Consider the following 288358-nt stretch of genomic DNA (forward strand, 5'->3'; position numbering starts at 1 on the left):
TTGCGAGAAAGTGCAAAATAAAACCATAGTTTAATGAGCTTTGTGGAGAAAACGACATTGCAAAGGACCACCAGGAAGGACAGTCTGACGACTTGCATAGCGAACAAACTGAGACAGCTGAGCACATTCTTCTCTTATGATTCCACACAAACGACCTTCCACCTTCTCGTCTCTGAGCCTACTCAGTGGACACAGTTGACCAAACGCCCCCTCAGTCTGTTGGTAAAGAAAACATGTGATTCACTGCTGCTCTTGCTCTTTTCTGTTACTGCTCAGCCATTTAGTCTTGCATCACCACAGCAACCGTCGCAGTCGATGTGTGCACGGCTTGAGCTTGAAGTTCTGACATTCAGAGCCGGAAAACACTTCTTGTGGTGAAAACAGTGATTAATTTCTGAAATGATTCAAGCCCTTCTCTCGTGTATAGCATGCCTCTTGTTCTGTTCGAGGGTGGCAAAGTCTAGAAGCACTCATGCCGGCACTGTGTGACTTTACATACTGACCTGTTTGTTTTCAGCACTGCTCTTTGTAGTCCGATCCGCTGCCCCTAACTTGAAGCTGCCTGCACATTTTTGTTTCAGAGCTCTGCCTTTGTCAGAGAAGGGGATAAACAAGGGGGCTTGGCATTCTGCACTGGATCTGACAATGAGCAGCTATGTTTGGTGACATAGGCATTACTGCAGTCTTGTTGGTGCTGATCTGTTCCAAGTATGTTGGAATACTACATGCTACGGCTTTAATATCGAGTTGGTTCTCTGATTGATCTGCTGCTGTTTCCCTCTTGAAAGCTGCAAGGTGAACACAGAATGGGCGAGGGAATGATTAAGTGCTACTACAATGTGATGAAGCCGCAAAGTAGTTAAAGAATAGCTGGTTCCCTGAGGTGAGTTTGGTGTGAAGGAGGCACACAGAAGCTGCATTCACACTGAGCAATAATGCACATCCGCTCAGGGCTGTTCCCTACTGAATGCCTTTCAATAAATCAGAGAAAATATCAGCAGAGGTCATTATTTGTTACCTCTCAAATTGAGTTTAATGGGCTGTTTATTAAAAATCTGAGAGAATGATTTGGCTGAGTCGGCGCCACGTCGGCTCTGATGGGCTGCCTGGCATTCCCTGCACACCCTTCCTTCTAAGAAATACTGTGCATGAGGCTTGCATATTTCCTCATCAGTCGTTATGACGAGAAGCAATGTTCTTTTGCATAATCGTCACTGACTGTCCCTCCAAACAGTTTTAATTTGTTTTGACTGGAGAAAAAACATTCTACATTAATAAAGAACAGCCTGAAGTTTCTGTGTTTTCGTTTTCGACTTCATCTGTCAGGTCTAATCGTTGCCAGCAACGAGGTACGTGTTCAATGTAATTTTCGTTCAAACTTAAAGGACAAAGTCTAGTAAAAAAGAAAAGAAAAGTTGGCGTTATTGGCGTTGAATCCAAGCTTAAAAATCTTTAACACTATTCAGTTCAGTTTAAAGGTGTAAAACCAGTTCCTGACACAATATCATGGTGAAAAAATGTATTTTTCACTCCTCTATTATTTTGTCTGTCTGCTCTGTGCTCTTATTACTTCAGCAGGTAATGGGCACCTTCATATTCTTGCCAGTGGTTGGTAATCTAAAATGTCTGTGACAATTTTACAGCGAAAGCTCAAATTAGAAATAAAGAATCCTATTACGGTCATTAGAAATAATAACAATCTTTGGTGAATACTTGTAGCGTAGAGAAAAGCACAAAGACTGACCTTGAACATCCTTATGCACAGAAAGATGTAAACACGTTATTACTCTTTCAAAGGCTGCTGAAAAATGCCTTCAGATGTGATAAAAAAAAAACTGAAATAAATCTCAACATGTGTCAGAAGTAATTCACTCACTGTTACTTTTTTCCTCTGCAAATAATGTCTCGGCACAGGTTTCATTTTTTTCATTCACTGAAATACTCTGTAATCTTTTATCAACACTGTTTTTTTGTTGTTGCTTTTTTTTTTTTCAAATTTCCTGTATTTTGGTTCTGAGCATGCAAACGTCCTACACCCTTCTAGACTCAGAGTAAACGCAGTGGGCAGGCAAAAGACATCAATGGCAGTTCTTCCATGTCAGGAGACCTACTGGATTCTGATGGAGATGATCTCTAACCTATTCTTTCCTAAGGCTGTTTTCTGTCACTCAACTGTTGGGACCATCTCATAATTCTTTCAAATCTTTCCGTGGACTCCAGACAGGCATTTAGAAAACCCTCTGCTTGCTAAGCTGTGGATTTACCTTTCCAGAGAAACCATCTGATAAGTTTAGCTTTTTAAACATGGGCATTCATTTTCTAACCCTCTTCCAAAAGTTCAGACTGTCGTCTTTGACAGAATTTAAGAATGACGGGAGACGTTGGAACCAGGTCAACTTAAGGCTTGTGAGAGCTTACTGGTTCAGGTGATGAATTTGGCTTCAGAGGAGGAAACTATCATGTTTCATATTCTTTCTAGGAGGTGCAGGTCTGAGAGAAAGACAGACTGCAGACAGGCAATGACTGAGGGATCAAAGTTGCAGGGCAGGTAAAGTTCCTTCTGTCACAAGCAGGTGATGGCACTGAAGGTCCAAGATGGACTGGAATCTGACAACTTCAGGAGGCAAAGATTGCTCCAGGAGTTGACTTGAAGAGCAACACAGGGATGTAACGTTTAAACTAGGGAAACCACAAATGATACAGGAGGCTTGACTCTACCGCAGTGGTTAAACTTCAGGATGCGACTGGTTGCGTTGCGGGTTTTATGTCCTCAGTAATTCTGCAGTGACAATCGCTCAGTTTCTATTTGAAGTGTTATTGTTTTTGTTTTTCTGAGACTTTTCATAACGCAAAGTTTAAGCTTCCTGATGACAAGACAGACAGATATCGACAGAAAGATGCATATAAATCTGAGACTAATAAAAGAATCATTTAATGAAATTGATGTGGTTTTTAATACAAACTGATGCTCTCAAATGGATACTTACCTGCTTAATCTTTTTATTTGAAGAAGAGGAGGACTATAGTCTTTTTTAGATTTACTTTCTTAACTGGTGTGAACGCAATCTTCTACTAAACCTGAGCAAACCCAAAGAAATGTCCAGAGATTTTAGAAAAAGTCACAACTTCCTCCTGCACAACTTCCATTGACAATGAACTTATAGAGTCAGTCAGTCACAAGGTTTTAAATAACTTGGCTTGATCACAAGTTAACATGGAAGTCTTTGTACTGATCTCATCAGTTCAAAGACTCAACAACCTATGCAGCCTTCATGTTCATAGCAAGATTCTTCATATGTTCTCTTGCGCTTTCGTTGAAATGATTTTATCCTTTTGCATTACCTGCTGGTTCGGAAATGATTCTGCGACACAGAAAAACACGGCATTGCATTACAGAGTGTGGCAGGCATCTGCAAGGACCATGTGGTCAACAAGGCGAACAAAATTATGATGGACAATACCCACCTCCTAAATCGCTTCCGCAAACCCCCGCCATCTGGACGACAGATCTCTCTGCCTGTTTTCAGAAGCGCTCAGCACACAGCCAGAGCTGCCATGAAACGGTTTAGATCAAAGCATCTTCATGTGTTAGAGCGATCCTCTTAAGCTCTGCAGTCTCCTCATCCCAACACAGTGATGCTGTTATTACACTGACACCTACAGTTAATCTGGTTAATATTATTGTGATATTATTTAGTTGGTTGATTAGTTTGCTTAGGGGTAGAAAAGGGAATGAAAACATACCGGAGAATAATGATCACAGAAATGAGACGACAGAAGTCTCACCCTCCAAAGTGAAGTGTGACTGTCTTCATCAAATGATTAGTGGACTTGTCATTAGCAGTTATGAATTTCACTTTTTGTTGGTAAATAAGGCTGCACCACACAAACTCTGAAGGTGACTTAAAACTGTCTTTAATCTCTATGCAGTATTTCTTGTTTATATGTGAAGTATACATATACCCACCAAAAAAAAACAAAAAAAACAGTGATTTTCATTCAGTGCTACAAAACATACAATTGGTACATTTCAGCTTGTTTAATGTTATTTGACTATAGCACAACGTCCTCTGAATTTATGTTGCTTTCTTCTTTTTTCTAAACCACCAGCTTGTATCTCTGACTCTCATCCAGAGACAGACCCATTGCTCACAATCTTACAGAACAACAAAAACACCAAGAATAGCATAATAATTTCCCCAACACATCCTTCCCCAGTGACCCCCACTTGTCTTTCGTTATTCTCTTTTTCTGTGCAGAGCCTGGATGCAGCCCAGCTGTATCCAATTCAGGCTCACAGTACTTGAAATAACAGGTATCATTTCCAAGGCAATCTCTTCTTCTGGAGGGAAACTCATCTTGTTACTCTGAGTTTGCTTTTGCAGGGTATGCCTTCCAACCTTTTGGCTTTTTTTTCTCTTTTTTTTCTTTTTAGAAAACACTAAAAAGTAATTTGAAAGCTTTTACAGAAAGACGGAGCAGGTGCATATATTTCCCTCTGCCCGTCTCAAAATGCTTCTGAATGTAAACCAATTTATGTTACAAGACCACTGTAGCGGTCCACCTTAGTGGGTGTCACAGTGACCGTTGTGAGCTTGAGACTGACGCTCCAGGATGACGGACGGCTCGTACAGCAGATCGTCCTCTCCCAGTGTGGAGCCAGGATCCAAGTTCACAAAGTTTGGGATGCTGAAGTGAGACAGGAAAGCACACTCTCTGTCTCTGTCTGACTTACTTTTCTCAATGAGTCCACTGAGAGGTTGGTGCTGCCCCCCGCTTTCCTCAACGTCCTCGTCCATCTCATCTATCTCAGCAGAGCGCTGCAGTCTTTCAGCTTTGTCTTTTGCAGAACTCATTTTGTCTTCCGGTTTCTGTTTCTCGTGGGCCTGATCTTCCTCGCTGATGTAGAAATTAAAGTACGAACGGGAGCCTTCCAACAGCGGGCGGGAGAAAGCTTTGTCATTATCGTCCTGGTGGCCATTGATGTCGACCAGACAGCCCTCTGGTCGGTGCCGCTTCTCCCCCGAGTCTGGGTTCCTGTTTGAACAATCAAAGAGAAATTGCGAGTGATGTTGCACAGGAGAGCAGCTTTAATAACTTGAGATTCTTTAAATGCCATCAAATATCTTTCACTTGTCTTGCTGTGTCTTGTCTGCTTTAAAAGAATGATTTTGTCAAATTTCTGGTATAGATTTTATAAGGCTATGACAGAAGTAGGGAAGAGGTTTTGTTTTCTTCGTAGCTGAATGAAAACCTCTCAACTCGGTATTGGATTAGTGTGATCTCATTTTAATTTGTGTTGGGTAACAGATTTCTCAGTAATCTTTATTGCTTGACATAAAGCTCCAATCATCTTTACAGAGAGGAAGAGATAAAGTCATTCTGCTTTCCACACTTTGCCATTATTCCATGCTGTGTAGAAGAACGCTGTTTTCTATTATTACATTTTTCAGATAGCAAAATAAATCCTATTAATGAAATGCTTGTCTTTAGCAAAATCACCAGTGGCACCGCTGTGGCAAGTTCAACCATTTCCTTGGAAATAAATGCAAGTGGAGCATTTATTGATCAGACATTCTAGGAACTTCTACGCTGTTATCAATGAGTTTCTTTTACCTCTGAGGGATCCTGTGAATGCGACATAACAGAAGTGAATTTATTTTAGCCACTAAGCTGGATTGGGGATCCTGATTTGTTTACAAACTCCACCAGGGATGGTTCACACATAAATGTTGCCCTGGGCAAATCCTTCCTTCTGCACCCCTCAACCTCTGCAGTCCTACTGCTAAAAAAATAAAAAAAAAAAAAAACATTAAAGAGCCTTCTGTTTGTATTTTAACAAATATAATAAAGGTTTTGTGAACCTGACGTTCTCTCTTCAGTGCGTAAAAATTTAATTTAAGGTTTGACGAGTAAAAGTATTTTTTGCACTTAGAACTAGAGAAGATCTATTTCAATCCTGATTCAGTGAACTTGCCCTTTAATGCAGGACCAACTAAAGCAGCAAATCAACCACCAGCTTGAGCATCATCAGCCAGGTGCACAGACACATTTTGATACTTAGCTTGGTGCAAAACACTGTGGCACACTGCTCCCTTTACTGAACAAGCAAACAAGCAGTACATCACATAGAAGCAGGACGGTAAACAAAACAAAACAAAACAAAAACAAAAGAAATCCAATTGAAACTTTTGGAGAATTCATTACTCTTTGAAATACTAAAACGTTTTAAATTGAAAATCTAGTTACATTCGTCATCAAATAAAAAATTATCTTTAGAACGTCCTTCAGTCGAATACTGATGTAAAATACATTACCAAAAAACAGTCGTGTAAAAAAAAATGCTTTGGCAGATATGAGCTCAACTTTCTTTCATGGTCATCTCAGTCCTTAATCCTTCTGAAAACTGCTCCTCACACAGCTCAGAGACGAAAAGGTCAGCTCTGAATAGCTTGGTCTCACCTCAGTGCTGACTCAATCCCTGTTAGAAGGCTGGAAGTAAAAAGGGGAAACACGGATCACGCTGCTTATTAACACTCACTCCTGATGTGGTGCTCCGGTCTTTGTGAGCAGCGTGAGAACGAAGAACATGAAAATGACGAAAACTGCCAGTCCCACCCAGAAACCTATGACAATGGAGTCTGGAACATAACAGAAGACAGTCATTTGGTTAATTTGTTTAAATCCCATTTAAGCCTGCCTGCTTTTTATCTGTTTATGATGGAAAGTTCTCACAATCCTTAATTAATGATTCCAAGTACGCATTATTATATTTTTCCAAAACTTGGTTAGAGTACAGTAGCTGACTTGAAGTGGTTTGATCATTATCTATGAAGCAGAAGAAAACTGCTACATTAAGCGTTGCTTGTACATTAAGTTGCTTGTAGATAATGTTAGTGCAAAGCAGGCATAAGAGGTCAGCCTTCAGCAAAAGCAATAAAGATAATGGACCCCAATAAAGGTCTAATGAATCATAATTAAATAAAAGTGCACAAAAGGCACAAATAGCCTTAATGCACGAGGAGAAAATGTAAACCATCCATGCAACAAAGCCAGAGGAAAGAATGAAGCTTACATCTGTGAGCTTTAAGTCCCTCAAAAGAGACAGGCTCCTCGTCTTCGTAATACTCATACTGCCACACGTAGTCACTGCGTCGTGCACTGACTTGGCTTCGGTTGTGGAAATCGGACATTTCAAATAATTTTACGAACCTTTCCAGCTGAGGACGAGTTCATTATATATAGAAAAAGAAGCCGTGCAAACGCGGATTTATTGAGTCCATGAAGTTGGCAAAAGCCCCTTCCCAGGTATGCTGAACATTTCTGCGGTTTAAAAAAGAGAACAAAACAAAAATAAATTCACATCCTCGATTCTAAAAAAAAAAAAATGTCGATAATAAAAAAACAACAACAAACAAACAAAAAAACTGTAAGATTTTATATTAGGCTGCAAGTCCTTTACAGGGCATTCATGATAAGAGCCGTAACGTGGAAATCCATGGCGTTACTCGAAAACTCTGCCCATCGTCATGCTCTGGGAGTGAGGCAGCAGCCTTTTGGAGAGCTCCTCAGTGCGCATCACCTTACCCAACAGCTGTGGGCTGGTGGCGCACTTCTGGGAACGGAGATATTACGCCGCAAATGTGTTCTAAGAAACTCATGTTCTCCAATCAGAGAACATCAGTTTTTCTGATGTTACTGTGTGGTCGAGAAAACTGTATTTGCACAGAAGTAATGACACATGGTACCACTATAAAAAAAAACAAAAAACTATAGTTTGTTTTGTAGTGTTCTTAAAATTTAATCCGTACATACGCATGGAGAATTATTGCATGGATTAGTGCATATTTTCTGATTTGGATGTTCTCGCCAGAAGTCAGTTATGACAAAAAGAACAAACAGCAAAAAACAAAATATGATTTGATTTGATTTTGCGTAAAAACACAAATCAATAAATTGAACTACACGCAGTTTTTCATGTTTGTGGTCATAAACGCGTGAGTGGAAATTTGAATTTGAAACAAGGAAACGAAAGAAAAAAGTTATTTTCATTCTTACATTTTGAGAGATCATTGTAGCTACTGCGACTGTAGGAGGCGCTCTTTCTTCTATACATCTCAAACGTGTTTTCCTCATTTTCTTTCCTTAATGGCACATACAGAACATAGAAATTAAACTTTTAATCAAAAAAAGTATAAAGATATGCTTAAAAATACATAATATTTTCACATGGTGACTCCATTGTCGAGCCACCGAAAGCAACTCTGTTTTTGGGCTCTGACGTCACGGGTTTATACCTCGCTGGCAGGTGTTGCTGGCAGAAATTGAAGTGTGGAGGATGTCATAAAATGAGAGTTATCTGTTTGGCTTTATATGTCTTTATGACTCTAGAATTATTCATTGGGTTCTCCCAACAATAACCACCGTTTCTTATATATTGGATTTTCTATGTATTTTTTTCCTCTTTTTCTTTTCAGAAAAAAAATGGAGTCAAAAAGGAGCTGCAGACTGCAAAAACCACCCTCTGTACACAACACAAAAACATATGGATGGGGAAAAAAAACAATGCAGAAGGAAATGAAAGAAATTGATCATAACATTTTGCTGCTGCAGCCCTTTAAAAGGTTGATTGCGAAGCTAGAACAACTTCTTTGAAATGCCTGCTTGCTCTAAAAAGAAGCAAATAAATGAAATGAGGTGGTGTGCTTGTAACTAAACATTTTCCTCAAAAGGATACAATGAGAAAATTTTAAAAGCCCTCATCTTATCAATTCTGAAGAACCTCATTTCAGTCAACAAGCATAGTAATCACTACCGCTTTCCTAAAATATCTGAGATATCTTTTCAGGAGAGGTTCCTTTCTTTCAGTCATGCAGCAGTAATTCGCTATTTTCCACATCATGGAAATTAAAATCAACCTGTACTGACAGAAACATCTGTGTGTCTTGACTGTGTCTCATTTATTCCAATAGATAAACAATCTGTTCTTTCCTATGAAGAAAAGAGAGCTGAACAAATATTTATTCATTCATTCATCCATCCATCCATTCATTTATATCCTTTAGGTTGCTTAGGATGTCTGTCTACCTCAGTTTAAAATGCTGCTCCATCTGGTGGCATGATCAGGAACAACACAGAGGAAAATCTGAGGTACAAATATTTTTCACAAAACAAGAAGCAGTTTTGAATTATGTAGTAAAGTTTTGTTACGAAAAATGTTGGGTTGCTCCAGGAAATCCAACACAATTTTTAAACTTCTTTACTGAGATGCTATAGTTTCATAAATCAAGTGCAAATTTTGACCCCATAAATATATATTCATTGTGTTAATTTTATACGTACTCCTACAATTATATAGGAGTAATTATTGATTATCCAAATGCCTGTGTTGGTGCTTTATTGAATAATAACCGACAGCTGAATTGTGTCTGAGTTTAGCATTTTTACTATAAAATTAGATAAGATGCCAAACATATAGTAAAGATATTTTGTCGTTTTTCAGTATCAATTTTATTATTAGCATCAATGGACTGAATCAGAGCTTCCTTACCATTCAGTTTTACCTCATATTTGCCAGAGCATCAATAATGCATGTCTTAATAAATAACTCATCTCTAAAAGCTGGCCTATGGGATTTTCTTTGGTCTCTTGCTTTGTTCTGCTTTAGCCAAAGTGATCCCGGGAAGATGTTTTGCTGTTTACTCAGCCGGTGTTTGACGTGCTTTGATCAGAAAGAGAGCCCCTAATGGCTGCTGATAGTAAAAAATGAAATGCTTTGCAGATAGATGTAAGAGCTCCTTGCATCACCAAGAAATGCATGCCTGCAAAAGAAGACTGTATTCTCTGAATGGATAAAGGCTATATTTCCGTAACAACATGCCAATATTACATATGTCTGTATGTTATTGCATGGATTAAATTTTATTATAGATGGAAAAGGGTGGGATAAATTTTTCAGAAAATATACGATGTCATAGCTGTATTTGTTTTGTTTTTGTGTGTGTGTAAATCTGAATCTCTGAAAGATAAATATCATCCCTTTGAACTGCTGCATAAGCTCCAATCTGCTCCCTTGAGCTGAGCCTGCTGCTGAGCCTCAGAGATATAGGAGTAATAAATATGTGCATAATGCAAACAAAGTGAGTCATCCTAAAGATTTATCTAATTTACAACAAAAGTCAACAAAAAAAAACAAAAAAAAAACATAAATCCAAAGAAGTTATTCTTTTGACAAAATATTGAACTATCACTTGTTTCTTCCCCTAACATTAAAAACAATGTAACCTATCATCAAAAATGAAATTCTTTAGGTTTTTAGACAGTCTTTATTGCTAACAGACAAAAACGTGTTTCACATCATATTATTTTACACAATGGGCAAACTGCTGGTTGACACTGTGTTTATTTTGCATTACATGTTGATGCTGTTTGTGTTGTCATTACACTACCGTTTAATAGACTTACATGCAATGCTAATATTATGGCTTGTCAGGATCTCAAGCCTCCCAAGCTGGAAAGTTTGGAAATATCCTGTTGAGGCGTGGGAAGGTGAATGTCGGATATTAAGATGAAGATGTTTGTCTTCACACCAAAGTGTGAACTGTTTGATGGTGTTAATAGTGCAGTGGCAGTGTGGTGATTGTTGTGTCAGTTCAGTATTTGTGGAATGATGTAGTTGGTGAAGAGATGAGGCAATCGTTAGTTTATAGTGTTCATAGAAAAGGGCTCAGCACACACCCTTGAGGTGCTCCAGTGATGGTGTTGAATACAGGTGGCATGGTTGCACCCTCCTAAACAGTTGGCAAAATGTTTGATATTATTATTTCTCTTTCTCAATGTTTCCGTTTTAATGATGTAAAGCGATGATGTAAAATGATGTAAACATCCCAGTTAAACGACGTTTAAAGTTCTACGGGGTTTAGAGTCCCAGTTGACGGCGTTTCTGTCACGATCCGTGTTTCTGTGTGTTTATTTTGAGATTTTCTGTGTTTAGTCCTGTTTCCCTGTGAGTCTCTGTCCTGTCCTCCCCGTTGATTGATCCCAGCTGTGTCTCGTTCCTGTGATTACCCTCCCAGTGTATTTAGTCTCACCTGTTGTCTGTGTTCCTCGTCGGATCCATGTCAATTGTCTAAGTTCATCGTCACACGCCAGTAGAACTGCTAAGTCCTGGTTCGTGTTCGCTCTCATTTAGTCCTGCAAGTCAGTTGCTACCAGTATTTAGCCGTGTGCCGTGCTGCCTGTCCTGGACTGTTACTGAGCTTTATTATCATTAAATCCATCATATTCCTCATCTTATCTGGGTCTCAGTGTCTCTCCTCACCATCACCTACCACCCCATCCTGACAGTTTCAACTAAAAACCTAGAAGTTGGAGTCCTTGTCTAACGGTGTTTTTGACTAAAAACCCCAGAGGGTTAGAGTTCCATTAAATGATGTTTAACTGAAGTCCTAAAAGGGGGTGCAGGTTTTAATGTTTTTATCTTTTTTAATCTTTTTTTTTTAAATCTCTTTCTTTTTCTCACTGTTTATGCAATGTCACATGCTGTTTTTATTTTAATTATGTAAAGCACTTTGAAATGCCTTGCTGCTGAAATGTGCTATACAAATAAAATTTGATTGATTGTTAGAAAGTTTTGTGTATTATAGATGAGACATAGTGAACTCTTCAGTCATGTCCTTTTTTTTAATCTTTACATAACTCTGAATAATAGTGAGAGTTGAAGATATTAACTGTGGTTTAATATGATACCAATTTGGTGCTACTGAAAGAAACCTGTTGAGTTATAACTATTTAGTATCTGTTCTATTATAGTCACATTTTGTTTTTCATTACTTTGTCCTAAAACGTTCTTTTTGTTTTACTAAAGCTGTCCTTTTCTGGCTTTTCCAGAGTGCAAAGCATAAAGTCATAAGACAGCCACCTAAAATAATATTCTAAACCTATTTATGTCTTTCAAAAGCAGACTTTTATAAACATCATGTAGCTTGGAGGACTGCCTAGTATATCAATATGTCTGAAAGTAAGCACTCATATTTGCTCTGAGTAGGAGCATGTTTCTGCAAAATAATCTGCTACTATCTTAGTTTTGAGAAAGTGTGGAAATATTACAATAGCAATATCCTATTGCTGAAGGTGTTCATGTCACAGTTATGGTCTCACCTTATCATTATCATGTGATGATGACCATTGTCTATCATTAATCTTTCTTGTAGCACAAGAGTCCTTGTTGGTTAGAGGTGAAACTCCTTCATAGTTGCGATGCATGTAAATGAATCTGACCTCCGGCACACAAGTCTCACTGCTTCAGGTGCATATAACAACTCAAAGACAGAAAGCTCCTCTAAGCTTTCAACAGCCACTCTCATTCATGATCCGATTCAAAACCAGACTCAGTAATTTGCATGTGTATAGAGTGATGTTGGGAGTCAATACAAATACTTCTGTTGATCCTTATTTACTTTTCTCCTCCCCGATTCCAAATAATAACGGCAAACATTCTGATCACATATTTGCCTCAGCTTTGAGCTACTACCACTCACCTCTCTGACTTATCCGAGGTGAAAAACACTGCAGAACCCAAACATGTTCTCTTTGATATTCAGCATCTGCCCTCCTGCGACGTGGAATGCATTTTCAGGACAAAATGAAGGGGAACTCAGACTTCATCTCACAAGCTCAACTGCTGATGTTTGAAATGTTTTTCTTTCCATCATGACTTTTATTACATTCACACGCTTCCTTCATGTGTCTTATGCTGAGACAACTCACCGCTCATACGCCAGTACAACAGCATAAAGTCGCTAACTTTGAAAGGTGTCACACACACGTTTTATGCAGCTATACTTTTGTCTCATAGATTCTCTTTTTCTTCATTTCTTCAGGACATGCGCTCTGATTCTCAGTGCATTAGCATTCTCTTTATGTCACAACAAAGGCAAAGCAGTCACACAAGTTAATCCCCAAGCAGAACATAAAGATGGATGTGGCGTTGTCTTCTTCACCCTTCCTCTAGGGTGCTTATTTCTTTCTTTTAAATTACAGATCGGGGCTGGTATACAGAAAGACGCCGACAACATCAACGCAGGGATTTTAATTAGATTACCTGTGCTAATGTTGGGCACAGAATTAATAGCATTTTCTCTGTTTCCTAATGTTTTTCTCTGAAAGTTATTTTTTTCCTCCTGGAGCCTTTATTTACAATACTTTCTTTTTTTTTTGCCTTGCAGTGGTTTCCAAGGGAACACTCCAGACTTCAATTAATCTGGGATCTGGTTCAGTCTGACCTTACCGCTGCCATTCTGAGAAGGACGCTCATATAAACTTATGTTATTAAGACATGTTCATGTGTGCTACAGTATCCTCGAGTGCTTCATGACGTCAGATCACATGCTAATTTTGAATCAGATCATGAGTCATTTTTGAACTGCAGCTCTCTGAGGATGATAATCTGAATGCTAAATAGGTTTTATTAAACAGCCACTAGGTGCCTTTTTTCTTCCTTTTATTAACTTCCTGTGAGCTTCTGGCTCAGAGATAATCTTTTGTAGATAAGACACATGCGCAAGCCCTCCGAATACAGGAAGAAAAGCGCGAACTATTCATTTTCTAATTTCTTTTTCATATGAAACACGACTTCGACTCATACCTTTTGTATTAGAAAGTAGAAAAATAATAATGTAAATGGATTAATAAAAGTTCCTTTTGGCTGCCTTTAATAACTTTGATGTATGAATAAAATCTTTATTATACATGAGAAATCCAAAGAATGTAGAATGTGGCTATCAGTTTTCATTTGTGGTCACATCATCACGTTCCAGGGCTCATTAGCATGTAGAATGAATTCTAAAATGATTCAACACCCTGGAACATTTTAACATATTGTTGCTTAAAACCAGAGATTTCAATGGGCTTTTAAATACTTGAAATAGTATAAAATAGAGACAACAAATTCTGACCCCTTTTACATTAGATTGGGTGGAGAGCATCTGTGAACTTTGCTTTTTTACTTTTTCCACAATTTCTCAATTGGAGTAAGGTTTGAACTTTGGGACATAGATTAGATCTACGTTTTTCCTTTGCAGCTCTGTTTGTATTTAAGGTATTTGTTCTTCTGGAAGGTAAACCTTCAATCCATTCTCAAATCTTAGCAGCCTGTGAGTTTTTTATTCTAGGATTGCCCCACATTTACCTCCATCCGTCTTTCTGTCAACTCCGATGTGCGTCTCTGTCCATTCTGAAGAAAAACATCCCCCCAGCATAATGCTGCCACCAACATGTTTCCCAGTTGAAATGGTGTGTTCAGAGTGGAGTCCAGCCTTATTTTTCCTCCATAGAGCTTTTGTGTATTGGTCAAGCATGCGTTTTTGGTTTTGTCTGACCATAGAACCTATTTCTTACAGAAGAACTGAACAACTAACGCTGCCATCAGACTCTATCGTCTGGATCTCTGCAACTCTATAGCGTTGCCATGTTTCTCTTGGCTGCTTGTCTCAGCTGTCAGTTTAGGTGAACAGCAATTTCTTGATCATTTTATAGTTGCGCCACGTTGTTTCTGTTTTTGGGTGATGGATTGAACAGGCTCAGGTACACGTCCAAAGGTTGAAAGTAAAACAGTTTAATTAAAACACGCAAATGGAGTCTATTTACTGATGAAGTGACTTCTGAGAGCAATTGGATGCACTGGATTTTATTTTTGAGTAAATTCAAATGCCTAATATGTTTTCAGATTGTAATATGCAAGCACTGTTGAAAACCATGACTGATCTTTCTTAAACAAAGGTCCTAAGTTCATCAGAGAAGAATGGAGCTATATTAAATGACAATGAGATACAGATAACTTTCCCATTCCATATGTAATTTTGAGTACAAAGCAGTAATTTTAGAAAGATGAACCCTTTCAAATGCATAATTTTATGCACACTGCACATCTCACTCCAAAGGCTTAGCAAAAAAGTAAATTGCTTATGTTTGTAAGCTCTGGAACTTTGGAAAGAAAACTGAAAACAGGCTTCATTTTGCAATAGAGATAAAGAAGAACACGTTTATAACAGACAAAATCAATACAGAGGCTTTGGAGGGGTTAAGCAAATAAGTAAAGCTCAACATGAAGCTGGAGGCAGCAGGGTGTATGAGTGAGCATGTGGTCCTCACTGAATGAATTAGGAGTGTATCCCTCCTGCTGTCGTGGAGGAATGTTTGCTCTCTTAAGCCAGGATTAGAAAGGAAAATACTACAGTATGGCTAGAAAAGGTCATTATCATTATGACCTGCAGTAAACTGAAACCAAACTTTTTTCTGCATTGAATGCAAGCATTTTAGCAGTAAATTATAATATCACTTGAAAAACTTATTTGTTCCAATAATTTATAAAATCCATTTCTCATCTTCCTAATGCTCCACAGAGACTCAGATCGAGATCAGGTAAGGTCAGTTTTTGGGCCAATCAAGGAGAGTAATATTTAGAATGTCATGGTTATTACAACAGGGATCAATACTTTTGTGAAAGCACATAAACAGTCCTTAGGAGTGGCACAACGCAAGAAACACAACAACTGTGTCCCTTGTCTGTATTTTCTTGTGAATCTCCCCTAAACTGTTCATTGGACTTTGCTTCACATTCCTCTCAAATAAAATCAAAAGTCTCAGATATCAGATTTGTCAGATTTAAATTTATTTGATGCCTTAACAATATGGTTGCACTCGTTTTGTATTACATTGCTGAATTCTATATATTATTCAAGAATAAAAACATTTTTGTTAAAGTATTAATGCTGAAGGACATTTATTTTTCATGTGCCACATATACCCTTTTAAATTCCTAGAAAATTCTTGAAAGCCTTTCAGCTCGTTAAAAGATGACAGTAAAGCATTCTGTGCAATGGAGAGCTCCAACGACCCGGCAACATTGACAGATTGAATAACATTGCAACAACCACAAACATGCACATTCTCAAGATCAACTAAAAAACGTGATGCAGAACCATGGGAACCAGGGACGTAATTATATAATTAGCAGCCAACAGCTGTGCCCTTAAATCTGACTTAATTACAACGCTGAAACATGAAGGCGTAAATGTGCAAGTAAGAAAGAAACATGTAACGTTGAGTTGGAGGTTGGAAGAGCTAGAAATGGAGTATTTGTGGTTTGCTAAGATGGATATCTAAAGAAGGGAATGAGAAAACTGGAATTGTTTTTATTTGAAAGAGTGCACCAGTGATGGCTCAAGTTGTTTGCAAAATGTTGAACCAAATGTATTGTGAAAATCAAAAAGGCTTCTGCATAAGCGAGGTTGGTTCCCAGTCAAGCAAGCTTGTGCTGAAACATTGTTGTAATGCTGTTAAAATGTGTGCCAGAAGCTCATCCACCCTCAAAAGTTCCACCCTCCATCTTAATTCTTCATTACCAATTTATCCTTAATGGGTTCAGCCTTGAAGCCATTAACTGATTTGTTGGATTGCCAGAAAGCTCCATGATGAATGTGTTTCATTATTATTATTATTATTATCATTATTTTTGTTTCTTATTTTTGCATGTGAATCCAGAGGTGGGCAGTGCTTTCTGTGGTCTTCACAAGAGCCTTTATTTCACCCTCATTCTCCTCTGGCACATATTTCCCATTTATTTTCTCCACTTCTTTTATATTCTCTTTTCACTCACTCTCTAGATGTGTACAGAAAACATGTCATTGAAAATAATTAACAAAGGGTACAGGGGATGTACAAAAAAAAAACAAATTACATTTTGATCCAGTCATGTAGAGTTCTCTTTACAAGATTTTTATGTACTAATGTGGTCATTGAGTTGTGAAAACTCCAAAGTTCATCGTCGAATAGAATTCTGTTTTAAATAAAGAATATGCTTCAATTCCTGGGTTTTGAATAAAACTTAGAGAACAGAATTACATGAAGTGCACTGTAAAATGCAACATGGTTTATCTTATTATGTATTCTTTTAAAATCAGATATAGCACAAAAAGGAAAGGGGGAAAAAACAACAAAAAGGAAATTGAGATCGGTAGCTGCTCACTAATCTTTGAAAAAGTATTCATACCTCTTGAAGGTTTCCATATTTTGTCATATTGCAATCCCAAACTTTAAGGTATTGCAAAAAGCTGTCATGCTGTAAGCCAACGTAAGCTGGGCTATGGTTGTGAGGTGAGAGGAAAATGATAGTTTACACACAGGTGAAAATTTCAGCATCTGAAGCATCTAAATACACGCCAAGAAACAACTGTTCTGTGAAGACCAAGCATAGCAGACGGTTCAGGGATAAAGTTGGGAAGAAGTTTAAATCAGCTTAAGGTTATAAAACAACATCAAAAACTTTAAACATCTCAGAGAATACTGTCCAATCTAATCCATAAGATCAGAGTTTGGTACAAATGCAACACTACGATGCAACAGCCAAATAACTAAAATGACTGGTTTGGCCTTAGAAGATTTTAGTCAAAGTTCAGGCCTAAATCAAACTGAGAATCTGTGGAAAAACTGAAAACTGGTGTTCACAAATGGTCTCCATCCAATCTGACTGATTTGGAGCTATTATGGAACAAGAAATGGGCAAAAATATCAGTGCTTAGCTGTACCTCACAAGAATTAGCAGCCACAATTAAACAGCACGTCAATGCAGTCTATAAAAAATCAAGAAAGAAACATAAGCACATCCTTCCTCTCTTTATTATCCTATTCCTTGTGAAGATCTATCCCATATAATTCCAAGCTCTGTACCTTTTACTCCTTACCGTATATTCTAGTACACCTCACTTACATTGGCTTATTTGCATCCTCAGGCAAACTATTTGAAAGACTCTGCAGGAGACAGATAAGCAAATGTATAAAACCTTCGTCTGTCTAAACACCATTCCAATAAAACCTTGTCACGCAAATAATGTGAACTTTCTCTGATCCAGCTGCAAAAATTGAACCAGAGGAATGACACCTGAAGTCAGCAAGCGCCCCCGGTGACCAATTAGCACCAAAGCTGCAACAGAGACCGAGGGAACGGAGGAATCTGTGTGGACCTTATTAGCACAAAGTTCTGATCTTTCTTTTCCCCCCTCGACACGGATTCTGTAGTATCGACAGAACCGCTGGACAAAGAAATTTAAGCCTGGTCATGCATGATTCACCTTTAAGCAGACCAACTGCTGTGACAAGCGATGCTTGCAAATGCATCACCCATTAGTTGTGAATGGAGTCAAATAAGAGAAGCCAAACCTAATGGTGGAGCCAACTCTGCTCCAAGACTCCTGAGTGTTCGGCCCTGCATGCAGAAATCTGTCGGATATTTTTCCAGGAATCATACAGCTCCACGCTGCCCCCTGCTGGCGCACGGCTCATCTGCACATTTCTAATATTGACGGCAGCTGATTAGTCAGCGCACTGCAAAATAGAAGCTGCGTTACAATTTTTGAATAAAAACAGCAATATAACCAAAGGTTTACCATATGGGACAAAAATGCATTTGCTGATGTGCTGTGATGACCTGCATCGGTCTGTTCTGCGTTAAAGGGTGGCGCGTGTCGACCCCCACCTCTTACCACGTTTTAAGCTGTGCACGAGCCTTCCTCCGTCCTCTGAATCTGATTCGGCACGTGTTTGTTCACACCTCACACCCAAATGGCTGCTCAGATAAAGAGAGATCAGAAGTTGCGTTCCACGACGTACCAAATGTCGAATCTAAACTCAAACACATCAAATGCAAACTTGTTTTTATTTTTTTATTTTTTTAAACCAAAGCAATGTTTTTCTCAGCTCAAATCATGTCATGAATTATTCATAAATCACAATTCTTTGACACAGCTTCATGGCGCAAATAGAAATATCAGAGGCGATTTTTTTTTTCATCATTTTGGACATCAGTTGTGTGTTCTCTACAAACTCTCAGGAGATTCCCCCCCCTCCCTCAGAATGACATTTGAAATGAAGCAAACTGACCATGTGGCCGTTTGTTTGTCAAGTGTGACTTCTCACCTTTACGCAGTGGCTGATGGAGACACTTGGGGACGCGTCAAAGTTCAATTTGGCACGGGGCTCCCTGCAGGTCCTGATAAATACCAGTTTCCTGCCTCGAGACCCAACTTCCGCAGGGGATTTTTACTCGGACCAGATCAACGCAAGGAGAACATGGAGAACAGCGGCGCCAGCAGTGGGTTGGCGTCAGTTTGCGGTGGAGACAATCCGACACAGCAGATCAACTTGTGGAGACCGTGGGACAAAACTGAGGGCCAAACAGCCCAATTTACGGTGACTTTGATTTTTTTAAAAAATTGTACAGTATTTTATCTTTAAAGTACTTAAAAATAAAATACTTCAAAAGAACAGTTTCAGACATTTTATTCTGTTTTAACTTTCAGACTCGCTTTGTGCATGGAGAGATTTCCAGCGCTCAGCCCAAGATTCAACAAGTCATCCATCCAGTCAAGTAAGAAAAACCAAAACAACTTTTTTTATTTTTCCCTTATAACGTATTCATAAGTAATATTCATTAATATTATGTCTATTTTAAGATTGTTCTGGCCAAAGTCGAAATGTTTTGACTATCTGTACCGGGATGCCGAAACGCTCCTGAGGAACTATCCAATCCAAGCGACCATCTGCCCATGTGAAAACTCCAGCAGCGATGAAGAAGGCGAGGATGAATATGAAGAGGAGATAGTGGGAAAGGAGCATAATTAAACGCAGGCAGCACATAAGCTACTCCGTGACATTATGATATTTATGTTTCATTTAAGTTATTCTTGTAGATACACGCAAAGAAACTTTCATTTCTATACCTAACGGACATGTATATAACTAAATTATTCACCCACCATTCTAACTTTTGGGTAGTTTGTAACATTGCAATAAAGCCTTTCAAAAGAATTTTGCTCTCTTCGTATGTTTATTAATCTGAATTAATTAAACAATCACAGAGTGCCAAGTTTTAGTTTCAATAAATTTCTGACATGTATATGGGTAAATGAACCAATAGTGGCATAACAACAAAAATCCAGCTCAACATAAGACCCTTACTTGGAAATGTGTTTTTGTATTTAGTTCTTCCTACAGATAAGTGCAAAGTCCTAAAAGCCCCATTCACATCCTGCACAGTGTCACCCGAGGTGGTAAAGCCAGACAGATGGGAGATGCAAACCCAGTCAGGAAAGAACCGTAATGAATCAGAGAGAGATTAAAGGAAAACTCTCAGAGAACTGTCTCTTTTCTGGTGCAGAGCAGTGAAATAAATAAATTAAAAAAAATGCATATATAATTATTCAGTTTTAAGATAAGTTGCTGATGTTCCTTTCTGTGTTGCAGTTGCAGAAAATGCATGTTTGTACATTTTGAGCAGATCTAATCTTTTCATTCAGTTTTGATTTGGCAGATCAGGGTTTTATGTGTGACATGAGAACATCAGCATTATGATCCAGATCTGTTATGTAATCACTGTTAGTACTGGTAATAAAAGTACCTGAACATAATGATTTCTGTGCAGTTCTACACTGAATATAACCTGTCAAACAGTTCTTTTTGGCTGTTCACTAGAGTCTTCCAAACAAAGTGTCTAAAGATGAATATTATAATTTTCATCCATTCAGCATAAAATAATTCTTAATAAGCCTACTGGAAGATGAATGTGACAAACAAAAAATGTTTTCTCTTAAAAATGCTTCCTTTTAAAATATTTGGATACTGGAGTTAAAATTAATCAAAAGTCCAAACAAACTTCAGGAAACCATGAAAAACCTTTGATCCAGACCTACAATGTTACATAAACAGCTACAGTAAAATTGTTCAAAACGCGTTATCCAAAAATTCTCCTGCTGAAAAAAAATGCATCATACAGGTTATTACAACTTTCATGAACAACTCATATCACAAATAAATGATAATGAATCTCATTTTACTCCTAAACGCTTTGTGCTGGTAAGAAATTACTATTAGCTGTTCCAAAACACCGTAGCAACTGCACGTGCAATGCAATATTTTCAGAAATCTGCTGCCACACAAACAGTTTCTTCCCACAGACAGTCTTCCTGGCTGCCCAGAAATGTGTATTTCTGAGCAACAGAAATTCAACATCTTTAATACCCAGTTTGACACATTGCATATCTCCACTGATAGTCTCATTCACTAACTAAACTTTTTAAGTTAACTTAACTAGTTAAGCTAACTAGATATGCATGTTTATAAGAAAGAAAAAACATTCTAATGTTGCCCTTTTTTACACATTTCTATTTTGAATGTCTTTATTGATAGCAAATGAGAACCAAAGTCAAATTCCTTGTATGTGTGCACAACTTGCTAAATAAAGCTAATTCTTATTCTATGCTAATGAATCACTACTGCCATTAATGCTTTACCTGTTTTTTTTTTTGTTTTGTTGTTTTTATATATAGAGCGTACTTGTGGATCAGTGCTTCTGGGATTTTTGTGTCTTCTCCAGTTGGTATTGGCAGGAAACTGTATTGTATTGGTACAGTTATTTTTTTTTTTAGATGATTTTATATTTGTTTGATGGTAACAATAATGATTTCATTTATCTGAAAATTAAACAAAAAAAATTGGTCATAATTGTTTTAACGACTTGTGTCAATAATTGAAAAAGAGAATCACCACAGCACACAAAAAGCACTTTACTTTATCAGTGCATCACAGGAAAATTGGAGACTTGTTCCAGTCTTGAACTCTTCACCTCAGCCGCCTGCTTGTGGGAACTTTTCCTGGGTCGCCGTTAGGTGTTTGGTAAAGTGTAAAGTCTGCACACCTTTTTGGTGGGAAACATGGTGTCCTCTGGAAGGGGTCACTGTGCTGCCTCTGTAGCTGTGACCTCCACTGCACTGAACCAAGTTGGAGTGTTAATTATTAACTGGTACTTGGAGTTTCATTGACATTTTCTTTAGAGCTCACACAGGTACAATTTAGACATTCAGCCTGCCAACTACATAAAGTAGAAATAAAAACGTTAGGTTTGCAATCAAGCAGCAGAAAGGCTGAGTACTTTGCATCAAAAACTGACTGGTTATATAAAATAGGAAGCTGTGAAAAAGTTCTCATGTCTTTTGTATCTTCTGAGCTTTCTGAACCTTTTCATATGAGTGTCAGATCCATAGTCAGTCATCTTGGTGTGAAATTTGTCCACCTCCCTCATTTAATTTAAAATCTTTGATTCCCTCTCTGAACTCTGTGGGATTATGTACACCAGCTGAAGCACCAAGATTGCTAAATTCAGTTTTGGATGGAATAGTAAAACTTCATGATCATCAATCGTATTTTAATATAATGTAGTCTTATATTGTTCTATTATAGTTGGACTTAATGAGGCATTTATCGCTCTATGAAAAGTCCCAACTTTATCCAGATACAATAAAAATATGTATAGTTTGAAGTTTTTCTTAAAAGAAAAAAAAAATCTTCAAATAAAGCCATTACAATGAGTGAACATTTTTATTAAGGACTGGATATTGCTTCAACACTACTGTGTGAGTTTCTTTGTTGAATCCTAAACATTCTTCTGTTTTCATTTCTGAGCATTTGATTTCAGTTTCATTTTCTTTCTATATTTCAAGCAGGTCTTAAAAAACAAGAAAATGACAAAAGAAACCAAGTGCATATATAACCAAGAACAAAATAATTAGCTTACCACTACTCAATTTATTAAAATATATTACCTCCCAACTTAATAAATATCAGAAATTTGTAATTAAAACCACATTGTGGCGCTCATATGCCTGTTCAATATACTGTCCTAAACAACCAACAAATAAATTATATTGCATGTACAGCATTATTACAAACCTACTCTCATAACTAGACAAGAAAATAAATTCCTACACACTGCTGTGTCATCTCTTGTAATTATTCTCAGTCTGCATCATGCAGAGCACAACTGCTGGCATTCTCCTGTGAAGTTTAACTACAGGTTGTGGTGTGATCACAGACACCAGCAAGGTGACAAAGTGCGACTCGGCCAAGCTGAGGATGAATCTATTAAGCTCTGCTTCCCACAGTCACACTTCAAGTTGAACACGGGGAATGCAGAGAACATGCTGGCAGAGTTGCATCTTCCTTGTTTGATTGCTGTTTGCAATTAGAATTCAGTTATGAGTAAGAGGGTGGTGCCGCTGTGCTGCTTTTGCTCAGGTTTGTGTTGTAATGCTGGTATTTTAGTTTATAGCGAGCAATTTAAAATTCTTAATAAATATTATATACTTATCAACATCTTGTGTGTATTGTAATTAATTGTTATTGATATCTGTGCAAAATCTGTCAAATATTTGGATTATTGATATCGTATGATGTGTGTTTTCAATCCTAGCTAACGGGGATCTTAAACAATAAACAATGTTAAAGGAAATACACTGTGCCAATGTGGGTGTGTTTGAAAAGAAAGCGCACCTCCATCCTTTTAGTCTTAAACTTTTTGGGTGCCTTAAAGGATTTGTGTGTCAGTCTAAGAACATGGCCCACATCATCAGTCAACCAATGTGCTTTTTTAAGAGTTATTTGATATTTTTCATGTTACATTCACAAATGTAGCTATTTATTTGAATATTATGTAACAGGCCAACACAAAAGTAAAGGGAAGTGAAAGGAAAATGACACACTTGTCAAAAAGTATCTGAAAAGTGTACATGTACAAAAACGTGTTTACTCTGATACCCCTAAAACAGTGCAATGCAATCAGATGCCTTCAAAGCCACCTTATTATTACATCTGGATCCATTGTGTTTAACTTGAACTCAGTATGAATCCAACAGTTCTTTGCAGGCCGTCGGGGTTCACTGGTGAGCATTAGTGAATAAGCAGCATAATGAAGACCAAGGAACACAGCAGCCAAGTCAGGGAGAAAGTTTTGGAGACATTTAAAGGTTTAAAACAATATCCTAAGTTTTGAACACATCAGATAGAACAGGAAAGCCAAGTGACATTTTCTCCGATCCTTCACATAAATACACCTTTACGTGTGTTCTTTGAGTTTCCCTTAAATGTTGTTACATTTTTAATAAAAATACCTTACCAATAGATGGCGCAAAATAGCAAAACAGTGACAGAGGTCTCCTGCCTTGTAATAGCGTTGTATTTCCACCTGGAGGCGATGTTGTACTTAAGAAAGAATTTGTAACTTACGCTGTTGAAATCCTAATAAACAAATGAGGAGTATTTTTTTGTTTGTTTGTTTTTATTTTCATACCATGACTTGTACTTGTAGCCCTAAAAAAATAACTTACAATATATGTTTTACTTGTAATGATAAATGAAAAACACTTACCATTTACATGATTACTTTCCTGTACGTTTTAAGTCAGATATTAGATCACCACAGTAGGGTTTTTCATTCTGTTTGAATTTTTAAATGTAAATTTGCCTTTATCGAAAAACATAATTTTAATACTTTAGATGTTAGAAAATAAATACTCAAAAAATACAATAAATTACATTGACAAAAAAAATGTAACTGAATATATTCTAAAAGATTTTAGAATTTATAAAGTAAAAACATTATAGCTAAATAGTTTTTTAATAAATATTTTTACTTCAAAATTCAACAGATAAATTCTTCACTATCCTCACTAAGCCAACACCAGCTATACTGTTTGTGCTAATTATCATTTAACCACAGTATTCTTTTATAAGCTGGACAAATTAAGGTATCACTGACGTGTTTAATCAGGACAACAGCAAAGTTCCGAAGTGCTTTTTAAAAATTATTATTATTAATGCAAAATAGAAAATGAGGTAAATATTTTTGTTTTTGCAGTAAACTCACAGACATCCCATCTCCCACTCCTGAATGAGAAGGAAAAAGCCGATGTGTTTCTCTTACATCTCACTATCTTACCCTCCACTTAAAATAGTTAGTTTGGTCTTTTCTCCCTGAGATGGAGATAATTACAATTTCAGCAACGTTTGTCAGGTGATTACCTCATAATCCCCTATTTCATTTGATAAGTCACGCATTGATTTAACTCAGAGTTGGACCTAATGGAGTATCTTTTCCACCGCCACAGTGATTTGTATGCTGGGCCAAAAGGGCGTCTGTGGATGGGAGGCAGAAAAGCAGTCGGTCTTGCTTCTCTTTCCTGTCGCTTATGGTGAAAGATGAGCAACAACGAGGCAGGTTTAATCACAGCAACCTAAATGTAAACAGTAAATTACTGCACAGGCTGATGGTTAGAACAGTCCCTATCTCATAAAAAAAAAATAAAAAAAATCCCCTGTTGTCTTTTTTTTATATATTCTCGGCTTCTGCAGCCAGAGAGGAGAATGAAACGATGAAAGATAAGATGAGAGAAAGCGAAAGAGGCCTGTTTGGTATTCACCTGTCTCTCTGGATCAATAAAGGTAATTTGGTCTGATTCCTCCCCGTAGGCCTCTTAGCAGACAGAAGGGGAGAAGGGTCAGCCGCTGCTGAGCTGAAGGGAGCTGGAATAACTTAAAAACACACTCCACAAATTATTCAAACTGCTTTTTCTCTGCCTTGACAGGAGATGCACTGTTGGTTATCTATTTGATGTGCAACCTGGGGATGAAATGAATGGTTTTGTTGGTATTTGTGTCATTGGTGAAATTCAAAACCCCCCAATTTAACCTCAACAAAGAGAGAGAGAAAAAAAAGGCTGAAAAGACCTGTTATTGGTATTAAGGCCCCAAGGTTTTGTGGCTGAAAATCCTTAAAATGAGGTGCCAGCGGCTACGACAGCTCTTGCTCACACCTGTTGCTGCGCTTTGCAGGACAGCTGGCTGAAATGACAGCGATACCCCTTCTCTAACCTGCAAGAAGAACCAATTTGACAGTTTAAAGCATCTCAGACACAGAAAACATGACCGCATGCAATGTGTGGAAACTGTAGTAGCATCACCAATCACTCTAATCAAGTTATTCTTTTAGTTGGCCAGATGTGTGCTGCTGGCTGCAAGCTTGACTAATACAAGTATTATCAGGTTTTGCTACTTTATAAAAAGCAATGAAATTAAAACGGATAAGCATTTGAAACTGCCAACACATTTCATTCTAAATAAACTAGTAATTAGTTATATGTTATACTTGTTATACATCTTTGTATTAAACCTTACAATTGATACCATGTCATTGGGAAGCCTTGGTGTTTTTATTGAAGGTTGTCAATCTGTGAGAATCTCATACTGAGTCATGCCTCCAGCTAAAGGTTGACACAAAACACTTCACAGAGTGGTTCTAATATCTGTACTGAAACAAAGTTTGGGAGGAAAAGTCCTAATGTTGAAGACTAAACTGTCAGTTTCTATCATTCACCGCGGATCAGAAATATCAGGTGGAACGAGGAACTCATTCCAACACACCGAAATCGGTCAACACCTCCAACAGGTTCCTTTTTTTCTATTTTTGTCCAGCTTTTTGAGTTTACTATTCTTGCTCACAACCCTTACCTTTCAGCTCCTGTATTGTTCCAGTCGATCTCATTTGTTGGTTACAGGCGTGGAGGTTGCTGTCTGTCATGCAGGGTCACCAGTCTGACAGGAATGCTCGGAGTCGGGGGGCTGCCAGGAGAGGATGGATGTCCCAAGAGACACAAAACTCACAAAGACTAAACCCCATCACCGGACACTAATTACTGCCCCGTTTCTTATGTTTTTTTGTTTTTTTTACGCCAATGAGAAGCTTGCATTCCTGATAGGACAGTTATCATTATAATTCTTTTCTGTTCTGTTCAAATGACTTCAGTAGCTTTTAATGACTATATTTGGTGCTGTACTTTGGTTTCATTGAATCAAACATATTCCCGCATCGCTAGAATGTAGTTAAATGTTACTCCAAAAGCTGCACATCATGACCATATTTGTTTGTGGTCCTCATTAGGAAGCTTCTGAATAATTATGCTGGAATGTTTGTCTATTATAAGGGGGAACCTGGTAAAGTTTATTGTAAATGGTTGAATTTCTGGCGGAGACCTATTGTTTGAGCGTAGTGCATACATTTTTAATTGGGTTTAACATGTTTTAGTCAATGTCTTGCTATAGATACTTGTTTTGTCCAGGTTTCAAATGTCTTAATTTCAAAGTTGAAGACTTTTGAGGTTGTCCTGATTCTTCCTAATTCAGTCAATCAGTTTTGTGCAACGCAGAGGCAGCAAAGCAGATCTAAAGCACACTTGTTAGTTGGCACTCTGCACTAAAAACCTACTTCAGGTCATTGTGGCCTAGTGGTTCAATCATTGTATCAATCAGCCCTGAACCTTTTCTCCAGATGATATTTATCATCATCATGTGAGCAGATGCAAATTTCAGTCAAATTTGATGATGCTGATTTTGGAGCGAAGGCTTGTTTTTGAATCTGCTTCTTCTATGTCAATGGTGACATAGAAGTCACCTTACTTTCCATATTGACCCTGATGTTCTAGCATCTTCTAGTAGTTTCTGGATTGTTCCCATCGTTGTTACCAATTTTCTTTCATCCGAAGCAATCAATCGGTGTTAAATGGCGTTCCAAGGGGAAAACGATTCAAAGCACAAAATAAAATGTTTTTAGTAATGTATAAAGCAAACAATAGACTTTTGGAATAATAACCTTCCCAAAGTAATAGTGTAACCCATACTTGAAGTTGAGAAAGTCAGCTAAGAAGTCACATCCTTCCCTAAAATACCAAGCAAGTAAAATTGCACGTTTTTGATTAAAAGAGTGGACAAGATGTTTAATCAAGCATCATTTTCATTTTGTGGGGGTTAGACAAAACATAATAATTGCAACAAAAAAAAATTCCAGCTTGTGCATCCGCCTGTATTTCTGTGTAAATTCAGTGACGTAGTTTTCTTTCGTTCTGAAAAGGAACAACTGAAAAACATTATTAATCAAACCGAATTAATACAAAACTCTTGCTCATGATGTTTGTTTAAAACTCTCACTGCACTGTACTCTCACCATGTATAACCTATCATTGTATCACATGACTACTTGCCCTCCTACACTCACAGTTTCTGCTTCGAAAGGTGAAACATCGACGGCTGGGAGGATGCAGAGGTTTTTATTGTATGCTGATTGCAGAACACGAGGGCTGGAGAGGTTGACGGTGCACCTAATAGAGGTGAAGAAAGGGCAACCGCAAACCTTCTCCAACGCTACCCAAAAAGATGCAGCGTGATTGACTTTAAGGGGGGGGGGGACTGTGCAAAAAAGGATAAGATGAGGGTCAACACTGCTATAATAAATCTCCCAGGACCTAAATGAGTTTTTTTGTTGAGTTTTTTTTTCATCTCGAAGAGTAGGATTTAATGCCCCTTTTGCTGTTTTCTGTTTTTTTTTTCTAAATTTGGACATAACATTTTACTTGAAATAACATAAGGACAACATTATTTTTCAGTTAATAGCTAAAAAAAAAAAAGATAGAATGAGAAAACTATAAAATAATACACACATACATAACATTTAAACATTTGTGTGAGGAAATTCAAAAAAGATAAAGAAAAAAGAAGATTCACATTAGAACGACAGAAACCTGCTAAAGCAGTATCTTGGAGAAATTTGATTAATAGTCTACTTTTGCTTTCCACATCCATCCATCCACTTTCAATTACCTTTCAACATCATTAATTGCTTCTGGAGGAAGCACATATTGATGGTCCATCATGTGCGGGGCTGTTTGAGGCCCGACTTAGCTGACAAGTCATTTCCATTCTAGTACCCTGACCTAATCACCATATCTTATTATCATTCTCATGAAAACACTAATTACAAAGGCAGGGTGAACCTGATTTATGCTAATGGAAACGTGAATATACCACGGATGCATTAATCTAGAGTATAGGACCCTGCGCTGGTGTTAAGTGTGATTAGCATGTGATTACCATAGCATGGGTTATATCTACTGGAAGCCCTATCATTGATGGGCTGGGGGGGGAGTCTCTCCTGTCAACAGCAGGGAATGAGACTGATTTATCAGAGCAAGGGGAAATATTGTTAATAATTCAAAACAGGTCATATTGATTGTTGCATTCTAAAACAAATAACTAGTAACGAGAGAATTTTAGTTTGAAATGATGATGGCAACTTTTCTTCCTTGAGAAGGATTGGAAAATTTGTTTGATTAATTTAGCTTCGAAGGTTAAAAAATATATGAGAGCAGAAGCAGCGAAAGTAACTTTAATGTGGAGTTTCCACTTAATGCTATTCTACTGACAGGGGTGATGTGGCTCTCCACCCAGGGGGGCACTCTGTGAGAGGACCTTTTTTTTTTTTGTTGTGAAGAATATAAAGTTAGATGCCAGCTACTCCCTAGGGAGTGGGTGCTAACTGAAGTAGTGCAAAATTTAAGCAGAAAATATGGCCGTATAGCATGGCTGGGCTGATGATGTTTAAATCAGATCCCAGAATTAAATAAAAGGATAGATCATATTTTTTTGTCTGTTTATCTATTCTTGCTCTCGCTTTTTTGTTGATAAACTCACAAGAAGAATTTTACCACTATTCTTGAAAGACAAAATTACAAGTGAGTTAAAAAAAAATCTAACAAGAGACATGTAAACTAAGGCATCTTATAACTACAACAGTTTTTTTGTTTCTATGGAATCACACTTACAAAACCCCCCCAAAAAACTGTAAAAGATACACTTGATGTGAAATGTTCACTCCTGTAAAATTTGACTCCTCTCTGAAGCCTGGTGACATGCCCTCTAGAGGTAACATGGTGTTCTGCCAATGTTGAGACTTGTTCCTGCTTATGCATTATATAAAAAACTAATTTGCATTTCAACAGTTATAGAACAAAGTGTTACAAGGCAAGTGTAAGTTTATTTCTTCATTTAGGAAAAGTGTTATTCAATGTGAGAAAGTCTTGCCTTAAATCAAGGTGCATACACAACATGCAGCGTATTCTGATAGATACTGCATAAATGCTGCGTTCCCATTGAAACATGACTCCAGAAATAACTGATTAGAGAAGCAGAGATAGGAGAGTAGACACCTTGCTGTTAAAGACACAATGTTAGAAAGGAACAGTGCCTTTTCCTGCCAATAGTCTAAGAAAAGTACTTTAATAAAAGTATAAAAGTATATATACTTATATATATATATATATATATATATATATATATATATATATATATATATATATATAGTAAGAGGAGGGGAGTTGATAGTTTGAGAACCACATGCCTTAACCTCCACATTTGGCCCATGCCGACCTTTGGGATCCACCATTTAGCCTACTTCTATTTTTGTTTGCTTAACGTAAACTGATCCTTAGCAGTATTTCTGCTTGTTTTGTGTAGCAAATTTCCAATTACCACCTTGAAAAGAGAAAAAATATTCTAAAACATTTTACAAATAAATACTTAAAGCTTTTTTTTTTTCAATGACAGATGTTATGTATACTTCTCAAACAATCAGATTATATGAGATTAAAATGGATTGATTCCCTTTTCAACAATTCTTACAAATCTTAACTCAAAATAATCATTTGTTGCAAGGTTAAAAAATATGTTTATCTTTTACTTAATAGCTGTGGACAAAAAATAGAAAGCTCTGACAGTAAGTTAGAAAAGTTTTCATTTCACAAGGAAAAGTGAATAGTTTCACTATTGCTTTTTTTTTTTTTTTACCTTTGGTAAGCGTCAGTGAAATGAACGTTCAAGACGCAGCATTTCCGCTCACATCACATTTACTGCATATGACATACAGGATCATTATGTAGCATTTAATCTTGTATTAAAAAGTAATCTCCAGTCTCTCTTAATCAAAACCCACAGATGTGCCGAGCACAACACTTCACTTTCCGGAGCATCTCCTCCGTGCCATCTGTTCCTGCGTCCAGCTTCCTCAGTCGAGCTTCCAGCAGGCATGGGATGGTGCGTTTGTTTTGGGAGCCACGCGAGCACAAAGAACAGGGGCCAACTCTCTATCCCTGCTTTGATCCATCTATTCAGTGGAGCCCAATGCCCCCCCCCCCCCCTCTTCTTCTCCCCCCTGCCCCAGCTTGCACTTGCCTGGGTGGTTGGTGTGTTGGGTTGTGCCCTGCTCATGGCACTCCAGCAGAAGGAGCCTATTGACGAAAGAACAGATTGGTGTTGAGTGTACCTGATGGCCATACCCCAACTCCTCTAATCTGCGGCCCCCTCCCTTTTCTCTCTTTCTCTCTCGCTCTCTTTAAGCAATGACAATCCCTGTCTCCATCTTTGTAATACAAATTGCCACTGTGTAGTTGAGTTAAGAGAGTGGCAGAAGCCATTGTTGTTTAATCTGTATCGAAAAGCAGAGGTGATGCTGAGTGTGATCCTTTTCTTAGGGAGGATTAGGGTTGGTTTCTCTCCGTTAGCCCTCTTTTGGTAAGAGGCAGGAAAACTGGGTGAAACTAGCCAACAGGTTGAGGAAAGAAATGTGTGTGCGGAGAGTTTGTCTGCGGCTGAATTCATCTTTAGCCGAGCTGAGGGTCATCTGGCTTTAATAGGTGTTCTCAGGTGTTGGTTTTGATGTCTGCAGCTCTGTGTTGTTTGCTGTTGGGAATCAGATCCTGGCTTTCTCCTTCCCCCCTCTGCCCCGCTTCAGTCCCTCTGCACCGCAGCTAATACCACGCTCATTACGCCGCTATCGATCGGCCCTTTCTGCACACTAAAGGGCAAGGAAGTCTTATCCTCTTTTTTTCTTCCCCTTTGCCATTTTTTTCCTATCCCATACCCTTTTCATAATCTGTTCTTATTTTTATTCTACAAGCCAACATCTATCCCTTCTCTGAGAATGGCATTTAAGTGCCATTCTTTTCGGCTGCCTCGGTTTATACAGACGTTTGTGCAGGATGTAAAGAATTGATACTGTGAACCCCTCCTCCTCTGCTATCCAGCTCTATTACCATCCCTTCACGCTTCTTATTATCATTTTTTTTTTATCTTGTAAGAGATTTTGTGTCTTGTAAAATAACACCCAATTTATTATACGGATCTTTGTAGAAGTATGCAGCCTTGTGTGGGCTGAGGTTTAAACCCTCGGTGATGTCATTGAAGGGAGTCTTGAATTATGGCTCTATACAACTAGTTCACTACATACAACTGTGCATTGTGCAGGAACTGCATTAGACAAACGTGGGAAAACAGCCAAGCTGCAGATTTAACGGTTAAAGTCTGCATTGCGGATTACTGCATTCTCTTTGTTTGAAATATATAAATTTTGCATTTGAATGTTTTACTTTATTCAGCTAAGTAATTTACCACATCTTCCTCTTTTTTTCCAGCCCTTTTACTCCTGGTGATGTTTTTACGAATGTCCCTATCAAATTCTCACGCTTTCTTTACGGAGTAAAACACTTTTTAAAAATGTTGCTGTTTTTCCTGATACAGAGACATCCTAAAAAAAACCCAACAGAGTCATGTGGACTTTATATCATGTTGTAGTCATTTTAACAGAGATGTGAGTCTGATTTAAAACTGTCATCTTAATGACTGACCTTTCCATTTTCATCCAATATAATATAATCTATTATAATATAATATAGACAACATGATTTTGGAATAAAAACATATTTAAAATTGGCAATCTTGCAGTAACTTGGCAATCTGTCAAAGCAGAGATGTTAATAATGTCTGTAAGGAAAATTCTGCATTTTTTATATTTTTTTACGCAGCTTCATCCATATTATCTTTCTTCTTATATTTTTGATTCATAAATTAGCATTTTATGTAGCTGGAGAATTGTTGTCCAGTTGTTTTCCTTTTAAATTTAAAGTTTCCAAATTGGTCAAAACAGTCTAAAGCTAAACTTAAAGCTTTGAAGCAAATTTGATGTAGGGCTCGACAATTTCACGTTTTCTCGGACGCTAAAAGTACATGAAATGTGTTTTAAGTGTTGTTAAGCACGCCAACTCAAAAGGAAACATGAAGAAATTATGCAGAATCTTATATGTGTATTTAAACATCTTAGCGTCACATTTCCATTTGTCTTAATCAGTGGGTCATCTACGTTGCAATGAAACAAAGACCAAAAAAACTAAATTCAGCAAAGCTATTTGTCTCAAAATTCAGCTTCAAAATATAGAATCTGTTAGCTTTGACTGCGTTGGGCTAATTTCTTTTGAACTGGCATGGATCGTCAACGTTAATGCACTTGGAAGGAGGAACAGTATGACAATTTTTTTGTGCACATCAAAGAGTGCCTTCAAGACAACGGTCTTTCCTCTCTGTTGACAGAATTTATTTGCATTTCTTCTGCTGTAGTAACTCAGCAAGGGGTTGTCTGTGCTTTGACCCTGCAGCTCCCAAACCACATTGATTGTTAAACCATAATTGCTTGCATACCATACAACAGCATATTTTCTTGACTTTGCCTTCAATTCTTCCAGCTCCGTGTTTTTGTCTCCTCAATGTATTCCTCGCTAATCTCACCCAATCTTCACAGCCCGGTTTCATGCTGGAGAACCGTTCGGTGTGCGTAGACTCAAAGGTGGCGCTACGTCTTTTGCTGTTACGCAGGTTAGATACCTCTGACCCCCTGCTACCTCTATGTCTTTGTTTCACGGCTGACAGAGGGAGTGCCAGAGCTCCTCCGGCTCGGGTGATTTATGACCAGCAGCTGCTCTTGTAGCCCATGACCCACACAGCTGGGTGTCAGATGTGGTCTCCCCTGTAAGCAGAAACTTATCTGGCAACCCAACATCAGTTTAAAGCCGGACAGAGAGAGAGAGAGGAGGCGGAGGAGGAGGAGGAGCAGGAAAGGATAAAGACCAACCAAGGAAAAGAGTCATAAGACTCATAAGATAAATTGTTTGAAAGATTGAAAGTATTGAAATTTGGTGAAATAATAACGGTAAAGGCTGTACTTGTTGACAGCACTAAATCTAGAAGCCTGACAGAGAAAAAAAAAAAAAGAATTTGAATGCAGCAGCTGGACTCTGCATTGATTTCTGCTCGTGCGGAGAAAGCAAAATGTTTGTATTATTTCATAAGCCAATTAGCTGCAAGGAGACTCATCTCCCTGTGTGCCTATTGACCCGCAGTCTGTGGCTGCAGCTTTATTGTCTAGGGGGGTGCTCTATAAAAGATCAATAAGAGGCGAGTGATTGGATTACGGGGGTAATCAATGGATTGTACTAATATATAACTAGAGTGATTACAGAGTACTGGCTAATAGGAGGCATCTGAAAGCTGTAAAAACATCACACTCCCACCGGTGGTGAGAAGACCGGAGCGAGTCCTAAACATGTGTGTGTGTGTGTGCAGCTGAAAGTATGTATCTGTGTGCAGGTGCATGTCACCAGTGTGCGTCCGACCGTGTGTTTGTAGGGCAGTTAGGGGGTGGCACTAGGGTAGATGATGGGTTGATTTCCCTGATAATTCAGCCATTGAAGAATAGCACTAACAGATGGCGTGTGATAGCTGCTCCGAAGAGGCGATCATCGGATTCCTGCTGTAATACAGTGACGTGGCTTCTGGGTTCAGTGGAGCAACACATGGGGAGGCAATTAGACCCACTTTCTAATGAGTAGCTAGTGATGCTTTCATGGCAAACGGTTTGTATAAGGGAAATAATGTTTAGCAGTAAACATTAACTCCTTGTATGATTAGAACTTTGCAATCTTCATATTTATATTCTTGCCTTCTCAAAGAGATAAAATAAAGATAAAACAATGTTAGCGTTAAATGTTGTTTTTCCCCTTTATACTACAACAGATTGCTAAAAGCTCCTGGTGTTGACTTGCTCAGATATTTAAGATTTATCATAAAGTAGTATTTGTCCGAGAAGGTCCATGGAAGATTTTAAGAATTTCCCCCCATTGTGTCAAAAAACTACAAAAGTATAACTTGATTATTAGCATTTTGCTTTGAGAAAGCGAAACGTTTTCTCTACGAATAAAATTCAAGAAATTGAAAGGCAATTTCTAACAAATTCCTTCAGTATCTTTCTACACGGCTTCAAGTATCAAGTATCAGAGTAAAAACCAGGCTTGCGCACCGATTTAGAAGACCGTGTGGGATAATTTGCCAACAGGTCCCATTCCCTTGGGGAACAAGCAACAGATCATTGCTTTTGTGAAGCAGGAAATTTTGCTTTAACCTCATGATCAATAATTGTGAGATTATTCATGCTGGGGATGTCCTAATTAAGGCATTTTAGAGGGGAGAAAAGTTAGTGGAGAGCATAAACCGGATTGATACGATTGTGTTTACTTGATTTAGCAGGAACTCGGGCTGCTGCGTCCTGAATAGCTTGCAGATATAAAATTGACGAGGTGTCTGGTTTGCTAAAAGGAGCCTTACAGTAGTCTAGAGACACATGGCTGCAAAGCCTATTTTTAACGATCAGTGTTTGTCAAATGGATGACCCTTCTACATGAATCATGTTAAATAACTTAGATTTGCATCAAAGATAAAAACAAAATCTCAAAAGACCCATATGTAGACTGAACAGAAACGTCACTATTCCTTATAAATGTCAAATATATATAAAAGTCTAGGGGCTTTTGTAGAAAATCTAAATCTAAATCTTAGCCAAATTGCTAATTGCTACTCTCTCTTCAACAGCACCACTGCTATTTGCATTGGTACAGATCCAGCTATGGATTCATCATCATTAACAAAAACCGTATTCTTATTCCAACACCGGACAAACATCTTCCACCTGGAGACATCTCATTGGTTGGGGAAACTGAAGCAGTTTTCAGAGAGTTTCTGGTCCGTCTGGAGTGTTTCTTTGGTCGTAAAATGAATTACGATGGTTACTTGCTACCAAGATGGGACCTAGAGGACACGGCATTATGAGACTAAGCTTCTTAAGCAACAGAAAAACTTTCTGCTAAGCGTAACTGGAGAAAACATAACCATGTTATATTTCTGCAAACCAAAAAATTCAATGTACAAACACAAAACCTTTTTGAATGTATATATTCGACAGCGTGTACGAACTCTCTAAATTCTTCAGTTCTATATTGTGTGCTATTCAGCTTTGATAATGTGTTCAAATATTTGATTCAGAGTTGTTTGTTATTTGAGGTTACAGATGATTCTCATGCATGCAATCCAACAAAAACAATTTTATTATGCATAGAAATAAAATGTAATGAAAAAAAAAGAATAAAATACCTGCCTCGGCATCCAAAGTGTGCCCAGTTGGCAGGAACTAATTCATGTAAACACTGCGTGGATCTGTTTGTAAAATGTTTATATTTTTTTATGTTTATGTTTATTTATGTTCCATAATTACTGCACCTTTAAGAGATTTTCGGACATCGAAAGAGACAATATATTTCATTCAGGTTTAGCAAAGGTGAAGAGATAAAATATAAAGAGTGAAACCAATATAGTGTTCAGAGTGGTGCCAAGCAGAATCGGAACCATGACAGATCCAGACCATCAACTTTTTGGTATTGGTAAAATGCGAAACACACAAACAAATAGCAGAGAAATTGAACCTTCTGTATTACATTTTTAAACATGACTTTATCCTAATAAAATGCTGTTGTTACTTTAATACTCTTCTAAATACATGTGTTGCCATCTTTTTAAACAATCTAATAATAAGCGTGCACTTGTGACTCATCTGCATATCAGCAAATTTTCTTTTTTCTTTTTTTTTCTTATACCCCATATGCTACTAGATTTCAGAGTTCATAATGGGCAGATGCAAGAGACAAGAAGACCACCAGCTGGTAAAGTTGTCCATTGTCTGCAGGGCTGAGAGCAAAAACGTGACCAGCAGACTAATCTTGTTAGACACTTCGCACCCGAAAGCCAGAAAGTAATGATGTAATGATAATGACAAACCTTTTAACAAGTAATTATCTGTGTTTATCAACACGTGCCAGGCCATTTAATATAATTGAGAGAGTAATAACCACCAATCTTGTCAGCGCCTTTAATAATTTCTTTGATTTGCCAAGCATTTAAAAGCTCAAACCACCATGATATCACTTTCTTCACAGAATGGCTCCAGCACACTGACAGAGACTAAGGTCTTTGTCTTGATTCTCTGTCCCACATCTTTCTTTTTTTTTTTTTTTTTTTGCACCTCTGTTCAGAATAGCAGAATTAGTGAGATGTGGTTAAACACCTTAAATCCTATTTGAAGGTGTCTGTTTGATTTCTTCTTAGCTGCTTTGTCGCGTGTCTTTTTTGCTCAAATACGAGGCAGAGATCAGTTCCTGCAGACTGAGGAGCTTTGGGGAAGTTTGCTCAAGAGTTTAGTTGGCTTTTAAGTGACAAATGGCGGATATAAGCCGGGGGTGTGTTGCTTATAGCCTGACTGAAGAGAATTAAGAAAAACTACATAATAATTCCACCCTTAGTGGATTTGTGTTTGCTGTTATTACGGTATTTGCGTTTTACTTATTTGATAGTTAACAAATTTAATTGGAGTTTTTTTTGTGTGTGTTTTTTTTTGTGAAGCACATATTCCACGCTCATGATATCTGCAGCCAGGTCTTCAGCCATTAGCCTTGACGCCTGTTCCCTCCTTCTTTCCGTTTTCTGGCTGTTTAAGTGTCCGTTTAAAAAGCTGCTCTGTCCCAGAGGACTCGTCTTTTACCTGTCATCCCTATCCAAAGCACTAATCACCGCACAAAGCTCAGAGGGAGCTCACCATGCACTTGTTAGCCCTCGTCCCAATCTTCCATCGCATCCCCTTTGACACCCACACAGCCTCCTAATTCTCCCTATTATGTTCTTATGTTTCTATAGCCTCCTAATGAGACAAGAAAGAGGAGTATCAGGTTGTGTCCATTGATGCGGCAGGGCCCGGCGTGTGTTGAATGTGTGTGAATGCGTGCACTGGTTCTGTGAGCCATCTGCCTGTCGCAGGAAACATGCCATGTAATAACGGAATCATGACCGTGGAGATCAGGGCCCCGGCAGGGAGCCTTGTATTCATGGAGCTTTTAAAGGCAGCCATCCCGTACTGATCAGACACGCCCAGTTGGGCCTCTCCCTTTTTCAATGCTTTTTTTTTTTTTTATTTGCATCCCCAAAAGACTCGTGCACCCCTTAATTCCACGTTCCCAGCCACATAGGCTGCAAGACTTCTTGCTGCTAGGGGGTTGATGCGGTCGCCAGGGTCAGAGGTGCTTGTTGGAGGTGAGGTTCAGACAGCGAGCCCATCTGATAGGACCATCTGGACGAGTGACCTGACATAATTAGTTATTAATTCTCCTCAGAAAGGGGGGGACGGAGGGGAGGCGGTTACACGCGGTTAATGCTCTTACTCGCGCTAATGCTGTCAGCTCCAGGATTACGGACATAAGCGGGATTCTTGTGCGATAGAGAAAGGAGAGGAAATGGGAAGCAGATCAGGAGACTTCCACAAAGCCCAGTATAGTTTTAACTTAAAGTTAGCCGTGTTTTACAATTTGCTTCAGATTAATTGTTTTTACTTTGCAGAATGGTTTACTTCAAGTTAACAGAGATGCTCCATGTCAGCTATGTCAGCCTAGACTGCCTACAAAGGCAGCCCAGGATACCAAGTAAGCATTCAGCACTGCCTAAAAAATGTATGCTTTTGTGCGCTTCAGTTTAGGAAAATTAAGTCCCAAAACAATAACCTTCCCTACTCAATCTTTACTTAATAAGCCTCTTAGCTTCTTGTCTTCAGCAGCGATTACATAACTGATTTATTGACCTTTGTTGAATGTTTTTTTATTATAACTTAATGTAATTTTTTAAAAATATATCCTCTCCTACTTTTCATCTCATTTATTATATAATGAGTTTCACTCATTTTTTGCACAAAAATTCTGAAATCAAATAGTTATACCCATGTAGTTTTGCAATGCACTCCAAACAAATAATTTAACAAATGATAAATGAGATTTTTATTTTTAATTGATCCAAAGGCTACCAGAATCATAGTTTAAAACTTAAAGATCGCAAAACCGTCTTCAAAGGAAAGCATGGAGAATCTGAAAGAGTAGATCTGAGTGTTACTTCATTCTATTGAATTTCAATTGTATGTTTTTGTGTTGCTTTATTTTGCTTTAAGACACGGCTGTTTTGTGCCCCTTGCTCTGTTTAATTAACTTACATTGTTTGAACGATTTCTACATAATTGTCAAGTATGTAGCAATGCTGCAGATAATTAGCTTTATCTTGGCACCACCCAAAGTAGGTCTCTGAGGTTTTACAGGATTGAATAATAATAAAAAAATTAATTATATTTTTAACAAGAATCAGCACACAAGTCCTATAAAGACAATATCCAAATGTGTTCAACAGAAAAAAAAAGAAGAAGAAGTAGAATGAAATGGCAAAAATATGTAAGCAGTTACTACAGTGTCCATGTGAATTATGAGAAAAATCTGGAATGTGGTTCATTGATAATTATCCTGGGAGTGTTCAAAAGTTGATTTGGAATTTCCCTCTTTCTTTCCCCACACACACAAAAACAAAAAAAAAAACAACCAAAAACACATCTGGTGCTCAACTCCTTTTGGTGCAAAGTGTCTAATGCTGCCATGCAGGACTACACTAGTACAGTGTCAGCGAGCGGCCCCTCCTGCCGCTCTGCTGCTGCAAGGGAATCTCCTCATTGGCATGCAAGGCTGCGACTTGGTGCCGTGGAGCACCGGCACCTTCTCTCAGGAGACTCTCTCCCCGCTCTCTCCTCTCTCCTTCTTTCCCCTTGTCTTTCCCCTGCACTTCTCCCTCTCGTGCCTCGCACAGCTGTCACAATATCTGCTCAATGCGAACACTGGAGAAGTCGCAAGATTAGAAGAGCCTCGCTGATGTGACGCTCCTAGAGCAGGAGATTTCGAATCAGAACGGGCTGAAAGGCCTCTTGTGAGAGGCATTAAAGCAATCTTGAGATTTGTAAATGGGTTTGTATTGTGTATGTCGCGCAGCTGTGAGTGCACCTGGGGATCCTACTGAAATTCATTGTTAAAAAAACAAAAAAAAAACAAAGGTATGTGTAAATCACATAAAACGCTGCGACGGCATCAGAATTTATTTTGCTGTGGTTGTTTTGGCAGACGGGCCGTGGGGTTTGCGGCATGGTGAGATGGACACGGATCCAAGCACACAAAACAAACAAACAAACAAACAAACAAGCAAACAACCAACGTACTGGCATGTGTTGAGCATTTTGCTAAGGAGTTGGAACAAACAGTGACACAAGAGAGCACAGAGAACTGGAGAGAGACGATACAGATCCTGTGTGGCTCTGTGGATTTGGAAAGAGTGAAAGCACAGGCAAGAGCGCTGATACCAGCCAGACTCAAGCTGTGGGCAAATCAAGCGTGAAATCGGGAACAAAGGGATTCACAGGATTGAAGGGCATTAGACTCACACTGTCTGAGCCTCGGAGGTGTGTGTGTGTGTGTGTGTGTGTGTGTGTGTGTGTGTGCGTGTGTGTGTGTGTGTGTGTGTGTTTGTGTGTTAAAGAGGCTCAGGATGTTGTATTTGTAGTCTTTTTAATAGCCTTATTGCAAAAGGATTAGGCACTTTTAAATTAAGGTGGCTTTGTTTCACCATTAGCAGGCAATCCATCCTTTTATTGCAATTTTAGTTTGAATTAAAATTCCAATAGACGGATTCTTCACCTGTTTTCTGAACATTTATTGATTTATTCATTCATGTATTTGCTTGTTTCTAAAGCAAACAATGCAGATACTTTGAGATTCTCGCCCTCGGATTACATGACAATTTAAATACTGAAAATTAATACGGCTTCATCCAAAAGTAAGTAAAGTTGAAGGTAGCTGGTAAATAGCTTGTTTTGTTCCATTAAGGCCTTCAGTTGTCTCATTTGTTGTCAAAAATGTAGATTAACATGTATCTGTTTCTTTAAATTGTGAAACACATATGTGCTTAAATGTCATATATTATTATACAATATTTTATATAAATAAAACATTTAATATTATATGACTAAGTGTCAAATAATACTATATGACATTATCTAGTGTCATATAGTATTATATGACACTATATAATACTACATAGCGCCATATAATACACTATATTATAGTGTATTATAATATAGACTATATTGTCTTGTGTACTGGAATATTTACTATATTTATTTATTGTAAATATTACAAGTTGTAAATATTACTACTTGGAATACTTACTACTTACTGCAAGTAGTAAATATTGTGAGCAATATTTACTACTTGACTAGTAGCAAATACTACTAATTTAATTTAATTGATCTAATTTCGTATGAATAGCCAGCACACATTTTTCAGATTCCTTTCATAACGTCATTTTAATGTATTACTGCCAACAGCAAAGTGTGTTGCTGTTGGCTTCCTTGCTTAATTGTGAAACAGAAAAATCCACTTTTCTCTACCGACATGACAATTTCACAATTAAAACTAACATTACATGGCTGGTTGCCACTTCAGCCTTTACCAGTAGCTCATCATCACGCAAAAACTAAAATGGTCAAAGGCGTTTGACCATTTAAGTCAAATGGTCTCTTGAAATGCTCTTTCACTTTAGCCACATTCACCCGGTGGCACTCAGAAACAAACACCAGTTCGCTGAATAGTGTGTAAGAAGGAGTTAAGTGCCTTGCACAATGATGCATGAAGCAAGAATCAAACCAACTACATTCCAGTAGAGTATCTTCTCAAAGCTATTCGTTTCTAAAAAGATTAACTGTACTTTTCTAAATAATTTATTCCTTACATAAAGCGATAAATGTCTTGCCTTCAATACTGTTGAAAGTGCTTTCTGTGATTTTAAACTTGTTTTGAATGCATAATCCGCACTCAATAGGGAGGTTAATAAATTATAGACCTATTACCACCTTGCTGTTGCCACCAGATTTAGAGCTTGTGGTTGACTCTCAGAATAATTTGGTCTGCCCGTTAGTGAAGGTCTCACATTTACTCAAAGTCGCACACTCTGGTGAAGAAACGTAAATTAAAACTGCTCTTTTAGGTTTGAAATAGGTGTTTCTCTTTTGAAGCAACGGCGAGATTGATAGCTCCACTTTTTATGTCTGTGGTGGATTATGTATACATGCATGCTTCTTTACCAGTGGCTGCACATGTTGGACTGCCTAGAATCAGCTGGTATGTGAACATTTTTAAATGGCTTTAAATGACCGCACTTGCAGGTGGTTTAAAAATGGGTGCTCACTTTTATTTGCACTTTTACATTTGAATCAAATTGTGTCCAAACTCATTTCTGTGATGCTGGATTCCCTCCTGCAATCTAATTGTGGCTAAATAAAGGTCAAATAAAAAATGTTTGAAAATGACAGAAAAAGAGATGTAGAAAGAAAAGTATAGAGACAGACAGAACAGATTTTTTTGAACATTTTGGAGAAAACTGTGAAACCGTTTTCCCCACACTGAAACGTTTCACAAGTCTGTAATTATCCTAGTGAGTTTGGGGCTGTTTGAATTCATTGGTATCCATATGTATATATTTAAAGGTCTAAATTTGGATTTTAATCCATGATAACTCTAGATATAGAAACTCATCTTCATTCTATTATCTATCCAAACTTATTACAGTTATTTGTAAGTTTTTTTTTCTCCAAAGATTAAAGTCTTTGGAACAGACATTAATTCTAAAACCTATGCAGTAAATTAAGTTTCAAGTGTTTTTTATAACGTTAGTGAGACATCTAACGTTTTTTTTTTTTCCATTTAAAAAAAGCTCACAAATAATATATAATTTTTTCTTGTTTCCATAAAAGGTCATACAGCTTGCTTCAAAATATCCGATATGCACTGAAGGGAAAGTACATGTTTCAACAATAAATATTACGTACAAATGAGTTTTCTTAAAAACATCTTAATTTAGTTTTAGTTTCTTTACATGTTCTTCATTTTCATAAGTGTACATCAGAGTCCAGCATACATTCTCACATTTTTAATAATATATATATATATATATATATATATATATATATATATATTTTTTATACTCTCACAAGATAAGCTATTGCACTACTGTAAAATTAGTTTCTTCTCTAAGTGCTTTCCAGGCAGCATTCCTAATTAAGACAAAAAAAATATACCTTATTTCTTCTCCACTTTGCAACTTGACCTCAGTTTCCTGACTCAGCCAATCAGATCGACCAGATGACCTCAATATCCTAGTCCAGCCGATCAGAACATCTAAACGTCCTCTGGTTGGTTTGCTGTGGAGGTGTCGCTAGACGTTCTGCTCTAATGACTTTTCCCAGGTCTCTGCTGTTACGCCCTCTTTCAGCTGCTGGTGCCTTTCGACATAAGCTGTTTGTTTTGGTGCCGCGATTGCGAGGGTTAACACCTTACAATGTTTTGTTTCTTGTTTTTTTTTTAAAGCTAAATTTGAACAACCCCCAGTATTTCCACACTGATTTACGGGGGAGAGGATTTAAACAATTAACATGTCTGTTCACACTGAAAAAGGTCATAAAGTACGCAGACGAGCAGAAAACATGTTGAAACATTTTCCTGTCCGCTGCTCCGAAGCCGCTTCATGAGCATGACTCCTCACTAAGTGCCAGACTGAGTTATGGAGGCTCTGGTGGAGAAACACTTTAATTGTTGTATGAATATGCAATTGTGCCTCGTTCCTGGACCTGAAATCAATCACGTGGACATTCAGCAGCCCTTCTGAGCCTTGCCACCTGCCTCCTCAAATTTTGTGGTTATTTATAGAGGTAGGAACCATTTTTCCTTTTCTGGAGGTTTGAAACCTTGGAGGTGTAATCTGAAATTAGCATAATGTCCACAGATATTCATATTAATCACATCTTTATCATGTCTATGCTAATGGAAGGAGATAAAATTTGTTCACTTGTTCATTTTATGTGCAATGTCAACATGTGTTTTTAATGGTGTCATAAAATACAATGTTATATTTATTGGTTTAATTATATGTTAAATTAAACACTGAACCCTTGATCCCCACTATGATGTATTATGGTGACAGCACCATGCCGTGGTGATTGTTTTCTTCAACAGTGACAGGAAAACTCTTCAGAGTCAACGGGAACATGAAAATTACAAAGTTGTTTTGTGAGAAAACATTTTACAGAAGCCAGTAAGTAGACTGGATCAGGGATTGACCTTCCAACAGAACTCTGACCACAAACTTATAGTTAAAACAACAATACACTGGTTTAGACCAAAACCTAGCTAAAACCTAGACTTTCATAAATCCACTTCACAATTTGTGCTAAATCTAAAATAACAGTGCTTAAGCTAACTTGCAAGAAAGAAAAATGTTTTATTCTGGATGTGCATAGCTTGAGATTCGCTCAAATGAGCTGTATGAGTTCAAAAGTGGTTTTATAAAGTGTTGATTGAAGTGAGGTAAAGGCATATCCATGTTACATCTTTGAGATTTTTACTTAATGAATAAAATGAAAATCTTATATTTGTAATATTTGCCTATCTTGATCATTTTTATTACAAAAATTGGACGGTAAACTGTGAATCTTTTTTTTTTTTTTTTTACTGCTGCAGACTCTTTCTCATTCACTAATTAACAGCTCCTTTCTTTAGAGTAAGAAGGCTAAGAAGATCTGGAGTGAGGAGCCATGAAGTAGTTGGGAAGGTGAATGGTGGGGAGTAAAGTCTGGGCAAAGAGCCCAGTGTTTGGCCTAATTTGTAACTGGTTCTACATGTGAAAGCCTTCAGGGCACATCAGGCAAAAGCTTCAGTATTTGGGGTTGGGGGGAGAAAAGGGGCTCTGATTTTTTAAGAATCTTAACAGTAGAGACACTTTCACATACGCAATCATTCACACACACGCTCTTCATGAACCTTGATGATGTCAGCAGCTGAGTTTTGGAGCAGTTTTGCCTCCCGGAACGACAGCAGAAGGGGGAAATCTGGCAGACCATCACAAAGTTATGTCAATGGTGACTGATGGGAGGTCTGAATCCAGGCCAAAACTGTGTCCAGGTCCCGAGAACCTCTGACAGTCAGCCAGACAAGCTCTCCAGCAACATGTGAGTATGTTGCATACATTAAAAATGAACCATAGGAAAGCTGTCCTACAGTTAATGTGAAAGAAAAAAAATATGCGTTGCTGCAAGTGTTTGGAAAACTTAAAGTGGTGGTTTTTGTAATTGTAGAAAATCACTAATGTTTTTCATTTCTAATAAACAAAATCACATTCTTGTTTTCTTTTTAAATGCACGGCCTAATACAGCAATTTTATTAAGTGCAAAATGCATCCTTGGGGCCAGCTGCGGCCCCCGGGCCAATTTTGCTTGGCCTTGGACCCCAATTCATTAACTGCATATATCTGGCCTGTCAGCACAGGTTGTTGATGCAGATGAAGATTTTCTTTTTTTATCTGTTGTTTGATTTTGGTTTGTCAAAGACATTGAATTTTTTCTAAAAATCAAAACACAAAATTTTCACCTTTTATTAAATATTCTGTTTTCATTTTTAATTATTTTTTATTTTATGCTAAACTCAAAGGATTTTTTATCAGGACTTTATTTGACAGACCAACTCAATTTATTGCATAATTATTAAGTAAAATGAAACTGATGAACGTTCCCAAAATGTTTTAACAAACGATTCTGAAAAATCAGATGGTAATATGTATTCGGCCTCTTTCACTACTACAGCCCTAAATAAATCACAATACACTCCAGCTGTGTGTAGTTTAATATCAGTATAAATAAAATTTGGGAAGTCTGTTAGCTGGGTAATGTGAACATTAATAAAAAATGCAGCCAAATAGTTTGTAGTAACTTGGGAGGTGCTGCAGAAATCCAAAACTCTGAAAAATCTGACCATGAATAGGGCCTTCATAGGAGACCTGAATGGAAAAAAACCATAGTAGAAAATAAGCCATGACTGCTATTCATGATGGAAAATTAACACTGCACATCATGCTGAATGCACAATTCCCACATTGAAGTGCAGTGTCGCCGTTGTGCAGGGATACTTTGTATCAGCAAGGATGGCAAAGAGTTGATGGGATGATGGATGGAGCAAAATGAAGGAAAAACACCAACTAAAAGAGGGTTGTGAGAGACTAGAGCCTGAGGTGAAGGTTCACCGTCCAGCAGGACGACAAGCCTAAACATTTGGTCTATCAACTCAAATCCCAATAAAATTTACAAACCGAATTATGCATACTTTTGTGACTTGTGACAAGAATTTCTGCTCATCTTTGTCATGATGAGCAGAAAAAAAAAACAAAAGAAAACAAACAATAAAATATATATTTTTTCCTTATCTTTCTTTACTATGGTGTTTTACAAAAAAGGATAAAAATTAAATTAAATTGAAACAAAAAAAAAATACACAACTAATTTAAATTAAATACTATACGTACATCAATACTTCTATCAAATATCAGAGGTCTTGAGCAGTAGCATTGTGTGCATGTGAATGAAACGGAAACAGCTGAGATAACTGATGTTTTGTTTGCAGCAGTTTTTAGATATACAGTAGGTCATATTTTAAGCCAATTAATAAATACATTTGAAACCTTTTCTTTCATAAAAATGAATATATTATGTGATTATATTTAAAAAAAAAAATAAAATAAATGAGAAACTAAACCTTTTATTAAGGTCTGTACTGATTATTTTATCCCTTTAGACGGCCACGCTTTGAGAAAACCAGCTGCTGAAGAATAGTCTTGTAATCTAACGTATACTTTGCAACTCGGTAAAATTAAGTCAACAAAAATTATAAGAAATACCTTCATTTGTTTCACATATTTTAGATGTGACCAACGTCTCACTCTGTGCCACGCTCGCCTGCAGAGTTTGCTCATTTGCATGTCAAAGGAAAATGTTTCCTTTTGTTTTCCACGCTGTTTATTCTTTTCATTCGTTATGGTAATGATGGTCTGATCCAATCACAGAAACTGTTTTATTTGCACCAGAAAATATTTCTATTTCGACTGAAAATAATGGAACATGCAGAAAAACAGTCCACCGACTAATAAATACAAGGAAACATTGACATCTTACAACAGTGAAATGCAGATCTTTCCGTTGTTGCACTTTAATGCGTTTGAGGAGCTTGAAGATTTTCAGGTAAAAGGGCAAATGGAACAGCACGTTTTCCAACAGTCTGTGGAAATCACGTCCTGGACAGATTAACTCAGATGTCCAACGATGCGTGAGGGGAGTGAGACGGAAACATTTGCTTGATGTTTAACCAGCCTTCTGGTGGGAGAGTGCGCAGTTCACCACCGTTAAAATAACAGCAACTTCCTGTTGTGGAGCAAACGTTTTCCCAGTGCCACGCAGTGTATAAATATTATTTCCTTTGGGCTTTGGAATAACATCCTTTGACAACAAATAAAAGAAAATGGCGCAATGCAAGGGCCTGACATTTACAAGCAGTGATCAATGGACCACCAAGAGGACATCAGTCCAACAACAAGGTGTCTTGCATCCTTTTGTCAACATTTTGTCTCTTGCACCAGGCATCTGGTCGCTGATGCTCACGAATGTGCGGCCATCGGCTGTAACGTCCTCATTTAGACGACATAATCAACCTGCACCAGAAACTGTCAGCTGCCGTTGGTAATGATAACTGAGGTGGCCTTGTGTCCTTGCATCTGCTCTGCCTGCATCCTCACATGAGACGCCACGTCATACTGGACTCCTCCACATGCCAGGCTTGAATAACTCCGCAAGTTCTCTGGGTCGTACAGGTGCTCCAGGGAGTACCCGGTCAAAGCATAAGCCGCCTGCCTTTCCATCTGCTGCCTCTCCTGGGCCGGATAGAGCAGCGGACTACTGTGGGCTTGTGCAGGGTGTGGTGACAAATCTGTCGGCATGTAGTCTTTGGTTAGAGGGAGGCCAGGCCTGGGGACGCCGTCCGAGCCGGGGCTGCTGAGGCGAGACACCGACACGGGGCTGGTTGTGTTTTCGTCATTGTCGTGGGAGCCGAGCGCTTTGACGCTGTCCCGGTGATGCAGGCGCTCTGACGGGAGGTCGATGCTGGGAGCCCCAGGACCACGACACACCACGCTGGGCATGGTGAGCTGAGAATGATGGGGTATGGAGGCGGCGAAGCACGGACTGTGAGTTTTGGTGAGACCTGAAACATCCAGCAGCACCTTCTGCTGCTGCAAGCGATTCTCTTCCTCTTTAATCATTTGCTGTGTGGCTCGGATCAGGGTCTCCATCTTGCTTGGTTCTCGAGGACTTGATTGGAACTGGTCACCATGATAACGCTCACCCGAGTCGCTGGTGGACCCACCTCCATCAGGCGAACTCACAACACTGTCTTCATCCCAGTGGCCCCGTCCTGCAATGGAGAAATAAAGTCAGTCTTAGTAAAGATAAACAAATAGCTAATGTGTAAAATCCTGCTTTCAATGAATATGGAATCATGATCTGATGTCTTGGTAGAGGCACAGTGGGGGGGTTGTTACACTGTTTAAGGATGTGAAATGTGAAATAACTTGGCTTTCAATTGCAGGCAATTTTTTTTGAACAGATGGTAGCAATCACCACACTGGCAAGAGACAGCGTAAACAACTTAGCATGTCCCATAATAGCATTTGGAAGCTACCAGGAGAAACAAGGCCAGAGCTATTTTCAGAGACAGATGGTTGTGGTCTCAACCCTAACACCTCACCATGAATGGCGCCATGGTAGGATGTGATTTCATAGCCCTCACTGTTGTCCACAGAGAATTTTGGAAGTGACAGCACAGAACGCGTGGTGTCCCACCACATCTCTCGACCCGACTGAGGGGTTCCCAGGAAATAACGGCCTCCTTGGCATCGGACACGGTCGCAGGTGGTGGTGTGAGGGTGAGCTTGGGTGTGGGTGTGGGTGAGATCATCTTCAGATAAACCCAGACCGTAGCACAGGGATCCGGAGTCTGGATACAGTCTATAGGCGCAAGATGCCTCTGCAGCCTCACTCGGATCCAGCAACTGAGGCGAGGCCGAGTCTGTCAGGGGGCTCCCCCCCCACTGACTGTCTTGGTCAGATTCTGAACGCTCTGGATTAAAAGCTGCAAATTGCTGGAAAGACACAACATCACAGTTTGAATAGGGTGCCTAACAAGTTTTTGGCAAGCAAGACAAAAACTTTCTTTGATTTTAGCTCCATAAGGCAAGTTTTTACCTGTGGATAGGGCGATACTCTAGATTTTGCCTTCGACTGGGTCAGACGGGACTTGGATGTTTTTCTTTCCTCACTGTGACTGTCAGCATAAGGGAAGGCCGGTTTAGTAGGGCTCATTTGGTCCAAGGAAAGTTGCATTCCTTTATACTCGGTGTCCCTTTAAACAAAGATTACAAACATGTTAGATATTAACAGAAAACTACAGTTTCGAAAGAATTACAGACTATGATTTGTTTTGTGCTCTTCCAGTGTCAAAAACATAACTAAGAAGCAAGTTGTAAAACTTGCAACCTTCCAGCCTTGGATAAGAAAAATGTTCCATGTTTTATATTTCTTCATTCATTTGCCTTTTTAAACTACCTGTAATTATCACAATACTCACATGTAACATATTGGACTGTTTGGCATCTACTCAGGCTAAAACAAAATTGTATGAAAAGTGAGCGAATTTAAACATGTATTTGCAAAGTTTGCATCTTTCTCGTGTTAAAGCATCTTTACTCAAGACAAGTACTAGTACTATGCTGCTTAAAATGGGTTTATCCACGTTTAAACTTCACAAAAGTAGTGTTATATGAGAAACATTCAGCAGATAAATGATTGCTAAAGATACAAAGAAAGAAACACAGCTTATTTTGATTAATGAGATGTAAAACATATTACGGAAATTTACATTTTATATTTAAAAAAATGTGTGCTACTGTATTGCTTTTGCTTTTTACAGTAAATTGAGATTTGAACTCTAACTTAACTTTTGGTTCCAGGCTATATTTAGCTAATTACTACTTTTGCATGTTGATAACTCTGGAACGTTTCAACAAGCTACATTTAATTGACTTGTGGGGAGCGTCTATCTGCTGTTGGTAAAGTAATGATTTGCATCTAACAGCGCACAGCAGACATTCCAACAGAATCGTTCACTTGCACAATTATCCAATTGCTTTTGTCTGTGACGCTGTTAGTCACAGACTTAATGGAAGGTTTAGTTTAGAAGGTTTAGTTCAGTCCCCTGCAACTGCCACGAAATCTTGTGAGATTCTCCAAAAATAAATTAGAAACATGTATGTGGAATGGCAGGCCTTTGCTACAAGAGCCTCTAAGCAGACTTCAATCTGCGGCCTCAATTCCACTCAAGTCCAGTGTGAAACTGATGCTTTTTAAACTAGTACAGTGTGAATTTAACTACTGTTTGGCTCACAAGTCAACACCGGGTCCTAAACAGCCACAAAGATCAAAGCCATTTAGTTTTTAGCATATATAAATGTATTCCGAAACTTTGTCTAAAATGTAAATAAAGTTCAAATTTATTGAGCAGCAAGTGTTTCATACAGACTTCTTTTTGAAACACTCATGTGTATTTTAGCCTTCCTCTAGCTAACATGTTTTTAGCTACTTACACACATCACAACTTGAGAGGTGTCAAAACATTTGCAGTGATTATAATATCTGCTAACTTTTTGCACAACTGTGCTGTAGCCAGTGATGTCATCAATGGTTAATCAGCAGTAAATATTATAGACAGCATACAAAAAAAATCACTGTATGGTACGATAACATCCATAGCACAAGACGTCAAACTGAGGAAAGCTAATTATTCATTTCTGCAGTTCACCTTATACCGCAACGCTGCTAAAGATATTGTAACTAAAGATGCACTCGAAGACCTTTGTTGCAGAACGCTGCCTTTACTTACTTAAGCAACTGATACAAATTTTCTTTCCCCATTAAAGATTTTTTTTCACATGCATGCACCCATTTAGCTTGTGAACCCCATAAGTAACTGTCCCGCAGCTGCACACTCCAAGTGTTGCTGTCGAGGGAGAGAAAAGGCTTCCTGTGTCAAGTGTTCAGCAAACATGAGCCTATTCTTAACTTATCGCATCAACAGTATGAAATACCAGCTGCCTGGCATTTTAAACCTTGTGACCCATCCCTGACCCTCTGGAGCCAGCCTCTTTAATACAACTCTAAATATGACCCAATTCTCCTTTATGACGCCTTGGGGGGGGAAAGGCTATGTTTGGACAGCCAGTGCACAACATGAACACTATTTGTTCTCGCAGGTACAGTTGCAGTGGCTGGTTCTGAATCCTATCTGGAGTCGGGGCCGACTGTTGCCTGAGCCAATAATGTCAGACCTTTGTTCAAACTCAGTTGTGTTAGCCAAATTCCACTTTGTGGTCCAAAAAGCAGGACACCTTGTGTCTGGAAAAATAGCTTTCAGCCAACCAGGAAGAATGATTTATTTATGGATTCTTGTGGGGTTACAATGCTGTCTGAGTTAGGTGATTGAGTTGTTGTTTGTATCTTTAAAAAAAAAAAAAAAAGAAACATTTGGGGGGGTTTTTTGGCACCTTTTGCAGCTTGCAGTGTCCTGACACTGTCATGTTATACCTAATTATCTCCAAGGAAATTCCCTGTCATTTTAATATAGTTCCTTTGTTTTCTCCTTACTGCATTGAGAAAATCAATACCTAGACCTCAGCCATGTGCACGCATGAACGTACACACTCAGACGGCTTTACATCGCATGCACTCTCACACGAGCACACACAGATCAGCCAAACTTAACAAGTAAAATCCAACATGTGCTACATCTATGAGATAGCCATTGATTTCCAGGTTACCGTTTGATCGATTTTGCTTTCCCCGAGACTGCCCGATCGATTGTGACAGTAGAGGGTTTTTGATGGGGTTGAACCCTGATGTTTGTTCTTGCTGTCTCGAAGGGGCCTGGGTGTGCTTTGTGCTTTCATAACAGAGAACTGCCTCAACCTTGCAGTGGCAGCATTTGGTTGAGTTTTGCATAAAGGCTACAGACGAATAAGGCCGACGTTTTGCTTCAGGAGACAAAGAGCCTCAGGAGTGATAATAAGAGTGTATGACATTATTATTATTATTTTTTAATCTTGCTAAATATTTTCAATTCAAATTTCAACCTTTTTGTTGTTGTTGTTGTTCAGCTTAAGATCCTGACTTGTGTCGCATTTTACTTCTGTCATTTCAACAACAGCATCCTACCAGAGGCTAACTTTTATTAAATAAATTGAACAAATGCTTTAAACAAGCAAATGCTAATTAAATCACCCAAACGAGACTCACGTGAGAACGTAGTTGACACTGACGATGCAATGAGGCCTCGAAGAGCGGCTGTTGTGGACAATGGTGGCGTAACTCTGGACCCAGACCCAGCCACCGTGCTTGGCAAGGAAACGGTAATACTTAGTCGTGACCTGGCCTTTTACCAGCACTGAAAGAGATGTTAAAAATAAAAAAATGAAAATTACTCTCACCAAGGAGATGAACAAATTTATCGGCTTGCATTCTCCGAGTTCTTGTGTGGGTGGTGTGACTGTCAGGACAAGTTAACGGCTGAGAAGAGCCTGAACTGCACATGGTAAACCCAAAAGTGTAACTCACAGAGGTGATGAGCACAGCGGAGGTGAAAAATATCGCAGCTGTGGACATGATGGTATAATGTTTTCTCTATAAGGTCCTGGGGCTCATAACCCGTCAGCTCAGCTACCCTGAATACAAAGTGCACAGAAAGGGATGAAAATAAAAGTCACGTTTGCCCTGATGCACAATTACTACATGCATATATTGCAATGAAAAAAAAAAAATCTAAGCCCAGAACTATAAAACAATTGCTTAAAATTCGTTCTCCCGTCGTACCTTGAGTCCAGAAAAATGAGCTTCATGTCCAGACTGGCCCTGAACATAAACATGTTGCTGTGCAGTTTTATTTCCGTCACAGCGCTGGGCGGCAGAGAGTGACCCACAGCCACCAGTCCCACATTCTGGTAGCAGCCCTCAAACGGCGACATGTCCAGACTGTACTGACGGATCTTCAGGTAGCCACTGCAGTGGATGACCTGTTGTGTGGCAGCAAGATTAATAGCAAGTAGTGAGGTGAAATAATTTTTCCTGCTATTCCAGCGTGAATAGCAGGATTTTAAGTCAAAGGTGTTCTGCAGAAATTACGTAGTCTTATGAAAAAAGATTAAAGGCATGACTGTTAAACTATAACTACTTTTGCAAAAATTCTGGGTTACATAACAGCACAATAAAACACAGAGAAGACTAAGAAAAACATGTGTGAAGGGCATTCGTTTGAATGAATATTTTACAGACATTCTAACCCAGTAATATTACATCTTACCAATTCTTACTTTTATCAGCTAATTATAATAATAATGATGATGAAAATGTGCTACCTTGTATCCTCCACTGGTTAGTCCAGCATTTCTTTTTGCCAGCACACATTTCATCCTCAAAAAGAAAGAACGTTCCACTTCATATTCTAGAAAAAGAGAGAAAACAACTTTTGTTATTTTAAAACGCCCAAAGTACTCATTTGTATAATAATAATAATAATAATAATAATAATAATAATAATAATAATAATAATAATAATAATAATAATAATAATAATAGTGCAAGTCCAATGCACACATCCGCTGTTTGTTATTGAGACTCATCACATTGTAATGTAAGTCCTATCAAACAGCGTGAGGGGCTCTTACTATGAAACGCGGCTGTATACCTTGTACAAAATGAGAGTGATAGGGCTGATGTGGCGTCAGCACGGCAGTCATTTCATCATGGTCGGCAGGATGGACATATTCATAAATGCTGTTCCCGGTCAACTCTACCTGTTGAGAACAACTCAAGTAATCAACGGAGAAGTACGAGGAGAGCAGCCACTACAAAAAAACAATGGAAATTCAATAATAATAATAATAATAATAATAATAATAATAATAATAATAATAATAATCATCATCATCATCATATTTGAAAGTAAAAATGTGAGAAAAATGACCTGAGACAGTCCTAAATGGACCGACGCTGTCTCTGAGATGTACATAATCTTCCCATCCGGAGCCACCACGAATATGAATCCATCTAACGTCTGCAATAAATAATTACACAAGCACAAAATACAGAAAGTCATTCATTTAATATATATATATATATATAATTAACTAAAGAAATAATGAAAAAATAACGTATAATTTAAGACCAGGACCAGATGTTGGTTATCACTTTAGTTTGAGTTTAACCCATGTTCTTTGGCTCCATGTTACCGCGGTCAGACATTGTGAGAAACCTACCTGCAATAAATGAGATCCGAGCTCCCGTCCGAGATTGTCCAAAGATCTTGTTCGACTCGTGTGTCCCCACGCCTCACCAAGACCTTCAAAAGTACGTCACATATTATTATTATTATTATTATTATTATTATTATTATTATTATTATTATTATTATTATTATTATTTGAAGTATATAAATATTAAATATATTAATATGAATATAAAATTTAGGAAAGCACAGCACACACACAGACCCACACACACGTGCGCAATGAGGAAGCTTCCGTTTTGATTATCAATTTACAGTAAAATTATTTTTTTTCTCCCTTACTAATTATAAATGTATCTCCCCCTATTTGTGCGTAGACTGAAAGGACGCATAAAATCTAACACAGCAGCCTCGACGATTCCCCCCCCCCATCTTAAAATTTCTGCTTCGTGTCCAAATTGATCATTTTAGAACTTTCGTAGCGAAAACAATCAATTCAGTTACGTAAATTAAAAATTAAAAATCAAATAAATAAAACTAATTCTCTGAATGAACAGATTGAGCAATATGCCCCCAATTTATATAAAATATGACTAGTTTTCCTTTTTATTTTGGCTTCGTTTTTTTTCTCCCTACACAGCATTTATTTCTTCCTCCCTCTCTTGCGTTCTATGTTGCGACATGAAAATAGCAGAAAGTAAAAAAAAAAAAAAAAAAAAAAGAGCCTGTCGTAGATTTCATGGAAGATCAATTGCTGTATTTGTCTTCTAGAAGACAGGCAATGAGGGGAGGAGAGGGGAGGGGGGGGGGGGGGGATCGTACTCAGCTCCTGCGTTCACGGCCTTATAGGAGACTAGACGCCTCGCTGCGCCTCCTTCCTAATTGCTGATTGGTATTCTCAGTCACACATGAGAAGAAACCTGCAGAGACCCGTGTAAAAAGATGGTGGCAGATCGCCTCATTTGAAAGCACTGAATTACAAACAAACTATAATGCATTTGTAAAGACTCCCTGTAGATCAATGACAGAATCGCTTCGCTTCAGAACTCCTGCGATTCCCCCCCTAACCCCCCACCCCACCCCCCTACCAGCCTAAAGACTGCTTTAATAAATGTATTTTTGTTTTATTAGAATACATATTACCCTGCGTTTTATTCTTAAATCACTTGATTCCATGGCTGCATAATAAAAAAAAAAAAAGAGTGATATTAGTTTTTAAGAGTTCTCTCTTTAGAATCAATGGCGGTTTACATGTCAATTTAGCTTTTTTTTCTTTTTTGTCTGTTTTTACTGTATTATTTTTATTTTTGCGTACCTTGTTTTAGCTGTTCCGTTAGATTTACGGTCGCGCGAACAGTTTCCTCAAGTAAAAGCTGTGTATGTGTGCAATTAATCGTTAGTTTTAGTTAAGAAAACGGCGCGTAATTGTCTTCAGATGGCTCACCCTGCGGGAAAACAATCCTCATCTTTAGGTAGCTTGTTGTCAGCCGTATTATGGAGGCTTTGTCGAGCTGGGAGGTAATGGCCGACGGAAGAGGGAGCATTTTAGCCAGTTCATAAAATTCGCTGTTCTCTTTTTCTCGTCTAGTCCTTGCGGCCGTCTTGGATTTCTCCTTCATTTTCGGCGCCTCTGTCCTTCACGCGTCTCAACTAACGGCGGTTTAGAGCAGCAGCAATCGGCTCTGCTTCGTTTTCATGGTCTGTTTTATTCAGATCAACTTTAAAAAAGAGAAAAGAAAAACGAAAAAAAAAAAAAAAAAGCCGAAGAACGGATGTAAACATGTGGATCCAACGCGCGTAAACATCCCTGGAAATCCCGAGTTCAGCCTCCTCGCTTCAGCCGCTGGCCTTTATCCATGTCCTGAGAAACAGAGAACCAGACAAACATTTTTGTGGATAGCTGTCCAAGAGAAAACATATACTTTACTCAGCTGGACATTTAGTGAATACCTAATTTTAGGCTTTGACTTGTAGAATTTCAAGAAGCTCCAAGCTGCTGTAATCTGGCACATTATTAAAAAACAAAAACCAAAATAAAATGATACATCCTGACTACAGTGAATAATGGGCTATTTGACAAAATAAATATATAAGAGCAGAATTACATCCAATAAAAATCGTTGACTCGTTTTAATATTTAGGAAATAGTAAAAATCAAATCTGTCTGACGATCTTAGATTTGGCAATTCTCGCTTTAATGAAAGGACCGCCACAGGCCCGTCCGTCTTAAGACTGTCTATATAACCTTTATTTTCAATTTAACATGCAAATAATCTGTCGATATGTGACATTTACTAACATGTTTTTTTTTTTTTTTTTTAAGAGGAAACACAACATGCTACAGATCGCTGATGTAGCGTCAGGGAAGTGACACTTGACCCGACACAGATCCTCAAACGCGCACACCAGCGTGCAGTCCACTCCGATCGGCTGTGCATTTCTTTTCTAAAGCTGAATCGCAACGAAACAAGAAACATACAGCTGCATCGAAATGAAGCGAACGCGTTCATTCCTACCCGAGCGGATAGTTTGCGTTCGCTGATCCCCCCCGCACTTGAAGAACAATCGATCCCGTGGCCCTTCAACTGCAGCCTGCTGGGAATTTCACCTGTCCTGAACCGGGTTCAGTAGCAGTGGTCCCGGTTCAAAATTGCTCTCGGCTCCTCCTGGATTTCCACCTGGAAAGGCGAACGGGCCGTGCGTTGCATACGCCTCTCCAAATTACAAGACGCGCAACGAGTGGCATCGGGTGCCCACCAAACCAGCTCTCCTCAACTATCTCTGCGTCAGCTCTCCGAGCGGCCGAACGCCCGCCCACGGCGTCTCTCTACTCTGCTCTGATTGGGCGGAAGAGTTTGGAGTCGCTATGCGATTGGACACGCAGTGTCAGGTTTTCATCTCGCAAGGTATGTGCAGCCTTTTTTTTTTTTTTTTTTTTTTTTTTTTTTCTGTAGCCGTGCACCGTTGAAGCTTAAATGTGATCTTGTTGTGTTTTAGTCATTAACGCGGAGATGATGGTTCCAGATGAAATAGATAAATCCGTGCCATAGCAGAGGGATTTCTGACAGGTGAGAGGCTAAACACGAGCAGGGGTGCCTCTAGAAAATTATGCAAGGGTTTGTGAGATGGGGGACCACTAATAATCTTGATCTGATCTTGATCTGATGGAGGGATGTCACTTAAATTTTGAAACGTATGTTGTATATATATAAAAAAATACATAAAATAAACATTCAATGACTATAATATTAAATAAAAATCTTGATCGTTATAATTTTTGGAACAACCTAACAGTCTGCAAGTCCGCTCCTTTATGCGCTTTAATTAGAACATGTTCTATTTGGTCTCTGTAACATTTATGTGTTTATGGTTTTCAAGATATTACTCTTTGAATTTTTGACCTAAATATATGATGTTTGTCAAAACTAATCTACAATGAAAATCGTAATTATTAAGATTTTTTTTTTTACCAATATAAGTTTATTTTATCAGTATTTAAGAATAAAGATATTTTTTTGAGCCAGAACATACTTTTTCTAGAACCCTTCGAAACCTGCAGGTAATCCAAGTAAAACAAATAAATAAACAAATAACTAACACAATAAAGATATGACTAAATCTTGTTATTCCCTCTCTTATTTCCACGCACTAAAATTACGTGTGTAACTGCCTCTTGTGTGTGGCCGTCCCCATTTGGCTGCGCCACTGTGAAAAACACCAATGGGACAGGAAAATACAAACAGCAGATGATGCGTTTACTGAACTTATGGTCGAAGATAACGCAGCATTTTTATCCCCCATTTTTAATTAATTAATTCTTGCAAAATATTGTGTGGAACCTCACAATTTCCTTCAAACATTCCTAATAAGCACAACCAACTGGATAATTCTGGTAAATATTGAGCTTTTTAAATTAGTGTGTATTGTGTCTGTCGAATAAATTCATACATTTCAAATTGAAAATAATAATAATAATAATAATAAAAAAAACATCCTGGAACTAGTCCTAAGGTAATTGTTTAATGTCAGCGAAAAAGTATTTAGCAGTTAGTTGAATATGATAGTGCGACACAGATACTATATCTGTGCCATTAAGTGATATAATTAGTTCTCATTAAGTGATAAAACGAAAAGTACACTGTGTATATCAATTTGGCTCCTCTTCGTATCACTTTGTACCCATGAGGCATCTCTCAGTTGCAGAGAGGTTGGTGACTCCCGGTGTAACGTAATCAGAAACACGAAGCCAGCGAAAATAAAGTACTGTAAGGGTTTTGAGTTTGAAGGAATCAGCGCATGCTCAGCGGTGCTGCTGGTGATTATCAGCAGCTTTCACGGCTTTTCGCTCTCCGTCTTTGAGTATCATTTCAGGGCTCTTTCCTATTCTTGATAAGACTCAGGTGCCCACCCACTTGACCTAAAATGCACCTTCTGCTTAAGTTGCGTCCCCAAAGTTAATGTTTTGGTCGTGAATTTCCTCAGACCCTCTTTCGGTTTACTCCCTATTAAAAGGTGCACTAAACACACAGAGGCTTTATTTGCCATTTGGAGCACCAGGTTCACGTGTGCCCTCGGGCTACAAGGCAGGCTCTATTCTCCTTTTTCTTTATTTAAATTCGAAATGGAAACGCCGAGGTTGGATTTGCATGATGTTTTGCGCCTGGAAACAAATAACCTCTTTTAAATCTCTTTCTCCCACTTTAAAAAAAAAAAAAAAAAAAAAAGACATACACACACAATCTCATCAAGTCGGTCCGATTTGTCTAAAGTTATTTTGGAGCTGTAAATTTCCAAAAAGACAAGTGCAACACCGTTTACACTACGCGTCAACGCTTCCAGAGCTCATGTAATGGTCCTGTGTTCGCCAAGAAACACGTTGGTGTGAGGATTAATTTCCATGTTGTGAATCAGATGAGAGCGCCGCGGCGCATGTAGTTTTTTAATTAGTTGCTGGGCGCTTGGATGGAAAAGGAGGAAGGGGTGGCGGGGGAGAGAGCCTGCGGAGGAGGAGGAGGGAGGAACAGCGGGCTCGGTGTCGGGGGCGCGGACGCATGATGGTGAGCTCATTACGCACATAATTAGCGCTTAAATTGGTGCAGCATCCTGTCTTAATTGGAGACTGGCGCGGCCTGGGAGCAGATATCGCCTGTTTAATCTGAGCAGAGGCGTACACGAATGGTGCCCCTCCTGCTGCCACCTCCCACCGAATCAGACACGTGCAGAAAACCGTCGTTTTTGTTTAGCTTGTCAGAAACGCCAGCAACTGAAAATATAACATCTAATTAAGAACGTAAAGTCCAACTGGTTCCAACAATATGCTTTTTGAAAAGTAAGAATTTAATCTAAACCGCCAAAGGAGAAATGTGAGGGGGCCGTCAGATATTCTTACATGTTTAATATTTTTATATATTCGTTTAAGAAAGAAAATGAGAAGGGTTAGGAGTTAAAGAGTACAATTATTTCAGACATTGTTTTAAACAATCCCCGTGGTCCAGCTGTGGTGTGGCCAGTCCTGAGAAATGTGTAAGATTATGAGCTAGATAAAAAAAAAATAGCTGCTAATGTTAAGTTTTAAGTTGTAACTCAGAAACCAATTTGACGCCACATGAGGTCAGTCCGTCCATCCATCGTCCATCCATCGTCTGTACCTGTTTATCTGTGCAGGTTTCCAGGGTGTTGAGGGACAACAGGGGGTAGCAGATTGGTCTGATCAGTCTGAATATGTAATATTTTACATCTTCTGAACAAATGCAATCCATACCCCCTTGAAAAACACAGAAAGAGCCATTGAAGTCATCATGTTGTGGGCGGGGATGTTATGGTTGTTTAGGTAGAGAAGGTCTCCAGCACTCATTAGGCAAGACGCGTAGTAGACCCCGGACAGGTTGCCAGTTCTTCACAAAGCAACACAAGAGACACAAGAACAAACAACCATCCACATACATACTTACTCCTGCTTTAAAGAGCACAATGGAATATGCATGTTTTTGGACTGTAACCAGACAACCCACACATGGAAAACATGCAAACTTCATGCAGACAGACCTTACGCCGGTAGTCCAACTCAAAACCTCCTTGCTGCAAGGAACCAAGTGCTGCTCTTTCAAGTCCACTACCAGAGGTTTGCTTACACTGCTGACTGCACTTGTAAATAAAATAAACAAAAATAATAACTTTTTTTCATGATTCACCCACACTCCCGCACCATATTTTAATTTTTCCAACGAGTTCAAAACCTACACCCAAACTAAATGATCTCATAACAAGTGAAAGTTCAGAGTTTCAAGCCCAATTCGGCTTTCATTTCTGCGGTTTGTGCTCTGGAGTGACAGTCTGTCAGAGTTTCAGAATTTAAATTTTTTTTTTTCAGATTATTGGCTGCAGGCTCCTGGTGAACGATTTACTTCGCCTGGACATCCTGCTAATGCCCCACCGCAGGCCCTCGCAACAGGGGGGCTCGCTTTGCTGTCCTTCCAACCCCTCCTTTGCCGCCACCCAAGTCTTCTTCGTCTTTCCATTTTTATTGTGCTTTTGCAAATCATGCTTCTCCCTGGGAGGCCATGTGGGGGGAGGGAGGGGGGGGGGACATGAAATGGATGGAGTATGTTAGTGAAGGTTATGCAGGATAAGGATGTGAGGGGAAGGTGTGAAGGGAATGAGAGAATAAATGTAAAGCATGCCAGTGGTGGTGAGTGACCGGTTGCTTTGACTCTTTTAATCATATATTAGAAGACCAGTAATAGGGTTTCATGATGATAGATGGAGCAGGGAGCTGAAATCCGAACTGTTTCAGGGCTGGCTTAGTTACTGAGCATGTTGGTCTTGAAACTGGATTTTTTTAGATACCATATGTTGGCTCCAACAGGCACTTTACTGTCCATGTCAACTTTATACTGACATGTCAACTTTATACTGACATGGACTGACTTCTTCTCTGAAAAGCCATTCAGAGAAGAAGTCGTTATTCCAAAAGAAACAGAAAAAGTCAGACGACAGCTTCTAAAGGCATTCAGTAAAATGTTTGACATTAATGACCATGATACAGTATATCCCAAATACTACGAATGGGCTTGGCAGTAATATGCTGTTTGAGTATTTTGCTTTGAAAGGTGCATTTCGCAAAAAAAATAATAAAAAATCACATCATAAGGAAAGCAAAAAATATGAGGAAGTAATAGATGGGAATTGTTCCAAAGTTTCAGGAAAATTTGGGAACAGTTTTGCAAAGGCTGCGGAACATGTTTTACCCAAGTCATGCAATCAAAAACAGGATTCTTTCAAAGAGCTAAGAAAATTTATGTCAGCTTCTGAAATCAAAAGCTTCAACCTACTGTCTGAAAGAAATCTGCTCTTTATTATTGTACAATTCATAAAAAAGTGATAATTTTCTGAATTCTAATTGACCTAAAGCATGGTCAATTAGAAAGGTTCAGTCTGATATAATGTCACACTCTGAGAAAAATGACTATGTGTCTTGTGGGGGGGGGGGGGTAAAGGAAGTGCAAGTAAATATCTGATTTTAGCTGTATAGAGTATTTTGCAAAAATAAAGAGAAAACAGTGGGAAACATCCATAAGGTGTGTTCAGGAAAATATTCCACAACGATGCAGAGTAAACATGCATATTTTCACGTTTAAAAGGAGAGAGCTCATTTTAAACATTAGCCACAACCACAGCAGACACGTCTGCCACATACAGCTGTGTCATTTATGCACAGACCCAAATTACCATGGATATCCACCATTTTATTTATAGCAACTCCCCCACAATATTTTTTTTCCCCTCATTTCTTCTGCTGTACTCCTGATGACATCCTTATGGACTAATGTAGCACCATGCAGATACAGATAACCTGATTAGGCGAAACATTGCGGATTATGTCTTAGGAGCTTTGAAAGATGATGGGGGGAGAGAGAAGTGTCTTTCAGAGGCATGGATGTAAAGAATGTATGGAAAGACAGGAGATGAGGTGATAACATAATGGTATAATGGAAAAAAAAAAAGAAGATGAAAAAGCAATCCTAAATGTGTTAGCAGAAGATTTCACAGAATGAGTAAAAGGCAATGAGAAGCTGGCACCATGTTGAGCCTCACTCTGTGCTAAGAGATTGAAACGGCTGGACATATGTAAACTGGCTTCTTGTTTGACCAAGATTTGCCAGTTGTGTTTTCTGTAAGCTATTACCGACTCTTTGTGCTGTTTTCAGTAAAAAGATTGAAATGCTATTTAGTGCTCCCTGCTTCCTCAACTGGGGCATTTTTATTTGAAGAGTCGGTTTCAAATTTTATTTTTGTATTCCTTCCCTTCCATTAGCAGTGGGTTTCTTTTCTGTACAAACTCGGTCTCTCTGCGTCTCTTACTGCCAGGCACTTCACCGAGCCCATCTGCTGTGTGCAAGCGTTAATTAACCACGCTGCCATTTCCTGTGCGCAGGCTGCATTTAAAGGTGCTCAGAGTACGCGAGTCGGCCCCGCGAGTTCATCAAAATGCTAATTCGGCCCAAATTAAAGTTGTGATTAACATTATACAGTTTCTTATGCAGACACACTGATCCTTGCATGAACTCTCTGTCTTTTTCAGGGTGATGGGTGTCTGGGGGAAAGACGCAAGTGGAAACCAGGAGTAAAGAAAACAGGAAAAAGCCTGCAGACACGGTTTAAATTTCTGATTGCTATCTTTGTAACTTACAAAATGACTCCGTTTGTCCTAAAGGGAAACCTGCCCCCCCCCCCCTATCTGTCAGTTTTTGTATGTTTCTATCCACAGGTGTTTTACTATATGGACAATACGGCTCACCACCAAGGGTGCCATCTCATCAGGAAGCAGCACGAGTACTTAAAAAATAAAAAAGTTGTCAGTTTTGTCAAGAATATGTATATTTTTTTTCTGTTGCTTATTTCCAAGTCCAGTCAATGAAGAGCTTGTACCCCCCCCCCCCCTGTGTTTTTTGAATTTGGGGAAAATACTTTTCCCATGCACCCTTTTACATTTTTAAAAACACACAAAAGATGAGTATTTCCAATTGCTTTTAGCGCGTACAGAACCTTAAACTGAAGCTTTCATAATGTATCAAACCTAGATTAAACTGATTAAACTGTTTTATTCTTATTGTAGATTCAGTTAAAACATGTGGCCTACGTCAAGCTTTAAACATTTAACCTAAATCTACTTGATAACCAAAAATTGGCCTAGGAGTGAGTCTTCTATGTCACTTTTCATACAAGAACTGCCCCTGTTTCTGTGTGTCCATCTGGGAGTGTTTTATTGCAAAAATGACACATTTGCAAATGAATTTATCCAACTGCAATGGAAACTAGCGTCATGAAACACAAGGCGGTGGAAGGATTTACGTAAATCTCCAAAGCTGCTTTAAATCTTGACCGCTTTAGCTAAATTCACACTGAGGCTTTAATTTTTGCTGCACACAACATGGAGAGGACAGCTATGAAACTGGAGAAAAGTATTTTAATCCTGGGTCAAAGCCGAGAGGCAACATTTCTCTTCAAGAAGCAACATTGGTCAATTTATATTTGGGTCTTAAATTTTATACTAGCTTGATAACAATGGACTGGTTTCAGAATGCAAAAATGCTGACATACCAATTTTGAGCACCACAATAATTTTGCCACATAGAAAAGTGTTTTGCATAAAGAATGTGCACCATTTCCAGATATGCAAATGCGTTTTCAGAACTCCAGCGTTTGGAATTACATTCTCCGTTTCTTCAAATCTAAAACTAACTGTTGAATGCACGAATGTGATGAACCGATGCAAATGGAACATATAATAAATGCAAATACTTCTTTTTATACACGTTACGTATTTATTTTTAGATATTATATGATTTTTTTCAAACACTTAAAGGATCTTATGAAACGTTTTATGGGGAAAATCAATATTAGGTGGTTCAAAAAAAGGTTAAATAAAAAGTCAAGTCAAACCGCCCACATTTAAATGAAGTCTCTGGTGCTAAAGTCTGAGTTCATCTTCAGGTCTTCTGTGATTTCATCCAGTCAAATCTAAAGTAATAAAATTTGTGACTTCAGCTTGACTCGATTATGACTTTTATAACCTGAACACACTGTAAAATAGAAAAATGCAACAAATGTTAGATGATATTAAAGTCAGCATCAAAATAATAAAATTTAAAATAAAATAAACATTCTGCTTTCCAAAGACACTAACTCTCTACAGATTTCAGTTTTCTCAACACAGAAAAAAAAAATTATTTGTTTATGTTGTAATTATGAGCAAATATGATTGACCAACTTTAAGGATGTTTTTCAGTTTCATGGAAAAGTGCAGACATACATGTTAACACAGTAATGCTTTCTGCGCGGCTTAAAATGAATAACAGCAGTGAGAAAAACTGTCTGAAAAGAAAAACCTTCCCAGATGTCATAAATTACAAAGAACAGACATATTTCAGATCAAAGCTTTACTTCTCTGTGGTTGAGTATACTGTTAATTTTAATTGCTTAAACAAATAAAAGATCATTCAGATTAAAATCTCTTCTCTGCAATCTGGCTGATCACGACCCTGATTACAAAAATAAGCAGTCCATTACACACTATAAAAACACGGGTCATTTGAATAAATTCTGACCCTGCTCATACGTCTGTCGCTGCTGTCTAAACCATAAGCCACATCCTGACAGTGGAGGTTCCTTACATATTCAGATATGTTTTTCTCCTTGAGAAAATAACACCTTAACATTACAATCGGTGTATGTCAGCAAAGGGCCTCTTTAATAATCTCTATCGTAGTCTTTTGAGTTGACATACACAACTTTACACAGTCGAGGAAAGAAAGAATGTAACTTCCCCACAAGGAAAAGCCTCTGGCATTCATCACTCTCTCTTAAGTAGCGGTTATTGAGGCATTAAATATGTCCACACAGGAATCAGAGAAAGGCTGCCAGATCAGTGTTCTCATCCGAGAGGGGGGCTCTGTTTGCATACAGACAGGTTGGGGGATTGCGAACGTGCGCCGAATGGATCCTGGGAGTCGTAACTGGGTGCCCACCACTCTTCCTGCTAGTGCCATTATGGGATGTCACTGTGGGAGAACTGCAGCTCTTCAGTGGGATTACTGAGATTCTTGCTGAAATTGAGCGGAATTGGAAGTAGGGCCAACGGGGATTCTCTCCCGAAGCGATGCGTGCGCGCGGCGCCCGCGCGTACGGAGACACGCATTGTGACATTCGCGCTCAAACAAATGTAAATGTGCGTTTACGCAAACATTTGACCACAAGTGGAGCTCTGATGTTAACACTTTTTATAAACAGGAGAATGTGCAGTCAGTTTGTATCAACCATGTTGTCCCCTCCCGCCCCACGTTTTCTTCTCGCAGCATGACGACAAAATGCAAAACAGCCCCAGTGTGTTGCTTCTGCAGCCTCCACTGCTTTCATCACATATTTGGGCAGCATACAATGAAGTGGTTTGATGTGTTTTGTAAGCCTTGCTTGGTAACCAAATTCCTGTTTAGGAATCACAAGGATTTGAATTGTAGTAAAATCAACTGAACTGACTCTGCAGCAAAAAAGAAAATGTGCTTAATTCTGCAGTACTTTGCAAAAATGTTTTCGTTTTGTCACAGTACCTCCATGGACTTCAAATGGAGGTTCATTTTAAGGACTCGGGTTTCACTAAAGGAATTCAGTTCACATGAGCTCATCTGTCAAAAAAACAACAACAAAAAAACAGCAGTCTCATAGATTCAGGGTGTGAATATCTGAATACTTACTCAGAAGAGAAAAATATCAAAGAAGCTGAAAAAGCAGAATATAGCAATTTCTTACCAGCAAATCAATGTGTTTCACGATATGAAGTATCTGGATAAATCATAGATCTTACTTCGTTTCTCAAAAGAAAAAAAAATGTACAGAGATACATAGTTATTTTTTCTTCTGCTTCTGTGTGAATGCCGTCCGTGAGCCAAATCATCTAAGTCACCCATGTTTTTTGTGAGTCGGCTCATTTGAGTCAATGAACCAATTGAATCATCTGAATCACCCAAAATGAACTTTTTTTGTAACCAAAACGCTCTGATGGACAAATCACATTGAAAGTCACCTTGAACACCCCATCCTCATAGTGAAATGATTGCGGCATTATCACACTGTGGGGATGTTTTTGTTGTTTTTTGTTTTTTTTTAAGCCAAAGAGTTACTGCGAAGATAGATACAGGATAATTCTAGAAGAAAAGAATTTAAAGGCTACAAAACACTTGAGACTGGGACAGAGGTTCACCCTTCAACAGGAAAACTACTTTAAACATAATAGAATTAATTAGACCACAGCCATGTAGGTTTCCTAATGCACCAAAGTTACTTAGAATGAGCTTGAGCTATTTTGCAAGAAAAAAACAAACAAGTGCATGTTTTTATTTGTAGAAATATTTAAACCATGTATTCTTCTATAATATTTGCTACACAATGTTGATCTTTTATGCAAAATCCCATCAAAAACTGTTGCAAACAGGTGTGTTATCTGACAAAATGTAAACAAAAAGGAAAAGTTAAACAAGTATATACACTACTTTTGTAAGGAACTTTACAGAAGTTAGATACAATAACATTTATAACCATGTTTGTTGATTCTGCTGCAGCAAGACTGAATGAGGTCTTGGAAAATCTGTTGGGAACAAAAAAAGAAAGAAAAGAGCCTTTTTTATAGCTCAGCAGCGTACTTTCTAATGTGCTCGGGGGTCAATGTGCTGAGGCCGCTCTCCCCTCTGAGGTCCCTTCTACTGTGTCATAAAACAAACTTGCTGGGTCCGACCCTTGTAAGGGTGAACATTAACACCCCAGTCGCTGGCCCACAGGTCAGCCAGGGTTCAGCAGCCTGTGGTGGAGGGAAGGGTGGAAACGATTCATCCACAATGACGGCAAGCTAAACACAGCATCATACACACTCCAATCATCGGTTTTGCTTAAATTACGTGTGAAGTAGCTACATACAATTAAAGGTGGCCTCTCTGAACAATAATGCATTTAAGAAACAGGCAATCAAAAACACACATTTAGATCATTTCAGAAAAAGAATAAATCCTTAAAAATATGTGCCTGGCTTTCAAGCACCCTGTTCTTAATGGGTGCTTTGTTGTTGTCCGTGACCTGATTTGTCCAACAGTCAGATGGAGGCAGAGTATTGTGAAGAGTGACAAACGTCAATGGATAAATAACTTATAAAATCATTACATTTATTAGATTGTCAGAACTAAAAACAAATACAAAAATAATTTATCAAATGTACAATAAATTACACATGCCTCAATAAAATGCACAGAAACAGCTATTTCACAATCATCATGAGTTAATTTAAACAGTCGATTAGAGGTGATTCTCTAACATCTGATTGGCTATTTCAAACAGCGAGTTAAGACAGCTTCTTTTAAGTTTGCCACCATTCTGGATCAATTTTCTTCCTGGTAGTGAATAACTTAACTAAATTGGTATAATTTATCTACTACAAACAACTCCAGCCTCTGTATCTCTACTTCAGTTTGAAATACATCAAATATGTTTACGAGCCTTCAGCCCTTCAGATAGGCTCAACGGTAGCTCCGCCCACACCAGCTATGCCCTTGCTCAGTGGCCTCAGCCAGTATTTTTTTCAAATTCATCCTTGCTGCAGATGTTCAGGTGCTTCCAGTGAATTGTTTGCAGCACTTCACAGGCCCTGCAGCCATCTGGAAATTGTGGGTAGCCTGCGCTCCTTCTGTCTCCATGGTTGTGTGTCTTTGGGTAAGACACTTCGCCCGCCTCGCCTGCTGGTGGTGGTCAGAGGCCCCTCGCTTCTGTCAGACTCCTTCAGGGCAGCTGTGGCTATAATCCAGTAGCTTTCCACCATCAGCGTGTGAATGTGCTTGTGAATCAGTGAATGACTCAACGTAGCGTGAAGCACTTTAGGGTCCTGTAGGCTTGAAAAAATGCTACATGCAGGCTGTTTACCTTTAAATACCTCGATTTACCTCAGATGTGTTGAATTCATCTATCGGTATCTTAGAAAGCCATAAATTGTATGAAGGCGTACCACTCTTATCGTCTCCAAACTACCTCCTTGAAGCGGTCAAAAATGTATCTTAAAATGATCACGATTCTTTTTTTATCCAGTGTATGTAGATATTCGTTTCCCAAAAGTCGCTTCAATACGACACTTTACTGCAGGCAAGAGGACTCTGACTGATAACTTTACAGAACCTCACTATTAAAACAATCCAAATGATCTCTTTAAGAACCAAGTTAGTGGCTGAAGTGACAGTCATCTGATGACTTGATGACATATCAGACAAATAGACACCAATGTTGTCTCATGAGTCTCCCTGCTCTTTGTCCGCTGTTGGTCACATGACTATTGTATGTCTGTTTAGACCTTAGTCAAACAGCCAAGCACTTTGTATCGCCTTGTTGCTGAAAATGTGCTATATAAATAAAATGACCTTACCTTAGTATTTTTTTTAAACTATCTAGCTCGTGGTTAGCACTGTGGATGTTTTAATGTCTAAAGTAGGAATTGTACATTTTAAAATATGCTAAAATAAAGTAAACCTGTTTAAATCATGCATAGTTGAGCAACAAAAAAAAAGGCTAAATGCAAGAATATAGGCAAATCAAAGAACAACCACAAATTGCGGTCTCAAAAATATCACAAGCTCTGATAATTTATTACACATTTTATTTTGCCCTTTCTCAGTGGCCACAGCCAGTATTTATTTATTTATTTATTTATTTTTTCAAATTCATTCTTGCTGCAGATGTTCAGGTGCTTCCAGTGAATTGTTTGCAGCACTTTACAGGCCCAGTAACAAGAAGAGGCAGAGCATGTAACACCCTGGTGCATTATACAGCCTGGTATGCCCCCTGACTGCGGGGATCCGACGATATCAGACAGTGCTAACCAGCAGCTGTGGAGGGAAGGCACGGACACCGGACCTACCAAGACTGGTCAAACTTGATATAGAGATCATTGATATACTGACATGACAGGAGCAAACACACAATTTCTGATGCAGTTTTTTTTTTCTTTCATTCATATATTCAAGTTTTCTTTAGCAACAAAACGCTTCTAAGACTTTTTTCCGCAGCGCATAACAATTGGAGACAAGAAAACAAGACAATATGGTAGGATTTATAAGAAAACTACAACTTGTAGGATTTATTTGTCCTTTTAGCCTATCCACAAAGTGCTTATAAAGCCTCCCCTTGCAACAATTAGGGGGCACATAGATCACATTCCTGCTTTTGCAGAGGCCAAATAACACCACACGGCTTTGGGACATCTCATTCACATTGGGAACGGTCTGGAAGATGCTTTACAAGATGGATTTATATGTGTCCCGCGCTGCTTTCCAGTGATTGAATGTCCATGTGCATGTGTTGCGCCGACTTTGTGCGAGTCCGTCTGGGGACTCATAAGGCAGGTTTGAATTAGGCATGAGATAGAAGGAAGATGTGCATGTGTGCTGGTGTGCGAGTTTGTCTGCGGGTTACCTATGTGACTTGGAGTACGTTATGGTGAACGAGCGTGTAAATAGTGACCGGAGGCAGATGTGGTCGCATTCATGAAAGGCTGAAGATAAAAAATTATCAGGGCAAGACCTTAGGATCAGGCCAGAGTCGAGCATTTCTCAAGGAAGACATACTTTTAACGCGGAAGGAAATTTAACAAAGCACATATCCTCAAACACCCGGACATATAGAAGCTTCTTGTTCAACAGCTCCTCTGGCTGATAATATTGAGTTACACAGGCTGAAATTAAACCTGCAAAAGGTTCAGACGCTCCTTTTCATCCTCGCAGCTTACAGCTTTACCAAAGATGTTGGCCGTGGCTCTAAATACTGCTGAGACCATAAAACATGAGCTGGAGAGTTGTGAGAGACATAAAACACAGTTCCTTTTAATGTAATATTGATTTACAAACCAAGAGTTAAAACACCTCCTGGTCACGGCTCATTACTTCCAGCCCTTAACAAATTGAGCTCGGTGTTGAACTGGAGCCGGTGAACACAGGGCTGTGGAAGATTTTGGATCCAGATGCACAGGTTTCAGGTGTCTTTGTGTCTAGACAGTTACACTAGGATGACCAAAGAAAGAACTTAGGCAGACGTTTACTAGGAAGCTCGGTTAGACTGGCAAATTAACCACTGAAAGGACGAGACGGCAAAGTTTAGCCCGAAGCGAGTTTTTCATTTCGACGTTTTCTCTCATAATAAAAAGTGTTAAGCTGGCACTTAAAGATCCAAGGAGTGCACTCACCGATGCCATGCAACCATTTCCCAAGCTCATGTTGATTAGCTCAATTAGTCCACAATTACACAAAATTATTGTCTATGTTTTGACCTCACATTGCGGTGTTGCGACAACTGGGACTATAACAGGGAGAAATTATAATAATTCACTTATTTCAGTCAGATAATGCTTTGGTAAGTGCATAGCGGTGTGCTGCGCCAAGAGACACTGCTTGGTTTATTTCTTTTATATTTGATTATGTTTACGGACAACATATCACTGTATTTGTAAAAAAATAAAAATAAAAACACAGCAGAATAGGTAACAGTGGAGACGAGCGTTTGGTACCTGATTTAGAGAATTTAATGAAAGCATGTCTCATGAAGCCTAAAAAGAAAAATGAAGATGAGCAGAGTTATTTTGCACTAACCTAAAAATACAGTTGATGCCAGATATTTTTAAACACTCGCTGTCGAACAGTAAATCCAACATTTGCCAACACTGCCTTTAAAGTGTTCGCTTTTTTTCTCTCCATGAACTGTTGTTGTATTTGGACAAATGGCTTCTTCATAGCCGAGTGGCCTTTCAGTCCACGTTGGTACACTGTGGAAAATTAGACTCCTCTACCAAAATTGAATCAAAATATTCTTTTCTTCTTTTGTTCTCAAGTTGATATGCACGTCTCACATCAAAACACATGCATCTCTGGGACAACAAACCCCAGGCCTTCCTGAACAACACTGTATGACCGCTAACCTTCTCATGCTGTTTCTATCAGAAGAGTGTCACCGTCAGGCAACAGGAAATTGTGCCTAAGAACAAACCGGACTTGTGGAGGATATGGTTGTTTTCTTTTTGTTGATTTCTTTTGATTTACGCATAAAAATATATTCATAGTTGTCAATTTAGTTATGTCTAATGTTATAAAGATTGCTTGAATTGGCATTAAATTATCATCTTAGCAGTCCCAAATTGTGTAAAAGCAGAGAAATCCAAGTGAAAAAAAAGTTAAAACTTATATTACCTTTTATTCTTAGATTTAGCAAATAGAAATAGTAGTGGGGTTGCTACGATTTGAACTTTAATTTTGGACATTCAGAAAAAACATATTGTATGTTCTGATTGTATGTTCTCATTTCAATTTTAAATATTAATTTCTATTCATATTCAAACCGCTCGTGATTAAATTGTCTTTATTTCACTACAATTTACATGATTATGATCATCTTTAAATTATACTAAAGTATCAGTTGGTAAAACAGAAATTGTCCATACCCTCAATACACCCAAATGTCGGAGAGGCAGCTTTAGTTCTTTAAAGACATGCTCATAAACACATACTGCATGTTTGCATTATTTGGTCCTTTTATACTGATGTATTTGGAACATTATCCTACTGTAGAATAAAGTTCTACCGTTGAGTAGAATATTATTGACTAATGTAATCATTTCAGAGAGCTGTTCCCTCTCTGAAATTATGTGGATAAAGAAGGGAGATTTAATCAGCACATCACTGCAAAAGGGAATCTTAAATATTTTTGTACTAATTTACTGGAAAATGACTCCAGAAAGTTTTGCTTGTTTTTGGTTTTAATTTGAGCAACACAAAAAAAGTAAAAAAAGAATTGTTAATTTTTTATAATATATTCATATAAGTTACATTTTCAACTATCTTAGACCAAGACCGGGCTTCTTGTGTCTCAGGATAATAACAAAATACTTCTGGGTAAGAGAAACTGTAAAAGCTTACAACTTGCTGTTTTTAAAAACAATTATCCTTAAAAAAAATTGCCCCTCTTAGAGTCCTATACCCCTCACCATGCGGGCAGACTGAACATATGGCTTGGACTGCAAGCATGGCTCCAATTTACATTTTAATTCATCTTAGGTAAATGCTTCCACATGAGAATATACTCTTCGGACACAACTTTTTTCTTAGTTATACACAATCACTATTTCTCCGCAGCTTTTGGCAAACTTGTACACCATGTTTAAATTTAAACATAGCAATGTTCTCAACATTCAGTTATGGGAGACAAACTACAAAATAGGCAACTCGCAGCACTATTTTCATACCTAAGGCAAATCTCCAGCCTACAACACTTTTTGTGTTCCTTCTTTGTGGTAGCGCAGCGTTTCCCTTTCATAAAGTCACTAGCCTTCTGTTCATCCCTCAGAAGTCACTTGTCACCCAGTTGATTTAGTGAAGCAGTCATTTCCAAGCAGAGCAATAGTGCAAACGCGCTCCCTGCTGCAAATGAATATTTACATGCCCGTTAACAGGTGGCGAGCAGTTTGATGGTGGTAATTGCTCCATGATGCATGAAGGAAAGGAGATTTAAATGTTGTGCAGCCTGGATTTTTCCTACTTCCCATTAACCTTCCCATGGGAAGTAGTTTTTGATGCTTGTGAACCATATTTTGTATATCTGGAGTAAAATGAGCTTGATGTTGTAGTACGACATATTGTGCTTCATTCTTAACGTTTTGTTTTCATTATGGTAAGTGATAACTGAGTGTATATTTATTTTGATCAATAATTATTTGAGTAGTATTGCGCTTCGACAAAAATGATGTACTTCTGATAAACAAATATGAAACGCCATTTTTTTATTTTATTTGTTTTTTGTCTGCTAAATCATCTCGCCGGTGAGAGCAAGTGTTTTTGTGTCACAAATGGCTGCCAAGGGGGATTAAAGGATTTCTCAAACATGCATGGCAGAACTAAAGCAAAACATCCAGGTATGTTTTTGAGGAGGTAATGATATTATAACATGATGTAAACTCAATTTTACACAATACTCCTTTAAAAAAAACCCTACCCGAAGTTGTTTTGCCATAAATCCAGGGTTCATGTGTGTGCATGGCCTTTAAGCTAACAACAACAATGAACTCTTTATTTTTTTACTGAGCTCAATAAGCTCAATAAGAGTAGTTAACAAATTATTTATGTCTTAAATGCGAGACAGAGATTTGTTAAGCAGATAAATTTATTTCACAGCCAGCAGACTCATCTTCTCTTTGCTGGAAGAAAATTGAGTTTATTGCCCATCTGACAGCCATGCAAATGTTAAAACAGTGGAATGCTCTGAAGCAGATGGACACGGCGAGCTCCTCTCTTTCAGTCTCAAAGAAGATGACATCACCACATATGGTCGAGGTGATTGATCCGTCGTTGGAGAGTGATGGCTGGCTGAGCGTCGGGAACAGGAAAGAGAAATACACGGAGGAGAGGAAGAGAACCGCAATATTTTCCATAGCGTAGAAAACATGGCCAAGAAAATGAATGTATCCAAGATTGAGTAATTTGTGCTCTTTTGGTGTTTTTGTGTTTTGGCGCAAACGTCATTGTCCAAATAATGTAGGGAAAAATCAAAGCAGCGGAGTTGGTTAATTGGTTTGTGTTTGTTTTACACTTATCACACTAGATAATCATAAATAATAATAATAATAATAAAAAAATGATGACTTCAGCACACGGTTTATGAATAGTTTACAGATAATGACTGTTTAAAAAGCAGCATTCTGCAACTTGCAAGCTGTCATCAGTGGGGAGACGGAGAAAGATGATGATGATGTTGGGGAGAAAAGTAATAGCCTGGATGTGCAGCTCCAGAGACAGAACAGAAGCTGGGAGCTTGTCCTGTCCTGCTGTGAGTCTGGCAGATTGCTATGGAGCCTGTCATTGCTGCCAGCATGGTGTTCAGCCACTACATGGCGTTCAGCAGGGGAGCTGAATAAATCACTGGAACACACACAGTCCAGCTTACAGCTGACAAAGCTAACATTGGCTTCGATCACACCTATGCTCGGTGGTATCAGCATTATTTTGCCCCCTCAAGAACAAAATGGAATGTAAATGCGTTGCTTGCCTTACCAAACCTCGCCACTTCTGTAGGTTAGCCAGTTTATTGTTTTTGATTGCTTTATTTAATTAAAGGATTTTCTTAAGCTAATCGCAGTGGTTTAATTTTTTTTTCTCCCCCCATACTGCTCAGCTTGTTATAATTCCCTGGGGTGTTTCCTTCTACAAGACACGAAAATGCATTGGGAAGCGTATTATTTATGCCTCTGTGAAAGGACATAAAATGCGTTTTACAAGTGCATTAAAATCCTTAACCTGTGAAACAGCGTTATTACAGCTCATAAAACCTAAACTTTCCGACAGATCAAGTATCACATACTGTATGTCTTTCATTGTTAATACTTTGGTGACATTAACAATATGGGACTCCGTCTCTTTGCCCTGCAGTTCTTTAAATAAATAAATGATATGATAAGAACCATTTTTAATTGGTCAGCATATGCAGTGTAGATGACCTCTGTTCTTTTCGTTTATTAAAATAAATAAATGTCTTCAATAGTCTCCTGATAAATAAACCAATATGTGTTAGAGGGTGTTTTTTTCCCCTCTTAATTTCTAATCGAATTGTCAAAAATAAATTTAAAGAAGTGAGGAGATTTTCTTAAATTTCTCAGAGTAAGATTTATTTTTGGAACAACTATAGAAAAATCACCAGAAACTAGTAATACTCAATGTATTCTTAAAGAATGAAATTAAAGTGTATTTATTATTGGTTAAATTAGCTAAGAAAAAACAAATTAAAGATAAAACAATTATGCCAACACCACAAAGAAATGGCAATAGAGATAATGAAAGTGTTCACACCCATCTTTGATCCAGCAGTTTCCAACACCAGAAGCACCACTAAAGAAAAAATCTTGAGACAACAAGTTGGTCAGGAATCAAGTTGTTGTCTCACTCATGAAACCAAATGGGATTTCTGTTTGTGCTGCTTGCACAGACCCATTTTCTATCTTAGCTGGAGGATAAATCTCTGCACAGCAGCTGTAGTTCCTGGAAACAACTTTTTTGTGACTTTCTCAATTAGCGATTTTAGTGGACAGATTTAAAATGTGGCTGAAAAAACAAATTTAGCACAGAAAATCATTTTTAAAATCTGAAAGAATTTGTGAAACAAAGAAATGACATATCTTTTCTCAAAATTATGAAGAAACACCAACTTCAAGACGAATTAATATTTGCTAAATTGCTCAAACTGACATTTATAAAACAGCATGCGTTTAAGGAGCTATTATACCCATTTAGAAAACTGCAAAAAATAATTCGTATAAACTCAACGTTACCTTTAGATGCTAAAAACAAACATGCAGATAAGTACTTGACATGCCTTTTTGTGGAGCAAACCAGAGCGATGTGGTTCCGATTTCACACAATTGGTTTCGTAGACAGACTTGGAAAACATTGGGATGTCAGTGTCACCTCGTTTCGATGCCACAAGGCAACACAGAAAAGCTTGAAAACCCTGCAATTGGCCAAGAAAATAGGAGACTGCGCTCCAGGAAAGAGTGGTTCATGGGTTTGGAAGCAGAAGCGGCTATGATGAGGAAAGAGGACAAGCATGTGTTTACACGAGACACCAACACAAGCCTCCGTAATCAATCTTGCAATCTCTCAGGGTGAAAACTCAGCCAAGAATCAGTGTGTGGGATGAAAGTCATGGTAAACAGCATGAATCTCTGCCAGCTGTCTATTTAAAATCTCTGTTTATCCACAGAACTATGAATCTTTTTCCTGCAGTGTCATACTAAACATAAATGTTATTCACATGCTGGTATCATGGGAAATATGTTTGCATCTTACTAGAGGCCCCCATGACATGATCTGCGTTTTATTTTAGTGTTCACAGAGGTAACATAGATTGGATAGGGAAATGTTCAGCTTTTCGACGCAAATACAAATGACCCAAGAATAAATAAATAAATAACCTAACATCTACTTACAATTCATAACTTCTTGTGCTCATATTGGAGTTACCTTGTTTCAATAACACGTCAAACCTCCGAGGACAACTTAACGCATTAACTCAACTGATGTTGGTCAGATAAGTTTCATCTTCTGGCACAACCATTTCCAGACACCATGTGCGAAAATAAACATATTGAAAGAACAGATTTACAGTTGCTGTTTTCATCTTTGACAAATGATGTTGTATGATATTATAATCACAGCTTCCTAAAGGATGCTGAAGCATCATGTGTGTGTGTGGGGAGGAGACATTTTAGTGCATAACATTTTTTGTTTGTTTTCAGTGTCAGGCAGTAAAATATGGAAGTAAAAAGTTTTCTCATATTCTTTTCAGCTCAGCTGAACCGATCTGAGCTCACTCCCCTTCTTGTTTGCACTCTATTTTTGTCTCTCTCCCCACGATTTCTTACTTTCCATTCAAATATCAGACGGCCGACCAGGCTGAATGCATGTTTTTACATAATTTCCGTGGCTAAGCAACGGACTCAGTTGTCCATATGGGACACTGCATATCAAGAGGTTCCATAAAGATTTATAACTGTGAAGCATCTACCGAGCTGAGAACCTTGAACTTGTTACCCAATGTACCTATTTCCTTTATTCATTTCCTTTTTTTCCTTAGCAGTATTGGCTAATAGAACACGTTTGTTTCCGCATGTATGTGCCAGGTATTCTACAACATGAGGTTTTTTGAACAACAAGTCTAACATGCATCTGAACATACACTGAGTTTAAAGGCCAAGCGATGAAATAAAGGCAACAGTTGAAAGCGGATTATTGGTTTCTCAAATTATGAGGAAACATTAGTGTAACAACACAGGAGACATTTTGTAAAGCCTTTGAGATGGATGCATTTCCCACTTGGCAATCCTGTCTGTGTTTTAGATCAATTTGGGGAAAAAAAAAGCCTTCTAGACTGAGAGGCGCAAACCATAGTAGCACACATTTTTCAGAAAGCTTGGGAGTACAGCCAGAAGTGATCTACAGATACATACACTGAACAGAAAACACGCACACCTCTGGAAAACTGTTCCCAACAACGCTCTACTGTATCACTGCAAAAGACTCTAATGCTGTTTATAATTGAATACAACTGTGGCAGCTTCAGGCGGCGTCTTTAAATTGTACCCAAAGATAAACCAGATGTGAAGGTCCACCAGGGGCGCAACTACACATTATTCAGGTGGATGCGAAAACATAAATCGGCGCCCCCTCCCCAAGGAAGGTACGTCAGGGTGAAAACAGAGTAGAAAACATACGCTCCTCCCCCGAGGCGACGATACGTGAAGGGTAAAACTCGCTACATTTAGTTTATGGGAAAACATCATCGGCGCGCGGACCCCTCCAGACGGGGTTTTGACGCCCCCTCTGGTGCTGCGCCCCAATGCGTTGCATGCGCTGCATGCCCACTTTTTGCGCCACTGAGGCCCACCCTTCTCTTCCTGATATCTTGACTTAATATTTTTGGTTTTTCCAAGAAAACTGCATTTGAGGTGTTTCGCCAATTGTTCCTGGAGAAAAATGTTTCAAAAGAATAATAATCAAAAGCATAACCTTTTCGCCGGTTATCATTAGCTTAAAGACATAGCAATTTTGGTATGAATAAGCTTCTATTTTTGAAGAATGTGAAAGACTGCTCAATATTCTGGCCTTTGGTAAATATCCTTTTATGCAAATATCTGGTTGCAGGTCAGCAGGACACTCTACATGTATCGACACCTCTGGAAAAGGTTAATTCTCCCCAACCTCATTCTGAAAACTTTTACTTGAAGCTTTTTCACTTAGTCCATGGAGGGAAAAGCATACAGTTAGAAATAATTGTGACTGGCCCACGACAAAACAAGGAACATCTCTTCCCCCCAGAGTGCTTAGAGTTATCCACAGATTTAGAAAATATTAATACTGAGCTTTCCAGTGATGTTAAAAACAGAAATTATCATTTAAAAAAGTCCCTCTGGAAATTAGATTAGTGAGGAAATAAACCTCAAAGTTCCATAAGAACTGTCCCCATACCTGATGAGCCATGGGGGGGTGTTAGCCAATTAGAAAAAATTTACTTTAAATAATATATGTTATACGTTTTGTCCTATTTTCCTATGGCTGTGAACTTATGTCATTTGAGATATTCATTCATTCATTTATTTCTGTGGGTGGTTTTGGTGTGTTTTCTTCTCAGCAGCATTTTCCTGGCGGATCTTGTCATCTCTGAAGTAAGGATGTACGCCTTTTGGCTTCAAGATGTCCAGTTGCTCTCGTGACCTGCTTCTCTCTTTCTCCTGCTAAAGAATCAATTGGCACATTGTACGTTGAGTTTGCAGGTGTACAACAGTGTGGAGAGTTCTCTCATTTTCTTTTCTCTTAGCACTTACCCTACCAGCAACAGTTATCTGCGCCATCTCTGCGCCAAATACAGGCGGGCATTCGTAAACAGACCTGGGCTGAGGTCTCTTTTTCCAATGGCTTGTTATCAATGAGAATCTGAACTACGGATCTGGGCCTGAGGTGCTCCACAACTGCTATAAATATACTGCATTGTGGTGACGATGTGGTGTGGACAATAGGTAGTGTCTAACCTATTGGCCGAAATCAATAAAAAAATTTTTAAAAAAGTGTGAATAGTTAATCAGTTGCGCACCTCCTCTCTCACACCTCAAAATGGCTCACATTTACTATGTATATAAGCTGAATTCAAGCACAGTTTACCATTTTACAACATCCAAAACTACTATTTAAAGCATGAGGTTGTTTCTTTATGACTTCATCAAGTATATTTTGCAAAAAAAAGAAAAGAAAAAATGAAAATCAATATTTTCTGAAATTGATGTGTTTTTATACCTCCGTTTCTGCTCTGGCAACTTGTTCCTAGTTTTGTGGTGCCGTGTCACAATTGTGCCTTGACAGCGCACTCATTGGTACCAGTAACAATTTCACCGACTAATTAGGGCTGTCAATGTTGCCACGACAACGCATGCGATTGATCTAAAACGTTTAACACATTAACATTACAAAATGCAGATTAATAGCATTAGCTATTTTGACCTAAAAGCCTGTGTCCCACAGAGGGCTGCCTTAGTTCACGGCAGAGCGGTCTTGTACTGTGGTCAGCAACGCAGTCAGAAACGTGAGTGAAAAGATGAGCAAAACACTGTGATAGACGTTTGGATAAAACCAAGACAGTATGTAGCTGACTTACTGCAATGATAGATTACCCCTCTACCGAAGCGCAACCAATTTATAGTTGACATTTGTAAATTATGTTGGAATCTAAATTACTTCTTTTTAACATCCTGAGTATAAAAACCTGGAAAACTGAGAGAAAGGAACATATCATTCAAAAGAGATGAGTGGATGTTGATCTTTATGGGTAAGGGGATTACTGCATACAGTCAGAGCAATAATAAGAGCCTGTGATCATAAACTATTTGCAGTAAAAATCTAACAGCCTCTCAAATTCAGGGGCTACTTGTTATGTGTGTAGTTTTACTTTACGTCCCAGATGTGTAGTTGGCAGTATAATTCTACATTTTTTTGTCCGACATGTCTGCACGTTTTGTTGTGAACAATGTTAACATTGCAAATATGCATTATGTTTTTTTTCTTTGACTTTTAAAAACAATTGTGTGTGTTCTCACATTTTTGTTCAGGAGTTTGTGACCTTTGGAGTTATGGACCATTTAACATTGTTTACCCAAGCAAGTGGCTGTTGCTCTTTAGCTCATACAGAATATGACAAACAAAACATCTAAATTGTGAACTCTTGTGTTTATGAGCCTCTGAAGAAGTCTGAGGTTTTGAAGAATCTCATAAATCCAAATTTAGAAATAATCTAATTTTGTCTATTGAACAAAAAAATTTAATAAATAAATAAAAATTGGTGATTTTTTTTTTTTTGCTCTTTGACAGTTGAAGTTAAATAGCTAAATTCAGATTTTCTTTTTTACTTTCCTAACCTTTGGGACAACGAAAATCCTAAAAATAAAAAGAAAAAAAGTACTTGTCCTGGCATATATTTGTTTGTCCAGGCTTCGGGGGGTTTTTTTCACCTTGACAGAAATCAGTCCTCCTGTTCCGTTTCCAGATGGAGCACAGCCAGACAAGAAAGGTGCTCGCTACAAACCCAGCTGTGTAAATTGTTAATTTTCAATCAGTAAACAAAAACCTGAGTCATCGGCCGAAGCAAATATGATAATTGTTTGCGGATTACTGAGATCTGGCAGGCAACTCTGCGGAGGCTGCGAGTAAACGACAAGAAAGCTCAGCTCAAACAAATGCAGTTACTCAGCTAGTCAGGCAGAATCCTCAGGGGGAAATAGAGCCTGTGGGCACAGGAGGGTCTCTGCTGAGAAGGTTGGTTTTTATCATCAAAACATACCTCAGCAACTATTAAAGTACTTTTAGCTTGTGAATATAGACCATTAGGAAAATAAAATGTTGTCAGAAATGATCCACTGTGATGCCAAAATGCCAGTAACTCAAATTTAAAGTATGATTTTATGTGTGGGGAACAAATTTGGACTTGGCTTTTTTTATAGAAGCTTTCAGTTTTGTATACACAGATCAGACCAGCGACAGCTTCTCAAGTGGTATGAAATTTAGCTATGAGATCCAAAGTCATGTGACAAAAACATGTTCGTTTTGATTGACAAACCAAGAAACCAAGAAAACAGAATGCTTCTTTTGTTTGTTTAGTTTTTTTTTTACTGGAAATAAAACTCCACTGCCAGCAGCTACTAAGAAGTTTAAATTTGCACATTGTTGCAATGTCAAAATAAAGTTCAAATCAAGCATTTGCTGTAGTATAAGTCATTTTCAGTTGTGAAAGGGCCATACAAAAGCTATTAGGGACAGCAAATATATACAAAACCTCAAGACTTGCGTGTAATAAGCACTAAATATGCAGTACAAGTCATTAACAAGACCTGTTTTAAAAGAGCTGGCACTGTTTAGAAAAAGATTTGAGCAAACTTTGACCACTCAAGGTCATGATGGACATAGAAATCTGGCCTACCAAGACTAAGAGAGAACTGCACCTCAAGACACCCGAGTCTGAGGCAGAAATGACTCATGTTTCATGTTCTAAGTACGAAATCTGGAGAGAGTTGGTCCTAACGACTGTAAAGCTTGCAAAATAGCCAACTTTCTGCAGGGGTTTCCAATGCTTCTAATACACATTTTACATTCATTTTCTTCTTTTTTATTGTTTTTGACTGTGTTTGCACATTTTGAAACATTAACTGTAAAGCTAAGTTTGCGAATGTCCGTTCTCCTCTTCTATGCTAAAAGCAGCAAATGAGGAAGCCATTTCCATCAACTTCCCAACATCAGTCATCAAATGTACGCTGGGGAATAAATTGCTAAAAGAAAGGAAAGGGAAACAGGAAACACAATCATTTTGGAAGATATTTTCATACTTTAAATTTATATTGACAAATCCTTCTATTTTTTTTTAACTACTGCTTTTAGCATCCACAAAATATCTTAAAAATTATATGTCCTATTTAATCAAATTTGTTTCAGCAATCATTGCCACACACAAAAAGAAAAAAAAAAAAAAAACATTGCTCTTTAATGTTATACATATTTCTCATTTTTCCAAGAATGGCAATGGTTCCGTTTTGTGGCAAGGCAAACTGATCTCCTCACCACCAAGAGCAACATGTTCGAGTCACCCCTCAGATCAAAGCCTGCCAGGGAGTCCTGAGGATGATGTGCCATGAAACCAAAACTCCAAATGCAACAAAGGCTGTGTGAACTAGCCACTCTGTGGAAAACGTAAAAGAGAATTTAATTCCTGGAACGGCATGAGGAGGGCAACAAGACAATCTTGTCATTAACTGCTCCTGCTCTGTCTACTGTGTGAAAGGCAGTGGTCTTCAAGGATGGGTGGTCTGTCTGGGGCTGGAATCGGACGTATGTGTAGGGGTGTGTGAGTTCCCTTTGTGTCAGGGGAGAGGAGCCTTTGTTCTCTTAACCAGGGAGGTGGGTCCAACAGATTAAGCCCTTAGAAGTGCAACCGACCACCATGAGGGCACGCCACAAGGGAGAATGTGTTTGTTGGTGTATGTGCGCGTGTGTGTGTGTGTGAGTGTTGATTAGCTTCACGTACATGCTATATTCTTGTGTAGATGCACACTTTTTTGCTTTAGAGCTTGAGTTACAAACTATTCTGAAATTACTAGTAAAGGGCTTGGGGGAAAAAAATATAGTTTGAGAGAACATTTGTAGCCATTTGCATGCGAATTAGCATGAGTTAGTGAGAATCTGATGCAGGTCAGCAGGTCAATAGTTCTCATCCATCTGTCCTTCTGATGGCATGCCTCCCAGGTCAGTTTGATTTCTCTGTGAGAGCTAATCTCACCCCAGTGCTCAGTGAGCCTCTACAGCATCCTCTGATCTGCTCCTTCAAACCCCTCTTCTCACCATGCACAACAAAAACCGCCTGAGCCGAGGGGAGGAGGAAAGTCGCGCACATTCACACTCAAACTCACACTTCTTTTTAGGTGTATAGTTTTATATTTTTAAACCACAATATTAATTTGAACAAGAGCTGGTCCAAGACTGAGAGGCGCACCAAAGAGTGCTTGATTTGGAACCCTTGAAGCTACAATCCGTCGTCAAAGCTCAATTAATGTTCTGTTTTTATTTTGAATATTTGTACATTTATGCTTTATACACATAACATAACCAACATTTCAGCATTTTCTTAACCCTAAAAGAGTCTTATTTCAATTTTATTATGTGTAGCATTATGAATCTGTCGATTCTAGATCTCTTGGGGGCGCTCTGATGATATTGAGGCTATGATCCATCCGATTTTAACCAGTGTGGATTGAAATATGCCTGGAAAAATAGAAGGTATTTAGATGTTGTAAGTGGTTCGTTTTAAAGTTGGAGTTACTAATTTTAAAAATGTCCTTTTCTGAAACAACATCATTTTGTCCCATGACTAATACCTTTGAGACAAAGATCATTTCTGCAAGAAACATGGGTGAGCAAGTAAACACAGAAGTGAAGCATGGATTTCTTCTTACCTAATTAACCAATCTTTTGGATTATAATACTTTTTGCCACAAGTTTATTAATTAAACAATTTAGTCTTTTACTTGAAGTGAGAAACAACCAAAAGGTGAGAATAATGACATAGCTTATCAGTCATCTACCACAGTCAGCTAGAGAGGGGAGTCAAAAGCCAGAACAGTGATGTGACTGCAGCAGTTGTCTATTAGCTAAAGGTTTAGCAAGCTAGTTATTCTTCTGGTGCTTATTAGGTGCATCGTTGCTGTTTTTCCTCTGGGTCCATTTCAAGTGAAGGACAAAAACTTAAAAGTTCAATTGTGATTTTATATTTTAACTTTTCCTACAACCATTGCGTAGCATTAGTTTTCAGGTACTTTTCAAGGCAAACAGCATCTTCTTGTGACAATGCTAACCATGAACATGAGCTTAAGGAGTGAGTGGCTAAAGAGATGGTGTCCTTGGACTAACATTTTGAAAGCTAGATTACTGTAATGTAGTTAGATCCTCACAAGTAAAAGACAGTTATTATGTGCAGAAAGTTGTAGAGTTACTCTTTGCAAGAACAGGACAGGACTGTTGGCATCAGGTTAAAAACAAAGTAATGTCTACCTGCACGCTGTTTTGAGTTGCAGTGTTTGTCATTAACAGTCATTTAGTCTTGTGTAAATTATAGGCAGGCTAGGCTACGGCAGCTGTTTTAAATCTCTCTGTAGGGTGCTGGTCTGATAGGTCTCCAACCTGATACACTCAGACAACATGATTTCCTCCTCCTCAATAGATAGATCACCATTTAAATCTTCAGATTACTCAAAGTCAAGCTGGAGGCTTTTGCTGTAACTACTTTTTCCTGCGTAGCCATTAATGTCAGAGTTTGGCTATTTTTGGGGGGTTAAAAAACCGAATACATAATATAGCCTGGACACAATTGAAATCGATGGAAACTTGATTATAGTTACTATTTATTATTTACCAATGGTCTTAAATGGACTTCTAAAACACTTAAGTTGACTGAAACAGTGAATTATTTCTTAACTTTATTTTTGAACTCCCCTATGCCCTTTGTCTGTACAAATGATGGACGTGCTTCGGTTTTCAACATATGCCTGAGTTATTTTTAAGATCTATCAGGGCCATATTTGCATAGAGCGACACTTTTGGGAATTTTAGACAAGCACACCATCTGTGAGGGAGACCTCCATAAGTCCTGACCTCCTCCTCCTCCTCCTATCATTTCTTCGCTTTTCTTTTTCAGTTTTCTTCCCTACCAGTGTTCCTCCGTCTGTCATGGCGACTGTCTGAGCAAACAAACAGACGACGGTCCATGGCGAGACAGACGGCGCGATGTGGAACTGTTTGCTTTTGTTACTCCCGTGCGGATGAAAGTTTTCTTAAGAGGGACACTGAGGTTCAGAGCTGAGCGGAGGGACAAAAAAAACACACAAAAAAAACAAATATTTACTCTCCAGCCTTGCAGTGACCTGGCCCTTTTCTCTGTGCGATGAATGAAAAAAGTGTGAATGGGGCCCAATGTTGGTTCTGAGTTACAAAATAGATGTGGAAATTCTCAGCTGTTGTTGGTAATCTTGATAAATAGCCGACAGTTAAATTCCTTACTGCATCTTTTAATAATAACCTTTCTAACCAATAGGGTACTCTCGCTGTTTGCTAAAAATCAATATTTTTTTTTTTTGACAGCTAACACAATAAGACTGTCCAACTCTTTTCATCAAGCCGTTCCCTCTTCCCGTTTCCCCCATGCTCTTGCTCTCCCTATGTCTTCCTTTTACAATCAGTCACAAATCAACAGATATTACTGTCCCTTCAATGCAGCTATTAAGCCCCGCTTCCATCTGAATTCAAAGTGTTTTCCCCAGTCAGCCCCCTGCCTATAAATATGTACATGTTTGACAGTGGGGTCAGAGAAGAAAGCAGGAGCCAGGCAGTAATGTCTACTTCCTGGAGGAGACGCCTCGGCATAGAGGCTCAACCAATCATGCCTCAGCGCAGACGCATTCTTTGCAGCACTCCGTCACACATCAGGGATGAACAATAAAAAGCAGGGAAAGGTGAGTGAGAGGGCGCTCGCAGGAAGTGGCTAATTTAAAAGAAAGGGGCCTGTCATGGACAGATATGCAGGTGCTAATATCCTGAGGAAAGGAAATCGCTGCAGGCTTTTACCGACCTTCGCTGAACGTGGGGGCCGTCTTCGGCTGGGGAGCGGAATCGCTAATGATTGGTTTCCCGTTCATCCCAACAATGTGGAGGAACAAAATACAGACTTTTAGAAAAAATGTGTTATGCTGTTATCCCCTTTAATAACGCGCGTTGTTTCTGTGCAACACCATTTGTGGAGCTTGAGAAAATGACTAGATCACCAGTGAAACTATAGTGCCCTCTTGTGTTACAAATATATATGTGTGTGTGTGTCACACCTCTAAGCAACATCTAAAAATCAGCTAAACAATGAGAATTCAGTAGCAGGTTGTAAGAATGAAAGGTTTGTATTTTTAAAATAATCTTGGTGTCTACTAAGAAAGAAGATTCATTAAGAAAAAAATATATATATTTGAACATTTTATTGTGATCTATAGTTTCAAGCTAAAGCATATGACAGATTTAGAAAATGTGAGATATTAAAAAAATACATTGAACATAAATATTTTTAGATAGAGTTTCATAAGTTTTGTAACACATTTTAGTTTATCTTTTACAAATTGGGCATCTTGGGGCCCCCAATTTTTACCAATTTTTTGGTACGAGCTGCAGTACCAAAATGAATCACAGGAGGGCTCTAAAGTACACCAAAATAACCTTAGAGACACAAGGACACGTAGAAAAGTAGATCCATCTTGCATAGATAAAGATAAAAAAAGAAAGATTACGTTGATTAAAGATAGTAAACTCTTAAATGTTTGTTCAGTCCTGAGTTCAGCAGTTCAAGTGAAAATATATTAATGTTTTTCAACTAGATGAATGAATTAGCAATCTCAACAGAACAAAGTCAAGATCAAAACAGAAATCTGATTCACGCACAAGCAGCTCTACCAAGCCATCGGTATAACAAAGGAACAAGCTAAACATGTTGTATGTCTTCCATGTTTCAGCATTTTTGAAATGAATACAAGCACTGGACAATGGGGACTGCAAACTGTTGGCAAAGAGAGAGCAGCTTGAGACTGAAACAGCCATCACTGCTTCAACAGATAAAAATGTCCCCGAAAAATTGTGAGGATGAACTTCAAGATGATGCAACTGAATCCTGAAGCAATTTCACATCACAGAAATGTGTAACAAACACAGACTGTTGCATCTACCACCAACAGATGGTTCCTGTTTTTAGCTCGAGTTCAAGCCTTTGATCACACTGTTCATGAAATATCTGAAAGTAAATATTATTGGCTGTATGACCTGGAACAGAACCGGAAGAAAGTTTTGAGACTTGTCTGGAAGGTGTCAGAAGAAAAGACCCAAAGAAATCCTCACATATGCTAAACATTTCAGGGGGTAACTTTATATGTCACGGGGGCTGGAAAGTACAATCCTGTGTTGTCTGTTGTCCCAGTTTATCTTAAGCTAAAGAAAGGTAGGACAGTGGTAGAGAGCTATACATTAATGGAAAATAGAAGCCAATCAACAATTTGCTCAGAGAAGCTGATGAAAGACATCAAGGCTCAGAAAAAACATTTGTTTCATACTAAAACATTTATGTGTCTAAACAATATTCCAGTGCAGAAATATCTGGAAAGACACATTTTCATGCAATTTACCTTCCTCACAGAAATTTTAATATTAGACTTCTTTTAGACTCTTGTCAAGAATTGTCGGACAAGTCCAGCAGACGGCAAAGTAGTTTTTTTTTTCTGTGAATCACAATTTCTACTGCGACCGCTGAAGACTTGTTGACACAACAGTTGATCCATGACTTTACACAGAAGCCAATGAATAAAAACAGGAGCTGTCAAGAGAGTATATTCTGTTTGTGGACACTTAATAACTGTCTGGCAACACAGAGAACAGATAACAAGAAAAGGAAGCTCATTGGAAATGACGATTTTTCAGAGTACAAAGACTTCATGCTGAATCTATTGAGTAAAGGTTATTCAGTTTGCAACAGTGACAATCTGCTTGTAAAAAACATGAAGGATTGGTACATGACAAAAGGGAGCGCTGAGAGTTGCTTTTGATTGTGCTGCATCATTTCAAGGCGTGCCACCAGACTGTTGCACGGCCCAAATTTTACAAATGTTCTTATATCTCCGTTGACACACTTTAGACATGATCACTTTACTTTAATGACAAACATAAAATCCAGCAGTAATGGCACATTCAATAGGAATACTTCTCCTCGCTCTTAAATGGAGTGTGAGTTGTTTCTATGGCAAATAATCATTAAAAGCTACTGTGTCTTCCATAAATATTTCTGAAAATGTCTTTTTAGTCCATCTACAGATGATTTTACAAGGGAGCCCAAGACGAACTCTGATTCCTAAAGCACTACTGAGTGGATGCATGATGATAACATAAAAATGACAATGAAGAAAGATGAGCAAGGATGGGAAAAAAGAAGTGCCTTAACTCATTTAACCACTAGGTGTCAGTTCAGTTTTACAGTAAAACTGCTCAAGCATTTTAGTCTGAAATGTCCTGTTGCAATGTGTTCAGAGAAAATAGAAATGCAATAAATTGACTCCATTAATGACACAAATTGTTGATTTATGTGCACACAAACATCCTTTTTTTAAGTGTTGTGTAGGTTTTTCTTTGTGAAATGCTTAACTGATGGGCTATTGACCTTCTGCCAGCCTGAATGGAAACAAACTCACATTCTGAATATTAAAAGCTTGATTCTCCTAAAGAGAAATTGCACAAAAGACTTAAAGTACAAAGCTAAACATTAAATTAAAAAAATAAGATTTGGGAGCTTGTACCTTAAAGCAACTCAGAAAAACATTTTCTGGGCCAACACAGAAAAATCTCCTTAGTACAAAATATATAAAGCAATATACAGCTTTATAACCTGTTACATTCATGAGAACATACTGCACAAATACATATTGTGTTAAGTTTTGATAAGTAACTGCCGGTCATGCTGTAAGCTTAAGTTTCAGTATTAGGCTGGAATGCACTTCATTGATTGTCACATTCAGTGTTCGTCCATAATTAGATGAGAGCTTGTTTCCTATACATATGAATGAAGGGTATCAGGACTCGTTGCTGTAGAAATAATGCCCTGTCTCCCTCTAAGCCAGCACTCGTCTGACCAGTTTTAGGCAAAGAGGCAGCTAAGGAAAGGTTGTCAACGGATATGGATGCTTCCAGAGCTCATTAAGGAGCTGTCTGCGGCATGCCAGGCTCTGGGAGACAGGACCAGAGATAGAAAGCAACATCATAAAGGAATTCCATCCATCATGTTCTTCCGTGACATTAATATCTGTCATACACCTCTGACAATGCAATACTGCACTCCTGGAGTGAGACGTCGCTCTGTCACAAAGGTGCAACGCAAGCCAAGAGGGATACTTCAATGCGTGTGTGTGTGCGTGCGTGTGTGTTTGCGTGTTCGTGTGCATGTGTCCCAGCGTAGTTTGATTTGAAGGCAAGATGTGGGTGAGAGTTACAGATGTAGTACGTCTTCCATCTTGTTTCTTTTCGGAAACACTGACTGTGATGTTATAGAAAGTTTGTGCGTGCGTGCGTGCGTGCGTGCGTGTGTGTGTGTGTGTGTTTTGTTTTACCCCTACAAGAATAGCTTCAGTAGTAGTGTGGAGAAGACGGTGCTTTCAGCAGAAGCCACTCCAGGCTGTTGAACCAAATCCGGAGTTTGGAACATTGCTCTGCTGACGCTTCCAATGACATGATTCATGAGCAATATCAGGGCGAAGCAGCAATATTAGGGTGAAAGTAAAGCACTTAGCACATTGAGGATTTAAATGTCAGTCCTTGCTGTAGGACGTCCCAACCTCCCCATCCTGTTTCCTTTATGGGCTTTACAAGATGAAGCAGAAATGTCCCCAAAATGACTTTGTCAATTCCTTATTGCCAACATGCTTTGAATTAGTGGACGGCAGAGTCTGCTAATCCACCACAAATTTTATTGCAAGTATTTGGTGTAGCATGTCAAACTCTCTCGTCGTTGTCTAAATTAATTGAATTTGTCTCCTTTTTTCTCCTTTGCTTTCTTTCTGTATTTATTAATTGACCTTTATAAGACCTATAGCTCATCATTTTACTCTAAAGCCATATGTTTCAATAATTTTGCTATTTTGATATTTTTTAGACGCATGTAACATCACTTAAGATATTCCCTCAAAAAATTTGAAATGCATTCAGTAGGATTTGCATTAGGCAAATTGGCTCTCTGCAGCTTTTCTACAAGCAGTGCCTGTTGAAAGTGCCTATTCTGTCCATGTCCCACTCCCTCCAACCATTCCATCTTGTCAATTTTCATCCATTTTCTTCCGCTTATCTTGGGTTGGATCTAAGGGGATGCCATCTGGGGGAAAACCAAAGCATTCCCAGGCCAGAAGAGAAATCTAGTCCCTCCAGCATAAAGCATCCTAAATGCAAAACCACACAGTCAAAAAAAGAAAAAATATCAGAGGTTCCTGAGGTTCTCAAACCAGAAACCCTGTTCTTCATGGCTCAAACGTCAGGTACTGTTTAACACAAACAGAATTGTGAAGGAGAAGCTCATGTGGATTCTGAACTCACACTGAGAGCAAGCTTGAATTTGTACCATGAATGTGGATTTAGCTCTTGCTTTGGTGTTAGGGCAGCATTGTCGGCACCCTGCTGCTCTCCACACACAAAGGTGTTTCGGAGAGAGTCGCAGGTTTTTTCTAAGGTCCAGAGAACTCAACAACCAAACTCTCTATAACGCCTCCGCTGCTCCCAGCAGCTCTGCAGGGTTATGAGAGAGAGTTTGCTGTTCCGAGCACTGTAAGCCTGAGCCATCCTGCTAAATCCCAGGTACAACAGATGGTGAGAGCCTCCTCTTCAAACCCACACATAGAGCTTCACTACGAAAAGATTCCCGTTCAGAAAAAGATTGTGCCACAAATTTACTTAAACAGATTTATTCATTCAAGTATATAAAGTGTTTTGTTGACTGTTTTTTACTCTGTATTTAATATGGCACAGATTTTTTTTTCAGATGGAGGTTGTAAAATTTATGCACGGGCTGACTGAACACAGACTCATACAATGTAATACTCCCCAGACTGAAATCACCCGATGAATAATGCAGCTGACGTTACGGGACTATTACAGACTTCTGATGACTTGTGTTAAACATCAAGTCTCCGTTTCAGCCTTTGCTCTGTTCCTCTCTCCCAGTGGATCATAACCGAGCTCAGCAGTCTTGACCTGAATAATCTGCCAGTAATACAATAAATCAAGCGCACAGAATGTCAGTAGTACTGTGACGATCCCCCAAATCCATTTTACCTAGTGCTCTTGGGCCGAAGAATAAAAACTGTATTAACGTCATTATTATTACAGCATGAAAGCATTAAATTATACGTTTTATTCAATCAACTACATTGACATACCTGGACGATCGTAAGCCTCCTTTTTTCCTAAAATACTTTCTCTACAGGCAAGATGAAACGCAAATAGCACTTGTCAGAATGTCCTTATTTCAATTTATTATACTGAAATTCCCAATCTAGTAACAGAACCGAAGAAGGCAACACAGCATTAAAAACGAAATAAGGTCATGTCACTTTCTGTACAACTTCGGGACACAAGCGACCTGGATAAATTAGTATCTTTAACAACAGTATTGTAAATTGTTATTTTCATTAGGATACCACCCTCTAGTGGTCGACCGGTTTTCCCCAACACTGCAGAAGAGGCGCAGCCGTTACTGACTCTGACATGACTGTCCTTGGACCTCTACAGGCAATTTGTCAGCAGGCAGGCGCTGCACAACAGAATACAAAATTTGCAGCTGACTGAAACAGCAATCGACATGAACAAGCTCAGGCACCGTAGGGGCTGTGAATGAGAAATAACACAGAGGCGAACTGAGTAAACATAATCCCCCACCACAGTGAATCAGCTCATGGCAGCTCTTTGACAACACGAGTCTGTAGGGTATAAATGAAAACAAAACATGCATAAGTACGGTGCCTAGTTAATATTTTATCAGCTCTTTATTGACATGATTCACCACAATGTGATGAAGCAGCACCTCTGTGAGCAGTGACCATATGCCTTTCACCGAGTGTGAGGCATGGCTTCTGTTCTGCATGAGCCTTTTACCAGGTTATTAATCACATTTTCAGACACTCAACTGGAGAAAAAAAGAAAACACCTTAATTCCCCTGGGTGTTGTATTGTTTTGCTATTTAGCTGCAAGTAAAATTGTGCAGACATAACACTGGCTGTTCAAACCACAGTCGGTGTAAAAGTATAGGTGGCTGGTGTTTTTATAGATGGGACTGGAGATAGGTTGTTCTAATTAGGCCACCGGTTATCTCAGTGGACCTCCTGTCACTGCTTATGCTCAGAACCTCCTTTTAATTACTCACCGAGAAAAGAGGATGTCAGGTGAAAATAGTAAGTAGGCTCCACGTGAGACATGCTGGTGGGTTTCAGCCGTTAAGGCAACAGATATTTAGACGGCATGCGGCACGAGGTATTCTTCAGGCATTCAATAAAAGGTGCATTCCCAAAAAATAAAAAAAAATAAAAACATATAAAGTGCTGTGCTTTAATGGCATTTTTGGCTTTTTTTTACTGCATTTGTTCATATATGACATTAGTGTATTAGTAAAATTATCCTATTTCCAGAAAGGCTGAAAAGGAAAATCGCAGAGGACTTGTATTTATTTCTTCAAGGTTCAAAATATACTACATTTTACAGATTTAAGCTGTATTTGAATTTTTTTGTAAGGTTAATTAATTTTCTCTTTAAGTTGGCAATATTCCCTATGCGGCACCAGACAAGATAATCTTAAGGTGTGCTTGGACCCTGAGAATGCTGTCTTTTTTTTTTTTTAACTATTGTAGAAATGATCCATGAAGTCCTTTCTTTAAAGATATGCTGACATGTGGCATGTAAAATTGAATAGAGGCATCTCTGCAGGGAGATAAGTTGAAAAGTGATCAGATGCCTTAAGTCAAGAAGGACCTTAAACCAGAGAGAGAAAAAAAGGGGTGATGTGTGTGTGTGAGTTGAAGGATCAGAACTGTTCATCTGGCACTCGGTGTGTTGCTATTTGCCGGTATGTAATAGTTGTGAAGCCACTTGGAAAATATTTCAAAAATCTAGGAACAGTTTCAGCTTTTTTTTTCCATTACAAAGGAATGGGCTGATTTTTTTATGCATTCATTTTGTTGAGGTTTACAGTATAAAAAATAGGTGAAGACAGACTCATTGCTGTCCCTTTCACATTTCTGTCGATTTATTTCTTAGTATAAACAATTACATCACTTTTTGTATGAGTTTAAATAGAAAAGAAATATACATAAATTGAATTATAAGTCTAATTTTACATTTGAATCAATTTGCAGTTTTTTATCATCGTTCAGAAAGGTCAAAGGTTAAAAATTCTGGGAAAACTGGTCTATATTTTGCCAAAAAAAATAAAAGGAAAACTATGGTCTAATGCATACAAATACTTGATTAGATTTTTTTAGTTGAAGTTGAACGTAATGCATCTTTTCATAGCCTTGAAGTGCTTTGATAACTGCTTTTGTCTATCTGGTAAACATGCTTTTTGAAAAGAACATTGACTAAAGTGTTTTTCTCAGTTGTGTAGAACAAATATTGTACCTCTGTTTGCAGCATACGCTGGACAACATCACATGCTGGTTTGCAATTTTCATGGTTCATACCTGACAGGAGCGACGGAGATGATGTTTTTCTTTACAGCTCTAGCACCTCAGTATAAGCCCAGAGAAAATAAAGTATAAAACTGAATTATGGTTGCAAAAGGCTATATTTACTTTCTACAAAAATCCTACAGCGACAGAAATAACTACCAGAAAGTTTTTATTTTACAATGATACACATAAGTAGATAAAAAAAAAAAAAAAAAAACCTGCATTCTCCTGCTTGCTGCTGGGTCGCACACCTCCACAGTTACCATAGGAACAGCCATCTCCCTGGAGAGGGGTTCCAGCTCCATCCTGGTGGCCAGTTTGATTGAATGGTTGTCATGGTTGAAGACGTAGGATGACGTGTAAGAGACCCGCTGTCAGACTTCACACAGAGACACAGTTGAAAGCTATAAAAGGTTTGAGTTAATGATTGCGTAGTAACAAATTTGTGCATAGACTGCTCTAACAATGGTCACTGAAGGTATAGAATTTTTTTTTATGGCTTGAGAGAAATATTAATGAGCCCTCACAGTTCTCCTTACAGCTCATCTTATATACACTTCTATTTTTGGTATTATTTCCTCCAACATTATGTGTACACCAATAAAATACCAAATGGAAATGAATGTTAAGACATTTTTTCTCTTAACCTCAAAGTGCACATGCAGCATTCATAAGAATTAATTTTAATAATAATGTGGAATTCTTAAAAATAATAAATCTCCAAGTATGAAAACAGCTTTGACTTTTAGTTCTACTCAGATACTCTTTTGGCTTCTGTTAACCCGGAGAGTAGGCTTATCAGTAATCCCAACAAATGGGCAAAAGCAAAATGAATGTTTCTTATGACCTCGAAATGTATGCAAATGCAAGCAGCTGCATTGGAAATAAGCATTATCGAAATGTTTTTAGCATTAAGTGTTGTGTTTTCACTCCCTCTATAAAGTTCATCTCCAGTGGTAATTAAAGCCTTAGCATATATTCATCTTTTTACATCTGATTTGCATAATCATCCCGAGGCCATTATTTCTTGTATAAAATGTTACTTGATCAACACTGAAGAAAAGAAAAAACGAGAAAAGGATTCTTTTTTAGAATTTTTAAGTTTCTGGTTACAATCACTTACACATCTGGCTAGATACGGCCTTATGCGCATTCATTATCCTGCTCCCAATTCAATTAGATGATTGCAAACAATGCAAAGGACATTGAGTAAAAGCAGCAAACTTCACCCTTTCAACTCAATTTTTCAAAGTACTGGCTGTAAAACGGTATAGGAAATAGAAATTGAATGCAGTTGTCAGTCGATTAAATATTATTACTGCATCTGTTCACAATGTCTCAGGAAAATATAAGGAAACTACCTAATTGCAAAAGAAAATAGTCCAAATAGGCAGCCATTTGTGCTCCTCTCTCTGCTATACCATTGTAGAGAGGGACTGGGAGCTGCATTAGTGTCTGCCAATTGCATGAGTAGTTTGCTTAATGTTTATGTCTCCCTTAACGACCAGTTTCATTAGAAGTGTGGAGCTTTGGAAGGTAATAAATGTTTTTAAAGGCGTGCGGTAGTTAAACAATCTGTCAGAGACTGAGAGGAAAACAAAGGTTAGGGTTTTGTTTTTGCACATATAGCTGTGTGTTACAGGCTCTGATACGTGCCCAGCTGTTTTCTCTCTCTCCTTATAAGCATCCGTGAAAGCAGGCAAGGTTGCTCTGTGAGTGACAGTTTGCAGATTAATTACTTAGTGCTTTATTTATTGATGCTCACACTTGCATGTAATTTCAAAAGCAACATTTGCATTGCTTTCTAATGCAGTGTCGTGTCACTGTGACACGACACTGCAGTTCATTTAGTGAAATCTGCGTTCCTGAAGCCATGTTGGTTGAACTATTCTTCATCTGGTATAAAAATGGGGTGCTTTATATGTTTTACACTTTTTTTCTACTTTCATTTGCATTTAGTTTTACTCAGAGATGCTCCAGCACATTTACATTTTTGGCCATATTTTGATCCCTATTTTTTTGTAAATCTTAGACATGCTGAGATTGGTTTTATTTTTTTTTAAGACAAAGACAAAATTATTTAGAGCTGACATTTTAGAATCTTATCTTGGTCATTTGCATGATTAACATGTGCAGAATTAGTAGCCATATTGCTAATTTCAGTGCTGCCTTTGAGCACTGAAATTTCTAAGAGTCTGACAGCCATCACAAACAGATTTAAAGCTCAAGGGCATAAAAGGGCATAAAAGAGAAGAGATGTTTTGTTGCACTTACATTCAGTCTTCTGACTACAATTTAATTGTTGAAACTTACCTACCTAAGGAGGTTACACAATGAAAAAACTTGCCTCCGTAGAGATTAGTTTTTTTAAATGGCTTCTTACAGCTTCCCGTTTCCTCTAATTTCCTTTTTAAACACCTCACTGATAATGAAAGTAGCTTACTTTGAGTCTCACAACAACATGCACACTCAACAGTGTTATGGTTGGCTCAAGTTCATTGTATCTATTTATATGGGCGTTCACTAATCAGAGAAGGATTGGATTTAGATTTGCCTGACTGGCCAATCGATGCCCAGGGGCAATTCCTGGGTGCATCTCTGGCTTTGTGAGGCTCAAATGTAATTGAAATGTTTCTTGCATGGGAAACCACATTAGCGCACTAAATGAATATAATGCAGCAAAAACATTTAACATTTAAACTGTCAAATTACTCATCAAATTTGTGTGGGGAAACAAAACAAATGGCCGTTTTCCTTTAATTAGTTGGCTTCAAGTAGTTTGTGCAGTGTTACAAATCCATCTACAGCTGCTTTTCGATTAATAACTTACCCACTGAGACAAAATTATGGCCATCCATCACATCTTTCATGTGGAGCTTTCGTAGAAGCCTGTCAGAGTATTAGTTTCACGAGCTTTGTCCATTTCTCTTTATCAAATATATTTCACTATTTGAGCGCATTAGTTTTACGTTTACACCCAGCTGAGGCATCTTTAACACTAAAGGTTAAGTCTCAAAAAAGAGGTGAGACATAGTGCTCGGTCCTTTTGACTTCTAAACAAAACTGTATTTTCACAAATGCGGTTCCCGAGTGGCAAAGGTCAAGTAAATCTCTTCAGCAACGGGAAAGTGGCTGCGACTGAGAGGTGGTGATGCCTAAAATCAAAGACATTATGACTGAAACAGGAACACACTGGGGTCACACCTGAATCCTACTAGTGTTTTGGCACAGCTAACTTTGATGTATAAATGTTATGAACCCGCTGATGTGTGAGGGCAGTGAATGGCGAGAGATGAACAAACTCTTTGTCTTTCGTGGCTTGCAATTGCCAGAAAATTGATTTAAGCTCTGACAATTTAAAAAAAAACAAAAAAACAACAACAACAAGAAACTCCAGTCATTTCATCAAACCACTCAAGGCTTTTACAAAATGGCTTCAGAATTGCTAGAAGCAGCGAAATTCTTTTTAAAACACCATCCATGGAAAATAAAACACTAACACATCAATACAAAACACTGGATCATCAGTCCACACTAATTAAAGGGCTCGACAGTTCTTGCCAAGACCCGACTCCTGCAGTCATCCATCACAGCTTTGATGTGGAGCTTTCTTACAGGTAGCCTGACAGAGATGTTGATGCAGGATCTGAAACTGTCACTATTCATCACTCCATTTCTCCATCTTAATCCCAATGTTAACCTTTAGGCACATCAGTTGCCTTGCCAAGATAGCCTGTTAAAACTAATGCTAAACACAGTGAAGATAAGCAGCTTTGAATCCACATTAACTTACTGCTAATAACTGTCAGAGCTGTGCAGCAGTTTAAGGATTTGTAGCTTCTGTGTCGATGCATCTGTAAACTGTAAATGTGAGCCGAGAAATTCCCAGCAGATCTGCTGCCTTGTGCTAATGAAGCTTACAAGTTGGGAAAACAAGACAGAATATTTAGCTTGATAGTCGGCAGGTTCACCAGCTTCTTTAAAATATAGTTTTTAACCTTTGGTTAAAGAAATAAACTAGTATCAACTCTGGATTCAAAAAGGAGACCGACACTACGGAGTTTGAGGGCGACTGAACTACTTTTTGCCTTAAAGCAGTTCTGATGCTCAATGCAAAACATACACATACAAAAGTATGATGTGTGTATGCTTTTTAGTTTTCATCCTACTTTATTTTATGACAAACATGAGGATGAAGTTTTGCGTTACAAAAGAATCTAAAAATGTTGACAGACGTAAAAACTAAAAAGTATTGCTTCTGAAGTGATGATGACCAAAGATGATGATGACCAATAGTTTGAAGTTTATTGAATGAATTTAATTAGATGGTTTGCTTTTGCAGTAGTCGATTCTACGTGCTATTTTTGATTTTTGAACATTTTAACTTTTCTATTTTTTGGACCTTTTTTCCTTCATGTTTACTTTCATGTAATCATTTTCACAGACAACAAATCCTAAAACCAAATGGTAGTTTATCCACTAAAATGACCAAACATTTACATCAAGAGTAAATGATCCAAAGTGGAAGATGTTTTATGCCTCGCCATTTGATTTACATATCAATTTCCACAACATCACAAACGCTTTGTGCTGCTAACAGAAACAAAGCAGAATTGTTGGACACATGTTTAAGATACAATGTTTTCAAGAAATGCTGCAAATCGTCTAGCCGAGACATTTATCTACAAAATTACAATGTGCTAAAGATGGAATTTTGCAAATGTCCCTTTAAAATCCTGAAAATCCTTTCCATTTTTCTTGCTTAAAGCGTCAAAACAGGTGTGTTTGAATAGAGCAAAACAAGCATAATCAGATGGACCAGAGTGGCCTGTCACATGGTAGGCCACTCTGGTCTACCATGAGTGGCCTCATGGTAGACCAGAGTGGCCTACCACTCTGGTCTACATTCAAAAGAATGGTAGCATTCTTTTGAATGCTACCATTCAAAAGAATGCTACCATTCAAAGAATGCTACCATTCAAAAGAATGCTACCATTCTTTTGAATGTAGACCAGAGTGGCCTACCACTCTGGTCTACATTCAAAAGAATGGTAGCATTCTTTTGAATGCTACCATTCAAAAGAATGCTACCATTCTTTTGAATGGTAGCATTCAAAAGAATGCTACCATGTGTGTAGACCAGCTCCTGAACATGAGACGTAGATAGGAGATGTCTTGGAAACTTACAGGCAACACAAAGAGAAAGGAGACTTCATGAACACGGAGAGACAAGCCTGAAGCATTGGATTACAAAAGTGAACTGACGAGCTAAATTATACAGGAATGTTATCTCATACCCAAGTAGCCACTAAGTAACTGTTTCACAACCTCAAATAAAACTAACATTCTGTTTACAATGCATTGAGCTATGATAGCAGAAATGAAACAAGGAGTGGGTAGTTGTGCCAAATGTTTCCCACTGCTGCATGTCAAAGCTGGATAGAGTCTGAACCCCTCAGTTGACTTCAGATGTTTGAATTGATTTGGGTACGTGTGTGGGGTGATGTAAAAGCACTTTGGATGAGAAGAAAGGCAAGAAAAGTGCTAACGTGGATGCAGCCTATTTACCTTTCCATTTTACAAATGACAAGGTCCTTGAATCAGGGACAGAAGGAGAGCGGACGACAGGGACAAAAGGCAGAAAAAAAAAGGAGACTTTAGATAAAATCACAAGAGAAGATTTTTCTTGCCAACCTTTCAGCTTCACTTGCTCCTTCAGCTGTTCATTCAAAAGGAATATCAATGACTTAGTTGGAGTTAGAAGACACAGTTTGTATGCTTTGGTCACAATAACCAATTAAGGTCCTATAGGACAGTGCTGAAAAGGATTCAGCTGATGAAATGCAGGAAAAGCATTGGGGAAATTGTATCAAAGCCTTCATAAAGACATCCATGATAACTATAGTTTGATAAGTGAGGATATATTGAGCCCATATAGAAATAGAGCCTCTACAGGAAAACATGCTGGATGTTATACAGTATATATAGCAAAAGACTGATGGAACTTGAACATTTGTTCACCGTTGCTAACAACTACATTTATGCCTTATCTCATCTAAATGGAAAAGGACACCCACATGAAAAATCACAAAAGCGGTTGAAGAGGAAAAGTGGGAGTACTTGGTAAGCATGAAGTGCTAACCTTGATCCCATTCAAAGCCATTTGGAGTAAGATAAAACCCGGCAGTGAAAAACAGGCACCTATATATCTTTAGGAGCTTGATCCCTTTTCAGTGATAGACCTGAATTGACCAAAAATCAGGCATGTGGAATAGTTTTGCAGGAAAAAACAACAACCAATGAAATGTTGTGAAACTGGTTTATTTATGATTGTTTCTGTCATATTCATGAAACCAAATGCACTGAGAATCCAAAACTTGTTCTCCCATTACTTTGTGATTTCCATCTCCTCGCCCTCCTCCTTTTTCGGACACTGATAAACAGTTTTCCATTTAGTTTAGTGACCTTAAAGAATTCACTTGTGTGTGCATACTGCTCTGAACATGCTGAGCCTGCTCTTTAGACCCCCTTTAACTGGTCATTTTCTAATCAGCCGTCTACATACCTTCTTTAGTTTGTTGCAGGCCGGCATTGCTAGACTAACCTCGGTGTATGAGCTCTTAACTAAACATAACTCTCTCTGGATAGCCAATTATGTTTGAATCACAGAATGGTGCACAAATAGCCAATCACCACAGATTTTCTTTTACGCTTGCTCTTAAGAGTCTCTTAGGCCCAACAGACCATCTGCCACATCTGATGAGTAAATAAAATTAGATCACAAAATTATAGCAGCTGAACAGTAGATTTTCTGATAAATGAAGAAAAATTACAGTCCAAAACACTGCTGATTAAGCAAGATTTTCATTAAACAAGCAGAATGTTTCTCTCTAGAAAAAACTAAGGAAAAGTACATTAATCATAAAAGGTATTACAGGTGTTATCTTTTGCTTTAACACTAGCATATATTTTTTTCACAGGATTGCAGCAATACTTATACTAGATTTACACTTGGCAAAGCTCGTTTTGCTATACAACTGCAATATTACGTAATCAAAATGTTGCGTTTTCATCAGTGGAACATCTCAATGTGCCTCCTGAAAATGTGTGTCCGCATCGACAGGCCACTTAAATGTTCTTTTGTGTAAATTGGGCTAATGGTCAAGAGAAAAGCCTGTTTTCAGAGGATGACAAACAAAACTGTGTTTTCCGTGGAGACAAAGGGAAAAAAAGGAGTCTAGATATGTGTGCGGGTGGAGGGATCTAGAGAGGTGTGTGCGCGTTGCAGTTGGATGATAAATGAGTGTACACCTCACTGTCATTTGTACTTTGGCATCCAGTCCAAAGCACAATTTGGTGTAAAATATTGCTGTGGCACCTTCGAATGACAAACTTTAATGCTGATGTATGAATAGACAGAGGCCATCTCGAGCTGTTATTGAACAGTGGGAGGTATGTATTCTTCTCAAAGGGCAATTAATTAGCATACACAAAACCTGTTCAGAGGGTGGACACTGGAAAAGGGCAAACTTCTGTGTTGTGACATGCAACAGCACAACGCGGTCTAGTCAGTGATCAGCGGTGGTACAACAGAAGAAAAAAACTGAACAAACAATGAACTCTATGAGGTCAATTTAAATTTGGATCTCTGAAAACCAAATGTTATTGAAGTTTATCGTTTTCGGACACAAATTACACAATATTTTCTTACTGAATGTTTTTTATTTTATTTTAAAAGGAACAAGTACTTTCCAGAGTTTCTGTTTTCTGTCATTTACACTTTTCAGAGGGAATTTAACAACATGCTCAATAAAAATGTTATATTTCAGTTTAATAAATAAATGTGAAATAAAATATTCTGTGCAGAAATTTTCTCAAAAGCATTCCACAAACTTTGAAAGTATTGCTAAAATGAAAACTAGTTCACCAGTATATAACAGCAGATGTGGTACCAATAGGTAAAATCATATTGTAATTAAATAATCTCAGCTGTCCCAAAGTACTATATTCCAAAAGAAAACATCTAATGACTAATATACACAATTTCCTCCTGCACCCAAGGTATTTCTGTGCAGCTAAAATTAACTAAACCACTTTAAATTACAATATTTTGTTGGAATTTAAATTACAGAAAAGAAAACAGAGGACAATGGAAGCAGAAAATGCATAAATGTGTTTCGTTTAGATCCAGGGTTGCAATAAATAAACATAAGTTTTAAAAACAGGAATAAATAAAAATTTTATAACTAGTTCCAAAGGGGTTCTATCCAAATGAAGGCAAGAGTCTATACAGGTCTCACAAGTTCTTCCACACTAAAGTCTCATTACATGACTTTATGGGTCTTGTTTTATGTAATGTGTAGTGTCATTTCTAGACTGTTCTAATAAATTTAGGAGAATGGTATTGTCCAGAAAGTCTTGATATGCTGAAGCAGTCACAGCTAATTTTACTGGAACTAACTGACTGAGTCCAACTTCTGAAAAACACTCCCACACTAAATTCTCACTGCACCAAACTTTCCACTTGACACGGCACAGATAGCGGCTCTAAAATTTCACAGGGCCTACGACTTTGTGGCTAAGTTACTGTTGCTCACAGTTACTTGTTCTCAGTTTCTTCAACTTTGCTGTAATACCAATAATAGTTTGTTCATGAATATTTAACAAGGCAAGATTCCTGCAAATAGTGTCATTTTATACACAAGGAAATAAAGAGTTATTTGCAGGACATTAAATACAGTCAGGGGGCATTGAAATAAAAACAGCAAAACGATTATTTTAAAATGTAGACATTAAATGCATAAAAGAAGCTTTTTGATCAAAAACACTGGTAAACCAAAATGTTTTCAGTTCTGACTTTTGGGAATCTGACATTTTACAACTGGTGTAACATGATTCATTTTCCTGGTGCTTGCTAGGACTCTGGCAGCAGCGTTTTGGATTAGCTTGAAATTTTTGGAGAGGCATTGAAATACAATCTTGCAGTAATCCAAACAACTTAAAATAAGAGGCATGCTCTAGTTTTTCCGTATTCAGTTTTGACAGAAAACTCTTTATTCTGGCAGTATTTTTATGATAATAGTGAGTTGAATTAGTAACAGACTTATTGTGGTTTTAAGCTCCAAGTCCCAAATCCAACTTCCTTGTATACTCCGTGGTCTTTGGACACATTGTGTCTTGCTGAACACTTATTTTGTTTCTCACTTTGAAAGTGCAACATAAAACAACAGGCAGCAATAGAACACATCTTGCTACTTCTGAGAGTGTAGTTGCCTAAGACCCATTACTCTGCCTAAATTCCAGAGGGAAAAAAATCTAATTAGAGCCACAGGGTGAAACCTTCTACTATAAAAGGTAGAGAACCACGTGCTTCTGACTTAACCAAGTGATAGATCATTGTGTTTTTAAAGTTTCCATCTGCTTTCAAAGATAACAGACATCTGGTCTCTAGAATGATGACCAAACAGGTAAATTATAATGATATTGTTGTTGAACATACAGAATTTAAAGAACCGTTCTCTGTTAAAAGCTACGTTTTCTGTCATAGCTGAGCCTTGCCATTGCTGCAGTTTTGCTTCTCATCTCAACTACAATTAAAAAAATTAATTTGAAAACATAATCAGTTGGCACTGTAGGACATTACTAATGAGCAATATTCAGATTATATTTAAACAGCTCACATGGGACACAGTAAAAGAGGTAAGAGGCCCTGATTGGGTTTTTAAAAAGTATAACACATAAGGTTTTAGGTTCCTTTCTTACCAAACAGATATCAACTATTTACTTTATGTTACGACAAACATGAGGATGAAGTTTTGAGTAACAAAAGAATCTAAAAATGTTGTCAGACATAAAAACTAAAAAGTATTGCTTCTGAAGTGATGATGACCAAAGGTGATGATGACCCATAGTTTGAAGTTTATTGAATTAATTTAATTAGATGGTTTGCTTTTGCACGGGGCTGCACAGTGGCCCAGTTGGTAGAGCTGTTGCCTTGCAGCAAGAAATTTCTGGGTTCGATTCCCGGCCCCGGTCTTTCTGCTTGGAGTTTGCATGTTCTCCCTGTGCATGCGTGGGTTTTCTCCGGGTACTCCGGTTTCCTCCCACAGTCCAAAAACATGACTGTCAGGTTAATTGGCCTCTCTAAATTGTCCCTAGGTATGAGAGTGTGTGTGCATGGTTGTTTGTCCTGTGTGTCTCTGTGTTGCCCTGCGACAGACTGGCGACCTGTCCAGGGTGAACCCTGCCTCTCGCACGGAACGTTAGCTGGAGATGGGCACCAGCAACCCTCCCGACCCCACTGAGGGACAAGGGTGAAAGAAAATGGATGGATGGATGGATGGTTTGCTTTTGCAGTATTTGATTCTATGTGCTATATCCTATCAACTATTATACAATTTAAATGGATAATATGTAAACTAGTTAAAACCCTTTTTAACTATTTTAAAGTTTTAATTTTTCATTTGTCTTGAAATGTGACAACTTGCAAACTTTTCAAAATTGTTACTAGAGTTATTTTATTATTTGTCCTGCAAGGTGCTGGACCAGGTGGTCCAGTCGAGACACTGCTAATAAAGAGGGTGACTTTGAGACTTTAAAGCAACTGAGAAATGAATACCCAGGGCAGATTTGCCCCAATCCTATCTACATTGAAGCAGTTACAGCTAAAATAATGATCCCAGCAGAGAAGACGGGCTAAACTTTCAATGCGTAAGTTGACCTAAAAAAAAAAAAAGAAAAGTCCCATCACCATGAAACATCACCCTGACAGGACGACTGGCTAAAGTATTTTCAAATTCTCATATTTTTATATGTATTGTTTCAACATGAATACTGTAGATATTTTAAATGCTATCTAAATAGTCACAAAATGTACATTTACATACAAGTATATACATTTTTGATTTGGTAAAACAAAGTTTTGGAAAATAATTTTATGTCAATACGTAACACGCTATACTTACAAAAACACATTTTGGTGCATAGTGTGTTTGAATCACTTTGGAACTGTGATGTTAAAGAGACAAACAGGCGTGCTATCTGTCCATCTCCTCTGTTTTCTTTCAGCTACAACACTTACACAGGATTTGTCTGCTGCAATGCTGACCAAAAATGGGGTCCCTGCAAGAGCTACAAAGTTCTCTTTGGATGCCCGTGTTCCTAATGAATCCTGACTTTATGTGGACAAATTAACTGGAAATACAAATAAATATTGTGGCTTTTATTTCATTGCAAATTATCTCTTTCACTTTTAAGCTTCCAAGATAAAGTGTTGCATTTATGCATCGATGGTGAATTCTACTAAATGTGATTTAGGCAGAAGATATTTTGCAGTTTCAATTTTGCATTAGAGATTGCAACTTAATTAGTTTAAGTTACTATTATAATGTCAAAAATACAATTCATCAATTGCAAGAGAAATGATCAAGGAAATTGTTTTTTTTCCCCAATACAAATTTCAATATTTCATTGTCATATTTGTATGCATTTAAGTTTAGAAATAATCATTGTGAAAACTACTTTTATTATATATACATAAAAACAAATCGACACAAAAAAGTAATTTAGTAAAACACAAAACCAAATGGATTCAGAAATACATCACCAATAGCCTATCTGCTTAAATGTTTTAATCAGATTTTGAATTTTTCAGACAAAAATATACTTCTCAATCTTTCATCAAGCTGTAAGCAAGATGCGCTTTCAATTAACATTTAATGTTCTCAATTACTGGTGCGCATTAGAGCGTAAAAAGGTTCTTCTCGGCATTCAGAGAATGACTCACTTGCAGGATAAACCAATTGCACCATTGGTTCTAGCACCATATAAGATGCATATTTGAATCACTAAGAGCTCAGCAGCCCACAGTGGAATCAATCTCCTATCACCTCTCTGAGGCAGCAGTTGATCTGGCAAAGTCAAAGGCACCTATTTGTCTTTACCATTTCACCAGGGTTCAAGGTGTCAGAGAATGACAGAACACTGGGTCAAAAGTCACCTGACCTACTATGCTCATTAGTGTGCTGCTTAGACAGCGGGAGATGTTATATAGCAGTACTAACATCTCTAATTGTGTCTAACAAAGCTCATCACTGACCTTCTCCCCTACAATCATCCGCTGCTGTTCTAGTAAAGTTTTCCACCACATCCTGGGTGACAAATCCTGAAATGCAAAATGTGGTCCCATGTGTCCGAGCTCCAATGTTGGATCCTGGAAGACGTGTTGAGCAGACCTATTGGATAAAATGAGTTGATCAGAGAAACACTCCATATAATAGTTGCTTGCGTACAAGAAAACAAATGGGTCTCTCTGAAAAGTCAACCATTTCAGGGAGATCTGACCACTGCAAAGATCAGATCTTTGCAATGGTCACTAAAAACAATAACTTTGTTGCAACATATTCAGCATTTTCTTAGTTTTCATTTGAAAGATCCTTCTTTGAGCCCAGGCTCCCTGACTGGTTCATAATTTCTCTTACTCATGATTTTGTGGAGAGCACTAGTCCAAAATGCAGTAAAACAGCCTCACAGTATCATAATAACGCAGATGTGACAGTGTCTCAGAATTTCAGGATTCACCGTTTTTCCCAAAAATATAACCAGTCATTATGGCAAAGCACATTATGGTATCATCAAACCACAAGACATGTCTCCAAAAATGAATGTGTTAGTCCCTGAGTGCATTATCAAACTGGCATTAGTTTTTACATTGCTGTTGGAGTAAAAGCCTCGCCTTCACAGGCCCAAAACTCTTTTCATTGTTGGCAATAACAATGAAAGGACGCCGTCTCTTGCTAGTTTCACTATTATGTGTAATTGTATAAACCAGATTGTTTAAAGACAGTAATCTAAGTGGATGTGAGGTTTATTAAGAATATCATAATAAAGTTAACCAAAAATCATTCTTCCATTATTCTTAGACTTATTGAGTCTGATTTGATGCCAGACTGTCAGTAAAAAAAAAACGGTTGTGTCATTATATTGAGTGTAAGTAAAAAAAATATATTAACATGTCTCATCATTGTGCCATAGTCAAGAATAAAACACAGTTGACATGGTGAAATGAAAGAAAATTGGACAATAAGTTTAGGAGTAAGCCAGGGATAACATGAAGTGGAGACAGAATTCACAGTGCATTTTCCATCAACACAGGTTGGGAGGTTAACCACCAAGAAAGCAGAGCAAACTTCAAGTGGACACATTTAACCTTCAAAATAATGTGCAGCTGTCTAAATACCTTCTGGAGCAGTGGTTCTCAATTATTCATTTTTCGTGCCCTAGATAGGGAACACACTTTTTTTTTTTTCATGGCCCACAACTTAAATTTTAAGTTCTTGTGGCTTATTTATTTTTAAAGTCCTATAACAATTTCCGAGTTCAGTTTATAAACTCAATTTGCATCATTTCATCAGGACTGCTCTAAAGAGAAAAGGATGCAAATGGTTCACTGGGATGTACATTAAACACAGTTGGTTACTTTTCAGCTTTGTCAGTTTATTCTTCTTCTAAAAGGTATACACATAAAATTTGTCCATTTAAAATTTACTCACATTTGTCACATTTTTCTTTCCCTGGTCACAAACTTCTCCATCTCTCCTCCATCAGCTCTGTACACCAGTGTGCCTGTGGAAGACACCCATGATCTGTGCTTAAATGTTAAAGAATACAAAATGATAAGACATACTGTCAAGTTTTTCAGGTTTGGTTTGCTGTGCAGTTCCCCACTTGAAAAGGATTGTTTCCACTGTGAAGTTTGAACTGGATTTCACTCAAAGAGCCTTTAATTTAGTTGACTCATCTTTATTTTTTGTATGATGGTTCACATAGCGCATGGCATATAGGTGAAAAACCTCAAAAGAAACAGAAACACATCTATTACATTCTGAAATTAACAAGGTAAATACATTGCGAATAATCAGATTTCTACCCCTTTAAAGCAGTTATTTGAAAAGAATAGTAAATAAATATTTTATAGTAAAATTCAACAGCAATAAATAAATTAGCATTTTTATCAACATTTTGTTAAATATTTTCACAAACATTCTGACCAACATTTCTTTTTTTTTCTTTCTTCTTTAACCAATAAACACCAGGTGCATTTTTTCCTCTTTTTTTTATTTTTAACTTACTAGCTTGACTTCAATAAGATTAAACAATTTGATAGATCAATCAGAAGTTCATTTGCTGCACTCTGATTGCTAGGAGATTTAAGATTGAATCCACCTGGACTCAATCCAGGAGTGGTTACCTGCTAGGTAACCACAGTGGTTACCTAGCAGTTCACCAGAACACATACAACTGTTGAAATTTCTCAATGCCTTCCATCTGCTATATTTATTAATACAATTGTGTATTTTCAAATTTTAGCATAACTGTTCTTCATATGCAAAACAAATACATTTGTAATTTCCCCCACATACAACAACCATTAAATTATCAATATCTATCCAATTATCCTTTTACATGAACACAATTTACAATATATGACTTACATGTTTTTAATATCTTTTATCTATTTATTCTACTTTTAACCAAGACAGTGCTTTAATACTTGCAGCTGGGCTGTTTCCTGTTAGTCTGTTCACTTGCTTTTTTCTGCTTTGGTTTATTTATTTTTATTTTTTTTTAACCAGTGCTTATGATACAATTGTGTAGTTTAACAGCTCAGTGGTTGCATACACATGTTGCTCACTGCCAGCGGCATATCAACACCATTACACAATGTGAGGATACGAAACGGACCTTACTTAAATAAAAGGCAGCATGAAATAAGCATAAAAAAACATCAAAATAGCGCGTGCGGCGTTGCCCTCACTTCAATTTTTTTCAGTCGTTTTACATGATTCAAAACTCAACAAATTAAGAATTTACCTAATTCATCATTTTAAACCCACAAAATAAAAAAAATATATATGGTTAGAGTGAATTATGACTATAGGACACTTGAATGTATTTTCTTGATAAAGGATCTTTGTCAGAGTTGATGTAAAGATAACAAAAATAATGAAAGAGATGTTAGTAATTGTATAAACATATGTACGTTTCATACATTTATGAGCATTAGAAAATACTGTGTTTTATGTCAGGTTTGTATATATTTGTAAGATTCAAAAGGAAAGGTTTTGGAATTTCCCTTCGCCTGTAGAATGTTGAAACCCAGAGCTTTTACCATAAACTTATTGTTTGACAAAAATGCAGTTTTGTCACAATCAGACATGTTAAACATGTCTCTGCCTGAGTCAGCAGCGCTGCAGACTCTGAAGAGGAACATGAACCATTTGTGTTGAAATATGTGAACTATGCTAATCATTTTCATACCTGCCAATGCACCGAATCAGTTTTTTTCTTTCTATGGTAATGTAGGTGAACAAGTTTTGTACTAATTTCCATTAAGTTTATGTAGGCCATTGGGTGAGGCTTGCTGCTATAAATAAGCACAGTTCCCTACATTCACCCATCTCATTGAGCAAAAAAGACCTCTTGCTTAGTCTCGTTTGGTTGTCAAAGGTGAGAAGTGTCTTTTTGAAGCATTTTTGTTTTTTTAAAAAGACCTTAAAAGAACTTAATCCTTTTAGAAATTTAACACTAAAATATCATGCCATCTTATTTTGGTCTGCAGCATCTATTAACCGACACCCATTCTCTGCAAATATGGTCAAGAAAGTAAGGAAACATTTGTGACTTTATATTACTCAGATGGAGTGAAAGACATTTTGATTTTGAATTTTATCAAAAAAAAAAAAGTTTAACAGGTAAAGTAATGCAAATGCAAACTCTTTCTGTTTCAGTCAATTCTTACCGTTGTGACACTCTTGCTGTTTGGTAGGTTCAAGTCAACAACAATATTACTAATTTCCAATCAAGATACAACCTATTAATATTTTAACAGTTCTATAACATTTTTCTTTTTACTATATTTTTCAGGTTTTTTAGGACTTAGTCAACAAAGTAAGATCGTCTCATTGGGCATTAAATGCTTTAAGTGGGTTGTCTGACAGTTTTATGATTTTACTTTTGTCTACTTTCCTTAGATCCAGAATGCAAGGATTCCTTCTCTGCCCGTAAGTATTAACGCCATTTGGTATTTTTATTGAACATATATTTGCCTATGTACCCTAGTCTTTGTTCCTAAACAGTAGTCCTTTTTTTCAGAGGGCTGGACAGAGTGGTTTGACAGAGACACCCCTTCTATTACTGGAGACAAGGAGACTCTTTCCTCTCTTCGTAGGGAGAATCCTGGGAAGATCTGTCCCAACCCTACCAATATTGAGGCTGTGACTCTTTCTGGCCATAGTGTTGAGGAAACGGGTGAAAAAATTTTTAAGTATGTACTGCATTGCTCCGGCAAGAATAGTAAATGTCACATTATGTTATGGCTCTGGAACCAGTCTACTTTTTGCCGTTCTATTTTGTACGCGCTATAACTTAAGTAAAGGCGTCTGGAACAATGTTTTGGGAAATTGATACGTTGGCAAACGGACAAGGACAAGTCAAAATAGGAAGCCTTAAAGTTAAAAAAATGAAAATGAACAACCACTACTAGACTGCTTTTTTATGTATCTAATTTTCCACTTTTTCAGATATGACACAAAATCCGGATTTGTCTGCAGAAACAGAGATCAGCGTGACTGGAAGTGCCAAGACTATAAAGTTCGCTTCAGCTGTTCAGTTGAAATCTGTCAAAATGGTGCCCAACCTAAAAAAAACCTACTAATTTTAAACAATACAGAATAAAAATGTATTAGCACAGTTTTGTCTTGGTGTGTGCTGGTTCTCGTTTGCCTATGAAATGAATGCATGTTAAGCGGTTTTGGCAACACAGTTCTCTGTTTTTGCAGTGTGTTGGACCAGGTGGTACAATCGAGACCATCCCACTGGATCCGGTGACTGGGAGCATCTGAGTGCCCTGAGAAAAGAAAACCCTGGTGGAGACCTTTGTGCTGATTTTGTCTATGTTGAGGCTGTTACTGTTAAAGATAAGACTCCAGCTCTCAAGACGGGACAAAAATTCCATTTGTAAGTTATCTTAAAGGAAAACCTCGCAAACACATACCTGTAGAGCAACATTTTCTTGATATTGACGGTCTAGATGACGTGTAATCAGTTTTATTTGCACTTTAAGTAAGGAATAAATACATGTATAGATTAGCAACAACAACAGAGCTAATGCATCCAAGCTTAATTTGTTGTAGGAATTATCTTGCAAACTACATAATGTTTAAACATCCATTTGATTCTTAAAGAAGCATATTTGCCTAAATTTGACCTCGAATCATTCAGCAAGTTTCTCATTTCTAATCAAACATGTACACTTACACTTGGGTTCTAATTTTCAGGTACAGCCCTGGGAAAGGATTTGTCTGCCGCAATGAGGACCAGAGATTTAGCAATTGCAGTGACTACAAAGTTCGCTTTGGATACTATTGTGCCTCTGCTTCCTGAGTTTACTCCTGCAAATGACTTGAAACTTTTTTGTTTCATTTTATTTCCCTTTCCTTTAGTTTACAATGACACAGAGACACAAATGCAGTATCTGTTTTGCAGGCGCTTCCTGTTTGTCTTTGTTATCTTATCTACCTGAGTCACTGTGAGAAGGGGAATTATGGGCTCTATATGTCTTCAACAAATTTATACAATGGTTTTTCTTTTACCTGTGTGGAGCGAATAAAAAACAATAAATAATTCAAAGCATACATGCACTTGTTGTTTTCTTCTGTCTGTGTTCAAATTTAGCCTCATTTTAGCATATCATTTGGTCAGAGCAAAATGAACCTAAATCATTTATAATTAAATAATAGTAAGGTTGATCTCAGGGTTCAGGTATTTTTGAAAAATTTGTGAAAAATGTAAGACATACATATATGCTATGTATAGTTCTAACTTCAGTTGTATCTGACTTTCACCAACTATCACTGACAACCTTGTACAAATTGATCAGAGATGAACTGTGATAAGAGTCAGGCAGCTGAACATTTATAACTCATCTATATATAATGATGCCTATCACATCTAAAACAAAAAAAAACTGAAAAGGAATATTCTACATACTTCAAAGACTAGATGGGTCAAAGTACAAATCTGTTGAAGAATATATTTCAAAGCAGTGGGATGCTGTAAAAATCACCATGGTATCTATAAATCCTAAATCTAACACTTAAAACATACCTGAGCCCTTAACAGGTCTGGTACAGTAATCAAGTATTCTGAGTAATCAGGAAAAAATGTTAATGTTAATGTTAATGAAAAACGACCTTTACCTTTAGGAGATAGGAGAAAAAAATCAGAAACTCAGACATTTCTAATGTATTTCAATCCACCATTTATGGCACATCATAGGCCAAACATGGCAACCCACTAAATTGAGCCAAAATGCTTGTTTGAGATTGTAAGAACAAGAGAATCTATTTTTCTATACTTCTATAAGATTTGGCCTGAATAACAAGCACTGCTCATCACCAGACAAACAGTTTTCCTACAGTGAAGCCTGGTGCAGACTCAGTCACTCTAAACGTTGGTCCAACTGTTGGGGAAAGACTTTATGTCAATTTAACATTGAACATTCTCCATTACTGTTATTCGTAAAATACAATTCATTTTCTAAACAGAAGTTATGATTTTTACTTTGTGCTCCCTATGTTCAAAGAAATATGCTGTAATATATTGCAGCGTATTTTCTTTTCTATGCATACAGTATTGGTTCGGTTGGAAAACATCTAAAAACTGAGTCACCCAAACATGCTTTGTGACCGTAATAGTCCGTTTGCTGTGATTGCCCCTAACAGCCACTCATAAGGGCGTGTTGAGGCACAGCTGAACACCGAACAATCCATGAATTATTTCGCAACAATGGACAACAATCCTGCATAACTGGACAAGAGAGAAACAAGCTCTCACCAGCAGAGTGGCATTTTTCCCTGTGGCAGTTGAACCCCTAGGATTTTCCACTCATCTTTCTTTTCTGCAGAGAAAGAAAAATCACAAAGAAATGACATGTGTCACCATTTTAAATCATACTGGACCCCGGGTCTTTGAATCACTAAACATGATGTGAAACACAGGAAACCCATTACGTTTAAAAGAGCTTAGTTGGGTTATTAGTGTATTGGTCTGTTGTTGTATTAAACTATAGAAGCCTGAACATTGTATCATAAATAAATAAATAAGGATTCCTACCTTATGAATAATTTGATTCAATGTTCAATGATAAAGAACTAATGGAACTAATAATTATTTCATTGTTAACTTGTTGCATTTAAAAATATATATATATATACATACATCAATTTAATTGTGTTATTAAGTTTTTAGATATTCAGCTCTGATCCTCAAAGCACACTGCCATGAATGTTTGGATGGTTCCCTGCTTCAGTGCATCTAAATTCAGCTGATGGGTGATTGAAAGGCTTTTTTTAAACTAAACTAAAAAAAAGCAGGGAAACATTGAAAATATGTAGGGCAGTGTGGCCTGAGAACCTGGGTTGGTAAACACTGCTTTGGTGAACGTGCAGCACAATAAAGACTAGAGGACACACAGAGAGGTCAAGCATAAAGTTATTGGGATGTTTACATTGCAGTTAGGTTAGAAAACAACACCCCGTGATTTAATCAGATTTAGAAGGTGAGCAGTCTGGCAAGCATGAGGATAAAGATAAACAAAGCCGAGACATAGTGGAACTACAGAAGAAAAGACAAACACTCATCTGAAAGAACACAATCCAGAGCACAAATGGCAAAATAAATGATCACACAAGAATAAACTAAAATGGCTAAATAAGAGTAGACGACAAAAAAAGGACCAAAGCAAAGTTCAAACACTGTTGCATTTGAACAAATTCATTTTCTATCATGTGGAAATTGTACCCAAGGGAAAACCTGGCTTGTAGAAATCCATACATCTCTTCCTGATGTCACATTCATTTAATTTTTTCATGATGTTGCACAAGTTTGTTATATTTCTAGGACACTATCTTAAAGTTGCATTAACAGATATGCTTACATTCAAATTAAATCAACCAATCAATCTAGTTTATATGTGGAAAACATTTCACCAGCCAGGCGATTCAAGATGCTTTACATAATAAAAACAGAATATTACAACGTTATAAAGAAAACACTCTACAGTCAACAATTGAAGAAACATTAAATTTTGATGAGTGCCATCATCGAAATCAATCATGGTCAATGTTTTGTTTATTGTGGTTCTAAAGCAATTCTAAACAGATGGGTTTTTAGTCTCGATTTAAAGGAACTCAGTGTTTTAGCAGTTTTGCAGTTTTCTGGAATTTTGTTCCAGATCGGTGGTGCTCGGAAGCTGGATGCTTCCAAATGTTTTAATGAACCTATAAAGACTTTACAAAGCAATATCATCACCAGAATACAAATTGTTTAAAGACAGTAATTTAAGAGGGTGTTAGATTTTGAATTTAAAATATGTAATAGGAAAGTTTAAAAAAAATCTACTCTGTTATTCTGCGATGAAGAAAATAAATAAAATCTTGATAATAGCCACTCACCCAAAAAAGAAAATCAAATAGACTTTCAGTCAGTGCGAAAACATGGTTTTGTCTTTTTTTTTAAAATGTGTATGTAAATGAGATTTAACTGTAAGTAAAAACGACTTAAGATGTGTCGCCATTGTGCCAAGGTCAAGAAGACACAGCTGAGATGAAAGGAAATTTGACAGGAGTTTTAGGAACAAGCCAGGGCCCCCTGAGGCTCAAGGATAACGTGAAGTGGACACAGCATTCACAGTCAAGTAAATTTCACATTGCCACTGGCTGCGAGATTAACCACCAAGAAAGAAGCGCAAACCTCTTTTAACCTTGACAGAACTATGCAGCTGTCCATATAGAGGCTTAATGACTAGATGGAACACATAGCCATTAGGCCACATTAACAACAAGTACATTTAGGGGAACAAAGGTCAATTTAACATTTTCAAACCTAAGGCCAGTGTACTGTCAGTCATGTTAGAGGTAGGCTCACGCTCCTACACTAAATCTTCACCAGTGGAGTGATGCAATGCACAAAACGGACAGCGTAATGTTTACTCGAACAAATTCCAAAGTACATTTTGGAAAACCATAACTCAAACTGGCAGCTAGAGGGTTGAAACCTGGACACAGGTGTTCTAATGGGATATGTATTCCAAAGACACCTCAAGGAACGTTTTGGAAAGGATAAATCAACTGTGACTTGACATGTATATATCCTAATTTAAGCCAAAAGCTTGCTGTTTTCCACAGCCAGGGTGAAAACAGTAATTCTTTTTAGAAATAAGTTCAGTCTTATAATCATTTCTGTGAAACAGAACAAAATAAAAGGCTGAAAGTCCAAAAACAAGGTACATGGTAAACCTTACCTCTTGCTTAGTTTCCTTGGAATTTTTAAGGTAAGACGTGTCTTTCTGAGATATTTTTAAAAATTACCCTCACCTTTGTGCATAACTAAAAAACACTAATGTGGAATATCTTCATATTTTTTAATGGAGCACCTAACTTATACTCTTGTTCTGAAAATATGACCAACCAAGTAAGGAATATTAATTTATTTATGGTCATTTATTTTAATAGATCAATTAAAGTTGAGATTTTATACTGTACAGCCTGAGCATATAAAATTAACTGCTTATGAAGTAAAATAAAATATTAAGGATTCCCCTCTCTGTTCTAGATAAATCTTACCATTGTAGCATTTTTGTTGTTTGTACATGTCTGAAAAATTATTACAAATTTCCAATCAAGATACCTACAATCTATAAAGTAATTTCAGTAACTTTTATTCTTCTAACTTTATTTTTCAGGTTTTGTAGGGTTAAGCCAACAAGGTAAGATAGTCTTAGTTGGCATTTAATGGTTTCCCTCTATATATCTGAGAGGTTTACAGTTATACTTTTGTCTTCTCTGCTTACTAGAATGCAAAAAGCCTTACTCTCTCCTTAAGTAGCAATATCATTTGGTGCTTTTATTTAAAGTATATTTACCTTTTTTTATGTTTCTTTCTGAACAGTGTTTTTTTGTTTGTTTTTTTCCTCAAAGGGATCGACAGAGTGGTTTGACAGAGACAACCCTTCTGGAAGTGGAGACTGGGAGACGCTTTCCTCTCTTTGTAGGGAGAATCCTGGGAAGATCTGCCCCCAACCCGACCAATATGGAGGCCAGGACTCTGTCTGGGCGTAACGCCGAGGACACTGGTGAAAAGATTTACAAGTACAGTCTCTCTCAGCCATGAATAGCTAAGGTTGTTTTGCTGTGAGCCAACCCATTTTTAGCTGTCTATTTAGTTATAATGTAAAGCCCTGTTAATGACAATTCTCTCTTATCTTTTGTGTCATACTAATTTTTCTGTTCTATTCTATTCTACAATCCTTAATCTCTTAATTTTGTCAATAAGGAGGATCCTCATCATTTGTAATATTGATAAACGATACGTTCACTTCTGTTTAATTGTCAACTATTCTTTGTTGTTTATTTCCTGGATTTCATGACTTTAAAATGGGTATAAACTTAATTTGTTGCAGTGATTCACTCAGGGTGAGTCCACTGATCCTGCTTTGAAGATTTAAGTAAACAGGATCACCGTATAGTATTAACATATTCCTCTTTGTGTTTTAACTCTTTTGGTCATCAGACTCAGGTGCAAACCTTTTAAGACCGCTGTGTTAAACATTTCATTTCATTTTTTTTTTTGTTTGTTTTTTTCTAGATATGACAGAACATCCAGATTTGTCTGCAGAAAGAGGGATCAAAGGGACCGGAAGTGCCATGATTACAAAGTTTGCTTCGGCTGCTCATTTGATACCTGTGGAAAAACTCCCTTTTTAACAATACAAAAAGAAAATGATAAATGTATTTACCATTTGGTGTCTTAGTGGCACTTGCATAAGTGGTTTCAGTAACAGCTTTTTCTTTTTTCTTTTCTTTTTTTTTCGCAGTGTGCTGGACCAAGTGGTACAATCGAGACCGTCCCACTGGATCCGGTGACTGGGGGCAGCTGAGTGCCCTGAGAAAAGAAAACCCTGGTGGAGACCTTTGTACTGATCTTGTCTATGTTGAGGCTTTTACTGTTGAAGATGACATTCCAGCTCTCAAGAGAGGACAAAAATTCCATTAGTAGGTTATCTTAAAAACAACAAAACAAAACCAGTTCTTACAAACATGTGCCTGTAAAATACAGTTTTCATGACATCAGCAGAAAGATGCAAGTTAAAATAACCTGGTATTTTTTTCATTTTTCTTTAGTAAAATAATAGATATACCTGTAAAACAAAAACTAATGTATTCAACCTTAATTTGGTTTTTATAATGATCTTGCTAACTATATAGTATTTAAATGTACATCTAATTCTTAAATAAGCAGACTAAATTTAACTACAAATCATTCAGCAAGTTTCTCATTTCTAATCAAACATGTACACTTACACGTTTTTGTTATCATTTTCAGCTACAGCCCTGGGAAAAGGGTTTGTCTGCCACATTAAGGACCACAGATTTGGCAGGTGCAGGGACTACAAAGTTCGCTTTGGATGCAGTTGTCGCTCGTTTGCCTGAGTCGACTCCTGCAAATGATCAGAGGGAAGAAACTGAAGTTTTATTTCGATTTCTTTGCCATTTCCTTATCCTTTTTAGTCATTAACACAAATGAAGTATCTGTTTTGCAGGTGCTGCTGGCTTGTCATTGACATCTCGTCTACTTAAAGTACAGTGAGGAAGGGAATCATAGCTTTGTCTGTCTTTAACAAATGCATTAATTGATTTTTTATTTTACCTGTGGGGAATTAGTCAAAAACAACAAATAATTCAAAGCACACATGCTCTTCTTGGGTTCATCATTCTGCTGTATTCAAATTAAACCTTATTAGATGATAAGTATGACCCTAAAGGATTTACATAATTCAGTTATACTACATTTTTTATCAGAGTTCAGGTTTTTTTTTTTGTTAGTTTATTTAAAAAAAAGAAAAAAACATATGTATGCAAGTTGTGCTATATCGCTCAAAAATGAGCTAATGAGCATGTGATTTTCACTGACTTTCCCTGGAAATCTTTTGAAAAGTGATTAGAGATGACCTGCGATAAACTCAGATAATTTAACATTCATAGCTTGTCTATAGTGAGTCTCATAGTTGAAAATGCTCATCAGAGCTCAGACCAAAAATGGAAGTCAAATGAATATTCTGTAAACTTCAAAGGCAGGATGGGTCACAGCAGAAATCAAGGGAGAAATATGAAACAATTTCAATGTCAGTGGAAATGCCTGGATCACATGAGCCAAACTCATAGTCTGTGAGCCAAATCCAGCCCACCATAGCAGAGCTACCTGATGTGAATACAACTTCAAGATAACAGTTGTGTGATTATATTTAATTTTATTTGTATGATCCAATCAGATTTTATTTGCATGGCACCAAATTAAGTCGTTGTCAGAATATGTTAAACAGTATTCTATTTTAAGATGTATTTAATATGAATTTTCATCAATGAATTCTGCTATACTCAGCCATTTGAAAAGATTCGTGGCCTAGACCTTCACTAGGACTTAATAATCTGACTTATCAGAAAAGAAAGGACTCGGTCAGAGAGATGACCAGAGATCAATTGTTTCCTTGTGGAGCAAGGAGAACTATCAAGGTCAGCCATTTCTAATGCGTTCCACCCCATAATTCATGGTACAGTATAGGCCAACTAAAGCAACCCACTGGATTTAGACAATGAGCTGTTTGGGATTGTCAAAACAGGTGAAACAAAACAGGTGAAACAAAACCGATCTTTTACATTTCTACAAGTTTTGGCCTAAACTGGCAGCATAATCACAGGCACTCATTACCTGCTCTGCTCATTACCTCACTAACACCTTCCCTACTGTGAACCATGGGAACTCCATCATTTTTACATTTTTCTTTGGCAGAGACCACGCAGGAGGTGAAATGACAACAGCTAAATAGAGAAATTCTTCAACAACCCGTTTTAGAGAGCTCAACTCGGCAGTTGATCCACCAACATTCAAGTTCAGCTCAGTTTAAGTAAAAAGAAAAAACATACTCTGTTTATGCCAAAGAAAATTTTAAATATTGTCCTAACTCATACCACTCAAGTACCTTCAGAGAGTTGTTGTGAAGGAGGAAGAGCCAGAAATGTTTCATAGGGGCGGCCAAGTTGGGACAGTTGATTAAAGTGGCTCTGATCCGGAGCCACTTTGGAGCACAACATCCATGTTTTCAAAATAACTCACAAAAGACCAAATTATTTATGTGAAGGCCTTGCTATATTAACAAATATAGAAGCTTAATGATATTATTAGTGCTGCCACCACCTGTTTTGGAGGGGAACTGCATGTTCAAAAGGTTTGTTGTCCTGGTGCTTTATCACCCTACACAGGAACAACCAATCACTTGGCAGGCGTCGGTGCAGGTATGACGATTGCCAAACACATATCCTATCAATGGACATGTTCTACTGAACTGCTAACCAAGCCAAACAAAGGCCAATCACTAAAGTACTTGGTGAAAATATATGTGTGCACAGGAAGAATAACTTATAATATTTTTACCAATCTTACATTTATTTCAAGTTTTATCATGTATCTATCTGTGATGTGATTGCTGTGAAACACTGTGGTCAGCTGAGGTTGTTGTAAATGTGCTGTATAAATAAACTTTGACTTTGAAAATTACCTCTACTATTCAGGAATATCTTTGGAAATTCTTTTAGGCCTATTCAGATCTGGCACCCACTAACATTGACGTAATCATTCAAAAGTGAATGCACTCAGAATGGACTAAAAGCATCTTTTAGCAGGCCGTCTTTGGATGTAATCTGGGACACATTTAGTTTTATGAGTTTTGCCAGCTGAACACTATCCCTCCTGGGACACTCTGAAATGCCACAGACAGAGTTGACACGGCTCTCATCAACCAGAAGAGTTATTATTGGACATTTTCTTATTAATAGAATTGAGCATTGCTGCTGAAATCGGACTAGTTTAAATAAAATGAAGCAAATGTCACAACTTGACATTAACCAAAAAACCATTACTGTTTAGACTTTACCTTGACTAACACAAAGTTATCAAGTTTTTAAAGTGCAATCAGTAATACTTTTATAACAAATTTATAACGTAATGATTTATTGGTTAATTTCAAGTTGTCATAACAACAACATTTTGAATAATGTCAACTACAAAGTCATACTTTGTATTATAAGTGTCGTAATTTACCGAATGACACTTTATGACTGTTGTCATAAATATTCATGAAGGCTTATTCATGTTCATGATAGGTGTTATGTCATGTTTATGACAGTGTCATGACAGTCTTATGCATACCCCTTCAAATAAAGTGTTACCGATGAGTTTTTGAGTGTGAAGAGTGAGAAGTTTCCCCCCACCCACCACCACCTCTCTAGGTGACATTTCCCGTATTCTCAAACTCAAAGCTTGACATGTATGGGGCAACGTGAGAGTTCATCTATTAAACTGACTGAAGATGAATACATAAACTAAAAGCTATTAGATATTTTTAATGAGCGTATTTGTGAGCCTGCCTCTTTTTATTAAATTGAAAATAATTTCAGATTTCTTCAGGTTAACTTAGAAAGCGAGTTATTATTACAGGTTAGTTTTCTAAACTACAAAAAAGTAACTGTTAGGGAAGCTCAAAAATGAAAAATTGGACTGATATTGATATCTGATAGTAACACTGCTGTTGTGCCAGATTTACCAATACTTTATTTTGTATTTTTTTTATACGATTACTTGATTAATTGTGAGAAGAATCGATGGATTACTCGACTGCTAAAATATTTGTTTACAACAGCCCTAATTATATAAATAAAATAGCATATCTGGGGGGGTCGGGGGGATTAACATCTCTCCTTCGCCCCCCCTCCTTCTACAGCCAGACCTCTTCCCCCTTCTTGCAATACGCTGTCCGTTAATCCGTCCCCCCCAGCTCTCAACGGTACGCTAGACCCCCCCACCGTCTTCGCCCCCTCGCACTTCTAATGGTACGCTAGCCAACCCTCAATGTCTCTCCTTCGTCGCTTCCCCCTACCCTCACCCTCTCATCCCCCCTAACAATACATCAGCCCCCCACAGTCCGCCCCCCACCTTCTCTCCTTCTTCTTCGAACCCCTTCCAACTAAACTCTAGCCCCCCCAGTCTGCCACCGTTCCCTTGGCCCCCCATTGTGACTCTTCAGTAGGCTCTACCCACCTCGCTCTGACTAAGTTTCCAGTATTCTCAGACCCAAAACTTGTAAGCACTCTAAAGGCCATAATCATCCACTCCTGTGAGTTGTGAAGTTCTGCTGAGGAAACGTATCCAGTCTTGACACTTCTGAAAATGTGTCTCTACGTTGGTGAGAAAAAATCGTGGAAACATCGTTAGGCATGAGGACTCTGAGGCCGGTCCTGACTGGGAAACTGGTCCTGACTAGGAGACTGGTCCTGACCCGGAGACAGGTTCTGACCCGGAGGAAGGTCCTGTCTTGTAGGCAGATCCTGACTCAGAGACAGGTCCTGACTCTGAGGTCTATCCTGACTCGGAGGCAGGTCCTGACCCAAAGACAGGTCCTGACCCGGAGGCAGGTCCTGACTCGGAGACAGGTCCTGACTCTGAGGTCTATCCTGACAAGGAGGCAGGTCCTGTTTTGGAGGCATGTCCTGTCTTGAGGCAGGTCCTAACTCGGGGGCAAGTCCTGACCCGGAGGCAGGTCCTGTCTCGTAGGTAGGTCCTGACCCGGAGGCAGGTCCTGTTTCTTGGCAGGTCCTGACCTGGAGGAAGGTCCTGTCTCGGAGGCAGGTCCTGACCCGAAGACAGGTCCTGACCTGGAGACAGGTCCTGACCCAGAGGCAGGTCCTGACTCGGAGGTAGGTCCTGACTCGGAGGTCTATCCTGACTCGGAGGCAGGTCCTGACCCGGAGGCATGTCCTGACACGGAGGCAGGTCCTGACTTGGAAGCAGGTTCTGTCCCAGGGGTCTGTCCTGACTCGGAAGCAGGTCCTGACTCGGAGGCAGGTCCTGACTCGGAGATAGGTCCTGACTCGGAGGTAGGTCTTGACCCGGAGGCAGGTCCTGACCCGGAAGAAGGTCCTGTCTCGTAGGCAGGTCCTGACTCGGAGGAAGGTCCTGACTCGGAGGCAGGTCCTGACTTGGAGGAAGGTCCTGACTTGGAGGCAGGTCCTGACTCGGAAGCAGGTCTTGACTCAGAAGCAGGCCCTGACTCGGAAGCAGGTCCTGTCCCAGCGGTCTGTCCTGACTCGGAAGCAGGTCCTGACTTGGAGGAAGGTCCTGACTCGGAGGCAGGTCCTGACTCGGAAACAGGTCTTGACTCAGAAGCAGGCCCTGACTCGGAAGCAGGTCCTGACTCGGAGGAAGGTCCTGACTCGGAAGCAGGTCCTGACTCGGAGGAAGGTCCTGACTCGGAAGCAGGTCCTGTCTCAGTCGTCTATCCTGACTTGGAAGCAGGTCCTAACTCGGAGGAAGGCCTGGACTCGGAGGAAGATCCTGTCTTAGAGGCAGGTCCTGACTTGGAGGCAGGTCCAGACTCAAAGGAAGGTCCTGTCTCAGCGGCAGGTCCTGTCTCGGAGGCAGATCCTGACCCGGAGGCACGTCCTGTCTTGGAGGCAGGTCCTGACTCGGAGGCAGGTCCTGTCTCGGAGGAAGGTCCTGGCTCGGAGGCAGGTCCTGTCTCGGAGGAAGGTCCTGGCTCGGAGGCAGGTCCTGTCTCGGAGAAAGACCTGACCTCTGAGTGGACCAAACTGAGATGCCCAGAGGGTTCTTGCCTCTCTACTACGTCCGAAGCGTCTGCACAACACGCAGCCTGTTTGATGCATCTCCATGCCTTTTTAAGAAAGTTTTCTTGGAGATTGATTTTCCTCGGTCGTGCCAGGTTCCGTCTAAAGCTCTGTACAACCTTGTAAATAACTATTGGGTTGTCACTTCTTATCATCTTGAAGAGCAGTTCTCTAACTGCATCTTCATTGCCCCAGAGAAGTTGCAAAATGTCTCGGCAGAGTTTTCTTTCCATATCCTCAAAAAAAACAAAATCTATGTCCTTTACTTCATTCCAGATTTTTGGAGCAAGCTTTCTCTGGACAGGTTCGGTGTGCTTCATTTTGTAAGCCGCATAGGTAGATCTGTTACTAGACTTATAAATCAATCTCCAAAGGATGTTTTCCACCATAATTCTCCTTTCGTCTTTGGTTCCACGTCTGAAACCCATCCTGTTTGCATCCCTCAAAAATTGTTCAGGGTCCATGGCTGCCTGAGTATAATCCTCACCCAGGCAGTTTTCATCTGAGTACAAGTCCTCAGTAGGAAAAAATGTCTTTCGGATCTTTCTTTTTGTAGACGTTAAAATTTTCCTTTTAGCAACAGGATTCTCCAGGTGCTTTTTGAATTTTTCCACAATTACTTCATGTCCTTCAGGGTAATCCAGTAGTGCAATTAAATGCAGTCCAGAGGCAAAGTGGAATGCATCTCTCGCAATACTTTGGAAAATCCGTTCACCAAGCTCTTCTGACATCTCGGAGAGTTCGTCCACGTTTAATTTTCCAGTTTTTCTCAAAAGCAAGATCAAAATTTTGCTATGTTGTTCCTGAAATGTTTGTCTGACAAGATGCAGAGTTGGTCCATCTGCAGCCTTTGCAATCACTTCCCACAGAAGTTCACTGAGAAAGTTTCTCTTCTTGTAATCTGGGCTTCTTTGACCAGGATGAACTTTGTTGGAAAATGTTTTTTTCACTTTTGTCCAAAAAGAGACCTTAGGCCTCACATCCATTTCCCTCTGTGGGCTTTCGTCGTTCATCTTTATTGAGCTGAGCCTGAAACTTCCAAATGAATTTAGTGTTAACTGATTTGTGTTAACTTGTGTTACAGAGAATTAACTGATCAGTTGGTGATGTCATGGACTCTATGACATCACAAAGTCATCCTTAGAAGGGACTCATGACACAGACATCATTTGAAGTCATGCTGATGACATCATTGTCAGCAGCATGGCAACCGTTGCTAGGGCTAATAATAGTACGAAGTGAGCATGCGCTATGAAGAACAATAGAATTTGTGGGCACTAAATGCATTATTCCCACAAGTCTGAACTGGCACTGATCTGTGCAGCTTCGCTGGAACAGGGGTGGCCAGGGAACCATTGGCTTTGGGCCAATGGGTAGGGCACTTTACTGCTTTACCCAAGTAAAAAAAAAGTATGCTTTAGTATACTCAATTTTAACATACTTTAGCATACTTTGATTGATGTACTTAAACTGTACTATTTTGGAACAACTTTTTTTGTGCTTAGTATACTTTAGTAGTATTTAAAAGGTATTAAATTACAACTTTTAGTATACTTTAGTATACTCAACGTACTTTTTTGGAACAACTTAAAGTTGTACTTAGTATACTTTAAGTATACTTTTTTTATGTAGTATTCAAGAGAAATATTCCAAAAATATTCCATATTGAGTGTACTAATTCTATCATAGAATTATATTAAAAATATACTTTTAATATACTACTAATATATTAGTAATGTATATAAATTACACTTAATTTTTATTTTTGATTTACTGCTATTGCTAGTGTAGCAGCGTTCTGCCGACTGAAGTGTGATATTGTGAAACATCTTAAGTTCTTGCTCTCATGCTGCTTATGCCAGACCATAGACTGTATTAAGACTTTTTTTGGGCTAAGTGTTCCCCACTTAAATGTGGCACAGACAAAAATATCTGAAACTAATTTAGTTAGCCCACATAACTTGATTTATTGCAGAGATTTGAATATTAAGGACAGGCAAGGAAAGTTCGCAAAAGTGAAATAAACAGATAAGACTGCAAGAAAAAAAACCTGTAATTCAACATTTTTATTCTTTCTAATTTATTGTAAAGCTATTTTGGATTATTTACATGAACTGGTCAGTGCATCCCTATATTTCTATTGATGGAAATGACATAAGTACTCATATATTGAGTTTTTTTTTTTGATTAATGATTGGTATTTAAAATTTGTATATATCTTACAGCAGCTACTATAGGATTTTTTTTCTTTTATCAGTGGACATGTGTACTGAATCAATATATGAGAATTTATGAAAAAATGCTCACTAAGACTTATATTTTTGCATATTCTGGAATACAGAGAAGTTTAATTCTTTTCAGGATATCTTGCATGTATGAACAATATTGCAACAGGTTTAAAAGGACCGGCAGTAAATGACTTGACAGTCATGACCAGTCATTTCTACTCAAACTCAGCCAAATGTAACTTGGTGCCAATAAATGCCCTCCGTAATTTAGACTTGGAGGCTCAAGGGTGGCTAAATTACTATCTTGAACTGCATATTGCCCCAACCCCACAATTCCTTTGTCTGCAGAAGAGTCATCTGTTGACCCAGAGCAGAAAATTGAGCAGTCCATACATATTATTGTGACAATTGCAAACAATCCTTAACCGGACAGGGAGAAACGAGCTCTCAATATAAGAGTCGCATTTTCCCCTGTGGCATGTTGAACTACTGGGATTTTCCGCTCATCTTTGTTATCTACATATAAAGAGAAAATACAAACATAAAACACAACACCACTTAAAAACATATTGGACCCTATTTGTTTGAAACACCAAGAATTCTATACAATATTTTTGTATTTGATGGAATGATGGAAGAGAGATAAAGAGGAAATAAAAGACAACCAGTACTTTTCAAAAATGATTAGTTTGGTTCTTAATGCATTGTATTGGCAAGTGGGGTGCTGATCATGGCAATCATAAATACGTAAACATGTGATTAATTAAAAAAAATGTACAATGATGAAGAATTGTTTCTTTCATTGTAGTTAATTTATTGCATTTCTTTTGTTTGGTGATCAAACTGCTCAGCCTTAAGGGCCGATGTCCTGCATGTCCCCTCCAGAACTGAGTGACATGATAAGGAGGTATTCCAGCTATTTGAATCAGCATTTCTTAGAGCAGTTACATATCTTCAACACACAGGCACTGGCCCTTCAGCTCTGAAGTTTGACTTTTGGTAACTGCTGCTTTACCGACACTTGACCTTTCTGGTAAATAGAGCCTCTATAACCTGTTTGTACGTCCTGTGGGATAAAAGATGCATGCTTTCTTCAGGCGCAGCCATTCATCCTGGTTGAAACATCCCACAAGCAAAATAAAAGTGACCAATAAAACGTGTTAGACCTGCAAATCCATTTTCCAGGCTTTGTGTTGTTTTTGTTTACTGGGATGCAAAAATTTGGCTAAGTGATCCAGTTGCATATTTTCAGTCGTTAGATGGAGGCATGGGCAGAGTGTGGATAATATAAAAATGTGGAGAGCACAACAGCTGCATCCTTCTGCTAGAAAGTCCTGAGGTGAGGCTCGTGCTTGTCGAGTAAAATATCTGTCCTTGAGACATTACTTTGTAATTTTTATTTTTTATTTTTATGAAAATCTTTTTATCTTTCTTTAACAGAAGAGGAGAAACTTCATCTGCTGCCATGATAAAAGTGGTAATTTGTAACTTCTTAGGCAGCAATTTTAAACATTTTATGCAAAAATATGCACATTCAAATCTGATGCTTTATTTTGTTCTAGATTGGTCTTGCAGCTCTGGCTGGAATGATCTGCGGTAAGTTCATCCTGCTAATGAACATTCTGTTTTGTCAGGTTGACTAATTGCAGACCATGGCATAATTTTTCTTTTTTTAGGATCATGGGCTCAGGAAGAAGTATTCAGTAAGAGTCTTCTACTTAAGTTGAATTTAGTCGACATGAATGACCTTTCATTATATACTATAATGTACAGTTAATCCCAAAGGTACTCATATCTGTCGCAGATTAAGGCTTAAAAACATTCACATGAAAAATCTTTACTTCGTATCAAAGAAGTCAGAGCCCTTTTTTAATTGCCAAAAAGCTTCTTTTTTTTTGCATGCTTCCACTGGTATCTTTAGACATTCACATATTGAGATGTGCTCCATGTCTTTGAAGTTGGAGGGCCCCCCCTTGCCCATCCTCCTAATCTTTAGCTCCCTTGCACAAATTCTTTATCATATTCAAGTCTGACAGGAGCACGCTGCAATTATTTCTTACAGTCAGAAGAAACATATGGATAAAATTAAAAGATATCTAGAAACCCAAACCTGCCAGGAATAGTAATAATTGTGAGCTGCGCTGTAGTTTTACACAGTAAACTAATGGTGTGACGTGTTTCTGTGTTTTGTCCCTTAGACTTCACGTCTCCACTTATCCCAAGTGAGTTCCTAATTTCTAATCAATTTGAAATCTAAAGCACACATTTGTGGTATTTATAATACAGCAGTTGAATTTAACTCATACATAGACAGCACATCGACATATTTAGATTACTTTTTATTTTCTTTAAACCACAAATATGTTTTTATTATGCTCATTAAAATTATGTTTTTCTCTTTTTTCTTTTGCCTAATGAAAATCCCGTCAGATCCACAAGGTTAGACTTTATTTGTTTTTATTTGAACATTTTAAAAACAAGATAAATATGTTATTTTTGTCATTCAGATTGACCGCTACATTTATTTTTGAAATAATATTTTCGTTTGCTAAAATACATACTCTTCTCCTGTTTCTTGTCTCATAGACCTTAATCCACTTATAGAAGGTCAGATTTTAATTTGAGATCACTTTGACATTTAAACATAATTTATTTTACAGATAGAAACTGACGCTCTCTGCTTTCTTTTTAAAATCTGTTTAGGAGTTCGGTGCCATCATCCCACCGACCTTCGTAAGAAGAATCCACTTTTTGTTTTCTTAGAACTATCAGTTTCACCTGGACTTATATTTTAGTGATCTTGACACCTTTATAAGCTGCAAATCCATCTGCAAAGTTAATTTGACGTTTTTTATTTGTTTATTTGTTTTCAGAGTGCTGGACCCAGTGGTTTGAGACTGATAATCCCTCAAGTCATGAAGACATGGAAAATCTTGCCAAAATTGTCCGAAAGCATCCTGGACAGATCTGCCCGGACCCAATAGATATAGAAGCTAGGACACTGTCTGGTCTAACTCCAGAAGAAGCAGGAGACATAATTCAAATGTAAGTTTCACAAACATGGAAGTTTCATGGAAGTGAATTGAATAAAATAGCCCTTATTAGTTAACCCTTGCTTAAATGATGAGGTTTGTCACTTATTTATTTTTCTATCTTTGTGACACACGTCCTGTACAAATCATCTGAAAAACAAACAATTATGTTAGAGAAATCGTCCCATCAAATAAAAGCAGTGGATCACATTTAAATTAGAATTTGTTAAACCACCTTTTGATTCCATTTCATTAATCTAATACAATTACTGAAACTTATTGTTACGGCTTCAAAACATTTCCCATCTGTATAGAAGCTAGTCACATTTTTGCTCCAAAGTGGCTTTGCCCAGTTATTCCACACAAATCCTGAGGGGAATGGTGAGCTTTTCTTTAAACTCTGAACTTTAGCTCTTTCCTTCAATTTGTATTGGATCCAGTTCTCTGACTCTGATCTCCATTTGGTTTCCTTTGGCTTGGATTGATTGTCTTGGTTTAAAATAAAAGAGAGACCTATCAGGGAGCGGTGTTTAACCGGTGAGTGAAGACGCAGGCAGGACCCAGGATGTAGCGGTAAATGATGAATTTAATGATAAGGACTTCTCAAAAGGAACAACAGGGAGACAGCACGAGGAAACTGATAGCACGGAGAAGGTGACATCAACCAACAAGGAATAGACATTCAGTAGACAAACTATGACAAGCGATAGACAAGGACCCGACGAAGAATACAGACAACAGGGGAGACTAAATACACACGGGGCAATCACGGGAACGAGACACACCTGGGAGACAATCAACGGGGAAAGACGCAGAGACAGGACCAACAGGGAACAGAATCACACAGAAACTAGAAAATAAACACATAGAACCACGGATCATGACAGTACCCCCTCCTCAAGGGGCGACTACCAGGCGCCCAACAAAAAGAGTCCAAAAAACAAAAAACAACCCAACAGGGTGGGCGGAGGGGCGACGGCAGGAGGGCCAGAGTCCAGAAACAAAAACCAGATCCCAACAGGGTGGGCGGAGGGGCGACGGTAGGAGGGCCAGAGTCCAGAAAAACAAAAAACAAATCCAAAACGAAATAAGCACCGCAAAACCCTCCGGGGGCCGACCACGGCACAGGAGGCAGACCTCTCGTGGGAGGTCCGGCGGGCGGCGACGCAGGAGGCGGAGCTTGAGCCGCGGTGGGCGGCGACGCAGGAGGCGGAGCTTGAGCCGCGGTGGGCGGCGACGCAGGAGGCGGAGCTTGAGCCGCGGTGGGCGGCGACGCAGGAGGCGGAGCTTGAGCCGCGGTGGGCGGCGACGCAGGAGGCGGAGCTTGAGCCGCGGTGGGCGGCGACGCAGGAGGCGGAGCTTGAGCCGCGGTGGGCGGCGACGCTGGAGGCGGAGCTTGAGCCGCGGTGGGCGGCGACGCTGGAGGCGGAGCTTGAGCCGCGGTGGGCGGCGACGCTGGAGGCGGAGCTTGAGCCGCGGTGGGCGGCGACGCTGGAGGCGGAGCTTGTGCCGCGGTGGGCCGGTCGGAGCGCCGGCTGCTGCAGGCGCTGGAGACTGGGGTCCGGGCGGAGCAGAGACCGTGGGCTCGGGCGGAGCAGAGGCCGTGGGCTCGGGCGGAGCAGAGGCCGTGGGCTCGGGCGGAGCAGAGGCCGTGGGCTCGGGCGGAGCAGAGGCCGGGAAACCGGCAGGACGGCCGGGCGGAGCAGAGGCCGGGAAACCGGCAGGACGGCCGGGCGGAGCAGAGGCCGGGAAACCGGCAGGACGGCCGGGCGGAGTCTCGGGCGGAGCCGAGGCTGTGGAACCGGCAGGACGGCCGGCTGGATTCTCGGGAGGTTCACCGGGGAGCTGCTCACCGGCAGCGGACTCGGAGAGCTCAGGCGGAGCGCCGGCTGCTCCGGGCGCTGGGAGCTCTGGCGGAGCGCCATCTGCTGCGGGCGCTGGGAGCTCTGGCGGAGCGCCGGCTGCTGCGGGCGCTGGGAGCTCTGGAGCTGGGAGCTCTGGCGGAGCGCCGGCTGCTGCGGGCGCTGGGAGCTCGGGAAGGACACTAGGGAACTCGGGAAGGACGCTAGGGGACTCGGGAAGGGCGCTAGGAAGCTCTGGGAGGACGCTAGGGGACTCGAGAAGGACGCTAGGATGCTCTGGAGGGACACTAGGGGACTCTGGAGGGACACTAGGGGACTCTGGAGGGACACTAGGGGACTCTGGAGGGACACTAGGGGACTCTGGAGGGACACTAGGGGACTCTGGAGGGACACTAGGGGACTCTGGAGGGACACTAGGGGACTCTGGAGGGACACTAGGGGACTCTGGAGGGACACTAGGGGACTCTGGAGGGAACTGTACACCGGCAGCGGACTCCGGCGGCTGCTCACCGGCAGCGGGCACGGGAAACTCCGGTGGTCGAGGGCGGTGACGACGTCGATGCTCCGGGACCGGGACCTCCGGTGGCCCAGAGCGATGGTGACGCCAGTGCCCAGTGACCGGGACCTCCGGCGGCTCAGAGCGCTGGTGATTCCAGCGCCCAGGGGCCGGGACCTCCAGCGGTTTTGGGCGCTCGTGGCGACGTGGTCCCACACCTGGGGGCAGTACGCCAAACGTGCTGCCCACCAGGGACTCAGCTTGTCGTCGCGTCGGTGACTTGGGTGCCTAGGGACCGGGACCTCCGGCGGCTCAGAGCGCTGGTGATTCCAGCGCCCAGGGGCCGGGACCTCCAGCGGTTTTGGGCGCTCGTGGCGACGTGGTCCCACACCTGGGGGGCAGTATGCCATAGCTTCCTCACCGTTCGTTTGGTCGGGTCCTTCTGTCACGGAGCGGTGTTTAACCGGTGAGTGAAGACGCAGGCAGGACCCAGGATGTAGCGGTAAATGATGAATTTAATGATAAGGACTTCTCAAAAGGAACAACAGGGAGACAGCACGAGGAAACTGATAGCACGGAGAAGGTGACATCAACCAACAAGGAATAGACATTCAGTAGACAAACTATGACAAGCGATAGACAAGGACCCGACGAAGAATACAGACAACAGGGGAGACTAAATACACACGGGGCAATCACGGGAACGAGACACACCTGGGAGACAATCAACGGGGAAAGACGCAGAGACAGGACTAACAGGGAACAGGATCACATAGAAACTAGAAAATAAACACATAGAAACACGGATCATGACAAGACCTTTACTTTCATGTTCTCCTCTGGAATGTCCTGGCTAAATTTCTCCATTAATTCTCATGTCATATGAACTTACTAATTCCAAGTCCATTTGGAGACGTGAGTTGTATCCGAATCTTGGACAACTCTTTCAATTAAATCGCTAAAGCTAATTTAGGATTTAATGCTGTCCTGTCCCCTTCTGTGTTACGGCCTGAACTGAAACATTCAAAAATGTAGAAGTATGTCTGTAATCCATCCCCATCAGGGTTTTCAACAATAAGGTTGCAAAGCTCTTGTGAGAGCTGTTTTTTTCTATCTATTCTTGAGTGAAACGTTGGTAATTAGGAATCTTCTCAGACCACCAGCAGATACTCAAAAAGCAGCAGACATTAACTTGCGCTGATGAGGCGGTTGCTTTCTAAATTCTAACAAACTTTTTGTGATTTTCTTGGCTTTATGTTTTCTTTTTGCTCTTCTTTGTATTCATGTCTCAAATACTTATTTCTTGTGTCATTCCACTTTTATTACAAATAATCCATGAGCTAATTTGTGTTGGGTTTTCTGTTTGTCTGAATTACTTGTGAGTTTTCAATCAATATGCTAACTAGATATATATTCACAAAGAGAGATTTCTATGTGTAGTGTCTAATGGCACTACATATGTAAAAAATAGATATATTTATTTATAGAGGCCTTTATAAAGGGCCTTTACATTTCTGAGCCAGTCTTTCGATGAGAGTGAGTGAAAAAGGTAAAGAGTGTCTGAATGTGCTTAAAGGCAGTTGAAGGTATAGATCGCTGCAGTTGAAGGCTGTACTAAATGTAGCTGGAGCTTTATGTTTAGAGGTAACAAAGCCAAATATGTGAAGCTGCGTGAGCTGTTTATACTTTTGAGTCCTTTTACAATTCAACTTTCAGATTCTCCCCAGGTAGTGTGCACCGATCTGCAACATGAGCTTGTTTGAAATAAAATCATTCTTTACTCAGAAAGGTGTGTGTGTGTGTCTGAGAGTTTTTGCACAGAGGCGTTTGTAAAGGCGACAAATCCCAGTAAATACACTCCTTGCTTGCTCCATACTTATTGTTCCTGCTGCACATTGCAACATTTTCATGTGTCTTTCATACGCTTCCACCCCCCCCCCTTTTTGCATCACTAACGTAATTTATTTTTCTTCTCTTTCAACTTTTCCCTCCAGCAGCTGCCTCGTAGGTGAATCACGGGTCTCCATTTGGTCCTGTCCTCTGTCTCCACTAAACTTACTCCAACTAACTTCATGTAATCTTTCACCAAATCCACAAATCTCCTGTTCGGTCTTCCTCTCAGCTTCCTGACCTGTGGCTCAAACCTCGGGATCCTTCTACAGATCTAATCATTGTCTCTCCTCTGAACATGTTCAAACCATTTCAGCCTGGCTTCTCTAGCTTTATCCCCAAAACATCTCACATGAAATGTCTCTCTGATGTAATTATTCGCGATCCTTCGTCACTCTCAAAGAGAACCGCGACATGTTGAGCTCTGCAAGCTCTAGTTTTGTCTATAAACCATAAAACGTTGCTGCTCTCATCACTTTTCATGTGCACTAATTAGTGATGTTTCTACACTAACTGTTAAGTTTATTTTATAAGTGTCTTTTTTTTTTTTTTTTTTACAGAACTGGCAGGGGATTCATCTGCAGAAAGAGAAACCGACCTGACAGGCAGTGTGAGGATTATAAGGTTCGCTTCAGCTGCCCTCTTCCTTACTGTGGTGACATAGGTAACGAAAAGTAACTTTTATGCTATTAAGAGAAATATACTTTTTTTTTTTTTATTCTTTTACAAAAATTCCAATTAGAATAGAGCGTGCATTTTCTTGCAGTGTGCTGGACCAACTGGTATGCCAGAGATGACCCCTCTGTAACCAGTGAGTGGGAGACTCTGGAGGATCTGCAAAGTGAAAACCCAGGAGAAATTTGCCAAGAGCCTGTGTACATCCAGACTGTTAGCACCCACACCTTGTCCCCGGCTAGCTACACAGGGGAGAACTTCTTTGTGTAAGTTCCCTTTGAAAATAAGCATTCACACAGAACATCCTCCTTCCACCAACAACAACAGTAGACTTGTAGGGTATGCAGCCTTTCTTGTTTGCATTTTTAATTTTTTATTTTTTGCACGATCCAAAGAATAAACAAAACACAACCTGTTAAAGACAGTTGGCATGTGAATAACTATGACTAGGAGATTTTGATCGAATTCTCTGAAACATGAACAAATGTGCGTATGTCTAAAATGTTAACAGTACAAACGTTGGCAAAGCTAGAATCTAACACTACTATACCTACTAAGTTTTTATCCTTTGTAGGTTTAAGAGACACTTTGGAACCAGTCTATGATGTCACTAGCTAAACCTTAAGTAGATCCCCTAGAGCAGCTAACGCTGTAAATAGATTCCCAGTCCATCTCTGGCACATCAAGAGCACACAGGATACACAAGTTTTATTTTATTTTATTTTTTCACAGGGTGTTTAGTGAGCTCTCTTCAGGTTCTCCTGCTTCCGCCCACAGTTAAAAAGTCTGACTGTTAATTAATCATGTCCATGTCAAAGTTGGAGCTTGCAATAACTACTTTTCAAAATTGGACAAATGTCTTCAAGTACTGATCTAGGTTTTTTTGGAACATCCCTATCTAGACATAAAGAATTGTTGACTCTATTTCTAAGCCATCTTGTGCCATCCTCACTTTCTCTGAACCGTTTTTTTTTTTTTTTTTCCAGCTGCAATGAAGCAGCAGGTTTGATTTGCCGTCAAAAGGACCAAATGCCTGGGACCTGCAGGGACCACAAGATTCGGTTTGGATGTCCTTGCAGATAATGAGTCACGACTCTACCAAAACGAGAAAGGCAAAAGGAGGGAAACAGAAATTAAAAGAAAGAAAACATGTCTGTTTGTATCTAAGAAAAACAAATGACTTTGTGTTGATGAGTAATTTTGTAATTTTGAACTTAAGCAGAAGATCTTCCAGTTTTCTCTGACAAAAAATGTAAAGAAAAAAAAAAAGCCCTTCTCTGCCATGTTGTTTTTTCCCTCAAGCTATTTGTGGTCTAACGGTGCGGGAATATAGTCTAACTGCAAATAAAATGCATATTAAAAGCAAACCCCGGCTTGTGTGCAGGTTTCTGCAGTTCACTGACAACAGGATTAAAGTAGAGATGCGCCAACAGATCAATAGGACAATTTAACAAAATTATCTTTAACCCTGGTAAGTGATTATCTGGTGGTAACTAAACATTTGTTTCATAAGTGACAGCACTGTGAGACAAGACTTCTGTGGAATTTGGAGGAAATGCGAAAAGTGAAAGAAACGTCTAGGAGGGAAAACGCATTGCTTCTGTTTAAATCCATTTAGCGGCTACTTTTTTATCGATTTGTGGGCACGTGACGGCAGCATGGCAAGCGATAAAACACACTCCCTCCACCAGTCTGTATTCAGTCGCCAGAAAATTGCACTCGCTTTCTGTTTAGTGGCTAAACTTCTAAGTTGGGGGCGGTAACTCTTCTTCAGCTCAAATGCAGTGACAGCCAGGATGGGATTTGGCCTAATAGAAAAAAAAAAAAAAAAGAATGTGGTGTTAATTGAAAGCACAGAGGAAGAAGATGGCAGATGGAGGAGAAATGAAGAAGAAGAAGATATGGATAAGGAAAGTTTGTTTACTTTCCTTTCCTTTTTCTTACATCTTTTTTTCTGCTTTGCTCTCCTCCGCCTCTCCCTCTTCCTCTACTGTTTGGCCAAGTCCATCGCTGGCTGTCACCCCATTTCAGCTGAAAATTTGGCCAATCAGGTCAATCAGAAGAGTTATCACCCCCAACTGACAAATACACCCACTAAACAGACAGTGAGTGTAACTACTAAGCAAGAACGTACAAGTGGGTGGAGGGAGAGTGTTTTACTGCTTGCTCTGCCTCCAAATAAATGGAAATTTGGCCACAAAATAAGAGCTTAACGCATGAGCTGTTATGATCGATTAATACGCTTTTCGGGTTTGGCAGGAGTGTGACGCCGTGCAGGAACCTTTCTGTTAACATTGTCTGCTCCGAACTTGGGAAGCTTCTGATAAAATCTGGAATCCATTATTGTAATAACAGCAAACCTTTAAAACCTAGCAGTCACTGTTCAATCTTGAACAAGGAGAGAGATGAAGCCGGATAACAGGACAGTGAATATTACAGTAAAATCCATATTGCACATTTGTATACATGCACATTTATACACTACACATATGTGTATATTCTTCAGTCTGATGGTCAAAGCTGACTTCATTCTCACAGTGAACAAGTAGCGTTTTTAAAAGACATGCGTAAACTTTTATAGAAAGAATTCTGCTAGAATTTCCTCAGCATACTGACCCTAATAAGCACATCTAGAGTATGAGCAGCATAATTAAAGTTGTCTTTTTCTTCCCCAGTTAAATTTATTCCCGTTTAGAGCATAATATAGTTTGCTTTCAGAGTAGGGCCAGTGCAATAATAACCGTCCTCTCTGCTCTCCGGCTTAAATAACACCACCGCTATGGTTCGAGCAAAATTGCTCCTGGCGTGAGGCTACACTCGCACATGAGCTTGCACACCCCGGAATGCACTCACACAGTCTCACACACAAGTGCGCATAAACAGCGAGGAGGGCTGGAAAATGCAAGATGATTCCTGCTACCTGAGCGGCTTCAACATTTCCTCGGGAGATGAGTTGTAGCGATAGGTGCCGAGCAGAAAACTCTGCGGCGCGTTGCACAGAATGTGAAATGAGCAGAGGCAACTTTTTTTTTTTTCTGCTTCCTGCTCTTGGAAAAAGCGTGTGTTCTTTGGGTAGCTTGCCAGGCTTGCATTGCATCAACTGTTCTGCGTTTTGGTGCCATTTAGATTTCAGCATCCGTGCCCGCCTTTCGGTGAGGCTTTTGCATGAGAAAGGAAGTACGACGAGTCGGTGAAGGGAGGGAGGCAGAGTGGGTGCAATCTGCCGATCGCCCACACCCCACCACCTCCCCTTCACCTCAGCCAACCTATATCTACGCCGTTACGATAAAACTCAAGAGGCAGACTCTGCCAGTGTGCGGTGGTGAAATAAAATGAAATACACAAATCCGAAGAGCAACAGAAGTGTCGAAGCCTCAGAGCATTATGGCATTCTATTCTCTTCCATTAATCTCCCAATATTCCATGTCTGTGAAGACCTATTTATAGACCAGGACATGATTAAGTGGTTAAGCACTGTGCCACAAAGGGAACCAAGCTCATTTTCTCTTTTACTTCCTCTCTCGGTTTTTTTTTCTCTACCTACATCTCCTTCTCTCTGCCTATTCCTTCATGACTTCAAACACTCTTTTGTATTCTCCATTTTCTCTTTATCCCCTTGTATTCGTAAGCATAAACTACTTTTTCTTTTTTTTTTTTTTCCCAAGTCCAGGCTTACTTATTAGCCGTCAGTGAAAGTCTGTCTCAAAGGGTAGGGATAAGTCCTTAAATTCAATTTTTTCCCCATTAGACAGCTAGACAAAAGGGATTAGCAGAAGTGCTAATTGTGACGAGGATATACAGCATGAATGACAACCTTGACTTAGGAAGATGGAGCTTCCTTCCACCAAGTTTTCATCACTCCGTCAAGCTGGATCAAGACTGAAAGGTGCCCAACGAGTTGGGTACAGAGTAGGAGAATATCCGCAGAGGGAAACCTGCGTGCAAGGTGTCCTTGAGTGGAAGTAGAGCACAGCACAGGGATAAATTGTTAAGCTCATTTTAATGTGCAGAGACATGATTAATGGAGGAGTGGAGTGAAGAGGAGAAAAAGGAAGAGAAAAGAGGAATGACCTCAGCCAGCTCAAGATCGTCCTCTTTAATTTATTTTTTTTCCCTACTCACACCACTGAGGGCATGCATGAGATCAGGTCTCTTCTTTTAGATTCCACACCCAGGCCCTACCAGCTGATCCACCTCCTGGTTTTTTTTTCTTTCGTTAGTCTGTTTTTGTTCTTCCTTTTTTTTTTTTTTTTTTTTGTCGAGGCTTACGTGGCAGCATATTTCTGCAGAGTGGATCTGGCGCAGGGCTTAATGTAAATACTGAGGACTTCCATAACAAGTATTTGTCTATTTAAGGCACTTAAAGGATCTTTGTGAGGAAGAGGAAAAACACGCTCAAAATGTGAATAATCTGATTTTTCATTTTATTTTTTTCTTAGACAGACAGGTCGGGGATATAAGGTTGTAGAGAAACTTAAAGCAGGGTTAGAGTCCAAAACAATATCCCTAGTTTTTAACATTTCAAAGATCAGTGCTCATCTTTAAAGATGAGAAGAGTACAGGGCAACTGCAAGCATCAAGACAAAGGACAATACTTCAGAGGCTGCAAAACAACTGACATTTGGTTGAAGTTTCACCTTCCACCAGGACCGTTCCTCATAAATACAAATTCACAGCAAACCTTTCATATTTGGAATATCAAATCGAAAACCCCTTCTACCATTTCCTTCCATTTACATAATTTTGCATGGCTCCATATGTTTTAATCCACAGCTATTTGCAACCACACAACTACCGCACTATTTAAACATTCCTTTTTATCGGTCCAACACATTTTGCTGCGCCGCCTGGCAGCTGGTAAAAACCCTCTCTGCTGCAGCAGCCAGTACATGTTCCTTGAGCTATTTTTAATAAATCCCTAACCTGGTACTTTTGATCATTCTTAAACCCATGCGTCAAACATGCTTTTAATCGAAAGACACAAATTTAGCGTTTTTATGACATTGTAAATTTGATTCACGGTGGATTATGTGCAAAACGAATGCTTTTCCTTCCATCATTGAGCAGTGGAAAACCAACTTTAAATCCCTCTTACCAGAGCGATAAGAGCCTAAAAAGCTATTAGAGCATGACTCCTGAGAGATGAACAAGACAAAAGATGTGATGCCTTTACGTTTATGGAAGGTGGGAACACTACCAGGCTATTTTCACTCCAACGCGTCATATTAGTTGTGCCAGCTTCTTCCTTCCAGCTGCTCCTGTTCTCTACCTCTTGGGCACATTTTGTTTCTTGTCACACTAGCTGATCCCTCGATTAAAAACATTGAATGCTGAGAGGGTGTTATCCTTGTTCTGAGTTCTTGATCCTCAATGTCTGGGGGTGCCTGCTGGGCCCAGCCGTCCCTTGCTGAAACCGTTGATCCCTGGATCTTTGTGGAAATGATTGCACAACTGGAATGGGTTCTTAAACATGCCAAGTGTGTTTACCTTGCCTAAAACCTCGTGGAGAAAAACAATTTCAGATCCAGACATCAAATGGCTGCAAGGCACTGTTCGACCAGCGTTCCCTACTGACTACTAGAAGCACAGCGGTCTCAATTGAATTTAGCACAGTTTATAAATGTTGCCTCAGTTCACAACAAATGTCAAACATGTCAAATTTAAATCAAGCTCTATAGACTCCAAGTTAGCCATGATAGTCAAGAAATGCAATGCAATACAAACAACAGCTTTGCTAGGAATAAATAGAAACCAAATCAATCACAATGATATGTAGCCAGCCGGACAGACAGACAGACAGACAGACAGACAGACAGACAGACAGGATGTACACAGCATGTAATGGCAATTTGTATAACGTTTTCTTTTCAAGCAAAGCCACCACTGAAATGGCAGCAATCTCACATCATGAGCAAGCAAGTGGAGACAGTGGAGAGGAACCACTCAATTTTAACAAGAAGAAACCTCCAGCGAGGCAGGTTCCATATGGGAAACTTTCTGCCACAACCAGTTGGTTTGTCTTTTCTTAGAAACAAACAAAAAACAAATGAGCTAATAACAAGCATCAGGAGACAGTGTCAATAAAGCTGTAGACAAATCTATTTGTTTCCCATTCACATTGTCCATCCCAATCGCTCCAATTACACTGACTGAAGAGAAAAGTTCATTTGAGGCATCCTTGCAACAAAATGCAAAGCCTAGTGAGTTTCTCTGTTATTCTCCAGTTTGTTTCTCTGCAGGAAAGCCTTTGGCACTCACCAGTCCAATGGGGAAAGTCACTTTTTGCAAGCATTGCCAAGATTTCGACTTGAAGGCCAAACCATGAAGGCAGACAGATGCATCTGTCCACAGTCTCTCTGTTCTTCTCTTGGAAATCTTTCTCTCTTCCCCTCTCTCTCACCCTCTCTCTCTTTAGCTCTCTCTCTCTCTGTCTGTCTCTCTCTCTCTCATATACACACGTACACATGCAAACACAAACATGCGCTGGGGGTTGCTTCCTCATCGTTCACACAGAGAAATGCCCTGTAAGGACATCCTTATCCAGCAAACCAGACTCAGCTGGATCCTCTGCAATAACAACTCCAGCCGTCCACCATCCAATCAACTGGGCTTACTGCTGTGTGGGTGTGTGTGTGTGCGTGTGTGGGTGTGTGTGCATGATGTCTTTTTCTAAGATCTGTAACCACAAGGCACATGGAGTATTTATTTCCCCAACAAAAACAGAGGCATGAACAAGTCATACAAAATGAATATTGAAAAGGAAAATACAATTTATTATAGCTTATTTGTGGTCCGTCGGGTTGGGGGTTCTGATAGGAGAATCCCAGCATCTCATTCAAAAAGAAATTCTTCTGTTGAAATTTTCAATGCATATGCTGAGAGCTATAAATAGAATGAAAACTAATGTGAAAATTTTCTGCGTAGTGACGATTGACTGTGGCGGATTATGTCGCTGGAAAAGTTGAAAACGTTTCGTTGGATGTTTGACTTTACTGTCTGGCAAAATGGGTCAGTTTTTCAGTCCATTAAAAGTTTTAATTATTGTGAACTCAATCCGAAACTTAAACTGCTTTTTCACGTACTCACGTTTAACTTAGTAATGTTGTAATTCACTTGAATTAATCACGTTCTCATTTGCGAAACATTTAAAGTGCTGTATAAAGATATAGAGACAAAATCTTATGAATTTGAAATACACTGCTCAAGAAAAAAACCACTTAAACAACACAATATAACTCCAAGTAAATCAAACTTCTGTGAAATCAAACTGTCCACTTAGGAAGCAACACTGATTGACAACGGGGACCCTCGTCGGGTCAATCAGTGTTGCTTCCTAAGTGGACAGTTTGATTTCACAGAAGTTTGATTTACTTGGAGTTATATTGTGTTGTTTAAGTGCTCCCTTTATTCTTCTGAGCAGTGTGTCTTCTGAAATCTATATGTAATTGTTAATTATGTTACCTGCCAATATATAGTTTCTTGGGGTTTTGATTTTTCAACATTGAATGTCAGTCCTGCTTATCATAGGCAAAAATACCTAACTAGACTGGATAATATATACATTTAAAGAGTACATTTTACAGATATGTTATTTTTAACTATTAGTTGTCTGAATCATTGACACCTTAAAATCAACATCAATGACTACAGTGTATTCATATTTATCTCCTTCAAATTCAAATTTGAACTCACCATGCATTTGCTACAAATAGGGTGTAGATAGCATGCAATAAAATGCTATTACTACTACTTAACTGCATGCAGACAAAAATGAGCATTACTCTGGCTTATCTACTACAGAAATGTATTTTTAGAAGTGTTCAGGTTTTGTCCCATTTTCCAATAAGGCTGGGGAATCGTCTTTGCTGATCAAATCAGAAGGAAATAATACATTTAAAAATGTAAGACAATGTTTGCTTTCAGATCGATGCAACTAGTTATTATATCTTGTGTTACAGCTACTAGATGCAGTTAGTCAGCACGCTGCACACCACAGCCTGGTGTGCAGCTGTGGTGTGCAGCAGTGATTAAGGCTGCGGAAAACAATGTGGATGACTGGGCAGGCCCATGATCTGTGTGCCAGTTGTTTTGTAATAATGTTCTAAAAACAATAAAAGTTCTGAAAGTCTTTTCAATGAGAAATCGAAGACTATTCCTGCAGACATGAATGCCTCCACATCATACAGGTGGTCCTGGCGTGTTTCCTTTTCACCTTCAACAATGTCCAATTATTCTCCTTGTTCTGCCACTCTCTTTCTGGTGCTAGATAATCCATCCTCACATTGTACTCTGGAAAATGTTTACGGCTGCATGACAGTGTGGACAATTCAGCTCTGGGCCAAATATAGGTGAGCAGTTAACTAAGACCTGTAAATGGATCTGATTCAGGGTCTTTTTGTCTCCTCCTCTCACCCCCCAACAGCCTGTTCCAGAGTGAGTTAGCGTTATGTGGGGATGCTAAGTGTGTGTTTCTCTTAAACTTTCATTTCATTGGCTGAAACCAATAACAAAAGTATGTGAATAGCCCATAAATTGTGGTAAGTTGATGATGTTTGAGTTTCCCCCAACACCCAAAAGCAATTCAAATTTTCTCTGTAAACAAGCTGAATTCAAATGCAAAAGTTTACCATTTTAAAGTATTCGAAATTGTTATTTAAAGCATGGCATGAATCCTTTACAACTTCAACTGGTATATTTTACAAAAAAAATAATAATAAAAAAATCACTATTTTCTTAGAAATTTTTCTTTTTTTTCTTTTTTCCTCCATTTCTACTTTGGTGACCTATTTCCAGTTTTTCTATGATACACCACATGTTTATTATTCTTAAAATGACAGTAAATGTTGAGACAAATGTTCTCTAAAAGTAAAGAAAAGCAAAATAATCATACTATAAACATTTGATTTCTCTTTGCAAGTGTTCCACTAATTCTACACAGCCTGTCATGTATTTGTGACAGCCTATCAGTAGGCTTACAGACAACAGGTTCAATTTCATCACATTCCTCACTTTTGTGATATATGAGTGTTCCTGTAATAGTTTGAAGTCACAACTGGAACTTAAGAGTGCGGCAGCCGAAGTAAGTCTGCCTAACTGCAGTTGCTAGAAGCAGGGATTTGTGGGCATTCGTCAGCACTAAGTGGAAGTGACAGTATGGAGAGAGGTCCTAATTACTGTCTCACTTGACTAATTGTCGTCTCTGAAGAATGTATTCCCACTGAGGGCCCTGGGATTTTTTGAGAGCTATGCTGAAGATATATAGACCTTCACCACGCTGTGTTCAAAGGCATTTCCACAAATGGTAAGTGTAAATACACCAAACTCAGAACTGCTAGAGTGAGGCACAAACACTGCACTGCATTTGCTCGGAGACAAACAGGGATAGCACAGCAAGAAAAAGGAACAGGGTTATACATTTTGCATGTGTGAAGAAAGTGCATGCATTTCTGTTGGGTCTTGCCAATGTGTTAAAACATCCTTAGCCACAGTCATCTTGACAAGATGTAATGAATCCATCTGTGGCCTTCACAAGCCAAGGATGTTAAAATAACCTGTAGCATTCAAAATAATGCAGCAGACATGAGCCTTTAGTGCGGGCGCAAACACAACTGAATGAATCTCTTCTTTTTCAGGGTCTTACCATTCAAAGTGCATCAGCTTTTCGTTTCCATGGTTTCCTTCTCTGTGCCAGTGCTATCTATCCACCAGTCTGCCTGTGTAAGAGAGCGAGGGAGGGAGTGTAGTGCAGACAGAAGGAGAGAGAACGCTTTTTGCAGTGGTTATCTCTCCTTTGCATAAAAGTCCCCTTTGCATTAACTGCTCTGTGAATGGAGTTGGAATAAACGCACCAGCCAGTTCACAAAGATGTCTCTGTGGGTTACAAGTGAGTGTATGAACTCCTCTAATTTGTGCTCTCCTTCAAAAATGACAGTGTGATGGTGGATGAAAAATAAAAGATCATCCGTCAAACGGCACAGGGGTATTTTCCTATTAACAACAATAAACTAGAGGAGCGGGGTTTCAGTTCAGTATTACAGTGTGGCAGTCTGCCATTCCCATATCTCCCTGTTGTGTAGCCGGGTTACACAGAGTTGTTACATATTTATTGGTTGTTGTAGAAAGAAAAAGTTTGGAGTTTATGACTGGTAGCAAAGATCTACTTGTCATGTCCGATGGCATCTTTCTGACCCACATCCAAAATCACACTCTGCAGCAAGGTGGGAGTACAAGGATTTACTTACAATATGTAAACAGAAGTTAATGAATGAAGGCATTCCTTTCTGGGACAGGTTGAGGATTTATCTGGTGGAAGAGAGACAGGTTAGCAGCAGGTTTAGAGATGCATTTGACAGTGGATTGTTTCTTTGAGTGGAAACAAGCTTACAGTTCCTTAGAATTACAGGTAGAAAGCGCAGTGAGAGGGATCTGGGTGAAGGAGCTTGATGGACTTGAGATGAGTCTTTGAGGTTCAGGAACTGACCAGAGGAGAGCAAGCAGGCAGGTGGGACTAGAGCTGCAGAAAACAACATGGATCAGGTTTGTTCCAAACAGGTACTTGCTTGAGAGCATGCATGTGGCTGAACATGTTCTGAGATGAGAGAGCAAAAGTATGTATGGCTGGAGATGAATCTTAACTTGATCTTCACAAAAACGCTAAGTTGCTCAAAAGAACACTAGGAGAGGCACAAATAAATTCTGACAGGTTTGAAACAACAGTGACAGATAATCATCCAGCTAGTGGTTGTGTTGCAGGTCCTTATATCATCAGTGGCCGCCCTATGAACAGGGCTGCTCACTAGCAGAGATCTAACTATATGAAAGATTGTCACACACACCCAAATCCTGATATTACCCCCTCATCAAAGGCTGCCACCTGGTGGCCCAGACAAGCATGACAAACAAGAAACCTCAAAATCACGGATCAACTGGGGATCCAAGATGAGGGAGTGAGAAACCCAGAACAGCTCCTCAGGATCGTAACCCTTCTAGTCGAATCGGTACTGGATGCCCCTCCCACGGCACTGGACATCCATTAACCATCTGATTGAGAAAGCAGGGAACTCACCAATATCTCGAGCGGGTGGAGGGGGATCTGAAAGGAGGGCACAAAGGACTTCATACCATAGATTTGTTCAAAGAAATATGAAATACTGGGTGGATCCATAGACTCTCAGGACGCTTGAGGCGAACATAGATGTGGCTCAGGACAGAGGTTATGTCAAAGGGACCAATGAATCTGGGGGAAAGTTTCTCATGAAAATATTTGAGAGTCATTTCTCTGGTGGAAAGTTATATCTTTTGCCCAGAAAGGTATTGACATGCTGCAAGTCTCTTGAATTGACAGGAACTCTGGCTGCAAGAGCAGAAGTAAACAGACCCAAGAGATGAACGGTGGTCCTCACTCTGATAAAATCTCCTGGGACATCCTGTGAAGACAGAAAACAACGTTTTACAAGGAGCTGAGCTGTTTCAAGAGATTATGAGAGATCAATATAATGAAGTGACAAGCCTTAGACGAGCAATCTATTATAGTTAAATAGAGATGGTAGATCATTGACATATGTGACCCTGGATATGATAGACAAGTACATAGCTCTTTACATCAGGCCTCAAGGGCCAGAGTCCAAGGTCCAACACACTGGAATCAGATTTTTAAATTGGTACCTACCTAAAACAAATAATGGGGTCATTATTTGTTTTAGGTATGTTGAAGCAGAGACACGTAAATGTTGCAGGACACTGGCCCTTGAGACCTGGATTTGAGGTATTAGCTGTGTGTGCCCAATGAATGAGTCTGGACCTTAGAGCAAAGGGAACATAGAACTTAATGGATGTCCAAGCCCCATTTTCAGACTCCGAACGTTGAGCCTCCAAAACCTAGTCTCTGTGGATTCCATGAAAGGGCCACCATGATAAATGAAGTGGGATGACAGAGGCGACTGTTGGTTCATTGTCTGGAGAAAATTGTTAAGAAAGAGCATTGGGCTTAGTGCTTTTGGAACCCAGCCTATAAGACATTATAAAATTGAAACAGGACAAGAAAAGTGACCATGGTGACTGTCTCGGGTTGAGACAATTAGCCTCTTGCAGGTAGGCCAGATTCTTGTGGTCTGTCCAAACAATGACAGGATATTTGGCTCACTTTAGCCAATGTCACCACTACCCTATACCTAGTTTGATGGCTGGAAGTTCCCCATCTCCTATGTGATAACTTCTCTCTGCTTTTGCGATCCAAATCTATTTTAATTCTTAAATATTTGTTAGATCAAAACCTATATATGGTTTGAAGCTCCACTCATACCTGATGACATTTCAGAACCCAGCATGTTATGTTGGGAAAATAAGCTTTTTCTTGTGAATACGAAATGATTAAATTGCATTACGCACAGATGAATCACTCAATTTAAATAAATTCAGTATGTTTATATAACTCATGTTTACAATGGATATCATTAAATACCATCAAACATCAAAGGCATTTCAATGACAGAAATTTCTTTCTTAAGCAGAATTATAACTAAATCAACCTAATCATATACGTAGTTGAATGCTTATTCGCATTCAACTACGTACATACTAAGTAATTCCAAGTTATAACACAATGCAGAGAAATGTATTATTATTACATGCCGTTACTAATGCTAGCGCTTTTTCTATACTTAAAAGCAGTCGACTGCAGAGTTGTTCACTTTACAGCAATTTTCCACATTAAGAAGTCATGTGGTGACATTGGAAAGGAACTACTCCTGCTTAACAGGAAAAGACCTCCGGGAGAACTCAGCTTTGTGTGAGTACCCATCTACTGCAAAGGACTCAAGGTTTGAGAGGACAAAACAGAAAGACCAAAACCACAGTCGCCCAGATCCAATAGTACTTTCTTTGTAAAAGAAAAAGACAGAGTTAATGGGAGCATTAGCTCTTTCAATGTCTTCTTGGAGAGTCACACAGCTAAACAGATGAGCTGGACGGCGGTATAAACTATGGGAAGAGAAAAACGTATTTGTAGTTAGTGGCAGAAGTAGGCACTTGAAGGCATTTATCCATGAGAGAGACAGAGTTATTCACAGAAAGACACCACAAAGTGTATTCTCGGTAGAAAATTAAGATATTGACAGCAATATCTCAGCCAACAGACCCATCTATGTCTAAAGACCAAAACACTGGGCTGGGTGCACCTTCTGTGGAGAGGGAAAAATAAGAAAGAACATAAAGTTAGTCACAACAATATTTGAAGATGATGCATAATTGGAAATTATTAGGATAAAAAGCAGAGTAGTTATTATGTTCAATAGCGTTTCTACATCATAGCTAGAGAGAACGATCAAACTTATCCAATCCATTTTAACAAAAGGTTGCTCAAAAAGTAAAAGGTCTTTCATCTTCAAGTAGACGTCACAATGATCCATAACAGCAAGTGAAGACAGAAGACGTCTCACTGCTGCTAAATGACTTGCACCCAGAAAACACTGTATATTTAAACCTCTTGTGTTGAGATGACATGAATTAACTTTTTATCACTACAAAACTTCCTTTCAGCAACATAAGGACATAAGCATGTTGTTATTTTGAAATATAGCCAGGAATGTAGATTTTTAAGTATTGCTTTTCTTGGCTTCTCTAGATGTGTTTTCTCTGAGCTCAATAAGGATTCCTTTCATGCTGTCTAAGCTCTGCTGACTTATATGAAAACCCAGAATTTCTCCATAATTATGCTAATGGTCCAGATGGTAGCATGATGAGTGCCATTCTCTTTGATATTCACACACTTCAGAGTGCTGGTGTGCAGACCCACGCACCCCGACACAGGTTCAAAGTCAATGTTCACACCACCTACTTGATTCCATGTAATTACTTCGTTTTTCCTTTAGCTCATACAAGCGCCCTCTCCACTGTTAAATGCATTTGCTGGTATTTGTTAGGGGGATTTGACAGATCATGTGAAGTACAGCGCTCTAGCACTTCAGCAAAAAAAAAAAAAAAAAAAAAAAGCAGTGATGACGAGTTTATTCAAACGGTTGTATTATAATTGGAATTCTGGAGGGAAATAAATATAAACAAGCGGCCAGAATAACCACTGCATGAGCCCACTTCGGTAACCTGTTAGTGGATATTTTAAATCAGTGGAGATTAACTCTCCGAACATCATTTAAATACACTGTGGGCCACCTATAAATACTGATAGGCTTTATTTAGAGCGTTTCTTCACTCACAGGCAAGTCATTCACACTTAAACCTCACAATGACTGTGTTCATCCACACTTGGACCGCGGTGGCACCGATCAAAGAGCTTCTTTCACTTCCCCACAGGGATTAAATAGCCATCCATCCTCTCAGGGCGGAGGTGTGCTGCTGTACCTTTGCTTCCAGCTGATGCACTGGCCTATGAAGAGCTGGTCACGGGGGCGGGCACTGAGAAGGTGCATCCAGATAGTCCACACAAGAGCGACGGATATGCATCTCCTCGCCGCAAAAGACATGTAACGCAGCTCAGCCTTTTTTAAAAGAAGCGCTAATCAGATAAAAGGTATTATAGACTCTAAAGATAAAGTCGTACAAATGGCCAGCATCTGCAATCTTTTCCCATGCTAGAAATATCTGTTCATACAGGAAGAATTCCTCACTCTCAAACACTGAAGTTTGTTGCCTCAGAGGCTTTTAAGTTTAAGTAGAGATATTTGCATATGTTAAAAAAAAATTCAATCCTTCCGGCATCTTCTGTCGACATGACAGATTTGTGGTTCTGCCAATTTTAACTGGTTCCATTCCACTCCTCCCACACTGCTGGGTAGAAGGATTGCTTATTGAAATGCCATAAAGGGGATTTTGACAGGGAATTTGAGAATGGCAACGAACATGAAGTAGGCCTACACAGCTGAGTGACTGACATTTATAGTCTGGAGTGCTGTTTTTCAGCAAAACATCTGCTGCATAGGCTGCTTTATCTTGCCCAGATGTGAACACAACCTAAGTCATTATAGGCCATTATATTGCCTGCTTCGGCATCTAGAATTGCGATGTCTCTTTCAATGGAGCTCAATGATGAATAAACAATCAGGAACACACCTATGTGCCTTGCAAACATATACCCTTTAAGCTTTTTTCTCTTTTTTTTTTTACATTTTGTCATGTAAGGAACAATAAACCTCTGTGAATTTTAAGAAGATGCTATATGAGGGGCTGAATACAGTTGGATTCATCCCCTAAAATCTGATTCAACACATTAAGTTACTGCGCACTATGATATTAGAGTACAGTTCGGCTGTGCGTAATTTAGTCTCAGTATAAATACAGCTGTTCTTTGAAGGCCTCAAGGTCTGCAGTGTCATGAAGATCAAGTACAGATTGCACAGGTCAGGGATAGTTGTAGAGAGGTGTAAAGCTTGGCTAGACAACGTCCAAACAATATCCCAAACTTTGAACATCGGGGGGAGTTCAGGTCAATCCGATATTTAAAAGTCAAGACAGTGTGGCACAGTTGCAAATTTGTGACTGTTCATCTGAACTGACATGTAGGGCAAGAACAGAGTTAATCAAGGCCATTGATTAGAGAAGCAGCCCAGAGGCCCACTTTAACTATGAATGAGCAGTACAGATCCGCAGCTGAAATTGGAGCTTGTCGACACAAATCTGGTCTTTACAGAAGGGTTGAACAAGATACAACAAGTCGATTTGTAATTAGCCACAAAGAAGAAATTAAACAAAAAATACACTTTTTGGTCTACATGGTCTACTTCAATAAAGCCCACTTAGCTTTGGAGTATTACAAAAAAAATCTAAATAAAACACGTAACATGTGTTTTTAACAAGACAAAATGTCAAAATGCTTTCCTGGTTGTAAAAACTTTTGCAAAACACAATTTGGAATATCAACTACATAATAGTCACATCTCAAACTGGTGATGAGCATATGTTTCGTCACCCCACTGAGTTTCCCAAGGAGGACTTTCTTGTAGGGGGGAGAAAAAAAACCCCATCAGATGATAGTTTTGGAATCAGAAGAAGCTTTTCTGTCACAGGGCCATGTGCGCACTTTGCATATCCGCCCATCTCACCAACAGTTCTTCGAGTGCTTGGCACCAAGTTTTAGGGAGGCAGAGAAACTGCTATAAAGGTGGAATTAATTAGGTTTCCCACTCAATCCCCTCTCTTCATTGATACGCCGTCCCTCTCTCTTTTCCCTCTTTTGCATTTTTCCTCTGTGGATAGTCCATCTCATTCTCTCTCTCTTTCTGTCTCTCTCTCTCTCTCTCTCTCTTCTGCCCTCTCGCTCACTCACGCTTTCCGTCTTTGTGGTGCGCGTTCACAGCACCAACCTTGGCTCGACGTCAGAGGCTGTGCAGCAGTGCAGTATAATGGGAGAGCAAGCAACACAGAGAGCCTCATAGGGGGGCTGCATATCGCTGCTGTATCCTCTGCTTGGCGCTCTCCAGTAGCCTCACCTAAAGCCCGTGCCCGGGCTCCCCCTCCTCCACGCCGGATCCGTACCCTTCGACATGGATGTCCCATCATCCCTCGACCCCGAGGATTGTCGTTTCTTAGCGCAGTGAAGAGGGAGACGGACGACAGGGGTGACGGAATTATGCCGGGATCGCGAATGGATTTGGGGAAAGCGCGAGTGACCATGCCGTGATCTTGCACATCCAGGGCCGCCGATACCCCCTGCCTTTGCCCGTCAGCCGTAGACGAATCACGGGGGAATCAAGCCCGCCGCGCACCGGGGAGGAATTATCCACTGTGCATTTGCTTTGAAAACATCATGAAGATTACCTCCCATCATCTGATGATAACCGGTCTCGCTATCAGGTTCAACCTCAGGCTGATCCCGCTTCTGCTGCTGTTTCTTGGATACACTCGCGGGATGCCGCACGTTCTAAGATTTGGTGAGAAACCGTACAATCTGTTACAAAGTCTACTGGCCACACTGATCAGATGTCTTGTGCGCTTGTCTGTTGCTCGCATTTTGAGTGGAAATTTGAGGATGCACTTTGTCAAATGTAACGTTTTCGTCATATGCGTTGCAACTTTACTTCACCGTATAATATTTAGAGCTTAAGAGTTTTATCACGACCCGAACTCCATGGAGAAAATGCTTGGGTTTTTTTTTTTAAATCAAACTTGAAGCCGCACTAACTCTTTAAAGACCGTACTGTATATGCTGGTGTTAGTATGCAACAGTTCCTGGCTATTGACTGCAAATGAAACTCAAGCAGCACCGCTTTGGGGCTTATATGTTCTAACAGGTACCCAGCCGGGCATCCCCGCATCTCCTTGGCCCTTTAAGCCCCCCCACTCCACAGCATGCCCGCTTGCATTGAAGGTTTCAGATGTAAACATCATCCCCGGGGCTCTGAGACGATACAATCTATCTGCGTCCTGTGGTGCTTTTCAGGTTTAATTCCACTAAAGCGCCTCTCATATAAAGATATTCCCGGGGTTTCTGCATGTGCTCAGACAGTAATTTAAACCGACTTGGGGAATTTGCCTTCAGCTCACTTTTAACTTTATAGAAACTGGCAAGCAAGTATTTGATGTTGTTGGCTGCGGTTGCCACTTTTTGTATTTCTCGGCTCGTAACTTGAAACGTAACGCATGTGCGCGCAAAGCAGCCGAAATCAGACCACTCCAGACTTCTACTGGTGCCTAATTAGATCCTCATCTCTCAGGATGGAGATGGAGAGGGCTTCTTGCCTCTCCATCCAGTCGCCGTATTTACGGAAAACACGTCGGAGTTGCACAGAAAGCGGATGTCATCAAGTGTTGACAACAAACTCCCTAATATTCTCATCCACTCCCCCCCCCCCCCCCCCCCGCCGTGGGGGGTCCTGCTTAAGAGTCAGGCGACGTCCACGATTGCCGCCGCTATGGCAACGGAAAGTGCTCTTCTTCCTGCTGCATTCTCTTTCCACTGAGTGGCTTCCAGTCTCACAATTTACTTGACAGTCGGCCGGCATCAACTCTGGCATTTATTTAAGATAGTTTTCAAACAGTCCGTCGACTGGAGATAAAGTGGAAAAAATGAGCCAAATCAGGAACGCTTGATTTGTACAGTACATTGATAAAGTGGGGGGGGGGTGGGGAATGGCCAAATCAAGAATGTTACGCTTAAAAGAGATGTGTAGTTACCACCACACATAGAATTTTGCTAATGCAATTGGTGTAATATATTCCACAGATCCTTTTTGTGTATATTTCAATTGAGTGGAAACTTGTTTATTTTTCGTACATAGTGGTTAAATTCTACAAACTGTTAATTAATTAAATTTGTTTTTAATTATTCTATTTTGTGCTTCAAGTTAATACATAACAGTCAATATTTGTTCATTTATATTTTATCTATCAGAAAATTCCACCCTTCACAGCTAATAAACACCAACACACAGTATTTAAATCTATTTAACATAATGCAACCCCAAATTTTTTTCTTTTTTTTCCCTTTCTTAATATACATTTAAAACCCATAATCTCAGAATGACCAAACACTACAAAAATACATTTGGGGGGATATTAATCATAAACCATACAAATAATTTATATGCTCAGCTTACGTATGTTTTTAAATGTATTGTGTAAACTTAGTATTGGTAATAAATTATATCCAAACATTCAGATCTCAACTCAGCTAAAGCTGTTGGTTCAGTTGATTGTTATTGTCATTTGTCTTGTGTATCAGAAAATAATAAGGCTGACATGTTTATTTGGAATCTATCAAAAATGGATAAAACTTTAAAAAGTTTGGAAGAAGAAAATTAAGTTGTAAGTGGTTTTCTAACAGTCTAACAACTCCTAAAAAATCTATTGAAAAAAAAAACCATGTAAGGCACGTATTTGTTCAATTCTAACAGTGTCACCAGTGCACACCTGATCAATAATGATACAGTTTTACAGTAGTCATTAATGCACATTATATGGAAAGGGTTGTTTCTGTCACAAAGCTATGTGAGTTGTTTTCCATGTTTTCTAAAAGAAAAAAAAAAGACATAATTTTTCATGACTAAAATATTACTGAAATTACTAGTACAGATTTAATGTGTATCTTTACAGGACAGCATGGAAGCATTTTCTCTGACAACCACACCTAAGACCTAATTTTCTTTTTAGCTATGGAAACCTCAGGACTAAGAAACCCAGATTGTTAGCTAGTTTGATATTAGCATTAGCACTGTTGCTACATTAGCTAGCAAAACTCAATGTGAACTTAAATTTTTGCTCCAACTCAGAAAGTTTCTTAAACACGATTGTCATGGTAAGCTCTGTTGAGTCAGTATTAATTGATTATGACAAACAATAAACCCATATCAGGCATATTATTATTATTATTATTCTCTGAGACACCAGACAACAAACAGGGATTGAGCAAACCAGCAACTTCAGCGCAAAATCTAACTTTGAGGTACATTTAAGGTAGTTACCATAACAATGTAGTGTGGTTAGATCTGAGGCATTATTTATGATTCAATTTACGAAACATGTTTTAAATACGCTTGATTAAGTAATTTGACTTGCTTGACTTTAAAACCATCCGGAAATGCTTTTATGGTGTATATGTATGCTTTATCAAAGATTTCATGAAGCCAAACTCAATTTAAATTCACAATATTTTTTATCTGTACCTGCTGTGCTGAACTTGTCGCCTCTGCTAAGCTTGGAAAAAAGAAAAATCTGCAGGGCATCTGGCATCAGTTGTGACATAGACATGACCAGGCGAGATAAGACATTATTCATGCCACTGCGATCTTTTGCTCTAAGGTAAAAACTCATGCTTGATTCCTTTCCCCCCTCAACTAGTTGCATTTAACACGGCTGGGATTGAGCTAAACCCTTAGCTTGTCTCTGTCTATGGTTCTGAAAGGAATAAAAAAAAAACAACAACTAAAGCTTCTGTTCAGAACCAGGGACAGAGACACATATGTTCGGCACAACTGCTTGTTGCTGAACAGTGCTTTCAGTCACGTTTTACATTTTTTTTCTATAAGAAAAAAAAAAACATGACATTCTTGCTTACTGGTTCATTATCTAATGCTAGGAGGAGAATGGCGTCATTTGCATATGTGTGTATGAGGAATTCTATTGAAAAACCTAAAATGTACATGTCAGAACGAGAAGAAATGCAACAAAGAAAACCCTCAGGTGAAGCAGGAGTCGTTTCCAGAGCCTTTTCTTGTACTGCAAGATGTGCTTACTCAGCAGGATAATCCCAGCTGCTCCTGCAGGAGGCCGGCTGAACGAGGAGGTCAGCTCCCCCGAGTCTGCTTGTTTCCTTCCTTGCCCCCTTGCTACATTCTGTCCACAGACAGGCAGCTCGCATTGTGGAACTGCTGTTCTCTTGTCAGACTGAAACCTTTACACACTGTAGCACCACAGCCCAGTCAGGCTTTTGTATTCACAGCATCGGGCTCACCGGGGTAGAGTGACAAGTGTCAGAGGAAAATGAAAAAGAAATGGAGAAAAAAAAAAAAAGAGAGAGAAATGTTTTTTGGGGGGCCCACCAGCTGCAGGCGAGGTAGCAGAGTTTATTCCCACACCGAATTTGATTTCTGTGTTTAATGTTTGTCATTTAAAAACGTGGAAGATGCTCAGTGTGTAAAAGGGTTTGCAGAAGATTTAACCACACACCCGGTAAGAGTAGATTTTCTCTTTGACAGACTCACACCCACCAAGTAACACTTTGCAGAGCTGCTAAGGGTCTTCTAGATCCAGAAAAAAATATATCACTTTCAACCTGAGCAGTCACCACAATCAGACATGCCGCTTTTTTACTCACACAGGCAGCTGGACAAAAAAATGTGCACTGGATTAATCTGCAAGCTAAGCTGCAGCTTTAGTGCTCTTTTAACACTCTTCTTGGCAGAATTACTTAAGTGTTTTTATGTGCGGCAATTATCAAACTTAACGTGCTTATCAAACTAAATTTGAAAAAGTGGTAATTCAGGTTTGAAGTAAAGTTTGCAACAGCCATATTCCTTAAATTATTTTTGAAAATGAAAAAAAATATATATTTGTGCACAGCCAATTTGTATGTGGAAAGTCTGTTGAATCTAATACAGGTGCACAGTTTTTGACATACATTTCACGTGAATTCATACCTGCATAGTTTTAACTTTGTAAATTATAGAATAACATAATGTTAATTGTGCATCTCTGCACGTTTCTAGTTGACTTTATTATTGCTAATTCCGTACAGCACGTTGAGCTGCTTTCAGTACGAAGTGTGGCTTATAAATAAAATCGATGGATTGATTGACTGTTAATTCACTGTCAAGAAATGTTGAAATTTAGGGTCAAATAAAATTCTATTCTATTCTATTCACACATGTAGCAGCTCAACATATTTGGTGTTAGATACCGTTATCCTGATTCTTATTTCTTTTAATTGTAATATGGAGAAAACATATCCAAAAATGTAGCAGTTTCCTTATATATATATATATATATATGGCCCTCAGCTTGCCAGTGACTGTGACGTTGAGTGATAGTATTATCGCTGCCATCTGCAAACAGCATTGGCAAAACCAATTTGTCTCTGGGCTGTCAGCTGCTGGTGAAATCATTGTTGACTCATAAATGCTCTTTCTTCCTCCACACGTTCTGTTTACATTTTCTTAGCATAGACATATGCTGGATATATTTCAGACAGAAATGCAATCATTATTTTTCATTTTGAAGAAAGGAAAAAAAATCAATTATTTTCTTTCAGTCAACTGCCAAAAGACAAAAATCCCCTCTGGTGAAAAGAGAAGGTGTTTTTTTTTTTTTTCTTTCTGACCTCCCTCACAATGTCTGCACCATGATATGGGATCTCTTATTGCATTTCTAATTATAAAGAGGCTCCATCCTGTGAACGGATTTATGGCGAGGTTAAATGTTCAGGGTGAGAAAGAGTGGTGGGAACAAATTCAAGAGGAGCTGATCACTAATTGACTTTATTTGCTTTCGGTTTCTGCCAGTCTGGAGTATCGGCAGGCTGGAGTTGAGTTCGGGATTGTAAGAATTATGGATAACACCCAGCGCCCTGGCCTGCTGCCAGCATGTTCACAGCGAACCCATTTAAATACGCACAAAGCTGCTTAAAATATTCATGTGTCACTTGGCCTCGCTGTGGCTTATAGAAATGTGAAACTATCTCTGCTGGCAAATGATTTCCATGGTTTAAAAATACCCACTGTGGGTTTCAAGAACAAAGAGGAGATCTGTCTCACATTAGCATGCAGCACCACACGTGGACTCGAAGCAGAGAACTATCTAGATGGATTTCTAAAACATGTTTACAGTCCCGACTCTTTGAAGGTCTCGCTGTCATGCCTCGGCTACGAAAAACCTCGACGCTGATTAATTCCGGGGTGCAGATTGTTACCGTTTTGAAATGGCAAATATCCGTGAGGTATGAAATTAGTTTTCTTGCTGTGCTAAGAATTAAGCCATTTTCGCAGATTTACTAGTGTCATTTTAAAAGATTATTTACATAGGAGGTGGCTTTGGCTGATTGACCTTGTCTGCAGCCATAACAGCCATTTTTTATTTTTTTTGCATATCAAATGGAATACGCACGAGACCTGTGCTTCTCCCTTGTTGGCTTCACTCCTGTGTTGGATTTTCACTTTTCGCAGCCTTTCACTCACTGTCATCATCGCTCATGAATTCCTGTGCTAAGGTCAAGGGTTACATGTGCAATTGTTCTCTGAACTGTCCCTTGAGAAGAGTGCCTTACTGCGTGTTTGTCCCGCTTAAAGCTAACTGAAGGTCAGAGCTGAGAGCACTAGCATGGAAGACTTTCTTTTCTTTTTTTTTTGAGTGTGTGCATTTTTTTTTAATGCATGCAGAACTGTCCTTCTCAATGATCCTCAAAGGGAGATGGTGGCATACATTGATGTCATGGAGGGGTGTAAAAAAAAAAGAACAAAAAGAAAAAAAACTAAGAGTTTTTTTTTTTTGTTGGGAAGGTGGAGAGGGGCTGTAGAGTGTGAGTGAAAAGAAAAACAGTGAGTGTTGAGGCCAGCAGATACAGAGTAAAGATAGATTAGTTTGCCTCAGAGCAGTCCACTCTCAGCCCACTCTCAGTTCTGGTCCATTATTGCCGTTTTCTTATGGCTTTTCGTGAGGAGAGACAGAAAAGGAGAGAGGAGTTTGCTGTGGAAATGTGGTGGGAGGCCAGGAGTCATGCACTGCATCTCTGAATAAATGTCAGCGGAATCGTATTAAGAGAGCTGCAAATTTGCCTGCGACTACAGATACAGATGAGAAGACTTGAACAGAAGAGAAACACGTCGGTAACACTAATGTCCTTGTGGTTGCTTTGGAAAATTAAGCTGGGGATGTGTTTTTATTAGCCTTTATTAGCTGTGTGTCTCGACCAACTGTAAAATGGTGGAAATCAATACAAATCGAAACGCTGCTAAGGGGAATAATGAAAAAAAAAAGTAGAGAAAGAATCAGGCAGCGAAAAACAAATAAGCAATGCAAAGTCCCAGATGCCACCATCTTTCATGTATCACGGGTTCCCATCTGTGGGAAAGGAAAAAAGGTAAACAAACATGAGAAAAGCAAACGTAGACGTGTGCTGCAAGTGTGCGTAATTGCGCCAGGAATACATTTCTCTGTGAATGATTGACAATTTATGAAGTAATCTTATTTTCCCGCAGTTTCTAATCAAGATCAAATCTACAGTTATCTGATTTTGTTCACTTTCAGCCGTTCTTAATGTTCTTTTAAATGTCCTAATAAAAATCAAACGGTGTCGTGCGAATTTGCATTCAGCTCCCTTTTCTCTGATACCGCAGATAAAGAATGCAATTAACTGCTTTCAGAGGTCACTGAATGAATAAACAGAGCCCACCTCAGCATAAGTATGGCTGTTTAGCGAATGCCTCGTGTTTTTCTTTTTTCTTTTTTGTTACATTAAGTGAAAAAATACTGGACCACAAAAACCAAGGAACAAACAATTTTTTGTAAGAAGCTTAAAGCAGTGTTAGCTAAAGCAGTACTCCATTCTTTGAACATCTCAAGGAGCACAGTTACAACTATCCTTCAAAACTGGAAAAGGGATGGCACAACATTACACTCACCAAAATGTGGCAGCCTACCAAAAACGGCCAGGAGAGCATTAGCCGGTGTTGGAAACGTTGGAGTTGCCTTAGATAATGTTTAACACGAGCCTTAAAAGTGTAGTCTGAAAACTACTAACCTCATGTTAGATTGTTCTAAGATTTACAACCTTTTAGAGTCGTCACATTTTGTCCAAGTGTTGTTTGTCTATTTGGTAGTTAGCAGCTTACCACTTTTAAAAAAAAAAAAAAAGCATATCTGAAGTTAAACTGTCCAAAACCCAACGTATTCTGTTGCTCCTAAATATTACAGTTGTGAAATTGTAGAATACTATAATCATATAATTGTTTCTATTGTTTTAAGCTTTGGTCTATTTTTGAATAATACACATACAATGATAATAGGTGAAAGCTACTCCTGAAAGAAAACTGTCAGCGGTTAAAATTTTTTTTTTTAAATTTCACCTCCCAACAAGAAAGGCCAAAACATAAAAAAAAAAAAGATCAACAATGATCAAAGCATATTCATGTGTTAGGATGGACCAGTCAAAGTCCAGAAGGAAATTCAATTAAGAATCTGTGGTCAGGCTTCAAAATTGCAAAACACTGCCACGCTCCATTTGATCTGATGGAGAATGAGCTATTTTGCAAGGGATGGGAAAAAAAGCTGACTCTGTAGATGTGCAAAACTGGTTGAAACGTACCACAAAACATCTGTAATTGCTGTGAAAGGTGGTTCTGCAAACTATTGAGACCGGGGGAAAAACACAAAGGCTTTTCACATTTTTAGATGTTTGGTTTTTTTGTGTTTGTCTGAAAGATGGACAAAAAAAAAAAAAATGTTTTCTTCCATTTCAATTTTGTTTGCTTTACTTTTTGTTGATCTATCTCATACAACAATCCAGAAATATATTGAAGTTTGTGGACGGAAAGTGATAAATCTTAAAAAAAAAAGAGCAAAACTTTTGCAGTAAATCCGGCTGCTTTAGGTAACTGATTAGTTTCTTGAGAAGAAACAATCGTAGCATACCGCCTTTCAGTTCTGAAACTGTACATTAGCGATAGGTGCAAGAGTGCATGCTTACTCTGTATTTGCTCGATTGAACTCTATTAGGCTAATGCATTGACTTCATAACCATTTACCTCATGGTGGTATGAATATGCATCAATTATTTATCCCCCCTTTGTCTTTATACATGCATCTTTACAAGTTTATAGATATACATATAGATATATACATATATACACACACCACACCTGTAGACGAATAAATGCTTCCTGTAAACCAAGACATCAACATGTTTATTCCAAGCACACAGCCAGAGTAAACAAACCTGAAGCCACCTGCACCGCAAATGAAATCTCTGACGTCCAAACTGTGCGGGATTCTGAAGTCAATCGATTGCAGAAAGCCCTCTGGCTCTCTTTGCTATGATGTTAGACCCTGATCAGGTTGGGTTATCACTTTCCAGCTGAATAGAGGTCTTTGAAGAGGAGTGGCGCAACAGTCTAAAGGATAGAGGACAGAATTCAGGCTTCGATTGATAGAAAAAGCCCGTCGGAGGTGAGAACATTTCTCTGTGTGAACCAAGGACACAGAGAGAAACGTGCTCTGTGGGTGCACATAGTCAGGCTGGATTTACTTAAAATCATGTTCTTTGAATCAGCGTGGCGCTCCTTTGTCTACAACACACCAGGGCTATGCAGAATGTCTCCCCCGTTCAGTTTTTTTTTTTTTTTTTGGTACTTTCATTTGTTTCTCTTTGAGAAGTTATGTTTTGCTCTCCGGTGTTTTTGTCTCAAAGTAATTAGTGGATTGAGATGATGATTGAGAACACGTATTTCCCCTCCTACACATGTTGCTATGCTTATTCTCAACTGTGTTTTTTGCTGTCATTGCTTGTGGGGCTTGTTTGTCCATCCATCCATTTTCTAACACCCTTGTCCCTCAGTGGGGTCGGGAGAGGTGCTGGTGCCTATCTCCAGCCAACGTTCTGGGCGAGAGGCGGGGTCACCCTGGACAGGTCGCCAGTCTGTCACAGGGCAACACAGAGACACACAATCATGCACACACACATTCACACCTAGGGACAATTTGGAGAGGCCAATCAACCTGACAGTCATGTTTTTAGACTGTGGGAGGAAGCCGGAGTACCTGGAGAAAACCCACGCATGCACAGGGAGAACATGCAAACTCCATGCAGAAAGACTGGGGCTGGGAATCGAACCCAGAACCTTCTTGCTGCAAGGCAACAGCTCTACCAACTGGGCCACTGTGCAGCCCGGGCTTGTTTGTCGTAAATGGAAAAAAAGTTACATTTTCTTGCCATTTTCTTTTTTCCATAAACAGCATTACTGCAGAGTAAAAAATAAACTTGGTCAGATTTATTTATTTTTTTTTCATATTGCACAAAGGATTTTGATCAGACTTAATGCAACCCACTGGCGCTGTTTTCTTTATATAGCCACCTATCAGATATGCGTACAGAGATTTGGCCTCTTTTTCAACATGACAGAAGGCTTCAAATTTTCTGCCTGTCGAGGTGTGACTAAATGTCAAAAATACTGAGATATTGCAGACAGAAGGTCAGGAGGAAGATTAAAGCAAACCTTTTTTTTTGATTTTCTTCCAATTTCATCTTCATTGTCTCTCTTTCCCTTACCCTCAATGATCCTTGTTTACAGAGAACAAAGTGAGCACACACACTTTTTTTTTTTTGAGGGGCTTCATTATTTGGTCTGTTCTTTTCATTCGTCTGCCTATGGCTATTTTCTTTGCAAGAGTCACTCTGCAGGCCTCTGTCTTTATTCTCACTCTCTCTGCTGCTGTTCAATTGCTTGTGTGTTTGTAGAACAAGTGAGGAAAAATTGACACACCTTTGCAGCAAAAGTGTACCTGCAGCTCTGATCATGAGCTAGCTTCTGAACAACATGGGAGGCTGATGAACCTAGACCAGAAGCTGACATTTTCCTGCCCTGCGGCAGAGCGAACGGGGAGGGAGGGGGAGGGAGAGGGGGGGGCAGGTGTCTGTTCAGGTCTAATGGGCCATCCATTCAGGGCTTTAATTGAGTGTCTTTTATCTGCCTCTAGTGACCTCTTTTATTCTCAATTCTTCCCTCTTCGTTTCCTTCGCTAATCCATTTTTATTTGGGGGGGGGGGCCCACCCACCACCCATCCTTCCACGTTTCCCTTTCCTTTTCTTTCCCTGCCTCTACAGTTCACAATTTTCCTCCTTTCAGCTACCATACTTCTGCTTCTCCTTTTCTAGTTTCAACATAATAACTGGAAGCCTGTTGTTTTCTGAAACCGTCTGACAGGTTGAGAGGAGACAGTATGACGACATGGTGCACTTTCAGCATCAGAATCATGTCTCTTTTACTATTTTTTTATGCCCATTTCTATCCATTTGTCCTTCACTGTCCTTTCGCTCCCTTTGGCTTTCGGCTTGTCTCCTTGTCCGTTCCCTACTTTATTCTCCCTCTTTTTTCAATCAAGCCGTGCTCCTGTCAGTCCTCTGGTCTTAGTGTGCTCAAAGACAACGGCATAAATCCTCATTTGACATGCATAGTGTAGACTTTGATTTTTTATTTTTTGTGGTCCCTTCAAATCCTAAAGAAAAGAATACAATCCCAACTATAAACTGCAAGTTTTGCATAAGGATGACGATACATCTAAAACACATTTGAATATGCAAATCTTTGTGTACGAAGACGATATTCGCCTTAAAACTTCTTCTCCGGTGCAGAAACACAGTTCCTTGACGAAGACATCGTACCTTTTAATACATTTGAACATTTTATACAATCACAAACTTCAATGTATTGCACTGGGATTTTGTATGATAGACTAATGCATAGAAAGCAGTATGTTGTAGAAATATTTTAACTTTTTTTTTCAGTAAATTTTACCCTCAGAAGTCTCCCTATTTTGAGTCACAAAGCAAATCCTTTTGCATCACCCTGAACACATAATAACTGCCATAAACATAATGGTGCAGCATCATACTGTGGGTGTGCTTTTTTTCAACCCAGATGGGAAGGCTGCTCTCCATTCAATTTTACTGACCATCGGTTATTTTTGAAAGGACCATTTGAATCAAATTTACCAATCAAAATCAATCAATCAAATTTTATTTGTATAGCACATTTCAGCAGCAAGGCATTTCAATGTGCTTTACATAATTCAAGAAAAAATAAAAACAGCATGTGACATTGACTATAACTGCAGTAAAAGATGGTTCTACAAAGTAATGATGAGTGATGGGGCTGAATATAGATGGAAAATTTTTTCTGCTTTTGTTGACATTTTTGAAAACTATGTAGAATATTCCTTTCATAAATCAATGAGTTGCCTGTGTGCTGGTCTATCTCCAAAAACCATAGCAAATACATTAAAGCTTGACGTAAAGTTTCACACTCAAAATGTGAAATGCTTAAAAGGATGTAACTTATTTTGAAGGGCGCTGTGCCTTTGATGAATAATAGAAGCACCGTTTAAATTAAATCTCTCAGTCACAGTTTTAATTTTGCGCATTTATATACTAATATCTAATACGTATGGACCACGTTGTGTTTTAAACGGTACATCTAGAACATATAAAAATTTTTCCACCCTATGTTCATTACCTAGATGAAAACTGATGATTGGATGGATCTATATACATATGAAGATTAAAGATTATACTAAACCGATTAACAAAACCTTTTCATTCTTCCCTTCTCTCTCCTTCCACCCTGTAAAAATCCAGCTGTGAGAATTAAAGAGCTGTCTTCTGAATTAATTCTTGACCTTTGGCTCTAAAGGGAGATAACATCTACCCCTCTACATGGAAGAAAGTCTAATTTTACAGACATTTTGATCCAAATTACAATAGAGAGTGTAATACAGGGCCATTTTAATGTGCAGGAGAACAGAGAATGAGAACAGGAGCGACAAAGGGAGCAAAGAGTACAATAGAGTCCTCTATAATTTGCTTTGGCCTAATTGCAACAGCACAATTTGAACTTTTCAGCTTCATGTCAAGGTCTGTTAAACATCATATTTATTAGAAGCTCCTTAATGCAAATCTATCTTGTCATCCTGCTGGAAAAATGCGCCTGAAGATTCTACTTTTTCATGGCATAGAGGCAGCTTGAGCTCCCCATGCTTAACTTCGCGAGAGTTTGTTTTAAGACTGCAGGATCACTGCTAGAGCAGAGTCCTTATCCATATTTATTTTGCTGAGCGATGGTGCTCCAGGGTCTTTGCATCCTGGGATGCACCAGACAGTCCATCCTGCCTCGCACTTCTCATCTGCAATGCCAATAATGGTGATTTTATCGCAACAGGGGAAAGCGATAATGAACCAGCGTTGCACATGCATAGTCACAGTATTCTCCAGGTTGGACTCTTCTAGCCTGCAGTGGATAATTAGCATCTCTCACATGTGCTTAGGCTTGATTAAAACTCAGTTTACAGTGAGCAGCGCTGTGAGGTTGCCATCTGTCACCTGCAGAGGCCACCCTGTGATGTGCTCTTGCCTGAGAACGCTGGCTGGAGCGTGCGTGCGCGCATGTGTGGGAGGGTGTGTGTGTGTGTGTGCGCGTGTGTTTTGATGAAGGATTGAAAAAGATGAGGCACAGACAGAGAAACGACAGGAACGAGTGAGGCATGAAGCCATCGGAAGCATTCTATTAAATAAGAGTTCCTTCTCACTCCCAATGGGCTGTACATTAGAGCCAATGCACATATTTTCTTCTCACAGCAAAACCCTTTGACTGCAGTTCTGAGGTTTATATTTACTTGAACCATATCATAAGACTGCAGCTTAGGGAATACGTATCTTTATCGTGAAGTGATGTAAAGAGTGTGAAAGCTTCAAGGTTCTTAAACCTACTTTTTTCCCCAAACAAATGCATGTTTACTGAGCCCCTCTTCATTTTTCTAAAACAAAACATCGCGTCCCGCATTTGTAATAAAAAGTTCATCAAACTTTAATGCCGCATTTATGTATTATTGCCGAACACGCATTTGCAGCGTTATTCATCGCGGTGTTAAGACGACTGACGTTGTTGCATATAAAAACATCCCGTTTCCATAGCGATGCCTTCTGGATTTAATGTTCTATCATAAAATGTTTGGGCAATTGAAAAAGACATGGAGAAATGAAACCCCTTCCATATGTCAGATATGGAGGCAAGATTTCTGAAGTGCCCTGTGGAAAAACAACAGAGAGGAAATATTTATTGAGGCTTGACTGATTTTCCTGAGGCACTGCTGCATTATGCCACCAACCGGAACCGTGTTGTTGTTCCTCTTTTCTGTTAGATTAGAGCCACTGTCTGGGATTTTCGTTTTGTTTGCTCTGTGTGTTTCTTGGGAAAAATTGTCCTCTTTTTTGTATGAAATGGGTTTTAGTTCGTGAGCAAGACATTTATTGAATAATGGTTCAAGTTTACCATGCAATATTGAACGAACAAATACTCTTTTTGATGATATTACCACTACGTTTATTACACCGTGAAACCTATTATAGATGTTGAGTATTTTCAATGAATTTTCTTGCACAGTAGTTAGATATTTTTTTATTTTATTTTATTTTTTTACTATTTAGTGATGCAGTCAGTCAAGTTAATTCACAGAGCAACAGTATAACCAGGGGTTTAAAATCATTTGAATGATTGATGTATCTCGAAATAATAATAATAATAATAATAATAATAATAATAATAATAATAATAATAATAATAAATGACATTTACAATGTTTTCTGCAACACATTTGTTTTATCACTTCGTAAGAACGTATACATAAACACTAAAAACATCATTTCCATTCTGTCTTGTAGTTTTTTTTATTGTGGGAGGAGCTTGTCAGAGCTGTGATTGGCTGGGGGGGAGGAGTTTGTGTAAGACGTGATTGGTCGCTTTGGGTGAGTTTTGAAAAAGTCATTATTGTGTTACTGGAGACTTTTTGACAGAAACACGTGAAAGCACCAATTGTACTGGAGCTGCAGCGAACAGTAAGTGCTGCCGTGATTCCCTTCCACCTCCCAAGCACTAATGGTGGTCAGTCTGAAAGCAGCCGTGCTGTGCAGCAAACCCAGCCCTCACTGAGAGCAGACGGGAGAACCACCATATTCTGTTTTCATATTGCAAATGGAATATGAATATAAATGTTGGTGTTGCGCGTAATTTATTTATTTTTTTGTTGACGTAAATAAATCCCTGCTTTTGATTCACACAGTCACGGATTCACCTCCTACACAGTGTGTGCCCCTGATAACTGTCTTTTGGTTCAAATCTATGTAGGTTCAGGCAAAGTCTTTACTGCACATACATAATTTCATAAAGTTCAATTGTAGGGTTAAACATTTTCAGAGTATTTTTAATCACTTGATATTTCTATCTTCAACTGCCTGGATTCACATAACACATTTTCAAATTACGCTATGATGTTATCCAGTGACTTCTAGCATCTTTTAGGACAACCAATAGGGCCTTTCCTTGTTGTGGAGTTGGCAACAGTGACTGCAGCAGCCCTGATTGGACTTTTTATGCAGCTAGTAGCAACAATTAACATATTTAAGAAATATCTATTTGTAAAGATTGAACAAAATATTTTGAAAATGTATCCCTTTAAATGGATCCACAATGAGTTGAACACGTTCGCCTAAATGTGTTGTAATTTTCTTATTAACTTAAAAATAGCTGTTTGTGATACGTCAAACGTCACAATGACTTCAAAAAAAAAAATATGTTTCGCTATATTTTTCACACATGGGGGTCGCCATTTTTCGGCTCTTTTCAGAGAGCTGGCTCTTGTGTCTCGGCTCCCGAAGAAGAGCTTTCAGCTTCCAAATGGCTCTTAAATTATTATCATCTGCAGCCCCATATGTTAACATAACTTGGTGAGTAGGAATGCTATACATGATAAAATGTCTTCCGTTCAATATTCTCTAATGAGAAGACTAGGGCATTTCTTTCATCTTATGTATGTTGTTCTGTTACAAAAGCAGACATTCTCACTTTTATGTAATATTTTAGTCACTTTTAATTTTTAACAAAAACAAATGGTTCATTTATTTGGAATCTGTTTTTCAGCATATGAAAAATAAATTCATATACTGAATCCGCAAGCAAATCTACCAAACACACCCATAATAATAATAATAATAATTTATTATTACACAATAACTTTTCAGCCAGATGCTGCTTCTCTTTTACAGGTGGCAGTTATATTTATGGGTTTTGCGACACATTCTCCTCACCACTGTCTATTTACTGAGGAGATGGACTCACCTGACAGTTGTGTCATTCCCCCCCCTCTCTGCTTTCACATAATGGTATGATCCAATATCCTCACACTAGAAGTTACGAGACTGCCATGCTAATCGAAACAGCAGTCTCCGTTCAGCGGAGCCACTCAAAGAGTGAGAGCTAAGCAACAAAAGGGAATAAAGTGGGGAGAGACGGTGTTCTGAATGTGAAGACCAGACCCTAAGCAGGAGTTACAGACCAAAGACCAGACTTGACACGGAGCTACTTAAGAGAACTACTTACCGGATCACACAGTCCGATCAGAGGTTCGTGTCATTCATCGTTTCATTCATGAAGCTGAGGGTGGGAACAGCAGCACAAACACCAGCTTCTTTTGCCAGCTGTTTCTTCTTCCTCCGTTTGGTCCGCCTCTTCTTCATTACCTCTTGTGATTTCTAAATTCCCATCAATTTCAAATGCGCTCCGTTTCAAATTGAAAAGGCTTAATTATTGTTTTGGCTGGATGGAGCTAGCCAATCAAGCCCAGTAAATATAATTTACCCAAAATGCATTGCATCTTGAACAACACGACGTCTTCCGCGTGACAATAGTTTTTTTTAAATTAAAATACTAAACCAAACAGTTTATTTTTACATCTAAAATACATATTTCTCAAATAAAGGCGATTGCTACAACTAATCGTTGATCCCTTTAAAGTTGTAGTATGTCACTTTTATAAAGATTTTTTTCTTTTTTACATATCTGTTGAAACTGTCACTATGTGGAGACAGTTTGGTATGAGACATAATTTAACTTCCCTGCTTTCTTGCGATTATCCCAAACTAAAAACAACCAATCAGAGCCCAGATGCTGGTCCACAATGTCATGTGACCAGCTGATTCCCCCCGCCCCCTCCCTTCCCTGTACCGCCATAGTTTGTCAGTAGATGCTGTTGTGAATGCTCAAGCTAGTTAGCGTAGCCACTGATGACAGCGGATAAACGGTTTTCCTGTAATGGTAAGTTGTTTTTCTTTCATTTACACATTTAGAAGTGTGTGTGTGAGTGGTGAGTGGCAGCGTTAAGACTTTCCTGCTGGCTCTGATTGGTTGTTTTTGACCGGGAGCGGTGCATTTCTTCAGACCTCAATAATAGCTCAGGGACGGGGTGGAAATGCTCATCTGTCTCATAACATACTGTCACAAAATAGTGATAGTTTTAACAAACCTGTATAAAACATATTCTTTATAAAACTTAAATACTACAGTTTTAAATGTTAAGAGTTTTGAACTGCATATTTATTATGTTTTAGCAGCTAACTTTTCTCCAGTGCTAATGCTAACCTGCTTGCATGAACAGAAATACCAACATAAATGTTGGTTTTAGTTCATTTATAAAATTTTTCTCAATTCTTTGCAAGAGTACTATTGCTGTATTGTTAGGTTTTTGGTCATTTATTTCCATTCAGCTTTTTTTTTTTTTTTTTTACCATTCCAGTTTACCTGACATTCTTGGCAACAAAATGTTAGCTATTTGAATGTATCTACCATTGCACAATCTACGGCTTATAATTATTTTTACTTGATGGGGGATCTATAGGCAATATTTTGTTTGTCACCTGGCCTCGATTAGATCAATGCAATTTTGAAAACAAAGTTTTCAAAATTTAAATTAGTTAAGCATGACATTTGAACATTTTTATGATGATTTATTCTAATTCATTAAAATACTTGACTGCAGTAAAAAAAATGTCATGAGTCCATGGATACCAAATGTAAATAAAATAAAAATGTGTAGAAATGAAATGCAAAGAAAGTTGTGAGAAGTTGAATTGATAATGAGACAATTTTTAAACCAACTCTGCTTTTGAAAACAAATCGTCACCAATGCTTGGTTATCCTTGTCATAGATATTTGTATGTGTCTGAGGTGAGGGCCAGTTTTCTTTAAATTTAAGTAGAACAGTCTATGATTTTTTTTTGTTTTTTTTTTGCAGAAACCATTCGTTTTTGTTTTATTTTAATACTTTAAAACAAACCATTACATGCTTAGTCTACTATCAGGGGCCTTGTGATATTGGCAATACCTCCTTATTAATGTAGAAAACAGTTTTTCCTCTAGCAATATTCGTCTAAGCCAGGGGTCACCAACTTCAGTCCTCGAGAGCTACCATCCTGCAACTTTTAGATCTACCTCTGCTCCAAAATGTCTGAATTTCCTCACCAGCATTCATTCCTCTCTGCAATAGGCTGGAAATGAGCAGTTTATTTGATCCAGGTGTGTTTGAGCAGAGACACATCTAAAACTTGCAGGACGTTAGCCCTCGAGGACTGGAGTTGGTGACCCCTGGTCTAAGCAATTATTAAAGCACAGCGTCTTCTTAGTAAAATATGTGCAGACACCCTGCCAGCATGCCTAGGTGGGCCCCATATGGGGAAAAGGAGGGCAGACCAGAGGGGTGCTATATGGGTTTATCCGCGGTTGCCACGGTGGCCCCACATGGGTTTGCCCATTTAGGGCCCACGTAGGCTGTGGCCCTACATGGGCAAACCCATATGGGACCCATATGTCAGCCCTCATTTTCACCATATGGGGCCCACCTATAGGCTGAGTGCATCAACACAACTCCCAGAAAGATATATTACATTTTGTAACATTTCTATGCATTTTAATGGAAATTAACAACTGCGCATATCGCATCCTATTGTTGAATTTCCACTTGTGTTCTGACGATGCCTTGGTGACATCGTAACATTTTGACTTTAAAGAGCTCATCTAATCTCGAGAGCAGCCTTGTATTTCTGTGAAATCTGTGTGTGTCCGCCTGTTCCCTTCACCGAGCCTGTGCTCTTAGCACATATGCATCTTATTTTCACAGCAGATAGGGTTTCTTTTCAGTCACATTTGCAATTCGAGAGCTGTGGAGGGCTTGGAAACCACCAGCACACAGAAGTCATTTAGGAATTCAGCAATTCAAGGCCTGTGGAAGTGTGTACTCACAGTTTGGCTCAATTAGTACAAAAAAGGGGTCCCTGCTTGACAAATTAGCACACAAAATGTCAGCTGGTAGTTTAGCACATCCACAAAGAGTACTTGCAAATTAGCACATATTTTGAGGAGGGAGCTGGCACGTTATTATGAACTGAAAGAGCCCAGGAAATTAGCACATCTGTTGCCAAAGCTGAGAATTAATACATGTTACACGATCACAGGTTTCCTACTTGGAGCCGGGTCAGGAACCATGGCCATGGCAACCATTTCTAATTGAGGATTGTGTATGTGCTCATTATAAGAGATTGATGAAATTGATCTTGTGGCAACGAACAAGCTAATCATTACGCAGAGTGCAGCGGAACGCAGGTATCCCTGAATGCTGCAGGCGTGCACTCTAAATTCCCACATCAGTCACATTTCCCCTAGACTCAGTTGTTTCTTATCCGACAGATTTGTTTAGTCTCAATCATTGCTATGCGTGCTCATGTGTGTTCACACTTGCACCGTCAAGTGTGTGAGTCAGCCTGAGGCTTAGCGTCCAGCAGTGGCAGGTGACAGTCCACTCTAATGTCAAGAGGCTTTAGGTTGGCAGGATTAATTCTGTTCCGGAGGAAACGCTCCCCAACAAGCTAAGCGAGGTATAGTCGGATCATGCCACGTTTAGTTTTCAGACTGTATCATTTGCCCTTCAACTGATCAATTTCAGACATTGATTTACTGACTGCATCGCCCTCAGTTTTTAGCATTTCGTAAATATTGCAACTGTTTGATTCTTGGTGCAGCATTGAATGTCACCGGCTTTCATTCATTTGTATGTTTTACTTTATTTTATGTAATGCTTTCGCTACAGCATGCCAGCCCACAACACATTGATTAAATTATTTGATAAACAACCTCAACCTTAAATCTTGAATTGATTAGTATTTCTCTCCCCTTGCCCTTCAGTCTCTGCCACAACCTGAAGTGTCTAAAAATCAAGCCATCCCAGTTATCTGTCTAGACGAGGCAGCGGGCAGACATTCATAGTTTACCACTTTTAAGGCTAACAATTCGGGAATACCTCTAACGGGTCAGAGCTGCATTTTGCAAATAAACTCTCAATTGTAAATGTTTTCTCATTTATCACATTTTTAATGGTACAATTACAATCAAATGTCCAGTTTGATCTATTCATTATTACATTTGGTATGATTTTCAATGCCAAGTATAACATTTGCACAAACACTGCAATTCTGACATCATTGATATTGTTAAATAAAAAAAAAACATTGACTAGCATGCTAGTGTGTAATTTGGTGCAGGCCAATGTCTGAACAAACAACAAGCAAATTAAATAGTGTTACTTATGACTGTTTAAACTACACCAATTAACAACAACCTTATAAACACCCATCTGAGCTGCCATAAATCCTAACCCTTTGAGGTATTAAGTTTACCAGACCCCGAAGGTCTCATTGTTGTTATCCTGCCAGAGCCATAAGGAATAATGAGTCAATAAATAAATGTCCAATGTATGCAGCGATGCTTTGGTAGGGGTAGCTACATGACAAAATATCATCCATACGGATGGGAGGAACCAAGGTTTCTCAGCAGAACACTGGATGAAGCATTACTACTTTTTGCCATTGTACCTTCTTTCCATAATCTGCCTCGGTGTATGTTCACTAAATTAGAAAATTATTGAAAAGCTCACTCATTGCTGTACCTCAGCTTACTCAGCAAAGCATGCTAAATAGATTAATTAATTACACAAAAGTTAAGATTAGAATATTACATCAAATCAAGAAAAGTGACAATTTGGGCTTAATGAGAAGTATGTAGAATACTTCTTTAGAGGAGGTATTCTGCATTCCTGATGGAACTGCGTGTCTTCTGAGCTTATCGTACAAACTACGTCCCAGTTCAAGGCTCCTAAGAAGTAACTAAATGGCTTAATGGAGGAGCATTATTGTGATGACATACTGAAGGCGGCGTATCAGAAAAAGCTGGAGCTTATTAAATCATATCATAATTACTTGATTGTGGTATAAAATAACTGTACCTAGAAAATACAAAATACCCCTTTTAACACGAATAATGATCAGGCTTCATGAATCAGTTATTCATAACTCTGAGCCAGCTGCAGACTTATAATAATTGCCAATGACTTATTTATTACTGATCACTTAACCATTAATTATTGCTTTAATAATCCTGACTTTATTTATTATGTTCATTGCGATTTTATTATCTCTTGCTAAATTGCCTAATAACCCACCAAGCCAACCTTAAAAATAGAAACCAAAGATTAAGCTGTAAATAATGCATAGTAAATGAATGTTTAATGTGATTAAAGATAATTAGTGGCAACTTATGGTAGAAACTTATCATTTTTAAGATGGTGAAAAATGGCTCACCTTGTTCAATTAAGTCTTTTAATTATTTCTGGCATTCCTCTTAACATCTAATTATTTTTCTGGTAAATTTCAGGTTCATTTAGGTAGACTGAAACAGAAAAGAGCATCACGCCACAAAAACAAATTGCTAATGAATACATGTCGAGCAATGGCACACAGAGAATTGAAGGGACTGTTTTCTGCACAGTACACCTATTATCTGGTCTGTTTATATTGAGTACAAACGGCACAGGTGAGTGTCCTGCATACCCTGTGCTCCGTCCAGATATCTGGGGATATATTTTCAGGTAGAGAGAGAGAGAATTGGCCCCTGTGCAGCACAGAAAGGTCACTCCACCACTCTACCAAGGGGAGCATCAGATTAATGACCGGGGGTGGCAACTCTCCGCAGGCCTTCATGCATCATGTCCCATTCACCGCCAAACATGTCGGGGAGCACTCCCACTGGGAATTTCAGTGATATTTATGGAGCGTTCCCATCACTTTTGCCTCCTGCCTATTGGCTCTGAGTACTGATCCCCGCTTGTTGAAAGATGGAGGGAGACAGAAACAGGCCATGGGGGGGCTGGAGGGGGATAGGGGTGTGCTGGGTGGGCGGAGGTCTTCGAGCCCTTAAGTGAGAGACGTAATGCCCATACCTGGGCCAACTGCCTCAGGCAGCCACCCTGCAGCCCACCGCCCTCCTGCTGCTGCACCATTAGTCACGGAGTCAAGTTGTTCATATTGTCACAATAACCCCCCCTCCTTTACCAATCTGGTGCTCAGATTCCAAAACTGCCAATGCCTTGGCGCCATAGCATAGATGAGTCACTATGGCAACATATCTGATTCTCATCGCTCATTGTACAGAGCAACCTTGGGTGGAAAGAGCGGGCTGGATTTCTATTCATTGGTGTGTAAATAACCCTTTTTTCTCCCCGACGCCATTTTCTCTACAAGGACTCAAGAGTGCTCTGAAGTCACAAAAAAATAGCCTCGGCTTTAATAACTTCTCCCAACAGCTTGTGAACGAAAAAATGTACTAAAAGAACGTGAATCGCATTGATATTTTGTTATGATTGCATGTGAAGGACATTTCTGTACTCAAAAAGTATTTCTCAAAAAAACTCATTTTCATTTAGCAAACACGTGACAAAGTTATTTATGAGGTATGTAATATAATAGAGGACTTTAAAAGGGTTCAAATCCAACTGCGACTGTCTTGCTTTGCATTTTCATTTTGACTTTCTGCTTATATTTGATGTTTTTACTCTCCACACACACACACACACACACACACACACAACTGCACATTGCCTCAACACTCCTACCCTCATCTAAACACACAGAGACCTTTGGATCAGCTGGCCTGTTTTCTCATCCGGGTGGTTATTCAGCTCATAACTCACTCTGGGCTTTCAGTTGCACCATAATTTATACCCGGTCTGACTGCACAGTTCACACGTACAGAAGCACTCTCGCAGACGCACGCGCGCACGTACGCACGCACACAGACAGATGCAGACTTGCTGATTATCCCAGCTGTAATTCACTCACCTGCAATCAGAGAGACCACAAAAACAAGAAGGAGGAGGATGGAGGAAATGATAAGAGAGGTAGTATTATTAGACTTTAATCAAGGAAAAAATAGAACACGAACGACATGAAGGGGGAAAGTCTAGTTAGAGGTTCGTGAAGTCCACTCGGGGAGAAATGTCAGATTCATCAGTCACAGCAATCAATACAGAGGCTATTTGATCTAAAAACACATTTTAATTAAGTATTCATGTTAAGTGTTGCAAAATTAGCCATTTTTGTTTTCTGGTTGTTTGTTCAGTGTGTTTGAAACATCCATAGCAATTGTGTATTCTCTGAAAGGTAAACAGTGCAGCGTGCAAGTGTTTGTGACCTCTTTGGACATTTTCTCCTGTTACACTCAGAGTATTTTATTTCTAATTGAATCTATTAGACCAGCACAGAGTAGTGCTTAACTGTGAAGTTGGAATAAAAACAACCATGGATTTCAAAATGTTTTACATCTAAAAAAAATCTGAGATGTGCGGTGGGCATTCAACCCCCCGAGGCAATCCTTCGTAAAACCACGCTCTGCTGTAATTACAGCCAAAAGTCTTTTGGGGTGTTTCAACATCTAACATATATTAGCTGCTTTCTTTCTCTTATAAACTCTGACCAATTACCTGACAATCATGTTTTTGGACTGTGGGAGGAAGCCGGAGTACCCAGAGAAAACCCATGCATGCACAGGGAGAACATGCAAACTCCATGCAGAAAGACCGGGGCTGGGAATCAAACCCAGAACCTTCTTGCTGCAAGGCAACAGCTCGACCAACTGCGCCACTGTGCAGCGCCATTTTGAAAACCATTTATACATACATATTATTTTTTTGTCTTCACTGTGAATATCTGTACTACTTTGCTTCTAAAATCCGAGGTTGTAAGGTGACAAACTCTGGTAATGTGCACAGGGTATGAATAATTTTAGAAGCCACTGAATGATTTCTGTTAAATCATGTTCAAGTCATTTAGCGACTGAAAGGAATCGGATGAGCATGATTTAACACCATTATGCTTAGCTTCACATTCACTGAAATAGGCCTGCAGTGTTCAATGTGCTACCCCTGGGATTTCATATAATAATTATGTATTAGGTCAGATAGACATAATTTCTATCATCTTTTATGGTATTCAATCATTTCAAGATTATCAGTGGAATGTCTGCGATGTAATACTGCCGTCTGAAAGGAGTGCTAAAACAGGAAAACTAATTAAAATAGTTCCCTTAATTGCACGTCAAAAGTTTAAACATTTACTATATTGCTCTGCAAAGGTAACCCATAACTCCTGTCCAGGACTGGAACGTCTTCTTTCACCATCTACTGTATATCCATATACAGAGTATAAATGAAAATACCATAAAATAGAGTAAAAGACCCTAAAATATGGCTTCACAGCGGTGACAGTGATAAATATCACTTCCCTGGGTTAATGACATATTCTTTGGCCTCCTGCACACATTTTCTATCACTCCCTGCCACAGCCACATGCTATTTATAGCTACAATGTCCATTAAAGTACAACTTCCCCTCTTTCTTTTTTTTATGATCTTTTTTTAAAAAAATTTCCCTCTTTCTGTGTATATTTCAGTCTCATTTTCTCACCATGTCGCGGCACCAGTAAACAAGTTTTTCGGTTTTTATTCTGTCAATCCTTTTCTCTGCCCTCTGAGAAGAGGAGAGCTGTGGATGGACTCCCGAACTCCCCTCTCATTCCCAAGAGAATTTTTGCAGAGCTGCTCTCACCACCCTCACTGCCCTCTTTCATCTTTTAACTCTCAAACATTCCCTTTTAAGTCTGAATTCCATAAGCTTTCTTAAGATTTTGGTTTACTTTCAAAGGTGTGGCATGTCGAAATATAGTTTTTTTTTTTTTATTCTGTTTATTTTTCATAAGTAGAAATATCTCTGTAAATTTGCGTTTACAGAGATATCTGGGGCTTGTCAGATTAAAATAATTTAAAAAAATGACTTTACATTCAGCCCACATTTCTATAAGAAAAATGTGAGGTTTTGTTTTATTTGATTTGATGTAATATTAAAAGTAAATGACGTGTTTCCATCAGCTTCAAGTGGAAAATAGTCACAAGTCAACAGAAGTAAAGATGTGAAAACATTTGTGTGTGTAGGTAGTTTACATATGTTTTTTTTTTTTTTGGTATATTGATGTACTTAAAAAAGGAACTTTTCAATAACTGTCACATTTTTTTGGGATGCACATCCATCCTAGCGTTAGATGCAAGGAGATACTTTGCCCATCGTTCTCCATAACCTAATTCAATTCTAAATTTATCTGTACCCGCCTCTCTTACTGTTTGGACATTAGATGATGAATAAAAATGTAATCTCACTCAAGCCTTGCGCATCTTGGCTGTGATGACAGTCAACCCACATGTTTCGTTTTGTTTTGTTTTTTTTTTTACATGTGGTGTTTGTTTAACGAATCCTCCTAAATCAGTTTTGACATAATCACAAAATGTGGCACATTTTTTGTGAGTCGGCTCCAAACGCTGCTTTCGTTTGTTTGGGATTGTAAATCACGGTGATGGAACATCTGGAGCTTTAATCATCTCTGTTCAGCCCAGAATAATTGACAAGTCTGGAGGGAGCTCTTAGAGGGAGACAGCACCTTACTTTGTAGAAGCGGTTATTTGTCTGATGCTGAAACGCTGCTTTTTCATACGGTCTTTGTTTTTTCATGGGCATTTTATAAGGATTTTAGACATTAGTGTCCTAATTGTATCTTCATTTGTGATTTGACTGGCCTTCTTTATTGTCGTCTCCTCACTCCTCATACGTTGTGAATTGTTCCATTGCTTTTTTTTCTCTCTCTCATCCTTCTATTTTCTGTTGGTTAGGTTCATTTGCTTGCATTTTATTTGAAAATTGTTCAAATTAAAGGAAGAAAAAGTAAGAGCCAACCTCTCGGTCTGCACGAAAGAATTTAGGAAGGGCATCCAACCCTGACCTCACCTCCCAGTGCAGATAATTGCCTATAATTAAACTGATGGCTCCCACAGAATGCAAATACCCTGATATCTAAGCATCTTATCCTCACTGTAAATCTGCTTAATGCACAGATACACCCAAATTGAGTATGGATATCAACATTATGGATTTAGGAGGGAAAAAAAATGAATGCACCGTTTGATCTGTAATTGCCTGAATTAAATCGATCATGTTGTTGTTTGAAGCCTCCTGCAACTACAGTAATCTAAATAGTCTTTTCTACAGACTCATTATTTTGCTTTTTTTTTTTTTGCTTTTTGCTTTTAGGGGGAATTTTTGAATCCATTGAGAGTGGCCCCTCCGGAGCAGAGGAATTAGCCTTCAAATTTGCCTTGAACACAATCAACAGGAACCGCACATTGCTCCCGAACACCACACTGACCTATGACATCCAGAGAATAAATATCTTCGACAGCTTTGAGGCCTCCCGAAAAGGTGAGTAAAAAAATGTGCAAAACTTAAATTTAAATCTTAAAGTAACACAATTTTTTTTATTTATTTTTTTACAATTACTGTGCCCCCTATATTTTTTTGTATTGCATATATTTATTATATGGTACTTTATTGAACTTTAAGGTTTCACAGCATAACCTTATACCTTGGAAGTCCTAGCAAGTTTTAATTGGCTTCTGCTGTTCTAATTATTCCGTTTTATAAGAATCCTGAAAAGTCCCCTCTTATCTCATGTGGATTTTTAACCAAAAGTAGGAAACGTGGCTCAAAATGTCCAAAATCATTCTGTTGGACTCCTCCATTTGCTTCTCAAAACATTGGAAAATGTTGTGCATTTAAATGAAGTTGTGCGTAAATGCAGTAGTTTCTCGCACAACTATAATATTAGTTTAGTGCAATTTTGGCGGTGCTTTACTTTATGTAGAAAAGCATAATCTAATTAGAAGACAGAAATGGTTTGTTTTTAAATGAGCTTCCGTAAACTTTTGCGTTTCTGCATCTGAAAAGAAACTTAGAAGTATGATCTAATGAAAGCAAAAATATATATCTATAATAAAATTAAACAAAATATGTGTATTTTTTGTTATCCTGCCAGAGCCATAAGGAATAATGAGTCAATAAATAAATGTCCAATGTATGCAGCGATGCTTTGGTAGCGGCTACATGACAAAATATCATCCATACGGATGGGAGGAACCAAGGTTTCTCAGCACAACACTGGATGAAGCTGGATAATAAATATTTTATTATATGGCATATAATATATAGCTTCTAATTAATTTTATGAATCCAAGATACACTTCTCCTCGTGTGACAACGTTTTTGTGCAAAAATTAGTACTGAAGTTAATCTAGTCAAACATGATTAAATTTAGAGTCCCACTAGAAAAAGAAAACTGACCTAATGTACACTTCTGCTTTCTTCCACGCCAGCATGTGACCAGCTTTCTCTTGGAGTGGCAGCCATTTTTGGCCCCTCGCACAGCTCCTCTGCCAACGCAGTCCAGTCCATCTGCAACGCTTTGGGAGTGCCCCACATCCAGACCAAATGGAAGCATCAAGTGTCTGACAACAGAGACTCGTACTATGTCAGCCTGTATCCTGACTTCTCCTCCCTCAGCAGAGCCATCCTCGACCTGGTGCACTTCTTCAAGTGGAGAACTGTCACCGTGGTCTATGACGACAGCACAGGTACAGGTACAGTCGGTGTCTGTCTTTATTCTCTGCATTCACACCGTGAAACATCTCGGAATAAAGATAAAAACAGGGAGCGGATGAACTGCAAAGTGCCACACTGCTCCCGAGAGTTCAGAGGACGCTTTGTAACCTGTCAAGTTAATTCAGAAATCAATAGCTTACTGTTCTGTCTTAGTCCTCCAGGTGCTGCCAATGTCAGTCTTCCGAGAGACTGAACAGCAGGACAGAAATAAAACTCAGAAAAAAAATTACCCAGAATGACCCTGTGTCTCTTCAGCTTAATGCAATGCAAAACTGTAGTATGTGGGGGCTGACAACAGCCATTAATAACACACAGAGACACTTGATCTCCGAGGGTGGCTATCAAATGTGTCTGCGAGCTATTCTGTCTGTGCTGTAACTTTGTGGAGTGCCTCATAATATGCATTTTAAAAGGCGAGTCATATTTTAGCTTGAGTACAGTGATACTTTTATGAGGTGTAGTGTAGTCGCTCCGGAGAAGATGACAATATTCAAATGCTTATCCTCAATTTATGAGCTATTTGGCATGATGTGGCTGACAACTAAATCTAAGTAATTTACAAAGAGACGCAAGGAGAATCACACTTTAGACTTTAGACAGATTGTCTAATGAATTCATTCCCTGCTTCGCTCGATTGGATCGTGCCCTGCAATTGTCATTTGTAATTGTGCCGCTAAATATATAAAACATTGATTTGTTGCTTTTGTCCACATGCGGTGCTTTTCGCAACAATTCGTACCCCTTAAGCCTAAGGTTTCTTATAAAATAATTTAAAAAAATGTGGTGCAGCGCACATGTGCTCCGCTCACTTTCAGTTTGATTTCCTTAAACGAATTTTTGGACAAGGCATTTTCTCCAGAGGTCACCTAATTAGGCAAAATGGTTTCCGTGTACGAACAAGTGGCATCTTTAAAACCAAGAAGCACAGCAGACAGGCTAGACTAATAGTTTGGAGTGAAGTTTACTGCTCAATTCATCATCTGAATATTGGGAGTATGGCACAACTTCAAACAACCCTCGACATTACTACCCACTCGCGTTGACAGGGCTTTTCAAGGAGAGCATTAATTTAAAAAGCAACTAAAAGGCCTTTTGTAAACATGGTGGAGCTGAAGAGATCCTCAGCTCGGATGGAAGAATCTCTTGACAGAACAACATTTTGTACTCTTCCACGAAAATGCTGCCCGTTATGGAAGAGAACCACAAAGAAAACCACTGGTGCAACCAAACCATAAGACATCTTGGTTCTAGTTTGAGACAAGTCAGAAGTGGACATATGAGATCAAAAATGAACAAACTAAAGATATGCAAAATGGAGTGCTTGGAGTAAAACTAAAACCATCTGAAGTGGTACAAGCTTATCAGAGTGGATGGTTAGATGGAAAGCTAAATCCAGGACAGTTGTTGAATAGACATTTTTAAAATACAGCAACACCTGTAGGCACCTTAGACTGGGGCCAGAGGTTCACCGTCCAACAGAATAAGAACTCAAAACGTATCACCACAGATGCAAAGTGATACTTTCGATTCAGTCGTTTTCAAGTACAAGAACAGTACAGACCTAAATCCAATTAAGAATCCGTGACGAGATTCGAAAACTGATGTTCACAGACACCCTTTGTGCAGTCTGACCGAGCTTGAGCTACTTTGCAAAGTAGAATGAGCAAAGCTGTCAGTCTGCAGATGTGTAAAGATGGTAGAAACGTATCTCAAAGGACTTGCAGTTGTAATTGCAGCGAAAGGTGTTTCTACAGAAGAGAGGAGGGCCGAGTGCAAATGCACTCCAGATTCTCCAGGCTTTTAATCGTACAGATTTCTGAAAACCATGTATTTCTTTGCTTCCACATCTAAATTGTGAGCTACTTTATATTGGTCTGTCTCATACAGTCTCTATAAAAAAAAATCATTTGGAGTTTGTTGGTGTAACATGACAATGTGAAAAGCATCAGGAAAGAGACAATCCTGGTGCATTCTATCACCATTACAACCTCGGCTTGTGTCTCGAAAGCCCGACTGCCGCATTATTTTGACTCATCTTCATCACTGTTCGTCACTCCACTCCTCGACGCTTGGCACTTTTCACATCCTAAATCCCTTTAAAATTGCCCCCCCCGAGAGATTCCAACAGATAACCTCTCGCTTTCCCCTCTCTGTCAGTCGAAGGTATCCTGGGCCTAGTGTCTGGATATGTTTTTGTTTTTTTTTTTCTTCTTTTTTTCTGCTGTACGACACCTGACTTTCTGAAGAGTGTGACAGCTGCGTAGCCGTGTTCCGTAGCCCCGCTCCGCTTCCCGCCCGGTCCCAGTCTCAGGCTGTAATCACACAGCTTCATGCTCCAGGGCCCTGCACTGCTGATTGGAGTCTATCTGACGGCTGGCAGGAAAAACTATCGGAGGGGATAAAATATTCACACACGGCCGTTAGAAGATCCAGGGGGAAAGTCTGAAGGCATTAGCCAGAGCTCACAAACATCCACACTGACAGTGTTTCCCAAACGCTGAGCTCCCTTGACAGATTTTTTTTTCCTTGCTTAACACCTCCCAAAGTGTCATCACGAACAAAAACAGGGAGAAGCAGACATGCCCCAGAGTGGGGATCTGGAGGGATTACCTGGGGACAACTCTCGGAGGTTTAGAATCCCTTCCTGCTGTAGTTCTTTTCACAACTAGACTTGCCGTGGATCTGTTTCACACCAATTTTTCTGCGGGGCCTCGGGGAGACCGAGCCGTACGCACAGCGAGGCCATTAAACTGCGCACACAGCACTTTGCTTAAAAAAAAATGGCTGAGCTAACTTAAAGAGGTTCCACAGGAAGAAAACGAAAAAAAAAAAAAAAAAAAAATCCTATCTCTCTCCAGTTCCCTCTCAAACTACCCTTTCTGCTCCATCCATTTTTATACCCATGACAAGTAATCATCTCTCCTATCAATCCAGCCCCTTTCATCCCTGGACTCTGAAGTTCTTTACCGAGGGAGAAACTCATTGTAATCTCATCACAGAGTCTCCTGGAGAGCCGTCTACCTGAGTGTGCGGTCGAGAAATGAAAGGTGAAGATTGTAGCTGAATATGTGACGGCGGCGTCAGGCTCCCCCACAGGGGTGGGGGGAAGTACAAGCTGGGCAAACAGTCTCTCTCTCGTCAGAACACATCTGAAGTGTGTGTGAAAAGACAGAAGAGGCAGAATTGACCGCGGCTTTCCATCAGGGTAAAATTGAACCCATTCGGCGCTTTTGTGTGGTGTCGTGGAACACAAGGAGCAAATCAACACTTTGCAGGCTGCTGTCAGATTGGGAGTTAATGTAGGAGGGTGCAGATCGAGATTTTTATTTTTTATTTTTTTCATGTTTTTGCGCTTTTGGTTTAAAAGCAATGTGGTGGCGTGGTGTAGCATTCTCTTGATAGGTCTGTAGCAGTCTGTTTGCTTGCCAAGCATGTGTAGGAGGATCAATAGAGTGTGGATTAGAAAGGCATGCATATGAGCCTTTTTCTGCTGAGAAACTCTGATTCCATTTTTTTTTTTCTTATGGCAACCCTTAGAATCAGAGATGCTTCAAAATGGCGACAGATCAAACACGGTATTTTGCTCCATCTTTAAAACTCCTCTTTCATGCTATGTGCTATCCTCTTTGTCCGCAGGTCTCATTCGACTCCAGGAGCTGATCAAGGCTCCGTCACGATACAACATTCGTTTGAAGATCCGGCAGCTGCCCACAGAGACCAAGGACGCCAAGCCACTTTTGAAGGAGATGAAGAAGGCAAAGGAGTTTCATGTCATCTTTGATTGTGGACACGAGATGGCTGCCTGGATTCTGAAACAGGTGGCGTCACCTTAATGAGCTGAGATGCCTTCATGGGCCTGTAGCAGAAACAAAGAAACAGACTTCTCTCTCTCTCTCTCTTTTTTTTTTTTTTCCACAACCGTATGATGAGAAGTAATGGGGAAAAAATTGCGTTCGGCAAAACACTCGCAAATTATTCGCCCCCCGAAATTTACTATGTATGAACTGAGAGGAGCTAAATTGATGAATAAATGAGCAATTTTATCATATTATGTTCCGCATTTAATTAAAAAGTTACTTAGGAACAAAATTTACATAATTTCCCTCGTAAAGTCAGGACTGAACACAGAAGCACATCCCTCATTCATTATGTATAAGTGCTAAAACAATAGTGTGTTCACTTTATTACGCCTCCTGTTGGATTCCTCCTCTCTACTCTGTGCACCTTTACTCCCCTTGTATATAATGAGATCCTGAAGACTGACCGCTACTAACGGATGCTCTCAATTGCACAATAAAGTTTTTTTTTTCTTAATTAGAATGTCCATCTCTGCTCTCAGGCATCTTGAGTTCATTTAACTGAAGGTCGTTATTTATGAAAGTTGCGGCGGCTCTTATCGAAGTGAAGTCTTTATTGAAGAGTATTTTAGCATTCTCTCTCGCAGGCGAAAACTTATGTCAAAGCAAAACGTATTATGTAATCTTTTGATTTTGCAACTTGAACTTGTTACTTGTTAGTTGAGCAGGTAAACTGAAGTAAAACTTCTTCTAGCCATCTTTGCTCTAGTTCAGTTCAGTCCTCTGTCACTGCCCAATCTGTTCCGGAAGCACGATCTGTTCTGTCAGCTCATTTTGTGCAGATGCTAAACGAAACACTACCAGAAGGGGTAGAGAGGGGGTATTTTTTTTTATCCCTTTGTTCTTTGTGAATTTCACTGTAATCATGAAATAATAAATGATTTAAAGAGAATAACAAGAAATGAAGATAAAACTGTTTAATGGCATTTTGCTACACTAGTATGGCTGCTATTTTCTGAAAAAATAATCAAGTAAATGTGAACAAGAGTCAAACACAAGGATAGATGGAGTAATACATTTGTGTTTCTCTTGAACACATGGGATATATAATTGTACTATATCATTTAATCTCTTAGAAAATGTGTGTATTTAATAATAAACTTGTTAGTTGAGCAGGTGAACTGAAGCAAAGCTCCATTTCACCTGAAGGACAAGTCTTCTCTTGTCCTTCTGTGAACAAGGAACAGTCCACTCAGTCCAATACACAATTATCTACATAATAAAGCTGCACAATTTACCAAAATAATCATAACTATTTTTTATCATAAATTAAAAAGTTACACTTTGTCTACATTTTAGCAATGATCCGGCAGTATTTCTTTAAGCGCATGAGCAAATGAGCTAACGGTACGGACCTACTCCCGTTCATCTGTAAACGGATCATTTTAGTTTAATATTGTCACATTACAGTTAGTTAATGTTGCAGCAGTGCCCCAATCTGAACATGCATGTGGTAACAATTGAAAGATACGACTCCCTTTTACCAGGAAGAAACCTTCAGCACAATTCGGTCCAGCGTGAGAGGCCATCTGCCACATCCGGCATATATTCTAAAATGTTTACTGACCGTTCAGCGCTTGAAATGAGTTACGGAAGTAAACCACGAGAGATTATTTATTTTGTATGTCTCGTGTTTTAAAATAAATTAGTCGCATAACCACATTTCCTTACAATACGGGTGGTGAAAAATCTTTCTTTGTGTTTGCCAAAAACAAGGTGCAGCAGTTTGTAGGTACCGAACTGTGAAATAAACACATTTTTATCAGTGTAAATAACACATTTGGTGTGAAATATATCTACTTCGAACTTCTTTCTAAAGCAGATATTTCAACACTATATGTGAAAGCAAAACAAAAATTAAGACAAAGAGGGAAAGTTTGGTTTCTTCTGAAGTTGAATCCTGTGGAGTTTACTAATAAAAATAAACACAAAGAAAACAGTATTTCTGTTTAAATGAACACAAAATGAGGCGACTATTTCCAAAGCATTTTTGTCAACCACTCAAGTATTTTTGAGACATCTACCAGCCAGCAGTGTCTGTTGGCCTTTTATTGAAAATATGTTTTGTTTTTTTTCCTCTTCTCGTCATTCTTACTGACCAGCTGTCAGCCGCTATGTAGTGTTACAGAAACAGCTGAATAAAAACATCTTTTAGTTGACATTGCATTCTTAGAATTGGTTTTAAATGCAAATTTATATTACACTTCCTGGTTTTTGTTCTCTTCTAGGCCCTGGCCATGGGCATGATGACTGAGTACTACCATTACATTTTTACTACCCTGGTGAGTAAATTGGCACTCTGAATATTTTTGCACTTCTGATGACGCTTAGTAATATCTTTTTTTTTCACCCTTTCCTTTTTTCTAGGCACAAACACTATCAGTTTTGTTTGCTGGAAAACTAAATTCATCCGTCTGTGTATCTGATAAGAGTTTTTCTTCTCTCAGAGCAAAATTCAACATAGAGCTTTCTGTAGAGACAAAGAAAAGAAAGAAAAGAGTCCAACGTGATTTTTACCGTGTGTGACTCATTTCAAAGCTTCACTGCAAACCGATAAAACTAGGTTGCTTCAGAAAGCTGAGTCACTTTCAACTGTGTTATGACTGTCACTTAGTCTGCACTCTCTGTGCATGTTAAAATCAGTTGTGAAAGTTTAACAAAAATTGATCCCCCCCCCTAATCCGGCACCCACCTGGCTGACCAGAAACCTGGATGTGGGAGACAAAAGCAGGTGGAAACATTTTATTCTGACTCTGGGTGCCACTGAAGTTCTCCAAAGAAAATCTTTGATCTTGCTACTACAAAGATTGCCCACCGCTATGTTCCAGATGAAAAGCAGCACATCCCCAGTAAAGCCAGAGAACATAAGACTGAGAGCTCAGATAATAGCCCTGAACAGATGATAGTGTCATCCATTTGGTCCATTATAGCTCTAACAAACAAATGATGCACTATGTTATTTGGAAGTCCAGAAGAAAGGCTGGAACCTGAAAAAAAGAGGTCTGCGTCCACACACACGTAGAATCCTCTCTGTATGTAATGAGACTGACAGCAGGTATGTCATTGAAAGAGGAAAGAGAATAGTGGTTTTGGCCGCTGAAATGGAAACTTGCCCACTTCGAGATCAGCCAGTGTTTGGCAGAAAAGTGGCCACGGCGCTGGCCTGAACTACTGTATACTGGTACCGAGCCATCCGAGCTGGTTTCGGAACAGCAAATATTGACCATGGCACCCGTGTTCCGCGTCCGTCACCTGCTGTTGCTCTTTCAACTGTGTTGTTGTGTCCCAGAGACATCTGCCTGGTCAGATGCCAGATATGCTGCATGCAGGACAATTGGGTTGTCCTTTCACATCCACATGATAAATGGCAACCCACCAAAAGACTGGCTGCGACCTTGAAATCTTGCCTTAATCAAGGCTACCGCCTCAGTATGATGAAAAATAAAAAATAAAAATACCTTTAGATAAACCTCTTAGCCCTCAGTCATTAGGCCATGAGTGTCAATCAGCTCACTTCTCTTGACTATTATGATGAAAGATTTATGTAAACTTCTTTCTAGATCAAACACGATATTATGCTTTCATCTTTTTTTTTTTCTCTTTTTTTTTTTTTTGCTTCCAGGACCTTTTTGCCCTCGATATGGAACCGTATCGCTACAGTGGAGTTAACATGACTGGGTTTCGCATTCTCAACACGGAAAACTCTCAGGTGTCATCAATCATCGAGAAGTGGTCAATGGAGCGGCTACAAGCCCCACCCAAACCAGACTCAGGCCTGCTGGACGGATTCATGACAGTAGGTTTAGCCTTTTTCAGCGCTTACGACCCATGTGGGGGGAAAAAAAAACCAAAAAAACATGCTTGCAGCGACGGAATGTTTCTGTCTCAATGACCGAATCAATCGGACGCCATCTATAAAGTAATGGTAACGGAAGATTTTGTGATGCAGGAAATTGTGCTTGTGAGCAATCGTTAATTTCTGTTGTTGTGTTTTGACATATTCACTATTTATTTGAGTATTTAAAAAAAAATGGCTGGGTGTTAGTTGTCAATCACAAGGCCAGTGCTGCTGGGTTCCTGGGGTGGGAGCTGGAGCAGCATAAATGCCCTCTGCGTGAAGCTTTGGAGTTGGTGCTCCCGGGTCTAAATGCCCAGTAATGAGCCGGTGTGAATGGTAATAGCCGTTTATCTGCCCTCCTGCCTCTCACAGCACTCCTCTGGGAGCATGGCCAAAATATGACAATCTGTCAGTGTTCATGCAGAGAGAGGGAGCAAATTGGATGGAAATTATGGCCTTGGTTTTTTTAGGATGGCATCCAGAAAAACCCGGGGATAAGGTGACTTGAAAGTGAAAAAAGGGAAGGGAGCTCGTCATGGACATTCAAGGTCCCTCTCTGGGTCTGTTGTTGTAAACAGTCAATTTACTCCACCTCCCTCGCAGCACCTTCCTCTGAGACAAACACCTTTCTTTTCTCCAGCAATCCATTCTGTTTTTCTTGGCAGATTTCGAGTGTAGCATGTAGAAATCTGTGCATTAAAAGAAATCTCGTTTCATCAAAGGCTTTCCGACCAGCCTGTGTCTGATTTGGTACAGCTCTCAGTGTGTATCCACACAATAACAGCTTTAATTCTCTAACTTTTGATCAAAAAGAAAAAAAACACCATCAATAATATATATCTATTGATGTTTTTCCACATGCTTTAATCTAACATATTGTGAGGACACTGCAGTGCACGTGGTTTTTATAACGAATAAATAACATTTCCCCAGAGGACATGCACCAGCATGTGAACCTTGAATTCAAAACAAGTACAGAGGAAGGAAAATTACTCAAAATGAGGTTCTTCTCCAGAAACAGAATTCTGTGAATTAATGTTGTTAAAGTGATTCATTAGAATGTTTTTTCTTTCATAAGTATCGGTTCTTTCAGTATTTAGAGCAGTTGTTTCTTCAAAAACATGATCTAATTGGGTGAATTTTATAGTTCTTAGGTACCAAACACAATGAGAAATGTTTTATTGCTCTCTAAAGAGCAATTAAAGAGAACTTGGACTATGCTGTTTTATAGTTTTAAAAATGGTATTAAAACAGAAAAATGGGAAGAAAATATTAATATCATTTAGTGCAAAATGTTTGGCTGAAGGATGAGGTTTATGGTGCATTCAATTCTCAAAAGACAGAATAGTCAAATTATAAGTTGGGGATTCAGATTTGATTTTATTCCTGTATCCTAGATGTCATAAGTTGTCAATGTGACTTTTTCTTAGGTTTGTGTTGTCTGCTTCTGTTTAAACTTAAAGTTCATAACCTTTTAATGCAAATTAAAAAAAATAAAAATGTTTAGAAATATAACTGATGCATTAAGCGTTTGTAATCATGTGATTATAACAAGCAAAAAAGTGTTTTGTATGCATTAGAAGGACAGCACAAGTAAAAAGCATTTTATGAATGTCTTTATTACCATAGAAACATTTTTTAATGAAATTTGTAATCTTAAAAAGAAAGTATAAAAATTGATTGGTAACGCTGTTATTGATGTTACAGATTTTGGACAATAGGACAAATTGTATTAAAAAACTAATGTCTCAAAGATGCTTATTCACATCAAAAATTATGCACTTGCCAATATAGAGTTAGCATACCCTCTACAGCAGTTCACATCTGAGTAGTTACTGTTTGAAGCAAAGGTTTTTTTTTTTAACAATGTTTTACCTGGGGCTTATCAGGTAATTAGCTATTTATTTATGTTGTAAGGGGTCGATGCCAGAATTTCTTCTATTTGTCATTAAAGGGGTACTGGTGTTACAGTTTGAGGACCTTTGCTTTATGCAGCCTTACTTAAGCTAATTCTATGACATGACTGAATGAAGATAATTCAGGATGAATTTAAAGGTAAAGTCCTTCTAAGGATTTGATAAATGCATAGCAGACTAGCATTTCTGCTGGCTTTACAAGATATATAGCTCTTACCTTTTGTGTAACACAGTCTTCTTTATTTAGCAAGCAGATTTCCTGATATTTATGCTGCAGCACTTTGGCTGAAGAATCCAGCGTTAATGGCGTCATTAAATTAAATAGAGGGTGGACTGCAGCAGCCAGTGTGTGACCCTGCGTCCCCCTGAACCTTCCTCCAGGCTTTTATTGCTTTTCCTCGATGCCTTGTTCAACGTTTGTGCTGCTCCAGCCCCGTGCTGGGCTAGGAGCTTGTTTGCACTCGTTGGCCAGGCAACAGTTGTGTAGCAATGGTTACCAAGACAACACTGTACATGTCACCTTGTGATTTCATGAGGGGATTGATTGACTGAGATTGAGGGGAGGGAGGGGTGTGGAGGAAGGTGATAGAGATTGCAGGCAAAGAGGGCTTTGATGAGAAGAAAGACAAAGAAGAATGGACAGGAGGTACAATGTGAGGTTTTTGCAACTGCTGAAAGTTGCACGCAATGTTTTCTCACATCACAAGGCATGTGTAAATGGGGGGCCAGTGTAAAATCACAGTGACATTCAGTGCCTTTTGGGGGTGAGGCTGAGTTTCGTCTCCGGCAAACATGCATTCTGAGAAGTTCAAGCTCGCAGCCAAAGACATGCTTTGCGCGTTGCCTCCTGAATGTGTTTGAAAAAGAATGTTTCTGACGTGTAGAAACGCGCAATAAGAAACATGGATACTAATTAGTATAATTTATTTTCTTATATACTGAATGTGTTGCTGGTCACAGGATAATTGTAGCTTCCTAAAGTGAAATTATAGCCTGTAGAAAATTAAGCTCTACAAACAAATAGATGCACTGAGAACAATGCTATGCAAAAGGTTGAGTATCCTATTGTCACTTGCCCATAGTTTATCTTCCATTGGTAGCACACTCTTTTTTTTTTCCTTTTTTTTCAACTCGATTGTTGTTGGCTGGGGTGTGGCGATGGCCTGGGGGTCTCTGATGAATGAGTAAAGGAGGTGTAAAGGGCATGGGGGGTGATTTGGTGGAGATTCTCTTTGAATGGATATTCAGGTCGTGCCCGTAAGGGTGGGCCGTCAGAGTCACTGGGTCTTGGGCTTGAACTGCGTGGCGGGATATGATGGTGTGGCTGGGTTGTGGGGTATCATCCTCACTCTGTGCACTTGGGTGCTGCTGCTCTTTTGCTTCGCCAACATCCTTCCTCTGCGTGGGGCTTATAACTGCCCCATTGCGGTGCTTTGTGTTTGCCTGCTTTGGGCTGTTGGAGCTTTCTAGGGTTGGGTTCACCCGTCCTTTGCTTCCCTTTGGTGTTGTTACAGGACTTCCACTGTTCTCATCATTCTAACAACTGTGCACCTCTGGGCGACAAATTCATTCGCATACACCAACTCAACACAAGCACAATTATTTCTAGTTCACCAAGCTGCAACACACAAACACACGCGACCAACATGCATACAATTCCAAACGGTTGAAGGTCATACAAATACAGGTTACTATTACATCATTGTTGCGTACCTATATTGATGCTGGGTGCAGTTTTGATAAATAAAGTCAGTCACGCAAGTAGGATAGCATCTTAAGGCAACCTTTTTGTTGAGCAAGTCTACCCAGTTGTTACATGTAGGCAACTATTCTCAGTATGGGATGGTATTAGAAATGCATCTGAGGATTCCATGGATAATGACAGCTTAGAAAAATGTCTGAGCAATAGAAGTATTTTTATTATAAAAATGAGCCTCACCTGTCCGCGTTATTAATAACTGCTACATATATGGGTTATGAGAGCTAATGAGTTTTTCAGTTTTTGTTGAATGTAAAACTGTGGAAAAAAAATAAAAAATACACCTGCCGTGGTTGAAATAATTCAAAAAATTGAACTGTGAAGAAAAAAAAGAAATACACCTGCCGTGGTTGAAATAATGAAAATACTGTTTCATTTTGAGTACCACTGTTTTGTTGCCCTGCAACAAGGTTTCTAGTTCAAAAAGTATAGGAACTCCAGCTGTCTCTCCCACCTCAAAACCATAAAACTTTTCTTAAAGATATCTTAGGAGTGGGTGTCCGCAGAGCCGTTTGTGCTTAAGGTGGGCTGATTGGCTGGTGACAGCTGTGCAATGAGCATGAAAAAAGATGGTTTGGAAACTGAACATTAAATAAGTTTTGATGCAGTTTCTCTTAGGCATTAGTATAATATTTGGAACCGAACTGAACTTGAGCAGCACTCAAACTGGTTAGTGACAAAATCTTGCAATTTTGTGACTGATTAAGCAAATATGTCAGAGACATTTTTATTGATGGGTTGATGGGAACAATACTCTTTCCACTTCAGTTTCCATTGGATTCAAAACTATTATGTTTGAAGTGTTACCTTTTTCTATCACTTAGTTCTTTGGCTGTCAGCCTAAAGAGAGGCATTAATATAAGATGGTGTAAAACTATCCAACACTGGACTCTGTCGTGTAATGTAAACACCATAGAAAGAACAAGCTCATTAGAGTACATTATGTATTTATCTTCTTGGCGACACACACCCTGGACAATAGGCTGGACTTAGGCATGCACTGCGGTCTACTTGGCCATATGCTGATACTTTGGTCAGACTAGCCTTTGCACACATGAGATCAATGGACTGTGACAAAAAGTGTGTGTGCGTGTGCGTGTGTGTGTGTGCGTGTTTGTGCGCGTGGGTGCGTGCGTGTGTGTGTGTGTGTGTTGGTTCAGGCATGTAACTACTGCAGCAGACCTTGTGATAGTAGAGAGAAAACCTTGAAGGTACATTTGTGCTCTGCCTCAGCTTTGAGAAAATTATATTTAATGCAAAGAAAGGCTACATGAAATTCTATAAAGCTTACAAAGTGCTGTCCAACTGGTGTACGTCTAATAATATCAGTACAAACACAGTCGATATGCAGGAAAATAACAGAGAGTTAATACACAAGTAATCACAAATAGGTCAATGCTACATTAAATTGTTGGATTAAAACAGTACTTACACCCAACAGCGTGCATGCATAACAGTTCTTAGAAAGAACATCACAGCGGGCTAATATTAGAGCTGGCATGTCAACCCTAAAAGAAAAACACAATTTGTTATTTGCCGCAAATAGCATGAAGCTAATGGATATATGAATATGCAGAGCTACCACCATGAAAAGAGCTTCCCATCCGAAAATAATTACTTCCTACGAATCTAATGAGATAATTTGATGGGTTGGTTTACTTTAATTTAAATTCTTTAATCCTGATTAAATGAATTAAGAATACACTTACATTTAACCAAGGAAATATGAAATTGATCATCTTTCCCTTTATGAAGCCTTAGGCACAGTTGTTTTCTACCTCTAAATAATTTTACTGATGTCTGCATTTCACTGAGCTGTAATTACCTCCACAGAGAGCTGGATGTTCTCCAGTGTCATCAACACAATTGAAATTTCTGGTGTAATAGCTCATAATAATGACTTTTATTAATAGTAAGTACACATAGCAGGGACCGCTTTTAGCTCTTCTGGGGGCTATGAGAATCATGTTAGACTTAAAAAGGCATAATGAACTGAAAACACAACGAGCAAATGGGAAAACATGTGCATCCACCAAACATTTAAAGTATTTCATTAGAATATGCAATCAAACTGGTTTAGAAAAAAACTAAATTGCATTTGTACCAGGTTGCATAATAAAGATAATTTATTTGGATATTTTATCATATAATGTAATTCATAGGAAGCCTTTTTTTTTTTTTTTTTTTTTTGGAAAGCTTATACAAATTTTTCCTGTCTGTAACGGCCATTTTGTATAACTCTTTATGGCAGGGTGTCATATCCCCAGTGGGAAATAAACGGCATAGAGGAGTGAACCAGAAGCCGCGTTATACATACTGCAGGCAGGTTTACCAGTATGCTATTTAGAAGCAGATAAATCCACTTATATTAATGTTCACACAATGCACTCACCAAGACACACTCTTCATCCGTGGCTGGGGTTTGAGCGTGGTTCATTTCTTTGGGGGTTTAAATGAGGAATGGCAGGAGCAGAGGATGAAAAAGGAAGACAAATAAGGAGGAAGCAGGTTTGCTGGGATATGCTTAGGGGCATAGAGAGAGGGAGGGGGGAGAAAACAGACACGTAGCTGCATTAATAAGCACTGCTGGGAGAAGAGTGGATGATACCCACAGTGAGTGCTGGAAGAACCTGCAAGGTGGCAGCTATACACTCCAATTAGGAAGTGTTTATCATGCATGTTTAAATACATGTTTGTGCTGTCCTGCAGGTAAGCCTTAAATATGCTGAACACATGCTGAAAAACGTCTGATTCAGTTCCCAATTTGATTGTGCCCCCAAAGAGAGGACTTGGCTTGTGGATTGTTATAGCAAACAATTGTCTGAAATCTGGCAACTGAAGACACACAAGTCCCCGGACGCTTCATTTAAGCAACATTTCAACCAAATCAGGGCCCCTCAGTGAGAGTGTTGAGCCAAATTAGGCAATCCCTTGTCAGTCTAATATTGAACAGAAGATGCAGACAGTGGTTCTGCCTGAAATGAATCACTGCACAGATAAACTTTACACAAAATAAAAATTAAGCACTTGGGAAATCTTTTTATCTGGACAAACTGGTTGCAGTTTCTATCCTGCAGCTTACATAATCTTAATGTCAGAAAATAAATAAATAAATATTCACACAGTTAATTGTACTGAGCAGTAAACTTCTCTATTCTATTTGATGCGGTGTTAAAGAGAAGCATTAGCATGAACAGACCCAGTGAGGGAAGGTGGGAGATGAAAAAGAGGCTGCAGTTTCACGTACTGCTGTAAGAAAACAGATTAAGAAATGTATCAGATGATCCAACTAAAATACTGCCTATACTGGTGCTTCTGAAATCACATTCCTTTTTTAGAGTAATATTTTCTCATTATTTATAGCTATGAAATTATATACGATGTTGATGATAGTTTTAAATCTTCAGCACACACATATAGTTAACATTAATAGGCCAGCTAATAGCTAATAAACCAGATATTACCTAGGTCTTTTTCTTAAGTATTGGGATATTTTTAAATAGATATTCAAATCATAAAAACCTGAATAAAAAATTCCATCCATCCATCCATTTTCTTACACCCTTGTCCCTCAGTGGGGTCAGGAGGGTTGCTGGTGCCCATCTCCAGCTAACGTTCCGGGCGAGAGGCGGGGGTCACCCTGGACAGGTCGCCAGTCTTTCGCAGGGCAACACAGAGACACACAGGACACACAACCATGCACACACACAATTTAGAGAGACCAATTAACCTGACAGTCATGTTTTTGGACTGTGGGAGGAAACCGGAGTACCCGGAGAAAACCCACGCATGCACAGGGAGAACATGCAAACTCCATGCAGAAAGACCGGGAATCGAACCCAGAACCTTCTTGCTGCAAGGCAACAGCTCTACCAACTGCGCCACTGTGCAGCCCTGAATAAAAAAGTGATATCACTAAATTATTTATTATTCAACATTATTGAGAAGAGGCCCACCGCAAATTAAAGATGGCTGGATTTACTACCACAATACCATACCATAACTAGTGCACATACCATTAGCACTAAGTCATCATAATGAATCAGTATTTTCTGCTCAGCCAAAAACATATTCAGCATTCTGCTGATCACTAAACTTAAGCCAGATTTGATTTGTTTTTCAAAATAAATCTGATCTTGCTCCCAAGGATCACAGGTGAGAAGGATCGCCTTGGGGCCAAACCACCACCACTGGGAGTTGTAGTCGGTGAAATATTGCAGACATATTTTTTGAGGTCTCTTTAAGTGTTTTGCCTTTTAGGAGCCAGAGTCTAGTGAGCCAGATGAGGCAATTTATAAGCTATGCTTTCTGCTTTGGTGGCTAGCCTGCAGTAGGCTGTTTATTTTGCTTACAGACTTGGTAAGGCTTAGTTTATGCCCCACAGTCCACTCTATCATGGCTTTGCAAATCCTGTCAGATATAAATTTTGTCATCAGTTATCGATTTGCTGTGGCTGCTACGACTCTCAGACATTTGCAGAAATCTGTGGACTTTTGAGAGTGAAATATCAAATGTCCCTGTCGATGAACACAGTCAGAGTGTGGCGCTAATTAATCGACAGATAAAGACAAGGATTATAGTTGCAACAAATTGTAAACAAGTTAATTGTAGTTTCATTTGGCAAGTTGCTGTAATGCTTTCAGAGCGACTTAAAATAACACAGGGCTTTAATGATGCATTTGCTACGTCAAAGACGGAGCGAACAAAATGAGTTCTGCACAGGTTCACAGGTTGATTGCGTCAATCACAGCAGTGTGATCTGCCTCCCTCTGATCCCACTTGGCAGTGAGAAGAGGCTTTTAAAGACAGAGACTAGGGACAGCAGACACTCGATGCCCTGTGCCGGGCATCACCAGCTGGGCTTGGCACAGCATCAACATTATTAGCACCACTGCTGTCTTGGTCCATAGCAGCTATTTGTGAGTGGGTGAAAACAGACGTGGGGGTGAAAAGGAATTTATAATGAAGATTTGTCATCCTTTTTCCTTTCGCTTCCTTTTTACTTCATTGCAGATTACTGCAGTGGTTCGTCCATTTTTTATTTTTTATTTTTTTGGCATTGCAATCAAGTCCCCTGATATTAAACGTGGAAAAGAAAAATAATTCAGTGCAACAGAAATAGATCAGTAAGACAGGACAAAGTCAAACAGATTCTCAAACGGTAATATCTAGAATATATGGATGCCTACCCTCATGTTCATGAAGACCACACATTCCTCGACAGTAATGAAAGCAAGAACCTGCTGATGTTATAGGGCAATAAAAGCCTTTGCATTCAGGGACTACAACCATCATCAGATCAGTATCGTACAATCATCCCCTGGAGGTTAATGGTGCCGGCAGTAGGAGATGAGTGTTATATGTTCACCCTTGGACTTGGGGATATTGGATGGCCTTAGGAACCTGTGGCATGCTATTATCGTTTCCAGGGTTGATAGACTGACCCTTATCATTTAGATTTAGGTTAGGAGCTTAAAGCACATATCCGTGGTAGACATTTAATTATAGAGTAATGGTTAAAAGAAAGAATACCCTTGTAATTGTAGAGAGAATTAAGAAGTTGGCCATTACCGGTTTCTAAGATTATTTAAATCCAATCAAAGCAAATGAAACAAACCACATATCCTTCTAGCTATTATTTTTTTAAAACAAACATGAAGCCATAATGTAGAGGCTATCGAAAATGATGTATTCCGCAGCAACACTAGATGTGCCCACAATACATGGTACCCTTAATTAAATTAAGTTTTAATAAGACATAGATTAAACTAGCCAAAGTCTTATGAAGCAGGTAAAACTAGAAATATAAAGCTGCAATAACAAATGGGATTTCTATAGGAGAGGCAACCCGGCTCATAATGCATTACAGCAACTGAATTTGGGTTCAGAACTAGCAAGGTTTTTGCAAAACTAAGAAAGCATAAGTATACATATTCTTTAGTTTCTAAATATAAGTCACAAACTGTTTTATAAGATGTGTAATAAGAGTAGATTATTCCAGTCCAGGTTGACTAGAAAGAAGATTGTATTTATAGTTAACGATAATTCTGAGGTGGTCCAAATGCCAAAAAACCCAAACAAACAACAACAAAATGTTCACTTTTACCAAATTTTAACAAGAATGACAAAATATTTCTACATACTTGAATTAACAACAGAGAACATTGGGAACGAAAAATAAGAAGAAACTCCTATTGAGCCACCTTTTATTGCTGTTGTACCCTGATATGAGACTATAGTGTCGTGTCTTTTTGGGAACTATATTTGGTCCACAGCAAGTGTAGCTCCCTCACTTTCACCTCTCTGGTCCTGCCAAAAGGAAATGTCTAGAGGCACAGCTGTTCAACCTGGAAGGTCACCGTCTTTGCACTACCTCATAATGTTGCACTGGTCCCCTCTTTTCGACATCTCTACCAAATTATAAGCAATTCAAAAGACCGTCTTGTAGAAAGCGTTTGACTCGATTGGGCCCCACTTCTTGTTTTTGTGTGTTGACTAGTCACTCAGTCATGGCCTATCTCTCTGGCTCTCTGCCCCATTCATCACTTTTGCGCCAATGACTCACTTCTCAGAAGCACACAGTCGTCAGAGAGTTATTGTGAAACGTCTGCGTAGATAACTGTTAGGAAAGTAATGTTTTTCCAAACATTGTGTTCAGTTTAATGGTGTTGAGTTTCACAGGAAACTTTTTTTAAATGTAACGCGGATCTGAAATCTGCAAAATATTTTAAACATTGTAGGACAATAGAGACTGCTTTTGGACAATCTTATGAGCTCGGTCTGTGGAAATAACAGATGATGCAGTGAAATGTTTATAATTGCATAAAAGTTGGTATGCTCAAGGTCAGGTGTTGTTCATTTCTTGATGATACAGCAAATTAATTAAAAACTGATCACCTATAGGGGTGTCACTGCAAAGCTAAGAAGCAGGCGCAAATGTCATTGTTATTCACAACCAATGGTTAGTTAGGCTGTACTCTTACAGTCTTTACAAATCAGTACCATCATATGTTTCCTCCCACACAAAATGCTTCGAAGTGGTGTAGTCTTATACAATGCTACTGCAAGAAAGTGGTGTGGGCTTTAAATATACCTGAAAATATGGGGGGGAGGGTTATATCTTTTTTTAAATTATTTTATTTTGTTATAAAATGCTTAAATATTTTTATATAAACAGAATAATTGGGAAAAACAATGTTTTTGGAGACCCTTATTTAGTTTCTGTGTTGAAAACTTTCTTAACATGGGCTTGAATTCATATTGAGAATTTTTCCTTCCAAACTCTGGTAGAAAATTTTCAGTCTTTGGCTGAAACTCTGATGTAATTAAGACGGCCTATAATGTTTACTCAAGGAATTAGGTTGGGACTCCCTCCACAGATCCCACACTCCTCCCCCACTGTCTCCTCTGTTGCCTCCTGTTCTCTGGCCACGAGAGCTCACCAGATGGCAAGTGAGATTCAAAGAACTGCTTAGCCATTCAGCAAACCCTCCTTTCCCATTTCACTACTTTGTAGAGTTTATCGCCTACTCCTCCCCGTAAGAAACGATGGGTTTAAAACCTACGTGACTCACCGTTTCATCACAGGCGCGACATCCTGGCCTGTTTATTGCCAAGGGACGATCAAATCTGCAAAAGTCTTTCGAGCTGCATTTGTCTGAAGATTGATTGGAAAAGATGACGGGCTATCATGTAAAATGGCTACTTAATCAGATGTATGTTGGCTGGGGTGGCATTTATTGGAGAGGACGCTGAACCGGACTGCGCTGCCAGCTGCATGCTGCTGCCTGAGGGGTCATGTGGGACACCGCAGCTCTGAGCAATCACAGCCTCTTTTGTCAGACCTAATAAAATAGTTAGGCACCGCAATGTATTTGATGTTTGTTGTGTGCAATCACAGTTTGAGATATTTTTAACCGTGCAGCCGAGCGGCTTGGCTCGAGGGACAGCTGAAGCAGTCTGTCACTTAGTCTACCACATTGTGGTTGTAAATAAAATGAATTTGTATATGCAGACACCACAGCATTAAATGTATTTATTACCCCAATTACCAGATTTAAAAAAAAAAATTTTTTTAGGGCAGGGCGAGTTCAAACTAAATCAAAGCTTCATAAAAGTTCAAACTCAGACAAAATGAAGGAGGGAAACCATTCGAACATAGAACCCAGATAGGTTATTTGTGTCTGTATCAGTGTTACCATGCTATCAAGTGCTGGAGAAGCCTGTTAATCACCCATTTATTCAGGCCCGGTGTGTGGTAGAAGGGAAATACCTGAAGCATTCGGGCCAGTGGTCCCTCAGGACCAGGACCGAGAAGCACTGTGCTGTGTGAATAGTTTTCTCCCAATTTCAAGGTCTGTTATAGAAGTTAACGCCATTTGTTCTTCTTTAATAAAATGTCAGCACAATTTTTGACAGCAGGGCAAGAAAGGGATGGGATTCGGGGAGGACTGTTCCAAATTACCTGATTCTTTCTGGGCTGCAGTGTTGTTGTTGGCCGATGGAGGTTTCAGTTTTCAGTCGGTGCTGTGTCTGGGGTTTCCTTCTTGCAGTCAGTGGGGGGTCAAAATTATACTGTATGATTTTGACCTGACGCAGAGCGGGACTGACCCTCCGCGGGGTCAGTCCCGCAGAGCGGAAACTGTTCAGGGTTTCCAATGAGGGCTGCCTCCAAATCTGGCGAGGGTCCTTTGAAACCCCCCCCTGTCTCCTCTCCACAACTTAACTAAAGACAACATCTGCCTCCACTTCTGTAAACACATGCATACAAGAACATGCTGACACCTTGCACACGCATGGCATCGACGAATGGATGCACAAACGACACGTTTACACGCATACAATTATATGCAGAGACTACTTCCTGGCTTTTCTCTTATTACTCTTTGGCTTTTTGTTTTTCGTCACTGCTATTGTTGCGACTTCTCAGGCTCCATCAGCCATCTTTATCCAATTTTATTCTTGTGGCCGGTCCACCTCTTTGCCTGAATCAGATACAATCTAGTGAACCACCGAGTCACTTCAGTAAATTTAATTATGTAACAGAATTAATATTTCACATTCTCATTTTGCATAGCAAACGTTAGTAATGCTGCAAAGCAACGACTACCACCATGTTTTCCTAAGCTACAAGGCGGCACAGACACACCAAACACACACAAGTATGAACAACCAGTGATCAAAGAAGTTATTCTCCAACAAAGAGGTCATTTCAGTAAAGTTTGAGCACATTTCTATGATCAAAATTGAGGTTTCGCTGCTCACTTCGTTTTTGGTGACGGTACTGTATTACTCAGCCGATCTATGTGCGCGTACATCTAAGAGCTTTTTCTCCCACTGGACCTTTTAAAGCAAAAAAAATAAATAAAAAATCTGCTCTATGGTCTTTTATCCCTCATTAAAAAGAGGTTAAATCTAGAGTGAAGCCATGAATGAGCCTGCCAAATAAAATCCATCTACTATCCTGATGAATCTATAACCAAGAAGTGTCAAAATCTTTATTAAACGTAGCTGAACTCCTCTGGTGCCGCAGCATGTGGAAGTGGCGGTATAAAAACGTTTACATTTCTGCACAGAAAGAAAAGTGAAGGAGGAACGACAAATCCTGCCATTTATCCCCCCTCTTTGAGCAATGCTGGCGCACAGTTCTGTGAAATACTGTGGAGAGCAGCTGGCGAAGGCAGAGAATCAACAAAAGGGATGTAAGGCTGATGGGAGGAGGAACCCCAGCAGAACACATTGAGCAAAGAGGCAAAAGATAGACAGAGTTGGAAAAGTCAGGAAGGATGAGAGTGAGAGGAAGAGAGAGAAAAGAGAGAAAAATGGCTGAATCTCACTCCAGGGCTTTTTTTTTTTTCCGCTGAAGTGATCTGACACCGCCTGTTCTCCATTTTCCACTAGGAGACCTAAGACAGATATAAAATGACCCATAAATCACATATGTCTCATCTCAGTGTTTTTTCAGCCTTCGTTTTTTTCATTGTCCTTCTTAAACTTTGTCAATGCAGACTCAGCTTTTCTTATTCAAGGTCTTTGGCACCAGATTTATGGCAGCAATCCAAGTCTGTGCAGACTTCTCAGATACACACACAAAAAAAAGCAAAGATAATTTCAAAATAATCACATTAAATACCATAAAAATAGCTTTTTTTTTCTTTTTATCAGTTTCTGGTATTTTGTCATATAAGCATCATTTTATGACCATCATGTTTTCACCAACAGAAACAGCATCCTTAAAACACCCCCAGTAGTTAATTTCAGATTTTATTTACTCAGTATAAACTGAAATATGAGAGCCTTATACTAAATAGCTCATTTATAAGCAATAAAACCAACATGGCTATTACTGGATTTTTTTTAATTATTTTTTTTTTGCTATGTTTTTAATTACTCTGCAAGGGTAATGATTCCACATACATAATATTTATTATATAATTGCAACGTTACAGCTTCTTTCCTCATTTTGCTGCCTCAGACTGATATGCCTCCACCATTATGTGATAAATACGTTCTAAGGTTGTGGATAGATTTATTTTGTTGTATCTAGTACTTATAAGAAATGGCGATAGCGGTGTCTATTAGCATAAATATTGTTTTATTTGTTTATGCAAGACAAAAAAAAAACGGCAGGGGAAGTATCATCCATGTAATTGCTGAAATATATCAACAGCTTATCCCTTAATTGTTTTTTTTAAGTTCACTGAATAAAAAAACGAAGGCCGTTCAAAGCAACCAGAGAGGGAAAAGTAGTATTGAATGATGTGGTAGTCTTAAAATTAAATGCATCTGTAATTCATGCAAAGTGTGATATTAGTTGTGATGCTGTCAGGCAAAAACTTTTATAAAGGATTTTCATGTAAGGCCCATTTAAAATCGGATGGTATTTATTTGATTACAAACCCAACACAGCAGAACGCACCACAGACTACATGAGTTTGGTGTTTTTTAAAACCACGGCTAATTATTCTGTAAATTATTCTACACAAAAATGCACAACAAGAAGAAAACTATGTTTACCTGGATCGAAAGCATGTGCCAAGATTCACATAAAGTAAATATCTAAACAATAAAAAACATACAGTAACAATAATAAACACGGCTAAAAATAATAGATCAATAAAAGCTGCTTTAAGATGCTAAGTTAAAAAAATATATATATTCTAATCATTTTCAAAAATATGAAACGGATAATGTGCCCAAAGCTGTTCTGTTTAATTACATAAAAATATTTAAATGATTCATTAAAAATAATTAAGAAATGAAACCTCAAATATAGATGATGGGAGAAGAAACGACAACTACTGTACTGCACATTATGGATACCTTTGTTTTCATTGTGGTTTCTGATGACAGATGGCACTTGTACGCACTGGAACCCAGCTGATTCGAAGGGCTGAATAAAATAAACATTTTGTCATTAAATTTGCAGAAAATTTTTGTAATCATCTACTAATCTGATAAAGGGTAATTTTATTAAGCTATTTTTAAGCTATAAGGAAACTGGAGCGACTGTGCAATAAATAACTACGTATTTTTTGTCATTTTAGTCAGCTAAAACGTGTTTTGAAGAGGAAATGATCAGTGTTTGCAGCATGGTGTTTGACTGTCTAAGGAGTCTAAGCCTAAGGAGGATCATTTGCTGTAAATCGGTCTATTATAAAGATTTTTTTTTTTAAATGTTTAAAATAATATTTGAGAAAAAATACTGATTAGGTATTGTGTACAGGAAGGGACACTTAAGCATTTAACTCTTTGTGGTATTACATTTTGAGGCACTTTTGCTTCGGCCTGACTTGTCGGACCCAGTGGCGACGCTCCATCATCCCAGCAGTTTCTCTGTTTCAGTGTCTGTCCCAGCCTGACTCATACATGTTGAGATGAGGGCGCCGTCAGAGCCATAGCATCTGTTTACGCACTCTTTGCTTATCCTGCGGTTGACGCTAGAGCAGTTATTTATGACTCTGGCTTTACGTCTATCGCCATCATGCTGAATGAATAAGGGCGCAATCAGACACCTCCCTAAGCCGTATTTCATCTCAGCCTTGTTATTGCAGATGATAACGTAACAGCTGGCTTCTGATTTGCTTTTGGACAGACAGATATTGGCCTTTGTGGGTTTTACCAAACAAATCAGTATTAGCCAAATGAATATATTTCTTCAATATTGTCACTCCTGGTAATGAGATCGGGGACATAATAAATCTTCATCCTCGCCGAGTTCACTTTAATTTATTAACTTTACTTCCAATTACCTTCCTGGTCAGCAGTGATAAAGTCTAGATATTTCTCACTGGTGTCCATTATGAGCAGCCGGCTTTAACCTTGGCATGTTACTAATAAAATGTCTGGCCACATTTTTTGCACTCATGATAAATATATAAATGTAAGAGGACATTGAATAATAATATCACTCTGTAAAAACGGTTGAATCCTTCTAGAATTTGTGTGGAAAAAAAATGTGGGGATAAAAATCCTCTATGAATAAATAAGCAAATGTTCTAGTGTCACAATTTTTTGAACCACCATCAGTTCTTTAAAAAAGAAATAGCATAATATACTTTGAAATCTTATAGAAGAAAACTACATAAATGCTCTTTAGACTACAGGAATACCACTATCTGTGCCTACAGTTGTTTTATTGTTATATATAAAGGCAGGACATATTTCCCCACTGAATAAATGCACTTGTATTAAAGATTAGATTTTTCAAAAATAGTTAGTGTGAGATTATGCTTTTCTAATAAAAGCTGAATTCATTTCAAGGCTCTTAACATACCGTTGCCAGGGGTGAAAAATAAATGTGTGTGCAGCTTCCTTTTAAACGTTTGCTGAAATATTTTGCCTCCTGAACATAAAAAAAAAAAAGACATTATTTTTCCCCTGCAATACTTTTACTGTGCGCTCGATGAAGCAGCACAAATCCATACAAACTCCGGAATGAAATGAATAATTACCTCCCTCTTCAATCAAATCATCAAACCCCATGGGTCCGTATGTGATCTGAGGGTAGAGCGACTTCAGTTCCACTAAAACAAAGACTTTCTCTCTCTCTCCCGCTGACACTGTGACTCTGTTGCTGATGGCAGCGCTGCCAGGATTTTTGTTGCGTTTTATTTATTTATTTTTTATTTTTTGTGGTAAACGCCTCGGCTTGCCAGTTCATGTGTTGCTGTGGCTTGCCTGTGCCTTGTAGCTGCAGCCCGGTGATGCATGGTGAATAACAGGCTCATGCTAATTACATTAGCATTAATCATATGTATATGATATGTATGAACAGTGGAATTCCATTACACATCAGTGCCAGCAGTGCAGGCCCCACCACCGGGCCAGGTATTTGAGTGTGTTTGTTTATTTATTATGTAGAGGACAGCTGTCTGGAAGGAGGTAAGAGGAGAGAGGGAGATGTCGCTTTTCAGGGTGCTGCATTATCATATGGAAATGTGCGCAGATGGAGAAGTAGTGTGAATACTTATGCTGCAGAAATGAATATATCTGTGTAAACACACACACACACACACGCACACACAGACACTGGCATACAAGAGCTTCCTGCAATAGAGAGGGGCTCACCTGTTCTAAATGAGGAAACGGCAAGCAATAACAACAAATGAGGTACGCCGATGGGAAGCTTGCAAGTTGGGGGGTTCGTCACTGTGTCTTGGAGTGATCATGTTTTTTTTTGTTGTTTTTTTTTGTTTTTTTTTTTCCAAGCGTTTTCACGGTGCATACACATCTTGCTAATTGGTTTTTGCACGTGAGTATTTGCATGCCTCTCACGTATTGCTTTTATGAGAGGGAGAAAATGCAAAGAACAAAGGAATAAAAGGGGAAAGTGAGTTGTTACAGGAAGGAAATGACTTCAGGACTGGTATATTTACTGAGCCAAGAGAGGTTTTGCAATTCCAGATGGCAGGGACTCGAGGAGGATGTCTAAAGGTGGGGAGAGACAGAGGAGGCGAGGATGCGAAGGTTCTGGGTATCTTCTTTGAGACCTTTTCCCTTTTCTGAGTGTCCCGAAGGTGCAAAATTGATTCCACTTAAAGCACTTAAAATGCCCCAGAGGATCTTTGCTTGGCTCTGTAATAAATATCAAGATAGCTCTTGAATTGTTTTTAAATTGAATGCAATCTGCCAAAGCGGTGAGCCATCATTTCATCTTTTTTTCCTCCCTTGATCTTCGCTTCCACTTGATGCCAGCCTCTTTTTGTTTCCAGCAAATAGGGATTTGCGAGCGATTGTTCGGCTCCAAAGTGGGGAAAAAAAAAAGAAAAAAAAAAAGAACCCTGCCTTAAAAATAATTGGAAACCGACGCTCAAATTTGATGTATCACAGCCATGTAAAGTTAAAAGATGGGGGGATAAAACAATTTCTAGGAAGAGAGAAGTCAGAATGAGTTGGAGAAAAGACTGAATTAAATTGGCCAAACAAAGAGGTCCGTGGTGGAATCGGTGGATTATTTTGGCAAACACAGTTGCTTTCAGATCTGTATTTATACTGTGGCACAGCCAATATCCCGCCTGCAAATAAAAGGATGCATCTGATCAATTTTTATGTGAACGTAAACAAAGCCCCGTCTTCTACAGTGCACAGATAAAACATTTTTACACTGCTGCTAGCAAACTGTTGTGGTTGCACTTTATGAGCCATTTCCAGAGCGCTTTTAGACATATGACTCCTCGCAAAGTCCCTAACGGAAGTTCCTCAATCTTTCTTTTTGTTTTTTGTTTTCCCCCTTATGGGTTTCCATAGATTAATTTCATGCCATCTATTCAAACAGTGCATTGAGTGTCATTATGAAAGGGATTACTTGTAATGATCTTCATCTCCACGCAGCTGATAAATTCTACTGGGAAATGTGAATCTTTTTTTTTTTTTAGCTGCCGTCTTTCTTGGTATGCTGTTTTAGTTTAGTTTTTTTCATTTTGTACAAAAAGTGTTAGCAACTTCAAATGACTAACAATGCTCCTCTATACAATATATTTAGAAATGTTAAGCACATTTTTATCATGTTAGAAAAAAATGTTACATTAATTAGTCTGACCACTAAATAATCTTTCTAGCATAATGTAGGTCTCTTTACATTCTTACTTTCATAACACCTCTGACCTTTTAAGCAGAGACACTACACTTTAGCTCCACTGGATGCAGTAGGGGTGTTTATGCATCATTCGTTTCGCGCTTCGTCTCACAGATTGGGATCAATCCTTTTGGCAGTCTGCCGAATAGATTTTTGGGACCAGACTGCTACTGTCAAGAAAACATACTGCCTTTAAAAATATCCAGTAAAGCCAGTAATACATTTTGGTTGTAATGATATATGCATTTGTACTGATGTCACCCGGGGGTACATGCTGTCAGATGATGAATAAATTAGCTGCCCCCCCCATGCACGAGTGGAAAAAATGAGTAGATGAAGATGCCATCCAAAGCTGTCCACAGTGACAACCTGCAGAAGGCTGAACACTCAGAAGCTTGTTTTTAATCATCAGTGCACAAAAGTTTCAGGCAGAAGCAGCTGGGAGCAACCAGAGGGTACGGCAAGCTCCCGCGTCATATATTATTGCGGTTTGAAACACTCAATATTCTCCAAAGGTGTGTTTGATGTGTTCTGTGAGGCTGGAATCTCCAGATTCCAAGTCAGAAAAAAAAAAATCCAAATAGAATGTCGACTGAAGTCAAAATTTTGACACAGGATGTTGGAAGTCCTGGAGACACTTACTAGTGTTAACGGTTCAATATCCAGCATGGCTGCCACACATGTGAAATGTTGTCAGAATTTCAGGAATTCAATTTGCACTTTTAATTGTTTGGACCCAAATAACCCAGAGGCATGCGATGTACTTTTGCTTTAGCATGTTATTTTATTGTTCAAATCTTTACAGTAGAGCGAGATCTTCACCATCTTATTATTTTGTTAGCATAGATTAACATTACAACAAATAAATCCCATTGCAAAAAAGATTGGAGTAATTGGTGAACCAGGAACTTTAGTGGAGATAAATCATGCCTAAATACAATATCTTAGCGCATGTTTTCTTTCAGACTTAAATTATTATTTTGACGTTTAGACTTCTTTCTGCCTCTTGCAGTCTGCTTTTGAGGTAAAGCTGCTCTTAGACAGTCAAAGAGCACATCAGACTAAATGTCTGGTATTTAATCGCGGCAAATATGCAAATATACTTTAGTAATGTTGAATAACAAAGTTTCCATCATGGCAACTTAAAATACTTGCCCTCATTTAAATCTTTCTTTTTTAAGACTATTTTGAAATGCTATGATTGATGCAGGTTTCAAAAACACACAAACTTTTATAGGATGTCTTTTCATTTTTTTACACATGATGGTATATGAACTGTACAGTATATGTACTGAGCAAACAGCACCTGAACAACATCAGTACGATTCACCCTGTGCCATAGTGGTTTCACTGTTATAATTTAGTGATTTGTATCAATTCCTCCCCCCCCCCCTATCTTGTCTCTTATGCTATTTTTGTAGAATAAAAAAAACAGCATTAAATTACAGCGAAGGTCTCATCTAAGTCGGTGAAAAATAAATAAATAAATACAGTATTATGATAGGAACACCAAAAGTGATTGTTGTATTTTTATCACAAAAGAGACAAAAATCAAAGTCATTTATTTTCCTGGTTTTTTTTTATATGAGGACTCATTTACACAGTAGAGTAAAGAACTTCATGGAGAAGAAAAAAGCAGCGCAGAAGAAGTTAAAGTTGGTCTTTCAAGCTTTCATAAAATGAATTGTCAGCCTGCTGTCACATATCAAGGCTGCGCTTAAAGCAATCCAGCTGGATTTCAGACTCAGGCATATTTCAGAATCAAAGTAAACTAAATATAAACTTCCAGGCTGAACTTTCAGACTGTATCTGTTTTTCTGTCAAACAAGCTGTCAGATATTTATTCCCAGAAGTGCTTTTTTTCCCCTCCTCCTGAATAAATTTAGAGCCAGGCTGATTAACTGAAAATTCAGGGCATACAGTTGACGGCAGACGAAAGAGAAATTAAACTGATTATTGCTGAAAGAAGAAAATCAAGATTGTGGCTAACAAAAGCATAAGAGACGGGGCAAAAGAATTAATTATATTAATTAAATCTGTAAAATAAATAGACTGACAGGGAAGCATACTTTTCTAATAGCATGAGAATATTACTGTCTTTATCTTTACAGACTTTTAGCTGTGGGACACTCACACACACACACACACACACACACACACACACACATTGCACAGAATTTAATCCACCAACTTGACTTTAAATAACTCGGTAATTGAAAGATAACTCCATAACAAACTTCCCTATTAGTTGAGAAAATATTATTTGGAGACTGCGTGCTAAGCTCCCCTTCATCCAATAAATAGAGCATTGAAATTACAGACCGTTTTCGTAATCAGCTTTTGTCATGATCGCCACATTGACACACTGCTCGTCGATACAAGGAGGAAGCAGACATTAGCCCCTCTCTTCCCCTAAAAAGCAGTGGATTGAGCAGTTCAGAGATTTATAACATTATTTACTGCCTTTTACATCAGCAGCTACCACCTCTAAAAGCAGAGAGGGGAAAAAAAAAAAAAATCCACCTTTTTTTTTCTATGCTCGAATGTAATCAAATTATCATTGTCTCAAGCTGTTCAGTGCAAGACTGATTTCTGTAATTACCCTGTAACCATTAATAAGGCTTGAAAAAGCCGTATAGAGTATAATTTTGCCCTGCTGGAAGCCTTCATATATCCCTTTCCTGCTCCATGTAAAAATAGATCCTGCAGGGAACCGACATGAGATGAGCTGCAACCCTGCTCACCATCTCTGACAGGAACGACAAATACCGAATAGTTGTAGTCCTCGGAGGAATTTTTCATATCACCTTGCAAAGTTAGTCATCAAGGAATTGTCAAATATGATCAGCGCAGTGTATCTCAGCCTGCGTGGGACCATGTAAAAAGGACCTGAGCTGACCTGACTAGAGTAAATGTGGAGTGTCTCAAACTGAGTGGACAGATAGCATGCAGGGAACTCGTGTGTGTGCCTGCTGAAGCAGTTAAGGAAAATCCCAGCATGTCAGAGTAGGCTAGAGAATTTACAGGTCTTATGACTTATTTCCAGAGTTATGTGGAGGCTCTGGTGGACAAGTCAAGTTGCAATCACAAGCATCGTGCGCCCTAGTGGGATCCAGAACAAAATGGTGCGTGATTGTGAAGCGAAACGGGAGTGATACGTGTTCAGATGTGTTACAAATAATTTAAAAAAAAAAAGTTGTAAACTGTGTAGTGCATCTGGATTCAGTCCCGCTAAAGTAATTTTTTCTCGGTATAAATACAGATGTTTTCTTACAGAGGTTCGTGGAAGAGCTGTAAAGATTCACTGCTCAGATGGGAGAATCTATTGATAGGAAACTACAAATCTGGCTTTTATGAAAAAGTGATGAGGCGAAAGCTATTGCTGAAAGACGAAGGAATTTAAGAAAGTGTTCCATAAGCCATGAGGTCGGCACAGCAAACTTGAGAAAAAAGGATTTTCTAGTCAGATGAAACCGACGGTAAACGTTTGAATCTATATGTTAGTCATAACATGTGGTGGATACAGTCAGTCCAAGCACACAATGCCCACTGTGAGACTTATTAGTGGCTGCATCATGCATTGGGGAATATGATGGGAATATTGATGAGGCTAGACACAGAGCAATCCTCCAGGAGGCCTGCAGCTGTTCTACAACCCCAAACATACAGTTAAAATAAACTGGTTTAGATCAATCTGTGTTCTTTTATTAGAATGAGTTCAAAACAGAAACCTCAACAGTCATTTGAAAAGACTTACATGGGCCGACATCCTCAATCACGAACGAGATGGACAAAATGATCTTTTAGATGTGCAAACCTGACAGCTATTACTGGAAGACGTGCAGCTGAAAATAGTCCTTCAAAGTGAAGATTCAGGTTGGCTGAAATCAAAGCACTATGCAACTTATATGGTTTAATTTGTAAAAAATAAACAACACAAAAAGCAGGTATCCTTTTTCTTCAGTTATGTATTACTGTGTGTTGCTCTATTGCAAGAAATGACAAAAAGATATGTACATTTTGTGGCTATAACCTGACTTATTGTGGAAATGTTTTGATAAAAGACAATGCCCTGTATCGTGTAATTGAGTTACGTAATCCAGTGTGCATCCCAGCCATTTTATTTTTCATTTTCTGTACCTGCATGCAGAGTGAGTCTGTCAAAAATGGTCTTGTCTCCACTGGTGGCGGGTTTCTGTGGAAAATAGGCACACCCATCAGGCCCCATTAGTCTTTACACTGACAGGCCCGCCTTCCACTGAAAGACTCTGTCTAGCAGAGGTTTCTGATTGCCTCAGACACTGGTCGGATATTTTTACTAACAGGCTAAGACACAGTGCCATTTGTTCGGGGCATTTACTGCTGGTGATAATCCTGATTTAAGTTCCCCGCAAGTGGAGAGAGGCACAGAAGACTTCAAATAGTTTCTTATGCTCCCTCCGCAAGTGATGAGACGAGGAGAAGGAAGGTCATTCAGACGGAGGTGTCAACAGGTCTTGTAAAAACGTCTGATAATGTTACCTTCTTGTTTGCAGACGGACGCAGCTCTGATGTACGACGCCGTGCATGTGGTGGCGGTGGCAGTGCAGCAGTCGCAGCAAATCACCGTCAGCTCTCTGCAGTGTAATCGCCACAAGCCGTGGCGCTTTGGAGGTCGTTTCATAAACCTTATCAAAGAGGTAAAAACGGGCCATCGCTTTCAGATGGGCTGGAGTTTGGAGCTCGCCCGCTCGCTCTTTTGTTGCATGCGTTTGCTTCGTGCTGTGTTACTCTTCACTTAACAATTTCGCCGTCGTTTTTTTTTTTTTTTTTTTCTTCTATCGAAAACATTTTGTCTTGTTGTCCCTCGTGGTGATCATCATAATCAAACGGACGTAAACATCTCCAACAATTCCCAACCTTGACACCCTCTGCAATCTTTTTCGAAAATGGAATCCAGAGAAAACAGTGCTTTACTCACAATAACAATTATTTTAGGGATGTTTCATTCTCTTTACCCCTGCATTTTCTCTGTGCTTATCTCCTCCTGTGTTTTTATCAAAGCCTTGTCGTCTCCTTAACTCTGGTCAGGGTCAGCCATTTGCTTTGTTCTACAAAGCTCTTTCATTCTGCGGATGGTATCATTGCAGGTAATTTTCACAATGAGCCATTGTTGTGCAGCCGGTGCTTCTACCACCACAACAACCTCCACCCCCCTCCCTCCCGCATCCACACCTCATCCTGCTTCTCCCGTCGCTCTCAACGCCCGTCTGTTCCTCCAAACGGCTTTGATGTTAAACTTCAAGCCCAATGAACCACATGCATAATGAACTCTTACCTGTCAAACCTGTCTCTGTTCTTGCTGCTTTATTGTTTCTTGATATGATGAAGGGGAGAGCCAGCTGGAATTAGAAATTAGTAGAGAAAAATGTTAAGTTTAGAAGAAAAAAAAGAGTTTTTTATGTATTTTTTTCCTTGAGAAAAGCTGTGAGACTTCAGCATATTTCTGCTTTCCAGGCTCACTGGGATGGTTTGACGGGACGCGTTCTGTTCAACAAGACCAATGGGCTCCGAACAGATTTTGATCTGGACGTCATCAGCCTGAAGGAGGAAGGGCTGGAAAAGGTGTGTCCTTAATTGGCGCCGTTGATGCAGAGTGATGTCTGACGCTTTAGCTAAAAACAAAATGTTGCTTCTTGCTGCTTTGAAGTCACAAAAGGTGATGTGAACTTGACACTAAACTGTTTGAACAGATTGGAACGTGGGATCCTCCCAGCGGTCTAAATATGACAGAGACTCACAAAAGCAAGACATCCAACATCACTGACTCCCTGGCAAACAAATCCCTGCGCGTATCCACCATTCTGGTAAACGAGAGAAAACACACAAGCGCTGCACACTTACAGTATAGAAATATGTCAGCTGAAAAAAAAAAAAAAAACTGATTTCTACACCAGTGTGTGTTTTCTTGACAGGAGGAGCCGTATGTGATGTTCAAGAAATCGGACAAGCCTCTATATGGGAATGACCGCTTTGAGGGGTACTGTATTGACCTGTTGAGGGAACTCTCCGGGATCCTCGGGTTTCGCTACGAGGTGCGATTAGTGGAAGACGGGAAGTATGGATCACTGGACGAGGGTACGGGCCAGTGGAACGGCATGGTGCGGGAGCTCATGGACCACGTGAGTCGACATCCACAGAGGCGATGTGCATGCATGTTTCTGCTGAAAGCACAGTTGTATTGTTGTTGCCCCGTCTCTGAGACTTGAGCTCATCTTTTCTAAAAAACCTCATTTGAAAACACAGTATGTCTTCAAAATGAGATTACACTTCAGTCCTACTGCTTTTATTTGTGTGCTGCGAATATCTAATACAAACCCAGAATCTCAGACAGCTTTAGTGAATGAATGACTAAATCAATTAACAATAAATCCACGTCACCTTAGCTCTTTCAAAACCACAGAGTTGTAAAATCAGCTGTTCTGAAGTGTCAGGTTTTATTACACATGATTTACACTTACCAGCCATTTCATTAAGTCCACCTTGCTGATACCAATTTGGACCATTTTTTTTTCTCCCTTCAGATCTACCTTCATGCTTTGTTTCGTAGATTCGACAAGGTTTCCAAAACTCTTTTCAGAGATTTCGCCCCTCATCGGCATGACAGCGTCACACAGTTGCCGTAGATTTGCTAGCTGCACATCCATTATGCAACTCTTCCGTTCCACCACATCCCAAAAGTGCTCTGTTTAATTGAGATTTAGTGACTGTGGGGAACGCTGGAGTATGGGGGAACTCATTGTCATTGTTCAATTCAAGATTTGTGAGATGGCGCGTTATCCTGCTGGAAACAGCCATGAGGAGATGGGCGTACAGGGTTGGACATGGTCAGCGTTATTACTCTGGTAGACTTTTGAACTTTAAAAGTATTGAGTTAGTATTAAGCGGCCAAAAGGTAACTTTTTTCCAATACACCACTGTAATGTCACGTCATCTGAATGTTGCAGCTGAAATCAAGGCTTGTCAGACCAGACAGCAGCCTGTGTGCATTTCGTAGCCTCAGTTTCTGGTTGTTAGCTGACGGGAGTGGCACCCAGCGTTGTCTTCTGCTGCTGTAGATCACATCAAAAAAAGGAATGTTTGACAACATAACTGACAACACAGCATAACTGTTGCTGGATATTTATCTTTTTCAGATTATTGTCTGTAAATCTGACAGACGGTTGTGCGTGAAAATCCCAGTAATTCAGCAGCTTGTGAAAACCTAAGAACAAACAATCATGCCCCATTTAAAGTCACTTAATTTTCCCTGATTCCTCATTCTGAAACTCTATAGTTCATCAGGTCATTTTTATCATGTCTAGATACCTAAATAGAGTTGCTCCCTTGTGATAGATTAATTTGCTAATGGTATTAACAAGAAAACAATGTGGCCAGTGAGTATAGAGTTAAGTTTAGATCATTTAACAATAATGATCTAAATGTACAGATCATTTACAATAGGCAGAATCAAAGACTACATCTAATCTTTGAGGTTCTAAAACAATTAAAATCTTAAAGCAAATTAAATCAGTAAACTGTATTAATATGTACATTTTATTAAATCTCCAAGCTAATTATGAACAAAGTCGATATGAGATGTCCTAAATGTCTAAATCCACTTTGTTTGAGAACAAACAAAGCCCTAAAGTTGTAGTAATTACAAAGTTATTAGGGCTAATCTTTACACAAACAGCATAAATTGTGGCTTTATGAAAATAACCCTTTCAATTCAAAATATCTAAAAAAAACATCTTCCATCATTGCTGCCTGCGGGAATATATTTTTTTACACCTTAACGATAGCCACACGTGATCAGAGTGCCATGGAAACTAAGTGCCCGCCTACTGTCGGCATAAACTATTAGAATAATTTGAGTAGATTATAAAAATACCCCGCAATGCTTGTACAAAACACAAGCTGGTGTTCTTTTTTATTATCTGAGCAATAATAGCCATGAGGAGAAGAAATCAGTGCCAACCACAACATCAAAGAACGTCTTGAGTAAGAACTCAAAACTAAATGGGGGTACACACCGCTGCTGCACAAAATTAAATAATTCTAGGAAGGATTATGTAAAAATACTCAGGCACAAGTGCTAAGCAGGAGCCCAAGGGTCTAATGTTATGTTCAGAGGGGACACAAGGTTAATTTGTCACACATTAATCTACAGCAAAGACTGTTGCCTCTGTGACTCACCTTTGGCGCAACATAAGAAGGATTAGACGTAATACCTGTAATTTCCAGAAAATCTCTGTTTAGCTGAAGCACTATCAATGCCAGTTTCTTTTTTTGTTTTTTTTCCTTCATTGGTTATTTTCTTCTTCATTGTAATTTGAAAGGTCTAACTGATGGAAATCAGTCATCATTTACGTAATGATATTAATAATATTCATTTATTATTTATTTGGTTATTTGTTAGTTGGCTGGCTGCTTGGAGAGTCGTTTATAGTTGTTTGATGAATTACCTAAATTTTGGTCTGTTTGTTTGTTTGGCTGGTTGATTGTTCTGGTGCCAGCTTGTCCATTCAGTTGACTGATTGCACTGTTGATTTCTTTCCTTGCCTGTTGATTGGCCGGTCTAATGGTTTCTTGGTTGGTTGATCAATTGGGCAGTTATTCAGTTGGTCATTAGATTGATTGTTCCATTGTTTTTCTGTCTATATCTATTATGTGTCATGTATTTCCTCCCTCCCTCCCCCCAAAGAAGCTAACTCTACTTTCTGTTTGCAGAAAGCAGACCTTGCTGTTGCTCCTCTGGCCATCACCTACGTCAGGGAGAAGGTCATTGACTTCTCAAAGCCCTTCATGACTCTGGGGATAAGTATCCTATACCGCAAGCCCAACGGCACCAATCCGGGGGTCTTCTCTTTCCTCAACCCGCTCTCACCGGATATCTGGATGTATATTCTGCTGGCTTGCTTGGGTGTCAGTTGTGTGCTGTTTGTCATAGCCAGGTAACATGTCAATCCCTCCGATTTTATCCCTCCTACCAATTTTCTCCCCGTCAACCTGTCTGGCTTTTATCCTGACATACAGGTGTTACTTTGTCCTGGAACAAGAAAATGCCCTTTCTTTTTATCTGTAGTTACGATAAAATATATTTGAGGACAATTTATTTGCCTTAAATACACCAAGACCTACACTAGTGTGGTCTGTGAATGGAGCTCATGTCGTCCAAGGTGCCTTTCCACAAACGCTGCTACTGTGAATGCAGATGCCATATCTCCTGATCAAGGGCAAGAAATGTGTGGAGGACGGTTCTTTACTCTATCTTGATGAACCTCTCACACTTAAATTCCTGATGCATAGCTGATGCAGTGTGATGTGTGTTAACCCTAGGGCTCTTCTCCTTTTCATCCTGAGAGGTTTGGGTTTAATGCATATCTCAGTGAATGTTACCGGCAAAATGATCACACTAGAGGAAAGCAGCAACTGTCACTTAAGTTAGTTCAGAATATGCAAATTACGAGCATTTGTTTCTGCAGTTGGTCAGGGTAAGTAATTACCATAAAATTACTGTAAAAATGTATTCTGGTTCAAATAAAACAAGCTCTCTGTGGTTCCATGAAACTACCACCTTCTTTTTCTCTGCTTATGCTATGGGTTATGTTCATCACATACCACATCAGTCATGCAAAAATGCACCTGGTTATTTCCACCGGCCTATAAATATGCAGTCAGATCTGAAATACAGTGTTCTCTACAGTTCGCTGAGTTGGTTTTCTCATAATTGTGGTATTGATTGCACAGGCGCCAGATTGATTAAACAATCCCCCCAAAAGCAGGGTATATTATTTTCTTTAATCCCCTGCAAATAGAGTGAGTGGAGTGAGCTTATGAAGTCCCAGTTTTGCACAATAAAACACTAAACACCTCAATCTCACTGGGGATTTGTGTCTTTGACTCAATTTACTCACACATTTTTTCTTGACTAAGTAAGCTATCTCATTTCAAAGCTCAAGAATAAAAAAAAAAAAAAGAAGAAGAAAAGGGGGAAAAAAACACATTTCGCTCAGTGGTTTCTTCCAGCTCTGTTTGCGGCTGAATTGATCGGCACTATTATTTACTTACAAAATAAATAACGTTCCCTCAGATCACAAAATTGGCAACACAAAACATGACCTCACCTTCCTGAAGAATGGATGACTGAAAACGCTTTATTACACGTTTGCGCGACTTATTGTGTTTTTTTTTTTTTTTTGCAGCTTTTTTTTTTTTTAAGCGCTTTTTGGACGCAAGCTTCAGGTGCCTGCGGTTTCTAAGACCCCCACCAAGGCAACATTTACACTTGGCACGAGGTGGGAAAGACAACAAATCTATAAGCCCGGTGCGAGAAATTGAATCCAACAGGAAGGTAACGGAGGGAGCGTGTTTTGTGCTAATATAGTTGGGACAGGTGAAAAGAAAGGGGGGAAAAAATAAGACGGGGGAGCAATTCTCTTAAGATTCAGCTTGCAATTCGACATGTCCCATGAGCTGATTCTGAGGAGGTGACCTTACGTCTGCCTGTAACACATCCACTCCACACCCCTCCGACCCCCCGCCTCCTGATTGGTGTGCACGATGTTGCTCTGCAGGAATACAGGCCAGCCACAGGCAAAGGTCGTACAGAGCCGCCGTCGCACGTTCAGAATACACATGTAGACACCGACAGACACAAACACAATCCAATCAAGTGTGCATTTTATAGATCTGCACCCCGCAACCTTGCCGTCCGCATACATCTTACGTCGCCCTCGGTCTGCCTCGGGCTGCAGCTTCACATTATAAGTAATAACTGTGAAGAGCCACATAACTGTTTGACCGCGAGATGGATGTGGCGACGGCGTCCACGCGAATGCGCAGGCGCTTCTGCGGAACCTGCGCGGCTGTAAAGGTTCTCGCAGCAACAGGAATGAGTCAGTGAACGCAAGAAGGAGAAAGAGGAGGAAAACAGCATGTGCAGGCAAACAAATTGAAACCCACTTAGCTGCACAAGGCCATTGTGTCATTACCGTTGCTTGTGGTTCCAAGGAGACGGAGCTCATTGACATTCCAGTAAATCAGGCATCCTGATGGTGTTGACAGGAAGAATTATAGTGTGTCATCACCGCCATGTCCACACAAATGATTCTCAAGGGGACAGAAATGCAAAAAGCTGCCAAGGAAGGGCAACATCTCAGAAATGTTGCTGCATTCTAAATGCATCTAAAATCGGATAGCTAATAAGCCAAGCATGATTAAAGAAAAGATGAAAGTGACATCAAATGACATGTCTGCATTTGCATCCACAGTTTTCACGCAATAGCCTTTCGCTTTGTTTCATCACTGATTTCCAGATTCGGGATTTGTTTGTCAGACACACAATGCAACAAACAGCCTGCAGCGACATTTTTGCATGAATAAAGTCTTTGAGAGCAAAAAAAACCCCCCCAAAAGGTTTAGAAAAATGGAAATCCAATAAGACTGAAAAATTTCACCAGGTTACATAAACATTATTGATTTGTGGGGGTACTTTCCTCTAAAGGGACAAGTAAAAGCAAACCATGCCAGCATTATGCTCTCAAAGCATCAAGCATTCCAGTCCCCTTTCCCTCCTCCCAGTGAAAGATGACTCACCGGGAATAATCACTTTTTCTTCCCTCCACATCTCTGCAGACCATCACCTGTGTTTTTTTGCACCACTGAAGTCTTAAATGTGCACTCATCTGTGTAATGAGAGGTTTATGCACTGCAACCCCTCCATAATATCCCTCACTTTGTAATTGTGGACAGACTGTTCTTGCTGACACAGTCCGGTCACGTCCTGCATTGACATTTTGATTCACCTGAGGAAGTGTTACACACTGCTTTCCTTAAATATCAAACTAATGCACAAGCACTGCGGCCTTTATGCGCCGTTTTAAAAAAAACAAAACATATCCATACCCATTGATCCTTTTCACGTTTCGCCACGTTTATAAAGTCCTGTGTGTTTTGTAGGGATTCGGGTTTTTTTTTAAAAAATAAATCAATAGAGAGTAACGCACAACGAGGAAGCGAAAGGAAAATTGTACACGTTTTTTCAAAAAGTTTTGTGAGTAAAAACCTGGAAGGTTTGACACATAAGGCATAAGTATTGAGCCTTCCTTTGTCAGCCACTGTTTACTTCAATTACGACTTCATGTTTGCACATCTACAGACTGAAATTCAGTGCATTCTTCTTTGCAAAATAGCTTAAACTTTGTCAAACTGAGTGGAGGACATCTGCAAACATTGATATTCAAGTCGAGCCAAAGATCCTTGATTTTGATCTTGAAGTTGACTGGGTCATTCTCTAGGTCATATGAATATGCTTTGATTTTACTGCTTTATAGAATCTCTGGCTGACTTCAGAGTCGCTTTCCTTCTGGATGATGAATTTCCTCCCCAGTCTCAAGTCTTTTTCAGCCTCTTACAGTTTTTTTTTTTTCCGAGATTACCCTGAATTGTGCTCCATCACTATTCCCATCAACACAGAACAGCTTAGTTTTCTCTGATGAAAGAAAAGTATTCCCACAGAAAAACGCCGTTGTTCACCGAGAGGCTAGCGTGTCCAAGGATGATGTGGAGTGTTCACATCATCCTTGCAGAAATCACCCAATGCAAAAAACATTACGTTCCCCTTCCACTTTATAATTATGTTTTGTTTTATGTTGGCCGGTCACACACATCTGTCGCAAAGTCTGTAATTTCACAACAAAATGCAAAATACTTCTTGCACTTTATATGTACATACATAGAGAGAGAATCCATATCACCGCCCCTATCTTTACCTTATTCTGTCACCCTTTTATATATGCAAGATTTCGTACAAGCCAGTTTTGAGTTAAGCTGCTTGATATGGCCTTCTGTCATTAAGTGTCTTCGCCCAGACAAGCCGTCCAAACAATCCAAGCAATGTGTCTTTCCTTCTGCATCTCTAAAAGCCACAGCTGACAAATTGGCATCACTTTTCTAAACAGTCTAAGCCTTTAAGACGTGGCCACAGGCTTATTAGCATGCACTAAGTTGCAGAAAAAGCTCCTCAACAGCATTACCTGACGGACCCCTTGACTCTGCATAAGCAATGTTCTCTCTATCAACCACTTCAGCACAAACTCAATCAGTTCCCCATGCTTAACACTAACCCAATCACCTTGTGCTAATGCCATGCCACTTTTGGTTAGGATAATAAATGGGAAATGTCCACAAGTGACCCGGAGACACCAACAATCTGCCAAGACAGGCAGCAGATGAATGGGGGTAAAAGGGGGAGGTTCATAGGGGAAGCAAAGCCCTGGGGGGTAAAGAGAGGGAAAAAAAAAACAAGTTGGTTGTTAGAATGAAAAGGGAATGAGAGCATCGAGGGTTGGGGGTACGGGGGCGGGGGGGTGGCTGAGAGAACAAGAACAAGCTGCTTGGAAGAACACATGAGATCTCTGTTGTGAGAGGAAGAAAGAAAGAGAGGAACACATTGTATCTGCAGACAAATGGTGACTGCAGCTGCTGAGGAAACACTTAAATCCTCCGGAGTAAGGTTAACGGTGATGATGGCCAATACCATCATGCGCTGGGACATTATCATCAGTGACAGTGTTATTTCAGCATATTGATCTGCTGCACAAGAATCCGACGGCATTTAATTATGCCGATCTGTTGATTTCAATGAAAACAAGAATTATTTTCCTTCCTTTGTGCAGGAACGCTGCTTTCTAAGGCCAAAAAATAAATAAATAAACATTTGCAATTCTTTTATTCCTGCTGCTTCAAAGTATTATTTTCTCATTGATTTGCATCATCTGTGCTGTGCTCTTTATTACTGACTGGTATGTCTCTCTGCTCTTTCTCCTGTAGGTTTAGCCCGTATGAGTGGTACAACCCCCATCCATGCAACCCAGACTCCGATGTAGTGGAAAACAATTTCACACTGCTCAATAGTTTCTGGTTCGGAGTCGGGGCTCTCATGCAGCAAGGTATTTGCCTCAGCCTGTGGCAACAGTTGCTCTGGGGAACTGGAGCTCTCTGCGCCCCGCTGTCCTTGAGGGCTGGACGCTTTGAAAGGCCACTCGCAAAAGAAAGAGACGTCAAAGGATGCTTGGCAGCTTTTTTTGTAAACACAGACACGAACTATGTTTTGAAATAATATAATATACATTTTTGTCACAAAATGTATATTTTATGGCAAAATTATAGTAAAATTAGAGGGTGTTAGAGTAAAGGGGTTACTATCAATAAACGTTTGCTATTTTACAATCTGCACAAAATTGTAGATAATTGTGGGGCGTAAATGTGGAAAAACATAAAAATGTTTTTCACGTTTTATGTCAACAAATAAAAGTTTCAAGCATGTATTCAATGAACAAGCCAATAATTTGTAGACAACCACCTTTGACTGATCAAACCTTGCACATTTGGAGACCAATATTTTTTACCTATTCTTTGCAAAATAGCTCAAGCTCATCCTAACTGAGCTTGGCTCATTAAAAGCTAACTGCTGAGCGCAGTTAGCTTTTAATTGTTGATGCAGATTCTTTATAGAATTTCGATCTTTGGCAGTCTTAACGTATTTACTTCCAGGACAGGAGTTTAAGTTTTCCCAACTCAAGTGATGAAAAAGTCACTTGTGTCTCATCTAATCAGAGGAATTTATTCCACATATTTGATATTTTCCCGGCAAACTGCTTTTGGAACTTAAATCCTTATTTGTTTCCATTCCTTCATAAAGGTCAGATTTGGAGAGGATATTACTTATAGTTGTCATGTCAACAAATTATTCCACCCCCAGAGCTGTTATGAGCCTAATGGGTACTTAACTTGGCGTGTTAGTTTAGGTTTAGTTAGATTTGTAATTTTGCCATGCTCTAAACATTTACAGTTCTCATGTTGTAACTGCTGTTAGCGCAGTGCATCTCTGTCCAGCTATCCCCTCATAGCTGGTGCATTTGTTCTCTAATGTCCTACAACAAGCCTCTTAAACCTTTACATGACTGCTGTATTAAATGCAGAGGTGAAATCATAAAGAGATGTAATTAAGTGACCACTCAAGGCTGCTGGGACTGGATTTAATTTTGGGATATTAGAGTAAAGGGGTTCCTTTTGTGCAAAATGATGTTGTCTACCTGATGTAAACTATTGAAAAATGCAGCATACTTCAGGTTTTTTTTCTTCATGCCAAACTTTAAGACTGTTCAATATGTTGCACACATTCTACCATAACTTTTTTTTTATGTCCAAATAATTTCCAATGCTGGATTTTTTGCGGCATCTGAACAAACAACAGAACATTGGTGGAAAAAAAACAGAAAGAAATATACTGAGCTCTATAAACTCAATATTGGGACCTTGCACTAGAGCTATGAAAAACTTTTGACATTGTGCTTAGGTGGCAGGTAATGTTTTCTTTTACATTAAATCACGAAAGGTAACAGATGTAGAATGACGACGCCATCAAATTTAATGTCCGCTCTCCATAAAGTAAACTCCAAAATTAGATGCCGTCATTCAGAATCAAATTAGCAAAACAACCGAAGGCCTGAATCACTTGAAAATATATTTTCTGCCACTTGATTTTCAGAGCAAAACAAAAAAAGAAAAGAAAAAATAAATCTTTCATGTCACATCAGAGAAACATTAGAGCACATTTCACACGTTCTTAAAAGCTTTTGTTTTTATGTCTCTATTTTACACTCAATTAATTTACAAAGTCTCCGACGTTACAGTTTCCATCTGCTCTTTCCACCAATCCTTGAAATCCTGGAGCGTAGTTCAATTGCTGCAAGTTTTTTTTTTTTTTTCTCTTATCTCTAAAGTTTTATTGAATAATTTATGGTGTGTGTTTTGGCCCAGCTCGGAGGAAAACTTAAAACACACCGTTTATGTGACGGCAGCACTAACCTTAATACTTTGGAGATTACAAGCCTGTGATTACACAACTGCCAATATCCAGCCTCCTCTTCTCTTGCCAATGGCCTCTCAGCACCTTGAGCTCAGCGGGGTGTGGAGTCAGGATGTGAGGTTACCTTGGGTGCATGACTCTCTGGCTCTCGCCTCTCTACACTGTTCCGAACAATCGATACCGACTGTGTTTGATTTGAAATCGTTGATTTATGCAAACACTCTCCTCCCAGCAGACGTATTAGACAGTACTCTCTGCTTTCTCTTGAATTAATTAAAGGATTCGCTTCTAGATCATTTTGCTTGTTTGAAGTGTTTGAAATCGTCTGGTGTTCAGAGGTCCCTTGAGTGATATGCGCTGTTGAAACCAGTTGCAGATGTACTCGAGCTAAAAAACAAAACAAAAAAAAACTGAGTTCTCAAAGCAAGTTTAATTGATACAGTCGTGTGGTGTTTTTTTTTTTTCTTTTTTTTTTTTTTTTTTTTTTTTACATGAAGATGAGAAGATTAGTACCGTAAATGAGACAAACATGTTTTGAAGCATGATACTCATTCCTGCCACTTCCCCTCACCTCAGGCTCAGAGCTCATGCCCAAGGCCCTGTCAACTCGAATAGTCGGAGGCATCTGGTGGTTTTTTACCCTCATCATCATTTCGTCATACACAGCCAACTTAGCTGCGTTCCTCACTGTGGAGCGAATGGAGTCGCCGATAGACTCCGCCGACGACCTGGCTAAGCAAACGAAAATCTTGTACGGACTGGTGGAGGATGGTGCCACCATGACATTCTTCAAGGTAGGGTTTCGTTACTTCAGCGGTATCGTGGCGTCACTGTTTTAGTCAATACAGGGTTGAAAGGTCATGGTGCTTTTGCCTCTTTCACCAGTTTTTGGGTTTGTTTATCTTTTCTAACCTTTGCACTTATTAAATGAAGCCAAACTTTGTTGGTTGCTCAGCACCAACAGAATGTGTCATTCATGAAAGCTTTGCTTTGTAGCTGTCATGAAAGTCGGCCATTTTAGTTTTCTGTAGTTTTCTATAATGGTGTGATGTCATTCCCATATTCTTGTTTCAGCTCTCACAGTAAATGCAGTGCAGCAACACATTATGCTTAAGTCATGTTTTCATTACCTGTATGCAGAAAATCATGAAAAAAATTAGAGAAATAAAGGTCTTGAAACATAAAGGATCCACATATGTAATCTATGATGCGTTTTACTTATAGTTAAGTTGCTCAAGAAATAAACTTTTCAATAATATGGTAATTAATTGCATCTGATTGTCAACTAACATGTTCCATTGATATTCAGTCTTATAAGCAGCTCAGCGTTTAATTAGCACAGCACCATATGGAGATAATTGGCATCAATCAAAAATAAAAGCCTGAATATTTCCTGGATGTGTGATATGGCCACACATAATATTAAACAAGGCGACAATTATTTTTTACCAATCATACTTATTTTCTAACTTTTAAATACAGGACATCAAAAATGCTATGTGATTTGTCTAATCAAAGAGTTAATGGAAAAACTTCTGTTGTTTTTCACTAAAAATACTTGGATAGAATAATGTTTCTCATCCGTCTTAAAACACATGAAGAGATCAGATTGTGACGTGTTCTCCTCTTTTCTTTTTTTTTTTTTTTTGCAGAAGACAAAGATCTCTACGTATGATAAGATGTGGGAGTTCATGAACAGCAGGAGGCAGTCTGTGATGGTGAAGAGTGTGGAGGAGGGCATCCAACGCGTTTTGACCTCTGATTATGCTTTCCTTATGGAGTCCACCACTATTGAGTTTGTCACCCAACGCAACTGCAACCTCACACAGATCGGAGGCCTCATAGACTCCAAAGCGTATGGAGTAGGAACACCTATGGGTAAATCGCCTGAAACCTTACATCCTGTTTCTTTTGACCGTTTTGCACCTGCTACGTGTTTTGTTTCAAAGTAGAGCAGTGGTTCCCAAACTTTTTCTCCTGAACCCCCCCCCCCCCAGTGGTTTCCAAACATTTTCTGGGCCCCCCCTTTGGCTTACAAATAGCTGTCTGGTTGAACGACGTTTGTGAGATGCGGGGGAGGGGGGGGTGGATTCTTAGAGACTCCCTGTCTCTAAGAATGAGCAGGGTGGGGGGAAATCGACTTTTTTGGGGGCAAAATGAATGTACGTAGCTGGACATAGACAACAACATCGGTAGCCTACAGGCTACTTGTCAAGCTTAAGGTGCTGTATTGATATTAGCTAGTCATCTTTTAGCTAGCATTACCTGCATCCAACAGCTTTACTCAACTCAGTCGGTTAGTTTGGGGAAAAACTGTGAAAAGTTCTTTGCGTTTTGCTGGTTTGCTGCCAGCATGATTCCAACACACCTGCGTAGCTCCGCACAGCAGCAGCAGGTCTCCTTCACTGCCGCACAGGTGTAAACCCAGCGCGAGTGTCTAGCGCTCATGTTGCGTTTAAAGGCGGCTCGGAAAATCCGGTTACCACACGTTAAACAGTTTTAACTGCTGATAAAAGTTACAGAGGACACAGATATGGGAAGTGTGGAAGCCCCTATTCTATCAATTTGACATAGGAATAACAGAGAGTTGGCCATTTTAGGGTAAAAACCAAGCGCATACATTCATGTTTTTTGGGGGTTTTTTTTATCCATCTAGACAGCTTCCGCCCCCCCCCTGCAATGTTACGGCGTCCTCCCAAAGGGGGCGCTCCACAGTTTGGGAACCTCTGAAGTAGAGCATGATTGTGAAGTGGAAGGAGATGTAACACAGATTTCATCTAACAAGTTGGACATGTCGAGAGATAAAGAATCGCTGAAAAAAATATGTTACTTGAGCAACGATTCAGTCCTGGCAGTGGCGGAGTTTATCTGTCAAAACCCAGCTTTTATTTTGGTATTACACTTTCGCTTATCAACAAGCCAATTTGCTTATTTGCTAAATATTTAGCATGGACCTAAATATTTATTTAACTTGCTTGCTAGATATTTAGTTAGCAAAATAAATACTCACCTAAGAGCTAAATATTTAGTTTGGAAAGTGGATATGTAGCTTTCAGACTAAATATTTATCTCGGACTTCAACATTTAGTTGGGAGCTAAATATTTAGCTTCCTAACTAAATATTTAATTTGAAAGCTAAATATTTAGTTTGTAAATTTATTTATTTATTTTAGTTAGCTGAATATTTAATTTGGTACTCTGACATAAATGTACGCATAACATGGTGAAAATATGCCTTTGAAAAGTGAGCACCTTTTTTTTCCCCTCTGTAACAGGCCGAATAAGGCAAATTATTGCTGTTATTATTTTTTTACTGTGTAACTTTACAAACGGCACCCCATAACAGACTTCCTTCCTCAACTGTGACTGAGCATGAGCTACTTTTTTTTTTTCCGTTTTAAATAGCAAAACTCCCTTTAAACAAAGCTTTAGATGTGCAAAGGTAGTAGAAACGCACATCTAAAGACTGCAGCCAAAGCTGTGTCATTTCCTGCTACTTCCCAAGGTTGCATTATTTTTGCGTCGGCCTGCCACATAACTTTAATATGAAACAAGCGTTTGTGGTTGTTAGGTGAGAAAATTGAGAAATAGATCCTGGAGCATGACTGGCTGACAAGAGGCAGTAAGCCCTTTTGCAAATTTGATTATTTGATAACAAAGAGCACTTAAGAAGAAGATTAAAATGAGCGTTCCAGTTCCCGGTTTGAGCCAGTTTGTGTCCTGGAATAAAACAGAGGAAGTCCATCTTTCAAAATATACTTTTTGTTCCCAGACAACTAGAGCCCAGCAGCACACACACATTAAAGCCATAACATCCCGAGAACGCCAGCCAGAAGCTGTAAATTCATCCAGGACCAGCATCACAGAGGTTAAAGTGGTCACGACAAGGCCACAGAGAACACTTTTACCAGCTGCAGTAGCGGCGCCTATCATCAGCGATACGAAAGCCATCAAACCAGAGAGAATCATTTTTGGCTGGCTACATCTGGGCCTGACTTATGTCTTTGAGTGTAGGCCAGTTATGAATCTGCAGGGATGCAGTGATCGCCGTGGTGATGGGAAAGCTAAAGAGATGCAATGAAATATATCCCCATTGTGGCTGTGTAAGTGCAGAAATATTTACAGTGATGCCCTTGAGATGGACATATTGAACCAGAAGATGGATTCACTCGTCTTTTTTTTTTTCTTTTTTCTTCATGTGGCGATGCAGTGTAGGGATAAAATCAAATCGGTCTACAATGCACAAAAGTTTAATAATCAAAACGTCCAATCTCAAAGCAATTACTGACCACTAGCACATTTCTGCCTCTTACTCTGCTATTCATTGCTCACTAGGCAAATTACAGCCATCAGAATGTTTCCTCAGCGGTTGTGAGATAGTTAATTTCTTTATTAGTTCAGCTGAAGAATAGAAGTCATTTCCTCCTTTTCTTTTTTTTGAACCGTGCCTTTGTCCTCGTTTCTTTCCTCCACAATCTATGAAAACCTCAGCTGTTACGTCAACTTAAAAGCTCTTGCAGCTTTAAGACAAAAGCAGCTCCCGTATTACATCTTAACCTTTTGCTGCTTCTCAAAGCTTTCAAACGCCCCCCCACCCCCCCCAAAATAAAAAAACAGAAATGCGTCATCTTCTGCGCTATCAACTTAAACTGTGATCCTATTAATGCTTGAGGCCAGACAGTGGTAAGAATGATGGATGTCCTCGGGTGTTGAATATCTGTTAGGTAGCTGTGTATGCGCAGAGTGTCGGGAATAACGCTTTTCCATTTGCCCAGATCCCGCTCTCCGTATCCCCCTCTCCAAGGACCCATCCTATTAGCATTTATCCAAGGCCTGCTTTGTTAGGCCATCATTAATCATTTGAAATATGAGAGGAGCCAGAACCAGGGGACTCGGAGACTCGATGGATCTCTCATCTTTAAATGAAGTGGAGAAATGCTTCTCACATGCAAGCTCCCATGCATATACACGAATGTGTTTTGAGACCTGTGCTTGCTCCGGAGTGCGGAATGCATACAAGTGAGGCTAAGCATCTGAGGGGAGGGGAAAAAAAAAAAAAAATAGATCATAAATTTGCTGCAAAAAAAAAAAAAAAACTTCAATGGTACAAAGTGTTATATTCTGTTTTGTTCCAACACTTTCTTGTCAGTGTAAACACAGAGACTGAAGATGAAAGGATGATGGATGATGATGGATAAATGATAGATGAGACAGCGGGGGAATTAGTAAAAAGGAGCTGACAGGCTAAACTGTATCAGGGTGACAAACAAAGTGATGCTACCAGCTACCTGGAGCCATATTTTATTAATTTCCCTTGAGTTTCGCACAGAACGTTTTCATGTTTTTAAAAATAATTTATTATTTAAAAAAAAAAAAAAAAGACACATTTGTTTTTAGTCACGGCTTGTAATCCGCGGAGCCGAGTGTCTAAAATGGAGATGTAAAACCATGCTTCATTATGCATGAGATTGTAATCACAAAAATAGACTAATAAGCTTTGAGAGCTGTTAAACGGGAAGCGTGAGGGCTCAGCCTAAGTGTTAATTTTTATTTTTGGTGGGGTTAAGAGAGGGTGTGCGCTCTGTAGCTCCGCTGCGGATGGGAGAGGACCACGACTCGGCTGCTGTGTGACAATTGCTCCAGCTTTGATCATGCCAGCACCCACTGAGCCTCAATGTCACTAAAGTCTGGCTCTCACCCACTTTCCGTGGATTTGGGCCCCGTCGCCTGACATGCACAAAAAACAAAACAAAACAAAAAAAAAACACACACACAGCAATGGTGGAACTTTTATCTCCAGTACCCACATATAATCCCAAACACATACGGAACCGTGTGATGTTTGCCCCACAGGGTTCCTCTTTCTCTCTCTCTCTCTCTCTCTTTTTTTAAGGCGCTATTTCTGTTGCATGAAAGTGTCTGTGAACAGCAGCTAATTTGTCAAAATCGACAGCGGTTCTGCTGCACAAAAAGCCAAATTATTGTTGCCAGCTCCCCGCACGTTATAATCCTCACGCTGCAGAGATGAGTGAGAATTTTGGAATCACTCTGTGAAAATACGGATTAGCGGGATTTGAAGAAGGACTTACAAAAAAAAAAGAGAAAAAAAAAACTCCCTCTAAGAAGCCAACAATAACATGACAGGTTTGTATGATCACAAGTCTCAATGTGTTTCACACACCCACAAAACAAAAGAGGGACTGTACCAGACTCTTAAACATGTTCGCCAGGCTCACATTGTGCCGTTTGTATCCACAGGCTCTCCATACAGAGACAAGATCACAATAGCTATTCTTCAGCTCCAAGAGGAAGGGAAGCTGCACATGATGAAGGAGAAGTGGTGGAGAGGCAACGGCTGTCCAGAGGAGGAGAGCAAAGAGGCGAGCGCTCTTGGAGTGCAGAACATCGGGGGGATCTTCATCGTGCTGGCCGCAGGGCTTGTGCTCTCGGTGTTTGTTGCCGTAGGGGAGGTCCTTTACAAGTCCAAGCAGAACGCCCAGCTGGAAAAGGTACGGCGGACATTTTCGTCACGACTACAGGAATCGGTGTCGGTGACAGCTAACGGTAAACGGTCGCGGGGGTCGTCGTTCAAAGACCCGTTTGTGTTTCGCACCGTGATAGAGGCTCATATCTGACAAAAGTAATCACGATGTGCACCGAGACGAGAGACGTGTACATGTTTCCACAAAAAAAAGAAAAAAAACAACTCGGGGCCGGTGCTCAGCTGAAGAATGAGAATTTTGAATGAACAAAAAGGCTCACACACTGCAGGCGTCCATTCCTGCTTCATTTATTGCTCCGTTTCATAGCGCAGAGGTGACGTGTTGAGAGCTCTGCTCTTCATTAGACCAGAGTTCTGCAGCCTGGGAGACTTTTTGTTCATTCATCGTAACCAGCGTGCAATCAAAAGCATTTTCGGTGAGAGATTTAAAAAGAAAAAAATCTTTGGTAAAGGTTTAAAACTTACACAATGGGTTGCTTGAGTTTAAACCCGCCAGCAGTTATAAGCATTCTGAATAACCGGAAATAAAATCAGCTGTCTTGCCGACATTTACCTGACATTTGCTCATTTATATCCTCACCTTTGTCTCATCTTTATGCATTTCTGTCAAGTCCTGGATTTGCTCTGCATGTGGTAATATTCTACTGTTTTCTTTATATAGCTCTATACACTGCTCAAAAAAATAAAGGGAACATTTAAACACTTAAGTGTTCCCTTTATTTTTTTGAGCAGTGTATTTTATTAGACGGTCTACAAATTAGAATAAATCACCAATAAAAGACAATCACAGCAAAACACGGTAGTGGTTGCATCATGCTGCCAGACTTCTTTTTTTTTTTTTTTTTTTTTTTTTTGTAAAGGTGTATGAAATAATGGATTATGTAAGTTCTGACCTGGATTAATCATGCATCCACTAAAGGGATGAAGATGAAGATACCCGTAATTTCCAGTATCACAGTGGGTCTAAGCATACATCCAAATCTATCTGAGAAGCTCTTCATGAAAGGAAAATGAGTTTTAGAATCGCACAGCCGAGTTCAGAACTAAGTCTGATGTGAAAGGGTTCTGGAAGAGAGCTGCACGCGCAGCCCCCGTCTGATTCGTTTTGGAGAACTTCTGCAAATTAGAGCGATCAAATATTCATAAGTAAAGCTCTGGGACGCTGAAACAATCCTACCAAAGAAGACTGAACGCTGAAATTGAGTGAAAATAAAACAAAACAAAGTCGTAGCTTAAGGCTGTTCGCACGTGTACAACCGGGCTTTTTACTATTTTCTTCCAAAACAGATCTGCTTAGTTTACAGTTGAATCTGGTACATCACACCAGTCTTGTGTGATATACGAAGAAAAATGTTTGAAAATGGTTTATCAAGATCTCGTCTTCTTACCTTAGAAGAGCGTAGAAAGTATTTTTTGTTCTCTTTTGCATTGTACTTAAAACATTTGAATGTTGCATTGCAAGTTTCTACACTGGCTGGCATAATTTCTTCAAAAGATTCTGAGGAAGTCTGTAGGATTTTGCTACATCTTACAGTATGTCACATCAGAGAAATATGACCATGGCTACAGTTAGTAGCCACTCGGTTGTAGTGAGGACATTTCAGTGGAAATAAACAAAGAACACTTTACAGAGAACCTTGTTTTTTTTTTTTTTTTTCATATTCTCTCACAATATTTGCAAAGCTGCAGATTGCATGACTGCAATCAGTCACGCAATCTTATTCAGCCGAATCGCACAAAAGATTAGACAAGTTCATGGGCAACACAGGGAGAGAGCCGGTATGCAAGAAGAGGAGAGACAGCAACCCCCACTTGTGTTCAGCAGTTTGCTCTGCTCTCAGCGTTTCACAAATTGTTTTGGTTTAAGTTTTAGATCATTTATTTATGAGAACATTGTTTTCCTTTTAGAGGGATTTCCACTTAAGCTGTTCCAGTGCCACACCGGTACCAGTGAGCGTTTAGCATCATTTCGTTTTCCGTTTCTAAGCCCCGAACCGCTCACCTGAGAAGCAGAAACAAGCAGTGCAGTGCCACCAATGCATTACCGGGCCAGAGGACAGAATCACACCAGGGGCGGGTTCCTGCAAAGCGTCGTGTATAAATAAGTTAGTTTCACTTTCAGGCTGCATAATTTAGAGAGCAGCAATAAAGAGGTGAGCTTTAGCGACTAGGAAAGGTGTAGCATAAGCTTGTTGTCTCTCTCACAAGCTAAAGAGGGGGGCTAGACGCGCCGCACAGAACTGCTTATACTTACTCTTTCGAGGTGAATTTACAAACACTGATTGTGACTCCTTTAATAAACACTGTTTGTGGTTTAATTTCCCCAGCTGGCACTGGAAATTCTGGCTTAAAACGGTGACTGTAACTCACATTTACGGCGTGTTTATGGGTCCGAGTATGACTTACAGAACGGATATGCCAGCCGGCAGTCTGAGCCCGGAGAAAACACACGCTGTAGCTAAAACAAGTGATTACGAATTAGACTTATAGCATTAGGACGTTGGTTTGCAGAGATTCTGAGATAAATATTGTGTTTTCTGTAGATAAACAGTCTCCCCGCCTTGCGATCCTCAACAGCAATTCAGAATACAGCAGATGGAAGCTGTTGAGAACTTACTCTTGCTTCAGCCCTGGTGTCACACTGGAACCGGCGTTCATACGGCACATCATTGAATTTTTTTAAAAATTATTATAAAAAAAAAAAAGAAAGACAGCTTGTTAATAAATATCCACATACTAAGAAACATTAAGAGCTCGCAGCTGCCGTCACTGTAAATAAGGCCACCTGAGTTAAATAATTGCCACGAAAACGTCTTTTAATCAGCATATATTGCACCATCTTTCTTCCCCCTCAGGTTACGTTTCCAGAGTCTATCCACCGCCATCCGGGCCCTTAATATACAAGTGCACATTATTCATCAAGCCGAGTGGAGTATGTATTTTAGCGCACCATAATGTGTGCAATTGCATTTCCACATAATTGCCGAAGTCCCTAGATAGCATTTTTTAATTATTTACATCTCAAGAATTAACATAGTGCAGCAGCGTGTCACTTTATAGCAGTTGTAATTATTTCTATCTTCTTCTTTTTTTTCTTTTTTTCTTTTTCTTTTTTTTTTTTTTTTGCAGACTGCATATATTTCATAGCATATCTTAGCTATCATTAATCAAGAGCTTCAGGACTGGGTCACAATATTCAGATGATTTGCAAATGCCAGGATTTTCTAGGCTTTCCAAGGTGCTCGTAATTTGCATACAGACAACAAGCCTCTGCTCTCCCCGCCTGCAAACCTCCTTCCACCCCACCTCACTTTTCACTACTTATTTCTATTTTCTCCTACGCAGTTCTCCACTTCCCTAATCAATCTACTCCTTTAATTATTTATTTCCCAGCATATATAAAAGATTGTATTCTTATCCCAGACAAATATATCGAGTACATGGAAAAAATAAAATACCCGGCGCTTTCTATTGATATCCATCTCAAACACCCACACACATAAACAAACCGAGAAATAAATAAGTAACAATGTCATATTTTTATGCTCTCTCTTTTCTTGTATATCCTCTCCCCTCCTACAGCCTTTGAATTTGAATTACATCCTGCATAATTGGGTCAGGAATGCATGAGAATTGGATTTGCCAAAGTTGGTGCAAAGGCATATTGACATTTTATAGGATTTTACAGCACATACATAATTTAGGCACAACAGAATCTCATATTGTAGAAGTTACATAACGCCATAACAGTTTACCAATATTTTTGGATGTAATCTTCTTAAGTGGGTTTTATGACCTCGAGGTGGCATTATTCTTTTTTTTTTTTTTTTTTTTTACATAATTCCTTCTGGATTTGGTTCTCATCTGGGGGGGAAAGGCTGTAAGACAATAATAAGACCTTCAGATGACAATGATACTGACATGCGAAAATGTTTAACAGAATTGTAAGTAGATCTCTTCTTCAAATTCATTCTTAAGGAATTATACATTCGGGTCTGCTTTCCCTGTTGCTGCTCAAATCGATCTTAGATTTTCTCCCCCAGACAAAATATGCCAATTTTTATTTTATGCGTTTGCCGGCAAAATCTGCATTTTTCTCCACTGTTGCCTTTTCCATCTTTAGATTGTCCATAGTATTCCCAAATATTGCAGCAGCAATCAATGTCTTAACAAATATTACATCATTATTGTCAGCTCCTTTTCTCAAGCAGCTGCAACTGGAGCTTTAAACTCAGTTGGTTATTATCGCTTTTTAGCACTGAAGAAGCCTTAGAGAGTGTTTTTTTTTTTTTTTTTTTTTCTTGGCTGTCAAAAAAGAGTAACTCAGTCTCTGCCACTTCACTTTTATTGTCTATTCATAAGCACATAAATTTTTAGGGCTGCCAACCAAAACTTTATACAACCAGGAGCAGAGAGAGATTTTTTTATTTTTTATTTTTCACATAAGCTGAGATGCTGACAAAAAAAAAAGGTAACCTTTGGCACTGCGAAAAGAAACAATGCACCTGAAACCAAATCCACTTCTGCTGCTTCTATTTGAGCTCAAGCTAGCATTAGCATGCAGCATAGCAAAGAGCGACGCTCATGAGCCCGCAGTTTAAACGTTCTGGGTTAATTTATCCCTTCCTTTTTTTGTAGTGACCATTAACACACCAAGGTCTTTTCCAGAACGCTCGTCTCCGTCACTTCAGGAAAGCACACTTGTTTTTGTGTGTTTTTGGGGCTGTAATATTTGAGCACGTCTGGAAGATTATTAACTGGCTGTTATGGAGAAAGAAGACTACATGACGAAATGCTGAACAGGCAACCAGCTGACTGAGTGTGGATGCACAGAACAGAATGTGCTAGAAGATGGAGAACGGGCGGCAATCTGAATGGAGCAACTATACCACAACATAACACTGCAGCGTTTTGCACCCGCAAGCCAGAGACTGCTGTCTTTTTGACATCTCCATAGCGAAAGTGTATGATTACAGCTGGATTGACAAGCTCTGCTAGCACCACGATTGCTTTTATAGAACCAATGAAGTGACAGTTTTTGCATAAACCTCCTGTTCGGGATCGGTTGTGAAGTTCTGAGTCAAGAGCCGAAGCCAAATTTGAAGACGTTTGTCCAATTTGTATTCACAGGGAAACAAATATAAACTTTGTGATTTTTCTCTTTGCCTCTCAACTCTGTGGTATTTGGTGTTGGCGTCGTTCGTGAAATTTGTAATATGGAAAAGCATAAGATCCTACATTAATCCCCCCACCCCCTCCCTCACATCAATATTGATCTTGCTCAGTTTACTTTGGTCGGGTGAGCGTAACATAAAGAATAACTGCTCTGCTTCTTGTCCTTCTCCTCTTGTTTTCTTCTGCAGCGATCATTCTGCAGCGCTATGATGGATGAGCTGCGCGTTTCTCTGAAGTGCCAACGTCGTCTCAAACAAAAGCCTCAGCCGCCCGCCATCGTCAAGACGGAGGAGGTCATTAACATGCACACGTTCAACGACAGGAGACTCCCAGGGAAGGAAACCATGGCATGAAAACCGACAACACCCTGAAACATTCCCCTCAATTAAAATCAGCGAGGGGATTCAGGGGGTGGGGGGGGGGTCAAATTAACGCAGACTAGACCAGGGGCTGAGGTTAGCGGTAACAACAGGATTCCTTTTTGAACCAACATGCTTATGTCGACCGATGTTTCCTGTGGAAATACAGATACCTGAGAAGTGTCACCTCACTGTGACCGTTACTTTTTGGAAGGGAGCTGGAAGCGGCGGACTCTCTCCCAGGCCGGGCGGGTGACGTACGTAGACCTCAAAGCGGATTCGAGCAGGTTTGGGACAAAAAAATAAATACAAAAAAAAAAAAACGTTTGCTGGTTCACACACCAGAAGTGGATTTAAACACAAACACACACCTGATGTACACACAGACTCTCACACTGTCGTTTCACACTCTTTACTGCTGTGCATAAGGGAGGACTCGGTTCGAACGATGAATTCGGTTGTAGTTTTTTCTGTTGTCGTCAATGCCCCCCTTTGTCTTACTTCCATGTCTGTGGCCCCCTTCCTTCAGTGGCTTGAGTTTCTCTTCAGTCATTTAAAGCAAACACTAATTTCATACCAAAAAAAAAACATTTAAAAAGTAGTCAACACCATCCGGGTTATTATGAACTGCTGTATAAAAGTGATAATTAGTTTGGAATCATCTACGCTGATCTTGTCAAATACTGTCATTTTCTTCTATATGTGCCAAAGTTCTGCCATTGTGAAGAACTTCCCACCACGCCTGTTTCTGTTTTGACGCCTCTAGACGCAATGTAATCTGTCAAGCTCCTGACTCATGTCCGCCCTGAAACACTGTCAACGGTTTTCGCTCTGTATCGGTCGTTGTTTAAAAAGGTGGAATTTCTACAAAAAGTGTTCGTTTTTGTACAAGAACAACGAAGTTTTGTAGTACTTTGTATCATATAGTAGCCCCTCCCGTGGACAAAATATGTAGCAGATAACCAACTCAGCCCTCGGACTCTGGACAACAAAGCTTCAGGCTCTGCTGTGTGGAGTGCATTGCTTTCATCAATCTGCGATTCAGCCTTTTGTCTGCCAGTCTCACGGGGGCCAGCGGTACATACTGTTTGGGGACAATGTAGTGGATTTTTGGTTGGGGAGAGCAATAGAATTGTAAATGAAGAGATCGCAAAGTAGGCAAAGGCGGTGGTGATTCATGCTGAAAAATTCAGCTCTTGTCCTATCAGCGAAGGGTGTGGGTAAATAACAGTAGCTGTGATGAGTCACCACGAAAGACATGGTAAAACATGCAAATGTTGCTTTTGTGGAATATAAATACAGTCGTAGTTTTGTAGATCTGTTGTACTACGATGAGATTTTTTTTTTTTTTTTTTAATGGTATGTCCTAAAAGTTTTATTTTTTAAACCAGTGGTACTAATAGGTTTCACATATGCGTATCAGAGACTTAAGCATACAAAGTACTTTGTTTAAATAACATAAATTATATGAACAGACACAATTAAAAACACTTATTTTAAGAGCTTTTCGTCAACGAAAAGCTCTTTTCAGTTACTATATATTGTATATACTGCAAATATTTCTGACTTAGTTTCTAAAATGATCACTTTTAGGACTCATATTTAGTGGCATCTCAATAAATTATAATATCATTGAAAAGTTAATGAATGTGGCTTACAGCTAAACCAAAGAGGCAGCCTCTCGTGAAATTTGAATGCTACACACAAAACCCATAAAACGCACTCAGCTGTCCATTAACACACCTGGATACGGCTCTCTCTGAATATCCAGTTTGTTTGGCTTCATGTGCAGGATGTCACCGAGTGTTTGACAACTGTCAAGTTCTTAATCTATCCCACGATCTCGTAACATCCCCTAACATAACATTTCCATATTTCGAAATGCTTCTTTTCTTACTCTGATGAGATCCCCGAGGTTTTTTTTTTTTCTGAGAAACACAATTATGGATGTTATTAGCTGTAAGCCATAATCACAAAATTACCAGGAATAAACACTTGAAACATATTAGTCTCTGTGTAATGAATGTGCAAGATGTGTGTCTCACTTTTTTTTAAAAATTTTTTAATTTTTTTATGCAGAATCGCAAACGAATTCACTTTTCAGCGATAATCTAACTTACTGAGATGCACCTGCAAGTGACCTCAAAAGTGGGCCGTAATGACAGGGGTGTGAGTTGCGTTGAATGTTGAAGAACAGTGCAGCTGCAGTCAATCAGATGGTGGGTGTAATCAGGAGCTGCGAGGCGCTCGTATGTTGGATGGTAAATGTCCCACCTTAGCTCAAAAAAAAAAAAAACCCGGGCTGTGCTTCACTCATCTTTCCTCGAGTGGGCTTCATCATCTTGAGAGCTTGATGTTGATGATAGCTTGTGGGCTGAGCAAAATCATTTATCCGCTAATTGTCTCCAGATGTGTGTTATCTTCATGACCTAACACGAGCGCATTTGGTGCAACGGCTCTTCCTGTCTGGTAACTCGATGTTCCCTGTTGTGAAATGACAAGCACACTCGGTAGGTTACTGCTCCCGCTGCCCCCCGTCTTGACCCGTTTGTTCAATTCATCTGGCATTGCAGGTGTTAGACGACACCAACGCCTACCCCTCTGATGGTCATACGTTCATGAGTTAATTTAATAATTATATAAAAACTGACAAGAGGGATTATGTATTTAAGCTTTTGGTGATCTACTAGTGTTGCTTGTCATTTTCCATATAGCTATATCTAGTGGTGCAAACTAATTGAATTCCTGAAAACAATCTTCAATTGATTCCAAAGGCTTAGCGGTAAAATAAAAAAAAAATAAAAAAAACAATGTGAGCTCACGGAGCTTGACATTGGTGCAAGGTTTTACAAAAACTGTCATTAAAAATGTCATAACTGTAGCTCTGCCTCGTGTTTTTCCGCACAACTCAAAGTGATCTTTGCAAACAGATGTACTGTGCAAAAGGTTATATTTTGCTATGTCTTTCTGGTGTGTTTCCACATTGATACGAAGTAGCCTCTAGTTCTTTTTATTTTTTTTAATAATTAAGGTACAATCAACCAAATAGTTTTTGAATTGTGGGAGGAAGCTGAAGCACAAGGAGAGAATCCACACATCCACAAGTAGAACATGCAAACTCAATGCTGAAGAACCACAACCTGGGATCTGAACCCAGAACATTCTTGTTGTGAGGTAAAAATGCGTCTGTGCCTCCATGTGGCTACTAATATACTAAGTTATCTTAATTCTGTTATCCTGCTTGGTTTTGTCAAAAAAAAAAAGTCTTGTTTTTAGCATATTGAACTATGTGTGTGGGACAAAGGAAGGGCAATGCATGAGAAATGAAGCAGCCCAAGTCTAAAGAATAATTCTAAAAAAAACTCTTAGTTCCTGTGACTATCACTATCTTAAAATATCACAAAAACAAACTGATCTCTTTTTCTCTTAAGCCTTCAGACAATTTGTAACTAGCAGCCTGAGGCAGAGACAAATGAATCATATTTTCTTTGTTGAATCCATGAAAAACCAGATTTTAGCACCAGCAAACTGGTTAAGAGCTATTCTTCTGGCTAACCTGACGAATGACAGATGTTTTCTCTTAATATTTCTGACGTTTGGAAGTCATTTTGTATTATTTTCTGAAAGATGCATAACATTTCAACACGCGATGCAATGCCTTTCCACATTTTGTCACAACAAAACCACAATCCCTTCGCCAGGATTATTTTGGCGATAGATCCAGCAGAGTGACGCGATTGCTGTAAATCAGAAGAAAAGGAGCACATGAAGTTCAACATTTTGACATATAAGAACATTAAAACCGCTGCATGCATTTGTTTTTGAGACTCAGTCATTCGACATGATGCAGAACTTCCTTCGCTGCACTTACAAATACAAGTCCTTTGGCTAGGCCGCTACCGACTTTACACATGTAACCTGGCATTCTGCCCACTGCGTTATTGTAAGATAATTCCAGATCAGTCAGGAGCAGGACGGTATGTCAACATCAAAGTTCAAGTCTTTCCACAGATCCTCAAGTGGCTATCGCTCTGGACGTTGACTGGCCAATTCTAACAGATTAATATGTTTAATTTGAGCCACTCCACCATGGTGCAGGCTGAATGTTTAGTAACTGCTCATTTGGAAGGGGAAGTCCTCCCCCTCCACCCTCGTCCAAGTCTCGAGTGTTTTCCAGCCTCTGACAGGTTTTCTTTCAGAATGGCCAAGTATTTATGTTCAGCATTTTCCCACCGACTCTCACCAGTTGGTGGGAAGATGTGGAATAAAAAGCATCCACACAGGACGATGCAGCCAACGTCATATTTCACAGTGGGGAAAGGTAATGGCAGGGTTTTAGCTTTTCACCAGACAAAACACTTTTGCTTAAAGGAAAAGCTCAAAAAGTTCCATTTTAGTCTCGTCCGGACAGGGAATCTTCTTCCTTGTTCTTGTTTTATGCCCTACATGTAAAATATGAAAAATTGCAAAAAGAAATAGTCAAGGCTTTCCTTTGATCACAGCTTTCTTCAAATTTGTGGAGTACAGGACAAGCACATTTGACGGATTATCCCTCCAAAGCTGTTGCTCCTCCAGAGTCACCTGCTTCTCTCATTTAATGATTCAGACTGAATTAAACGACATGTCAAAACATGAAATGCTTTTTTATTTATTTTTTAGGCTTTAAACCCACAACTTGATTCCTGATCTGCCTGGTTTGTTATCTTGGTTTTTAAGATGCTGTTTTACAACGTTCTGAATGTAAATGGAAGCTCTGCTTATATGGCTTATCATTTAAAAATATCTAAAGTATAATTTTACTTCTAAAGCACAACCGAGTGCATAAAATCCTTATTGAATTACATTTAATTTCATAGTTTTAAAGTGATGACAGGTGTATTTCTTTTAGCCTGGCGTGTTAATCTGTCGTTAAATTATTTATGTTGTTTATTTCTAAGCACACAACTCAATATTTTGCAAGTCGGGCAAAAAAAAAAAAGAAAAAAGTGAAAGTGATCAAGACCACTTAAAGTGTTTCAAGAAACTTTTGCTCTTTAGGATGTAAAGAAATAAAATAAAGAAAAGAGAAAAAAATTTTCTGTGGATTAAAGCCTCCTCATCTATATTACCATGAATATGCGCCTCAAAATATAATCAAATATCAGGCTAATTGACTAATTCCCCCCAAAATACTTGATTTAATCACCCTGAATGAATGGGATATAGTTGAACTGTAAGTGAAGACCGAACTGAAAGCACGTATGACAAGGTTTTTTTTATTTTTTATTTTTTTTAAGCTTGCTCCCAGGCTGCCTGTATAATCTTCCCCTCGGCGGTGCACCTTTCTCTCCGACTTACACGGGATTTTCCAGAAGTTGCAATGAAAAACCGTCTCTGCATCCGCAGCTCTGCCGCCACCACACAAATGGCCACCCCTGTTCGCCCTCCAAAGTGACAGGGAAGGTCAGCGCATGCTTCAGTGCGTTCAGCGGGGACCGTTTAGTCTGTCACACTTATTTCCATCATATTAAATCTTCTTCCTCCTTTTCCTAAGTGCTCATTGGGAAGGTATCCTTGGATAACATCTTGTTCATCAGACAATTAATGGCCGGGATTGCATTGTAGACAGAATATTGCTTTCTGAATGTGACTTTGGTTTGTCACACAGATATCATAAGTAAATTGAGTCTGTCGAGAAAGATCTTCAACGAGAACGTTGGCTCCGCTGCTCACTCCCTTGCGCGTTCAATAATTTATGATCGCAGGTCGCAGATTAATATCATGCAAGTCTGCTTGATTATTATAATTTTTTTTTTTTTTTTTCCCCGAGAGTGCATCCATGTTCAGACTCCTGGTGTAGCGCACACTCTTCAAAAGGTAAAACATGCAAAGTTAAATATATCCTTCCTTCATACCACTGCTATTTTTCTTATGGAGTTTCAGGTTTTGCTGGGCATTTTTTAGAAACCTTGAGAGGAAAATGTATTTAATTTTTTGATTAGCAGCAGATTTTATTTTATTTATCTAGCATGAAGCTGAGAAGACCTGCGCTTGGAGGGACTCCGTCAAGATAAGAAATCAATTTTTTATCCCATGAGTTGCAGTGGTAAGTCTACTACGATGGTTCTACTTTTAACACTTATTAGGTGGGGCGATTATTAAATTTTGTGGCAGGATTTATAAATCTGAACTGATTAATTTGATCATAGACCTCACAAGGCCATTTTGATGAGTGCCTCCCTCCCAACCCCTGAAATTTCATATCCAAATCTTATTAGTGAGGGTTGACATCAAAAGAAAGATTTTTATTATTATTATCATTATTAAAGCTAATAAAGTGCCATATTAAAGTGTGTAAGTGGGCTTAGCATGGTCTGATTCAGCAGGCACTTGTGTAATGTGCTCAGCACTGATACATAATAGTGGTGTGAATACAGCAGTCTACTGTATTTGCATACCTTGCTTTGTGCAAAGAGCAAGCAGGAAAAAACAAAACAAAAAAAGAGCGGACGGGGTGTGTGCAGCACCGCACGACACGTCAGGATGGAAATGACTTAAATGCGGTTTGTGTTAGAGCAGCTTTGATTGTGGCATAATAAGAAGACAAGATGACAGAGAAAATTAAGAAAAAAGCTGCAAGCTAATCTGCATGATGATGGTGATGAATATGTTGTCTCCGGCGTTTCTCTGCATCGCCTTTCTGCCTGCTGGCAGGATTCCAACATAAGCTAGTGGAGTCCCTTGTTTTCCTTAGAAAATGTGACTTGTATTCAGAGATTTTTTTTTAATCTTTTGGCGTTTGTGGCTCAGAGGGAAGTTTAGTCGTCTTAACAATTGAAATCATCTTTGTTCAATTGCAGGTTTGATGTCACCTTTGGGCAAGGCACTTAGCCCTGATCTGTGTCACAGTGTGTGATCAAATGATGTGTGTGTGTCGCTCTGGTTTACAAGTATTTTTAGGAGTTATGACTAGAACGGCACAACATGGATAGAGTTCCTTGACCATTGATTCAGGAAATTGACAATAAAATGCAAAAGGGGAAGTTACTTCACAGCTTTTTGAACAATGAACAAATGCAGGTGGGAATAAAATCGATTCAGTTTTCTGTGACAAGAAAAATTCAGCAAACTTGAATTTAAGGCGGCTTCAACAGAGAGCTAAATACCAGAGGAGCTCTTGACACATTTGTTATCAATCAGCAATACACGGTCTAATGGTCTGGGATATTCACTGGACTGGTTTCTAGTCAATTGTTGGGCAACACAAGGCAACCATGCACTCAGAGTGTATTTAGAGTGCATTTACCTAAAGATAACCTGTGTATTCATAGGGAGGTCGTACAAACTCTATAGAAGTGTTCCTGCTAGGATTCAAACCTGGCTGCATTGATTGGCCCAGCATGCAGTCCTTCCAAGTAAAAATGAAATGCATAATGAAACTACGTCCTTCAATCAATCAAGTGGTGCCAGTGGGAAAAGATAGAAGGCATAGCGCTTAAACAAAAAAAAGCTTTGTTCTGATGAAGTGCTGTTTTTAATTTGGCCATCATTCCAGAACTTGGTATTTTTATCACATTTGAAAGCTGCTGCAGTGGGTAGTTCTTCGTCTGCGGACATTTTGGTGCTTTAGAAATTAGCTTTGGTCTCTTCTTGTGAGCTCAGCCTGTATAAAGGGAATTACAATAAAAGGGGAACCGATTATATACCACACACTTGGGAGTGTCCCCCATTTTTGTCCCCCTCCTACACCTACGACAAGAGGGGGCATTCAGTGCAGTAAATGTTGGCCCAACACATCATTTAAACGATCTGCTTCAAACTACAGCAGCTCCTTTTTTGCGTGTGACCTGAATGTGAGCTTTTCCACAATACAAGATGTGCAGGATATAAACTCAATTTTAGCTGCAAATTAGTTTCAATTTAAAAGAATGATCCTCCGTGTCTTGCAGCAGTTCTCTTTTGGTTGTGGTTGCATATCCGAATATCCGAATGTCTTTTCTCCCAGTGGCAGATGTGTTGTGGTGGGTGGCAGCTGCAGAATGGAGGAGCACAGATTGCTAAGTGATTCACCCTGCTCCTGGCATCTCCGTTACCCCATGAGTCTTTTCACTGACAGTGTTTTCATTTCTATTGGCTTCATGTGTAACTAGCATGGTTTGGTGCTTTGACAGCTCTGTCGGGAAAATGACAATTCAGGTCTCCTTGCTTAGAGGTTATTTCCTCTGCTGTGACCCGCTCTGCTGGGAGGGGGGGAAACCCCCCAAAAAAACGGAGGGACCCCGGCTGAACATGACCACAGGGTCACATTTGTTTTGTGAAATGCACGTGTTGCTGGTGCTCAGTCTGATAAAAATCCCTGGCCTGATGTCACAAATTAGCTCCGCGTCTGATGGCATCTGCTGGCCCTTTATGCACACACCAGAAATAACAGTGTTGAGTGTTGAATCGGTCACATCTCCTGAAGTGTGAATTGTATTTTGTTCACTGCTGTCAAATAGTATCCTCATCCCTTCTCAAAAGAGAGAGAGAGAGAGAGAGAAAGAAAAAATAAATAATCCCCCTTTTGGTTCTCTCGAACAAATGTTCTGCCTCCTTCCCACTTCCATCTGCCTTTGAGTCATTCATAGTGTTGATTCCACCTCTGGAGGAATACATCAGGCATAACGCCTTTTTCTTTCATCAGGGCATCAGCTTTAAAGTAATTTTCCTCCTCTCACTGGGAGCCAAATGGAGACGAGGAGATGTCGATTCTCTCATCTCTTTGTCTGTCCCCTTTGATCTCTTCCAACATGAATTCCCGATGCACAAAAAGTAAATGCCCCCCACCCCAGCCGCCCCCCCCCTCTCCCCTCACTTTCTCCGGAGCATGGTTGATCATACAAAATTGACCAGAAATGACTCCTAATGACCCCTGTGTTTTACTCGGGGAAAACAGAATACCGCCACAACACACTCCTTGCTATCATTACGCCTAGTGCATTTTAATGATGGATGAATTATTCAGGGTGTGCTTGTGGATATAATAGTCCAAACCGCCGATCCTGAGAACATCTTTATGAGCCCTTGTGAGAGATGAGAAGGATTTTGCGACAAAAGGACGAGGGCTTGAGCAAAGGCGCGCACGCTGGCGCGTACCGTTGACTGTTGCATTTACAGTCAGCGGCTGTGATTTATGTTGTATTCCCTGTGCAGGAGCCCCCTCTATCTCAAAGAAAAGGTTAAAGCATACAGCCTGGAGGCAGTGCTACAAAGGTTAACATGCAGTTTAGGCACGCGGCATAGGGAAAAAGGATTGGGAAGATACACGGTCCCCTCTTCTCTTTGGCCTGAATGCTGCCTCTGATACCCGGGAACCCTCTCTGTGGTGTTTAGGGGTATTTATCCCTCAGTTCTCTCCATCCCTTGCCTTTTTAAACATCCAGCACCTAACGCCATAAACACACCTGACCTTCACAAAGCCATCTCAAGAGATTGTATCTCAGAGAAGGGAAGAAACACGATGATGGGTAACTGAAGGAAACCGTAAACAAACAGTGTTCATACCGTCCAACGCCTGAAGCGGTGTGCTTAAAGATGTGCTCAGGAGAGAGTCAGTGAGATAGAGTGATGATTATAAAACACACACACATGCACACGGTGCTAGACCATTAAAGAGGAGAGGGATAAAAGAGAGAGGGCTGTGAAGACACACCAGTGTCTTGGTGAGTCAGATGTGTTGAGGTGATTAATCTGTTTTGGCTGTCCTTCACAGGCCTGAGGGTGGGTAAATATTTGGCAGTGCTAGGCTGCCCCCTTTTGGAGAAAAGAGGAAGACAATAACATTTACAAAATCAATCATCCGTCTAGTTCCTTGAATTTTGAGATATTTGTTGGCCATATTTGATAGAGTGTCTGGTTTGAAAGTAGTCTGATGATTTTTACACTCAACCTTTTTTTTTTTTTTTTTTTAGTTTTACCTTTCTAAGATATTGTAATTTGTTTTTACCTTACAGAAACTTTAATTCTGACAGATAAAAATACCAACTACCAAAGCATAGCTGCATCACATTTGCCTGTAAATCACCTATTATTCATGTAATAATATGCTGATTTTCTTCACTAACAGTAATGTTTTGTGATAACTTTATTTTTATATTTTTTGTAGAGAAGTAATGACACCATGCAATCCGGTATACAGCAGACTTTTATTTCTTTTTGTACATCAGGCTTTTAAAAAAATGCCACATTCTTCAGCACTGATTTGTCGAAATAACTATCTTCATAGCTACAATGTATTAATGAATTCGAATAACATCTTTTTGACGTTGATGTGTAAAATCTAAAAAGTCCTTTCCTTTACAAGAAAACAGGCTTTGTTAGGCTACAAAATGATACCAGTGCACAGGAATATTGAAATACCGAATCTGAGATTTGTTTACCGATATCTGAACATCTTGGAGCAATGATACGTACTTTAATCTTGTTATGATGGTTTTATTTTCCAATCAAGTGAAACATTAAAGACATTTAAAAATCCAACCCAGACTTCACAGGGAAAAAAAAGCAGTACAACCAATACTGAGACTGAAAATAATGATTGATTTGCACACAGAGGAACATTTTCCCAGTTCAAAAGCAAATCAGTGTTTTAATTTAACAGAAACAGAGCATAAAGACTCTCTGGCCACAATGTAGAGATTAAAAACACGTACAAACATGGAAACAGTGAGGTTATTCATCAGTGCATAAAAGGATCCTGCACTTGGCTGAATTTAAAAAAGGTCCCCAAGAGGTACAACGTTCGGCTACGGCTTTTGCACAAGCACTTCTGAAGGTAGGCTTATTACAATAAAAGACAAAAAGGAAGAGCATATTGTATGTAAAAACACAGATCGGCTGTCAAAGGCAGCAGCTGAGGTATGTGAAGTCCAGTACATAATCTGTCCAGCCACCAGACGTTTCCCTGCCCTGCATCATGTTTTTGTACATTCTGTCTGCCCAGGAGCGTTTGGTAACTCACTGCTCCGGATATTTAAGTGTTTACATTTATCATTTAAAAAAAAAAAAAAGAAAAAATATTCAAAGAATTTGAACTTACAAATGGGTCTTTGAGGCACAAACAAAAACATTTAAGAGAACGCATTCATCGCCAAGACCAATTTATCTGAAGTCAAACATTGTGACGTGGGTAAATTTAAAATATTTTCTCTTTTTGCGCCAACTTCCACTGGCTTTCATGACTCTGGTGGACACTTTCTTTGTATTTAAAACAAAGAAAGTTATCTAAAAAAAAAAAAACAATGCGATAAGTGAATATTTTCCGCATTATAACTTTAACTTTATGATAACTTGCATACATAGCTAAAATATCATTACGTGATGTTTAGAATACCAAAAAGGTGCCACTATGTAGCCATTTTCAGCTCTACTGAGAAGACATTATAATGAAATTAGTCAAATAAAGATGATCAGCTACGTTTTTTTTTTTCCTTCTTTTTTTAATACTACAGCAGTTAGTTTGGCGCCCATCTTTGTTTTACAGAGATGCTGAAACACTAAGGATTTTTTTGGGGGTGGGGGGATAGAATGTATGCATCAAACAGAGGCTGTTTGATGCGTACAAAGTTGGGTCCACTCAGCAGTTTCCTGCTCTACAATATTTTCTCTGGTCAGACTGTAATTGATCATCTGATAAATACTGCTGTTTGTCTCGGGAGTCAGAACTCGTAGCTGGGAATGATGCCACACCCGAGTTGAGTGTGTTCTAGTTGCAAGTCGGAAAACCAGCGGGATTTAAGAATTGCGTTGGTCCTACATACTACAAGCTATTAATAGCGTTTTAAGTCTTCAAACACATAAAAGAAAAAATGATTTCAAATAGGCATTTTACAGCACTATATATATATATATATATATATATATATATATATACCACTGGTTTATCGAGATGTAAACACAACACCAAAGTGCTAATAAATGGTTTATATCAGCAATTTTCGCAACATTTTATGAATGCATTACATCAGGCTCGAGGCTGTTCCACGAGATTTGACTATCCCAATCGCCATCTTAACATTAGGGGCTGCTCTTCTTTAACTTTTGACTCAAAACACTAAAAATCAACATTTCTAAGGTCAAAGGTCAAATGTTTTTCCACACAAAATCTTCAAATCCAAATGAAGCGAGCTGCATGTCTAGACAGAAACAGAAGGTTCTTCTCCATTAATAGGCAATGACATAAGAAAAGTCCAACAAATACAGCTAAAGAGTTATTTTAAAGGATTTGAAGAATTATTTCTGCCAGACAGAGGCGAGTTTGACACTGGGTCCTCTATCTTAGTGGTCTATAAAACTTACAAGGCAATACATTTCACAAAATAATGAACCAATTCAAACGATCAAGGGCATTTTGGAGAAGAAGCATTATAAAGAATCCTAGCTATTTCAAATAAGACAATATTTATTTGAGATAAAAAGGGAAAACAAAGAATTAAATAAATACTTTTCTTTACATTGCCAATGAAGACAAAGGCCTTTTTTTTGTAGCTTTGTAAAAAAAAAAAAAAAAAAAAAAAATAGTTGTTCGGTATGTTGCTCCTCAATGTAAGTTCTTAAGCAAAAAAATACAAAAAAATACTTGGAATCCTTTAAACTTATTTCTTGCTCTATTGTGTCTTTAAACTTCATTTAATATCACCAGATTTTCATTTCCCATATGCAGAAAAAACACTTTTTATGATTACATGTAAAAAGCTTTTCTTTTTTTTTACCTTAACATACACATAATTCAATACTTAAGGCAGTTGAGAAAATAGCAATGCATAAGAGGGAGAAAAAAAAACAATCTGAAATGTCTTACACTTTATGCTGCCTTTAAAAACCACACATTGTTCATTTGTGCCATCAAATACATTAGTCAGTAGTTTCAGTGCTTTTTAATAGGTAACAGATTTCTTACAATTTTTTTTTTTTTACTTTTATTTTTGGCAAACCTAAATGTTTCAGATCCTCTGTAAAATAGACAAACAACTGAAATAAATACAAAATGAAGTTTTGAAATGATGCCTTCATTTATTCAGTGGGGAAATATTTTCACGACGCCTTGTTGTGACATCCTAGACAGCAGCAACTGCCACTAAGTGTTTGCAATGAATCTTTATTTTCTAGGCACAGAGTGCAGTTTAAGGCATCTCCATCACACTTTAACCAGTGCAGTGGTCCATGAAGGTTACGGACATAACCTCCATTTTGTATTTCTGAATTGGGAGTTGTTGGCATGCATTAGATCGTCATCCTGCAGCATTTAGCAGACGTTCTCTTACAAGATCTTCTGGTTGAGATAAGAATTCGTCCCCATTCAAACACTGAATCAGGTTTTTTTTGTGACCTCCTGGATAAGTGTTGGTGCGTTCTTGGAGTGATTTTTGTAGGCTGGCCCCCCTCAACCACAGGGAAGGTGTGGAAGAAATTGTGTTGATGATCTGAAACATTTAGTTGCGAAAAACAAATCTAAAACCAGGAGTAAAGGAGAGAAAGTTTTTCAAAGCACTGCAAACTGATCAAGATCAAATATTAAAGCGAACAATAACACTGGAAAGTCATGTTTGTGTATACATCCCAAAGCTCATTGAAACAAGCTTCCTGTCCCGTGTGCAGGTCCACCAGAACACAGTCATTTTCTCAGTTGATTTTGAAGAGTAATACTGCTTTTATGCTCAACGTTTAATCTCTTAGAATTCAAAAACACTTTTAGGAATGTCACTAAATGAAAACAAATCACCTTTAGTACAAAACCTACTGATTTTTAAGAGTAAATGTTATTATCTCTGGTATATGTAAAACAAATAAGCTTGCACGAATGTAATCATTGTTAACATCAATTAGCAATATCTAACAGAAACCACTTTTGATTATCTTGAGCTGTGAAAATGGCTGACTAGGACCATTACCATGGAGCCTGCAGACAGGTCATAATATCTATTTGGTAACAAATCAAACTGATAAAAATAAAAATAAAAAACACACACACAGGGAATCTTTGCTCAAGTGCAAACCTATTCTCCTTCTCCTTAGGCAAATCATCAAGTGGTTGTAAAAAACAAAACAAAAAGAAAACAGTTACGATAAAATGCAAAGTAACAAAAAACAAACAAACAAACAAAACCAGTCATAGTATTTTAAAAATGAGTCTCACAGCCATAAAATATTACATTTGTGAACAGCTAGCCCAACAAGCTGAGGTAAACTCACTGGCTTTGTGCAAAGTAATGGGTGTTCACTCATCACTCGCAGATTTGAGATCTTGAGAAAAAAATTAGGAAAAGCGGCAAGTAAAAAGCAACAAACGGTAATAAATGACAGAGAAACAAGCGAAAAGCCACATCAGGGCTGATTTCTTAAAAACATTGTGACACAAAGTAATAATAATAATTAAAAAAAACTGGAGGCATGCGACCTGGGAGCAGGTAAGGAGCTTGTCGAGGAATAGCGCTAATGAGGTAGGTTCCTTTTTTTTTTGCTGTAAACAAAAAAGCAATAGTTTTCCAGTAAGAAAAAAAATATATTAAATCTGGAAAGGAAGACGGGGAAATCTGTGGCAAAACACAAAAGACTGTCCAAGACGATTATTATACAGACTAATATTAATAATACAGCTCGATTAAAAAAAACAACAAGAAACCCCAGAAACCAACAGCTATGTGTAACTCAGGAGGTAGTTGCTATCATCAGTACTTGAACTGGTTATATGTCTCTTCACCATTGCTTAAGAGTTTGTGGAGTCTGTCAGTGGATGAATCCCAAAAGAATAATAAACACTTCTTTGTTTTTTTTTTTCTTTTTTTTTTCTTTTTTTGGTTAATTCCCTGAGACGAGTTCATCATCCTGAGAGGAGCTGTGTGTAAAAATGTAAAAAATACGTCATACAAAAAGATGTTTCCATAGAGATTTAAGCATGAGTTGCAGTTTGGTCAACCACCGTCGTTTTTTGTTGTTGTTTTTTTTCTCCCGTCAAGCTGCATTTGTTGTTTGATTTTCAATGCACGCACACATTCAAAGCTGTATATTATTTAGAAAACACTTTGCTGCACTTTCAGCAATAAGCTGCTCTATTTCCGAAAAAGCAAGCACTTCAGCAAGTCTTAACTTTTAAATGCCTTCAAGAAAAGGTAAAAGTAAAAAAAAAACAAACAAAAAAAAAAAAGCCAAACCTCTTTGGTATAGAAATATACCAAAAAAAGTTGGTTGTCTTTACAGAGCTTTTCAAAAGCCCACATGCCAGTTTGATATACTTGTACAAAGTTATTTGATTTGTCAGAACATTAAGATACAACTCCAAAGCGACCTTACGTGAACTTTGTGAGGAGTCGACTTCAGATGAGCTCTTTTCACATTCAGTATGGTCAGAGAAGAGTTGTTAGGGTCAGTAAGTGCCACTAAAGCCGTGCTTGGGATTCAAGTTATACCGAAAGCAACACAATCCGTCCGGCTATTTCTCCCTCCATTGTTTTGAGTCTGGAGCAGCAGCAGCAGAGACGTCATCCCATCACCTGACTGGTGCTGACTGACAAACGCTAGGCACTGACGGATGAGGAAAATATGGTTCGACTTTACTGAAAAATATAGATTAAAAAAAAACACTAAGAGAGCAGACGTTATCGACATTCACTTCCCGAAGGAAGAAGTTGTGAGGTATTATGTGAGTAAAGCAGCTATGATAATGAGGTTGTGCTAGAAACTACACCTTCAAGGTGAGTTTTTTTGCTGTGACCACGCAGTACCTTGCAAATGTGTTACGCCCTTTAAACTTTGACACGACTTCAACGAATATCATTAGGGTTTTCTGTGAAAAGGGCAAGAGTAAGATGTATACTTGGTTATTTAAGTATCTACAAGGTGTGGGTGTGTATTAGTATTCAGCCCCCCTTCAATCTGACAACTCTCAAAAATTCTATCTTACAGAACTTGGAAGGATTTGATGGGAAGATGGATGGAGCTAAAATACGGGATAGTTCAGGAAACCCCCCAACCCCCAAAAAAACAAACACTAGATCCTTGAGGATCACCTTTCAACAAGACGACACTTAACACTCAGACAGAGCTCCAATAGTTCAGATCAAAGCATATTTGTGTGCTACAATGGCCTAGTCAAAGACCAGAACAAAATCCAATTGAAAAACTGTTGCAAGCCAACTACCTATTTTTTTGTTTCTCTCTCCATTGTCATTACATATTGACAACATTCTCATACAGTTGGCCAAATAAATTGCTGGCATGCAGAAATTGACTGACTGGTACCTGAAATATTACATTCCTCCAAAAACCCCATCCAAGAAATGATTTGAAATTGGGACTTTCGAAACCAGGCAATTCAAACACTGCACGCTGCAATTCCCATTAGATGTATTGTGTGGCTTGCACCTTTAATCACAGCGAAAAGTATCGACTCGGGGGTGCTGGATACAAACACTCTGCAAACGTTTTTTTTTTTTTTTCCCCCTTACTTATTAGAACTGAAATATCCCCTATTATTTGCTGGTCAAGCACATAAAATACCCAATAAATGTGCTGAGGCGTGCAGTTGTTACACAACAATCCGTGTAAAAACTTAAAGGGGTGTTAAAACTTTTGCAAGGGACTGTATAAACTAATCGATATGAGAAAGAGTAGAGAATAAAAATGGAATTTTCTACATTGAAAATGGGTAAATAGAGGGAGAATTTTCACATGCCACGACGTATCCCATGCACTTAAAACAGGGATGTGCACCTATTTCAGAGCCAAGTCCTTGTATATATATATATATATGTATATATATATATGTTTACTTAATGTTAATATAATTTTAATTATATCTTGTAACTTTACATATATATATATATATTAAAAACTACTTTAAACTAATTATGCAACTACCAAAATGGAATGATAAGGCCTTTACTTAAAACCTAAACTATGACCTAGACTGATTACATATTTGCCTTATATAATATGCGTCTATCTGTGATAACAGGAAAACGGTGGAGGTTTAACAGCCATGATTCGCCCACGAAGAAGACAGTTCTCCAGTTTGACAATTCTGATTTCTGTCGGAGTCTCCGTGCCACGCGCGCACACACTCTCCCTCTTCTCTTCTTTGTTCTCAGTCTTGCACTTGCTGACACTTCCACAATCAGTTGGTCCAGTCCTTGTCACGAAAGCGATATGTATCGAGGGTTTTGAAATGAGAGAGAACGTACTCTAGCAGCTCAGCGGCGTTTTTAAAAACGACCCCTCAGGAATGCATTAAGTTTCCCCAAAAGATCTCTAGAAGCCAGGCTAAAAGTCCTGTGGGTCTGGATTATTACTTAGACGGACTCAAGCTCTTAAGAGTTGTCCCCTAATCTATTTTAAAATGAGCTACCGTGTGTGCTGTGAAGATGCAATCGGGATTTTTTCTCTCTCTCTCTCCCTCTCTGAATGATTAGGCTTACGGTATAAAGTTGTGGCTTTCAGTCTGCAAAATAGGGGGGGAGGGGGGCTTTTAAAATAGCCACCCCTTCAGGTCCGAGGGGGAGCAGAGGCAACACAGTCATCAAAACCTACACACAAATGACATTTCACCATTGAGCTGCACAGATTGAAACACAAAAGAATTATTCCCTGCAGTCACCTTTCCAGCAGTCGTTTCCATAGCTGCACCAGGTGACTGCAAGTCAGTGGCACACATTCACGCACGTCCCGTACCCCGCTGATCGCTGCCACAGCTGTGCTGGTTAGGAAAATAACACAGTGAAAAAATAAAAGAAATAATAATAATAAAAATTAAAAAAATAAAAAAACTCCCATTTTTTTTTTTTTTTTTCACAAGTGTGAGGTAGACGAGGAGGAAGGGGGACGGGGTGGGGTGGGGTGGGGCTTCGGGTAACCTTGATTGAGGGTAGACACGGAGGTCAGAGGCTGCGTGTTGGGGAAAAAAAAAAAAAGGTTCACCTCGACGGAACATTTTCAGGTTTTCAGGATTTCCTCCACCTTTGGGTCCGTGAGCTGCGGTGTGTGTGTGGCTCCTCGGGTGACGAGGAGGACCCCTCCAGGGGAGACGAGCCGGAGCGCTCCTCCTCCTCGGGGAGGCAGAGGTGAGGCCCCGTGCCTGGAGCGGAGGCCGAGGTAGAGGCTTGTTGGTCCTGAGAGCCTGCGGCGGGTGCCAGCGCCTTGTGGGGACACTGGGCTACCATGTGAGTGATGCTCTGGCAGTAGTGGCATTTCTTTGGCTGGGGGGGCAGGCCACACTCCTTGGCATGGTGGTCCAGACCTCCGCAGTTATAACAGCTGCAAACGAAAGGAGGAGGAGGCAAAGGAAGACGGTTACAGAATACACAGCGCTGGAAAACGGTTTGAATTTTTTGGTGAGTCTTTGGCGACCTCTAACAGCTCTGCATTCATCTCCCCATCAATCCCTGCTCCTGTAGAAACAGTCAGTCATCCAAAAATAAAAAAAATCCACCTGCTATTACATGAGTCACCACAAGATGGGGGGGTATGTCGCTTTATTTTTTTTTTTCAGTTCTCTGTTTCTTGATTGATTGATTGGTTGTCAAAAGATTCAACTCCATACCAATCCACTCTTTTTCTGCTGTGTCAGCTGATACACGCTCTGGACATTGTGTGCTTCTAATTTAGGGGGATGGTTTTGTTGTTGCCCGTTTCCTATATCTAAAACATCTACAATAACTAAGGAATCAAAACCCAGCTGTCTTAAGCAAGAAAGCTGTAATGTAAGCTGCACCAAACAGCTTAATAAAAAGGCAATTACAAAGATGGATTTTTAGCACTTCACTAGAAGCAATAAGGAACTAAATCATTCATTGATTCAGTTTTTCTAAGATATTCTACTGGCCAACATAGATTTTTTGTTGTTGTTGTTGATCGTTTTTGACCTGATGAAGCCAAAGCAGTTTGACACATGAGATGGTACTTATTTTGATCTATAAATATGATTAACACCAACACTGGTTCAGGATGTACAAAGTTTTTGCACCACCACAGTAAATCCTCGGGAGCAAAAAAAATGTAGACGCCTTTAAAAGAAGAAATACAAATAGACAGATGTGTCAGTAAAATAGGGTCAGAAAACCTACAAACTTTGCCCTTTGACTGAACTTTTAATCAATCGACGTGTAGCCATGACTCAGTATTAGTGATGTATGAAACAAAAATCCTCCACAGGGAGACTAAATACAATTTACTGAGGTAAGGAAAGTCCATTTTGCTCAGATGCATTTCCAAAAGACATTTTTTCTCTTCACAAAATAACACGTGAGACAATATTTGTCCGATAGCAACGGTTATTTGTTCAAATCCTAAAGCAAACAGTCTGCCGGAGCGCAGATCTGAAGGGCTGACGTGCTGTTATACGCTACCACAGCCAGCAGGGGTCAGAGTGGCATCACTTTCAAAACGGCTGCAGGGACTGAGCATGCCCAATAACGCCAATTACTTCACAGTCATCTACCTGCCATCTATGAATCCAACACCGGCTCCTTCCAGCCTTGCTAAAAAGTTGAGACACTTGACCCAACTCTGGATCAATTATCCCAAACGAGCTGAATTATTCAGCTGTGTAAAGCAATCATGGAGTCTCCTCTCAGATACGGTTTCTGGCTGTCCAACAACAGCGTTTATGTTCAAAATTTCAAAAGGAGCCCAACAATGCTCCGGCTAGTTTTGCGGCAACAAAGCGTGGCAGGGCTGGGATTTAAAATGCAAATGCATCCTTAAAACAATGCGGTTGCGTGTAGCGGTCGTGGAATGAAAGCGCTCTCGTTTCCCCTCAGAGGACAGGGAAACACGCTTACCTCTAACCGCCAGGTGTTTTCAAGGAGCCCCACATGGCTGCCTTTCACACATTTTAGCATATCACTCTTTAGGTTGTTACAGACGACGACAACGAAAGCCATCGAGCTTCGGAGGCGCCGCCTATTCGCAATCACACTCACAAATGTAGGAGCTGGCAAATTGATTTAAAACGGCGCCTATGGCAGGCGAAGAACAGCCCTATTCATTTTCATATTACACTACACAATAACCATGGCAACAGGCATGTACATTGGCAGGTTGAATAGAGTTAATCTATACTCTCCAGCCCACTCAGAAAGGGCTGGATGCTTCAAGATGTACATTTGTGAACTCCCATTTTACTACAGCCGTCTTTCTCACACACACACACACACACACGCACGCACACGCACATGCACACTCAGATTTTGTCAGATGTGCTTCTTAATGGGTGGCCTAATTACATTTCCAGAGGTGTACAATATATGGAATAATTTCCTTTTTAATGCTTACCGATCTCCCTTTGGTTTACGTTTCAGGAGTGGAACCTTCCCTTTAGGTCTCCTCTCACTGCCCGCACAGGGTCCTCCACCAGGTCCGGTCACCCGCAGGGACTCCAGGCCCTTAGAGGACTTCTTATAGATGAACTCCACCTGCTCACCCTCCTTTAAGCTGCGGAAACCCTCCATCACCAGTTTGCTCTGTTGGGAAATATACAAATAAATAAATAACATAGTTCTCTATATGAAAGTGAAAAAAAAAAAACACTGTTGGCTGAAATGCAACGTTTTTGCATTATATTCATGGATACCTAATGTGCAGCACGAGAAGAAATGCGACAATCAGTCAGCCAGACATGAGAATTGGCCAATTTTTCCCTAGAGCTGCTCTGATCGTTGACATTCAAATCCATAAAAAAGAGGAGGGGAAAAAAAAACTCCCACCATTTTCAGTGCAAGAACAAATCAAATATTACAGACAATTTGATCAAATTTCATACAAATCAAATTTATCCTCTAATCCCTTCCTTTTTTGCTTGATTTAAGATACTAATTATATCAAAAAATTACCTGCAGCATGATTTTTTTTTTACTCTTTTCAGAGTTATAATCCTTTGGATTTTTCTAGCCGTTATCTTTATCTAATTTTCTTCCTTTTTTCTGTCAAAGTGCATCCTTAGAAAATTGAACATCAGCATGATGATCATTTATTTAAATAATAAATAAAATAAAAAAGCAATTCAGAATTAGATTTGATGCAAAGGTAATGAATAATGTATTTAACTTTGCTTTTTTCGCTTCATCTTAGAAAACTGACAAAAAAAAAAAAAATCAATTTAGGTTCAAAGAACACATTTGTCTTACCTATACAAAATATGACTATTGCATTGGTTTCATGTTGCATCCACCATTGCCTCGGAGTTCCAGAAGCACCCCCTCACACACACACACACACCTAAATTTAACACTTACACATTGAGCGATCGCCACATATATCGTAACTGTGAACAAACAGCTCTCCAATCAACACTTCCCAAATCCAACTAACTTTTCACAGAACATCAGCACCAATAAACAAAAATAAACATTACTATGTGGGATTTTTCACACTGCCACATAAAGAAAAACATCCAGCAAAACAAGGTGAAACACGGCGAGACAAAGACCTTCTCCCCCCCTTTCCCCTTAAGCATGCTATATGAACATAACATGACAGTTTGTGTGCAACGTGTCCTTGGCGTTCTCTCTTTATCTACTTTTTGCAGAGATGCCACTTCCTATTCCTTCTGCAGCCTCAAAAGACACAAGTCATGCTGCTGTGCCATCATTTCCCTTTTAACACATTCGCCATCCGTCTTCTCTACATGATCCCAGTTATTGATTTAGTTACTGCACAACCAGCGGACAGTGATTTATGTCTCGTTGATCGCGACAGTAGCGGCAGCTTATAGGCACTGTATCCGTGACCTTCACAAATCGAGGCGAGCCCTGCGGATCCCGGCAAAGGTAAACACACACACACACACACACACACACCCACACGAGCGTGCAGCGTGCAACAGCAAGCCTGCAACCTGCTATACATCAAGGGGCTATAAATAACAAATGCAGGTTATCTGTAAAAGCAATGTCTGCTAAAGAGACAGATGTGTAGGAGACAGGAGAAAGAAGGGAAGAAAGAAAGAAAGAAAATAAGTAATGAAGAGTTCTGAACGGATCAAATGTAGAACTGTACAGGCAGGAGAGAGAAAATGCACTCAGCAGCTATTTCTCTCCCCTCCCCTCTCAAGTCTACTGCAGTTGCAGGAAGCTAAAGGTGATCTATAGGAGTCTTGTGTGCACAAATGAATATATATACAGGAGGAAAAAAATGTCAATGTATACAACGAAGAGAAGAGAGTGCAAAGAGGCTCGGTGGATGAACCCACTGCAGTTGAATTTACAGTTGAGGACCAATAAAAGAATGACTTAGTTTTCTTTTATATATATATATATATATATTATATATATATATATATATATATATATATATATAGTAGCATAGGAGTCTTCATTAAATCCTACTGATGAAAAGAAATCTATGAAACGCTCATCGCAGTATTTGATCATTGATCTTGACCACTTTCCCCAAAAGTGTCGGTGAAAACCTTTTAATTTCCTCATCATTTTTGTTTAATTATTTAAGACTAAACTAAATAATAATTTAAAGGTTTTTGAAGAAAGAAAGAAGCAAAAAAGATTGGACAAAACTTTAGAATTCGTGCGATCATTTCACTTTTCTTTTGATTCCACAAATCACTGTATAGGCGTCTTTTTTTTTTTTGGTCTTCTACGCCGTGTTGTAGCAATTGCATTTGTGCATAATTGTACAATCACAATGTGCAGTTAACCCCCAGTTATTTAGGTTTAAAGTACTCTTTAGATTTTTGGCAGCCTGTTTCTTCTGACTGAATGTTTTGAAGTGGCCCAGTCAAAGTCCCAAATTCAATTTGAATCTGTGGAGGATTGCAAAAAGACCTTCAAACTTCGAATACTTGGAACTGAAGACTAATGACCAAAACACCACTGGGTTCAGCTTTTATTACTGTAGTAAAAATAGATTTGTCCACTGATTATTGAGGAGGGTGTAAACTATTTTTGACATACCAACTCTTAATGAAATGTGAATAAAAAACGATAACTCACGTTTTCAAAATCCACACTTCTTGTATCATCTTTTGTCTCGTTTTCAATGACAAACAAACAGTTGATTAAATAAAAGAAAAATAATAACGTAACTTTGGCAGGGATAGGAATCATTTTAACCCGAGCTGTTTTTCAAGCTTTGCCAGTGATGGTGGGTCCATTGTAGCCGTGCCAAATCAATATTAACAGCATTTATTCGTTTGCATCAATACTAAGCAAACAAATAAAATTATAATAAAATATATTTTATTTATTTCAGCTCTCAACTCTAAAATAAAAAAAAGTTTAAAGCTAAAGAGTGTGTTTATGTTTATGCAATTCAACATTTGAACATTTTTAAGAAATATATTAAGAAATATTTTCCTTCACTCTGATATTTTATGAGAATCTTTAAAAATGCACAACAAGCTCAGTGGTAAAACTCTACAAACAGAGGGAGGATAAATATTAGACAATTATAAAATGCAACTTATTTTAACTATTCTAACTAAATTATTCAATTTTTTTTATATAACTTATATAGTTGTATTTACAATTTACAAAAATCAAATTACACTTAGATGGTCTGTGATTTGAATGTTTATCTTTCTGCTTATGTCATTGAGCTTAACAGGCTTACCTGTTCTACAAATAAAATTAAAATGATAAAAGTCATTACTGTCAGATCCTTATCATTTTTAAGGAATGTAAATATTTCTGCTTATAAAACATAATTTGCAAGCTACAAGCTCTCAAAAGCAAATGATAATCATAACAGCGAAGAGTTTTAGATGAGAGAAAACTGAAATTTACATAAGTATAAAAACTCCTGTTTAATTTAATTTGATGATTTTTTTTAATTTTCAGAAATAACCGTTTCTTTACATTCACCAACTTTAAAGCTATTCCGTCTCTTGGAGACAGGCCGCTTTGCGTAGTTGACGCAGCTCATCCATTCCTGTTCAGGTACTGAGGAAGTGAAGGAGGATCAGGAAATGGAAATGAGCGAATGAGCAACAGCGATGCAGCGCAGATGCAAGAGATGGAATAAAACAGAAGGGACAGAGCAGTGAGTCACAAACGAGAGTGTGTGGCTTCGACCAACTGACACCGATCAAACTGCCCGTTATAACAGTTTTTATCATTATTGTTATGAGGATGATAATCGTTTTTCACTTGTTTAACATTAGATATGTTTACTGTGAACAGATATTGAATGTGGTGGATAAAAAAATAAGAGCATACATTGCATTAGTGATTTATTTTAATATTTCATATCGTGCAAGTAAATGCGTACAAAAAATTATAAAGAATTTGCTATTATTATTTTAAAATGAAAAACGAATTTTATTTTAAAAATGACATTTAATAATCAACAACATTATAATTTTTGTCTTTTTTTTAACATGTAGACAAACTTATTTTTTGCTATAATCTCATTTATTAGCTGGCAATGCAACTAAAATAAATATTTTTTCTTTATTAATTTCATTATTGCCATCAATAAACCAAGCCAATGACCAAAAGGCATTCTTTCAGTGGAAATCTATCAAACGGGAGCAAAAACTTGAGCCCATCCCCCCCACAAAACGCTAAGAATCATGATGAATAATCATCGACCGGTCTCCAGACTGTGGCACAAGAGCATTTCCTCTTCCTCTCCTCCCTTCATTCACCAAGCAGTTTCTTTCTCCAGGTCAAAGTTGAGTGGCGCATCTCGCAGTCCGACCCCCCCGAAACTCCCCTCTTTTCCATACTCCCACAAGACACCAGCGAGGAAGCCACACAACCCCTTTTGTTCTGCAGCAATGCAGGAAAACACACACACACAAATCATTAAATAGGAAGTAGCATCATTGTCGCGTCTCGCATGAGCTCTGCAGCATGCACTTGCAGCAGCACATGTAGTGAATTCTTAGGCAGTGTGTGTCTCTCTGCCTCTAATGCAGAGTACGCATACGTTATAGTGAACGCAGGAAAAAAGAAGAAAAAAAAAATCGAAGTAATCCGAGTTCCCTCCTCTCGCTTGACCTGTCGGGTGTCCTGACCCGTATCAGTTTGTGCAAAGAGGTCAGCAGAGGGCATGACCGAGGAGAGGGAAAGGGGAAAAAAATAAAAAGCCAAGGAGAACATGAAAGGCAGAGCGATTGGGAAAATACAGAATGTGGGAGTGGCCTGCAGGGGGGAAAATCTGCAATGGTGGTAGTGGGGGTAAGGGAAATACCTCGACCACATTCTGCTGAGTTCCAACGGAGGAGCAACTCTTGATGCAGATTGTATTTGGTAGGTTAAATAACCAGACCTGATTGGAAACTTCCCTGCTCAATAACGGAAATCCTGGGGTCAGTCATCTTAAATCAATCCAGTACCAACCCCCCTACCTTACTGAAGACCAATTCAACACTCTGTTCTCATACGCCAAGTTGCCAACTGACGCTATTCAGAAAGTTACACCAGTAATAAAACATATCAAAATCCAAGTCCAAAAATTTCATTTTCAAGAAATTAAGGAGAAATCAGTTTGTTTATGTTCGATCGCCATGAGGTGCGCAGACAAGCTACACTGCTTATGGCTGTAATTCAGTGGGATTACAAATGAACAATGAACTGATGCCTACAAGAGGAAAAGGAAGAGAACTATTTGTAGGGAATCAAACATCCTCTGGGATATTAAGATAGAGCAGAACAGAGAACAAAAGAAAAGATCTTCGGACCCCCAACCTATAAATCCAATTAAAATAGACCATAAACACAAGGCTTAAAATCTATGCAGGCTGGCATGAGATAGATAAATAAATAACAAAGCAATTCATTTTGTTGCCGTGGGCGACTCATTTGGATTTGTTAACAATGCTGACAGCTTTTGAAGTAACAGACTGAAAACCCCTGAAAACACTGTGTACTAGTAATAGTGCTTTCCAGTCTGAGTGTTTGCAGAATAAGAGCTAAAGCATCTTTGGAAGATTCTGATGAATGACGCAGGACTACAGTATGCAAAGCCACCGCTAATGAAACCAGGCCGACGACTCACGCAAATAGTAGTAAATAATAAAGTAGTTTATAAACGTCCAAATATGTCCTTCTTTTGATATATTTAATACACTACAACCCACACACTGACTATCTCAGCTTGTCCAGATCTAATTCACTTGGCACCTGACTAGTAACTAACCGATCGGAAACACACAAATCTGAACGTTTTCCTTCTCGTTTGTGGAGGATGTCAGTTATTTTTAGAAACTCTGAGAAGTTTATTGATAAAGTCAAAGGTAGCACAAAGATGTAGCAATCTATTTAAAATGAAACTGCAGTTCCTGCATGTTCAGAAAAGAAAAAAAATGTCTCACCACGGCTGCAAGAAAGTGAGCAAGAGCGAGACTTAAAGCTGATAACAGGAAAACTAAATCAGATTTGTTGAAGCATTTTTTTGTTTGTTTTCAACCTCTGTTTTGTTGTGGTGGATAGCGAAAGGCTGGCAGCCTTTTAAAAATCCCAGTTCTCCAACAAACACAAATGGAGACTTTTAGAAATGCCACCTGTCCAAACGGCTTGTATGTTTGTTTTACTCCTCTCTTACACTGTGGCATGAAATAGTTACTGACAGGAGGAACGTTAAAACAAAATGCCTCCAATTCTGTTCTTGTAGCTCTAAAAATTAAATCAGACTCAACCAAAACTTGCATTGCATTTTTACAGTGCTAGAAATAATTGGTTACACAATTTTGATCTCATGTCTGTCATCATCAAATTTTCTTGAGAATAAAAATTAATTGCTGAAATAGCGCTGCACAAAAGCTGCTGCAGTGTCAACTATTCCAGCGTATTTTGTTGGGTATTATCATCTACGTTCCTTGGCGTCGCAGGTCAAACACTTCTGCATACTTGATTACCATCTTTTTAGATAAAGGGAATCTTAGCTGATGCCTCAAGTGAAGAGTAGAGGACACAGTGAGCACTACGACTGAAATCCCCTCAATCAGGAGTATACAATGTTTAGCACATTTTTTTTTTTTTACATCGCATGCAACCGATACGTTGCTGCCGTCATCAATACAGAATATGTGCTTTCCCTGAATGGATATCCTTCTATAGCTCTATGTGTGTGTGTGTGTGTGTGTGTGTGTGTATAGGAAGAAGCCTGTGATCAATATATATACTCTGACATCCTGGATAGAAATAGCTCTCCTTTTCATCAGGCGGCCCTCGTCATCACCAGGCCCAGCAATCAATACAGGAAGCTGTAACGTGAGGGGATGTGGAAACAGAGAGAGAGAAGAGACAGAGAGGGAGCGAAGGAGACCTACCATCCTCCAACTGCCTCTCTCCAGGGCGACCGACACTTTTGCAATGGCTAATTACGGGATGCTCTGAGTCAGAGGTAGCCCACGAGGTGCTGCTCTCTGAATTAAGAGGACAGGGATTGTGTAAAAAGGTGAGAGTGAGGGAGATGGCGATCACCATGCGGCATGGGGCCGTTAGGCAGCTTTTTAAAATTCCAAGCAAGACAAAGCTGGGTGAGAACCATCTCAGACGGACGTCTCTCAGCGCGACGTACATCAGCCACGGCAGGAAAGAAGATGGGAAAAGGCAGGAAAAAAAAAAAAAAAGTGCACAGACACATAAAAAGCAGCAGTGAAAACCACCAACAGAGCAGCTCTCCTGATGCGGAGTCCTCCTCAACACGTTGTCATTAGTGGCCCTGACCCTTGAACCAGGCCCCAACCCCCATCAAACACTTAAAAGCCTTCACGTCTCCCCTGCCTCAAATTAACAACATCCAACACCCCCTGATTATGACTGGAGCAAATATTTGATCTGGGCCAGGAAGCACTACATCATCTCGGTACGTTTATCAGCCTGAGAGGGGGAAATGAACCCCAGTAAGGTGACTGGTGATAAAACACACAGACACTGCTAACTGCACCTAATCAAACAATGCAGACCAGCTGCGGAACAAGAAAAAAACAAACTAAATCTGCTTTGATCAGACAAAACTAGCTGCTTGATTCATAATTTTTTTTTTATCTGTTGATGATTGGATTATTTGAAAACCTAAAGCTTTGATCTGATTAGATCATTTTAAGTTAGGCATAGTCTGAATCAGCCAAATGGATGACTATGGATCAAACATTACTTAGGCAAATCTTTAGAGGAGATTGGATGATCAGAAGCAATCGTTATAGACAGACTGGTCTTCATCTACAATGTGATTGTAGATGTTTTCTTTGCACACAAAACTGACAAAATTATAACTTATGTATTTGAGTCCTTATTGTGACTTATAGCTAAATATTAAAATGTCCTTGTCTTAAAGAATTCATATTATTTTCCCATTTTGACCCATTGACATTTTGAGATCAACAGCAGAAAAAAGAAGTTGATTTACTTTACGTTACTTATTTTAAAGGATTTTATTATTTTAAAATGTAATATCAATTCAAAATAAATGTTAAATTTATCACCTGTGCTATGTATTACCCGACAATCCGTCAGCGTTATATGTGCCGATTATCTTGTCAATAATTCACCATTTCTCATGTTAATTAAGTAATTCAATTAAAGTACAATTACGTATTAATATATTTTGTTTTATTTATTGTTTGTATTTATTTTTAACTATTGTGTAGTTATGCATATATCCTGTCTACGGGATTCTGTCCCACAGAATTACTTAATAAACTGATTTGTTTCAAGTGATTTGTTTCTTTTATTTTGTTTAAATTTATTCATTTATGTACTTATACGGTGTGCTTAATTGTCTTGTGCAGAAATTTGCAATTTAGCACAAAATATAACACTATTCAGCTCATTTATTTTATTTCCCAGTCACTTAAAAGTAACATCTTTTTAAATCCTCTCTTTCAAAAAAGCTGATTTTGAAGAATAATGAATGTTTTTTGTTTGTTTGTTTTTTTCTGGTAGAAAATTTGGATTAATTAATAAAGGACATTTAGAGGAAAAAACAAATACTAGCCAGTAACAAAATAAATAAATAAAACATTTCTGTTAGTTGCACCTACCTTTTTTTCTTATGAATAAATTAAGCAGATTGTGATGAATATGCAAGCGATGATCAGAATTTTATCAGCCGCATTGCAATTGCACAATTAATTGTTAATTGTCAGTGGCCTCGTGCTGAAACAAGCCAGATTTCTTTGTAATTTTCCTACACTTTACTATTCCTTGACAAAACTATGATTCACACTGACAAATCACAGAAACATTATTCATTTATAATTTTTTTTTTTTTTTAGATTTCTTTAATTAAATTTGTTTAAAGTAAAACCCCCCGCACGCCCCACCACCCCCACCCTCATCTCAGCCCCACCCCCGATGCCACTGTTCCAATTACCAATCATCTCCGCTGCATGTGGCCAGCTCCTCAAAAGGAAGTCACGTGACCACTTTTTCTTCTTCTTCTGCCTTTTTTTCCTACCCCCCCCCCAACATACAGAAGACAAGGGTGGGCTGGAGCCGGTGTGGCAGCAGGAGACATAAAGCCTGACACTGGCTATCTGAAGGCAGAGATGGGTGGGGTCTGCATGCCAAACGGTGACACAGACCAGAGGTTAATCTCACTAGGGGCCCACTTTAACCTCACTCTCTCGAGTGCTGTAACATCTTACAACCCTTTCGCATCAATAACAGAAACACACTTATAAATTAAACACACACGCTGGGGAGATTTCAGGCACAAACTGTTCAAACGTTTCAAAAACGATTGCAGACTAAGGGCAAGCGTCTCTTTGCCACCACACACACACACACACACACACACCCCAGAAAAAACAATTCTCTTTTTAAAAGAACGCCCGAGGAGAAAACGCCTTGAATGTGGCTGGAGGGCATAAAACCCACACACAGAGGAGAAATGTTCCATCCAACCAAACGGGGAAATAAAAGTACGGGAAAAAAATCTGAGAGATATCAGGAAGTGAAGATGCCTAATTGCTCTCTCGCCTTCCTAAAAAGGGAAGTGATCGGATGGACGGGTGATGAGGCCTCCCAGGAGGAGAACTCGTGGTGGGGGCGGAGGACCCTAACATATACACACAGACACACACACACACACACACACACGCACTCACTCACACACACTGGGCCTCCCTTTCTTACCTCCCGCTCCTGCGCTCACTCATCTTTTTCCGAGCTCACACTCATGTTTTTCCTCCACAACCCACCGCTAGCGCCCTCCCTTCCCAAACCAGCACCACCACCCCTCACCCACACGTAGGTTTCCCACAGCCCTCCTCTTTCCCTCTCCAGAGGAAACTCCTCCTTTCACTCCCCCTCTTTCTCCTTGTCCCCCCTTCCCACCGTTCTTAACGCAACACACTCTCTCTCTCTCTCTTCTGTATATACATATAGCCAGTGTTTTGCAGTTCAACTTTTTTTTTTTTTCAGCCGTTTCTATTTTGTTTACTTTCAAACAAAACTTTGCGGCAAAATTATGACATCCGTGTCAAACAGAAATTTCTCTAGATATAACAACCTCCTTGCGGACATTAGATCAATATCTCTATTTATTTCTTTTTTTTTTTTTTTTTGCCTAAATACAGATCTCAAATCAAATTTTGAAAGAAAAAAAACAACAACAACACCACCACAAATTGACATGTTTTGATCGATTTCTCTCCTCTACCTGTAGAAATCACGGGAGCAGCTTTAGGCTGCTGGCGGAACAGACAGAGAGGGAGGAGCAGCAGAAGAAAATGAATGACTGTCTTAATGAGGGTGCATGTGAATCCTCTGCAAAGAAACGAGCTGTTTTGCATTCAATATGATGATTTGCTTATGAATGCACATTGTCTTCCCTTTGTTTGAGATGACAGATGTGTTCTTGTAAACACATAGCTGGAGACTTTGGGATGGAAATGCATTAGCGTGAAGACACAATTCATTGCGGGCTTGTTAATTTACCTAAATAGTGGTAATTAGCTTTTTTTTTTTTTTTAAATGGGCAAAAATACATGTGGATAAAATAAACCCATACGAGATCTTATATCGCTGAGATGCTTCTCTCGGCGACTTTCACCGGTTTTGCGAGAATGCAGATCTGTGGCATAATTGATCAGAAAATACCCATACAGAAATTAAAAAAAAAAGACTCAAAATTGCATAAAACTAGCTTTGCAGCATTTACTAAAAAAAAATAAAAGAAACATCACATGAAAGAATAATTTTGAAAGAGAGCTTATTTTTTTTTAAGAGATTATTATTTTACTCTCAGCACAACAAAATACCTGTCAATCAAATTGATCACAATGTTTAAAACAATCTGAGGGCTTCAAAATGGCGAGTATCCCTAACCGACCAGTTTCTTTTTTACCTATTTCCATCCCCCAGTTTTTACAGTCCTACAGAAATACACTGATTCAACCAGAGTATATGCAACACCTACTTTTACTGTTCCACACCTGGTCCATCTCTAAAGCACCTGAAAGAGCCAAGAACGAAAGGAGCCCACAGTATTCAAGTACTAGTGGTCTACTATGTCGATAAAAGCAGCAAGACAGTCAATAAAGAATAAGGTGGTGAAGTAATCCACATTGCATGGTAAAAACAGAATTAATTTATAAACTGACTGAATGTTTGAAGCTTGCAATTTCATGTGTATATAATTATATATCCTACACGGTGAAGGACACATGAGCTGGACATAAACGCGCCTCAGGCAGACTGCAGTGTTTTACTTTCATTATACCAACATGACCGGTTTTTCCACTCATTTGTTATAATTGTGGTGCCTATCTGCAGCGGTCAGTGGTACATGAATGAGTGAAATCACTTCTGTCTAAACGTGTTGCAAATTGTAAATGAATGTTTGCGAATCAGTAAAATAGCAGTGGTGTTCCAAAATGGCCGCATGTGGAAGCCCTGAAAGCAGCTGACATTTTTTTTTCTTTTACAGGAAAATCTTATAGTGTCTTTTGAGTTTGATTTTTACTTAACTTTTAGGATTGTTTTTTTTTTAAGATTGTTTATTCTTAATTGAACTTTTTTTCCCACTTTTTAATGGCAACACAGAATAATTTTACTGGTTAAAGTCAAGTCTCTTCAGTTTTATCCTTTAAAACAAACATCCTGCAGAGAATGGCAACTCCTACATATCACCTACCTACATATAGTGGAAGTACAAACCCAGTATGGGACAGGAAGCTCTACCAAGGTCAAAACATTGACGAAGAAAGAGAAAAAAAAAATCATCTTGCAAAAAAGAAAAAAAAAGTTTAGTCTAGTGACTGGCAAACTGTAAAAGTAAAAAAAAAAAACCTGCATAATAACAAAAGAAACTTATCTGCAGTGGTGATTTTTGATGTAGACACTACGGCCTTCATGGCTTCCCATCCAGGGCTCCCTTGGATGATGACGCAAAAGTAAAGCAAAAAACAAAAAAAAACAAAAACAGCATTTCTGATGCTTTGTTTTTGATGTACGAACAACCTCAGACTGAAACAGCCATGAATACTGGAATATAAAGATGGCAAGATGACTCCAAATTGGACTGAACTATTTTAAAACAGATTTGTTCAAGTTCAACATGCAGCTCATATTTGGGGAAATCTGCTTGGAAAAAAGAAATGCATGATTCTTAGCTTTCTCAAAAAGATTCTTAAAATCTCTCCTTAAAGGGGAAATAGTGGGGATTTGATGCACTCGCCAGTAACAAAAACATAAAACATATATTTGGTGAAACCTAAACAGAAATTAAATGGAGACATCCATCCATGCATCCATTTTCTGTACACCCTTGTCCCTAGTAGGTTCGGGAGAAGTTGAAGACATGTTTTAAAAAATCTGATATGTTAAAGCCCTAAGAAAGTAGAAAAAGAGGTTCAATTCTTCATAACTGCATTGTTCTTTAAATAAGGGAAGGAGACACGAGCATAGATGAGGAGATCACATTTCTAAAGCATAATAGCTTCACTGCTTAAAAAACCTTTATCAGACAGGATAATCATAAACTTAGGTTTAGATACGTTTCTAAAAACACCTGAAATCTCATTCTAAGTTAGACGATTGCTCTCTATCAATCAATACATTTTTCTTAGTCGTTTACTCCAGCTGCATATAGAAAAATTGAAGAAACTAAAAGGATTGTGCCATTTTTATTTGTTTTACATTAATTTAAAACCTAAATCTAAGCAGAGAGCTCCCACGTCATGCCCTGCATTGTTTTAATGCAAAGCTGCTAACATACGCCACTGTCTAATTCCATTATTTCTGGTAGAAGAAGATTTTAACATAAGCAGTATGGCTTATGTTAAAAAAAAAGAAATTTATTTAAAACCTTTACCATATTTACAAAAATACACAAAACAACTTTATCCAAGCTTTGCCACATTTCCACTTGTTAAACGGGAAAATCCTAATTTGTCTCGTTACCTGAACGTATCATAGCATCTTACGTGCTACATATGTGCGTATGTGTACATTGTGGAAATCCACAATGCAGTTACAAAATTTGACATTGGAAATTTGTGGAATTAACAAAGGAGGTTGGCGATCTGTTTTGACCAGAAAGCAGCCATAAGGGAGGCATGGCTGAGTGAGAACCAGAGATGTGTGACTTCCCTGCAAAACATTGAATATTATATCCATGCTGCACCGTGCAAAGATCCACAACAGAACAGCGACGACAGCTTACCGAGTACTTTACTGAGATTCTTTGTCTAATAAATAAATGGTAAATTTGAGTCTGGAAGAAAAAGAGGAGCCGCACACTGAACATCGTCACTGATGAGGAAGTTAAGAAGAGGATAGTCACAATATAATTGTAAACCACACATTCCTGATGAAACGCTGTGTGAAATTAACAAGAGAATTTCAAAAAGCTTTGTAAAACATAAAATTATTCAGTTTAACCATAAGACATTTGGGTTGTTTTTCTACTAAACTGGTTAAATTTGACTTTGTCCAAGGCTGGAAAATGTTTGCATGTAAAACATTCAATTCAGAAAAACGTTTTACAAGTTTTTATATATATATATATATATATATATATATATATATATATATATAAATAAAATTAAAAACATCCTGAATTATGAGGCCGGGGGGGAGGGTAAGTGGCTGCGAAATGAGTTTTCAATATGGACGACATGGCTTTCTGCCAGGGGCCACCATTTGTTTTTTTATTTTTTTGTTTGTTTTGTTTGCTTTGAGGTGCTTATTGTTATTGCCTAAATAAATCAGTGGCCCCAATTTGGCTGCTCCTTTGAAAACTTTCTGCAGGAACCTCTTTAGGGGTAATTAGTTGTGTGTGGGGCAAAAAAGGTGGGGCTTGCCCAGGGCCTCATTCAAGCCAGAACCGCCGCTGACTTGTGGGCTTTCAGGATCCTACGTGACCGTATGTATTTTGTATTACTGCCAAAATCGTGACCCTCTAGCCCCCCCCCCCACCCCCAACGAGTTTAGCTCAAAGTCTCCAGAAGGCCCACAACAACTACAGGACAGGCTGTCCAAAGAAACAACGAACACGAATCTCCTTAAATCCTCGAAGAGAAACTTTACAGGACCGAAAGAGTCGAAAACAAGGCCTCTGAATGAACTCCGTAGCCTACACAATAAATCAACAGAGCAACATGTGGTGGAAAAGCGAGCCTGGCTTCATGCGTTTCGGAAAGCTCCTCGTTAAATCACACAAAATCCTACAACAAAAGCAACAGCAGCAGAGAATAGCAGACCAAAAGAGTCAACGTGAGGGCGTAAAGTTAAGACTATAAAGCAAAAAAAAAAAAAAGAAAAAGCGGAGACACATGCTCGCCGACATGTTAGCAGGCTGGCTGGGTGACAAGCGAGCTCTGCTGTCCATTAAGGGCCAAAGTGTGAAACTAACCGTGTCACCGCCACACAACACTTCTTCCCTTCCCCTCGCAGGGCTGCAGAGAGGGAAGCAGGGGGGGGGGGGGGAGGGGGGGGCTGGTCGCATGTGGCCCAAAGAGGAAACTTAACGTGTGTTTTTTTTTTTTCAAGCCCGTGGACAACGTGTGATTACACAGTAACATGTTGGGCAATGCAAAACATCCGGATGATACAATGAAACAAGCAACTGGCTCTCTGTGTGGAGAAACAACCCCCCCCCTCCTCCTCCCCTCTCTCTCTCTCTCTGGGGCATAAATCAAACTCATCACCATCACGGATCAGTTATTTAGTTATCAAATTATTTCATTGCTTTCCGACTTACTTGGTGGACGAAAACATCCAGAGGCGGGTCGACGGGGCTCCCCTCGCTGTTCGTCATTGATATAAATCCAAAGCCCATCCGGACGTTGAACCACTTGCAGAAGCCCGATCCGGACAGGACCTGGGCTCGAGTCCTCTCCTCCTGCTCGGTGGCCTTGGCGGGGTCTTCTCCGCCAGCGCCACCGCCACCTTTACCCGGCCCTCCTGGAAACACACACACACACATACACACACACACAGAGAGAGAGAGAAAGCTGCGGGGTTAGAGAGGGATCTCCCCCCTGGCTTGCATACCGCTTTACATAAGTTGCATTAAAAAAAAAAAGAAGAAGAAGAAGAAAAGAAAGAAATCAAACTTTAGAAGCGGGGATTCCCCTCTAACTTGCGATGTGAAGTTCACGGGCGGTAGAACATTTCTAAACTGATATCTCCTGACCACACAAATGCGGCGTATGTGTCGCGACCCCTGGAAAAGTTGTTACTCCGTGACAGATGAGTGCATCCTCCTCCGCTGCATCGTGCACAGGCATGCTCTGTAACTTGTGGAGGGGGGCTTTTCTGTCCTGTCGTGCATCTACAACCCTGTTCCTGCTGTGGAGTTGTAAAGGGGGAGGAAAAAAAAAAAAAGGGCAGGTGTACACATGGGTTCATCGAGCTTTTTTTTTTTTTTTTTTACTACACGGCTACGCTCCAACAATGCGCGTATCTTAACGCAGCCAAACATGGTTAGATACGGCGCTCGGCAAGGGGCGGTTCAGGTTTTCCTCTGTTTTAGTATAGCTTTGCAACAATAAACACGCTGCACCTTGCCTCCTTCCCCCTTCACCATCTTCGCTCGCATTAAAGAGCAGAAAAAATATTTTTAAGGGGAGAGTAGGAGGGGGGTGGATATTCATAATAATTGCAGAATAACCTTCGGCCATGTTTCCCCGCGGACCCTCTGCGCCCAAGTTGCGATAGAGAAGCTTCCTCTGCGAAAACGGGCTGCGGTCGTCACCATTAATCCGACATCCTCGATCCCGTCGGTCGCCAGTTTGGCTCGCATGGTACGGCGTGCTTTCTGCCTTTTGATATTTTTGTCATGTCTTTCTCTCTTCCCTCCGATCCCTTCCTCACTCACACCACCTCTGTTCTCGCTCTATCCCCCCCTGTCCCTCCTCACTGCTCTCTCTCTCTGCCTCTCTCTCTCTCTCTCTCTGCCTCTCTCTCTCTCTCTCCCTCCTTCGCTCTCATTCGCTCTCCTACTGGCTGTGCCCGTTCCCGTAGTGAGAACACGTGACTTTGTCAATTATATGCTTTCTTGTTTCTAATTTCTGCTCCCACCAATGAAGGCAACAGGACAAAATCCATAACAGCCTTCATAAAGTAGTCACGCACATTCCAGGTAAGAAAGATACTGTTTGCATCACCCCCTCCCCCCCCCTCCTCTCCCTGCCCCCCCTTCCTGTATCATAAATGGGCTGGTGTGGCAACCATGAGCCTATTATGCACACAGATTAGATTAGATGATTAGATGGGATTAAATTATGCTTTGATGAATGCTGCGGGGTAATTGGGTGGTGATGGCAACAAGAAAAACAAGAAAAAAAAACAAGGAACAAATCAGAAACAAAAGCAAATGATAATGCTAATGACATGTGGCCATTAGCCCGAGCCTGGTCACCTGTACCGAGACTGACAGAGGCTTAAAAAAAAGGTAAAGTGTGCAGTCACACTGTTCACGTGCAATAAAGAGGAGATGTCAAACGAGTACCCAGCAGGGGTTTTTCTGCTTTTCCGCCTGTTGCTGCACGCTGAAAAGTCAGCTGGCTGAAAGAATTTTGCTGAACGTTTCCACTGCCCAGAAGAAAGACAAATGTTTCTGTGCGAAATGATTTCTGTGTGTGGAAAACACAACGGAAACCAAAGAGTGGAGAACGGAGCGCTCCTTCCAAATCTGTCGCTGCACACTGCCTCGTCAGCTTGCTGAATGTAGGCTTGGCTTACAGGAAGGCCAAATTAGCCTTTTTGAGTCTCGGAGAACAACTTTCACAGTGGGAACTAAAGTGGAACACGGAGTAGCAAAACGCTGCCTCTTCCCCCTGCAATGAAGAAAAGGTTCCTCCACTTCTCTCTTACTGGCTGCTGAAACATTCAGCTCCCAGAAAACACAGACAGCCGAGGTGTGGAAACTGCTGCACACTCCCCAGTCAGCTGACTGAAAGACGGCTCCAACACTTATCGCTTGCTCACAAGGACATTTCCAGCTGTGTGGAAAATGCTGCCTGTAGAGATGTAGAAAACGCGAGGCGCTCCTGCCGTTGCTCTTATTCGCGTTGCACCGTTTAAAAGCTGCTGTTGGGGAGCTACAAGCTTGTTGGCGAGCTGTTTTAAAAAGTCCCTACAGGTTCAGTGTAGTTTGAGGGAGATGCCAGAAGGATCCGAATATTTTACTGTCTCAGTGGAGCGTATTAGCACCAGGTTGAACATCCACCACTTGTTGCTTAAGTCAGAAAAAACAAACACAGAAGAATCTGGCTGGAATTATTTGTTTGTCTTGCTGGAAACACAAACAGTCAAGATGCAGAAACCACCACTGTTCACCCGTTTCTCGAAAGCTTAACTTAAACGTAAGTTAGTCCGAAACACAGCTGCAACACGTCGTTTTACTTATCTTCGTGACACAGAATCCGCCTTACCATTCTGGCTTTGATTTTCAAAGTTATGTAAGGTGACGATTCTTTGTGCATTTCTGAACCGTTACAGCTGCATGTCAACCACCTGGTTCATGAAGCCGACTGATAAGGGCTCGCTATCTCTGAACACAGAGAAAAGTAAAGGAGACAGACTGTCTGCTGCTACGGCACTTACACACAAACTCTGCATTCTTATTTACATTTTGTGGATCAGTGAACTTCACAAGAGGCAGCCACAGATCCCCCTGACCTTTTCTAATTATACTGATTGTAATTTATTTGACTTTTGCTACATCCTTTAATTGTGCGTCTTCTGTTATTTTATTGTGAAGCACCACAGGATTTTTATACTGAAAGGCACTTCTAAGTAAAAATTTACTGACGAATGCGCAATCTGAATCAACTGGCTGAAGGAAGCTAAAAATAATTGTTTATTATGATTTTTTGTTTGTCTCCAGTTACGAAAAGCATGAATTGTCAAGGTTTGGGGACTGTAGAATGTACACCCTTTAAAATGTGAATTGGTGGGCAATGAGCTGCTAAGCGATTTGTGTTTAATAAAAGAAATCACACCATGGCTAAATTTGTAAAACGTGAAATGTTTTTTTTTTTTTTTTTGCTACGTTTTTCTATCAAAACCTGATTTAGTTTAGCTCTGATCATCTGTCTGGACATTGCACAACCAACGAAAACGCTTCAGATACAAGATGTCACAAAGTCCCATGAAGCAATAAATCTGATTTAAATCTCAAATAATGACTTCTGTTTCAACCATTTCAACCAAAAATAAAACCGAACACCACTTTGGTACCTGAAGCTTAAGTTTAAGCTTCAGGTACCAGTAAAAAAAAAAAACAATAATAAGAGTAATGCAAAACAAAGCACAAGCTCATGTTTCCAATGCACTATGAGTAACCTCCCAGCATCCTAGTGGGCACCAGAGGAGAGCTGAACTCACAGCTTTGGAATGTGAGCAGAAAAGTCTGGAAAAACAACCCCGAAAACTGTCATTTCTCATCTCCACTCGGTAGTTTTTGGCTTTGCTGCTTTCACCCTGCACGTCTTTGCAAATCGCTGTAAGTAAGTGAGTGCTTCTTAACTGCGGCAAAAATGAATAATATGCAAGGAGAACTATGGATGAATGGATGGTTGTGCGGTCTTTACTGTTGAAATTTCGTGCAGGTTCGAGACTCAAATAGCGATGATTACATCTGGCAGGTTTTGCATAACTTGAAACTCCACAACAACAATTTGTTCCCTTTCTTCTTCTTCTTCTTTCTTGAGCTCAAAAACAGAACACTGCAGAGAGCGAGGGAGAGAGAAAAAAGAGGAGGAGGGGATGGTTGTGAATCCTCAAGGCCGTCCACCAGCTCGAAAACAACAAGCATGAAAAATAGTCTGCTCCTGGAGAACCCCCCGCCTCACCCGTTACCCCCCTCACAACTCCTAACCCCTCCATCTTATCTCACACCTAACCCTGGTGGGACGTTTCTCAGGGGGTTATTCCCGGTTGTAAGGAGAGAGGGAAAAACACGTCGGAAGGAATGAAACAAAAACAAGCCCATATCCCCACCCACCCACCGCCAAAGAGTCCGCCCTCCGGAATTCACAGGCTTTGCCCCAAACCCCCAGCCCAGCCCAATCCAAGCCCACCACTTCTTACCCCCCCTCTGCCCTGCGCAAAAGACCCTGTTTTTGAAGATGCTTTTGGCAGAGGCTTCCGCAGTCACCACAGAATTACGGTTGGGGTCAGAGGGCTGGATGCCAGTGTCAGATGTTATCCCCTCACTCATATCCCCGACGGGAGCTTTCTGATCAGGAACAGTCGGGGGAGATCACCTCTGAGCTATTCGCCGACATGTGGAAGAGAGGGAGTACTTGTGCATGGGAGGCTTGTGTTTGTGTTTTAGCTGCTAGGAGGTATTTAAAAACAAAATGGGGAAAAAGGAGATTCTTGTGAAATTCAAGAGGCATGAAATCTAAAGTGATTTTAATTTTTTTAAGAAAAAAATAAATAAATCCATTAAAAGTATCTCGATAAAGACAGGATTCCTTCGTTAAGCTTTAACTGCTTAACAATGCTCTGTAATTAAAAGCAACCACGAGTCAGAAATTAGCTAAGTTTTTTCCTTCACTCGCTTAATGTAACACATTGTTCGTCTTTTTTTATTTTTATTTTTCTCTCCTAAATATGCATCTTTTCTTTTTTATATATATTTTTTAAAAAAAACCTTCATACTGATCCCAAGCTTTGTGATATGTTTTTTAGTTGTACATTTTGGAATAACTAAATCAAATAAACCAAAGTCATGAGATTTTCATGCAACACTTCACAAAAAGGATCTTTGTTTTTGTTTTGTTTTTTTGCCTGACTTGTTTCATAAAAGAACAGACATAGGAAGTCAGAGTTTATTTGTGTAAGTCGTTTAAGATAAAAGCACTAAAAATATATGTTCGTTTTTATTTGCATTTGTAAAGGATTGGTTTATTTTCAGCTTTGTTTGATTATGAACAAAGAAGGACAATGAATAAAATCCCAGGATTTGGTAAAAATAACAACATTAATAAAAAAAAACTGACCTGCATTTAGTAGTACTCATTCCTCTAAGATTTTTCTTCAGCCACAAATGGTTACTTCCCCCTGTGTTGCTATAAGTAAAAAAAAAAACTAAACAGTTTTTCATGCAGTTGACGGAAAATGCCTAAAGATGGTTAAGAGCGGAGAAAGTATTGGATATTAAAAAAGCTTCAGCTTCCTTCCGCTTTTTATGCATGTCAGGATTTCTTTGCCTGATATTTTATGTATTCTTTATTTCATGTGTTCAAAGAAAACATGAATGTTTTCATTCGTTCAGGCATTGCTGCTTAATGAAGACAAACAAATGTGGCATAATTGTAAATTGTCTGTTTTTAGAAATGAATGCTGTGGAACAAGATCGAAAAACTTTTAGATATTCCAACATCCTCGGTGATTTGTATTTATTTATAGCTCTTATTAGGTTTTTCAGCTTTTCATCTGTTGTCTATCTCAGCCAAATGAGGCTGTTCTTAGTTTTTTAAGCATGGGCGGGGAACTTTCAAGTTGAAATATGATTAAATTACTCTGTAAATTATTGCATTTCTGTGCCCATTTCTGTGTAACAGTTATTTACTCTGAAGCAATGTACAGTAAAACAACCAATGATGATCTCTATCATTATTTGTACTGCAATCTGGATTAAACTATTGCATTTTAAAATCGATTGTTAAAAATATTCAGGTACCTTGCCATCAATTCATCTTAAAATGAGAAAGGACACTGATCTGGATTTGAGTAAATTATTTTTGATTTGTTATTATTTTAATTTAATTACAATTTTTTTTTTTTTTTACAAGAGCTGACATAAAAGCAGTTGGTTTTCCAGAAGAAGTATACAAAGAAATAACTTGTTGCAGATACAGTTTTAATTCAACATGCACATTGTTGCTGTTTTATTACACAACACAACTATTTTACCATCCCATGGTGCTTATTCCATATGCTAGTTTTGCGTTAATTAATTACATTTTAAAATTAAAACACTAGAGCTGCTGGATCACCTAACTTAATTTGTTTTTAATGTTGTTTAACATCGATCGCCATTCATGATTTGGACGATTAAACAAACATTTGAGATCCGCCATCCTTCGAAGACATATGCGGATGAGACCTTGGTGAACATGTCCTGAAACTTTGTAATTTTTCTCCTTAAAGGACGGGGAAACAAGTTGGATTGTGGTTTGTTTTGGTGCTTATTGTCATACCAACTAGTCCCACCACAATTTATGTTAAACACAACCACTGAGATGGTAGCTTTGAGAGCTCTGATCATGTGAACAGGAAGTTACACTGATGCATCTGGAAAAATCCTGAAGACTTCCTGATGCTTTTTTTGTGGGGTTGGGGGCATTGGGGGGGTTTGAGGAGAATCTGCATTTGTGAGCACCTGATAAACAAAGCCAGATTCCCGAGTTGTTTGAATACCAACCTTCTGAGCAGACTTTGCACTCCATCACCCCAGCTAACCCCACCCAACCCCCACTCCTGCACCCTGTAGGCTCCCAGAGGAAATTTGCCTTCACCCTACTCCTGTCAATGTAGTTCAAAGGGTTCATTGAGCCCCGTGTCTCTTTCCTTTTTTTTTTTTTTTTTTTTTTTTTTTACGTGGGGGGGGGGGTTGTTTTTTGTAGTTTACTTCATGAATTCCAGCTACCAATCCGTTATTTAAAAAAAAAAAAAAAAAGAAGAAGAAAAAAAAACTTTCTGTAGGAAAGCGTAAACAGTGGGAACCAGGCAAGTCATATGCTCTTTAATGTTTATTTTTCTTTAATGTATAAAACTGATTGATATGTGAGGCCTGTACCACTCAACATAAAGTTGATTTATTAATTGTTTATTCCGGTTATTACGTCATAGCTCACGTGAAATCCACAGTCCGGATTGTGTAGTAAATGTTTTTTTTTTTTTAAACATCGGGATGAAATCAGGAGTTATTACGTTATAATAAGCATCTCCCTTTGCTAAAGCTACGGAATTCGTTAAATATTATTTGGACTCAACGAAAAATAATTACGCAGAGATCATAGAAAGCACCGACAAAATACATAAACTTTAAGATTTTCCCCCACCCCCCCCCCCCTTCTATTTTGTTCAGTTTATGTTTATCACAAACCGCCTATAATAAAACTACATCTGTGGGTTCACGTGTGTTCTTTTAAATATCTGACATTGTGGACTTAAATCCGATGCGTTTCCATTAAAATAATTGCATAAACGCATTTAATGCATCAAACCAGATTTTGCATTTAGTGAACTAACGAATGAGTAAGTTGTTTTTTTTTTCTTCTTTTTTGCCTTTTTAACTAAAAAGGCAAAAGTAGATAATTTTGGGACGTAATTAAAGACGTTGGTTCAAATTCAATGAAAGGTATAAAAGCGAAATATCGGTGACGTCACGGGAAGGGGGTAGACGGAAAGGCGGCTGTGCACAGGACGCGCAAAACTCACTTTAAATTTAAAATGCCCACGACCTCATCACATGCCTGCTCGAGTCCGTCCGACTCAATATTTCATCACTATTTATTTTAATACCAGCAAACGGGTGGACGGCATGCCCTTATTAAACTTTTCTCTTTGCAGTTTTTGACGTCATGAGGTCAGATCATCCATTCAACAACCCATTCATGGATTGGCTCTCCCAACTAAAATCTTCTTTAATGTTCTTTTTTAAAAATTAGCCGATTCAGAGATGATCAAGTAATGAATTAAAAATATTCGCAGTTGCCTTTTAGATCCAATCGCGCCTATTCTCTAAAATAAGAGCACGCAATTTTGTTACAATTAAAAAAAAAAAAAAAAAAAAAAAAAGGTTCATGCGTGTGCGCGCATCTTTGTTTGTGACTGAAAAGAGGACATTGTCTTTAAAAAGGGGTCATTTCAGGTCAATGAACTCAGCTTCACGTGTGTTTTTATGCCACCAAAAGCAAATATATAGAAAAATAATAATAATAAAAAAAATAATAATAATAAAAAAACAGTAAACGCTTACAATTGAGTCAACGTATTTCTGGAGACTCACCTGTAGGAGAGGCAGTTGAGGAAGTAGACATGCTCCCCCCCCCCCACCCTTTTTTTTTTTTTTTTTTTTTCTTCCCCCCACTCTGTGGATGAATGAGATCTGTGATCCGGCCGGACTTTTTCTTGTGCGGATGCTTCAGTTTGAATCACATGTTTAGGCTGGAATTAACCTGCGCCGCACACTGAAGACAAATGGCCGAGTGAAATCAAAGAGATTTTCCATGGATGAATATTTTATAGTGAGTCTGTAACACAAGCTGCGGCTGGTCGGGCAGATTTGTTGGAAACGTGTCACACTGGACCAGGAGGAGGTAACTGCTGGGAGGCTGCGGCTCAGCTCTAGGAAATCAGCTCCGAGATACTCCATGTTCTCATTTCAACTCCAAACTTGTCCCATGAAGGGCTGCTTCCATGCATGCTCAGGAGGTAATGCCGCTCTGCGCAAGTTGCTCCTTCAACCACGAACGCCAAGATGTTGGTTGAGTGTTGAAATGGTGCGTGCAGCAATTCAGAAGGAAAATCTCTCCATTCAAGATTTCCGTCAAGGAAGAAGAAGAAGAAGAAGAAGAAGAAGAGAAAACAAAAACATCCCTGTGTGGCATCATCTATACCTTTTAAACCATGTGGAATGTGTGGCCACCCCCAACATGCTCCCATTCTCCCCCACCCCTCGTTTTCCCTTGTTGATAATGATCCATACTTCACATCCCCCACTCAGCTTGTCCACAATCAGCATTCAACCTCTCAAAGGGCTGCCTGTTCAAAGCTGAAGCAAACATTTGTCCCAAAATACCCCCCCCCCCCAAACCATATATCCTGTTAAAAAATAAAAAATAAAAAATCATCTTCCAAATGCATTAGTGAGTTTATTGCGAGTTTTTAATTTCATAACCCCCCAAACTATTTTTCCTATAGATTTATCATCTGCCGTTCTCCTTACAATACAGCAGTAAAACCCAGCTGCGTTCAGATCAGTGATTGGGATTTGATCGGGAAAATAAAGTGGGAGGGAAAGTGATGCTAATAGCCCCACCTGTTGGTTCACTGAAACCTCAGGATCGTTCAAAAATGGCCGATAGATAGATAGATAGATAGATAGATAGATAGATAGATAGATAGATAGATAGATAGATAGATAGATAGATAGATAGATAGATAGATAGATAGATAGATATTTGTACAGGGAAAGTGCAGCTTTATGCTGATGACACTATACTCATTCACCTTGACTATCAATCAGCGTTTTATCCGGCAATTTCTTGGTTATTTCTCTGAATTATTGCCTTTCCTTCAAGGAGAATCAAAAAAAGATATAACACATAAGTTAGGAAACAATATTGGTTAAAAAAATGGTATTCTAAACTTATTCTAGAGAATAAAAAGAATGAATCCCCATGTTCTTCATTATCTGTGTTTTTGCTTTCATTAGAACAAAAGGAGAGAACAGATTAGAGTTAATATAAATTGTGGTAATTAAATGGGTCTCTCTATAGCATACCCAGAATCCTTTGTTCTTGTATTTTTTGCTTAATGCTTTTATCCTAGAAAATTTTTAAGCTCTTTTCAAAACATCTGCGACTAAAAACCGCCACCTCTATTCTTAAGACCTTGCATATATGATTGCCCTGACTTGCTTCATTGTGCTCTTATATTTACATTTTAATAACTTTCATTTGGCAAAGTCTCCCAAAGAAAAAAAAAAATCAAACACATTTTAGTGTCAAGAGGGTTCAAAAAAATTATATAAAATAAACATAAAAATCAACCTTGTTTGTCCTTACATGCCTTTTACATTTACTGAGCATCTGGTTCCAAATGCTTTTGTTAAAAACAACTTCTGTTGGATTAAAACACACACACACACACACACACACACACACACACACACACACACACACACACACACACACACACACACACACACACACACACACACACAATTTAAGCTTAATAGGATATGAAGAAGTAGTTGAAATCTGTAAAGGCGTAAATCACCGGGAGTCAGGTGTTTGTGTAACGTTATTTTGTTAGATCTTAGCCGCTTTGTGCCTCACTGTGAATCCCGTTCTTGTACCTGTTTTCCTGTGACCTCTTGAAAAATAAGACATGGTGGAGAGGAACAGAAGAAGAGCTGAAATACCTGAGAGAAACATCTTCCTGCATCTTCCTGCATAACTACTGATCGTCTACTCAATGGACTTTGTCTCTGAATAATTCATAGCTCTAAGTTAGATGAGAGACCAAGTAAAAAAAAAAAAGATTAAATATCACAGGCGATAAAATAGGTAGATTTGATCGGATCTTTGGATGAAGTTGAGGCATAAAATCGATAATGAACGGTAGGTTATAATTATCAGACCAAGAGCTACAAAATATATTGAGTTATTGAAATTTGATTATTCTCTGCTACCATTTTTTTATGACTGATGAACGCATGAACAGAGATCTGAAAAGGGGATTTATGTACGACGAGAGGATGAGGCTCGTTGCATAAAACCGTGAGCGAACAGAGCTTTTGGTTTCTGAAGAACAGCCGTTGTCAGGCAAACCCAGACACTCAGAGGGAGGAGGGGCACTCACATTTTTATACTAAATACATATATATATAAATGCAACACGATAAACAACTTAATTGGGACTTCTTACTGTTTGACTCCAGCTCCTAACAATACACACATAGCAAGCAACTGAAAGGATGTTTTTCATTTTTTCTGTTGCACATCATATCATGTGCAACGAAATGCCTTACATTATTCTAAAAAAAATTGAACAAGTGAATCTAATGATGCTGAAAAGTCAGTTGCATCTGGACCGGGCTAAGCTGCCTGCAGGGGTGCCTGCAGAGAACCTTTACTGGATTTGGAGACCCAGTCGGAAGATGATGAGGCAGAAAAATAAGCGATACATTTATTTATTGCTAAGGTTAGATTGAAACAATTTAAGACCAGAATGTTTTGACTGGGTTCAGATGACTCAATAACTGAATGATAGTATATTTTATTTATTAGCATTACAGAAAACAAAAAAAAAAACAAAAAAAAAACAACATGTTTGTGGTAGCATTATTTTTACATTACCAAGACCCTAAAATGTGGACGTATGAACTGTTGACACTCTTTGGACAGGAGTGAGTGAACCAAATAGCATTTCCATGAAGTACTCTACAACTAGTAATGGTAAATTAATTAACCCCATGATGAAGATATGTTGCCATCCTCTGGTGTACGATAACCCTGTGATGGTGGGGGAGGGTTGGTGTGAGACATCTGTAGCAAAGAAAGAAAAAAAAAGAGACGTATGTGGCTGCTGTCATGTAGTGGGGGTGGAAAACAGGACCTGGGACAAGTGACATTTAAAAGTGACAGGTTACAAAACAAGGACACAAATAAATGCAAAAATAAGTAAAGAATAAATAGATGAAGGAGAAATATGTAACACATGTAAACCTGTAGCCATCTCTCAAATTCGTATTACTGATGACGGAGTAGATTGGGGCTGGTAGAGACCAGAGGGCCCCAACAATTTCCCCCGGAGCCCGTTTGGTGGCGCCAGTGCCTTGATAAAAGCAATACAAGGTGCTTTAGCCTTCCGCCGAGCAACATAGTACCCTCTGAATGGCTCCAAGCGGCGCATTAATTTTACACCATTCAAATCACGGAGACTCTTATGGCTGCTGAATAAATACAACCATTTGACACGCAATGCGCCTCTTACTTCTACGTGAAACTGGTTTTTAAAGTTGTACAAGTAAGAGGTTATGGAGGGATTAAACTCTCTCAGGTTTCTCGGGCGCCACCTAGTGACTTCTAATATTTCCCCCTGCGAGAGGACGAATATTAAAATTGTATTTTTGTTCGCTTGCTTTTACCTTTTAACAATCAAAAGGTATTTCTTGCTGTTTCTTTCGAGGGTAAAACACAACTTTTAAGGTAGCCTTAGAGGAATACTGCTTTTCTGACAAAGACTCAATGTGCATAGCTTCTAATTGACTTTGATTGGTTAGTAATAATTTATCTGCTGATTATTAACTAAAAGCAGTTTATAAATACACTATTCTGTAAGCACATAAACTATGAGGGAATAAAAAGGTTTCTTCTCCAAACCTTGCCTGATGAATCATTTCATCCAAGAATATATAGTGAGGAATGAAATTTATTCAAGACCGTGTGTGCTAATTTGTCTGTTAATGGAGCGGCCTTATAGGGGAAAAAAAATCAGTGTTTTAACCCTTTAGATTGTTCAACTGCAATTTTATTTATTGCCTTCAACCACGTTGCTGTAATTATACCTACAGTTAATTCAGTTTTAACCCAAAACTTCAATGGTCAATGGGAAGTGGAGAGAGATAGTTCACTTCCGTTGAGTTGAAATTTGGCCATGTTTAAAGCAGATTGTATGTGTTCCAAATTTGAAAATCTTTCTGCTTTGTAATAAGTTGTACATCCAGTTTTTCACATACAGGGGTGTTTTTTTTTTCAAACCAGTGAATCACCAAATCATAATAATAAAAAAATAAGAATTCTGTAAATATCAAAACTTGCAATTTATCCATAATTTGTCGTGAAATGAGCTTCCCTCTTTCAGATCTGTGTGCAAAAACAAATTAGAGGATGTGTTGGTTTCGTAAGAAATCTAAAAATAAGTCTCTTTGCTTTGCCAAGCTTTTTTTTTTTCCACCTACATGAAAGTAGGACAAAACAGTTGTCCCGAACATTTGCCATGTATGATCAGTAATCCCCATGGGAGACCCCATGTCGGACCACCCTCATTCACACGTGTTGGGTAAGTTTAAGGATGACTGGTGCCCCCTGCTGGCGGGATGCACGCTCACAGATACAACAGGTTGCTCAACTAAGAAAACATTGTAAATATGAGAAAAAGAGAATGGACGAGATTCATGTTTACTAATAATTTCAGATAAATTCTTATATTTTTGCCAGCTCAGATTTGGTCGCCTGTCGTAACACATTCTGTAGAAAACCGCAGAAAATGCATTTCAGTTGATTGAATTCAGTGAGTGATGCTTTTAAAGAGATCGTGTCAGACAATTGTGGCTCGGCTAGTTTTTTTCCAGACATTAAATATTGCATTAGACTAGTAAAAAGGGATTTTTATTTTACTGCTGATAAGCATGTACAATCGTTGCACTCCATTCTTAGTTGGTCAGGCTTCCTTTCATGAATTACTTCTTTAATTACTTCTTGACAGGCAAGAGTTTCTCAAAAATGCAATTTCTCCTGTTGGCTGGGAACACTTTTTCCTTCCACTTAACTTCCCTTTAACATTTTTGCCGCAGGGTGTCGACGCCATGCGTTTTCTACAGGATAAGCGACTCAATCTTTACAAAGTTTATTGTAGTTCTGGCCTTGTCCCTTCAACAGGGTAAACAATCAGCACAAGTCAAGAGGTAGAAAACTTTCATTTGCAAAAAAAAAAAAGTTAACTGACCTTTTTACATGCGTACACACACACACACCTCACACACACTATCATTGCAAAATGTTGTTTGCCAATTTCCACAAAAAAAACATCAGTACTTGCAGTACACTCATATACACAACACTACAGAACAGTGATATCATTCAACACTCAATGGGCTCCATTCTGTGCACAAAGAAGAATTAAATAATATGCATCAGCTATGGAGCTCCTGGAGGATGGACAAACAAACCTTAAATAAACATCTGACCTCAAGACTGAAATGGCTGATTTAAAATTCCTGGGCACACAGACAGCAAAGAACCACGAATGTGGCCCACGATGTAGCGAGTATGCGAGCTGCTTGATGTGTATGGTTTGTGCTGCTGAAACACTGACAGGTTTATATTAAAAAGAAAAAATAACGGAGCTCGGGTAAACAGCTTGGATTCACTAAACATCTCGTCCAAGTGTTAAAAAGATCATGTCAATAGTCGGTACAAACAGTCCTCTGAATCTGAGTAAAGGGAAACGAGCCAAACACTCGGGGCTGATGTTATATGACCCAGGACAGGTTGAGACAGCGGGCGATGAAGGCGTACGTGTCGGCCACTTCCTGGATGACTTTGCTGGTGGGCTTCCCGGCTCCGTGGCCCGACTTTGTGTCCACGAGGATGAACAGGGGATTTGTCTGCTTGGCGCTGCGACCCACGACGTGCTGAAGGGTGGCGATGTACTTGAGCGAGTGGAGGGGCACCACCCGGTCGTCGTGGTCTCCCGTCAGCAGCAGCACCGCTGGGTACTGGACCCCGTTGCCCTCTGGGATGTGGATGTTGTGCAGCGGCGAGTATCTGGAGAAATTAAGAAATAATTAGAAAGAACTACAGGCAGTGCAGCTAACAGATATTTAGACAGTAAAGAATATTACTGCTGCGGAAAGGTGTAGTCAAAACTATTAAAACTAAACATACCAGAAGGGCTGAAATGATTTAATCGGATTAATCGGTTCTTGAAATAATCGTCAACCGAGTAGGCGATTAATTGTTCGCCGACTTAAAAGTCCTGTTAAAATTATATACTTAGAGCAGCAATTAATCCAAAACAGTACAAAAATATTTTGTAAAAAGAAAAAAAATCTTATGAAGCACCTTTTGATATCAAAATATAAATCAGAACTATGATGAACAGATTAGCCCTACACTTTTATTGAGGTTAAGTCAAGCAGAAAGTGGCCGAGCTTTTCACATGTTGATGGTAGAAATACTATTTTTCTGCAGATGCATCCTTTATTACAAATGATCAGTTTAAGGAATGCTGTGTTACTGCATTCTTTGCATCTTCTACTGTATTTCTAAATAAAAAATAAAAAAAATCTGTGGAATGTGTCAATTTTATCCCCTGATTAATTGTCAGAATAATCAACGGACAAACCCATCACAGAAACAATCATTATTTGTAGCACCACACATCAGTTTAAAATAAAACTAGAACTATTTTAATTGCCCAAATGCAGACTCTTAACGTAGTGGATTCAGTGGTGTGGTTTTTTCTGTACTTCCTATTGTTATTGTTTAAAAGTTAAATAACATGTGGTAAAGATCAGATCAGTTAGCCTTTCAAACCAGAGTGTGTACTTTTTTCTTTTACCGAGAGCTTAAAGGAGTTCAGAAGCAAAAGAGAAACCTGAGTGTAGCGCTTTTATTCTGAAGGGCCTGGTTCAAACAGGACAGAAATGTTTCCTTCCTCTGAAAAGGTTAAAAACACAAGAGGACAAATGGACAACACTGCCCAGGAGGTCTTACTTAACGAGCCACTTGAACTGCTCTTTGTCCTCTGCACAGCCAAAGTCTGTGGTCCAGGCGTGGCCGATGGTGAACTTGTGGAACTTCATCATGTCCATGACGCCCACCTGAGCCACGGCACAGCCAAACAGCTCAGGCCGCTGGTTCACACAGGCCGCTGAGGGACAAGGTGTTCCGTTAACGACGCCCTCAGCTGGAAACATGAACCAAAAACTCATCCGGTCTCTAGGATACGTACCAACGAGTAAACCCCCGTTAGAACCTCCATTTATAGTCAGTTTGGACGGCGACGTGTATCCCTCCTTGATGAGATATTCAGCTGCGCACTGGAAGTCTGTGAAGCAGTTCTGCTTGTTCGCGAGCATTCCGGCTGAAGAAGACCAAATGCGTCACTGTGATTTTAAACATCAACCCAAATGCATGTTTTATAAACTGCCGGGGCCTTGAGCTGCCTACCTTTGTGCCAGGTCTCCCCGTACTCGCCCCCACCTCTGATGTTAGCCACGGCCAGAACGCCTCCTAGATGTCTGACGAAGATGAGTCGGGAGACGCTGTAACTCGGCGTGATGGAGATGTTGAAGCCTCCGTAGCCGTACAAGAAACCTGGATGGGATCCGTCCAGTTTGATGCCTTTCTTGTGAACAATAAACATCGGTATCTGCGTGCCGTCCTTGGAGGGATAGAAGATCTAACGGAAATAGACAACGGCTGAATCAGGAAACGGTTTAGCAAAAAATAAATAAATAAAATATTGACATATTTACAATATATACAAAATATGAAGTTTATCTTCTTGCACTGTGTTACCTGAGTTGTTTGGTAGTCCGCAGGGCTGAAACCTTTGACGGTGACCTCTCTGAAGACATGAGGCTGCAGTGGTTCCTTAGTTAGGTCACAATGGTAAATGATAGCTGGGGAAAGGAAGAAAACAAAAACATTTAGCGATTTTCCAAATCACTTGGAAAGCAAGTGGGACGGTTATTTCCCTGTGTGGTTTAAATTATGAAGTAATTTGTTTTAAATAGGTCTAAATTAGCTTTTTGAAACAAAAAAGACAAATGGGTTTCTAATTTTAAATGTACATTTTGCTCTTTTTCTTTATGTTTTTGTATCTTATTATTGAACCATAAAGTAAATGTCTTAAAGATAGGATTAATACGTGCATTATTATTTTAACAGGTTTTAAGATAAATTGAAATTCATGTGCTTTTTGGCAACACTTTCACCTTAATCACCTCACTAATGTCCACTATCAACTATAAAACAAACTAAAAAAAACAAACTATCTTTAGGGAGTAATTTTTAAGAGCTTTAATTACTCAAAAACACCAAATACTTTTCAAAATTCAACAGCACAGCCCTTTGATGTTTATAAAAAAAATGGCTGACTCTGATCAGTAAGTTCATCTGGGAACCTGCGCTTCATCTCAATATACACAAACAAGCAGCTCTGTTAATATTTAGCCTACTGGCCTGTAAAAAGCACACACAGTATTCATTAATAATGCAACATCACAGCGTCTTCTACCTGGTGATAAAAAAGAGGTGAAATAGTAGAAGATCTCAGAATCTCTCTTCCGTCCCGTAAAGCCCACGATCGAGCCGACGTCGAGAGGGAAGGTTCTCAGCTCCTCCCCCGAGCTCAGACGGTACATCTTCAACACATTCTTCACATCGTGGAGGAAACATACAAACAGGTAGCTGGAGTAGGTGCAGGTAGCGAACACTGCAGGGAAGACGCGGGAAAATGAACAGAAAGCGAGGGCTTTAAAATCAGGTTAACGTTACGGGGGCTCTGTAAAAGTTTGAACACCACTTGTGGTTGCATTTGTCAACATAATAAGTAAATAAGGTTCTCCTGTTTTACATTTGACCTCAGCTTTAAGAACCAGAAAACCACAAGAAGCTCACAGTCAAAGATGAGTTTGAGCTATTTTGCAAAGACGAATGTGAGAAAAACATCTAAATATGCAAATCTGATTAAAAAAAATAATAAAAAAACACCACAAAGGACACGCAGCTTTAAACGAAGCAAAATGCTACTGGATGTTTATTCTTATGTTGGTCTCTGACACAAACCCTGATAAAATTCAGCGTATTAAATATGTGGTTGTGATGAGAGAGATGGAAGTTTTTCCAAAAGCTCACCAATGACATCTTTGTCATGTTGAGGGATGAGCTCCTTCCAGTTTTCCTGATCCGGAGAGGCGAAGTCGATGTTGATGAGTCTGTAACGTGGGGCGTCCAAGTTGGTCTTAAAACTAAACAAGGTTCCCTCGTTGGTCACGTATTCGTACTCAGCGTCAAAGTTGTCAATCAGCTTTATCCAGGGTAAAAGTCCTAAACACACAAGGTTGGGCAAAATTAAATGAAACAAAACTAATAAAAAAAACTCTGTATTATAGCAAATTGAAATTGTGCAAAAATGTTCTAATTTCAAATTTAGTTAGCATTTAAAAATATAAGAATAGCTATTTGAAAAGGCCAAGTTATAGGCAACTTTTTGAAGAAAAAAAAAAAACATTCTCATGAAATTTCAAATAGCACAGAATAAAATGCTATGAATGACAAATAGAAAAAGGAATACCTGTAATACCCTGAGGAGTTGTCTGCAGGTCGCAATACCACAGTCTGTTGACAGGATCGCAGCCTTCTCTGATTGACAGCAGCACATAGCGCCCGTCGTCTGATACCTGAAATTATTCTCCTGTCACTAGCCGCTGCCTTAAACATCAATTTGCACATGTAGTCTATTTATTTCATTTATTTGTTTGTTTTCTTTTTTTTTTTTTCAAAGAACATGAGGCCCACCTCAGCGCCGCACATCCATTTTGGGTGGTCAGGAAACTCTGCACACAGCACGTCCTCAGACTGTGGAGTCCCCAGAATGTGATAGTAAAGCTTCTGATGAAGATTTGTGGAGGTCTCAGTACCTGCCAGGCGCAACACAATAAGTTAAATAAAGCAACCAAAATAAAAACAACCTTGGTTATTAAAAACAACAATGGGGCAAAATTTCCTTACCATAGTCTCAGTTAAAGTCTAATTTCTGAACCATTCATAACGGATACTTATATTCACACCAGATATAGAAATCGTATATCTTACCGTCACTTTTGCCCTCCTGCTCCGGGTACGAATTGTAAAAAAGCCCTTTCCCATCATGAGTCCAGGACATGCAGCTAAACTTGACTCGCTCCAGGCGGTCCTCCAGAGGCTCGGCGCCCTCAACCCGCAAGAAGTGGATCTCCACCCAGTCCGACCCGCTAGCGCTGGTGCCGTAGGCCAGGTACTCTCCGTCCTCAGAAAATGCGTAACCTCGATAATATCAGAGTAGAACACAGAGAACTTAAACATCTGCTTTTATTTTTATCAGAAAAATGAGCCGTTGCTATTGAAGGACACAGGATTATTAACTTGTCTGAAAAAAGTAAGGTATAATTGACGGAATACCTCGAAGAGCAACAGTTCCGTCATCAGAAAACGTGTTTGGGTCCAAGAACACTGTGGGGTCAGCATCTAAACTCTCCTGGACATACATCACGCTCTGGTTCTGGAGGCCTGTGTTGTAAAAGTGAAAATACCTAAAAAAAATTAAAAAAAAAAAAAAACATAGACAGAAGAGGTCAAATTGGGAACCGTCACCTCAGAGTGAATATCGAAACATTCTGCTGAATGTCTCACCTGCTTCCCCTCTTAAACGGACAACTGTACTTTGGATAGTCGTACAGCTCCGTCATGCGCTCCTTGAAAAGATCCCGCACTTCACACTGTTCTAAAAATGGCAACGTCAACTGGTTTTGAGCGTTGACGAAGGCCTGGTGGGAGAGAAAAGGTTTCACACACTCATGATTTATTTAGATGCCACTCATTTACTTTAGCAGATTAAAAAAACAAAAAAAAACAAAACCCATGTAGAAGAGCCAGAGCTTTCTACTTAAATCAGAGCCACACATTTTATTTTTGTGAACTACGGATGCTTCAGTCTCTAAGCAGGTAAGACAAATTTACTGAAATGTGTCAACTTCACAGATGACCAGATCCCACTTAAACAACATTCTTTATAATTTTATAATGTATTTTTATGAAGAGGTAAACGCAGCAAGGTAACCGACTTGTGCATGCTAGCAAAACAAAATGTGTTCTGCATGAAAATCAAATTGAATGAGTATGCCGCAAAGTTGGCTATTTGTTCTGAGAAATATTGATTCACTTCCAACATGTAGGCTGAAGCTTTTCTTCATAGTCTGAGATTACATTTAAAATACATTTTTGGAAGATTAAGGAACAATAAACAGAATGATCAGACGGTTTTGATGGTCGACATCATGAAATGGTAAAAATTACATTTTTAATAAATCTACAGAGATATTTTCAGCCCTTTATGAATGAATTCACACTATTAAAGAGGGTTGTATAAGTGGGGAGAAGAAACCACCTTTATATTTCATGTTGTAAAAGAGCCCATATGGTCTGCATTACACTAGCAACTCAAAAAAAAAGTTACAGAATGATACATGTTATTATTGGCCAATCTGCTGCTACTATTTTTGCTTCAGTTACATTTGTTGTGACAAATATAATTTAAAAAAAATGTTAAAGCTGTTTTACATTAATTGTCATCTTTGAAATGTTGCCAACACTGTAATGTGTGAAAGTATCTTCTGTTTTTTCCTCATAGCACTTCCTGTGTCTGTGACAGACTCCTGGCACGAGGACCAATGAGGATTTACCTGCGTCTTCTCACTGTCTGGATCCTCCAGCCAGCTGTACGGATCTGGCACTTTGCAACCATGGTAGTCATCCACCTAAATAATAATTAATAATAATAACAGCAAAAACTCAATTAATAGGCAATATACATGCCAGGCCGGCACATCATGGTGATAATTAAGCCAAAATATTATCTTGTAATGTGTAAGTTGTTCACTTTAGGAAACACATATTTAAATTATCAGCTTTGACAGCCTGGTTTCTATCACCTGGCTAAGCTAACTAGCATGCTAACAAAGCAAACACTCATTGAAATGAATGAACCCCCACAGTGATTTAGCGAGCCAGGCTAATCAGTTAGCGAGTCCCCTTTACTCACAACAGCCTCGTCGCGGTAAGCCTGGGGATACAGAAAAGCCATTTTGGAGGTCAGTTTTCGAGAATGACGCAGCACACAAAGCTGACGCAGTGACTGTAACAGAGGCTTTGAAATGACTTTGCGGAGCCTGTGAATCATCAACTTGAACCGATGAAGCTTTTGTCAGAGGAGATGCTCCCCGTTCACACAGTCAACGAGCGCCTTGGTCGGTTCCTGTGCTGCCATATGAAATTTGAGGTCGCCCTCTAGCGACGGAAAGCAGTAACACAACCTCTGAAATAACTAGGTTGACCCTCTTTTTAAAAAAATGTACAGCTGATGTAAAAGTGAATCTTCTATTTTACTCGTATATAGAAGAGTAAGATTACATGAGTGAGATTACATGACTGTAATCTCACTCTTTCAGTGCACAAAGATCAGATTTCAAGTTCTGTCATTTGCAGAAATACTCAGATGACTGTAGTTATGAGGTGTGTGAAGAAGCAGGATTCAGGGAAATGATAGAATACTTTTCATAATTGTGCACTTTTATAACGTAACTAACATAAAAAAGACAACAAACAATGATGGATGAAACAAGTTATTAACTAATAATAAATATAAGAAGAATTAATAAATGTAAGAAGAATTATTGAGCCAGATAGTGACTCAGTTAATCATGGAAATTACTTCTCATCAGACAAGTATAAGCATCTTTCTACCTAATTAATAGCGATGGCAGGATGAAGGCTAAATGGACTGGATTTTTAATAAACATTGTAGATCTTTTCAAGACAAGGTTCCCCATAGCATGATGCTGCGTGGCCACCAATGTGTTTCAGAAAGGATGTGTGTTCATTGTTGGTCATGAGAAACTAATCATGACTAAAACAATGAGATCTTGGATACCAGCAGCTGAAATGAGCGTCCTCATCCTCACTAAGAACAATGTACTATAATTCGGTTCAAATTTAGTATTGTATATTTTGGACCAAAGATGATCAAAATCGATGTCCTACAATCATTTTAAAAATTACACTGAACACCACAAGGGGGCACCCATTCCCATCCATCCATTTTCTGTACACCTTTGTCCCTTAGTGGGGTCGGGAGGGTTGCTGGTGTCTCTCTCCAGCTAACATTCTGGGTGAGAGGTGGGGTCACCCTGGACAGGTCGCCAGTCTGTCACAGGGCACCACAGAGACACACAGGACAAACAACCATGCACACACACACTCACACCTAGGGAGAATTTAGAAAGACCAATTAACCTGACAGTCATGTTTTTGGACTGTGGGAGGAAGCTGGAGTACCCAGAGAGAACCCACACATGCACAGGGAGAACATGCAAACTCCATGCAGAAAGACCCCAGGCTGGGAATTGAACCCAGGACCTTCTTGCTGCAAGGCAACAGCTCTACACATTTCTTAGAAATTTTACTTGAGCACTTGTGCCGCTCCCTGATGCAATGGCACCCTTGGCAGAAAGCCATGTTACCTGCTTTAAAAGCCACGAAGAACGGAGAGTTTTCAACATTTTTTTTTCCCAGTAATCCTCTCCCTCCAGTCATTTGTTTGTGCAGCCGCCTCAGGACCAGTGACTCAGAGAAACTAAACAAACTGGATAGCTATCTGTGCTTGGAATTGCAGTGAAATTTTTAAAGCCACTCAGTGGAGGAAAGTACAAAATTATTCAAACTTTTAAATAACACCTCAAACAGAGTTATGACACAGCAGGTTTTTCTCAATAAGATCTTCTTTTTTTTTTTTTGATCACTGTAGCTTTTACTTTTCTGGGTCGATCATTTCTGTGCTCCATATTGGCCTAATACATTTTGCTTCTATTGAGACAACTTGCCCCTAACATCAGGTAGCCATTGAAAGAATGACTCTGTAGGTAGTAAAAAATGTCTCAGGGTAGATGAAAATAGGGATATTGAAAGGTCAGCTAAGAATCTCCATCACTGTTCTTATCTGTCTGACAGTTCAGGAGAGAGGTCAGCCCCTCACTCCTCTTTCTTTCCCCTCATCATCCTCTCCCCTCTCTTCCTTCCTCCACTTACTGCTTAATCAATCAGGGCTGATTTGGCCGTCATTGTCTCTTGCAGCTGCACTTACACAATGAATGTGTAAGTGCACATTCATTGTGCACTTACACACAATGCGTGACACCTCCGCCTACGGTGGTGTCCCACATAACTTCTAGAAGATGAGGGGATTCTCAAAACCAAACGTTCAATTAACTTAAATTGAACGTAATAACTTTAATGGGATGCTTTGTCACACCGAAAGTCTTGTTCCTTGTTCCGATGCCACATTTTTACCGTTTGTCGTTCAGGAGAAATGCAGATAGGATCTTTCATTGCACATACACAGCAGTGTTTCCGCCTCAAAAAAGGCAAACACATTGTTTGAATGCTCTGATCAGACAGTCAGATGTCTTCTAAGGAATTCCAGAGTGTTGTTACTTTCACATTCAGGCATG

At 39.2% G+C, this 288358-nt stretch overlaps 9 protein-coding genes and 2 long non-coding RNA genes across 19 annotated transcripts; 4 read left to right on the plus strand and 7 right to left on the minus strand.

Annotated features, from left to right (window-relative positions):
* Positions 1-3893: 3893 nt before the first annotated feature.
* Positions 3894-7669, minus strand: LOC103457456 (melanocortin-2 receptor accessory protein 2A). Its single transcript, XM_008397593.3, has 3 exons — positions 7076-7669; positions 6542-6641; positions 3894-5037 (listed from the first exon to the last, which is right to left on the minus strand). Exons 1-3 carry the CDS (start codon positions 7191-7193, stop codon positions 4566-4568), a joined length of 690 nt encoding a protein of 229 aa, XP_008395815.1. The 5' UTR covers positions 7194-7669; the 3' UTR covers positions 3894-4565.
* Positions 7670-14654: 6985 nt separating this feature from the next.
* ripply2 (ripply transcriptional repressor 2) lies at positions 14655-20796 on the plus strand. Its single transcript, XM_008397594.3, is given in 4 exon segments — positions 14655-19075; positions 19078-19245; positions 19356-19423; positions 19509-20796. Coding segments are annotated over 4 exon segments (492 nt in total). The 5' UTR covers positions 14655-18988; the 3' UTR covers positions 19678-20796.
* A 25908-nt stretch (positions 20797-46704) lies between these two features.
* On the minus strand, positions 46705-56764 carry LOC103457458 (single-minded homolog 1-like). 3 transcript variants are annotated; one of them, XM_008397596.3, is made up of 13 exons: positions 56543-56764; positions 55977-56029; positions 55471-55887; positions 54058-54140; positions 53766-53855; positions 53487-53595; positions 53158-53243; positions 52616-52815; positions 52361-52467; positions 52043-52190; positions 48941-49097; positions 48444-48837; positions 46705-48110 (listed from the first exon to the last, which is right to left on the minus strand). In XM_008397596.3, exons 3-13 carry the CDS (start codon positions 55643-55645, stop codon positions 47368-47370), a joined length of 2292 nt encoding a protein of 763 aa, XP_008395818.1. In that variant the 5' UTR covers positions 55646-55887; positions 55977-56029; positions 56543-56764; the 3' UTR covers positions 46705-47367. The 3 variants fall into 3 exon arrangements, with proteins under 3 accessions (XP_008395818.1, XP_008395817.1, XP_017157546.1); XM_008397595.3 differs by lacking the exon at positions 55977-56029; XM_017302057.2 differs by lacking the exons at positions 54058-54140; positions 55471-55887; positions 55977-56029; positions 56543-56764 and having other exon boundaries at positions 53487-53591; positions 53766-53847.
* A 35996-nt stretch (positions 56765-92760) lies between these two features.
* Positions 92761-135557, minus strand: LOC108165771 (uncharacterized). Of its 3 annotated transcripts, XR_014085569.1 has the most exons (8): positions 134838-135557; positions 116362-116498; positions 115797-116026; positions 114924-115130; positions 111836-111899; positions 106492-106564; positions 105039-105174; positions 92761-93320 (listed from the first exon to the last, which is right to left on the minus strand). It is a non-coding gene; the product is annotated as an uncharacterized LOC108165771 (long non-coding RNA). The 3 variants fall into 3 exon arrangements; XR_014085568.1 differs by lacking the exon at positions 92761-93320 and having other exon boundaries at positions 104557-105174; XR_014085570.1 differs by lacking the exons at positions 92761-93320; positions 114924-115130 and having other exon boundaries at positions 104557-105174.
* LOC108165756 (cartilage intermediate layer protein 2-like) lies at positions 106573-116365 on the plus strand. Of its 2 annotated transcripts, XM_081602411.1 has the most exons (9): positions 106585-108448; positions 108561-108604; positions 108730-108763; positions 108866-108889; positions 108973-109002; positions 109094-109265; positions 109522-109628; positions 109780-109957; positions 110278-111193. In XM_081602411.1, the coding sequence occupies exons 2-9, from the start codon at positions 108593-108595 to the stop codon at positions 110381-110383; spliced, it is 663 nt and encodes a 220-aa protein (XP_081458537.1). In that variant the 5' UTR covers positions 106585-108448; positions 108561-108592; the 3' UTR covers positions 110384-111193. The 2 variants fall into 2 exon arrangements, with proteins under 2 accessions (XP_017157606.2, XP_081458537.1); XM_017302117.2 differs by lacking the exons at positions 109780-109957; positions 110278-111193 and adding an exon at positions 115875-116365 and having other exon boundaries at positions 106573-108448.
* On the minus strand, positions 120111-123233 carry LOC145549794 (uncharacterized). The gene is made up of 2 exons (XM_081602633.1): positions 121566-123233; positions 120111-121385 (listed from the first exon to the last, which is right to left on the minus strand). The coding sequence occupies exons 1-2, from the start codon at positions 122745-122747 to the stop codon at positions 120828-120830; spliced, it is 1740 nt and encodes a 579-aa protein (XP_081458759.1). The 5' UTR covers positions 122748-123233; the 3' UTR covers positions 120111-120827.
* LOC103457460 (cell migration-inducing and hyaluronan-binding protein-like) lies at positions 126497-137416 on the plus strand. The gene is made up of 6 exons (XM_008397598.2): positions 126497-126569; positions 126666-126695; positions 126836-127007; positions 131803-131906; positions 132009-132183; positions 132904-137416. The coding sequence occupies exons 3-6, from the start codon at positions 126886-126888 to the stop codon at positions 132998-133000; spliced, it is 498 nt and encodes a 165-aa protein (XP_008395820.1). The 5' UTR covers positions 126497-126569; positions 126666-126695; positions 126836-126885; the 3' UTR covers positions 133001-137416.
* A 3193-nt stretch (positions 137417-140609) lies between these two features.
* On the minus strand, positions 140610-144421 carry LOC108165772 (uncharacterized). The gene is made up of 3 exons (XR_001776100.2): positions 142302-144421; positions 142159-142219; positions 140610-141630 (listed from the first exon to the last, which is right to left on the minus strand). It is a non-coding gene; the product is annotated as an uncharacterized LOC108165772 (long non-coding RNA).
* A 3486-nt stretch (positions 144422-147907) lies between these two features.
* Positions 147908-233072, plus strand: LOC103457461 (glutamate receptor ionotropic, kainate 2-like). Of its 3 annotated transcripts, none has more exons than XM_008397599.3 (16): positions 147908-148797; positions 174411-174578; positions 175529-175792; positions 179451-179632; positions 181900-181953; positions 183294-183467; positions 206796-206939; positions 207757-207864; positions 207993-208106; positions 208215-208421; positions 211012-211235; positions 216115-216233; positions 218732-218949; positions 219808-220033; positions 224414-224664; positions 230021-233072. In XM_008397599.3, exons 1-16 carry the CDS (start codon positions 148674-148676, stop codon positions 230183-230185), a joined length of 2742 nt encoding a protein of 913 aa, XP_008395821.1. In that variant the 5' UTR covers positions 147908-148673; the 3' UTR covers positions 230186-233072. The 3 variants fall into 3 exon arrangements, with proteins under 3 accessions (XP_008395821.1, XP_008395822.1, XP_081458917.1); XM_008397600.3 differs by having other exon boundaries at positions 147914-148797; positions 175529-175786; XM_081602791.1 differs by lacking the exon at positions 147908-148797 and adding an exon at positions 165166-165211.
* A 7263-nt stretch (positions 233073-240335) lies between these two features.
* On the minus strand, positions 240336-266463 carry lin28b (lin-28 homolog B (C. elegans)). 2 transcript variants are annotated; one of them, XM_081602793.1, is made up of 4 exons: positions 266225-266463; positions 265313-265515; positions 250475-250662; positions 240336-248455 (listed from the first exon to the last, which is right to left on the minus strand). In XM_081602793.1, exons 1-4 carry the CDS (start codon positions 266232-266234, stop codon positions 248143-248145), a joined length of 714 nt encoding a protein of 237 aa, XP_081458919.1. In that variant the 5' UTR covers positions 266235-266463; the 3' UTR covers positions 240336-248142. The 2 variants fall into 2 exon arrangements, with proteins under 2 accessions (XP_081458919.1, XP_081458918.1); XM_081602792.1 differs by having other exon boundaries at positions 265313-266463.
* A 12452-nt stretch (positions 266464-278915) lies between these two features.
* prep (prolyl endopeptidase) lies at positions 278916-286136 on the minus strand. The gene is made up of 14 exons (XM_008397601.3): positions 285895-286136; positions 285536-285610; positions 284487-284620; positions 284256-284386; positions 283911-284120; positions 283614-283735; positions 283390-283495; positions 282951-283142; positions 282331-282528; positions 281610-281713; positions 281259-281490; positions 281041-281172; positions 280803-280959; positions 278916-279851 (listed from the first exon to the last, which is right to left on the minus strand). The coding sequence occupies exons 1-14, from the start codon at positions 286030-286032 to the stop codon at positions 279557-279559; spliced, it is 2226 nt and encodes a 741-aa protein (XP_008395823.1). The 5' UTR covers positions 286033-286136; the 3' UTR covers positions 278916-279556.
* Positions 286137-288358: the final 2222 nt, after the last annotated feature.

The sequence above is a fragment of the Poecilia reticulata genome, chromosome 21, assembly GCF_904066995.2.
Source record: "Poecilia reticulata chromosome 21, P_reticulata-male-v2, whole genome shotgun sequence".
NCBI classification, from domain to species: Eukaryota; Metazoa; Chordata; class Actinopteri; order Cyprinodontiformes; family Poeciliidae; genus Poecilia; species Poecilia reticulata.

Excerpts from the sequence above, each read along its gene's own strand:
- LOC145549794 (XM_081602633.1), bottom strand. The coding sequence starts at position 122,747 with ATGAACGACGAAAGCCCACAGAGGGAAATGGATGTGAGGCCTAAGGTC. Across the intron at positions 121,386-121,565 it reads CTGCCTCCGAGTCAGGACCT|ACGACTGAGACAGGACCTGC; the intron begins GCCTCCAAGACA and ends AAGTCAGGATAG.
- LOC103457461 (XM_008397599.3), top strand. The coding sequence starts at position 148,674 with ATGAAGATTACCTCCCATCATCTGATGATAACCGGTCTCGCTATCAGG. Across the intron at positions 206,940-207,756 it reads TCATAAACCTTATCAAAGAG|GCTCACTGGGATGGTTTGAC; the intron begins GTAAAAACGGGC and ends TCTGCTTTCCAG. Across the intron at positions 224,665-230,020 it reads AGAACGCCCAGCTGGAAAAG|CGATCATTCTGCAGCGCTAT; the intron begins GTACGGCGGACA and ends TTTCTTCTGCAG.
- lin28b (XM_081602792.1), bottom strand. The coding sequence starts at position 265,537 with ATGTGTGTGTGTGTGTTTCCAGGAGGGCCGGGTAAAGGTGGCGGTGGC. Across the intron at positions 250,663-265,312 it reads TGGATGTTTTCGTCCACCAA|AGCAAACTGGTGATGGAGGG; the intron begins GTAAGTCGGAAA and ends ATTTCCCAACAG. Across the intron at positions 248,456-250,474 it reads CGTAAACCAAAGGGAGATCG|CTGTTATAACTGCGGAGGTC; the intron begins GTAAGCATTAAA and ends TTTCGTTTGCAG.
- LOC103457460 (XM_008397598.2), top strand. The coding sequence starts at position 126,886 with ATGGAAAATCTTGCCAAAATTGTCCGAAAGCATCCTGGACAGATCTGC. Across the intron at positions 127,008-131,802 it reads GCAGGAGACATAATTCAAAT|AACTGGCAGGGGATTCATCT; the intron begins GTAAGTTTCACA and ends TTTTTTTTACAG. Across the intron at positions 132,184-132,903 it reads ACAGGGGAGAACTTCTTTGT|CTGCAATGAAGCAGCAGGTT; the intron begins GTAAGTTCCCTT and ends TTTTTTTTCCAG.
- LOC103457456 (XM_008397593.3), bottom strand. The coding sequence starts at position 7,193 with ATGTCCGATTTCCACAACCGAAGCCAAGTCAGTGCACGACGCAGTGAC. Across the intron at positions 6,642-7,075 it reads GGGACTTAAAGCTCACAGAT|ACTCCATTGTCATAGGTTTC; the intron begins GTAAGCTTCATT and ends GTTATGTTCCAG. Across the intron at positions 5,038-6,541 it reads ACCGGAGCACCACATCAGGA|GAACCCAGACTCGGGGGAGA; the intron begins GTGAGTGTTAAT and ends TTGTTCAAACAG.
- LOC103457458 (XM_008397595.3), bottom strand. The coding sequence starts at position 55,645 with ATGAAGGAGAAATCCAAGACGGCCGCAAGGACTAGACGAGAAAAAGAG. Across the intron at positions 53,856-54,057 it reads TCGGATCTCATTTATTGCAG|ACGTTAGATGGATTCATATT; the intron begins GTAGGTTTCTCA and ends TATTTATTGCAG. Across the intron at positions 48,838-48,940 it reads GAGTATCGCCCTATCCACAG|CAATTTGCAGCTTTTAATCC; the intron begins GTAAAAACTTGC and ends GTGTCTTTCCAG.
- LOC108165756 (XM_081602411.1), top strand. Across the intron at positions 108,890-108,972 it reads TTTAGGACTTAGTCAACAAA|ATCCAGAATGCAAGGATTCC; the intron begins GTAAGATCGTCT and ends TACTTTCCTTAG. Across the intron at positions 109,003-109,093 it reads CAAGGATTCCTTCTCTGCCC|AGGGCTGGACAGAGTGGTTT; the intron begins GTAAGTATTAAC and ends CCTTTTTTTCAG.
- prep (XM_008397601.3), bottom strand. The coding sequence starts at position 286,032 with ATGATTCACAGGCTCCGCAAAGTCATTTCAAAGCCTCTGTTACAGTCA. Across the intron at positions 284,621-285,535 it reads CAGACAGTGAGAAGACGCAG|GCCTTCGTCAACGCTCAAAA; the intron begins GTAAATCCTCAT and ends CTCTCCCACCAG. Across the intron at positions 279,852-280,802 it reads CAGTTCAAGTGGCTCGTTAA|ATACTCGCCGCTGCACAACA; the intron begins GTAAGACCTCCT and ends TAATTTCTCCAG.